This window comes from Astyanax mexicanus, chromosome 13 (genome assembly GCF_023375975.1).
Source record: "Astyanax mexicanus isolate ESR-SI-001 chromosome 13, AstMex3_surface, whole genome shotgun sequence".
NCBI lineage: Eukaryota > Metazoa > Chordata > Actinopteri > Characiformes > Acestrorhamphidae > Astyanax > Astyanax mexicanus.
The window spans coordinates 45,266,670-45,510,917 of NC_064420.1; the positions used below are offsets into that span (position 1 = coordinate 45,266,670).

Consider the following 244,248-nt stretch of genomic DNA (forward strand, 5'->3'; position numbering starts at 1 on the left):
TTCATTCAAAGCAGGTAAACCCAAGAAAAAAGGAAGGAATTAAATAAATAAACACACTGCTAGTCACGTGGGATCGAACCTGTGTCGGCAGGGTCACGATCCAATACACTACTGCTGCCCCGGAATGAGACACGATAAAAATAAATAAATAAATAAAAAAAATATGCTCTTGATTTGTATGGTTGTATTATTTTATTTTTGTTGTATTACTACATTTTATTTTGTTACACTATATACTTACTAGTTTTGGTAATTTGCTTAAGTAAATTACAAAAGTTAATTTATTTTATTATAAAAAATTATAGTATTTTTAGTAATATTCCCTCTGAAATTAATTGATGTTCTTTCATATTGCCAAGAATATCACTATCACAAAAAAATTGTTTATATAAAAAATATGTAAAAAAAAAAAAAAAGAAAATATGAAGGCCGGTGAATCTGCAAAGTCGCAAAGACCATTAAAAATGTTTTGATGAAACTGGCACTTATCAGGACCACCCCAGGAAAGGAAGAGCAAGTTAACAGCTCTACAGATGAGAGCACCTAACCTCCACAGAGTATTTTAGTTTGTTTAACAGTAATTTTAAGTTACTACATGATTCAGTATGTGTTCCTTCATAATCTGAATCGCTTCAGTATTTAATTTATTATTATTATTTTTTTTTTTCTTTTACAATGTCAAAAAATAAAAAATAAATAAATAAAGAAAATCAATGAATGAGAAGGTGTGTCAAAATTTCTGACTGGTACTGTATATTGTGCATCCCCAATAAATTATACCTTAACTTACCAACTCAAATGATTATGATAAAGAACACTCACACAGAAAAAATGAATAAAAACGTATTTCTGTGTTTTGGTTGATTTTTATTGACTGGTTTTGATTCCCTTCAGTTTAACAGAGGCAGAGGTCAGCATGTCAACAGCAGATTCTTACAGATTCTTAGAATAAGCACTAAAATGACATGAAACTACAGTTTATATCGTACAGTTAAGACGCAGAATCTCTCACACAGCAGATTTGTGCAGATTTCTGTATTTACGTGTACAGCTGATGGTACAGTGCATGGTGAGCAGCTGATGGGAGGCATGGGCTGCCCATACTGCAATACTCAGAATTGCACATGATGGAAGGAAGCTGTGGCTGTGTGTGTGTGTGTGTGTGTGTGTGTGTGTGTGGACAACACGAGTGTTAGGGGTTATTCTCCAGGAAGACTTTGCAGCATCTTACACACTGTTCATACACCGTCTCGAAGTCCTGATCACTTCCCTGCAACACAAGAACAAAGAAGAAAAAAAATGCATCAGAAAATGCGCTCTCTCTGTCTCTCTTTCTCTCTTTCATCCCCTGAGTTTTTTTATAGGCGTGAGGCGCATTCCTAGCAGCGCTGCTCCACGCTCGGATTTAAAGCCATTAATATGACTGGACTTCCAGCCTCACACAAATCAATCACGCTATCCTTGGATAGATAATTCTGATCTCTCTCTCAAATCAGGAACATGTGGGTAAAGCAGGGGTAAACTCTAGCCAAGCTTTCCTTCAGACTAACATACAGTGAACAGATGGCTTTCTGTCTGTCTGTCTGTCTGTCTGTCTCACACAGACTGGACGCCGTGTTTACAGAGTTATAAAGAGCATGTCAAGCTAATAATCACTGAAATTGCTCATTCAGAAAGGCAGATTTCTGAGTTCACTTATTGTGGGTTTAGACGGGTCACTACTCTAGCCAATTGGCAGTCAGTATTTCTTGTTTAAACTAGGGCTGTGTATTGGCATTGGATGCACTGGGGTTACTATTCAATTTATTGCAGTATACTGTATTATAATAGAACAACAGAAAAGCAATACATGGAAATAAGAGACCACTTAAAAACCTCTGGAATATATATATATATAAGAGGAAGATGGATGATTACAAGCCATCAAACCAAACTGAACTGCTTGTGAAAATTTGCACCAGGAGTAAAGCAGCATAAAGTTATCCAAAAGCAGTGTGTAAGACTGGTGGAGAAGGAAAACATGCCAAGAAAACCAGGGTTATTCCACCAAATATTGATTTCTGAACTCTTAAAACTTTATGAATATAAACTTGTTTTCTTTGCATTATTTGAGGTCTGAAAGCTCTGCATCTTTTTTGTTATTTCAGCCATTTCTCATTTTCTGCAAATAAATGCTCTAAATGACAATATTTATATTTGGAATTTAGAAACTGAAGTGGTCTCAATATCTTTTTCCGAGTTTTGTATATATGTGTATATATATATATATATATATATATATATATATATATATATATATATATATATACGTATATATATATATATATATATATACGTATATATATATATATAAACCCTCTATGGCATGATTTACACTGATTTATACTATAAATAAATAAATAAATAAAATGTTTTAGTATAAGAATATGCAAAGAAGAGTGTGTGTCTATTAAAATTCTTTCTATTTTCTTACATCCTGAAAATTTGTTCTTTTAATTAAATTCTGTATTTTTTTTTTTTTTTTGTCTTCAAACGTACCTCATTGCTCACTGTGACCTGAACACTGTAACAGCTGCACTGTCCTCGACATGCATCCAACTCGCCAAATCTCAGTGAAGGATTGGAGTATTTTCTGGACAAGCCGCATCCAGACAGTCTGAATACGAAACATGTTCAGTCTGAACGACCACAACGACGACGACGATGGGCTCTGCTTGGAAGCAGAGCAGCAGCATTTTATTTCTGCTTAAGAGAGGCACATTTAAGCCAAATACAATCAGGACTAGAGTTCATCACTGTGCTCCTCTCTCTGTAGAGTGAGCTCTGCCGCGGGATGGATGGAGTAGATGTTACTGTTGGACACTGGCCTGAAAATCTCAGGAGAAATGCGCTCTGTGTGAAGAGAAGTGGACGGTGGGAGTAAACCCAGACTCGCTCTCTCCAAACATATACAGTTTAATATTAGAAAATCATACAATTATCATAATTAATCATGTAGTCCAGAATTCCCTGCGCTGTCATATCTGCACATGAACTGCACCTCCTGAGAAAGAGAATATTCTAAGGTCATATTCTCATTATAAAAAAATAAATATACACTGAGAAATATACAGTCCCAGTCAAAAGTTTGAACACACCTTAAATTTTCTCCGTTGTAGAAAGTCATTCAAAAAAAGGTGTTAAACAAACCAGAATATGTTTTATATTTTAGATTATTCACAGTAGCACCTCTTGTTTAGTTTAGACAGTTTTACAAATCTTGTCTGGATTTTCTCAGTCAGTTTTATGAGGTAGAGTCACCTGGAATTCAAGCTTTTAGTGAACAGCTGTGCTGAACTCATCAAGAGTTAATTACTTGAATTTCTTGTCTCTTAATAAAGTGTTTGAGAGCATCAGTTAAAGTAAAATGGTGAAGAGGTAGAGTTACAGGTATACAGTGAATAGTGAATATTTGAGTAATGTTCTAATCCAGATTATGAGAAGCAAGAACTACTCAACTAAGAAAAGAGAAAAAAATTACTTTAAGAAATGAAGGTCAGTCAATCACAAGCCCAAAGCATGATCAATCCACCCACATGCTTAACAGCTGAAGAAATTGTTCTTTTAATTAAATTCTGAATGTTTTTTTTCTACGTGGGATGAACCGCTAGCCAATATCACCCTGGGTTACCGGAACACTCAGGGTTCCTCAGTGTAGCGCTGTCGGGCGACATCGAGATGCTAACTGGCTAGACTTAATGGAAATCTGCAAATCTATGTTTACTGTAAATAAAATGAAATGCTTTACTCACATCCAGTGCTCGTTTGACTTTTTTTGTTTGTTTTAAGAATAACAGTTGTGTTTACTTAGCTTAGCTTTACAGGCCTCGACACCCCTGTTCCTTACTAGTGTTGCATAATGCGCCTTATAATCCTGTGCACCTTGTGTATGAAAATATACCAGAAAATAGACGTTCACTGATGGTGCATCATATAATCTGGTGCTCCTTATAGTGTGAAAAATACAGTATACATTTTGATGTCTGTACTAACTGACATCCTCTGTAATGGTACCTCAGTCCCTAAATATTCTTTTTACCTATCCAAAAAGTAACTATTAAGAATAATGGTACTACAAAGGATTCTTTTGAAGTCTGCCACAGAATAATAACCACTTTTGGTTGCACAAAGAGTCTTATTTGCTAAAGAGGTGTAAAAGTGTAAAGAACCATTTAAAAGCTTCAATGTTCAATTTCTTAGCTCAAAGCTCCTTCACATTCTCTTCCTGTCTGATTTATCTTGTTTAGAGATGAGATACACTCAGGCTGAGGGGGCCAAACATGAGATCATTATCTTAACATGACTAATTTGACAAATATTCTCATATATAACGTCTGTATGAGTGTCTTAGAGTCATTACATCAATGCTACGTCTAAAATTAGCTGTAATTAAACTTTTTCCTCTAAATCTACTGAAGTATTTCCAAGTTCCTCTGCTGAGTAACCACCAGGTCACTAAGGAGATCCTTCACCAGATAAAGAACTGCTGAATAACACTTTTCTACAACCTTAAGTGATAATAAGTGATGGAACATATCATAGCGGCTGCCTAGCAACCACCTAACAGCACTCTAGCAACCACAAAGCAACATCATGGCAACTGCCTGAAATACCACAACAATCATATCGCCACACTGAAGTGCAAATCAAGCATCCACTTAGCAACACCACAACACCTATTTGAAATAGCATATGAACACCACAGCAACAAACTTGGGATCCCATATGAACACCACAACAACCACTGGGAATGGCATATGAACACGACAGCACCCACCTGGAATACTATATGAACACCACACCAACCACTGGGAATACCATATGAACACCACAGCAACCACTGGGAATAACATATGAATGCCATCTCAACCACCAGGGATACACAATATGAACACCACAGCAGCACCCACTCGGTATACCATATGAACCCCACGTCACCCACTTGAATACTATATGAACACCACAGCAACCAACTTGGAATAGCATATGAACCCCACAACAACCACTGGGAATGGCATATGAACACCACAGCACCCACCTGGAGTGGCATATGAACACCACAGCAACCAACTTGGAATAGCATATGAACCCCACAACAACAAACTTGGAATAGCATATGAACACCAGAGCAACAACTGGGAATACCATATGAACACTGCGGCGGCACCCTCCGGGAATACTATATGAACTCAACAGCAACCACTGGCAACACCATAGGAACACCAAAGCAACCAGTTGGAATGCCATGAGAACACCACAGCATCCACTTGGAATGCCACAGCAACCACCTACAAACCCTACAAGCTCTCCATTAGGATCCTCTACTACTCCATGCTGGAACATCTGGCATGTTGCAGAATTACACATGCATTTCACACCATTACTGTATGTGTAGCTCAATAAATATTATATAGAGATTTTTCTTAATGTTTAGTTATTTATTGTTCCTGGTCATTTTTATGTTCTTTCTGAATAACATTGCATTCCGACACTTCCTACTGGGTGCAACTATTGTTTTTATTCATTTTTTTTCATGCATATAATTGAGTTAATACCACTCACCACATGATGTGATGCATTGTTTTTAAGGTTGCAATTTTTTGTGCTACATGTACTCTAATTACCTCTACAAACATGGTCCAAAGCACACCGACGTCAACACACTAAAGCCATGTGACACATGTCCTGAAGACCGCTGCTTTTGTTCCTCACCATAAAGGCCAGTTTATTTAACACAAGTGGACACAAATTACCATTGTCGTATCATTGTGATCGTAAGTGGTTAATCATCACTCTGTTCTGGATGATTAATAACGCCGGACGTCGCAGTATCTCTTGTACTCGGAGGTACAAGAACAGAATGTGCAGAAAAATGACAAAAATCTGGTGCCTCTGAATTTTAGGCTGCGAGAGAAACAATGATGGGAGAAATAATTGTGGTTTAGGTTTATGAGTGTTATGAGTGTATGAATAAACATTACTCGGAATAGGTCAGACCGAGATCTCACATTTACAATAAACTTCACTGGTAAAAATGGTTGGAGTTAAAGGTCTCCTTCCGCTAAAATTCACTTATTCTTGTTGTTTGTGAAATATAGTAGGTCTCTGAGTTTTACGTCACAATTCGATTCTCAATTTTCTTTTTTTACAGCAGAGAGGCCTATGCCAGTTTTAGATTAGTCTATGGTCAGTCATTGGTTTGATTCATCAAATTTACAATATCTTATTTCAAAAGGTGGGCTTGATATAAGTGATGCAAAGTGATACAAGTGATCTGTAATACACCACATTAGGCACTAATGGTCAAATTTAAATAATTTAATTAAGATATATATGTATTGCCATCTAGTGGCTTTTTTTGGTAGCAGCAGTGTGCACTACTAAAACAGCAATGTGCAACATAACAAAATAAATAATAAAAAATACAGGAAAAGTCATGTAAAAAATAATAGAACAATTAGAGCCTTAACAAACTGAACTCTATCCTACTATAACAGTTAAACATGAAAAATAAGACTAAGACTTTTTCGGTCACTGAGAATGAGAAGTTTTTTTCTTTAACAAAGATATATTATTAACTTTATCTGAGAGAAAGATGCTCCGTAAGGTACCAAAACTATTAAGATATTTGAGGCTAGACAAAAAAAACTGTTATTTTTATACTTCAAGTTTTTCTTTAAGAAGATGAGAATGTCCACATTCTCTGGAGAAAGGGCTGCTCTTTGAGCTACAGTGTGCTGCGCCATTTGTGTAGCGTGCATGCTTGCGCACCCTCTTTTTGAGTTCAAGGCTCGAGACCATGACATAATTTTGATCGAAATCGTGACACCCCTACTGCACATGAAACTCTTCCTCAACCTCCACTGTCTGCAGTAGCTAAATAAAGAAATTCTCAGAACAAATAGTCGGTCAGAAAAAAGCACACGCATGTACGTTAACCCGTACGTCAAGCAGGGCTGCAGCAGAGCGGACACTCTCGTCAGCTAAAGAGCTTACAGCTCTGTTTACACAAGTTAGTTAATGTTAGCTATCTAACTTTACCTAGCACTCAGCGCTAATTCTTTACAACTAAGTCTGAATCTCTCTCTCTAAAAAAAAAAGGCGGCAGGTAGGCGTTCCCTGCTGCAGTGCTGTTAGCCAATCAGAGGCGATATGTTTGCATGTATGAATATTCATGAGCAAGAGCCAAAATCCTGTTTTCTTCAGAGACCACTAATTCAGTGATCTAAAGCAGGGCTAAATAGAAACACCTGATCACTTTTTTTCCCACAAAAAATAGCTCACATAGCATTCATTCATACTAGAGACCACAACTAGACATTTTAAAATGAATAAACAATGTAATGAGACCTTTAATTATGGCAATAATGGCAATTGAAGCAGCAGTTTGTATTTCTGTTTAGGGTCACATGATATAGACACACAATAACATAATGAGATAGAATTGCTGTGCCCTGTAATACACACAATTATGGGAGTTATTACAATGAGCTTTGTCCATCTGCAGATCCAGAGAGCCAGTCCCGTTTCTAGACAAATGCTTGTTTTACAATGTTGGTTTACAATAAACGGAAATTGGGAAATAGGCTATATGCTAAATAATAAAAAGTTTGTTTGTTTAAAATGTATGTTCTATTCTTAAACCCTGTTAAATTATATTAGATCAGAGGGAAGTCATTCAGACATCATTCTTGTAGCCTAATTTACTGATGATTTAATCATTGTTTACATTCTTTGTGTTTTAATCTTTTGAAGATCTGTTCTTAATAAACATTTAAGGGGTCTATGCTTCTTCAGTGCTGCAATGTTAATTAACATCATTCTGAACAGATTTCTCTCATTCAAACAGCACAAAAATGTTTTTTTAAAAAGCTTAGTTTCAATGCTTTATGTACAGAAAAATGTTGCGTTTAAATCGGGCTCGGGCTCTTAATAAAAAAAAAATATTGAATATAAAAAACAGCTCACCTTTTTTAGATTCAATATGTTTTCAAATATACAGAAGCAGCCAATCACATAGGAGATATTTACATCTGCAATAAGTCAAACATGGCTGTGAGCGGCAATAAAAGGGGTCCAAGCAATTCCAGCCCAATGAAGCCCACCCAATGAAAGCACCAGTAAGTTTTTTTTTTTTTTTCACCTTCAGCTTTCTAAAAAGGCCTCAAACCGCCTCAGTTTTCAATGGAACTATAAAAGTTTTTTTTTTTATTTCAGACTGCTCACCAGAGGCATATCAAGCTGCTGCTGTAAATCCTGGTTTTAAGTGTTAGAATGGTTACATTTACAGATATTTAGCTATTATTGCACCCTGTAGACACGCACATTCGTCAAAATTGACAGGTTATGTTACAGTCTGGTGTTTTTATGAGAGCATAACTTTGTGTCAAAATCGGACATAGCGTTTACAAGCTCCAGACAACTGTCTCTGTGCTAAAAAGCTGATTTACATCTCGCCTCCAGGTCCATCAGAAATGCAATTCTTACATATAATTTATTTTTAATTGTACGCCATCATAGTGACACCACAGCTATAGATTATAGTGATGTGAAGCCCCTGACATCAGTTTTCTTACCAGGGAATAAGTGGTTTTGAAATATTGTGTAAAGAGCACTTTTCACCATTAAGCTGAGTGTGGACAAGGTTGAAAAAAAGATTTATCCAATTAAACTAGTTGATTTTTTAATAGTTTCCACCAGTGTGTATGGACTTACATCTTACAAAATATATATATATATATATATATATATATATATATATATATATATATATATATATATATATATATATATATATATACAGATGTATTACACACAGAGTGATCTATTTTAAGCATTTATTCATTTTATTGTTGATGATTATGGCTTAAATCAGTGTCTCAGAAAATCTATATTAGAAAAATAAGACCAACTGGTACTTTTGGCAGTGTGCCAAGTCCTGCTGGAAAATGAAATCTGCTTCTCCATAAAAGTTGTCAGTAGCAGAGGGAAGAAGCATGAAGTGCTGTAAGACTTTGTGGGAAAACAAAACTGCACTGACTTTAGACTTGATAAAAAAATTAAAATTAAAATATTATATATAAGACCAATTGGTACTTTTGTCAGTGTGTGCAGTGTAACAAGTCCTGCTGGAAAATGAAATCCACATCTCCATAAAACACTGTACTGGCTTTAGACTTGATAATAAAACACAGTGGATCAACACCAGCAGATGACATGTCTCTCCAAACCATCACTGATCATCAGTAAATTTTACATTTCATTTAAAGTAAATCAAGGGATAAGAGTCTGGAGGAAGAGTGGAGAGACACACAGTCCACACTGCTCGAGGTCTAGTGTGAAGTTTCCACCAATCAGTGATGGTTTGGAGAAACATGTCATCTGCTGGTGTTGATCCACTGTGTTATAATATCAAAGTCCAAAGTCAGTGCAGTGTTTTATGGAGATGCGGATTTCATTTTCCAGCAGGACTTGTCGCACTGCACACACTGACAAAAGTACCAATTTGTCTTAGTTATATAATATTCTAATTTTCTGAGACACTGATTTTCATGATCTACGAACCTGGTCTTAGGCTTGATTTCTCAGCTAAAAAAATTATTCAGCAATTAATGGGTGTGGCCTGCATAAGCCCTGCAGGGCCCTGGGACCGTGTTTCACATCTCTATGACTTACAGTTTCATCTGCATGACTCCTTTTAGAGCAGAAACAGAATAACACTGGAGAACAAGAGAAAAAGAGAAAATCTCAACTAAAGCAATGGGGTTCCAGCACTGCCTGCTAATAAAGCTCCTGAGTGCTGATACTTTATACTGGAACCGTGTCTTATAAACCTGTTACAGCTCGTCCTAAAACAACTGCACTGTTCTGTTTTGTTTTCTTCTTGTAAAATGAGAGTATGGAGAAAAGCACACATTATCGTAAATGCTGACTACACAGAAATCACACTGCCAGAAAAGAAACGTCACAGTTATTTACCTTTTCTTCAAATCAACCTGAGACAGGCTGTAAATGGCCAATACTGCTGTTGACCATGCATTAAGAATTAATTTATCATCAATACTGCTAAAACTATAAGCATGTTGCTTGAGTGCTATTGGCTGCACAGAATAATTAAAGCAGGGTTCATATTAGGGGTGGCCAATATTATATTGTGTACAATATATCGTGACACAGAAATATCATGATATTAAAACTCCATATCGTGATAATAGAGATGTTCTGTCTTAAAAGTAGTCTATTATTTACTGTGAAGCTTTAAGTGTATTTATTGTATAATTGTTTTAGTTTGCAGTTTATATGCATGCACTAAATCTTCTGCAATATGTTTTGCTGCATTATATTATTTTATGCTATATTATTTATTTTGCCACATTATGATTATGCTGTTATACTCTTATACTATATTCCTGAAATTAACGAATTATTTCTGTTTTCCTATATCGCCTAGTATATCGTTATCTCAAAAATACCCTGAAATATCGTGATATTATTTTAGAGCCATATCGCCCACCCCTAGTTCATACCCTTTTCAACAAATAAATTTTTCAGCACTTTTTCATGCCTTCACAGACTATTTTAATTATGATTTAATCAGTACAGACATGGCAAAAAATAAAAAATAAAAAATCATGTCAAAACTGATCATGGTAGGCCTATATCTCGCGATAAAATTAATTGAAAATACTTTGAAATAGTTATGTTTTACTAGCTGAATAGCATGCATATTTCTGCGTATTTTGCACATCTGCCGTATATATGTCTGAATGAAGCCTGACAGCATTAAATCAGCATTTTATTCTACTGAGTAAATTTACAGTTATAGTTAAAGCTGATAAAACTCCAGTCTGAATAGCATTTACATAGACAGCTAGCTAATGCAAAGAGATATGACAGATTCATCCAATATATATATATATATATATATATATATATATATATATATATATTTTTTTTATATATATATATTTTTTTTATTATTTTTTTTAGCCCAAAACATTCAATAAACGGAAACAAACTATTAATACTACTAATACTATTAATAAACTACTAATACTCTGGGTATTTTTATTTTTCCAAAACTTATCCAGGCCTGGAAATTTTTTCTATTTTCAAATTCCATGACTTTTCTATGACTTTTCCAAGCTTTTCCAGACTTTTCACTGACAGTCCATCAGTGAGTGAAAGTGCCTTATCCAGGCAAGCATAAACGAAAAGCGATGAACAGTTAAACCTAGGCCCTACTAACAATCCATAGTTTGAGATTTGGATTTTTTTTCTGTGTAAAAGCAAACCCGTGATAATAATAAGCCCCTCCCCCAAATAAGCCCAGGATCATTCTATCAAAATGTCCTAAAACCTTAATAACGCTATGAGGCGTAAGTACAACGACTGATCACGTTGTCCAAGCACTACTCTAAGTGTGTTCAGTGCTGCAGGCAGAGTGTTCAGTAGTGTGTCTTGCTTGTTGCGACACACCCAGTTAAGTCTCTATTCGAGACCGCTAAACTGTATTTAAACACTAATACATCTTCCCTGGCAGAAATAAACAAGCCACACATCCATCAACCAGCAAAACACACTGTGCTGCTGTCTAACCAGAGCACGATCCACTACGAGCTCTCATCAAACACACTGCCAAGTCAGATCAGTGTACACACACACACACACACACACCAGCAGAAACAGTGTGTTTCTGATAAAGCACATACGTTTTTGTCCCCTGAAATATTGCCCAACTTTCTGGATTCCAACGTATTGGTGTCAGAGCAGCTATTATCATTCTCAGCACTACAGGAACATCAATTAGCATGGTGGTGGTGTATGAGGTGTTAGTGTGTGTTGAGCTGGTGGTACAGTGAGTGGATTAGATGCAGCAGTGCTGCTGGAGTTTTTAAACACCTTAGTCTCACTGCTGGACTGAAAATACTAATTTACACGACCAATTACCCATCCTCCCATCACCAGTGATGCCCCAACACACAAGGAGGGTGAAGATTAGCACACGCTTCCTCCGATACATGTGAAGTCAGACTCCGCCTCTTTTTGAACTGCTGCTGATGATGTAGCATTGCCGAGTAGCATCACAGTGCTAACGCTCGTAGGAAAGTGCAGCGACTGGGTTCCGATACATCAGCTCACAGACGCAGCCTTCTGCTGATCCACATCACCCTAGGAGTTATGAGGGGAAAGAGCGCCATCTACTGTACCCACCCAGAGAGAGCAAGGCCAACCGTGCACTCCCAGGGCTTTGGTAGCTGATGGCAAGCTACATAAACAGGATTCGAACCAACGATCTCCTGATCATATGCAGCACTCAGCCTGCTTGACCACTTGGAGCTCCTAGAATGAGAAAACTTCAAGTGTACTGTGGGCAGCATTCTATGAGGAGCGCTTTGTGAGGAGCGTCCCGTGGGCAGTGTCCTGTAGGCAGCATCTTGTGACCCTGTTAAAGGACTAGAGGATGATGAACACTGTAAACTGTGCAGCAGCAGATTCAGATCCTCTGTCTCTGATTTTACTTTATCTACAGGGTGTTGCAGCTGTAGGTAGGAGTGTGTAATAGAGTGAAGGACAGTGAGTGATGATTAAACACAGTGTTTAAAAACTCCAACAGCACTGCTGCATCTGATCCGCTCACTGTACCACCAGCTCAACACACACTAACACCTCATACACCACCACCATGCTAATCACTGCTAATCACTGCTGCATCTGATCCACTCACTGTACCACCAGCTCAACACTCACTAACACCTCATACACCACCATACTAATCACTGCTAATCACTGCTGTATCTGATCCACTCACTGTACCACCAGCTCAACACACACTAACACCTCATACACCACCACCATGCTAATCACTGCTAATCACTGCTGTATCTGATCCACTCACTGTACCACCAGCTCAACACACACTAACACCTCATACACCACCACCATGCTAATCACTGCTAATCACTGCTGTATCTGATCCACTCACTGTACCACCAGCTCAACACTCACTAACACCTCATACACTACCACCATGCTAATCAGTGCTAATCACTGCAGTGCTGAGAATAATAATGACCCACCACCCAAATAATAATAATAATAATAATGGCTGATCTGTGGTCTGTGGTCTATCTTGTAGGGTCCTGAATATTGTACAACATGGTGAGCAATACGGCCCAAAAATAATATCACAAATATTGTCCAGAGACAATATAGACAGAACAGCAGTTTGGAATGTCCTCAAGAAGAAAGTCGTCACTGGTGTACTACATTACAGGTGATGAACAGGTAGAGCAAGAAAAACCACAGCAGTTGATGACAGAAATATAACTGTTAATCACATCAGTAACAACCTATCGAACCCAATTGTTTTCAGTCTACAGTAGAAGCAATGGGATCAGCCTCACTGTTCCAATACTTTTGGAGGGGAGCTGTATATAATGGTTGTATTCTGCACCAATGAGTTCTGCTATAGTTACAAATCACAGTATCATAATCTAACAGAACATAGAACCTCTGCTCAGAGCGTTCAGGGACCACACAAATCCCCCGGTTCTTATCTCGCGTTCCTTTCTTCTGGACTGCGCCGGACGCATGACATGATTTATTGCTTTATTATCGCAATGCATGAAACCAAACAAACAGCTTGCATAAACCCCCAAACCACATTCCTGAAAAGTTTCTCCCTTCTGTCCACAATCAAAAACACTCACTCATCACACACTCACACACACTTACACACAATCATGTTTTACCCCTCCAATCACTGTCCCCGCCTCAACAGGATAGAACAGGATAGAATGTGTCAACATTTATATGAAATATCCAATAAAAGTGTCCAATAAACACAGCGGGATGTGATCATTAGGCCCTGAGAGAAGATTCACTCAGTAAAGGACAGTGAACGAGCTTTCTCCAGCTGATATTCAGCTTATACCCATCTGTTGTTGAGCAGTGGTGATCTCAGTGTTACAGGAAAGCTGAAGAGGATTGAGGGGAACACCTAAACAGCTCTCAGGAGTAACATTACAGAGCTCTCAGTCCAACACCCCCCCCAAAAAAAAAAAGCCTAGCTGGGGTTGTAGCCACAAGTGGCTCTTCAAAAGCTCACCATCAGTCAGGGCAAAGGCTAACGATTCATATGTGGAGGAACGGCACCAGAGCTGCTCTGATCCTGAGCTCATCAAGACTCTAAAGATCTTTATCTCCTTGCAGACTTTGGAAAATCCATCACTGTGGGCAGATTAAAGTCAGGGCTACTACATTACACCGAATGTCTGGATGCAGAATAATGATATGTTGAGTTTCGCACCTGATCAGAGCACTCATACCATGAATTAGTGCTGGGCGATATGAGAAAAATCATATATCAGGATATGGAATTTTTCATATCACGACAATCCACAGACCATCTCCAAAGAGCTGCAGCATCATCTTGCTGCAGATGGTGTCACTGTGCATCGCTCAACAATACAGCGCACTTTGCACAAGGAGAAGTGATGTGAAAGAAGCCATTTCTGCAAGCACGCCACAAACAGAGTCGCCTGAGGTGTGCAAAAGCAAAAGCTGAATCTTCTGTTGAATCTTCTATATACTACTGATTAATTTATTTAAGAGCTTCTGTACAATTGCTAACTGGCATCTCAGTATACATGGCTGGTCTACAGAAAGAGGATGTAAGGACTGTAAGCGTGTGCATGTGTTCAGGTGTGCAGACTTACGTAGTACGGGTCTTTGATGATGAGCTGTTTCTCAGGGTCGTAGGAGCCGAGCAGCTCGATCTTGGCTTTACTGTTCTTTACGCTGTTCGCCTTCTTGTTCAGGTCCCTGAAAGAACAAAAGTCGAGCCATTTTTAGCATTTTGTGACCGTTAGCATTCTGCAGAATGAGCTTAGGTCAAAAGAACATTCTTACCACACCTATAAGTTTACTCTGCCTCTTTTATTATATCTGATAACACCAATCAGAAAGCATTTCTGCATTTCCTGATGTGGAACATAGAGCTAAAGTCCTGTTATACTATGCATTTGTCCCACTGGTCTCAATCACCTTGCATTGTCTTTTAAGGCGTGGCAAACTAAGGGTATTTTGCAATTACACAAACAGTAGAAAAATTGCACAGAACTTGTAGAAAAGGCACATAAATATATGTACAGTTTGGTGCGTACTATTTAAAAAAAATGAGGGAGATACACCTTGTTACAAATGAGTGCATTTTTGAAATCACAAAATGAATCTTTAAAAACAACTGCCCCGCCTCAAAACCCATACTTTACCCAGCGCCCCTCTCAAACTACACCTACCATTTTTTTAACAGCCTTTTTCATACAGACTTATAGTGGCCTTTTAACAGCTGTGCTGAACTTGTCAAGAGTTAATTATTTGAATTTCTTGTCTCTTAATAAAGTGTTTGAGAGCATCAGTTGTAAAGTAGTGAAGAGGTAGAGTTACAGGTATACAGTGAATATCTCTATTTGAGTAACGTTCTAATCCAGATTATGAAAAGCAACAACTACTCAACTAAATAAAGAAAAAATATATTATTTCAGTCAATCTGAAACAAAATTCAAGAACTTTGAAAGAATCCTCAAGTGCAGTCACTGCAAAACCCCACCAAATGTTAGGATGAAACTGGCACTCATCAGGACTCTGTTGCATAGTATACGTTCTTGAGGTACTGTATATCTAAAAATCCATTATCATACATCAGTTCTAAGATCCCACTTATGAGTATCAGGAGCTTAGACTCACTGTCCTGCTATCTGCTGAGAGCAGGGCTGGTCTGGACAGCAGGAAAGTCCCGGTTCTTATCAGTAACTCTGCTGTAGACCGAGTCACTGTCACACAAGATGGACTGTGGGTGGAGCGTGTGCTGGAGACTTCACGAGTTCATGTAACCAATAAATCTGCATTACTGCTCCACTTACCCTCTAAAAAGTATCGACACCACAGTTGACCAGTGACCAAAAAGCGCTCCTCTGGGAGATGTGCTTCAGGATGGATGTTGATGGAAAATCGCTGATATCAAATCCCAGATCAAGAGAAACTCATCCGCGCTTTTATCTGCAGCAGGATTGATTACTGTGCGGCTGTTTTAACTGGACTTCCCAAAAAGACCATTAAACATCTCCAGCTGATTCAGAACACTGCTAATTATGTTTTAACTAGAACCAGAGGAACGGAACATGTTCTTCTGGCTCTAAACTGAGTTCACAGGCTCACAGCGATGTAGAATATATATAGAATAGATTTATGAGCTGCTACCAGTCTAGAAATCACTCTAGAAATGGTTTAGATATAAAACACATTTTGATCTGCTGGAACAATAGAAATGGAGAAAATCCTTTACAAAAATTCTGTATCAGAAAAAGTGTATTTTAATTTATTAATATAAACATGAACGCCTGTCATGATAATTATGTTGTCATCAACTTATTACATAGTATATGGAAACTAGGGTGATATTTCAAGATATTTCCGTGTTTTTGAGATAACGATACTCTATATATTTGTCTATATGACAAAACACTGAATTAAAAAAAAAAAAAAATCAAGAATACACTACTGCAAAAAAAATTAAAAAATGTATTTTATTATTGCATACAATATAAGGCACACCTCTAACTAAGATATTAAAAAATAAGATATATATAAAAAAAAAGAATTTTAACAGTCAAAGTGAATGATCCAGAATGTCATGATACTAATAATGCACTCCAAATATCTTTATATTAAAAGATTAAAGTAAAATAAATAATATTGGACAGATATAATCTCTAGTCTCTAGTAGATATATAATGAGAAATGAGAAGTGTGAATCTTTCTATTGCTTAAAAAAAAAAAAAAAAAAAAAAACAGGAAAAAAAGTAGTACCCCGTTCACGATATTAAAAAATGTTGCCGATATTATTGCGTACGATACGATATGGCCCATCCCTAATGGACGCACCCTTAATAACACTGACTTATTTTTAAGTGCAGATATTATTAAAAAAATCTGAATATCATTTAAAAGTTACTTTATTTCAGTAATTCAGTTCAAAATGTGAAACTCATATATTATATATAGATGTATTAAACACACAGAGTGATCTATTTTAAGCGTTTATTTCTGTTATTGTTGATGATTATGGCTTATAGCCAATACAAAAAATAATAAATCAGTGTCTCAGAAAATTGTAATATTATATAACTAAGACCAATTGGTCAGACATTTGGCAGTGTGGGCAGTGTGCCAAGTCCTGCTGGAAAATGAAATCTGCATCTCCATAAAAGTTGTCAGCAGAGGGAAGCATGAAGTGCTGTAAGATTTTGTGGGAAAATAAAACTGCACTGACTTTAGACTTGATAATAAAACACAGTGGATCAACACCAGCAGATGACATGTCTCTCCAAACCATCACTGATCATCAGTAAATTTTACATTTCATTTGTAAATCAAGGGATCAGAGTCTGGAGGAAGAGTGGAGAGACACACAGTCCAAACTGCTCGAGGTCTAGTGTGAAGTTTCCACCAATCAGTGATGGTTTGGAGAGACATGTCATCTGCTGGTGTTGATCCACTGTGTTTGATTATTATATATATAAGGCGAAAAAATGACAACGACTATGTGTTTGAGGTAAGCTGACCAGACAAAATACGACATATCTTGGGATCATATCTGTAATCAGAACTAAACTTCCAGAACATCCTAGATTTTCGTTTTTGAGGAGCAGAAGTTTATAGATGCAGGTTAGGAAGGTTAGGAACATTTCTGAACTTGCCCCGCCTCAGATAGTCTTGTAGAACAGGAGCAGAGGAGTAAGCCTCCACACGCTGAAGGACAAGAATCTAAAGAACTCAGTAAGCAGCTTAAGAAGCAGCAGATCTATTAGGAACATGTGATTCAGACATTATCCTCACCAAACTGCCCCATTACTGAGAGAAAAACCCCATCCTGCCTCTAGTTCTCAGCCATGTATGCACTGACTTGGTCTAACTTTGACCCCTTCTAGGCCAACCACATGAGCTGTATATCCAGTAGTGTGCAATATGAGTGTTTTCACCTGAAAAAGCACCACATATGATTTGAACAGATGCAAATAAACATACATACAGTAAAACGTAACAAGGAATTCTCATTTTTAACTAAGTATGTTATATCCTGTGAGCTGTTAGAAATTCGGCCTTCAGGAACCAGGTGTCCGATTCAGTCAGGAGACAGCTTCAGAGTTGACTTGAGTTTATTGACACACACACAGAGAGTATGGGTACAGCTCACAGTCGATCAGAACCAATCTGACTAGGGATATTTTGAGGGGACATTATATACATTGAATCCTACTTTGAACACTGCAGGGTGGTCACTTTAATGGGGGGTTCAAATTAGCATATAAACGATGAGGGCCCCTGCAGAGGCAAGTGGTCAGTTAACAGTCTGGGTCCCTGCAGAGATGAATGGTCAGAGATAGTGGAGGATTGACACCTCAAGTTTTGTAGCAGACATGATGGAGCCACAATTGGGGGAATAGGAGAGGGTGAAAGAGTTAAAGTATAATAGGAGAGGGTAAAAGAGTTAAAGTATAATTTGTTATGGATAGAATTCTATCAGAGCCGAGCTGAAGAACAAAGTGTAGAGATTCCAGATTTCTCCTGGATGATTTCTCTCAGCCAGCATGTGTATATTATTATGTTCAGTTCCGTCAGCAGCTCACCTGATTTACCACATTTACCAGTAATTTACCAAACCAGGTGTTGATTAATATGAGGAGAACTAGAAATAACTCTATTAAACTCAGATGAGGAGGAGAGATAAGGAGATGTTTCAAGGTTTTTTTTTTTATAGCTGTTTGTATTTACTGTAATGCTGTAATGTGTTTTACTGAGCTAATAAACACTTACTGCACATATAAGAAGCTTTTCCTTTACTTAAATTCACACAGTTGCCTAAAACATTTACACAGTACTGTACATTTCTGGAAAAAAATAAGAGACCACTTAAAAATAATGAGTTTCTTTGATTTTACCAAATTGAAAACCTCTGGAATATAATCAAGAGGAAGATGGATGATCACAAGCCATCAAACCAAACTGAACTGCTTGAATTTTTGCACCAGGAGTCTAAAGCATAAAGTTATCCAAAAGCAGTGTGTAAGACTAGTGGAGGAGAACATGATGCCAAGATGCATGAAAACTGTGATTATAAACCAGGATTATTCCACCAAATATTGATTTCTGAACTCTTAAAATTTTATGAATATGAACTTGTTTTCTTTGCATTATTTGAGGTCTGAAAGCTCTGCATCTTTTTGTTTTTTTAGCCATTTCTTATTTTCAGCAAATAAATGCTCTAAATGACAATATTTTTTATATTTGGAATTTGGGAGAAATGTTGTACAGTTGTTGTTTTATTCTATAAACTACAGACGTGTATAAATGGAAGCAGAGCATTAGGAGCAATGGACATGTGTACCGCATGCGTCCGTTACGTGACCTTACAGTTAGCTAGAGGTTGGACGAGATGCAGGAGCCTCTGCTGCTACAAAGCCCTTCGTCTGGGATCAGTCATTTCAGATTTGGTTCAGCCCTCCTTGCTCAACATCAGCAATTAGTTTAAGGAGAGACTGGGGCCAGAATCTGCTGTACAGATTTAGTAATGAAGCTCTGCTTTCTTCTCAAAGAGACGAATTACAAATGACGGTTCACATTCACAATATTAAAGTGTTTGAGATCATCAGTTGTAAAGTTGTGAAGAGGTAGAGTTGGTTGAGTAATGTTCTAATCCATATTATAGAAAAACTACTCAACTAAATACAGAAAAAAATACTCCATCAGAAAAAAAAAAAAAAAAAAAAAAACGATTCTTAAGTGCAATCATAAAGATCGTCTTAAACGCAATGATGAAACTGGCTCTCATCGGGAGCGCCCCGGGAAAGGAAGTTTCCTCTGTTGTAGTTTGGCTGACTTTAGTATTCATTTACAATGTAGGGGGGAAAAAAGAAGGTGTTCAAACATTTGACTGTTACTGTGTACTAGTGCCAAATGGTGCAAATCACAAAGATCGTCTTAAACGTAATGATGAAACAGGCTCTCATCAGGAGCGCCCCGGGAAAAGAAGGTAAAAGTTTCCTCTGTTGTAGTTTGGCTGACTTTAGTATTCATTTACAATGTAGGGGGGAAAAAAGAAGGTGTTCAAACATTTGACTGTTACTGTATACTAGTGCCAAATGATGCAAATCACAAAGATCATCTTAAACGTAATGATGAAACTGGCTCTCATCAGGAGCGCCCCGGGAAAGGAAGAGCAAACGTTTCCTCTGTTGTACAGGATAAGTTCCAAGCCTCAGCATCTCAGATAAGAGCCAACTTAATGCTATTTTAGGTATTTTGGTTTGTTCCTTTGTAGTTTGGATGACTTTAGAATTCATTTACAATATAGGAAAAAATTAAGGTGTTCCAACATTTAACTGTTACTGTATACTAGTGCCAAATAATAGCTGCTGTATCATTTAAGGTGGGATGTAAAATTAAAATAGCCGACTTTAGCATTGTTTTTAATGAAAAATAAACCCAGCAAGCAGAAACAGACCACCTACTTCTCAAGTCCTGGTTTCAGGTTCTCTGTCAGGACCCCTATTCTACAGAACAGAGGCTCTTAAGGCACTTCAATGATAATCGCAGCGAGCAAAGCCAAGACTCAGCCAAGCCTCGTCCAAGCTTGCCCAAATGGGTGGCAGATGTTTGCTTAAGTGCACGTTTCCCATTTGAGAGCGTTTTCAGTAAACAGACTTAAGAACACGCCACTCCATACAGGCATCCGGCCAAAAAAAAAAAAAAAAAAGAGAAAAATAGACCCACATACCTCAGGTTGCTCTCGTCCATACACAGAATATAATCAAACGATGCAAAGTCCTCCTTCGTCACCTAACAGAAACGAGCAAAGCAAAGAGAACAGCAATGAGAGAAAGGTAAACACGCCATATTTCACTTTCATTCACCAGAAGTCAAAAAACTCAACACCAGCAGATGACATGTCTCTCCAAACCATCACTGATTGGTGGAAACGTCACACTAGACCTCGAGCAGTTTGAACTGTGCGTCTCTCCACTCTTCCTCCAGACTCTGATTTCTCCCTTGATTTACAAATAAAATGTAAAATTTACTGATGATCAGTGATGGTTTGGAGAGACATGTCATCTGCTGGTGTTGATCCACTGTGTTTTATCAAGCCCAAAGTCTTTATCTTACAGCACTTCATGCTTCTTCCGTCTGCTGACAACTTTTATGGAGATGTGGATTTCATTTTTGAGCAGGACTTGGCACACTGCACACACTGTCAAAATTACCAATTGGTCTTAATTAAATAACATTCTAATTTTCTGAAACACTGATTTTTAACAATCATTTGATCATTAACAATAAAAGAAATAAACACTTAAAATAGATCACTGAAATAAAGTAACTTTTCAATGGTATTAAAATGTTTGTGATGCACTAGTACTTTGTAATGCTTACGTTAATGTACAGGGGTTGGACAAGGAAAATGAAACATCTGGTTTTAGACAACAATAATTGATTGTCTCGACGGGCAGTTCTGGTGGAAACAGGAGAGTTGAAGTTCTCATTCATTGAATTCTGCCGTGATTTGATCAGCCGTGGTTTTATGTTTTTTGGATACAATCCGGGTTAGCACCCGAACATCCCTTTCAGACAGCTTCCACTTACAGCATCCACAGTTAATCCTGTTGGATGTGGTTGGTGCTTCTTGGTGGTATCTCGCTGACATTACCCTGGATACCGTGGCTCTTGATGCATCACAAAGACTTGCTGTCTTGGTCACAGATGCTCCAGCAAGACGTGCAGCAACAATTTGTCCTCTTTTGAACTCTGGTGTGTCACCCATAATGTTGTGTGCATTGCAATACTGTATTTTGAGCAAAACCTCTGCTAACTGAACCTTCACACTCTGCTCTTACTGGTGCAATGTGCAATTAATGAGGATTGACCACCAGGCTGCTCCAATTTAGCCATGAAACCTCCCACACTAAAAAGATGACAGGTGTTTCAGTTTCATTGTCCAACTCGTGTAGTTTTTAGGGTCTTGAGCCCTAAAAAGTTCAGCTCTGAAGATGCAGGAAACACAAAATAATCTGATAATGCATGACCAAAATAATCATGACTAATCGACTAATAGAAAATAAAATAATCAAATAAAATAATAGTTAAGTTCTAAAACAGTCACTAGTCACAGCCCTACTAACACAGCATGGCAAAAAGCCCTTTTTTACATGATAAATGTGAACACAGTTCCAGACCGACGTTCAGATGCTCTGAGCATGCAGCGCTCCTCTGGCTGTGTGCCAGCTGACTTTAGCGAAGGGGAGGGCTGCAGTCTCCGTCTCTGTGTCTGAACGAACGTTCACTCCCCTCACTCAAAGCACAAGGAGTTATGAAATGGATCAAAGCACATCTGTGGCTGTGTACACGTGCACGTGTGTGTGTGTGTGTGTATGTGCACAAGTTGAGCAACAGTGGACATTATTCACACGAGACAGTCGAGCAAAGGGTCATGATGAGAATTTTTCATTCCACTAAAAAGGGGGAAAAGCCGATTGGACGGCAGCGAAACGAGCGGCGATAAAAGTCTCTTCAATGAAGTCCTGCACTGAAAGATGCTTCTGGATGGTTCTTGGCTTGGACAAACCTAGAACTGGGACAGAACGTTTACTTTTTCCTTCACATTACGTTCTTTCACTATGATTTACTTCCTTTACAGCTGATGTTCGTACGTCTTTGGTTTTGGGGGATTTAGGGCCATCTCTGGTGAGAATGGGTAACTGCACTGAGCATGCGGACGAATCATTTTTAAACTGGCCATTTTAACTGTGATGCGGTCTTCTTTCAGAGCGGATAAATCCGATTCCAGGTTATGTTTCACTCAGAGAAAGAGAGAGAGAGAAAGAAAGAAAGAAAGAAAGAGAAAAAGAGAGAGAGAGAGAGAGCTCAGTCAGAAATCTCACTCCTTCGTTTCTTTGGTTTTACTATGGGTGAATGAGTTACTGAGCTACTGAGCTCTGAGTTTCCTCTTCTGAAGTCTCCAATGCTCCACCAGAAGCTCTCGTTCACTAAAACTGAGCAGGATCCTCTTTTAGATTCCAGGTTATGTTTAGTCAGAGAGCGAGAAAGAGGGAGAGAGGGAGAGAGAGAGAGAGAGAGAGAGAGAGAAGGAGAGAGGGAGAGGGAGAGAGAGAGAGAGAGAGAGGGAGAGGGAGAGAGGGAGAGAGGGAGAGAGAGAGAGAGAGAGAGAGAGAGGGAGAGAGGGAGAGAGGGAGAGAGGGAGATGGAGGGAGAGGGAGAGAAAGAGAGAGAGAAAGAGAGGGAGAGAGCGCTCAGTCAGATACTTCACTTCAACTACACACTTTGGTTTTACTATGGGTGAATTAGTTAAGCTGCTGAGCTCTGAGCTTTCCCTTCTGAAGTCTCCATTGCTCCACCAGTTGCTCGAGCTCGGTAAAACTGAGCCGGTGTTCTGTCGAGTTGTACTACCTTGTCAAACAGTGCTACCCTAGTATTTATTTAACTGTAAAATTACAAAAGAAGCACCATATTAGAGCATGTTTCTAGTAGAAGTTCTAGTAGATGTAGGTTATTATTTTTGGATAGCGTGAATCACTGCATCATTGAAAGTTATGGCAATGAGAGATCATTACAAACTGCCTTTGTATTTTTATTATTTTAATCATTATAATTGTATTTCACCGGATCCTCTTTTAGAGGCTGAACGTGTGACGCAAGTACGTAAAGACGCGTGACGTGGCCAGAAGAACTCCCGCGAAGAGAGACCCAACACCCCAGTTTTTAGAAATAATACACTGCAAAAAATCCATTGGCAAAAACTAGACAAAATATATGCAAATTAAGACAAATATATGTATATTAAGCAAAACAAATCTGCCAATTGGGTAAGCAAAATTTTCTTAGTAAGATTTTTTTACAAAAAGCAATGGCAAAGTCTCAAAAGGAGTGAAGTAACACCTAAATCAAGCAAAAAAGTCACTGTTTTTGGACACAAGAATCAGAATAACTTGATTGCTGCTTGATTTTGCTTATTTTGAGTTCAAATTACTTAAAATAAGGTAAGAATTCTAAGTAAGAATTATTAAGATAATTATCCCTAAAATAAGCAAAATAATCTAACACTTACACAATGCTTAGTAAGACAAAAAGTCATTTTACTTGCTGAGATTTCGTTTTTTGCCGTGTATAATATTAGGCGTAGCAGGGAAGGTCGTTTCAGCACACTGGTACTATTAAACACAATATTTCATGCTTTAATGCTTCTGCTTTTAGTTTAGAAAACAAAATAACGCAGACTGCCACTTTAAGAAAATCGTTCTTTTAAGAGAACCCATCAATCAGAGGTTCTTCAGATCAGATAACCCAAAAGAACCAAAGAAGCCTTTCTGTAAAGGTTTAAAGGTTTAAAGCGTTTGTCAATAATCCTGACAGAAACTCTAGAAATACACGTGTGTGTGTGTGTGTGTGTGTGTGTGTTTTAAACACAGCAAAGTTCAGCAGGAGTTCAGCTCTCCTTGGCCTCGGCTGAACCAGGTCCCTGGAGGATGATCTACCACCCCCCCGCCCACCGCTCTGGAAGCAGTGAGTGACAGTGGAAGGGTGGAGTGTGTGGAGGAGAGGTAAATGGCTTCAGCCCAGTGTGAGGCATTAGCGCTGGTGACAGGACTACAGGATGTGGAGTCGTGACCTGGAACTGAGCTCCGGGCTGAAGCTCTACAGAGCTACTGTATGGGTTTATAAGCAGGTAATAAAGACTATAAATAGTGCTGGATGGCATGAACATCAAACAAACAATGTATATCACAAACTTGTTCAGGATTCTGACGATTTCATGGTATATCACAGTATTTCTATTACTATTATTATTATTATTATTTTATTCTTTTGCCTGACTGGGCTTTAAAAGAGGTTTGAGATTTTTTTCCTCTAGTGCTAGGAGTGCATATAATATCAAACACTAAGGCTTTAAATTAAGGCTTTTATTACTATTGGGTTTACTTTGTCCCACAAAATCAAACTTTATTAGCAGGAAAAAAACTGAAGAGCCTTAAATAGACCTTGAAAAGAAATACACCAACAGCTTTAACAGAACTTCCTTTACTTCTTTTCATTTGGGGTAGGAGTAAATACGAGGTAACTGCATGGCCTCCTTATGGTTAAAATCAAGTTAAAATAAAGGTCAGATTTCAGTTAAATCTAAAATTGAGTTTGGGACTGTAAGGTTAGGTTTAGATTTAAAGGTAACAGTTTGGGGTTTAGTGTTTGTAGTTAAGGTAAGGTTAGGGTTAAATGTAGGGTTTGGATTACTGAAGCTGTGGTTAGGATTAATTTTAGGGTTTAATGTTTGGAGTTAAGGTAAGGTTAGGGTTAAATGTAGGGTTGGGATTATTGAAGCTGTTGTTAGGATTAATTTTAAGGTTTAATGTAAGGTTGGGATTATTGAAGCTGTGGTTAGGATTCATTTTAAGGTTTAATGTTTGGAGTTAAGGTAAAGTTAGGGTTAAATGTAGGGTTGGGATTATTGAAACTGTTGTTAGGAATAATTTTAAGGTTTAATGTAGGGTTGGGATTATTGAAGCTGTGGTTAGGATTCATTTTTACGGTTTAGTATTTGGAGTTAAGGTAAAGTTAGGGTTAAATGTAAGGTTAGGATTATTGAAGCTGTGGTTAGGATTAATTTTAAGGTTTAATGTTTGGAGTGAAGGTAAGGATAATGTGTGTGGGCTGTATTAGAGCTATCAGAGTGAACGCCTATGTACCGTTTTAGAGCAATAAATAATTAATGGCACTTTTTTATTAATTAAGGTTTCACAGTTTGACCTTTCAGGGCAGCTGTAGCAGCAGAGACTGAATGCCTTTACATGCAATACAAACTCTGTTTAATTACAACAACCTGCTGCTTTTAAACACTCTATAGTGTCAAATCTGAGAATATAATAAACACTATTAACTACAATTAACTCAAATTAATCTTAATACAGGGAATAACTGTATTAATCATGCAGTTAAGGATGAAATAGTTGTGTGACAGGCCGGGTCTGTGCGTGTGATTAATGCTCGGGTGAGGGCCAGCGCTCATGTGGTGGATGTAGAAACTGCTGTCTGATTTCTGTGCTGTTCTGAACACACATGATCCAGTTCCAGTCTAATTGGGTGAGTCAGCCAAAATACCGAGAGCAGAACATATCCTGAGGAAGTTCACTGAACAGATCAACAATGGCTGAACACACAGAGGGAGATGGAGAGAGGTCGGAGGAGAGAGGGCAGAGGCAGTGAAGAAATACGGCTCCGTCAAAGTTGATTTCGGGACAGTAAAGAGAGAGAAAGGCAGAGAATAATAGTGTGTGTAACTGATAAACTGAAAAGAGCAGTAAAATAGAGAGAAAGACAGAAAAACAGAGATAGAGGGATCCACTTCAGTTTCTGAATTAGTTTCTCTGATTCATAGGTTTATGTTTGCAAATAAAAATATTGTAATTTAGAGCATTTATTTGCAGACAATGAGAAATGGCTGAAATAAGAAAAAAGACTCAGAGCTTTCAGACCTCAAATAATGCAAAGAAAACAAGTTCATATTCATAAAATTTTAAGAGTTCAGAAATCAATATTTGGTGGAATAACCCTGGTTTTTAATCACAGTTTTCATGCATCTTGGCATCATGTTCTCCTCCACCAGTCTTACACACTGCTTTTGGATAACTGTATGCTGCTTTACTCCTGGTGCAAACATTCAAGCAGTTCAGTTTGGTTTGATGGCTTGTGATCATCCATCTTCCTCTTGATTATATTCCAGAGAATTTCAATTTAGTAAAATCAAAGAAACTCATCATTTTTAAGTGGTCTCTTATTTATCAGTTTTCACAACACCATGGAAATCTAATATCTCCATTAGGGGTGAAACGATTACTCGAGTAAAAAAATTGATCGATTCATTTTCTGTGCTTAATTAATTTTAAAACACAGAACAAAGAATTTAGCGAGGACTTTTAACGTGAAACAGCGCTTAGCGTTACGTCACCCACGCACAGGAAGCAGGCGGAGGTTTTTGAAACAGTGAGCAGGTAAATTTAACTTCATCTCATTGATTCGTTATAACATTAATGTACCTTAATAACAAAAGGACAGCGCTGTGGAGCGGTGGTTATTATTAATACTGTCTAATGTGTGTAGTTAGTTTATTACAACGGAGACAAGCTCTCCGCTTAATACAGGGTTTGTGTAATCTGTAAACACAGCGCTGGAGTTTATAAATAAATGCATGTTAAAGTTAACTGAACTTACTGAACTTACTGTTATGTCATTTAGCTAAGATGCACAACATAAAGCCAATGTTTATGCCTTTATTATTGATTAACGCCCTATATTTAATACTTACAAGAAATCCTAAGTTGAAATAATTTAACTTAATTCATTAAATTATTAATTATTAAGATATTACTTGTGGTATTTATGTTTATTTTGTGTTTTATTTATTTCTGTTTGTGTTATTTGTGTTTGCAATGTGGAAATGTGTGTTGTGAATAAAAAAAATAAATCAATTGGTTATTCATTAAAGTGAAATTTCGTATTTTATATTTTATCCGATTACTCGATTAATCGTATCGATTTTTTAGTAGAGTACTCGATTACTAAAATAATCGATAGCTGCAGCCGTAATTTGCATATTACTATGGAGTTACCATACTGATGCTGATTAAAGCTTACTGTACAGTTTTACTGTGCATTTCACTAAAGTCGTGTTACACACATATCAAAATAGTGAGAATTGAAGGTAAAAGAAGACGTAACTTTACAGTAAAGATGATTCTTGCAAGCACAAAAAATTAATCTCACCTAATTTTCAGTCATTTCTAAAGCTATAGTGGCCATTTCTCACCTCTAGTTAACCTGTGTTCACCTCTTAATCACCCAAATCCCTTCACACCAACACAGTCAGACACACACCTACACACCCACACACACACACACACCCACACACACACAGCGCAGGTGAGTTTCAGTACCTGTCGGGCCCTGTGATCTGAGTCAGTGCCATGTCTCCTGAGGCAGGCCAGACCACGGGAGTCAGGGAGGCTGCCTATATTCCAGTCCGAGGTAGCACCAGAATCTATAACCCACTGTAACACACACACACACACACACAGAACACACACAGCTACGGCTGAGTGCTAGTGCTAATCAGGACCCCACCGTACCTGCCGAGCCACATGCCGCATGGGCACGCCGTGCTTCTTCATGCAGGCCTGGCCGCGGTGGTCTGGCGGGTTGCCAATCTCATACGTGGAGGTGGCTGCGCTGTCTATCCTCCACTAAACACACACACACACATATACACACACAAACACTGCAGGAGAGAACACAGTAACAGCACAGACAGACATCGCAACACATTACATATATTACAGCACAGTGCACAGGTCAGGGGGTTCACAGCAGCCTCTGTGTGTGTGTGGATATGGATGTGTATGGAGGTGGGAGGGGCTTCCGCTGGACAGCTTCACAGGAATCAGCGGTGCGAAGCTGAATTCACATACAGTACACGTCAAAAGTTTGGACACACCTTCTCTTTTTCAATGCGTTTTCTTTATTTCCATGACTTTTTACATTGTAGATTCTCACTGAAGCATCAAAACTATGAATGAACACATGTGGAGTTTTATGTACTTAATAAAAAATGAGCTGAACTTCCACAGTCACCGGACCTGAACCCAATCCAGATGGTTTGGGGTGAGCTGGAGCACAGAGTGAAGAAGGCAAAGGGGCAACAAGTGCTAATAAACACCTCTGAGAACTCCTTCCTTCAAGACTGATGGAAAACCTTTCATTTCAGGTGGCCACCTCTTGAAGCTCATTGAGAGAATGATGCCAAGAGTGTGCAAAGCAGTAATCAGAGAAAAGGGGGGCTATTTTGAAGAAACTAGAATATACATTTTTTTTTTGTTATTTCACCTTTTTTTTGTTAAGTACATAAAACTCCACATGTGTTCATTCATAGTTTTGATGCTTCAGTGAGAATCTATAATGTAAATAGTCATGAAAATAAAGAAAACGCATTGAAAATGAGAAGGTGTGTCCAAACTTTTGGCCTGTACTGTATATATACACTACTAACCCTGTGTGCTTTTCTGTTTTTTAACCATCAAAGAAATTCCATAAACTTATGTTCTTGTGTGTGTATCTTTGTTTTTTTTCTATAATAATTAAGGGTGTACTCACACTAGGCCCGTTTTGGTTGAATCGTGCCGGAGCACGGTTCGGCCCCCTCCCCACTCCCCCGCAGGCCTGCACTCACACTGCGCTAAACGATCCGTGCCCGAGCACGCTTTCGTCAACAGGTGACTTTTGTTTTGAAGAACAGTATGCGCGCCCAAAACAATGGAGTTCAGGATTGTACTGTTGTTTTTGTTTCTCTGGAGTCGTTTTGGGCGTGCAAATACGCAACTGAACCAGAGATTCATTGATTGTGCAACACAACGATTTACTGCTAATCGTGCTGCACATGTAAGAAGGTTTTTACACAAGCAGCAGACGTCCAGGGAGAGATTTGCAGCTTTACTCGCGGACTACAATTCACGTTTATCAGTAAGGTAAGAGACGTACTTGCTATATACATAAATAGTGACCAAAGGAGCGAAACATAAAACTCAAGTAATAATAAAATGTGTTTGTTGTTTAGGACTTGTAGATAGTAGTCCTAATTTATTATGGGTAACACTAACCATTATGGTGCTCTTTAGAACCCTTTTCAAAAATATTATATGCAGAATTGTGTATAAAACGTCCTCCGTTTACAGTAGCGTCGCATCACTGACGTCATCTTGATCCGTGCCCGGGCACGGTTTGCGCTCACACTGCATCTGTACCGTGCCCGGGTCCAAGTGAACCGTGCTCGGGCCCACCTCTCCAAGCGGTTCGGAGCGATCACACTAGCCAAACGAACCGTGCTTTGGGAGGTAACCGTGCCCGGGCACGGTTCGGATTGCCTAGTGTGAGTACACCCTAAAACACATAATTTTTAGTTCCATATTTGATCTTCTTTTACAGATTTCCCAAGTCTCACAGAAGTTGTGGGAGTCTACCGCATATCATTAACAGCTTCCTGATGCCCACAAGCCAATGAAAATCTCCCGCAATCTAGCACGAGTGGCCCAAAGGTGAACACAGACTTTCAGGAGAGGAAGAGGGAGAGAAAGGTGTATGCATATTCATGAAGCGCCTGCAAGACAGAGAGGCTTGGCCTGTTCTCTGCAAATAATCTGTGAGTCAGCCAATCAGTTTTTTGTGTGGGCGGGCAATGTTTTTTACACTCCTGGATGGGATGCATTCAGGAGCATCATGGCTCCCATCAAAACTCGTTTCTCCTCAGACTACTCTAAAGTATATCCATATCTGTTAAAAGTAAAAAACAATGAAAGTCTTGCCCCCTGTACAGTTTGTAATAGTGATTTTAATATTGCCTACAGGGGCCTAAATGATGCATGTTGAGGTGAGTTAATTTGAATATTCCATTCATTTCTGATGTTTTAGGTTTTTGCTGTGGTATAGTTTTAGCACGTATATTAAGTCATAATCTTGGTATGGTAACAACACTATTATAGTTTATGAATTTAAGAAATAAAACTGTTAGCTGAAAAAGGAAATCGATTGTTCGTACATTATTAAGTGTAATGGCTTATTTTGTCTTATATATTAATAATTACCTTATTAATTATTATTTTGGCTTGGTTGTTAAATGTTTTAATCCAAATCTGGCAAGTGCTTCAAATATGATAATTTTGAGGACGCTGAAAGATACTCATCCACAGATACTCTAAAAGCAAATAAATGAAGAATGCACTGAATATTTGGCAACCGAAATTAGTAAAATGACTTTTACTCATTAAATTAACTCATTAGTCATTAGTTAAATTTACTCATAAGTCATTTCCTGGCTGGACAGCTTTATATTCGTTATGATATGGCCCTAAAATTATATCACGATATTTCAGGGTATCTCTGCGATAAACACTGAATTAAATAAATAATTTAAAGAATACACTAATGCAGCAAAATTAATAATTTGGTGATATTACTGCATATAAAATGATATGATGCGGCACACTGCTAAATAAGATTTTCACCAGATTTTAACAGAAATCAATGAAACTAATAATGCACTCCATATATCCAGCACTGAAGTAAAATGAATGATACTGGACAGATATAATCTTTAGTCTCTTGTAGATATCATTTAATAGTGAAATAACACAGCATAAATTTTCCTTTTTACTTTTAACAGTTGAAAAAAAGTTGTAACCTGTCGGTCCATATGGGCCCTAAAATATCATCACCATATTTCAGGATATTTTTCCAGTTACTATATAAATTTATGTATATATACATAAAGCATTTAAAATATATACTGAACAGTGACTGAAATAGGAATTGATTTCTTCGGAACAGAAGAAAGGACTTTTTTTAAATTGCACTGCTGAGGTTAATGTATTGATCTTTGTTGAGATGTCTGCTGGAATATAAAAGATAGTTACTTGTTAAATTGTGGTTTTGTAAACTGTGTAAATCTAACATGTTAATGGTACAGGTGTAACATGCATCAACTCACCTTGTCCACCACACCACCATCTGTCGCCATCTTCCTGAAGACAGCCTCAGCAATGGGGGACCTGCAGATATTCCCTATGGGACAAATATACACATAAATGTAGTATATAGAGAGCATTACAGTACATTTAAAAGACGCTTTAATCCAAAACAACTTACAAATAATGATGTATATTAGCAATAGAGGACATAGAAGTTTAAGGCAAAAACATGTTAGGAGGCCTTAATGTAAAAGTGAGATAGAGGAGGAAAAGAGGGGGATCAGGAAATGAGGTTTGTAGTAGTTAGTGTGTTAGTTAGAGGTGTTAGGAGAGTAAGTGCTCTCCAAAGAAGTTTCTTAAAGATAGTGAGGGACGCTCCTGATCTATTTATTCCTTTGTTGTCCCTATACTTTTTTTTAACACATTTTTGTCCTTATTCCCTGTGGTAGATTTACTTAGGTATAGCACGGTGAACTGTAATACATATATGCAGATAAATTTGACTTGCCTATAAAAGGACTATTTAATTTGATATTTTAAGGCTGGACAACAAAGACTATATACATGTTAGAAAACTGAACACTACAATGTGGACAGAATGTGGATCTGTGGTGAAATATTTTAACATACATATGCATTTTATCATATTATATGTGACAGATTCTACTATTCTACTCCATATTCAGATGGATGGTCCAGATTTTCCACAGTGGCACTGGGATATACAGGTGCATCATAAAAAATGTGATATAACTGAAAAGTCACTTTATTTAAGTAATTCAGTTAAACCATGTAAAACTAATGTATTATATAGATGTATTAAACAAAGAGTGATTTATTTTAAGCGTTTATTTCTTTTATTGTTGATGATTATGGGTTATAGCCAATGAATGAAAACACAAAATCAGTGTCTCAGAAAATTTGACTATTATATAACTAAGTTTGGCAGTGTGGGCAGTGTGACAAGTCCTGCTGGAAAATGAAATTTACATCTCAGTAAAAATTGTCAGCAGAGGGAAGAAGCATGAAGTGCTGTAAGATTTTGTGGGAAAACAAAACGGCACTGACTTTGGACTTGATATTATAACACAGTGGACCAGCACCAGCAGATGATGACATGACATAATGATGAAACTGGCACTAATCAGGTTTGTTTAACACTTTTAAGTTCCTAAATGATTCCTTATGTGTTCCTTCATAGTCTGGATGAGTTGATTATTGATTAATAATGTAGGAAACCTGCAGTATAACAGGGTTAATGATTAATAAGGACTGAACTCTGGACATAGAGGAGCAGGAAATGAATTAACTCCTCTATAAACAGTCTTTACTGTAACGCTGTGTATCTCTATACTCTCCCCGCTGCTGCTCTGAGCTGCTGTACTGCAGGTATATATTATATTATTAGAGAGAAATAAAGCTCTGAGGAAGAGTTTAAACCGCTTTTCTTACCCAAACACACGAACAACACTGACTTCCCGCTGCCGGCCGCCATTTTTGTGTCCTATTAATGATCCACATGGGCGCTGAGGGCTCTCTCTCACAGTGCCTGACTACAATCCTCACTTCTCAGTAGAGGTGGGTAGCCCGGTAACCCAGGTCCAGAAAGTAAAAATCCATCCCAGGGTTTTATACCAACTGCCTGCAGGGGAGCCGCCCAGGCAGATGGTACAAAACCCGAGACGGAATTTTACTTTCTGGATCTGGGTTACCCACCTCTAATCATTCCTCAATACAGCAAACCTCACCTAACTGCTTTACCATTAAACCAACAGCCAACATCAATTTTATATTAGTTTTTACTAATACATTTTTAATTTAAGATTTCAGATTTTTGTATGTAAGATTTGTCATATTTTTACTAATACATTTTTTATTTAAGATTTTTGTCATTTTTATCTACTAAAACATTTTTAATTTAAGATTTCTGTGATGTATTTTGTATTTTTACTAATACATTTTTCATGTAAGATTTCTGTCACAAATTTTTACTAACACATTTTTTATTTAAGATTTTTGTCATATTTTTACTAATACAATTTTTGTTTAAGATTTCTGTTTTTTATGTAAGATTTCTGTCACATATTTTTACTGATACTTTTTTAAATGTAGGATTTCTGATTTTTTTATTTACAATTTCTGTCACATATTTTTACTAATACATTTTTTATTTAAGATTTTTGAGTTTTTTAATTTAAGATTTTGTCACATAATTCTACTAATACATTTTTAATTTAAGATTTCTCTCATGTATTTTTACTAATACATTTTTAATTTAAGATTTCTGTCACATATTTTTACTAATACATATTTTATTTAAGATTTCTGATTTTTTAAATTTAATTTTTTAATTTAATTTTGTCACATATTTTTACTAATACATTGTTTTTAAGATTTCTGTCACATATTTTTTATAACACATTTTTATTTAAGAGTTATGTCATGTATTTGTACTAACACATATATTAAATTTAAGATTTCTGTCATGTATTTTTACTAATACTTATTTAACTTAAGATTTCTGTCAAGTATTTTTACTGATACATTTTTAATTTTAGATTTCTGTCACATATTTTTACTAATACATGTTTAATTTAGGGTTTCTCTGGTATTTTTACTAATACATTTTTAATTTAAGATTTGTGTCATGTTTTTCTGCTAAAACATTTTTGATGAAAGATTTCTGTCACATATTTTTACTAATACATTTTTAATTTAGGGTTTCTCTCGTATTCTTACTAATACATTTTTTATTTAAAATTTATGTCATGTTTTTCTGCTAAAACATTTTTGATGAAATATTTCTGTCATGTATTTTTACTTATACATATTTAATTTAAGATTTCTGTCTTGTATTTTTACTAATGCATTTTTAATTTACGATTTCAGTATGTGGACGTCTGGGTAGGTCCTAATCAGTAAAAACACAAATAGCCAAACAATTGAGCCATTTCCGTAATACTTGAAGACACAGCGAAGCATTTTTGTTAGTTTTTTTTCGTAAAAATACACCTTGCAACCAATAAGCCATTTAGGCCGATTGCCATATTATACTCTGCATCCGGGGTGCTGGCACATGTGAGACTTGATATGAGCCAGACATTTGTGACAGAATCAGACATAGATCAGTGGCTAGAGTGATTTTTCTGTCTGATACCAGACAAACCAAGTCTCCCTGAAGCTGCAGGAGTCTCCCGCATTTGAGTGGGGGTCCCTGATGCCCGCGAGTCACATATAATCTCCCGGAATTCAGAACGAGTGCCCCAAACGCGCACACAGGCGACAGACTTTTTTTCTCTAATCGCGTGTGGGAAGGAGAGAGAGAAAACAGAGAGGGTTCTGATTGGCCTGTTCTCTGCAAAGAGTCTGTGAGACAGCCAATCAGTTTTTAGTGTGGGCGGGCAGTGTTTTTCCCCCCTCCCGGACGGGATTTGTTCAGTGAGTGAGAGAAAGCAGATCATGGCGGAGGCAATATTAATAATTATTGTAATATGATATAAAATGTTTTTGATGTGCAATTTTTTGTGAATTTTTGTCAATTTTTGTCAAATAAAGGCTTTTTTTCCAAAAAAAAAAAGGAAAGCAGAGGCAGGGCCTTCCAAAAAGAAAAAAGATTGCACAACTGATGTACTTGAGTGGAAACCAATTCACAGTGCGAACTGTTGTATCTTGTACGTGACTGGGTGGTAGGCCTACTGCTGTTCCAGTGTTGAGTAAACATTTCTCCCGTTAGTGTGTGAAATCACCTACTTGAATCACTCCTGATTTTCCAGCGTCGTGACAAATGATGAATAGAGCATTTTTAACGCTGTGAGAATCTTTTATATCGGTGTGTATGATATATATGAGATGAAGGCAGTGTCTTCAGTTTATGACCGAAGGATTCATGCTCTATCCGAGTGGACCTCATAAAATCGGTTTTGGCCTACTAAAAAGACACGCACACACCCGGACACACACTCTGGCTCATTGTTAGGTGTCAGTAACAGTCGATTTTATTTCATTATTTATTATTGGTGGCTTGTGTAGTCGTAAGCCGACGGTGCTGATTCTATTTTAGGCCGGCTTATCTCCTAAAAAATGTGCCCACTTTTTTGCCCACTGTCATTGTGCTGCCCGGTTGCTTGTGGGAAAGTTCTGATTGTTAGACCATATAAGAAAGAAATGTTCTGCCACTTGGCCTCCTGATCCGATTAACTTTCAGCTAGGAAAGTAGTTATGAAACCAGATTATGTTTAAATGTTCCTAAAGTAGGCCTGCTGTACTGTACTGCAATTTTGGCACGATGTGACGATATTTCTCTTCAAGCTTTAACCTGTCTCGCGGGGGAAAAATAGTTTAGTGTGGACTTTTTAAGCGGGATCTGGCAACACAGCAGTACTGTTTGTGGTGTATGCAAACGTAGTATCAGCGCCCCCGGGGGGAGGGGGTGGAGGAGATACGTTCTGTCATTACTAGCCCACCGCGCTCCGCAAAACCAGCAAGCTGATTGGCTGTTTCTCCTGAGAGTGTTATGATTAAGTGTGTTATGATTTTGTCAAACAAAACTCATTTTCATTTTTGAGGTTTTCTTTAAATTTTTATTTTTAAATCTCGTCTCGTCTTGTTCTCGTGAACCCAATATCGTGTCTCGTCTCGTCTCGTGATATTAGTGTCTCGTCACACCCCTAATATATATATATATTTTGTGAAAACATTAGCTACTTTAAAGGAACACTAAACCCCCTGATTGCTGATTTGAAAAGGGCAAAAAAAATCAGAGGGGTAGTTTGTAAGGGGCACTGGGTGATGATGTATGGGTTTAGAAGCGGGGCAGAAGGGAAAGCTGATTGGCTGAGCTGCAGCAGCAACAGTGTGCGCCTGATAGCAGTAGGACACAGATGGTTGGACGTCAGCAGGGGGGAGGTTTTTTATTAAACTACAAACTGATCTGCATATTGTGATGCATTTGCATACCAAAGTACACGGACACATAATCAATGCCTATAGCACAGTTGAACCTGTGAGGGTGCTGCAGAGGCAGAGTGTTTGAACTATAATGAACAATAATAACAATTGAAAAAAAAGAAAAGAAAATGCTTCCCTGGGGAGCTTTAGTTTACATTTCTTCCCTGTCTCTCTCTGACACGCTTGGCGCGAATTTAGTTTTCGCCTGTTCTCGTTTTTCCACCCGTTCTCGGGCTCCCTATCTCCTTATAAGGGCGTTTTCCCCGCCGTGTCCCAATTCACTAGCCAGGACAGGGATAGTGTATTGGACCGCAACCCTGACGACACGGGTTCGATCCTATGTTAAGAGCAGTGTGTTTTTTTATTTATTTTTTCCTTTCTTCTTGGGTTTACCTGCTTTGAGATAAACTGTTCTGTAATTGGGTTCAACAACCCTCTGGGCTGGAGAGCTACTAGTCTGTAGCACTTCATCTCATTACACTGACCTGCAGCCAAACTTAATTGCCGACCCCTGATTTAGGGTTTAGTGGCTCTTTAAGGCAACAGTTTGTAAGAGTGTGTAATTGCACAGAGCATGCATGTGGAAGAGTACTTTTAGTTTAAGGCTATGTTCACATTACAAGATACATTGCTCAAATCCGATTTTTTGCTCAGATTGGATTTGGGTATCTTGACGGTTCACATTCACAAATGTAAGTGATCTGTATCTGTGTGTAATGTGAACAAATCTGTCCCTGAAACGCCTCACATAAACGTTGCCTTCTTTACCAACAACAAAAAACCTCATATTTGAGAGACGACTCATAGCTTTATAAATGGAAATGGATGCGTTTGTTAGCAGCTCATATGTGGAGAATCTTTTGCTGGAGTGGAGAGTGGTCAGGTCAAGGAGGTAAAAAAAAAAGACTAGGTGTTTTGCTTTTGCTGTTTTTTGCAGCTATAGCTGCACAGCTGCACAATAGATGTGTTGTGGGTACGAGAGAGAAGCACATAGCGCTAATGCTAATGCATAAAAAAGCAAAAAACAAGACGCAAGAATTCCACATGATTTAACTGCTCACATTCATGTTGCATGTCCATGGATCGAAAATGTATCCGATTTAGTACCACATATAAAAGTGACTCGGATTTGTCAGGTTCACACAGCCAAGAAAAAAATCAGATCTGAGCCACTTATAAAATAGATTTGAGTCCCTTCAGTCTGGTAATGTGAACGTAGCCTTTAATGCAGGTTATTGTACAGTATGAGGGTGTTTATATTGTTCTGTTCATTTTAATCATTTGTGAAAAACTGTTAAAATGTAGAAAGCAGTTGTATCCAAACCTACCAGACCAGTCTGTTTTTAGACTGACTATATTAGATGTTGAAGGAATGGTCATGTCAGAACATTACCAGAACATTCAAGAAAATCTTTAAAAAAAAATCTTAGGGACTTAGGGTTAAGTTCACACCAAAACACAACTATTCTCACAGTAAACAGAGGAGTGAATAAATCGTTCTCACAGAGAAGGAAGCGGATCTCTGCGGTGTCAGGTCTGCTGTTATCCAGCCGGACAGCGCTGGACGTCTCTGCAGGTTTTCTTCACATGTCTCCTCCCTCCCTCTCTGGTTCTGTTTATGGAGAATATGGTTTTAATTTAGTAACTCTGCTCTGCTTTTCCGGGCACTGGATGTAAATTTTATGCCTTTTAAACCAAAAACATGAAACTGGGATACACGTAAAGCTCAGCTCTGTAATCCAACCACTGATTTACTGACAACTCCTGATTCCATATTAGATTATTATAGTGTATGGCCATTAGAATATGATTGAATATCGATCAGGACACTGATATTGTGATATTTGCAGCTTGGTTTCCATGTTTGTACAGCTCTGTTTGTCTTCATCATGAAGCAGAAGAGTGTGTTTAGCAGCCAATATTACTATCTTGTCCGAAATTGATGTAATTAATGTACAGGGTCATCTAAAAAAAAAATTGAATATAAATGAAAAGTTACTTTATTTCAGTAATTCAGTTAAAAATGTGAAACTCATATGTTATATAGATGTATTACATACAGAGTGATTATGGCTTACAGCCAATGAAATCCAAAAATCAGTGTGTCAGAAAATTAGAATATTATTTAAGACCAATTGGTACTTTTGGCAGTGTGGGCAGTGTGCCAAGTCCTGCTGGAAAATGAAATCCGCATCTCCATAAAAGTTGTCAGCAGAGGTAAGAATGAAGTGCTGTAAGATTTTGTGGGAAAACAAAACTGCACTGACTTTAGACTTGATGATAAAACACAGTGGATCAACACCAGCAGATGACATGTCTCTCCAAACCATCGAGTCTCTCCAAACTGCTTGAGGTCTAGTGTGAAGTTTCCACCAATCAGTGATGGTTTGTAAGAACCTAACTAGCTGTTGCTATGTTGTGCCACGATGCTCATTGCTATCTTACACCCCGCCAACAGTCTGCCGTATTGCATACATTTACAAAAATCTGTGTAATATGAACAAATCTGTCCCTGAAACGCCTCACATGCGCACACTTTTATTTGTTTTATTTATTTGCAGAAAACGAGAAATTACTGAAAAAAAAAAAAAAAAAAACATGCAGAGCTTTCAGACCTCAAATAATGCAAAGAAAACAACAAGTTCATGTTTATAAAGTTTTAAGAGTTTAAAATTTCAGAATTCAATATTTGGTGGAATAACCCCGGTGGTTTTTAATTACAGTTTTTAATGCATCTTGGCATCATGTTCTCCTCCACCAGTCTTACACACTGCTTTTGGATAAGTTTATGCTTTTACTCCTGGTGCAAAACTTCAAGCACTTCAGCTTGGTTTGATGGCTTGTGATCATCCATCTTCTTCTTGATTATATTCCAGAGGTTTTCAATTTGGTAAAATCAAAGAAACTCATCATTTTTAAGCTGTCTCCTATTACAGAGCTGTATGGGCTTCTGACCATTGAAAAACAGGGTGAATGGAGCTGGACTCTCTGGTTACAATAGCTGAGAGGAGGACTTTGGATAAACTGCTTTCTATCATGAACAATGATAGTCACCCACTTCACACCACCATCATGAAGCAGAGGAGTGTGTTCAGTGGCAGACTGCTGTCACAGAGCTGCACAACAGACAGACTCAGAAGATCCTTCATCCCGAGAGCCATCAGACTCTTTAACTCCTCCCATCGGGGACGGGAAGCTGATGCCGACTGAGTTTAACCCAATCACACCACATGGACATTATTATACAACCACTTAATTACTTACACTAACACTTCCCCAACCTCACTTACATTTAAGTACACTTTACTCATAATTGGGTATTCACATATTCACTTCTCAGAACTATATTTGTTACAGATGCATATTTGCATTATATTTCTATGGCACATCAGTCACTTTTATAACCAATGTCATTGCACATTGCACTTTGCTCTGTTAATTATTTAATGACCATTAGCAACATCTACTGCACTGCTTCATTTACAGATAGATCTTTACCTTGTATAGTACATTTGTTATAGCCTTATATTTTTTTCTATTCTTCAGTGTTTTAATTTATGTTTAATATGTTTCTTATTGTATTGCGTTGTTGCTGCTGGATGCCTAAATTTCCTTCGGGATAAATAAAGTATCTATCTATCTATCTATCTATCTATCTATCTATCTATCTATCTATCTATCTATCTATCTATCTATCTATCTATCTATCTATCTATCTATTTATCTATCTATCTATCTATCTATCTATCTATCTATCTATCTATCTATCTATCTATCTATCTATCTATCTATCTATCTATCTATCTACTACAAAAAAAGTTTTTGTATCCTCAATGAAGCTCAGTACATCATTTGATTTGGAGAGTTTCTCAGTGATTATACTTCAATTTAACCAAATTTTCCAGTATACGCGTCCCATAATTCAATTTTGACTTTTTCTCAGCTTGTTTAGGTTCATTCGCTGCTTAGATACGGGCTGTAATTTGGGCGTGAGGATGATCTGAACACCTACAGATGAGGCGAACCCTCGACCGCTGCAGTTCAGTCTGCTCGTTATGCAGGGTGTGCAGTGATTGGATGGGGTTGATCAGATTTCAGATGGTCAGCAGGGTTGGTGGAGTTACCATGAGTTACTGTTTTCAATTTTTCCTGGGTGAGGGATGTGTCATGCTGAGGAGGTGTGTGATGGATTTGATTCAGCGTTTGATAGGTCATCACGCCCCGTGCTGTCAGACTACTCTCACACCGTGGCACCAGTATCAGAACCCGTCATTACTCCTGCCTCTCCATATCAGCCCACTCGCGCCGTGCCAGCGGCGGCGGGCCTGATTTACTGTCTCGTTTTACAGCACTCACAAAGTGAGGTGAGGTCAAAAACCTGATTTTAGCATCTGAGACTGATAAGTAATAAAATGCTTTAACGGTTTAATGCTTGGAAATAAAAGTTCTAGGGTTTCTGTTATATTGAACCTTTATAGTATGTGCTGGTTCTTTAGACTAGGGTTGTCACAATAGCAACATTTTGAATAATCATGATTCTCGGTCCAGCGGTCTCAAGTGTGGTTTGAATCCCAGTCATGCAGCTTGCCATCAGCTGCTGGAGCCCTGAGAGAGCACAATAAATGCCTTGCTCTCTCTCTCTCCGAACCAAAGCGGATTGTGCAGCTTGATTTAGGGCATGCTGTTTTGTCTTTGTTATTACGAGGGCACAAAAAAAGGCTTTGCGTGGTTTGAAACAAAAGCAAAAGGCGTGTACTAATTCTCTTAATTAATCTTTTAGTGGGTGTGTTTTAAGCGTAACATGAAATAAACCAATCAGTGTGCCAGTTGTCATTCCCTTTAAGAGGCAGATGAGCTCTGACTTTGGCACGTTCGTATCTTAACAGTGCGGCGCCTCTGTGTGTCTCAGCTGAGCTTCACACTGTAAAGATACACCAGCAGCTCATTTATTAAGGGAACAGCAATGTTATGTTATTCTTTATTCTGTGTATTGTTGAGTTAAATGTCAGATTTGTGCTCTGCAGTGCTTCCGTGTGGGTGTGTGTTTAACGAGTTGGGTTTACACAGGTGATGATTGACTATTGACTGTTGTCAGGGTTTTAATCAGTCAGTGGGGCTCCTGTGTTTTCTGTCACCAAGATAGAAAGACACCAGGAATTTACCTGAACACACCTCACTTCCAGGACATCACACACATCAGTGCAGATTTATTCCTAAACTCAAAATGTGCAAAGCGTGACGAGGTGCAAGATAGCAAAGAGCATCGTGACGCACCTTGAGCAGGGTGTACAATAGATTGAATACAGTAAACCTGTGTTAATTTAACCCTGCATCGCTGCAGCAGTGTTGTTTTAACACTTTTAACTGGAGGCGATGCAGAGCACAGAGTTCACAGGGCTGCAGGCCAGTGTTCGCAGCACATCGCGTGTTGTGTGTAGGTTTATGTATGATTCTAATCACAATCAAATGGTCGAGGGTTGGAAGGGTGGGGAGGGTGGGGGTCTTTGGGAGCAGAGCATGTGTGGTCAACGTGTGTATGTGTGTGTGTATGCATGTGTGTGTGTGTGTGTGTACGCATGTGTGTGTGGGTGTAGTTTGCTGCTGCTTGTCTGACACAATAATAAGGGTGGATATATTAACTCTGCTTGGATTCAGGCTGAGTTTAAACCATTCACTCGTGACTCAACTGCATGTACGAGCGTACGCTGATCAGCCATAACTTTAAAACCACCTGAGAACCTTGAGAGGAACCAAAACTAACAATGAGAAGCATCCCTTCTTCCTTGTTTTGACACTGGATAGGAGGTTGATTACTGAATTATTATAATTCAAATGAAAATGCGGATTTATAACACAAAAAGCAAACTGGGCTTTTTCATAGAGTTTTTTTTCGGTGTTCTGATAATATATATATATATATATTTTTTTTTTTGTTTGTTTGTTTGTTTTTGTTTGTTTTAGACAGTTGTACAGGATGTTCTGAATGATATGAAGAAAGCCGTGTTCAAAAGCCTGTATGCCTATAAGTTGTGCTGTATCCTCTACCCTGGTATGTCCGTCATTGCTGTAAAAATCACTGTTTTTTGCAGAAGATTCTTCTTCATGCTGTGATTTTAGCCCTCATTGCTCTTTAGCAGCTCAACATTAAGATACTTTATTAATCAATCAACCAATCAATCAATCAATCAATTAATCAACCTTTATTTTCACTAGGGAAGAAACATTGAGGGTGACCCTCATTTACAATGTTGCCGAGCCTTTGTAACATCAAAGGGATTGAACACATTTAATGATAATTTAGAAATAATAAGAAATAAAATAGTAAAAAAATAATAAGAAATAAAAGAAGTACTCATTTTAAATCAACATTTAATAAAAATATATATGCAAAACAGAACATTTTAAAATACCATAAAAAAACTAATTTGACATAAAAAGTAAAAAATGTATAAACTATAAAATAAGTAAATAGATAATAGTAAAAGTAAAGTAAAATATTAAAGATGATAAGTGATTAAATGAATAATAGAACTAAGAACAAGAATGAAAATACAAAACATTAAAATGAAAAAAAAAAATAAAAGTAATAATAAATAAACAAAAAAATGAATACAAAAAAATAAAATAATAAAAAAAATATATGAAGAATATAAGAAAAAAGATAAACTAATAAAAAAAGTCATTAAAAACAGTCACAGGCTTTCTGATGGTGATTAGAACTAAAACTTTAAACTAAAAGTTTAAAATGATCCAGTGATCCCAGCGAGCTGAGCTTCAGTGTTTCCTGTAGTGAATAATTCGAGCTCGCTGGTGCTGCTCTGTAGCTAAAAGCAGATTTTCCAATTCACTAAAAACTCTTGGTACCTGACAGGTGATCCAGCCACTGGAGCGAGGCCACTGAGCGCTGTATTAGTGGGATTTCTCAATGCCAATCATGGTGCCAGTTTATGCATAAAGGACCACCTTTCGACATAAAGTGCCAATCAGCTTGATGCTTGTGGAGGAGAGTGAGAGACTGTAAAAAAGATGGACGTTGTGTATCCGTTCCCATTCATTCAGTGAAAATGAAGCCAAAATCTTCTGCCATGTTGGCGATCCTGATACCCGAGTCTGCGCAGTAGAGACCAGAGGAGGGAAAAAGACTGTGGAGAGATCGCCTACTCATTTAAATAACCCCGCCCCTGAGGGCTGCCTCGAGGTCACAGGCTGCAGAGCGGAGCGGAACTGGCGGTCTGTTATTGGTCCCGCCCATAACCAGCCCTTTTACAATAACCACACCTTTTTTGAATAGAGCTGAAAAACTTTTTTAAAAAACGAATTCTGTGGGGATATAAAAATATGACAATATAAGCAGAGGTTACACTAGCTGTTACATTTAAATAAAGGAGGTAGAATTACAGTATGTTAGAAAAAAAACGTGATTGAATGTTGTTCTGTTTTGTCATTGAAACCTATGGGGATGGGTGGGGTTACACAGCTTTCTGCAACCGAACAGCAGGGGGCGCCCGACCTGTGGTGGCTTCACTTTTGAGAGACGATGCTCTGTCCAGCTATACACAGTCTATGTGATGTATAATATGTTGTTCAAATGGCAATTAGACCTGTATGCAAATAGATTGTGAAGCCAATGGAAAACAAGCTGCCAATGGCAACAGACTAAACTAAACTCAGTTATTATACAGTACAGTACAGTATATGTGGCCACGGATGTTCACGCAACTCACAATATTTGAGTAATGTTTGAAAATATATCAATTATATGTAAAACAGACTTTAAACATAATTGATTTGAGTTTAAACAATTTGTGGGTTTACAGCGTAGTGATGCTACATTGGCAGCAGTTGGAAAAGAGGCGGAGTCTGAATTTACTGTACATGTGCCTGTCCTCACCTTCTTAGTGTCAGGAGCATTGAATGTGATGGGAAGAGTTCTAGTAGGTGGGTAAATTAATTGTTCTTTAGCCCATGTCTGTCTTGTTTCTCCCTCATTTGGTCTCTTGTGCTCCTGCCCCTCTGTTTACCTGTCATGTTTCCCAGCCATGTGCTACTGTTGTGTTTTTGGTCCTGTCTCCGCCCTAGCCCCACCCTGTCATTAGTTATTTGTAACCCCCACACCCTCTTGATTGATCCTCAGGTTTTTCCAGTTTCCTGTTCCCTCCTCGTATATAAGCCCCTTTGTTTCAAGCCTTCTTGGTCTAGTCTTTTGTTGGTTTGTTTGCTGTCCGTGATCAGGTTTGTTTCATGTCTCTTGCTGTTTGTTAGATTCCTGTTTTCAAGTTTAGTCTTCTTTAGTTTTGTATTCAGTGTAACTTTGGTTTATTTTGTTTGTTTGTTAGTTTGTTTTAGTTTTTTTTATTTAATAAAATTATATATATTTCTGCACTTACATCCATCTCCCCTCATCATCTGTAACAGTTCTCACTAAATTGGGTTAAAAAATGGAACATTTGTACTATCTACTGCACAGTCAATAAGAGACACAGTTTTTTTGTAATAGAATTTATCGAGTAGGGTCTAATGCGCTGCCACTATGAGCGGGAGGTCGCAGGTTCGAACCCCAGCTCATGCAGCTTTGCCATCAAGCTGCCGGTGCTTAGAGGGAGCAAAATTGGCCCTGTTCCCTCTGGGGTGGGTAGATGGCGCTCTCTCCCCATCACACTTAAGGTGGCGCTGGGCGGCACGAGGCGTCTGTGAGCGGATGAATCGGTACCGAGCCGCTGTGCTTTCCTCCGAGCGCGCTAGCTGCTCAGGCAATGATTCATCCGCAGCAGCTCGAAAAAAGGGGTGACTGACTTCACACGTGTCGGAGAAGGCGTGTGCTCGTCCGCATCCTCCGAAGGTCACGGGCATCACCGGTGATGGGGACACACAAAGGGGTTGGACAATTGGATATCCAAATTGGGGAAAAATCAGAAATAAAATTATATATATATATATAAAAAAAAAAGAATTTATCGAGTAGCTTTATTAAACACTGCAGTTTACTACCATGTGCCACTCTAATAATAATAATAATAATTACTACATAAACCTCCATTAATCATTAGCTGCTCACTCGCTAATCTCATAGTGAACAGCAGGCATGTCTTGGCGTATGAACTCTATTTGGACTAAAGGAGAAAACTGTTTGTTTTTCACTGACGAATCACTTTTTCTGCCCCGCCTAACCCATGAATTATCTCTACTCTGAAAAGGTGAGCTGAATTCCTGCGTTGCAGCCGCTGTGATGTGTATCCTATTCTTATCAGCTCAGTGCTCCTCTCCTGTGAGCGGGTTGTGCAACAGCAGCTCCACACTGCAGGAGACTCCTTCACCATCATCCTTCAAACAAACACAGAGCCACGGAGCCAAACCTGAATCTATCTCAACCAATTATAACATCATTATTAGACCATAATTCACTGATAATATTGCAGAACTCTTCATTTCTTCACCAAACTCACTACAGCTTCATGAGGTCATGGGATACTGGAATTCTGAATTTCTGGAATTTGCTCCTCATGAGACTTTTTGGCATCCGGTGAATAAACTAGTTAAGATGATGTACTGCTAATATGATTTTATATCATATATATATATATATATATATATATATATATATATATATATATATATATATATACACTGCTCAAAAAAATAAAGGGAACACTCAAATAACACAATATAACTCCAAGTAAATCAAACTTCTGTGAAATTAAACTGTCCACTTAGGAAGCAACACTGATTGACAATCAATTTCACCTGCTGTTGTGCAAATGGAATAGACAACAGGTGGAAATTATTGGCAATTAGCAAGACACACTCAATAAAGGAGTGGTTCTGCAGGTGGGGACCACAGACCACGTCTCAGAACCTATGCTGTCTGGCTGATGTTTTGGTCAGTTTTGAATGTTGGTGGTTCTTTCACACTCGTGGTAGCATGAGACGGACTCTACAACCCACACAAGTGGCTCAGGTAGTGCAGCTCATCCAGGATGGCACATCAATGCGAGCTGTGGCAAGAAGGTTTGCTGTGTCTGTCAGCGTAGTGTCCAGAGGCTGGAGGCGCTACCAGGAGACAGGCCAGTACACCAGGAGACGTGGAGGAGGCCGTAGGAGGGCAACAACCGAGCAGCAGGACCGCTACCTCCGCCTTTGTGCAAGAAGGAACAGGAGGAGCACTGCCAGAGCCCTGCAAAATGACCTCCAGCAGGCCACAAATGTGCATGTGTCTGCACAAACGGTTAGAAACCGACTCCATGAGGATGGTATGAGGGCCCGACGTCCACAGATGGGGGTTGTGCTCACAGCCCAACACCGTGCAGGACGCTTGGCATTTGCCAGAGAACACCAGGATTGGCAAATTCGCCACTGGCGCCTTGTGCTCTTCACAGATGAAAGCAGGTTCATACTGAGCACATGACAGACGTGACAGAGTCTGGAGACGCCGTGGAGAGCGGTCTGCTGCCTGCAACATCCTTCAGCATGACCGGTTTGGCAGTGGGTCAGTAATGGTGTGGGGTGGCATTTCTTTGGAGGGCCGCACAGCCCTCCATGTGCTCACCAGAGGTAGCCTGACTGCCATTAGGTACCGAGAAGAGATCCTCAGACCCCTTGTGAGACCATATGCTGGTGCGGTTGGCCCTGGGTTCCTCCTAATGCAGGACAATGCTAGACCTCATGTGGCTGGAGTGTGTCAGCAGTTCCTGCAAGATGAAGGCATTGAAGCTATGGACTGGCCCGCCCGTTCCCCAGACCTGAATCCGATTGAGCACATCTGGGACATCATGTCTCGCTCCATCCACCAACGTCACGTTGCACCACAGACTGTCCAGGAGTTGGCGGATGCTTTAGTCCAGGTCTGGGAGGAGATCCCTCAGGAGACCATCCGCCACCTCATCAGGAGCATGCCCAGGCGTTGTAGGGAGGTCATACAGGCACGTGGAGGCCACACACAATACTGAGCCTCATTTTGACTTGTTTTAAGGACATTACATTAAAGTTGGATCAGCCTGTAGTGTGTTTTTTCACTTTAATTTTGTGTGTGGCTCCAAATCCAGGCCTCCATTGGTTAATAAATTTGATTTCCATTGATGATTTTTGTGTGATTTTGTTGTCAGCACATTCAACTTTGTACAGAACAAAGTATTCAATGAGAATATTTAATTCATTCAGATCTAGGATGTGTTATTTGAGTGTTCCCTTTATTTTTTTGAGCAGTGTATATATATATATATATATATATATATATATATATATATATATATATATATATATATATATATACACACACACACACACACATACAGTACCAGTCAATTCTTTCATTATTTAAAACAATGTTCTGAATTGTATATATATAATACTAAAGTTGTCCAAACTATGAGGAAAAGAAAAACATGGAATTATTTAATAAACTAAAATGTAGTTAGATAGAGACAGTTTTGCACATCTTGGCTGGATTTTCTCAGTCAGTTTTAAGAGGTAGAATCACCTGGAATTCAGGCTTTCAGTTAACAGCTGTGCTGAACTCATCAAGAGTTAATTACTTGAATTTCTTGTCTCTTAATAAAGTGTTTGAGAGCATCAGTTGTAAAGTAGTGAAGAGGTGGAGTTACAGGTATACAGTGAATAACTCTATTACAACACTGGTTATTATTTTATTTATTTAGATTATTTTATAAATAATTATTTTTTTATTTTTCGTTATTTAATTTTTGAGTTTTGTATTTATCCTTTTAAACTTAAAAATGTTCTATTATTATTATTATTATTATTATTATTATTATTATTATTATTATTATTATTAATATTTTGCATTGTATTGAAGGTTGCCCTCAATGTACTTCTGAGTCAAAATAAAAGTTGATTAATTGACTAATTGATTGATTGATTGATTGATTGACTTAAGTAATGTTGTGATCCATATTATGGCAAAAAACTCTTAAACCAAGTAAATAAATACATAACTTTAAGAAATAGAGGGTTAGTCAAAAAGCCCATCAAAAATATTAGATGAAACTGGTTCTCATAAGGACGAGCAAGAGGAAAGGAAGAGCAAGAGTTTCCTCTGTTGTACAGGATGAGTTCATCAGAGTTTCCAGCCTCAGAAACCTCAAGCTCCCCAGATTAGAGCACCTAAATGCACTAACTAACCCTAATAAAAAACGTAGATTAAAGTACACTAAGCATTATTATGCTATAGTGCACTAAAGTGTTCTTGTATCCACATTATTATTAATCAGTATATTTAAAGAGTGATTAAATGGAACAACTTTTTTATACTTTAATTATATAAAAATAGCACAAAAGTCTTAATCAAATAGTGCTAAGTGTCTTTTACCTTTTTACGTTTTTAAATTAGTAGTAGTAATTTAGTTTACTTTTTTTCAAATTACATGATACATTGTACTTTAAGTGAACTACTGTAACAATTGTTTTTAACACACTTTGTTAAAAATGTACATGAATATATAATGGAAAAAAGTATTTCAGAAGTATATTGAATTACATGGCAGAGCAGTGTATTTATTTAAAATACACTATATTGCACTTTTAAAAAGTTTGTTCAAAGTTTACATTTAAACATTTGATGAAAACATAATACTAATGCACTTTTAATATATTTTAAGTAAGTAAATAAATCTGTTTGTATATTTACAGCATATTTAGACATTTCTCAATATGTTTTAAGTACAAATTAGTATATTTTTGTTTCACCAGGGAAATGAGCAGGCTACACTCTGATATACTCTAGCTCCTGGTGTACCTGGTGGAGATCATGTGTCTGAATGGTGCTTTCTGGTGAATATGATTAGCATAATGACAGCAGCAGTACTGAATGCAGTGGTAATGAAGTCCTCCGCAGGCTGTGGGGATGACAGTGGTGTGGTGGGAGGCTTTGGCTTCAGGTGATAAAAGAACAGATAACAGGAAGATACGGTGCTCATCTTCAAATACGCCGCTGACACTCAGCAGGGTGCAATTATGTTCTGCTTCATGAAAACAAGCCACAGGCCACTTAAATAAAGGACTGACCCCATAGCACAGTAGAAACACACACACACACACACACACACACACACACACACACACACACACACACACACACAGAGGCTATCAGCACAAATCTACTGCCATCTGCTGGTCAATTTTTATTAGTGTAAATAGTGTAAATGAATATTAAAGTGACCCAAACTATGTAGAAACACATAAGGAATCATGTAGTAACTTAAAAGTGTTAAACAAACCTAAATACTCTGTGAAGCAATTAGGTGCTCTTTTCTTGCAGGTTTTGAGGCTGGACTTGGCAACAAAGGAAACTTTTGCTCTTTCTTTCCTGGGGCACTTGAGGATAATTTCTTGAAAGTTCTTCAAGTGTTTTGGATTGACTGACCTTCATTTCTTGAGTAGTTTTTGCCATAATATGGATTAGAACATAAATCAAATAAAGATACTTACTGTACACCAACTTTACCTCTTTGCAAGTTTACAATTGATGCTCTTAAACACGTTAAGAGACAAGAAATTCAAGTAATTAACTCTTGATGAGTTAACAGCACAGCTGTTAACTGAAAGCCTGAATTCCAGAGGACTCTACCACATAAATCTGACTGAGAAAATCCAGCCAAGATGTGCAAAACTGTCTAATCTAATCTAAAATATAAAACATATTCTGGTTATTTTTTTTTATAATGAAAAAACAATTAATTTAAGGTGTGTCCAAACTTTTGACTGGTACTGTATCTTAGGTTTATACTCTCTGCAATCAAATTAAAGTCAAAGTAAATGGAAGAAACACTGCTGTTTTTGTGTTAATTGAAGTTAACTTTCCATACTTTTACCGTTTGGGGTTATAATATCATCCTTTTGCTCAAATAAATAGCTTTTCAAGGTGATTTAAAGAGGTAAATATAAATATAATGGTACCATAAAACAACCACTTTTGGCACTTTTAGCTTGTAAACAAAATGTGTGCGAATAAAAAACAAAAAGAAAAAACATTTAAATTGGTAGATAACTTTTACCTCAAATGAAGAGAACAAAGAGTTTTTTTTATGACAATGACTAAAGCCTTACACACTTCAGGACTTCATTCTAATAACTACTTTACTGTCATGATAATATCAATTTAACAGGCCCCAAAACAGAGCCCTGTGGGACAACAAAAGATGTTGTAAACTAAATGGTTACCAAAGAATTTACAATAGTTTGTGTATTTTGTAGTTTATAATAGGGTAGTTTATAATATGGTTTAAGGGTTTGTGGTAGAGTTGTGGCCTCCATCGTGAGATTGTTGGTTTGAATCCCAGTTTTGCAGCTTGCCATCAGGTGCTGATCGAACCCTGAGAGAGCACAATTGACCTTGCTCTCTCTGGGTGGATAGTTGTTGCTCCCCCCCATCACTCCAAAGGGTGATGTCGATCAGCACAAGGCTGCGTCTGTGAGCTGATGTATCTGAACAGAGTCTCTGCACTTTCCTCCGAGTGTACTGTGATGCTAGTCAGCAATGCTACATAAACAGCAGTTGGAAAAGAGGCGGAGTCTGAATTCACATGTATCGGAGGAGGCGTGTGCTAGTTTTTACTCTCCTTGTGTTGTTGCATCACAACTGCCCTAGCTAAATTGGGGAGAAGAATGGGAAAAAAATAGAAATAAATCTTTAATCTTTAAAAAAAGGATAGAGTTGTGGCCTTTTCTTTCTTTGTTTTACTCTTTACTTTATGAGGGACCAATCCTTGCTTATTGCCTCATGTCCTGTCACATTTACAGTACTTATCCGAATGATCTAAATCATCTTCCAGTAAACTGTAGTTATTCAGGTTCATTTGTAGTGTCTCGTATGTTCTAATGACAAATTTACGAGGTTCTTAGGGAGACACATCTACCGGGAATTTCATTGCCAGAGGCAAATAATAAAACGTTCACGTTGTTGATGTTTGGTTTCCTGAGGGTGAGGAACTCCACCACGTGCTAAGCTTTCTTTTCTGCCTGCATTAGCTGAAGGTGTGGGAGGAGTTGTGAGGTGTGTGAGGTGAAAGGTAAGAGCGCAGGTGTGGTATTCAGCAGTGAGTGTGTGTGTGTGTGCTCAGAGTTACAACATGCTGTAACAGGCCGGCCTCTCCCATTAGGATCACCAGCCGTTTTTCAGTTCTGCAGGGTAGAGCTCTCAGAGCCGGACGCTCCTTCTAAAAACTGCTCTGTTAAACTTTTTACACCTGATTTCTGTAAAGTTTTTCTTGCTACAAAAGCTGCTGAAGATGTTGGACACCTCCCGTATCCTGCAGAAGGGCCCCGAGTACCTGAGGAAGCAGATGGAGAGGGAGCGCGAGGCCCCAGGGCGCAGCGCCGCCGAGCGGTTGGCCGCAACCAAACCCGAGTACATCCGAAACCAGCAACCGCCAGCCTCAGAGACCTCGGAGATGTCAGAGACCGGTAGCAGCATGTGCTCCTCAGATCAGAGTGAAGAGACTCCGACTCCCAGCAGCCCGGCTAACAACGATGAAGATGTGGACGAAAGCTCGCCTCATGAGGTGAACGTGGTGAAGAGAAACAGCAGCAAGAAGCGTCCAGACTCCCTTTTACTTTACCGACAGAAGGGGGAGCTCCAGAGAGGTGCGTCGGACGGATACGGTAAGAAACCAAACAAACGGACGTTGCTTTTGTCACGAAGAGACAAAACCATTCCGTTTTCCCGGCAACAGTTAGACGAGTCTGAATATGAAGCTAGCAGTGGTCAACGGCTAGCCAATGAGACCAACCAGGGCTGCGAGGATGTTGCTAGGAAACCAGCAACAGTGGTTACGAACATTCAAGAGGATGTTGCTAGGAAACCAACAACAGTGGTTACGACCAATCGTGAGGATGTTCCTAGAAAACCAACAACAGTGGTTACGAACATTCCAGAAAATATTTCCAGGAAACCAACAACAGTGGTTACGAACATTCCAGAGGACGTTTCCAGGAAACCAACAACAGTGGTTACGAACAATCGTGAGGATGTTGCTAGGAAACTGACAACAGCTGCTGCTTCTGATCATGAGGACGCTGCAAGGAAACTGACAACAGTGGTTACGAACATTCCAGAGGATGTTTCCAAGAAACCAACAACAGTGGTTATGAACATTCCAGAGGATGTTTCCAGGAAACCAACAACAGTGGTTACGAACAATCGTGAGGATGTTGCTAGGAAACTGACAACAGCTGCTGCTTCTGATCGTGAGGACGCTGCAAGGAAACTGACAACAGTGGTTACGAACAATCACATGGATGTTGCTAGGAAACCAGCAATAACAGTACTTACAAACATCCCAGAGGATGTTTCCAGGAAACCAACAACAGTGGTTACTAACAATCGAGAGGATGTTGCTGCTGCTACTACCACTAATCGTGAGGACACTGCCAAGAAAGTGACCACGGTGGTTAGGAGCAATCGTGTGGATGCTACTAGGAAACCAATAAAAGTACTCAAGAACAACCGAGAGGATGTTTCTGTTGCTAGGAAACCAATGACTGTAGTTACGAATAATCGAGAGGATGTTGCCAACAGAAGTGACGTAGATGATGTCACTAGCAGTAGTGAGCGTCGCAGGAACAGGGTTTCACGCTCGCACTCCGACATCAGCTCACGCTACTCCAGAAGCTTCGCCGCTGATTTCGACACTTTTTTCACGTACTGCGGCCTCGACGATGACGTGGTTGAGTCGGTAGGGCGGGAGAATTTCTGCACCTGTTCGGAGTCAGTGGAGGAGGTGTTTACAGGCTCTGGTAAAGTCAGGAGCGTGAGTATGGCCATCTCGGACGATGGCTTTTCTCAGACGGGCAGTGTCCACAGTGACGGGCTTCTGGAGGACGAGCTACCGGACAAGAAATCGGGACAAGGTACTTCGGTAATCGAGCGCAACGCTCGGATTATTAAGTGGCTGTACAGCTGCAGGAACGCTGCACAGTCCGGTAAAACACTGCGAGATCTGGTGTAGTGATACGTGCTGAAGGACTGGAGGAAAATATACCAAAGAAAATATACCAAACAATAGTATTGGCTTATGTTAGTTGTGTTTAATGTTTAAAGTTTAATGGTCATGTGTAATTGCCTGCGTCTCAAATCAACCGATAGTTCCTACATAGTGAATAACTATCCACCTGTGTATACTGTAAGTTACTGTAAGCTTTTTTAATCCTCTTGTTATGTTCATTTGTCAGGAACAGCAATGGGTCCAAGCAAAAAAAAATCATTCTGAAAAAAAAAAAAATTTTAACTATTTTTTTTTATCTTAAAACTTTAAAACAGGTCAATTTGACCCGTAACATAACAGGAGGGTAAAAGATTTTATTTATTTAAGATGATTTTAACTGTCTAAAAATGGCTAAAACACATGTTTTTTTGCTCTTGGGCTCCTTCTACAGTCTAGTAATCCACTTATAAATTTAGCTTTGAACCCCTCAATTTGACCAGGTGCTGTTTATGATGTTTAATTATATAAAAGATGTCTAAAACAAAAAAATCCTAACAAGCAGTGTGAATATTTCACTTCTAACTCCATTACTAAATTGTTTTATCAATATTTAGTGCAATGGTGTTCCTTACCTCTAACAGGTAATGTTTCAATTAGGATAATTCACTCGTTTTTCATGCAAAAATACTGTTTAAATATGTTCAAACTTTTTTTTAATGCTTCACTACTTTATTACTTTTGAAAGACCAATATACAAAAAAACACTAAAGTTTTACATAACATTAAAACATAACATTGCAATTCAGTTTTAATTTTAGTTTTTGCAGGGGGTGGTTGTTGCAAATATGTGAGATGGACCATTTTCATATTATATGTTGGTTACACTAATTAAGACAAGCAAAAAAAAGTTTCATTCTGAAAAAATACTTTTTACTATATATTTTTTTTAGCTCTTTAAACTTTAAAACATTTAAACATAACAGGAGGGTTAAAACATTTAAACATAACAGGAGGGTTAAAGATTTCATTTATTTCACATCATTTTAACTGTCTACAAATGTCTAAAACACATGTTTTTTGCTTCTAGGCTCCTTCTACAGTCTAGTAATCCACTTATAAATTTAGCTTTGAAAGCCTCATCATAGACAGCTGTACACGTGCATTTTTTGACAATCTGAACTTAAATAGTGTGGCAGCTAACTGCTAATCTACAGCAAGATAGTGTGTAGGGGAAATTTATGATCACGTCCTGATGATTGAAAACATGTAGGTTAGTAAAAACATACTGTAGAAGTGATATTATTCCCATGTCTTATAATATTTGACATTTGTCAGTATATTTTATTTAAACTGTATTTTAATAATTACAGTGTTATTCATGATTTAAGTGACTTTTTACATGTAGTTTAATCAAGAAATTCCCTACGAATTGTTTAAATTCAAACTGCAGAGGGCATAGATATGAACTTTTCTGTGACTAACAATTATATATTATGTATATTTCAGCATTCTAAAAATACTACATTTCAAAAATATTGATGTATTAAACATGTATTGATTATCTATGTAGTTCATAAACATATTTTTTGTATTATAAGGCACACCAGATTATAAGTCCGATAATACTCTCTAAATGGTGAAAGAGTTACCACTTAGTGCAATTAGCGGCTAATGCTAATACTAATACTGCTCCAGCGGTGCTAGCCAGAGTTAGCAGCAGGCTACAGGCCGATAATACTTACCTCTGAACAGCTAAAGAGTTAGCGCTTAGCGTGGTTAGCAGCTAATGCTAATACTGCTAGAAAAATTTCACTGAAACTCCTGTATAACGCTGCAATTTAGCAGAGAGGCTTTACTGCTCCTTAATATCTGACTGAGTTTATACGTAAGACTCAACAGATTATAAGAAGAACTAACAATTTTTGGGAAAATTAAAGTTTTTTAAGTGCACCCTATAGTGTGATAATTCATAAACATGTACCGTGTCCGATAATACTCTCTGAACAGCAAAATAGTTAGCCGCATAAGCAGCTAATGCTAATACTGCTCCTGCAGTGCTAGCCGGGGTTAGCAGCAGGCTACAGTTTGATAATACTCACCTCTGAATGGTGAAAGAGTTAGCACTTAGCGTGATTAGCAGCTAATGCTAATGCTACTACTGCTGGAGAACTAAACTGAAACTCCTGTATAACGCGGTACTTTAGCAGAGTGGCTTTACTGCTCCTTAATATCTGACTGGTAGAGTTTATACATAAGACTCACCAGATTATAAAACGAACTAACGATTTTTGGGAAAATTAAAATTTTTTAAGTGCAGCTTATAGTGTGAAAAATAAGGTAGTCTACAGTAGTCATCTTATAGAGTATATGTGATATTTTTCACAAGAAAATACCTTTAAAAATAGCTCAAATTAAGTAGTTAATGCAAAAAGTAGTTTACTACCTCACAGAGTAAATACTGTCCATCTTGTTTGGATCCATTATCCTTATTTGTTTGTTATTTTATTTGTTTGTTGTTTATTTGTTTGTTTATACCCCATGTCCTATAACATATATAGTATAATATACAGTATACTTTATATAAACTGTATCTTTACAGTGTTATTCATGATTTGAGTGGCTGCAAAATTACCCTACAAATTGTTTTAATTCAAACTTTTCTGTGAATAGCAATTATATATTATGTACATTTCAGCATTCTTAAAATACAGCATTTAAAAAATATTTTGATGCATTAAACATATATTGTTTAACCATGAGTATTACAGTCTGAGTATTATCGGACTGTAGCCTGCTGCTAACCCCGGCTAGCATTGCAGGAGCAGTATTAGCATTAGCTGCTAATAGCCACATTAGCAGCTAATGCTAACACTGCTCCTGCAATGCTAGCCGGGGTTAGCAGCAGGCTACAGTCCGATAATACTCACCTCTGAACAGCTAAAGAGTTAGCGCTTAGCATGGTCAGCAGCTAACGCTAATACTGCTAGAAAAGTTTCACTGAAACTCCTGTATAATGCTGCAATTTAGCAGAGAGGCTTTACTGCTCCTTAATATCTGACTGATAGAGTTTATACATAAGACTCAACAGATTATAAGAAGAACTACGATTTTTGGGAAAATTAAAGGTTTTTAAGTGCACCTTATAGTGTGAAAAATAAGGTAGTCTACAGTAGTCATCCTATAGAGCCCATGTGATAATTCATAAACGTACCGTGTCCGATAATACTCTCTGAAATAGTTAGCCGCATTAGCAGCTAATGCTAATACTGCTCATGCAGTGCTAGCCGGGGTTAGCAGAAGGCTACAGTCCGATAATACTTACCTCTGAACGGCAGAAGAGTTAGCACTTACCGTGATAAGCAGCTAATGCTAATGTTAATACTGCTGGAGAACTAAACTGAAATTCCTGTATAATGCTGTACTTTCGGTAAAGTGGCTTTACCGCTCCTTAATATCTGACTGGTAGAGTTTATACACAAGACTCAACAGATTATAAAACGAACTAACGATTTTTGGAAAATTAAAGGTTTTTAAGTGCACCTTATATTCATAAAAATTATTTGATTTGTTGTTTTCCACAAGAATATACCTTTAGAAATAGCTCAAATTAAGTAGTTCATGCAGAAAGTAGATTACTACCTTACAGAGTAAATACTGTCCATCTTGTTTGGATCCATTATCCTTGTTTGTTTGTTTGTTATTTTATTTGTTTGTTTGTTTGTTGTTTATTTGTTTGTTCATACCCCATGCCAGGGCACTACAGTTACAGTTAATGTGTTTAAACCTTACATCTGTATTTCACTGTTACTTTTTGGTCAAGCCCTCATAATTACATAACTTCATAACTTACACACTGACTAATAGGAAAAATGGTTTCAGATTAACCTGTTAATATCCAATAATTTCTTTATGTATGATTTAACCCATTAAACCTGTGCCCACACTTTTTCACAGTTTTTCTTTATTTACTATATTCCTGTCATGATAAGAGCTGTATCAGTTCCATAGGTCCCAAAACAGAGCCTTGTGGGTTGTCTTCTTTAGGATTATAATTCATTAAAATACCGTAAAGGTTCAGGTGGTTAAAGATGCCACAGAAAATGTTCTGATTGTTCTACACTAAATCTGACCAGAGGTGAAAAAAGTACAGAAAAATTGTAATTAAGTAAAAGTACCTTTACTTTGCTAAAATTCTACTCAAGTAAAAGTAAAAGTACCCATCTAAAAATCTACTTGAGTAAAAGTAAAAAAGTACTCAATTTAAAATGCACTTAGAGTAAAAGTTACATAGTTACTTTTAATTATTTGATGTAAAAAGTAAAAACAAATTAATTTGTGTTTAATGAACTATTATTCCACATAATAATTTGGACCTTTCAGGCAAAATGAAACACGTGGTATAGGTTTCTATGATCCATTTTTTTATTTACTATTAAAAAGTTATGGTAATAATGACTATAAACTGTAATTTTATAGTTTTACAGTTCATTATTATTTTTTAACTTGTCATTGCTATGCTTTAACTGTTTTTTTTTTACATTTAAGCAGATTGTTTAATGATAAAAGTACTTACACCACATGCTTTCGCAGGTTTGATTTTTCAATGTAGCAAAGTAAATTACTTGTGTCAAAACTGTACTTGAGTAAAAGTAAAATTGCCTTTTTTAAAAACTACTTTAAAAATTACAAATTACTCATAAAATCTACTCAATTACAGTAACTGTAATTTATTACTTTCCACCTCTGAATCCGACAGACGTGTTATACATCAGATGAACATCTAACATTTGGACACTCCTTCTCATTCAGTGCTTTTCTTTTTTTTAATTTAATTTATTTTCTACATTGCAGATTAATATTAGACATGATTTTATAAGGTTACATTAAGGGACACATATGGAATTATGTAGAAACAGTAAAAAAGGTGTTTCTCCTCCGCATTAATCCCCTGATCTAAACCTGATGAACTGAGATGGTGATTTGAGGTGATTTAATTGGGATGAGCTGGAGCTTCACAGCGTGAAGGAAAAGCAGCAACTATTGTTCAGCACCTCCAGGAACTCCTTCTTTCAAGACACTGAGAAAACTATTCCAGGTGACTCTCCCTCATGAAGACACTGAGATTAAAATCATTAAAAACCAAGTGTGTGCAGATCTGTCCTCAAAGCTAATCTAAAATATATAAAACATATTCTGGTTTCTTTAACATTTTTGTTTAGAGAATAATGACTGGTTTGTATATATGTTTTTTTTATAACATGTATTTTTTTATTATTAATTTTTAGTAGTTATACAATTTTACAGCTTTAAATTTTTTATCTGTGGTAAATACTGTTCCCCTATTATTACTAAGTGCTACTGAAGAATGTAATATGTAATATTATGTATTAAAATTAAGCAGATTTGTCCATATGGCTTGGTGCGTTTAAAAAATGTGAAATTAATGAATTATGAATAAATGAACAAAGTTCTTACCTCTTGGACAAAAGTATTGGGACACCTGCTCGTAATGGTATTAAAAGAGTTTATACTGCTTTTTATACTGCATTTCTGTACTTCTGTTTTTTATTAGTTAAATGTTACTCCACATTTACTGTTATTAAAGAAAAATATGCGTGCAATGTCTGAATTATATACATATATCACAAAATACATACAGTTTATGAGAAACACTGATCAGTTATCACTGAATATTCAAAAAATATAACAAAACTCAGTAGTGTTGGCTCCTGTGTTTGATTATGTGTAGTGAGAGTACTTCTTATGATGGTGTTTTTTTTTAATGAAAAGAATGTACCTTTACGTTTTATAGAGATATTTGGCAGCAGTTAATATAAACGTTAGAAAACTCAACCCTCCCAGTCTGTTAGCAGAACAAGACATTACCCAGAAGTCGTTTTTATTGCAGTATATTGTGTTATTGTTACGATTTATTGCTCTCATTACTGACTTTGCGTGTTAACCCAGTGTTGTGCGGAATTCAGCACCCCGCCAGGCTCTCTAAAGTGCGCACCCATGTCTTCTTGATAAAAGTGGAGATAATTGCTTACATTTTAATCTTTTAACGTTTTATTTTAAACCAATTTCTTGTTTTTTCTGTAGTATCATTTTTAGGTGGGACAAATCCACCTATTTCTGATCCCCCGGTTCCTATGCAAACGTGTGTGTGTATCAGTCCTGTAGCTCCAGTGTATTTAAAGCTTCTTTTTTCAGTTCTGTTTTATTTACTCAGTGTTTCAGCTTCTGAATAAGTCAGACTGTTATGATAGCTGTAGTTGAAAGCTGCAGCTGAGACTAAGAGACTGAGAGACGCAGCAGACGGTCATATTTGTCTGGCAGCTGTGGAATCCAGGGGTCATACCAGCCTACCTCAGGGCGATGGAAAAATATGGCCCAGAACAATCCCTGTTTGCTTTTATATTGCGTAATGAGCGACAGGGGAGAAGCAGACTAGCCCATATTGGTTCACACCCATGTTCCAGAGTGTAGCTGGTTTGTGCTGATAAAACAGGAAACACAGGGTTTGGTTTGGTAAAAATCAAATAAGTTACCAAATAATTTAATGCTGCTGGTCTGAATTCATATGCAGTAAATAAATTAACTATTGCATATCATATAATGAGAAGCATAATAGATATATTTTAATGTATAAAGGTTTTCACTTGTTATTTTCCTGTTAAAACGTTTTATATATTAAATATCTTCATTTACTATCTTAATGTATAATTTATTATTATCTGTGTGTATTATATGTATTAAGACACACTGTGCAATAACATCATTTTCAACACTATTAATCTTTTATCCTAAAACATCAAAATTTCTAATGTATAATTAATTTGGACGTAAATCCACAGCCATTCACAACAGTGATATCCTGTTAAAACTGTTAATCACTGTTAAATGAATTTAGTGTAATTTAGGAGTAGTATGATGTGGAAATGATGTGACAGTATTACCAATTTTCCTATAAAATCATAGTCTCAGTATATCTCAGTATTTTACTGTATTGATACTGTATATAAGGTTAAAATAACTGTTAAATTGACCCACATCAGTATTAAGGAAAATATCATTAAAAAGTTATATATATACATTTACTTAGTGGTAGTAGTAACGTTATTAATTTTGAAATTCTTTAGTAATGCTTACATGCTAAATATTTGATTTATTGTAGTATTAATTTATGTAGGTGTTTATACATGGCATATAATAAAAAAAACACACTAATTTACACTAATGCAATTTACAAGTTTTTATGACAATTTGAAAATTTTTATTGTTTTGCATCAATAAAGTAATGCATCTTTGTTTACCATTAAAAAAAACAATAATACAATTAACAAAAGTTGGACAAACTCTTGAGAGAGTTACAAACTTGCATTAAACACTCCTACATATATTTCCAACGTTAGGGGGCATTTGATTTGGGCTTTGCCACATAAATATCTTATTAACAACAAAATAAAAGATGTTATTTTCAAGATGCACAGATGTTACCCAGTTAATGCTAGAGTAAGTCGATTTGTTTCCATCTCTGAAAATTGCAGCTTCTGTAAAACTGTAGACAATTGATCATTTATTTTTTTATTGTATTTATACCTACTCTTTTTGGGTAGATATATTTTGGAATTTAGGGAGGAAATTGGTAAAGACATTCCCCTTGAAAGTCACTATATTCTTTATATTTTTAATAACCCTCTATTTCATTGTAATGAATCATTTATTATCATCCTTATTATAATATTAGCAAAATATTACATACATAAAGCTAAAAACAAACAAAAAAAATGCCATCTTATATATCTTTTATAAACTCTGATTTTAAAATATATTTGCAAACAATTAGGTCAATGGGCCCCTCATTGAATAAAAAGAAAATGGTAGACCCTTGAATGTTTTAAAGAATTACAGTTTAATTTAAATGATACTAAGTATTAAATAAATAATAAGAAAAGATAATTTGAGAAATTCTTGTGGCTGTTCATTATTTTTGCAATCTTTTCAAAGGATAAGATGAATATGGAATGTTTTCTCTTTTTTTTAGATTATTTTGGCAATTCCTCTGGCTTTTTTCTTTTTTTTTCTTTCTTCCTTTTTTATTTACTTATCTTTGACATTGCTGATATGTTGCTGTTAGTTCTTGTTTCCTGTTTCAATTTATCACTGTACCTATTTGTAAAACTAAAAAAAAAAAAAAAAAAAAAAAAAAAAAGGGCAAAAAAACTTGCTTGCTGCTTCCATGGGTCCTTACTGGCAAACTGGTAAATAATGCAACTTCCTGTCTTTAAATTGGTTTCAACATAAAAGTCCCAAAGTAGTAGTTTCTTGATGGTTGCGCCACATGATATTCTATAAAATGGAGATCGTCAGACAAAGTTTGCTTGTATATTACGATGTAAATAAAATTACAAATGCTTTGCAATTTTGTACAGGACTAAAAAACACTTAAAAATATATAGATTCAATAATAGTAATTTTAACCCCTGAACATGCAGTAAAAATCTCCGCTGCATTTAATGAGAAAAAAGTTTACTTGAAGGAAAGCTGGCGTCACTGCGCATGCGTGGATCCTGTAAGATACTATTTTACTTTGCTCTGGCCGCTGCTTCTCACAAAAAGAAAAAATTACAAAAGCGTTTTTTTATTTTTTACTTTGGCATTAAGACTAAAATATTTAAATGTATTTGACAACAAACAATTGCAAAGAAACACCAAGTAGTGCATATAATTTTATTTGACATTCTTAAGTAATGTTTTTAAGTTGTTTTTGTAGATAGTTTTTAAATTAATTTAATTATATTTACAAAGTAAAAAAAAAACATTTTTTACAGTGTGCAGTAAACATACTTTTACTGCTTAGCCATTTTGCACTTTGAGTTTATTGTTTGTGTGATGTCAAGCATTGCCGGGTCAATGACACACACACACCAATCAGCCGTAACATTAAAACCACTGAGATATGGAGTGAGTATAATTGATAAACTGGGTCAAGTAGCACATTTTTTTTCATGGGTGAGATATACTGTACATATTAGGCAGCCAATTAATAGTCAGTTCTTGAAGATGATGTGCTGAATGGAAAGATAACTGGTGAACATGGGACGGGGTCAGATATTACAGGACCCCTTCATAGGTCTCGATGGGTCACAGCTCTTCTAGTAGCACCGTTGGGCTTATTGTTGTGGCTGATTGGTGCACATGTGCTTCAAAGAAGAATCCAGATGTAAAATTGACTTTTGTTGTAGTAAAACACGATCACCTCTGTTCTCCTATGTATGGAAGCCCATTTCCGCCACCTGAAGAAAAAAAAACGTCCTCAACTAAGTCATAATTATGAGATAGTAAGTCATAATTATGAGATAAAAAAGTCATAATTATGAGATAAAAAAGTCATAATTATGGGATAGTAAGTCATAATTATGAGATAGTAAGTCATAATTATGAGATAGTAAGTCATAATTATGAGACAAAAAAGTCATAATTATGAGATAGTAAGTCATATTTATGAGATAAAAAGTCATCTCATAATTATGACTTTCTATCTCATAATTATGACTTTCTATCTCATAATTATGACTTAGTATCTCATAATTATGACTTTCTATCTCATAATTATGACTTTTTATCTCATAAATATGACTTACTATCTCATAATTATGACTTTTTTATCTCATAATTATGACTTTTTTATCTCATAATTATGACTTACTATCTCATAATTATGACTTTTCCATCTCATAATTATGACTTAGTTGAGGACGTTTTTTTTCTTCAGGTGGCGGAAATGGGCTTCCATAGTGTACAGTCTGTACCAGTCAAAAGTTTGGACACCCCTTAAATTCAGTATTATTTTTATTATTTTAAAATAATCTGCATTGTATATTAATACTAAAGTCCTCCAAACTATGAAGAAAACATATTGAATTATTTAGTAAATAAAAAAAACTGTAGAATATGCTATATATTTTACATTCTTCAAAGTTTTGCACATCTTGGCTGGATTATGAGGTAGAGTCACCTGGAATTTCGTCATCGTAATGTGTTTGACATAATTTCACACATTACTACATGATTCCTGTTCCTTCATAGTCAGTATTCATTACATGGACAGATACTGTGGCAATCAGGTTACCAATCAATCTAATACACTTAAATATTGTACTGTATTCATTTGCGATAGGATTTCGGCTCTTGCTCATGAATATTGATATTAACTGATTAGCTAACAGTACTGCAACACCAGGAGGCAGCGAGACAGACAACAGTTAGAAACTTTTAAAATAAAGACATTTTTACATTAATAACAGTCTTTGCTACGTCACATGTTACTTTACAACATGTGTAATAATGCCCTGCAAAGTTCAGTTCAGCCACTGAACTAGTCTTAGAGTCTCTGTAAAATGCCAAATCCACTGGAGATCCTATGTAAACCTATAGTTATACACAGAGGGGGGTAATCCAGTTCCAGAAAGTAAAAATCTTGGGTTGATGTTTTCTTTTAACTATGCATATGAACTCATATAGCATATAGCATGCATATAAACTCAGAGAGACCTATTGTATTTCACAAAGAACAAGAAAGTGGATTTTAGCGGAAGGACACCTAATCGTCCTTTTTTGGTCATAGATTGTTTTCAGTGGGTAAAATCAGAGCTGCACAATGTTGTAAAAAATATGATGAACAATATTGTAAGAAAATAATGCATTTTTTCCATTTGCTGATATATACTAAAATATACTGTATGAAAATACAAACATATATAGAGATAATATGTGAAAAATCAGTCTTTACATAAGTAAGGCCTTTGACACCTTTTAGAAACACTATTTCAGCATCATCATGTAAAGTTCCTCAATGGACCAATAGACACACACACTCTCTCTCTCACACACACATATACTCACTATTTCCTTACATGGTCTGACAGCAGCTATGTAACCTCTGACCAGGTTAGGGCACCAGGTTAGAGGCCTGTGAAATGAATGTGTTACTGTGCGTTATTAAAAATTAACTTTTAACCCACATCCATACAGAAGGTACACTGAACGAGGAAGAGAGGAACATACTGACCTTTATACTTTTATTACAGGATAACGGCTGGAATTAGAGCACACACACACACACAGTACCCAATACCCAATATACAACACTCTCATCCACCTCAGTACCTATTTTAAATGTCTTGATCATTTTTAATTAGATTTTTGCAAGCACTGATATTTTCTTCAGGAAATGCATATCTAGTTATTTATATATTTACACATTGTTCTTGATAACTGAGTGTCTGTACTGCACTTGTACATTGCACACTTTACACTACAGGCATCTATTTTTTTCCTCTCTAAATTTTTTCTCTCTTTTCTCTCTCTCTATTTTCTCTTTTCTTTCTCTTTCCATTCTCTCTTTTTTCTCTCTCCATTTTATTTTTTCTTTCTTTTTCAATTTCTCTCTTTTTTATGTCACACTATTTTATCTCTCTCTGTTTTCTCTTTTCTTTATCTTTTCATTTCTCTTTTTCTCTCTCTTTTCTCTCTCTCAATTTCTCACACTATTTTTTTCTCACACTATTTTACCCATCTTCATTTTCTCTCTCTATTTTTTGTTTTTTTGCTCTCACACTATTTTATCTCTATGTTTTCTCTCTCTCACACTATTTAATCTCTCAATATTTTCTCTCTTTTCTCTCCGTCCATTTCTCTCTTTTTTTCTTACACTATTGCATCTCTCTATATTTTCTTTCTCTCCGTTTTCCTTTTCTTTGTCTCTGTTCATTTCTCTCTTTTTTTCTTTCACACTATTTTATCTCTCTGTATTTTCTCTTTTCTTTCTCTCTCCATTTCATTTTTCTCTCACACTATTTTCTCTCCTTTCTCTCTTTTTCTCTCTCTCCATTTTTCTTTTCTCCCCATTTCTCTTCCTCTCTCTCTCTCTCTCTCTCTCTCTCTCTCTCTTTATCCCCATCTCTCTCTCTCTCTCTCCCTTCATCTCTTCTCCTGTAGATGTAAAACACGGGAACATGTGCGGAGCTCGGCTCACGTGTTGGCAGCGGCTAGAGCAAAACAGGCAGCAGAGAGCGGCCAGTGAGGCGCGGGCGCGGCAGCCAATCAGCGGCGGGATTTCGGGTAGCAACAAAATAAACACGGGAGCGGCGGCCAATCGGAGCGCGTAGGGGGCGGGGCCACACTCGGCCGTACTGCCTGTTTACTTCCGTCAATAATAAAAAGAAGCTGAATTTGTTTTTTTCTGCTCACAACAAAGAAATCACGTAAGAGGAGCGAGAACCCGGGTTATACCGGCAAAACACCCCGTAATCTACCGATTTACCGAGCTGTCCTCCGCTAAAACGCGCGTTTTACCGAGATAATAGCCTTTAGTCTGCAGTCTGTATACAGATAAAACAGCTGGATACTGTTAGTTAGGGGTTTATGGAGGCAGCCTGCAGAAAACTGCACTAAAAAAGCAAATTAATGGAAAATATAGATTTATTGAAGGTTTTACATGATTTAACTGCTGTCACCATGAGTAAATTGGGGATTTAGCCTCATAAACTACCAGTTTTAACCCTATAGTTAACAGTAAACTTAATATTTGTTATATCAGTTATATTATTTAACCCCTTGTAGCTGCAGTTAATCTAACTGCACTGTCTCCTGTTGTTGGGAATCTGCAGAAAATGCCATTTTTGGGACAAGACTGGAGATCTCCTGGATGGAGTTGGATCAAGACCGAGGATGGATGGAAACCCTTTGAGTTTTTCTGCAGTGATTTAGGAGATAACAACAATGAGCTCGAGCTTGAAGAGTAAGTATCTGCATTTCTGTGTTTCTGTGTTGTAATCCTAAAGCCTATGCTTGGTTAGACATTGTACTGTATGTGGCAGTTTCCCCAGACAGGGATTAATTAAGCCTAGGCTTGAGCTACACATTGCATGTTGAATGGAGACTGAAAGAGATTTTTAGAGATTCTGTTAATTTTATTGAAAAGAATATGTAGTCTAGAACTAATCTTAATCTTAATCCCTGTTCAGAAAACTGGTGTTTAATCCCTGTGGATTGGTTCTCAGTACAGGGATTAGGCATAAACCCAGTCCTGTACTAGATACATATCTTTTTCAGTGAAGATTCTCCATTCACATACTAGTGCATCTCAAAAAATGAAAAAAGTTACTTTAATTCAGTATCAAAATGTGAAACGTATCTATTATATAGATGTATTAAACACAGAGTGATCTATTTTAAGCGTTTATTTCTGATCATTATGGTTTACAGCCAATGAAAACCCAAAAGTCAATATCTCAGAAAATTTGAATATTATATAAGGCCAGTTGCTCAGACATTTGGCAGTGTCCTGCTGGAAAATGAAATCTGCATCTCCATAAAAGTTGTCAGCAGAGGGAAGAAGCATGAAGTGCTGTAAGATTATGTGGGAAAACAAAACTGCACTGACTTTAGACTTGATAATAAAACACAGTGGATCAACACCAGCAGATGACATGTCTCTCCAAACCATCACTGATTGTGGAAACTTCACACTAGACCTCAAGCAGCTTGGAGCGTGTAAAGTTATGCACATTTCAACTGTTAGAAAGTAATTCAGAGTGTTTTAAAGTGAAATTGTGTGTTTTTAGAGAAACCATACCCATTCAGATGTCTTTATAGTAGCGATAGAAACCAAGACCCAGTTGTTTGAATCTGCATGCATCTTTTTATATGTAATATTGATAAATATATTTTAAATTGCATGTATTTCAGATTAAAAATAGTAGCAAATTCAGTGTAAGACAATATTTGTGGCATCAGGCTGCATATTCATTGTCATTGTCATCATATTCATGTAATAACTTTCTGTTAGATAAGCGCTAGAGGAATTATGCTTCATTAGGTCTCTCTTACAAATACTGTACCTAATTTTACTTTAAAATGACTTTAAAAACGATAGAATAACCCATGATAAACTCTTATTGAGATGAAGCTGGTGTACTAAATTTATACCCTGAAAGAAGGAAGTGTGTTTAGGGCAGATATCTGAGTAGTGGTGTGTGTGTGTGTGTGCTGTGTATAATGTCATGTTTGCGTGGCATGTTTGTGTGCGTATTTAGTAGAAAACTGGTTTTGTGTAGATTCAGACTGGAGGCACTTGAGTATGACTTAAAAGTAACACCCCATAATTATAGCTCATTTTGGCTGTGCTGTCATGGAAACTGATGTAAGAACGAGTCTAAGCTACAAAGAAGAGTCTGCACACACACATGCACACACACACACACACACACACACACACACACACACACACACACACACACACACACACACACACTCGGACATGGAGGAAGTGAGTAGGTTTTAATGCATGGTCACACTGTGGTCTATATTCTGTGAGTATTGTTAGGTGTTCCTTGTTTTCATTTCACCAACACAGACATTGGTACAGGTATTTCTGACAGCCCAGATAACCCTTTATACCCGGTTAACCCTTTTAACTCTAATTTACATAATTCTCATAAAGCCCTAGAATAAAACCTTGTAGTACTCCATACATTCTGTCAAACTAAATGACCACCTTGTAAATTTGCCAGTGTTAAATCAACTCTGTGAGTACTATGTTAACACTCACAGTGTTCATTTAACCATTAAACCCTTTAAATCCTGTATGAAGGCTCATAATTCCTTATTATTCAAATTTTTATCACTGTTATGGGCCCTAGAATATAACCCTGTGGTGTGCCACATAATCTGAAGTGTTAAATAGCTACAATGTAAATTTGCTAGTATTAAATTAACCCTTGCAGTGTTAAACCATTAATCCCTTTAAAGCCTGTATGCAGGCCTACAGTTCATTAATAGTATAATCTATATCACTCTAATAGGCCCTAGAATAGAACCCTGTGGTGTGCCACAAACTCTAAAAATACTAAATGGCTCAACTCTAATTTTGAATATGTTAAATTCACAATTAAACACTTTAAATCCTGTATGGCGGCTCATAATTCTTTATGCTCATTTGGAGCATTTATTTGCAGAAAATGAGAAATGGCTGAAATAACAAAACAAAAGATGCAGAACTTTCAGACCTCAAATAATGCAAAGAAAAAAAGTTCATATTCATAAAGTTTTAAGAGTTCAGAAATCAATATTTGGTGGAATAACTCTAAATTTTGAATCACAGTTTTCATGCATCTTGGCATGTTCTCCTCCACCAGTCTTACACACTGCTTTTGGATAACTTTATGCTGCTTTACTCCTGGTGCAAAAATTCAAGCAGTTCAGTTTGGTTTGATGGCGTGTGATCATCCATCTTCCTCTTGATTATATTCCAGAGGATTTCAGTTTGGTAAAATCAAAGAAACTCATCATTTTTAAGTGCTCTATTACTTTTTTTTTATATATACAGAGTTGTATATATATTCACATACTGTAAATATGTATTTAGTAATTTCTCCTATGTGTAATAATAACTCCTCTCTATCTTTTACAACAGGCTGGATAATGAGAATAAAGAGAACCTGTACGCAGGAGATGTTTGTGAAGTAGCTGCCAAGAAAAGGAAAAAGGACTTTGTCAACAATAATACCAAATCACAATGTGAGTAATATCAAACAAGATATCAGATTATCCACATCACACTGTTAAACATTAACCTCACACACCAAACACTGAGCATGATATAAACCTGTATAAACCTGGAGTGAGTTATCATGCCCTTTTATGGTAAATCTCTCTGTCAGTGTTGCTCTAAAAGGGCATACAGGTATATCTCCAGGTTTGATGTGTGAGGTGATGTGGAGATCACTCTGCAGTATTTTATCATTTCTTTATTTGATTGCACTGTTTTTTTATGAGCAAGTAGTAAAATCTGTACTAATGTGCACAATATAAGTACTCCCTGTTAAAAAAAAATCTATACTTAATTGTACTTAAAACATATTGAGAACACATTTATGTACTTACTTAAAATATATTAAAAGTACATTAATATTATGCTTTCATCAAATGTTTGAAAAGTAATTTTGATCATAATTTTTAAAAAGTACAATTTAGTGAATAAAAAATAGACTAATATGAAGTATACTTTTAGTTTAATGTAATTCTTTATACTTCTAAAATACTTATTTTCAAATATACTTTTGTACATTTTTAGAAAAGCATGTAAAAAAACAACTCTTACATTAGTTCAGTGCATCATGTAACTTTTTAGAAAGTAAATTAAATTACTACTACTAATTAATTTTTTGTATAAAATTGTAACATGCAGTACAGTATATTAAAATATATTTTTATATCCAACGAAGTATACTAGAAGTGTGCTACTTCAAATCTACAAAAGACCGGAACCTAATATAAATATATCACATATATTTAACATCAATTCTTAGTACATTTCTAATATACCTGGTGTATAATAAATAGTGATACAGTTTGTGTAATACTCATTAAATATATTATAATTTTACTGTAAGCATATTTAAAATATGGGGTTACATACATGAAGTAGTTTAAATGTTTAAATGTTGCTTAAGTATATTTAAAATAGTTCCATTTTAGTACAGTTAAGTACATAATGTAATAATGTAAGTAATAATGTTTAGCTGTTACTGAACTTTATTAAGTTTATTTTTGACTTTATTTGTTTAGTGAACAGTAGCAATACACATTAACCAAGGCAAATAAGGTAAATGTGTCAGATTTAGCCTAAGAATGCCTATTATCTCATCTGCACCCCTAGGCAATGTAGAGAAATCACTAATTTTTTAACTAGGTCTGCACAATGTATTGTTTCAGCATCATTATAAATGGTAACACTTTACTTGGATGGTCCATTTGATGGCCTCTTTGATGCTCAACTAACATTCAACTAACATTCAACTACATGTCTATTAAATGCAAATGAACTAAAAGGTGAAAGTAAATGATTCTCTATTGAATATAACCCTACATTCAACTCTAATCCAAACGCTTATCTTAATATTTTAGGATTGGGTAAAAATAATAAAAAATAAAATCGGCTAATTTCTCATTTTACATGACATTTTTACCAAATGGAGTTTATATCTCCCCAGTATAATTTATTTTAATATTATGTACACTAAGTGCATTATTATGAGATTATCATAACATATTTAAAGGTCACCTTCCGTCGTTTTTTCTTTCATTTTAAAATGTCTAGTTGTGGTCTCTAGTATGAATGAATGACATGTGAGCCGTTTTTGTAAAAAAAAAGTGCTCAGGTGTCTCTGTATAGCTCTTTTTTTAATGGACTGTTTTAGGGGTGTGTCCAAAATGACCGGATTCCAGCTTTGCTCATGAATATTCATACATGCAAACAGCATGCAAATATCTGTCCTCTGATTGGCTAGGAGCACTGCGACGCCCCTCCACCGCTCTGCCGCTCACTGCCTCCCACCTCCTAACTGATGAGCGGTGATGTTGCGTCGCTTCAGCTCCGCCTCTGGGAGTTTCTCGAGCCAAGGTGGGCTGGTCTGTGAGTTTCTGCCTACGTAGGCAGAAAGATAATTCAAAATTCACCCGTTTTTCGGAGGGGGGGAGGGGGGATTTCTTTGCTTAGCTCCTGCAGACAATGGGGGCTGCAAAACAGTTTAATGTGCAGGTGTACACATTCAACTCGGAGAGACCTACTGTATTCCACAAAAAACAAGAAAAATCGGATTTTCGCGGAAGGTGAGCTTTAAACATGTTTAATTTTAGGTAAAATCTTATAAAAAAGTCCTGTATTTTTTTTTTTTTATCGTATCGGCAATATTCTTTAATAAGCTTATCGATATTATCGGATATCATCATCAGTGCTTAAAGAACACTGACCCAACTGTACAAACTGTACATTACATTATAGAGTGTAATAAATCCTGATTTTTGGATTATGTGCAGCATAAATGGAATAATATTTACTGTACAGTCTAGGGGTGTGTCATATCGTATCGTACACAATAATATCATCAACATTTTTGAATATTGTGAACGATATTATACCCTGAAATATGGTGCCATATCACCCACCCCTAATTATCACATCAGGGTACTACTTATTTACTTTGCTGTTTTTAGCAAAAGAAAAATTCACACTGTTCTCATTATTTCCCATGATATACAGTATCTACTAGATCAGGGGTGTCCAAACTACGGCCCGCGGGCCATTTGCGACCCGTTTCCTTTTTTGGAGCGGCCCGCGAGGTATTTTAGAAATAGAATGAAAGTTGGCCCGCAGGTAAGCAGGTTTTTATAATGTGAGATTCAAAGTTTGAACACTAGGCGTCAGAAACGGGCCAAAGAGTCTAAAAGCGGAGAGAGTGCGCATTTCTAGCGCAGAAAAACGGGCCAAAGAGTCTAAAAGCGGAGAGAGTGTTCAGTTGTACCGCAGAAAAACGGGCCAACGAGTCTGAAAGTTGCCGTAGTTAAGGAGTTTAATATTAAGGGACATCATGAAATGACACATCAATTTGAAAATTTTTTGTTTACACAACACTGTCAAAGATAGATAAAGATAGTTAGTCAAGTAAAATGGTGTGTAAATGAAAATAATCAGGAAAATGTATCATTTTAAGTGGTATATTTCATTATTTGTTTTATTATAGAGTCTGTGGCCCGTGACTTCAAATATATTTCTTCTTCTGGCCCTTAACAAAAAAAGTTTGGACACCCCTGTACTAGAGACTAGAGATTATATTTGTCCAGTATCATTTATTTCACTTTAATCCTGGATATATAGAGATATTCGGAGTGCGTTATTCGCATTATTAGTATCATGACATTCTGGATTATTGACTTATGTTACAAATCTGATAAAATTCTTGTATTTTTTTTCTATGCCTCAGTTAGGGGTGTGCCGTCTCATATCTTATGCAGTAATAAAATTTAATTTTAATCTTGTTCCAGAAGTGTATTCTTTAAAAAATTCCTCCTCCTTCATCTTACCCCAGTGTCTGTGAGTTGATTTATAATAGATTAATAATGTTTTGTATGTTTTTGTTTTTAGTTTTGTATAAGGAGAAATGGATCTATGTTCAGAAAGAGAGCACGAGGGAGGTGAGCAGGATCTATCAGTCTATCAGAAAGATTAACAGCAGATATAAAGCTGTCAGATCTGTTTTATTCTGTGTATTTATATATCTGTGTTCCTGCAGAGACATGGGTACTGCACGCTGGGCGAGGCCTTCAACAGGCTGGACTTCTCCAGTGCCATCCAGGACGTGCGCAGATTCAACTACGTAGTCAAGGTACGACGTTCGTTCTGTCTGTCTGTCTGTCTGTCTGTCTGTCTGTCTGTCTGTCTGTCTGTCTGTCTGTCTGTCTGTCTGTCTGTCTGTCAGTCAGTCAGTCAGTCAGTCAGTCAGTCAGTCAGTCAGTCAGTCAGTCAGTCAGTCAGTCAGTCAGTCAGTCAGTCAGTCAGTCAGTCAGTCACCCAGTACCATCTATTCATTGATACATTGTTTGAATTACCTAATAGAAAACCTCTGGAATATAATCAATATATATATATATATATATATATATATATATATATATATATATATATATATATATATATATATATATATATATATGACAAGATAAACTCTGAGTAATATTTGGTAAAACTGATAAAAACAATTATATATTTACATACAGAGTTCCTGCAGAAAATATCTGAAATATTCTGGATTACTGTGTATTGTGTGAAAGAAGCTTACATTTTCTATCTCACTCTTTTTTTCACTCTCTCTCTCTCTCTCTTTCTCCTTTTCTTGTAACTTTTTCCTCATTCATGTTTTCTCTTTCTCTTTATCTCTCTCATTTCAGCTCCTGCACCTGATTGCTAAGTCTCAGCTGACGTCTCTGAGCGGAGCTGCTCAGAAGAACTACTTTAATGTGCTGGAGAAGATTGTGAGAAAAGGTGAGACTCTTGGGGGACACTTCTCTCACACTCAGAGAAAAGACCTCAGTGATTAGTTGTGTAGGAGTTCACTATTAAAAATTACTGTAACAAATGAGAATGCTTTATGCAAGTTAAATTGTATTTAGTAGTGGCACTGTAATATTTTGTGGATGACATATCGTTCCAGAAATTATTGTGACAAACTATATTATTGTAATCTTAAGACCATTAAATTCCGCTGACAAATAATAAAACATAATAACAAAGCAATTATACTCTTTTAAAGAGAACAGAATTGTAATTAATAATAGATTGGAAAATATATACCGTACAGTTTTTTTCAGCTACTGCAGTCTGTGCACACTGTGTGTAAGGAGTCACAGTTATTAAAGCACTGATTGGTCATTTAGCATGACTGGCTAAAATTCTGTTCTCTGTTATATATGTGAACAACAAACATACAAATAAACACAATAGATTATCTCACCATTATCAATTATCAAATGTGTGAGGTCATTTATTGTCTATTTAATTTACAATAAGTTAACTAAATGTAATCATCATACAGTGGAGTAAAAAGAGTTTGCCCTCTTCATGATTTCTTATTGTTTTGCATGTTTGTCACTCTTAAACATTTCAGATCATCCAACACATTTAAATATTAGTCAAAGACAACATAAGTAAACACAAAATATAGTTTTTTTGTATTAAGAGAGGAATAAAAAAATCCAAACTTAAATGGACCTGTGTAAAAAAGTGCAAAAGCATAATCTCACTCTGAAAAAGATTAGTAAAAACACAACCTTCCACTCAAGTGAATAGAAAAAAATAAAATCCTAACTAAGAAATAATTATTTTTCATGAAATTACCTGTTCCACAAGGTTAAGCTAAGTCAAATGGGCGAAGAGCCCTCTCTCTGTATTCTCCCATCTTGTAAAGAATTATAGGAGAATATTAAGTGTTGAATTGGTGGCAGAAGGAGGGTGTGCCAATAATTTTGGCACACATGATTTCAATTAAAACCAACTTAATTACTTAATGTGTGATTTTTTTCCCCAGCAAATAATGGCAATTGAATTATAAATAATATTATGGCTTTTCTGTTTTGTGTTGTTTTCCTATATTATGTTAAAAATAAAAAAGAGGCCAAAGATCATTCTTAATCAGTAGGGGTGTCACGATTCTCTAAATCCTCTATTTGATTTTATTTCCGATTTTAGGGTCACGATTCGATTCGATTCGATTCTCGATTTTCTTTTTTCTTTTTTTTTTACAGCAGAGAGGCCTATGCCAGTTTTAGATTAGTCTATGGTCAGTCATTGGTGGTGATTAATCAAATTTACTGTATCTTATTTCAAAAGGTGGGCTTGATATAAGTGATGCAAAGTGATACAAGTGATCTGTAATACACCACATTAGGCACTAATGGTCAAATTTAAATAATTTATTTAGGTGTGCACTATTAAAACAGTAATGTGCAACATAAAATAAATAATACAAAAATACAGGAACAGTCATGTATAAAATAATAGAACAATAAGAGCCTTAACAAACTGAACTCCATCCTACTATAACAGTTAAACATGAAAAATAAGACTCGGTCCCTGAGAATGACAATTTGTTTTCTTTAATAAAGATATATTATTAACTTTATCTGAGAGAAAGATGCTCCTTAAGGTACCAAAAATATTAACATATTTGAGACTAGACCAATCAAATGTTATTTTTATATTTTTAAGTTTTTCTTTAAGAAGACGAGAATGTCCACATTCTCTGGAGAAAGGGCTGCCCTTTATTAATCCCTTATTAATCAGGGGTGCCAATGATTATGGAAGGCGCTGTATTTAAACTGTTAATCATCACACCTGAGTTTAATTTCTCTTGACTTTCTTTCTCTTATGCTTTTTTACTTCATTTCAGTCCTGGATGATCATCAGAACCCTCGGCTGATTAAAGCTCTGCTGGAGGATCTGAGCTCGGTGCTGTGTATTCTCATCCGGGAGGTCGGCAAGTGCGTGCTCATCGGCAACATCAACAGCTGGGTCTGTCGCCTGGAAACCATCCTCAACTGGCAGCAGCAGCTTAACAACTTACAGATCCCTAAGGTACACATGGTGTGTGTGTGTCTGAAAGAATAATAATAATATTAAACACCTGAGCTGTTGTCTTGATCAAGTTACCTGAGTGGTGTTAGCATAAGTGTGGATCACTGATGTTCACATAGGGTACAAAATCATTAACATAAACATGTACAGGGGTTGGACAATGAAACTGAAACACCTGTCATCATTTTAGTGTGGGAGGTTTCATGGCTAAATTGGAGCAGCCTGGTGGCCAATCTTCATTAATTGCACATTATTGCACCAGTAAGAGCAGAGTGTGAAGGTTCAATTAGCAGGGTAAGAGCACAGTTCTGCTCTAAATATTGCAATGCACTCAACATTATGGGAGACATACCAGAGTTCAAAAGAGGACAAATTGTTGCTGCACGTCTTGCTGGAGCATCTGTGACCAAGACAGCAAGTCTTTGTGATGCATCAAGAGCCACAGTATCCAGGGTAATGTCAGCATACCACCAAGAAGGACCAAACACATCCAACAGGATTAACTGTGGACGCTGTAAGAGGAAGCTGTCTGAAAGGGATGTTCGGGTGCTAACCCGGATTGTATCCAAAAAACATAAAACCACAGCTGATCAAATCACGGCAGAATTCAATGTGCACCTCAACTCTCCTGTTTCCACCAGAACTGTCCGTCACCACAATAAATTATTGTGCTCTAAAACCAGGTGTTTCAGTTTCATTGTCCAAACCCTGTAGTACCAGTCAAAATGTTTTAAATAGTAGATTAATACTAAAGTCATCCAAACTGTGAAGAAAAACAGAGTGTTAATGTGTTAAACAAACCAGAATATGTTTTAGATTTTCGATTTTTCAAAGTAGCACCTCTTTATTAGAGACAGTTTTGCACATATTGGCTGTTTTTTCTTAGTCAGCTTTATGAGGTAGTGTCACCTACTATTTATTTATGTATTTATATACTTATGTTAAGTACATGTAGTAAAATATTCTATTCTTAAATTAGTCAAATATGTTTTTCATATCACCAGGAATATCAATATCACAAAGACATCCCTTTTTTTTTTTTCTTAGCAAATCTCCAACGGCATGACGTTGAGCGACCTTCCTCTACACATGCAGAACAACATCCTCTACAAGTTTAGCGACGCCTGTGACATCATTAACCTGGGGCAAGCCACGCCTACTTTGCACATGCTCAGTGAGGACCGGCAGCTGTGGAAGAAGCTGTGCCAGTTTCACTTCGCTGAGAAACAGGTGAGAGAGAGAGAGAGAGAGAGATTACATTACAAAAATTTTTATTTTAGATTTTTATAGATATTTATGTTTTACAGTTTGTCTTTTTCAATCCCCTGGACTGAATTTAGTGAGAACATTTATGTGTACAGTACAGGCCAAAAGTTTGGACACATTTTCATGACTATTTACATTGTAGATTCTCACTGAAGCATCGAAACTATGAATGAACACATGTGGAGTTTTATGTACTTAACAAAAAAAGGTGAAATAACAAAAAACATGTTTTATATTCTAGTTTCTTCAAAATAGCCACCCTTTGCTCTGATTACTGCTTTGCACACTCTTGGCATCATTCTCTCAATGAGCTTCAAGAGGTGATCATCTGAAATGAAAAGTTTTCCAGCAGTCTTGCTCCTTTGCCTTCTTCACTCTGTGCTCCAGCTCACCCCAAACCATCTGGATTGGGTTCAGGTCCGGTGACTGTGGAGGTTCAGCTCATTTTTTGTTAAGTACATAAAACTCCACACGTGTTCATTCATAGTTTTGATGCTTCAGTGAGAATCTACAATATAAATAGTCATGAAAATAAAGAAAACACATTGAATGAGAGAAGGTGTGTTCAAACTTTTGGCCTGTACTGTATATAGGTGGGAATGATGGTGAATGACGGTCCATATAAATAGACAAGCAGCACTTTCTTACTGCCTGTCCCATGACTTTTGGCATGTCAGTTTTTTTTGCATCATCTTGAAGTTTTTCCTTTGTCTGTGACTTTCCAGTGTTTCCAGATTATTCAGTGTGTGCTTTTTCACATGCAGTTTGCTTAATGCTGGTTGGTGGGAATAATGTTCCATTAATTCTCAGCTCTGTTAGTCTCTGAGTTCCAGTGAAACACTTATGCTGCATTTTCTACATTATGATGGTAGATGGACAACAGCCAGATATTCCATGGTATTCAGCGGAGCAGCTACAGTAAACTCTGCTTGAGCCAACAGCAGAATGTTTAGTCAAGAGTTCAGTTTAATTTAACTTTTCCTTTTTATGTGAAATTGATGATTGCACTGAATTATAAGGCACACTATCAATGAACATCTATTTTCTGGGCTATATTTATAAGGCTAATTAAAGCCCCACTAGGGAGGATTTCCTTGATTATTATTGTAGCGGTGCTCTCGTGTCTGTGCCGGAGCTCCTCTGAGCTCAAACCAGACTCTGTAAGTTTTCCGAGGCGGCCGCGACCAACACTCGCGAGAACTGCGACCTGCTTTCCTACCTTTAGTTCTATCAGTTCTACAAGGACTACTGGTTCATTCTTTACAAACTAACATACAGACACTCTGGCAGAAGCTGGAAAGAGGCCGAATATGTCTGTGAAAGCCAGAAAACGAGAAAGAAGAGAAACTAATCGACCTGAAACATTTATTACACTCTGCAACTGTAGGGGGAGCCCACGAGCACAAAATCTCAATCCTACCTAGTGGAGCTTTAAGTAAAGATGTTGAACTAGTAAGGATGCTACATAGAAGTGAGCTAGGGTGTCGCCATGTTTCCATTCTAATGGGGAAGCTAGGGGAAGCTAGAATAAAACTAATTCTGTAAAACTATAAAAAAAACATTTTCTTTTAAAGAGACACAGATTTCTCTCCTGAAAACTGTTTATTTGGGTGAGTAAAGCACTTCCATTGATTTACAGTAAGATTAGATTTCCAGCATTTTGTCTAAGGGTGAGTTTTCTCCAGCTTCTCCAGCACTAAGGCTGGGTGCAGCAGCATTTGCATTAGCCGCTAACCACAACACTAGTGGGATGTTAATACGGTCTGATAACGCTAGACTGTTCCAGTAAGCCAGGGCGCTATCAGATAGCAATTCTTCCCATGTAGCTTATTTTTTAACACAGTAAACACACACACTACAATCCAGTATACTCACCTCTGAACGACAAAAGAGCTAGCGCTGCGGTTAGCGCCTAATGCTAATGGTAATACTGCTCCAGCCTTAGTGCTGGAGAAACTTCAATGAAAACTTACCCTTATAACGCTGTACCTCAGCGGAGTGGCTTTACTGCTCTTTAATCTTAACCTGACTGGTAAAATCTATACATAAAGGTGCACCGGATTATTTTTGGGAACATTAAAAGATTTTAAGTGCACCTTATAGTCCGAAAAAAACACAAAAAGTCATATTAACCAGTCATGTATGACAAAACCCACAAAATTAGAAAAAAGATTTGAATGCTTAAAACTTGTACTTTTTAATTCAGAGGGCCCTATCTTACACCCTGCACAAGGAGCGTCGTCAACAGTCAGATGTTCATTGCTATCTTGGCAGTGAATTGTCACAGGCGCACATGCATGCCCAACGCATGTAAAATAACTACTTTTACTTCAACAATAAAATAAAAATTCAATAAAAAAGTTGCTGTTCCCGTAAATGAGCTGCTCTCACACCTTCACAGTAGAATTACCAGATGATGGATTTTTATTTCAGTTGTGCTGCAAAACAGAGAAGACCTGAGGGAAGAGCACGAGAACTTAATCTCCTGAACTGGGCTTGAGCCAGAGAACATCAGAACGCCAGAGGAAAGATACCAAAATCAGAAAGAACAGTGAGGAAGAGGGGATAAATGACTTAGAGAGAATACAATATGAGAGAGGGAGAGAAAGAGGCATGGAGAGAGAGATAGATAGAGAGAAACAGACAGAGAGAGTCAGAACAAAAGACAGAGACATTGATTCAGAGAGAAACAGAGAGAGGGAGTGAGCGAGGGATAAAGAGTTAAGGAGGGAGAGAGAGAGAGAGAGAGAGAGGGAGTGAGAGAGAGAGTTAGAATGGGAGGGAGAGAGAGAGAGAGAGAAAGAATGAGAGAGGGAGTGAGCGAGGGAAAAAGAGAAAGGGAGAGAGAGAGAGGGAGGGGGAGAGAGAGAGAGTTAGAATGTGAGGGAGAGTGAGAGAGGGAGGGAGAGAGAGAGAAAGAGGGAGTTAGAATGGGAGGGAGAGAGAGAGAGAGAAAGAGAGAGGGAGTGAGAGAGAGTTAGAATTTGAGGGAGAGAGAGAGAAAGAATGAGAGAGGGAGTGAGCGAGTGAAAAAGAGAAAGGGAGAGAGAGAGAGGGAGGTGGAGAGAGAGAGAGAGTTAGAATGTGAGGGAGAGTGAGAGAGGGAGGGAGAGAGAGAGAGGGAGTGAGAGAGAAAGAGGGAGTTAGAATGGGAGGGAGAGAGAGAGAGAGAGAGAGAAAGAGAGAGGGAGTGAGAGAGAGTTAGAATGGGAGGGAGAGAGAGAGAGAGAAAGAATGAGAGAGGGAGTGAGCGAAAGGGAGAGAGAGGGAGAGTTAGAATGGGAGGGAGAGTGAGAGAGGGAGAGAGAGAGAGAGAGAGAGAGAGAGAGAGAGAGAAAGAGAGAGGGAGTGAGAGAGAGTTAGAATGGGAGGGAGATAGAGAGAGAAAGAATGAGAGAGGGAGTGAGCGAGGGAAAAAGAGAAAGGGAGAGAGAGGGAGGGGGGGAGAGAGAGAGAGAGTTAGAATGGGAGGGAGAGTGAGAGAGGGAGGGAGAGGGAGTGAGAGAGAAAGAGGGAGTTAGAATGGGAGGGAGAGAGAGAGGGAGGTAGGGAGAGAGAGAGAAAGGGAGTGAGAGAGAGAGAGAGTTAGAATGGGAGGGAGGTAGGGAGAGAGAGAGAAAGGGAGTGAGTGAGAGAGAGTTAGAATGGGAGAGAGAGAGAGAGAAAGACATAGAGGGAGTGAGAGAGTTAGAATGGGAGGGAGAGAGAGAGAGAGAGAAAGACATAGAAGGAGTGAGAGAGAGTTAGAATGGGAGGGAGAGTGAGAGAAAGAGAGAGAGAGAGAGAGAGAGAGAAAGAGAGAGGGAGTGAGAGAGAGTTAGAATGGGAGGGAGAGTGAGAGAAAGAGAGAGAGAGAGAGAAAGAGAGAGGGAGTGAGAGAGAGTTAGAATGGGAGGGAGAGTGAGAGAAAGAGAGAGAGAGAGAGAAAGAGAGAGGGAGTGAGAGAGAGTTAGAATGGGAGGGAGAGTGAGAGAGAGAGAGTGTCAGACTAAGAATGTTTTTACACATTTTTACACTTTGCATAACCAGGGTTATTATAGTTCATTTCTTGGGGTGGGTGTTACTGCACTTGTCAGTAGTACTGATGTTATGGCACGGCTTTTCATGCTTATTAAATGATAAAGTTATTGTATGATATATTAATATGTCCTCAATCATTTTTGCTGACCTCAGTTTTATTTTCCACTGTGCCCACTAACATGTAGAATAACAATTTAAACATTATAATAGTCCATTTCCAAAGCCTAAATATTCTTAATAAAAAAGCTGACTGCTTTCACACATTTTACATTCTTAATAATTATAGCAAAATTACAATAATACGACTAAATGTCATCTAAACTAAAATAGTTAGCTCAGGCTGGTGGCTGGGGTTTAGCTAGGCTGGGTTAGCTGACCTTTCTGCACTGCTCTCTCTCTCTCAACATAAGTGACCAGTCTCTGTATCAGTTCTATTAAAATAATGTGGTTTCTTATTGTTTGCTCTCTGGTGAACCACAGAGCTGCTGCATGTCTGTTCTGCATTATCAGTGTGTGAAGTTAAACCCAGTGTTTAATTTGAGCTACAAGCTATTGTGAGCCTCTGTCTCACCTATTTCATTTTCTTACTTCATTTTCTTCAGTTACTTTAGTAGTTTTCTGATGGTGTAGGAGACTGAAGGATTGTAGGACAAAATATCTCTACATAATCAATAAATGGTGTCAAATATCTCTATTTTTATTGAAGCATCGTCACTCTAAACTCTCTAAGACTCGCCCTCCCTTAGTTTGTCTTACAAAAGTTACTGCTTTATTACTCCATGTGGTGGAGGAGCAGTAGTATAATTAATAATAATTCCTGGTATTTACTTATTTAGGAGTAAAGATAATAATTTGTAATTTTGAAACAAATACAGTATCAAAGAAACTTTTGGACACACCTTAAATTAAGTTAAATTAAGTGTTTTTTTATCATTATTTTAAAATGTTCTGCATTGTAGATTAATACCAAACTCATATTAACTATGAATAAAAGGCCTATTTAGTAAACAAAAACGTGTTATAAGAATAAGTTTTATATTTTATATCCCTTAAAGTAGTTCTCTTGCTTAGATGACAGCTGGATGATGTAGAGTCACCTGGAATTCAGGCTTTCAGTTAACAGCTGTGCAGAACTCATCAAGAGTTAATTACTTGAATGTCTTGCCTCTTCATAAAGTGTTTGAGAGCATCAGTTGTAAAGTTGTAAAGAGGTAGAGTTGCCACAAACACCATCAAGACCGTTATAATGATGGAACTGGCTCTCATCAGGACCACCCCAGGAAAGGAAGAGCAAGAGTTTCCTCTGTTGTACAGGAACTGCAAGTTACCAGCCCCAGATAAGAGCGCCTAAAAGCTTCTTCACAGAGTATTTGTTTGGTTTGTTTAACACTTTTAAGTTACTACATGATTCCTTATGAGTTCCTTCATAGTCTGGATCACTTCTGTATTTATTTATAAAATTAGTGCCATTTTTATTCAGCTCCACTAGAGGGAGGTGTACACACACACTTACAGCCACACACTGCAGCCCTCAGAGCCTGTAAGCTGATCCAGAAGTGTAATGAGATTTAAAAGAGAGAGAGAGAAAAGAGAGAGTATTGCTCTGACAGTAGGCCCTGTGTTTGTGTTTGTGCAGTTTTGCAGACACTTGATTCTGTCGGAGAAAGGCCATGTGGACTGGAAGCTGATGTTCTTCACGCTGCAGAAGTACTACCCAAAGAAGGAGCAGTACGGGGACACGCTCCACTTCTGCAGACACTGTAGCATCCTCTTCTGGAAGGTAAACACTCTGAAAATCAAAGCACATTCCCCCTAAACTAAAATTATATAGTCAAAATTAAACCCTGTTGTATATACAGCTCTGGAAAAAATGAAGATACCACTTAAAAATGACGAGTTTCTTTGTTTTTCAAATTGAAAACCTCTGAAATATAATCAAGAGGAAGATGGATGATCACAAGCTATCAAACCAAACTGAACTGCTTGAATTTCTGCACCAGGAGTAAAGCAGCCTAAAGTTATCCAAAAGCAGTGTGTAAGACTGGTGGAGGAGAACATGATGCCAAGATGCATGAAAAAACTGTGATTAAAAACCAACCAGGGTTATTCCACCAAATATTGATTTCTAAACTCTTAAAACTTTATGAACTTTATGAACTTGTTTTCTTTGTATTATTTGAGGTCTGAAAGCTCTGCATCTTTTTTTGTTATTTCAACCATTTCTCATTTTCTGCAAATAAATGCTCTAAATGACAATATTTCTATTTGGAAATTGGGAGAAATGTTGTTCCTAGTTTCTAGAATAAAACAACATGTTTACTTTACTCAAACACTACAGATCCGCAATGTAACACTAAGTGTGTTAATTTAACACTTGCAAATATACAGTGTAGCCATTTAGTATTTTTAGATTATGTGGCACACCACAGGGTTATATTCTAAGGCCTATGACAGTGATATAAATTATCCTAATAATGAATGATGAGCCTCCATACAGGATTTAAAGTGTTTAATTGTTAATTTAATGTATGCAAAATTGCAGTGTCGCTATTTAGTATGTTTAGATTATGTGGCAACACCCCAGGGCTCTTCTCTAGGGCCTATGATATTGATATAAATTACACTAATAATGAATTATGAGCCTCCATACAGGATTTTAATGGTTAAATTATCACTTGCAAAATTATTTTTTTGTTATTTCAGCCATTTCTCATTTTCTGCCAAAAAATGCTCTAAATGACAATATTTTATTTGGAATTTAGAATTTTTCTGATTCAGAACTGAAGTGGTCTCTTAATTGTTTCCAGAGCTGTACATTTTCCAAAACTCTTAACAACCACCTGAGATACCATATGGACACTTGGAAACACTTGGTGCATCAGTCGTGCTCTGTGTCTTGCAACCTCTTTAGCCTCTACGCAGTTCCATATATACAAAAATGTATGTACAGTACCAGCCAAAAGTTTCATTTAACGTTTTTATTTTTTTCCCTATACTTTGTACTTCATCCAGACTATGAAGGAAAACATAAGGAATCATGTAGTAACTTAAAAGTGTTAAACAAACCAAAACTTTTAAAATAATGAAAAAAAAAAAACTGAATTTAAGCTGTGTCTAAACCTTTGACTGGTACTGTACATCCACGGCACTGCTCTCCACTGTGACCTTTAACCTCTGCCCTTCTTACTCTGTTTCTGGTTTCCTTTCCCGCTCTTATCCCGGTCTTTTCCCTCCTAAAGGACAGACACCTGGCTTTGCTCTTTAAGGTACTCGCTCAAGCTTTAATCACTCTGTATTTGTGTTCTTTGTGTTTTCATTATTTTGTCCTGCTTATCCTGTCTTTCTGTTTCCCCTGTAATGTGCTTCATTCAGCTTTATAACCCTTTATAACCCCTCCAATCTCTTCTATATACAGTTTGTCAAAAAACAAATAGTTGCACCCAAAAGGAATCAACCAACAAGTAATGAAACTTGGTCCTGCTTTTGTGTTCTTGGAGACGCCCAATGAATTAGTGTGATCAGTGTGTTGTCACACATCCAAAGACCTTAGGGACACTATCGCACACTCTGCGCAAGGTGCTTTGTGATGATCATTGCTATCTTACATCCTGTGAACTGTCTCTTTTCACTGAATCTTTTCCTGCATCGATTGAATAGCAATGGTTCTTGTGAATTAATTTGCCCTGTTGGGCGTTGTGGTCTGTAAATGAGGTGTGGTAAATTCAGGTAAAGTTCTGGTGTATTGCTATCTTGGCAACGTAAAACACAGGTGCACCACTGAATGAATACAACCAAGGCAAACGTCAACAGTCAGACGTTCACACACATACAACACGCGTACATCCCTGCTAGTTTCACACACATGGGCATGCAACAGTGTACTGTTGGCAGCTCTGCAAAATATTACTTCAAATAACATTATTCTACGTCAGCACAAACTATAGGTCATTGTTATATCACAATTCCTAAGAGAAATTAGTATATGCCTAGTATATTGCGCGTATCAAGCTGCACTGGGTGTACTTTTCCCGTCGTTACAATAGCAAAGACACACTGATTCACGCTAAAAGTCCAGTCCAGTCAAATTTACTTTAATTCTGTACGTGTAGCTCAAAAATTAGGAACAGGAGTTTCTCATATCTGTCTAAATTAATAATTGTTTATTGCTTCTGAAAAGCATTGCAATTCCACACTTCCTTCTGGGTTCAACTATTTTTGCAATGATTTCTTTGGCGATGAGTGTAAAATAATTGCTTTATAATAGATATAATATCTCTTAATCCTCCTCCTGCATGCTGCTGCTGGTTTCTTCCAAATACAAAATGTGAAGATCATTTCTTCTCAATCTTTCTGTGTTTATAAAGTTATATTGCTGCACTTCTTAAACTGCCTGTGTTCTTATGTGTCTTTAAACTGATGCTTTTGTTGAGAAATCACATTTAACACAGTTCCCCCCTGATCCCAAACATTCCTGCAGTTTAGAGCTGGAGCTGCGAGGCTAATGTAGTTAAACAGATACAAGTACACACTGAAAAACATAAACATCAGCAGCCAAATATAAACTTGAATATAAACTTGATTTATGCCTCTGTTTGCTGGTTGGCTTTGGAGCCCCAGAACATAAAAAACAGAAAACATGGATCCAACAAACACCTACATATAACAGCACTGATTTACAGTATTCTAAAGAACTGGACCTTCAAGAAAAAAGTAAACCTTTGTTGAGGTTTTAAGAATAAAGTGAGCAGAGCTGAGCATCCTGGACAAGTGTAGAAAGGGTCATTCTAGAACAATGTAGTACTCTAGAACAGTAAAGCAATTAGGGTTCAATATTCTAGAACAGTGAAAGTAAGGCTGAACATTCTAGAATATTGAGTAAGATGAACATTATAGAACAGTAGAAGTAGGGCTAAACATTCTATAACGCTGAGAAAAATGAAAATTCTAGAACAGTGGAAGTAGGGCTGAGCATTCTAGAAAAGTAAACATGATGATATTTCTAGAACACTTAGTAAGATAAACATTTAGGAACAGTGAGTAAGATGAAAATGATAGAACACTGAGTAGGGTGAAAATTCTATAACAGTGGAAGTATAGTCATATGAAAAAGTTTGGGCACCCCTATTAATCTTAATAATTTTTAGTTCTAAATATTTGGGTGTTTGCAACAGCCATTTCAGTTTGATATATCTAATAACTGATGGACACAGTAATATTTCAGGATTGAAATGAGGTTTATTGTACTAACAGAAAATGTGCAATATGCATTAAACCAAAATATGCATTAAACACCCTTATCATCCCATACAGCGCACTCCCAAAAGCGAACGTCTGACTCCAGACCTGCTGTGCTGTTTGATTATATTTGGAGGAAAATCTGTAGACACTTTTTTAAACTCAGAATTCCAGGCGTCTCACTCCCTGTCTGTCTCTCTCTCTCTCTCTCTCTCAGGATACGGGACATCCCTGCACATCCAACGATCCCAACAGCTGCCTGACGCCCGTCTCTCCCCAGCACTTCATCGACCTCTTCAAATTCTGAACCTCCAGAACGTTCCCCAGGAACCCGCACTGCTCCGAATCTTCCACTCGGAACGAATCTGATAAAACACCACAGTTCCAGCACCTGATTCCTCTCTCTGACTCGTTTTTCTCCTGAAGACTCTCCTCTCTTCCTTTAGCCGGACTGCCTGGCTGCGAGTGCAGCGAGGGGGAGGAACCCGACGCTCCGGTTCTCAGTGGCCGTTATCTGGAACACTGCTGTCTTTTATTGTGTTCTTCTTCTCCTTCACCCAAACTTTAAGGGCTTTTTAGAAAGATGTCATGGTGTTGTTAGTGTTTCCTTGTACGTCATGTTGATGTTGATGTTAATTTCGGGGCAGAACCTCCCCTTTCCAGCAATATATCGTTAAATAGACGTTGAAAAAGTGCAGAGAGCTTTTCGTTCAAATCACGTCCAATTTTAGCTGAAAGTAAAAGGTGAAAAGCCGCATTTAAATCCTCATACAAACATCTTTTCAACTTTAACTTTCAACCAAATCTGTAAGTAAAAAATCCGTCCCTACAGAAACGTCAATTAAATCATGTTAAAATATGTCTTTTCATCTTTCACTTTCAACCAAAATGGAGCATTGAGAATAGTGATATAAAGATCAATCAGCTTTGCATAACAGCCAATTTCTCTATACTGTGGGCACAACAGATCATATTCTTGAGTTTAGAATTACAACCCCAGCTAAAAGAGAATGTTATATTAACGTTTAGCTACGTTTTAAAAAAGGTTCTAGGAAGTTTAGCCTGTAATGTTCCAAAAATAATGTCATAGGAATGTTCTGAAACGTGTAGCATCACAACATTATTAGGACATTTTTCACATAACATTCCCAGTTAATGTTCAAAGAAAGATTCCCAAAACTAAAAAGTATAGAAAAAAAAACACAAAAAAACTTCCAGAAAACTTGACAGATTACACATTCTAAGATCGTTAACTATAACATTCAGAAAACTTTCTACTAACCAAAAATTAGCTGGGACCGCTATTTGTGGCTAACTGTTGGGGTTGCTTGTCTACAAGCACTCATTCGTCAGTAGCCAGTCAGGGCCGGTGCAGAGTTTTTTCTGACGTTTCTAAGTGTAGAATGTGTACGACTTGTGGAGGAAAGAATTTTTTAAGATTTTAACCCCACTAACCAGATAATACTGCTCTCTCAACAGTGCATCACTCAGCTCATACAGTGAGCAGCAGAGCTAACAAACACCACTAACCACACAGCAAACGACCACATTGAGTTTTTAGCTCTGGATGAGCAGTTTTTCATACTTTTCAGGCTGTTTCTACACTTTAAGCTTTGACTCTAGGCTTTTTAATCAGAAAGATGATAGTTAAAATAAGGATCCCCACTTGTTCTCAAAGTATAATATTAATCTACACATATATCTCTTTAAAAGCATGTATCAGAGTGAGTTTATTTACAGCCAGCTTAGATTTCCTTTGATTTTATGGCTTATTGAGCTGAAAGACAATCAGCAATCAGCCTGAAAAACTCTGATTGATCAGTCTTTAGTAGAAAATGAATTCCTACATATATTTTCATTCAAATCAAAAATATTTCTTCTTTCTATCATTTTCATCCAAACCTGAACGTGGAAAAACTTTAACTTTGTACCAAATCTGTTTGTAGAAAAATTGCCCTTAAACATCATTTCAACTACGATAAAAAGACGTCTTTAAAATTTTTCTTTTCTATCAAATCTGAATGAAGAAAAATCGCCCTTAAATTAACGTCCTCTTACTTTCAATCTAATCTGTATGTAGAAACTTTGTCCTTACATAAACAACTTTTCGACTTTAACCTCCAGTCAAATCTGTTTGTAGAAATTTTGTCCATGAACATAATTTCAGCTTCATCAAAAAGACGTCTTTTCAAATTTTACTTTCTATCAAAACTGTAGAAAGAAAAATCGTCCTTAAATAAACCTTCTTTTACTTTCAACCTAAACTGTACTTAGAAAATCATAATTTTAACATTAATGTATATGTAGAAACTATGTTTGTCTTACATAAACTACTTTTTCTAAACTTTAACTTCCAGCCAAATCTGTACGTGAAAATTTTGTCCTTAAACCTCGTTTCAATCACGACAAAAAGACGCCTTTTAAATTTTTCTTTTTTATCAAATCTGAATGAAAAAAAAAGACCTTAAAAAAAAAATTTCCTTCCTGACATCAACCTAATTTTTAACATTTACATGTATGTAGAAACTATGTCCTTACAAAAACAACTTTTTTAAAACTTTAACTTCCAGCCAAATCTGTACGTGGACAATTTGTCCAGAAACGTTATTTTAATCACATCAAAAATACATTTTTTTTACTTTTATTTTCTATCAAAACTGTACATAGAAAATTCGTCTTTACAGAAACGTTATTTCAACTTTAACGTTTATGTAGAAACTTTGTTTGTCTTACATAAACTACTTTTTTTTTCAACTTTAACTTTCAGCCAAATCTGTACGTGGACATTTTGTCCAGAAACGTCTTTTAAGTCACGTCAAAAATCACGTCTTTTTACCTTTTAACGTTCACCCAAAATGGAATATAATTTCAATGTTTTTTCAGTGTCTATTTAATGATACCGTGCTGGCGGGGAGAATAAAGCTCTCTGCGATGTTCAGTGCTGGTCTGTGGGAGAGGTGGGCGGGGTTGTGGGTTTGTGGGCGGGGCTTTGCTGCATGCTAAAGGGAGATGAATGGACTGTAGGAGTTTGGGAGATGTGTGTTTTGGTAGTGAAGCGGATGCACGCGTGAAGTAGCCGTACCGTAGGTTGGTGTTTACGTCGTGGGTGTTTATCCCTGTGTTATATATCTGGTCGTGCTGTGCTGATCTCTGATGTCTTGACACTAAAGTGTACATTCTCGTCATGTTGTTATTATTGTACGGAAACTATGTGACTTTTTACGAAACGCTTTTACGCTCGAATCAAGTCGCAAAGACCGAAGGAAAAAAATGTAAGCATTGCTATTTATGAAGAAATGTATTTTATATCTTTTCTCTTGACTTTGCACTATTCCTTTATTATTATTATTCCAGGAATGTAATTGTAATGGAAAGCTCTGGCCCCGGAGAAATACAGACTTTGGTACTATTGCAGATTTGCTAGAAACTTGGAAACCATTATGATTAAACCTTTTGGTAAAAAAAAGTGTGTTACTGTGAGATTTATTCCTAAAACACATTAAAAACATGTTAAAATTAGTTGTCTATACATATACACTATCCTTAAAAAGATTTAGAACACCCACATTTTTTTTCATTTTATTTTTACCATTTTTACACAAGTTATTCACTTGACCTGAAAAGCTTAAATGACAAAAATCCAGTAAACTTAAACTATACACAAATTTGTATTTTGTAAAGTAAACAGGGGATGCTTTTTTCTGGGAAAAGAAAATAAAAGACCACCTAAAAATGATGAATTTCTATGATTTTACCAAATTGAAAACCTCTGGAATATAATCAAGAGGAAGATGGATGATCACAAGCCATCAAACCACCAAACTGAACTGCTTGAAAAAGCAGTGTGTAAGACTGCTGGAGGAGAACATGCCAAGATGCATGGCAACTGTGATTAAAAAACAAAATTATTCCACCAATAATTGATTTCTGAACTCTTAAAACTTTATGAATATGAACTTGTTTGTTTCTGCATCTTTTTGTTATTTCAGCCATTTCTTATTTTCTGCAAATAAATGCTCTAAATGACAATATTGTTATTTGGAATTTGGGAGAAATGTTGTCTGTAGTTTATAGAATAAAACAACAATGTTCATTTTACTCAAACATAAACCTATAAATAACAAAATCAGAGAAACTGATTCAGAAACTGAAGTGAACTCTTAATATAAATATCTAAAAAGATGTATATAGAAAGAAGTGGCAACATCTTGTGGATGAAGTGTTGCATTTACCAACACAAGCTGCTTTTTTAATTGTCTCTTTATCTTTTCAATGACTTTATTTCTGCAGTTCTTCCCCTGTCAGACTAACTCTAATTCTTCTCTTCTCTGCTGAAACTGAGACTCAGTCCTTAATCATGTTAACCTGAGCTAAAGGCTAAAGCTGCTGTCTCCATGTGGGTCAGCCAGACGTGACTCTTTCTGTAGCAGTTTTCTCCAGTTTCTAAGAGTCAGTATCAGCGCATTTATGAGGAAAAAAACTTTTTACTGCAGTAAACAGCAGCAGCAGTAGCTGTGCATTAGACTGGAGCAGGACTGGGGGGGGGGGGGTGGTGATGGTAATGACGTGCTGGGTCCTGCATGTTCTATTAAAGCGGTTCTGTTGTGCCGGCTGCTGCTGCTGTGTGTGTGATGTGGGCGCCGAGCTATAATCAGATCTAATCTTCTGCAAGGTGTGGCAGATGCTCCACCAGAAGGAACCAGCAGGAAGGCCTGGATGCAGCTGACTATTTTATACATTAATCAAAAGTGAACAATCCAGAATATCTGCAGGTACGGAGAATCAAATTTAAGACTTTTTAAGACTTTTTAAAGGTCTCATTCCATCGTTTTTATTCATTTTAATATGTCTAGTTGTGGTCTGTAGTAAGAATGAATGTATTTCTATTTAGCCCTGCTTTAGTACATTGAATTAGTGGTCTCTGAAGAAAGACAGGATTTCGGCTCTTGCTCATGAATATTCATACATGCAAATATACCGCCTCGACTGGCTAACAGCACTGCAGCAGAGAATACCTACCTGCCTTCCCCCCACATTCCTCGGGCCGGGCTCCAGAAAATAGTCTGAGATGTAGGCATCTGGGGGGTGTTGTGCCGATTCTTTTCGTGAAGCAGAGTCGGATTCAGCAGGGAGTCGCGGCGGCACCTCGCGGTCCACTGTGTTAGTTGTAAGCGAGCTGCAGAATTATGTATGGGACTAGAATATGAGCACGAGGAGATAAAAGAGAAACAGGAGATACAGTGTGTGAGAACCTTTACCTGTGAGTAGCTCATACACCAGACCACGCAAATCTCTCCCTCTCTCTCTCTCTTTCTCTCTGTCTGTGTCTCTCTCTCTCTCTCTCTCTCTTGCACGTGAACTCCTCCGCATTTGACTTGCAGCACTGTGTGCAGCTGTTCTTAAAATCATTTGAATTAAATAATAGTTCTATGCTTCTATGTTAGTGTTAATTAACATAATTCTGATTATATTTCGCTCATTCAAACAGCCCGAAAACAGAGGGTTTATGGGTCGGTTCGGGTCGGGCTCACTGAATTAGTGGTCTCTAAAGAAAGACAGGATTTCGGCTCTTGCTCGTGAATATTCACACATGCAAATATACTGCCTCTGACTGGCTAACAGCACTGCAGCAGAGACAGCCTACCTGCCTTCTCCCTACAGTCAATTTTACAGCTCTAAAACTCAAAGGACAAAATGTTTTCAGAGATACAGCCTTAGTTACAAAAGATACGGCACTGAGTGCCCCCGAATGTCTGCTGGCTATTCATGTGTGCTGTCCAAAAAACTGATCTAGTTGGGGGGCTCTGGTGGGGTAGACGGGTGAGGGGTGTTACCAGGGTGGTTCACAATGAATGGATGGATTTTTGGTGCTTGAAATGTTTATTATAGGGGCAGTCAAGACCCAAGTGGAAATAAAACTGGGAAAACCAAAGACTACTACTCAATACTATTCTGTTTTAATTTTCATACATTGCATTTTACAATTTCCAAGTTTGGTAATCAAGTTATTAATAACTCCAAGGGGGGGGGGGGGGGGGGGGGGCACTATTTTTTAGTACTGTAGGAATGGGAAAACTGTAGCTTGAGGATTGTATAACCCCAGTTTTGACTAATCTGTCAAACATCTGACTAATCCTCACTAACACACTTGTAGATAAATGCAATCAAATCCTCACAGCAATGCTGTGTCCAAAATCTAGTAGAAAGTCTTCCATAAACAGTAGAGACAGTTACTCCAACAAAAGCAGGATAAACTATTTTTAATACCCTTGATTGCACAAAAAAAAAAAACACAAAAACACAGAACAATAAGGTGTCTCAATACTTTTGTCCATATATTGTATCAACAATAAAAAAACAACAAAAGAAACTTTTAACAGGACTGATTGTCTTTTGTATTTTTTTTGTTTTGTTTGGTGTACATTTACATATTATGACAGTAACTTTTTGGCAGATTGGCAATGGCGAGCAGTTCAGAGCTTCTAAAATGACAAGACATAGAGATGCACCAATATTAAGACATTCTTATACGACTCCACAGGGGTGGGACAATATATCGATATATCGCGATATATCATATAGTTTTAACTTGCGATACAATATCGATATGTGTTGTCTAATATAGATATATATATATATTTTTAAACATCCCTAAGACTAGCCCCCAATTTTTTTTATTTTATTTCCCATTTTCTCCCAATTTATCTAGGCCGATTGTCCCACTTTACTCTGAAATCCTGCTTTCTGAACCACCCCCCCCCCCCCTACACTACACCCCCCCCCCTACACTACAGAGGCAACATGTGCAATAAAAACTAATACAAATAACATACATGTACAATCATTGGTTTAGTGTGTTCAGGTCCAGGACATTGTCTGTCTCAGGTCATATTGGGGGATGAACAAGTACATCAGAATTATAGTATCAGTATCTGCAGACAATTCATGCATTCGGAACCGTACAGAAATACACTGACATGCCAAAGTTGTGAGGTGGTATCTTGTGAGGGAGGTTGAAGACTGGCCCAGCAGGCTCATGGCATGTAGGGGTGTAAGGATCTCTTGTTTTATATATATACATACAGCATTGGAAAATATAATTACTTAAAAATGACGAGTTTATTTGATTTTACCAAATTGAAAACCTCTGGAATATAATCAAGAGGAAGATGGATGATCACAAGCCATCAAACCAAACTGAACTGCTGGAATTTTTGCACCAGGAGTAAAGCAGCATAAAGTTATCCAAAAGCAGTGTGTAAGACTGGTGGAGGAGAACATGATGCCAAGATGCAGAAAAAACAGGTTTATTCCACCAAATATTGATTTCTGATCTCTAAAACTTTATGAATATGAACTTGTTTTCTTTGCATTATTTGATCTCTGTAAACAAAAAAAAAAACGTCTATAAATAAATGCTATAAATGACAATATTTTTATTTGAAATTTGGTAGAAGTGTTGTCCATAGTTTATAGAATAAAACAAAAATGTTCATTTTACTCAAACATTTAGCAAAATCAGAGAATCGGATTCAGAATCTGAAGTGGTCTTCTTAATTTTTTACAGAGCTGTATGTATGTATGTATATATATATATATATATATATATATATATATATATATATATATATATATATATATATATATATATATATATATGCCACAACACCAGGAGGGTGAAGACTAGCACATGCCTCCTCCGACACATGTGAGGTCAGACTCCGCCTCTTTTTGAACTGCTGTTTATGTAGCACTGCTGACTAGCATCACAGTACACTCGATGGAAAGTGCAGCGAATCGGTTCATCTCACAGACGCAGCCTTGTGCTGATCGACATCACCCTTTGGAGTGATGAGGGGGGGAGAGCAACATCTATCCACCCAGAGAGAGCAAGGTCAATTGTGCTCTCTCAGGGCTCGATCAGCACCTGATGGCAAGCTGCAAAACTGGGATTCAAACCAACAATCTCACGATGGAGGCCACAACAGCATTGCTGAGTAGCATCACAGCTCTAACACTCGGAGGAAAACGCAGCGACTCGGTTCTGATACATCAGCTCACAGACGCCTGTGCTGATCCACATCACCCTAGGAGTTTTAAAATAATAAAAAAAACACTGAATTTAAGGGTTTGATTAAGCATTTGTTAGCTTCCATACCAAAAGTCACGAGACAGGGCATGTCAGTGTAAATGCTGCAGTACTCTGTGATGGTGCTCCAACATTTTAGAAGTTTAAATTCTCGGATTGTTGCCCTCCTAAAAAACATAGTTTCATTATATCGGGTATGGTTTACAGCATGAATAAGAATCAGTGAAGGTACAGCATTGTGCAGTGTTCACAGTCAGGTGTCATTTAAAAGCGTTAATATTCATCAGTCTACTTTTTACCATTTAATCAATGCTATTACATTCATTCACATTTACATCTACATGTCTATATACCCTAAATCACCACTTCATTTCAGAAACGATAAGGCACAGTAGTCTCTTAATAAAACCCTGTCTGCAGCTGTGCAACAAGCACACAGCCTTAAGGCAAGCAGGCGGGGCACTCGAGCTCAAGCACTTATTGATTGGTCGATTGATTAAGGCTGATTGCATTTTATACATACTTACATATCATTGATGTCAGGCAAAACCCTTGTATACATGTACAGTATATGTCAAAAGTCATAGGATATATATGCAATAAGCAATATGTAGTAACTTCATGATCATGAGCTGTTACCTCAGGCTTGGGAGTTTTCGAGGTGTTATCTTGTGATAAGTGATGTTAAACACTGGCCAACATGCTCATGGCAAGGTGGAAATGAATTTAACATTCCTCACACAATACACAGTGTCACATGTTTACCAGAAATACGTTAAAGAAGGCTAATATTACCACCCACAGTGGACAGTGCAGCGCAGTGCAGTGCAGTGGGTAGTTAATGATGAAGATGGTGACCGGCGGTGTCTGGCTAGAATTGTCCATGCCATCAAAAAAGTGACTTTTGGAGACCCACCCCCCCAACACACACACACACACACACAAACACCCCCTGGCTCAGTCCAGTGTTCTTCAACTTCCATGAGATAATATGCCAAAAGTCACAGGATATGATAAATGGTTGTTCTCCTGTCCCGTGACTTTTAGCAGATTTTTATTTTTGTTGCGTTTTTCTTTTTGGCATATTTTTAAACAAACAGCTAAACAAATCCTTTACTTTGGCACCAAATTTCATGATAAATATACCAGTTAAATATTTCAAAATTACTTTTTACATTGACTTCCATTAAAACTTAAGACCTTTTTTTTTTGCTTTCCCTGTAAAATCCCCATTTTGAAGACACAAGGTTTTTGCACGACAGCGACGATAATCATCTATATATAATATTACTAGGGCTGGCCCGAATAGCGTATTTTGAGCTCCGGATATTCGGCACTGATTGGTAGTGAATATTCGAATATTCGTTTTTATAAAGATGGATTAAAAACGGATTAAATTATAATTGATATAAACTCAATATAAAATAGTTTGTTTGTTTAGAAATTATTTTATATTCTTAAACCATGTGAAATGATATTAGATTAGAGGAAATTCATTCAGACATCATTCTTGTAGGCTATTTTTTTTGTAACTGATTTAGACCCTAGTGTTCCCACATTACCCCCTACATTTAATTATATAAATCAGTTTCAAAGTGCCTGCAAGTTTTTATCATGTATAACATTACTTTTAATGCTATACATGACGCCAGTTCTCGGGCTCCCTATCTCTTTATAAAGGTTTTTTTTCCAGCCGCGTCCCAATTCACTAGCCAGGGCAGCAGTCTGCACAGATCTGATTGGCCGAGGAGAGTGTTTGAAGATTTTACACCACACGTGATTGGTCTGCAAGTTTCCGTAAAGACAAGAAAAGTTCTGACGCTTTAAATGAACTCTGTTAAAATGAAACCCTTTTCAGTAGTTTATCGGTTTGGGTCCGCACTGGACAATGTCTGGATCCAGACCCGGACCGCAGTCCGCATATATGTGATCCCTGGCCTCGACCATATACACGGTTTTATTTTATAAAACGCTCCTTGCTGCCCTGCAGAGAACAACAGCTTCAATGTTCAGTTTTACAGTGTTAAATATTTCAGGTCAAGAAAGACTTTCTTTATTTTATATATTTTTATAAAAACAAGTATTTATGTTAAGGGAAATCAAGAAAGAAATGGTCTTTTAATTTTATAAAAAAAAACCTTATTTTTTCAGGAAATAGTTCAACTTTAAATGTCTAGAGATACATTGTTGCTGTTAAAAATGCATTTTCCAATAAAGGGAGTATTGGCAAAACTGGTTATAATTTTTATGTTAAGGCGGCGGGAGGTGGTGTCTGCAGCTGCTGATAGTAACTAATAAAGTAACTTGTAAAATAACTTAGTTACTTTTAAAATCAAGTAATCCATAAAGTAACTAAGTTACTTTTTAAAGGAGTAATCAGTAATCAGTAATCGGATTACTTTTTCAAAGTAACTATACCATCACTGCATATTGGGCACACTGCCTTTATTTTGTCTAGACTCAATTTCAAATGCTTCCAAATAGCTGAGCTTCTCGGGATTTTGCCTCTCTTATACCGCCATTAACCTGAACGGAAGTGTGATGTTAGAGAGAGGTGGAGCTCAGGAAAGGAAAAAAAAACGAATATCCGCATACTAAAATTAAAAACCGAATACCTACTCAACCAGCGAATATCCGAATACCCGAATATTCGGGTCCAGCCCTAAAAACTGACACAAAACATTAAATAATAAACTAGTTACACCAGAAATGGTGTTGATTTTGACCAGTGTTTCAGTGCCACAGTCATGTGACCCTGGTTAAAAAGGCAGCAGGTACATAGAGTGAAGTAGCTTAGTGTGCACTTCAAGGCAAAACAAAGTACAGCATCTTGGTTTCAACATTAAAAACAAGAATAAAAACTAACTTAGCTTTTTAAAAAACAATAAAAGTTGACTCCCAAGGTCTGGTGATAAACCTCCAAGTCATCAAGTACACTCAAAAAAAATAAAAATAAAATAAAAAATAAAAAAAAAGGGGCGCATCCCGATTCTCTTCACTCGCTCCCTTTCCTTGTTCAATTCACTTTACTTCACTTGCAAGCACTAGCCTGAGTGCGAATCAAACAAAAGTTTCAATCCCATGAACTTCATCAAAGCTGGGTCTCAAAACAGGCCGGACGTGTCATTTAAGCCCCTCCCACGAGCTCTCAGACAGACCCCCAGGGCTGCGGCGGCGGACGGCGGCCAGCTTGTCCCGCGCCCGAGCCGCCCACTGAACGGGACGTCCCGCCTGAGGCTCGGTCAGACTGGAATAGCGAGAAGAGTCTTCCTCTGCCCCGCCCAGCCCCGCCCACGAGGGTAAGCTCAGCGACCCGGGCAGCGAGAGAGACAACGGAGAGGTAAGAGTAGAAGAGTCACTCTTTTTCCCCTCTCCCTCGCTCCGCCCCTCCCCCGGACCCTCCTCTCCGCTCAGCTGGGGTGGCTCCCAGCCCTCCATCTTGTCCAGCTTGCGGTTGGGCGTGATCTGTCTCATCGTCATGGTGATGCTGTCCCACAGGCAGTGGACGCGGTCCTTCTCCGAGTGCGGCTTACTCTTCTCCTCCTCCAGGATCTTCTTAGCTGACCTGAGTGAGACACGAGCAGCAAAAAGTGGCAGAGAGTTAATAATGTAAGAAGGGTTAAAATGAGTCAAATACTAAGTTTTTGTGAATTTTGAAAATGTGTATAAAAATTAAGCAGCCTATATTACCATATACAACCACAAACAACCCTATACTACCACCCTATACTCCCTATAGTACCCTGTTTAACCACAGAATACCCTATACTCTCACCCTATACTCCCTATACTGCCCTATATTACCCTATACGACCATAAAATACCCTATACTACCACCCTATACTCTTTATATTACCCTAAACAACCATAGACTACACTATACTCCCTATATTGCTCTATATTACCCTATCTAACCATAGAATACCCTATACTCTCACCCTATACTCCCTATAGTACCCTGTTTAACCAGAGAATACCCTATACTCCCTATACTGCCATATATTACCCTATACGACCATAACATATCCTATACTCTCACCCTATACAAACATAGGCTACCCTATACTACCACCCTATACTCCCTATATTACCCTAAACAACCATAGACTACCCTATACTCCCTATACTGCTCTATATTACCCTATGTAACCACAGAACACCCTATACTCTCACCCTATACTCTCTATACTTCCCTATATTACCCTATACGACCATAAAGTACCCTATACTCTCACCCTATACAACCATAGGCTACCCTATACTACCACTCTATACTCTCTATATTACCCTAAACAACCATAGGCTACACTTTACTCCCTATACTGCCCTATATTACCCTATACGCCCATAAAATACCCTAAACTCTCACCATGTACTCCCTATAGTACCCTGTTTAACCACAGAATACCCTATACTCTCACCCTATACTCCATATACTGCCCTATATTACCCTATACGACCATAAAATACCCTATACTACCACCCTATACAACCATAGGCTACCCTATACTACCACCCTATACTCTCTATATTACCCTATACAACCACAGACTACCCTATACTCCCTATACTGCTCTATATTACCCTATCTAACCATAGAATACCCTATACTCTCACCCTATACTCCATATACTGCCCTATACAACCATAGAATACCCTATCCTCTCAAGCTATACAACCATAGACTACCATATACTCCCACCCTATACTCCATATATTACCCTAAACAGCCATAGAATACCCTATACTACCACCATATACTCACTATGCTGCCCAATATTACCCTATACAACCTTAGACTACCATATACTCCCACCCTACACTCTATATATTACCCTAAACAGCCATAGAATACCTAGTACCACCCTATACTCCCTATATATTACCCTATACAACTATAGACTACACTACAATACCACCCCCTATACTTACTATACTGCCCTATATTACCCAATAGAACCACAAACCATACTACCACCCCAAACTCCTTTTTTACCCTATACAACCACATTTAGAATACCCTAAACTTTCTCAGACTACCCACCCACAGACTACTGCACTCATTTTTTGAGAATAAAAGCTATGTGAGAATTAATACACTTAATCAGATCAGACTGGAGTTTAAGCTTAAGAACATTTAACTTACAGAACCTGTAAAATTCCATCACCCTACAGAGAACCTTCTCTTATCCACACCGTATAGCCATTCCTAATCCACGAGCACCCTGTACTGCCCCGCCCTGCTTTCACAGAATTTCACCACCAGTATTCTTTTACCATATTCTTTTTATTATAGCGCCACCATTTGGAGTATTAGGGCAGTAACTTTAGTAAGTAAGTAAATCTGGACGGGATTCATTTTTCAGGGGGATATCTGTGAAAAATATTTCACATTTCTACTTACTCAGTGATAAAACTCTTGCATCCAAACTACAATTCATAAAACGGGAGGACCATTGAGTTTTTTAGGCTTTCTCGGTCACATGACATCAAGTTCAGTAGCTCCTCCATTTCCACTCGCTTTGTTTTTACATGGATCTCAGTGGAAACATGTGCCCAAAGTGTAATTACGGTGCACAGAAGTGGACAAATAGCTATTTTATTAAACGCGAGGTGATTAAACTCAGAGATGTGCATCCGGATGGGATTAAAATTACCGGAGGACCACGGAGTTCAGCAAAAAACAGTAGATAATTCAGCCTGTAATTTTCTCAGAGGACGTCTGAGAAAAACACGTACATGCTTGTTCCAGACGGAAATATAAAATCACAGAGGACCCCCCCTTCATAAAAGAGGAATTTACCCCAGAATCCCCTGAGACACTAATCCTGTCCGGATAGGGCTAAAAAAGGAAGTTTCTATAAAAATATTGTATTGCAATTGAACAACATACAATATATCGCAGTATCAATTCATCATATTTTTTCCCACCCCTAATTTTAACCTGATATGAACTAATACTATTCTAAAAATGACCCAAAAACAACTCATTACCCTCATCATAAAAGCAGCACCAGGCCTCCGCCGCTATTGTTCTACTGCTATATATATATGTGGCTCATTCTTATCCTGCAGTGGACAGTAATAAATCAGAGGTCAGTGAGCAGGAAGGTGATGTATGAAGCTGAAGGAGTTTCCACGGCTTGGTGAGGAAGGACAGGGTGTAAGACTCAGGGTGGGGTTTCCATTCGGAGTCAGTGACTCATATGATGGAGTGAGTTTAGACACCTTCGTTACTGATGGTATTTACAGATGTTTGAAAAAGTTCGGGCACCTTTGGCCAAATTATACATTCTTCAGGGAAGCACTGAAAATTTGGCTACCAAAAAAGTATATTTCTCACTATCTTCCTTGACGCTTTTTTTTTTATTTCTAATTGTTTCCCCATGTCCCCCAGTTTAGCTAGGCCAATTGTCCCACCTGTTTAACTGCTACTCATCTGTATATCCCCCACAACACAAGGAGGGTGAAGACTAGCACATGCCTCCTCCGATACATGTGAAGTCAGACTCCGCCTCTTTTTGAACTGCTGCTGATGCAGCATTACAGCAAGTTCGGAAGTTCGGAAAGTGCAGCGACTCGGTTCTGATACATCAGCTCACAGATGCAGTCTTGTGCTGATCGGCATCACCCTTTGGAGTGATGAGGGGAAAGAGCACCATCTACTGTACCCACCCAAAGAGAGCAAGGCCAATTGTGCTCTCTCTCTCAGACTCCGGCAGCTGATGGTAAGCTGCATGACTGGGATTCGAATCAACACTCTCCCATTTAAAGAGGTATTGTCTGGCCGTCCTGGACTCTGGACTCTAGCTCTCACTTTAAAGACTAAATTTCCCAGTATGCACCTGCGCTCTACTCTCCAGATCATGTGAGTGTTCCAATTGCCATTTCCTGTTTCCCCTTGTATAAATACCCCTCTGTTTCTGTTCCTCGTTGTAGAGTATTGAACTGATTTTCATAGTTTTTCTATGCAGCGTTTCTTTTGTAATTTGTATTCTTTTTTTGCCAACCAGTTTTTTTCCGTTTTGAACTTTTTTTTAGCTTAGCCCTTTTGCTCATTAGCTTCTCTTGGTGTAGGCCCTGTTTTTTTTTTTTTTACTATTCCTTTGCATTGCCCTTTTGCTCTGTTTTGGACTGAGCCTATGTGTGTCCTCTAACCTGCTGTATCTGGTATGTTGTTTATTGCTGCTCTAATAATCATGCTTGTCCCATGTTACTCTTATCTCAGGATAAACTGTTACAGGCTGGATGGGCAAATATATGCATATGTGTTGCTTTTTTAATACTGCAAATACTATAAATTCAAATCACAGGGCTTCTGCAGCTTAGCTTACGTACATGGACTACATGCTCTGGAAATTGAATGGTTTGGCTTTTAAATGCTTCTATAATGTTTATATATATACTCCTATAAACTTTTATTTATTTTGTGATTGATGGTAAATAACTTAATAATTATATCAACACTGCACTGAATATTTTTGATTTTATGGAATATGCTTTATGCTATTTGTAAATGTACCTCTTCTTTCTCCCTTCCTTGTTTTAGACTGTTTTAGAATTCTGCTCTTATGAAATATACTGGCAACACACACAGTGTGTGACCAGAACTGTGGGAGATGCCTGTTCGAGTTCTGCTTCCTATGATCCTTATCTTACTGCAGCTCTGCCAAGCTGTACCAGGCAACTACAACTCTGAGCAAAAATGCTGCTTCACTTTCTGCTTATCTTCACTTCTCCAAACTATTTCTAAAGCTTCACTGCATTCCCCACAATCGTACACGCTGCGCAAGGTGTGTCATAATGTTCGTTGCTATCTTACACCCTGCCAACAGTCTATTTTTACGCCTTGTGCCTGCACTGTTAAAATAGCATCAGAGTTTAGGAATATAAAACTACATTAAAGGGTGTGGTGGTCTGGAAGTGAGGTGTGTTCAAGTACATTTTTGGCATATTTCTATCTTGGCAGCAGGAAATACATGTGCGCCACTGACTGTTTAAAACCCTGACAGCAGTCAACAGTCAGCCGCCTAATAAACATCATTAAACACACACAAACGGACGGACTGCAGCATGTAAACTCGACTTTTAACTCAATAATAAACAGAATAAAGAATAAAATAAACTTGCTGCTCCTTTAAATGAGCTGCTGGAGTACCTTCACAGCGTTAACATGCAGATCAGTATCCTCTGCTGAGACGTACAAAAGCGCAGCGCTGTTAAGGTACGAACGTGCCAAAGTCAGAGCTCACCCGACTCTTAAAGGAAATGACTACTGGCACACTGATTTTTTTTTCACGTTATGTCCAAAACACACCCGTGATTAATGAAGAGATTCGGAAGGTGTACTTTACCCGTCGGTACGATGGATAAAGTGACACACCCTAAATCCAGCTGCATGATGTGCAATTGATTGGTGCACTAACGATTGCTAAAATATGGCCCCAATCTTAGACTATATTCTCCTTCCAATGGAAAATCTCCATTCAAAAAGCTGCTTAATCCAAGACTAGAGACCCTAGAGTTGGTTTGTTTTTGCTATTGTAACGATGGGAAAAGTACACCTTCCGCACCTCTTAACCCTTGTGTGGTGTTCATATTTTTGTTACTGGTTTACTATGTTATTTGTATTTGCAATTTTACATTAAAATGCTTTACACATGCTTGCTTCACCTAAATTGCAAGCAATATAAACAGCTTACATGGTTAATATTTGCCCTTTACCTTTCTTATGTTACATTTCTTTCAAAAAGTGCTACTCTTTTTTTATTAGTTTTTTTAATAAAATGTAAAAGAAAATGAATTAAACTCAAGATATGAGTAGAACATTTGTTTAGTTTCAAATTTACAAATGAAGCAATGTTTATTAGCCCTTGGCCAAACATACTGTATGTAATATAAATGTGTGGGGGGGGGGGTGTTTATCGAAAATGTGTTTTGATATATGTTTTTCACAAAAAATGAGCCAATGCTAGTTAGAAAAAATATTTTTTAGTATCATTTGATGAAAAATGAAAACGGGTCCCACAGACCCGAACACCACACAAGGGTTAATTAATCATAGGTGTATTTTGGGTGTGACGTGCATTAAACCATAAAATCAGTGTGTCACTTGCCATTTCCTTTAGGAGCCAGGTGCACTCTGACTTTGGCGAATTGCTATTTTAGCAGTGCAGCTACCTGGACGTGTTCAGAGCTTCTTAGCAGAGAAATCTGATAAATATTAGTTTATATACTGCTATACTGTTGTATACTGCGTGCTATAATCCAATCAGCATGTCACTTGCCATTACCTTTCAGAAGCCAGGTGCACTCTGACTTAGGCGAATTGCTATTTTAGCAGTGCAGCTACCTGGACGTGTTCAGAGCTTCTCAGCAGAGGAATTTGATAAATATTAGTTTATATACTGCTATGTTATGACATTTGGCATGGCCTTGTGTTAAAGAGTGTGTGTGTGTGTGTATCTCGATGTGCACCTCCATAGAATATGATGATACAATAAAGCTTTTAATAAGTGAGCTTTTAATGAGTTGGCTCTGTTAAACTTGCTCACCCTCTCCGGTGTGACAGAGTGACTCCGGTCAGCAGGAAGTGCTCGTCGTCCTGCGAGGGAAACAGCTTCTTGTCTCCTCTCTCTCTCTTTGATCTGACCTTCTTAATCTTGGAGTCCTGTGGAGAAATGAAAGGTTCAGTGGAGCGATCGCAGGTTCTCACGCTATCAGTACAGCACTGCACACTGAGAACAGACTGCAGTCCTCTATCTGTTTCTCTGCACACTCAGTTTCTCTTTATTAAATTCTATTTATAGGTTTATGTTTGAGTAAAATGAACATTGTTGTTTTATTCTATAAACTACAGACAACATTTCTCCCAAATTCCAAATAAACCTTGTCATTTAGAGCATTTATTTACAGAAAATGAGAAATGGCTGAAATAACAAAAAAGATGCAGAGCTTTCAGACCTCAAATAATGCAAAGAAAACAAGTTCATATTCATAAAGTTTTAAGAGTTCAGAAATTAATATTTGGTGATTTTTTTTTTTTTATTACAGTTTTTTTCATGCATCTTGGCATCATGTTCTCCTCCACCAGTCTTACACACTGCTTTTGAATAACTTTATTCAATTACTTCTGGTGCAGAAATTCAAGCAGTTCAGTTTGGTTTGATGGCTTGTGATCATCCATCTTCCTCTTTATCATATTCCAGAGGTTTTCAATTTCGTAAATTCAAGGTAAAACATCATCATTAAGTGGTTAAGCGGTGGTGATAAAGTGACCTGGTCTCGATCAAACCCAGCTATCAAACATACTTATTTTAAATTAAGCCAAACTGCTGATAAAGCGCAGTTTAATCTGATTTAATTAGCCAGATAATATACTGCTATGAACAAATGCTGTATTTGGGTAATGTCAGCATACCACCAAAAGGACCAACCACATCCAACAGGATTAACTGTGGACGCTGTAAGAGGATGCTGTCTAAAAGGGATGTTCGGGTGCTAACCCGGATTGCATCCAAAAAACATAAAACCACGGCTGATCAAATCACAGCAGAATTCAATGTGCACCTCAACTCTCCTGTTTCCACCAGAACTGTCCGTCACCACAATAAATTATTGTAGTCTAAAACAATGCTACGTCCTCACACTGTGTTAAAAACGAGTGTGCTGGTGCTGTTGCGGATGGAGAGGGGGCTGCACTTGGCCGGGTGTCACATTCCTTCAGACGCCCTCCTGCTTAAGTTTGTAAGCAGCTCTGGATTTAAAATACCAGGCCAGCTTTAGAGCTTATGGAGGCCAGAAAACCTTTAACACACTTTTTTCCTCACTTTACTGATTACAGTCTTATTTCTCCACAGCCCATCGTTCACTTTCCCCCCTCTAAAAAGTAGATTAAAGTATACTAAGCATTATTATGCTATAGTGCACTAAAGTGTTCTTGTAGCCACTTTATTATTAATCAGTATATTTAAAGAGTGATAAAATGGAACAACTTATTTTTTTGTACTTATTATACTTTAATTATAGTATACAAATAGTACAAAAAGTCTTACTTAAATTGTGCTAAGTGTACTTAACTGAACTAAAATGGAACTATTTTAAATATACTTAAGTAACATTTAAACATTTAAACTACTTCATATTTTAAATATGCTTACAGTAAAATTATAATACATTTAATAATGAGTATTACAACTGTATCACTATTTATTATACACCAGGAATATTAGAAATGTACTAAGAATATATGTTAAATATATGTGATCTATTTACATTAGAGTACAAATATGCTTCTTGTTGCTGTCTTATGTAAGTAGTACACTTCTAGTATACTTCATTGGGTATAAAATATATTTTAGTATACTGTACTACAATTTCTAGCATGTTACAAATTTACTTTATATTTTTTAATTGGTAGTAGTAATTTAATTTACTTTCTAAAAAGTTACATGATACATTGTTGTACTTTAAGTGAACTACTGTGACAGCTTTTTTTTAACACACTTTTCTTAAAAATGTACAAAAGTATATTTGGAAATAAGTATTTTAGAAGTATATTGAATTACATTAAACTAAAAGTGTACTTTATAGTAGATCTATTTATTTAAATACACTATATATTATAAGTTTACTTTCAAACTTTTGATGAAAGCATAATAATAATGTACTTTTAATATACTTTAAGTACATAAATCTGTATATTTACAGCATACTTAGACACTTCTCAATATGTTTTAAGCACAATTAGATAGAGAGTTCTGATAAAAGATGAGCAGAGAGAGAGAGGCAAGTGGCTTTGTATTTGTGTTTTCTCAATGTGTGTGTGTGTGTGTGTGTGTGTGTGGAACAGATGCAGAAATGGTATGTCATGCGTAACACACTCACCACACACATTCCAAACACTAAAATGGTAAAAGCATGTGGTTAATTTCGTTAGCTGCTCCTCAGCCCATTATAAACCAAAGCCCTTTGTGCTGAGTTGTTTTCCAGCACTGAAAATATCTTTAAAAAACCCAACTTACACACTCAGCACACACTCACACACACACACACTTGTTTTTATACATCATCAGGCCATAGAGGTCATAGCCAGTGTTTGGCACGTTACTTTGAAAAAGTAATTAGTTATAGTTACTAGTTACTTCTCCAAAAAAAGTAACTGAATTACTCCACTATAAAAGTAACTAGTTACCAGTAAAAGTAACTACTTATGTTACTTTTGTGTTACTCGCCCCTGTAACCCCCCCCCCCCCCCACCTACTCAGAGCGAGTTTCATAAGCCTGATGAATAGAGCGCACGACATATCGTGTGCCATATCGTATCGTACATGATAACATCGCCAAAAAATTGGTATAATATCGTGAACGATATTATACCCTGAAATATCGTGCCATATTACCCACCCCAATTACTGAATTTAGCAAAAGAAAGATTCACATTGTTCTAATTACCCATTATATATCTACTAGATACAGATTATATCTGTACAGTATCATTTATTTTACTTTAATCCTGGATATTTGTAGATATTTGGAGTGCATTACTAGTATCATGACGTTTTGGATCATTGACTTCTGTTACGAATCTGATAAAATATATATATATTTTTTTAAATATCTCAGTCAGCCATATCATTTTGCATGCAACAATAAAATTCTAAATAATTTAAATAATAATGGTCATATCGCCAAAAGTATCGTTATCGTGAAAATACCATGAAATATCGTGATATTATTTTAGAGCCATATTGCCCACTCCTTCCCTGCATAGAGTTTTTTTCCTTTGGGGACATAATGTGAACTTGACCTGCACATTTTTACCTTTGACCTCAGTGAGTGTGAAATAGTGTCTGTAAACACCCGCCACTATGCATGCGCTCTAAACACCCACCCACCTATTTTCTCTGATTGGCTGAAGACGTAATCTTACTACAACTTAGCCAATCATTGCTTAGGTGGTTGTCTCATCCTCCCCTACCTTGAGACTCACACACACAGCGCAAACACACACACACACACTTGCGCCTTTGTCTGTAGGCACGAAGTTAAAAAAAAAAAAAAAAAATTAGTAATTAGTTAGATTACTCATAATAGAGTTAGTAACACAGTTTATTTTAACGCTGTTATTCCCATCACTGCTCATATCCTTGAAGATTAACCTCTTAACAGGCCAACATTTTGTAAATTGTCTGCCTGACATTACGCACCAGTATAGAATGTAAACATGTATACAGATCTGTGGTTTAGAGTCTAAAAATTGGTTAGAATATTAGAATTACAGTTAAAACCGCAGTCCTATTTATCAGAGCACTGCTGTGTACAGAGCTGGCAGGCAGTGAGGGAAGGAGCTGGCAGGGAGAGCCAAGAAACATCATTTAGCTTATCTTATTTGTTGAGGAAAATTTGTGATTGAAATAGCACTACTAAGGTATATTTATGACAAAATTAGCAGTGCTGGGGTAGTCATGTGTGCTGTGGTAAATGTATCAATATTAAAAATGTTCAGTGCTTCAATAAATCATGAATAAAAAATAAATCAATTAGGTATCTAGTGTGTACTGGCTTGGAGTACTAGCAAATTTCTGGAATGGTCACTAATGAGCGTAGCACTGCCTATAGACCAGTGTAGAATGTATACATGTATACAGATCTGTGGTTTAGAGGCTGAAAACTGGTTAGAATATTAGAATTACAGTAAAACCCGCAGTCCCGTATATCAGAGCACTGCTGTGTACAGAGCTGGCAGGCAGTGAGGGAAGGAGCTGGCAGGGAGAGCCGAGAAACATCAGGTTTAAGTTCGTTTTTATGCTCTATTTGTATGAATTAAATAAAACTAAATAAACTGTCAGTTTCCTGCTTACAATATATTCGAGCAGTACAGTGCTAGGATAGTGATGCTAGTGGATTAACTTAGCTTATATTATTTGTTAGGGGAAATTTGTGATTGGAATAGCACTACTACTACTAAGGTAAATTCATGACTAAATTAGCAGTACTAAGGTAGCCATGTCTGCTGTGGTAAATGTATCAATATTAAAAATGTTCAGTGCTTCAATAAATCATGAATAAAAAATTCATAAATTAGGCATCTAGTGTGTACTGGCTTGGAGTACTAGCAAATTTCTGGAATGATCACTAGTGAGCGTAGCACTACCTATAGACCAGTGTAGAATGTATAGAGTTCTGTGGTTTAGTATAGAGTGTATAATATAGATACACTGAATATTTGGCAACCAAGCATATTTGGCAACCAAAAATATTTCTTAGAATGTAAGAATTACAGTAAAACCCGCAGTCCTGTATATCAGAGCACTGCTGTGTACAGAGCTGGCAGGCAGTGAGGGAAGGATCTGGCAGGGAGAGCCGAGAAACATCAGGTTTAAGTTCATTTTTATGCTCTATTTGTATGAATTGAATAACATTAAATAAAATGTTCAGCTTCACTTTTCAGCATCTACTTATTTACAAACTGTCAGTTTCCAGCTTATAGATTCGAGCAGTACAGGGCTAGGCTAGTGATGCTAGCGGCTTTATCTTAGCTTATCTTATTTGTTAGACCAGTGTAGAATGTATAGAGTTCTGTGGTTTAGTATAGAGTGTATGATATAGATGCACTGAATATTTGGCAACCAAAAGTATTTCTTAAAATGTTATGATTGTGATAGTGATGCTAGTGGATTAACTTAGCTTATCTTATTTGTTGAGGGAAATTTGTGATTGGAAAAGCACTACTACTACTAAGGTAAATTCATGACTAAATTAGCAGTACTAAGGAAGCCATGTCTGCTGTGGTAAATGGATTAATATTAAAAATGTTCAGTGCTTCAATAAATCATGAATAAAAAAATGAATAAATTAGGTATCTAGTGTGTAGTGGGTTGGAGTACAACACATTTTTTGGAATGGTCACACTGTGTTTCTTCTCTATCGGGGAATTCTTGATTCTGTAACCCGGAGAATGTTTAGCTATTGTGTACGACTACTGGATGAGTGTGTGTGTGTGTTTACCTTTGTTGAGGGGCTCAGCACTTCCTCTGTTCCCTCCGATTCTTTATCCTGAAAAGCAGAAGCCAGTGAATAACACAATAAGGAAACACACACACACACACACACGAGGTCCTAGTAACAGGCGGAATATATTTAGTTAAGTATTATAAACAGAGGGCCGTGGACTGTGGGAGGGGTTATCATCACCCACAGATCATTCAGCTCCACACTTCATAAAGCTATCCGAGAGCCGCTCCGGTCAACACGGCCGTTAATTCCTCCGCTCAGTCTGCAGAGGAAACCCATACAATGAGGTTCGCTGAACAATGACCCACTGCTGCACTCAACCTGCAGCACCGTATCCAATCACAGCCCACCTCTCACACTATAGCACCAATAATAGCCACTCTGATCTACTGCTTCCTGCTAAAGGATGTCTTCCACTTCCTGCCCGTGACTCATATGTACGCTGTATGTGAGGCCTCAAGGCCAAAAGGTCCAGCCAACTCGGACCACGCTAAGAGTTTTCACACCCGTCCCAAATTAATGACTCCACACCCAGAAAGTTGCCTATTAGACACTTAAGCTAAGGTGGTTTTATGTTTTTTGGATACAACCTGGGTTAGCACCTGAACATCCCTTTCAGACAGCTTCCTCTTACAGTGTCCACAGTTAATCCTGTTGGATGTGGTTCGTCCTTCTTGGTGGTATCTCGCTGACATTACCCGGGATACCGTGGCTCTTGATGCATCACAAAGACTTGCTGTCTTGGTCTGTACGTTCACATTACAATCCACATTGCTCAAATCTGATTTTTTGCTTACATCAAATTTTTGACGGTTCACATTCACAAATATAAGTGATCTGTATCTGTGTGTAATGTGAACGAATCTGTCCCTGAAACGCCTCACATGCGCCTCACACTGATACGTGTATAAACGTCTCCTTCTTCACCAACAACGACAAAAAAAACTCATATTTGAGAGAAGACTCGTAGCTTTATAAAGGGAAATGGATGCAATAGCAGCTAATAGGTGGATCATATGGATCTTTTGCTGGATTGGAGAGAGCAAACAGCTGGTCTGAAGTTCATGCTCAGGTCGAGGAGATGAAAAGAAAAGGAAAAAAAGCCAGGTGGTTTGCTTTTGCTGTTTTTTTTGCACCTATAGCTGCACAGCTGCACCAAGAGATGTGTTGTGGGTACGAAAGAGAAGCACGATATAAGAACGATAGTATACCCTGAAGTTTTATGGCATATCACAATTTTAGCTTAAAAGTCTCCTTTCGCTAAAATCCACTTTTTCTTGTTCTTTGTGAAATACAGCAGGTCTCTCTGAGTTGTTTATGATGCTGCACATGAAACTGTTTCTCAGCCTCCACTGTCTGTAGTAGCTAAGAAAAGAAACCAGTGACTTCATGGCCTCGCCCCCCTTGGCTCAGGACCACTCACAGGCAGCGCTGAAGCTCATTAGCTAAGGAGGAGCTTACAGCTCTATTTACAGAGATAACTTTAGCTATCTTGTGTAACTATAGGTTTAAATCGGATCTCCGGTTGATTCTGCATTTTACCAAGACTTTAAATAAACACTAGAGAAGCACAGTTTGACAAGGCAGCTTAACTCGACAGAACACCGGTCAAAGCCGGCGCTGTTTGTGTCAGATTTTATAATATAAAGTGGATTCTGGGGCTTCAACGTGGCAAAACTGCCCATTACGGTGGATAATCTCTGTCCACATCGAGGCGTTGATAACGTTTCTCAGCCGCGGGGCCACTCGAGTCAGATGTTAAGTAAATTTTAAGGGCTAACTTTATCTAGCACTCAGTGTAATAGCTTTATAACTGAGGCTGTATCTCTGAAAACATTTTGTTCTTGGGTTTTAGAGGCGATATATTTGCATGCATGAATATTCATTAATTTGAGCTAGAGCCCAAATCCTGTCTTTCTTCAGAGACCACTAATTCGGTGACCTAAAGCAGGGCTAAATAGAAACACCTGAGCACTTTGTTTTTCACAAAAAAATGGCTCACATGATATTCATTCATTTGTACTTGAGACCACAACTAGACATTTAAAAAATGAATGAAAAATGATGGAATGAGACCTTTAATTTCTACAGAACTGAAGAGAATGGAACTGTGGAGTCCATGCTATACATAGTCGTATCGATGTTAACATAAAGCTCAGTCACTTTCCTATCGACTGAATGTACTTTTGAAGGAAGTATAGAAGCGACAGACAGAAAGATCCCAGCCTGAATGTTCCCTGAACCCTTCGGGGAGGAGAAGATGAAAAAGCAGGAGATATTTCAAACATTCAGAGTGATTTGGCCTCTGAACTCTGATATGGCTTATCATCCTCAGAGTGAGCGAGGGTACGCTGGGGACTTTCCCAGGCTGTAGAGTCAGTCAGCCTGGTCCTTCTGCTCGGCTCACTTTCCCCTGATTTATCGTGGAAAATGCTCCTAAAAGTCAACAGAGCTGTTCCTCGGGAAAAACAGCACTGCTGGTCTTCTGAGAACCAAGACAAGGTGTACAACTCGGTCCTTACAGCTATTCAATCTGTTAATGATTCCTTAAGACATGATTCAGTGGATTACTAAGACCGTGTTCAAAAACACAACTACAAAAAATGCTGTTACACAAACAGAAAGCCACCATTAGCAGTGCAGTCACGAGTACAGTATAGTATAGTATAGTATAGTATAGTATAGTATAGTATAGTATAGACCAGGGGTCGGCAGATGTGGCCCGCAAGCATGAAACATCTGGCACGTGAGGGTGTTTGAACTATAATAAACGATAATGAAAAAATAAAATAAAATAAAATGCTTCTCTGATGAGCTTTTGTTTACATTCCTCCCCTCTTTCTGTCTCTATCTGTCACGCTCGGCGTGACTTTAGATTCCGCCCATTTTCGGGCTCCCTATGTCCTTATAAGGGCGTTTTATTACCGGCCGTGTCCCAATTCATTAGCCGGGACAGCGGTAGTGTATTGGACCATGACCCTGACGACACGGGTTTGATCTCGAAGCAGTGTGTTTTTTTGTTTTTTTTTCTTCTTGGGTTTACCTGCTTTGAATTCAACTGTACTGCAATGCAATTGGGTTCAAGAACCCTCTGGGCTGGAGAGCTACAAGTCTGTAACACTTCATCCCATTACACTTCATTTTCCAAAACAGAATTTTTTTTGTGGACTGCCACATAATGGCTTGGAAAATATCTGGCCTGTGACCAAGCTTAATTGCTTAACTATAAATATCAAAATCAGAGAAAGTGATTCTGAAACTGAAGTGAAGTAGTCTCCTATTTTTTTCCAGAGCTGTATGAGAGGCTTAGTGTCCGACACCACAGAACATCTTCAGAGGTATGGAGGAGTCCATACCTGGGTTACAGATCTTTTGGTTTCATCAGTTGGACCCAACACAATAATAGACAGGCACTTTGTTTTTGATATGGCTATTTTATAGGTTTACATTTAAATAGAACTTAGAAAAATTAACACATAATTCATTTTTGAAATAAATGATTTTCTTTGGGTGTAACAGCTCTAAACATGAGGGGTCTGAGGGGGAATTAACTGGAGCTCACAGAGGTTAAAGCCGTTTTTAAGAACTAGCGGAAGGCTAATTCCACTTTCTCCAGGCTGAACAGAGAAAACAGTGTAAACCATTCATCTCTCCCCATCTGTGAAACACAATACGAGAGAGTGGTAGAGAACAGAGGGAACGAGTGCAGGACGGAGGTGTACACTTTCCTCTATAACAGACGTTCTATTGACACACTGAGAAAGAGCAGAGTGAATCACACTGAACACAATAACCAACCTAACTGAACTTAAACCCATTATCCACTTTCAGCTTCTTTTCTTTCAACCATTTGTTTATTGATTTTCAAAGAAATGGGGGAAAAAAAAAGGAAAACATTACTTTGTCAGAATCAATTTATACACATGTATGCATACACATATATTCGTAAGCATGTACACACAACAATAATACTACTACCACCATTTGGCCAGCCCATCTTTTCCTTAACTTATTGTGATCAGATACTTTTAAATGCGTCTCCTGAAGGAAAACCACCTGTGCGTTTTGACCCTTAAGATGGCCAAGCACCTTACTGAATTTTATTGGGTTATTAATACCTTTACAGTTCCAGCTAGTGAATGTAATCGTATCTCTCACTGATCGAATGCGTCCAGGTTGATTCATAACTGCTTAACTGCGTATGTGGATATAAAAATTGCAATGAAGGCTCTCCGCTTAATATTAATATATATAAACAACGATTGCAGGGTAAGAAAAGAAAAAAAAAAAAAAAAAAAACTTGACCAAATAGAAGTAACATGCACACTGGCCGACACAACCCCAACAACCCCCCCCCCCCCCCCCAACCCCAACCCACCCACACAAACACATCCCGCCCCATACTGCAGTGACATCCATCGAACAAAGATATCCGCAGTCCTCCCATTAACATTACTCTAACTCAGCGCAACTAACTTGTAGTCGAACTCAAACAGCCCTGGTCCGAACAATGTGACATATATGAAAACAACTGTGTGCACAGTACAAGCATATATTCTAGAATAAAGCCAACAGTATGTAAACGAGAAAAAAAAGGGAAAAATACCCATACTAAACTACGCCACACTATACAAGTCTGAAAACGAACAGGTGTTTTCGGGCAATTCTACCTGAGAAAAGTGAAGTAAGGTGTAGTGTGGATAGCTTCTCCGGTAAGTTAGGCACTCAAGTTCCAGCTGCAGGTGAAGTTACTCCCTTCACATTTGCTTGGATAAAGTCTGTGACTTCTGCCGGGTTGTCAAATTTGTGTGTGGCACCACTGGGTAAAGTAATCCTTAAGGTTGCTGGAAACATCAGACCAAACTTTATCCCAGGGCACGAACGTAGCAGGCGCTTGACCTCGGTAAAGGCTGCACGTTTCTTAGCGACGGTAGTAGTGAAATCAGGGAAAATGAAGAATTTATTCCCCTTGAACAACAAAGGTGTACCTCTGGAGAGCTCACCAGCTCGGCGTAGAATCTCGTTGCGCATTTGGAAGTAAGGCACTCTGATAACCATGGGCCTCGGTGCTTGCCCCTCTGCTGGTTTAGGTCGCAGAGTGCGGTGGGCACGGTCGAGCAGCGGTGGTTCATTCAGCCCCAGCACATCTTTAAGCATCTGCGCCACAAAGTCTGTAGGTTTTGATCCTTCGGTATTCTCTGGCAACCCAACTAAGCGGAGGTTATTTCTCCTCGATCGCCCTTCCAAATCTTCACACTTCTCTGTAAGTGATTTTACCTGGGCATCAAGTGATTGTACAGTAGCCTCAAGTTCCGTCAACTTATCGCTATGTCCAGAGCAAGCTTGCTCCAGGTCTCGAATGGTGCGGCTGTGAGCGTTGACCGTTTGCTGTAGGGGTTCAATGGTGGATTTCAGCTCCTGCCTAACTGAGGCAATGTCCGTCCGCAAGTCAGTTGCCAATGTATCTATTCGACCGCAGATGTCATTTTTCATTGTCTCAAGCATATTTCGCAGTAAATCTGGACTAAACTCGCTGCTTTGATAATCCTCCATGTCAGCTTTTGGTGGCGTCGTGGATCCCACATGGCTAGCGGTGGCTTTGCTGCGGCCTGTACGCTTGGGGTCATCTTTAGAGCGTGCCGTCGCCATTGTTGTCAGTCAGTCACCAAAATACCAGTTAAAATAATCTCATACTTGTTATACACCCGATGCTGATTTGTTGGCGTCGAACAAACTGTGCTATAAGTGAAAAAAAGTCACACTTTCATGGAGCCAGGCAGGGGTGCGTCTTACATTGTAAATGCGCAATAGCGCGCCCCCACTTTTCAGCTTCACTGATCATACAGGATAATAATTACAGACTGTATTTCTGTATCTGTTTCTCTGCATACTTTATTATTATTATCCTCTTTTCACCCTGATCTTCAATACTCAGGATTGATGATGACAGGGTTTCAGGTTTCTTCTGTAAAATCGCCATTTTAAATATTGTAGCGCCTAACGCTGAATGCACGCCTCTCTTCCCCACACTCAGCTCTACATGCGATCTCCAGCCTCCGGACTACAATACCCAGAAAGCACCACACACTGACGTCACTCCCTCACACGATCACTCACAAGTCACTGCACACGGCCCCACCAGGAAGTCAATCACCAGAATATTGATCACACCTGTTCACAACCATATACACAGTATTGTGCAAATGTTTTTAGGCACCTGGGGGAATTTCAGCAAAGAAGAAAAAGCTTCTTATCTGTGCAGTAAGTGTTCATTATCTCAGTAAAACACATTACACCATTACAATAAATACAAACAGCAAATTTACAAAAAGCAGTTACAGCTTTTACAGCCCTGTTTTCCATAAAAAAAACATCTCCTAATCTGTCCTCCTCATCTGAGTTTAATAGAGTTATTATTTCTAGTTCTCATCATATTAATCAACACATGATTTGGTAAATTACTGGTAAATGTGGTAAATAAACACATGCTGGCTGAGGGAAATCATCCAGGAGAAATCTGCAATCTCTACACTTTGTTCTTCAGCTTGACTCACAGGATATAACATATTTGGCCCAAGCACTTCCACGTTCTACCCAAGCCCGACCCGACTCACCCCATACACTGTAATTTTGAGCCCGAGCCCAAGCCTGATTTAAATTTTTTTTTAATTTTGTTTTAGTAAGTATAGAGCGTTAAAACTGTGCTTTTTGAAAACATTTTAGGGCTGTTTAAATGAGCGAAATCTGTTTAGAATGATGTTAATTAACATTGCAACACTGAAGAAGCATAGACCTATTATTTAAGAAAATGTTTATTAAGAAGAGATCTCCAAAAGAGTAAAACACGTGGTTTAAGAATAGAAAAAAGTCTATGTATAATCACACAAAAAACAGCAATAAGTCTATGCACTGCACTGCACTGCACTGCAAGTGGAGTGTGAACTGCACACTTGTGCAACATTTTGATTTGCTACTTTGCTATATTGTGATTTTTACGCAAAAGCTTGGTAAATATAAATATGCCATAAACACGACATAGCTATAATTAATAAAACAAAAATAGCATTAAAAAACAGACGCTTACGTCGCAGCAGACTATTTTCTTGAGCCCGACCTGAAGAAAGTGGTGGGAAATATCGGCCCGACCCAGCCAGAGTTCGGGTCAGGTTCGGGCAGAGAACCCAAACTCTATTTTGACCCTGCTTGTTCTGACTACTCTTTTGCCATCTGCTTTATTTAATAACGTATTTTATTGCACCTGTGTGTATGTCTGAGTTCTGTCCAGCCATGACCAAGATACAAGGTTTTTGTCAAAAAGCATATATATATATATATATATATATATATATATATATATATATATATATATATATATATATATATATATGTATAGAAACAGTAGAATGTGTCAGGTCTGGTGGGACACCGGATTTAAGTCTGGTTGGTTAGTTGGTTATATAAGTATTAGTGAAGTGAGTGGTAAAGTGCTGGTAACAGAACTGCTGGTTTTATTAGAGCTGTGGACGTGGAGCCCGAGGCCTGCTGCTCTCTGTCGCAGCTGAGACTCAGTGTGTTTACAGAGCCGGGCATGCTGGGAAGAAGGACACTGAGGCCCTGCCAAGGCCAGTTTTCAGCACACCGCCTGAACCAGACTGAACTCCCGGCACTGCGGGGGTCCGCACCCAGCCAAGCTCACAATCCAGCTCCACTCCAACACTCAGCGTTTCAGAGGGGTTTCAGATCAACTCCAACTACAAACCAAGAACTAATCTCTGAACTAATACTGCTGACCTGAACTGACACTGAGAAAAATAGTGTGTGACGTAAGCATCTGTTTTTTAATGATGTTTTTATTTTATATAAAGCTATGACGTGATAATCACAACATAGCTAAGTAACAAATTAAACCGTTTTTTTGTGTTTTTACACATGGACTATAAGCTCAATATTAAAACGTTTGTTTGTTTAAAAAGTTTTTTATATTATTAAACCATGTTAAATTATATTATATTAGAGGAAAGTCATTCAGACATCATTCTTGTAGCCTAATTCACTGATGTTTAGGCCTGTGACTCATTGTTCGCATCGTTTGTGTTTTAATCTGTTCTTAACCCTTGTGTGGTGTTCATATTTTTGTTACTCGTTTACTTTGTTACTTGAATTTAATTCAGCAAAATTAAGCAATTCTACATTAAAATGCTTTACACATGCTCGCTTCACCTAAATTGCAAGCAATATAAACAGCTTACATGGTTAATATTTGCCCTTTACCTTTCTTATGTTACATTTCTTTCAAAAAGTGCTACTCTTTTTTTATTAGTTTTTTAATAAAATGTAAAAGAAAATGAATTAAACTCAAGATATGAGTAGAACATTTGTTTAGTTTCAAATTTACAAATGAAGCAATGTTTATTAGCCCTCGGCCAAACATACTGTATGTAATATAAATGTAAGGGGGGGGTGTACAGTGTGTGTTTATCGAAAATGTGTTTTGATATATGTTTTTCACAAAAAAAAAATGAGCCAATGCCAATGAGTTTGAGTTAGAAAAAATATTTTTTTAGTATCATTTGATGAAAAATGAAAACGGGTCCCACAGACCCGAACACCACACAAGGGTTAATAAACATTTTTCTTAAATTGTAGGTCTATGCGTCTTCAGTGTTGCAATTACATCATAAATAACATCATTCTGAACAGATTTTGCTCATTTAAACAGCCCGAATATGTTTTAAAAAAGCTTAGTTTTAATACTCTACTTACTAAACAAAATGTTGGGTTTAATTCAGGCTCTGGCTCAAAATGAGAGTGTATGGCTCGGGTCAAGTCATGGTCAGGTAGAACGTTCACAGACCCAGGTTGGATATTTTGGGCCCAATCTGAGCTCTAGTGTAGGCTATGTTCTAACAATGTTAAAAAAATCACCCATATTAATCATCATACTGGTTAAAAGAAGGTATCTGTCCAACAAATACATTTTATGCTCATAAATGACATGCTAGCTTGACCAATCCTGAGTAGTGCACCCCAAAACAGACTATTTTTAAGGCTTGCGCCCGCGCCGTATAAATAGCGTCGGAGTTTAGGAATAAATCTACACTGATGGTTTGGTGTGGTGGTCTGGAAGTGAGGTGTGTTCAAGCAAATTCTGGTGTATTTCTATGTTGGTGGTTGAAAACACAGGAGCTCCACTGACTGATTAAAACCCTGACAACAGTCAACAGTCAATCATTAGAGTCCATTCCTATAGGTGCTCCATGCAGAGCTGCAGAGCACAAACCCAACTTTTAACTCAACAATAAACAGAATAAAGAAAAAATAACTTTGCTATCCCCTTAAATGAGCTGCTGGTGTATCTTCACAGTGTGAACACGCAGGTCAGTATCTGTCTCTGCTGAGATGCGCAAAAACCCTGCGCTGTTAAGATACGAACGCGCCAAAGTCAGAGCTCACCTGGTTCTTAAAAGAGAACGACAGCTGGCACACTGATTGGTTTACTTCACGTTACACCCAAAACACACCCATGATTAACTAAAAGAATTAGTTATTGCCTTTTGTGTGTTTCGAGCCACGAAAGGCGTACTTGCACTCTTGCGATACCAAAGACACACCGACACGCCCTAAATCCAGCTGCACGATCCAAAATTGACTTGTGCTCTATCAATCGCTAAAATAGGGCTAAAAGTTCAGTTAAAAAGTTTTTCTTTATCACAAAATGCACCAAAAATAGCCAAATACTAACCTTTTTTTTTTGCACGTTTTGATTAATTTTGCCATTTGTTCACCGTTGGAGAAAGAAGAAGCCATTTAAAAAATATATATGTATATATATATTAGAGACCGACCGATATGGGTTTTTCTAAGGCCGATGCCGATACCGATCATTAGTGGTCAGAGTCAGCCGATGGCCGATGTGACCTGCCGATTTTTAGGGCCGATATGCTATCGTATTATACTTATTTGGCATGCTTAAAATCATACTAGTAAGAGGAGGCACAACAGTTGTAAACTTCACACAATTTATTGAAAATAAGGTTAGCATTTTATAGTGACTTTAATGTTACTATATCACTATATGTTAATAAAAAAAATATTAATTTTATTTAGATTGTATTATCCATAACATTTTATTCTATTCATTATATAACATATGTTCTATATACACTATATATTCATGTTTATAGTAGAAATATTATGTTGGCTATTATATAAAATTTACTGTAGGGGCCTACTAATTAACAAATGTATGACTTGTTGCAGTCTGTTAGTCTATTAATTATTCATTTTAATATGTTTAACAGAGTGCAAGAAGACTTCCATAATGTGACAACTTTAGATAGTTACTCCAAAACGGCAAAGCTCATTTCTTCTTCAACTCCATGCAGTTGAAAACGAATGGACATGGGAGGACAATGTTATAAAATGTTCACATTAGGGCTGCAGCTATTATTTTACAAAAATGGGTGACGTTTAAATTAAGAATAAAATTATAAATAATGCAAAAACAGACAGGTGCTGTAATTTAAATATAGCTTTATCTGTTTTTTTTTCTTCTTCAAATGAGCTCCTTAGCCAGAGAAACGCGTCTCATCAGCTGTACTGGAGGTTCGGTGCGTGAGCGGAAAATGAGTTGAGAAAGCTGAAGAGCGCGGACTTTATAGGTTCAGGATAAAATGAGCTTTTATCAGAAAAGTCTGGAGGGGGTTCTAAAGTAGAACCCGACAAAACAGAAAATTCTGCTCATCGTTTCATTTAATATCTAACAGCGCAAACCGCTTTAAACGGGTGAGTTTTACAGCAGAACAGCAGGAGGCGGCATGATTTAATGTCTGTTTGTAGTGAAGGAAAAAGAGATGTTTTATTTTAACTCCATTATTTTAGAAACTATTTGTTTTATTAATTCGTTTACAATAAAGCTTATTTATATACAGTGTTGGGAGTAACGGCGTTAAAACTAACGGCGTTATTAACGCCGTTACTTTTTTTCAGTAACGAGTAATCTAACTAATTACTATGACTGTAACTATAAGGCCGTTACCATTTCCGACACCCCGTTACTGCACGTTACTTTAGCAGCTCTATGAACTTTTTTTTTTTATTTCGCTTTGCCCTGGTTAACCCCTCCTCTGTCCGGTGAACTTGAGCTTCTGGCCGCTGTGCCTGTGGTTTGGCGTGGTGAAGTGAGGCACAATTGTGACGATTTGCGTGCTCTAATCAATTCAGTGATTGCCGTGGACAACCCAAGTTCCGAATTAAGGACGTTAAGCTCTTTTTAGCTGCTCCGGTTTTTGTGGTGCTGCTGCTTTCTATTTTAGAGCTTAGATTCTCTGCCCGAATCCCACCTGACCTGAGGACCGACCCGAAATCAGGCTCCTATTTTTATTTTATATAAAGGTCTGGTGTGATAATCACAATGTTGCTAAGTAACCAATTATTATTGTTCACTAAAGCGAACGAAATAGCGAAAATTGAAAGTGAAAAACATTTGTGTTAACTGAATCTAATAAAAACGGTAATTAAAAGGAAAAACATAACTATCTCGAACTGTATTTTGTGTTTATAAAACTAACTAAAACGAACTGAAATTACTGATAGAATACCCTCATTTTTGTGTTTAATTTATTTATAAGCGCTGTTGTACAGCGGAGTTGTACAGCGGGAGTTGTTGTGCCGAGCGCGCGGCACTCGTGGTCCGTTAGTTCTTGTGTAAAGCGCTCGCGCTAGCAAGCCCACCCTAAAATGAACAGAAAAAATAAAAACAAAATAAAATTAAACTATAATAAAAATGAAAACTGTAATCACGTAGCTCTGGGCGCACGTGAACGCCTCCGCGTTTGACTTGCAGCATTGTGTGTAGCTGTTCTTAAAAATCATTTAAATTAAATAATAGTTCTATGCTTCTATGTTACAGTGTTAATTAACATAATTCTGATTATATTTCGCTCATTCAATCAGCCCGAAAACAGACAGTTTATGGGGCGGATCGGGTCAGGCTCATAATGACAGTTTATGGTTCGGGCTTGGGCAGAATGTGCACGGGCTCCGTCGGATTTTTTGGGCACGATCTAAGCTCTATTCTCTTTTGGTGAAGCTGTTATATTAATACCATTTTAACGGGCATTAAATTGTTGTTTTTGTCCATTATTTTGTTTTATATATACATATTTCTTTTGAGTGTGGCTTGGTTTGTTAAATTTCATCCCCAGACGCGTTTTTCCGCTTTTTTCAGTATTACAAGTTTTAGTAATTTTCTTTGGTTGTGTGGAGAATTTCGTTTTATTTTTTTGAAATTCGTTAGATTATATTTTTGTCAACATTTTGGGTTTATTTTCGTTTGTTATTTTTTGTTATTTTTCTAATAATAATAGTAAATGCATAATTGATTTCCTTTTTTTGACGGGCGAATAATAAAAAGTAACGCGATAGTTACTTTTACTGGTAACGTGCCCAACACTGTTTATATATAAGGAGAAGTACAGTCCTCTAATAATCCTGACTAACCAGTAATTATTATTTCAGCGCAGCTGATGCTGCGAATATCCTTAAACAGTTTTAGTCCTGCCCTTTTTCATTTCGTCTAAAATAATTTAAATACTGAAAATATCAAGTGTTAATTTGATTTTATTTACTTAGATTTTCGTTTCTGAAGAAGAGACGTCAGTTATTTTATACTAGAGCTTATAGATAGGGCTTGCCTTGCATAGTCAGGGCGCATTCCAAATGCACTCCTGCCATCAACGCTAAGCATAGTTTCGTTTGGAGAGAAATGCTACAACACCGATGCAGTTGAAATTCTATTCTTTTTCAGTAAATGAAGCAACATCACAGATTACTAATCATGAGAGAAAATATAGACTTTGGGACACTGGATTGTAAAAATGGATGCCTTACCCGTTGAAAGTCTTGCTCACTCTTGAAACCTTGCGCTGCGTTCCAAGTAGCTGCCCGCAGATGTGCCGGATTAAAATCGGCGCGGCCAAATAAGAAAATCGGCCGATGCCGATTGATAAAAAAATAACAAAAATCGGCCGATTAAATCGGCTGGCCGATCGATCGGTCGGCCTCTAATATATATACATATATATAAATTGATTAAAGCATGTTCTGGGCATAAGCCTTGCTCCTGCTCCCCTGTTCTCAAAACTCTAATGTGAATTTGTTAGACACATGAAGACTTACAAACATAAGAGCAAATTAGCCCTAAAATCAAAGTCTGCAGAAATCAGTGTTTTTGGTCCTTTAAACTGATTCAAATTCTGAATCAAACTCAGCATAATTCACTGTAAGGTCTGTTGATTCACTCTTTATTTTCATTTTCATGGTGAAAGTGGTGTAAAACCGGTTTACAGTCGTTATCCATGTCCAAGCAAACACTGAGCCATTAGCAAGTATGATCAGGAACCTCCTTCATTCCACATACCCACACCGAGAGCCACAGCTATGCATAAATATTGACACGTTACGGAACGCTCTGACAGACATACGGTAAAAACTGGCTAAACACACACACACACACAGTACAGCTTATTAATGATGAGCTGACGTCAGCGTGTAATCAATAGCATTAGAAAATCTCTACAGGCTCCACAGTTCTAACTTGAAGTTTTAACTGTAAGGTCAGGCAGTTAAGGAATAAAACATCTAACTTTTATTTATTGATTTAGATGTAAAGGTTGGTGTCAGAAGTGGTTCATTTAGTGTTGTGTTGTGTTTAAGCCCCAGCCATTATATAGCAGTGTTATAGTCTGTTGTTAGATCCCACTGTTCTGATTGGATACAAAATGAAACATTTTACTCCTTACTATATATTATAAATATGATATTGCCTTGCCTATAGTCTCACTATATATCAATGCTTGCCCATTTTCCTGCCTAAACACATCACCTTTAAAAACTTACTATTCAATCGCAGCCTAACAGCTGATCCAACATTATACAGGTGCCACTGGTACCTGACACTCGATATTTTTTACTTTTTACATATACAGCTCTGAAAAAAAAATAAGAGACCACTTACAAATGATGAGTTTCTTTGATTTTACCAAATTGAAAACCTCTGGAATATAATCAAGAGGAAGATGGATGATCAAAAGCCATCAAATCAAACTGAACTGCTTGAGTTTTTGCACCAGGAGTGCAGGCATACAGTTATCCAAAAGCAGTGTGTAAGACTGGTGGAGGAGAACATGCCAAGATGCATAAAAACTGTGATTCAAAATCAGAGAAACTGATTCAGAAACTGAAGTGTTTTTACGGCGTGTTATCTTGCGCAGCTTGAAATGCGCAAAAGGCGTGTACTAATTCTCTTTATTAATCATGGGTGTGGTTAATTTTGGGCGTAACATGAAGTAAACCAATCAGTGTGCCAGTTTTCATTCCCTTTAAAAGTCAGGTGAGCTCTGACTTTGGCACATTTTTATCTTAACAGCGCTCAGCAGAGACAGATACTGACCTGCGCGTTTATCCTGTGAAGATACACCAGCAGCTCATTTAAGGGAACAGAAATCTTATTTTATTCTTTATTCTGTTCATGGTTGATATAAAAGCTGGATTTGCGCACTGCCACACATTTTTTTGTGTGTGTAAGTAGCGGGGGTGTACGTGTGCTGAGGGACAGGGTTTGGCGGCTGACTATCAACTGTTGACAGGGTTTTAATCAGCCAGTGGAGCTCCTATATTTCCCGTCGCAAAGATATACACACAACAGAAATTTACCTGAACACACCTCACTTTCAGACCACCACACCGAACCATCAGTGTAGCTTTATTAATAAACTCTTGACGCTATTTTAACAACACGAGAACAATGCATTAAAATAGACTATTGATGGGGTATAAGATAGCAACAAGCATCACAACACGCCTTGCGCAGGATGTACGATAGGGCAGAGGGAGTCTAACAGTTCTTGCATTTTAACCCTGTAAGCTCTGTTGGTTCAGCTCTAACTTTATCTTTAGTTTTTTTTTTTTTATTTAAAAAAGAAATAAAAGCATTAAAAACTCACTTTCAGTGTTGATGGATAATGGTATTTATGTGTACTGTAATAAGAAGTGCCAAAGCTCAGGAGTCTTTTTGGTTTAGATTACTGTAAACCCTACAGGTATGAAAGCTTGTTCTGTTTGGAGGAGAAGAAACAAAATAACCCTTGTTGTTCACCCTCTTTTACCTTTTCCTGCAGCAGAAAAAGTACAAGAACTGTAGCAACTCTAGTTCTTAAAATAACTTTTACTTTCACTTTTTTACTTTTACAGACATTTAACTTTACATGGTCATTTATTAATATTATGTTTAAAATAAACTTTTTTTTTTTACTCAGTACCTCAAAATAATGAGTTTTGATTTCAACCTTGAAATTCAACCTCTAACATTGCTTAAAAAAATGTGTTTAGTTCTTAAAACTATTAATTCACTACATTACATGCTTTTAAAAGTTCAACTTATTTAAAAAAAAAAATTAAAAAACAACGTTTTAGTTTTAAACCTTCTCAACACTCTGACTTTTGTCTTTAATTTGCTAAATTATTTTACTTGTTCTCTTGATTAAAAACTTCTAGTAAAAATATTTAGTTTGTAAACATTCAAAATGTCATTTTATCTTAAACAAATGCCTTATGTCATTATTTTAAAACTCAAAATGCCAAGCCAACAAGTAATACATCTTCATATCATGATACTAACTTGACACTGAAGGAGCAGAAGCTGAGAGCAGACAGAGGGTAAAATTACAGGCGACCTTATCCTCCTGTTGTTTCTCCTCCCGGGCAGGAATGCACTTCCAGACAGAGTTATTTCAGCAATTATTTCAGCGCTGTAACTTTTTACCACAGTCAGAACCTCAGGCTGAAGCTCAGTTACAGAACCCGTCCGTCCAAAAGACCCACAGAGAGCAGAGTCTAGCCTTTTTTTTTTAATTTGCCATATTTTTGGATGTGCGTTTTTGTCCTGGCTGCATGTTAAACTGAGACTTACAGCTGAGGCGTTGCTATGGGTCAGGCGATGGTTGTGAAAGAGTGTAGCTTCTCAGTTGCTAAGGATAAGTTGCTGGGTGATTGCTAAGGTGTTGCTATGGTATAAGTGCTGGTTGCTAAGGTGTTGCTAGGTGGTTACTATGCTAATGTGCTGGGGCAAAGGTGTTGCTGTGCTTTAGATTATGGTTACTTTAGTTTAGTGTGAAGTGGCTGCTAAGGTATTGCTATGTTGATTGCCAATACTTTTGTCTATACTTCAATACCTTTATAGTGCTTATGAAAATGCATTCAGATCTTAAAATTTAATATGCCAAAAGTAACCTTTATTTGCATAAAAGTAGCAATCTACAACTTGTGGATTTAGCTTGTTTTGTTCTTTAAAGAAATACAACCAAAATGTAGAGCAATTACACTCAACAAACAAAGCACTCTGTTTTTTTATTAATGTATTAGAATTATTAGTATTATAAATATGTTGTCCTCCCTTTATTTAGACATAGTACTGTTAAAATTTAAAAGATAAAAAAAAAAAACCCACACATTTACGAACGATTATCCTAGCTGTGCTGTTGGGTAAAAAACTTTATGCATTAATAATAAATAAAAAAATAACTTAAACAAAATAAAATAACAGCCTCACCTCCTCTGCATGCTGCTGCCAGCTCAGCACAGCTCAGTGGTAGGTGAGGTGTTGCTAGGTTGTTGCTACGGCTGCTAGGCGGCTGCTCAGGTATTACTATGTTTAATGCTAAACGATGCTGCTGTGTTGTGTTTTTCATATATATGTATATGTATGCATTTATTTTTAGGTATTGATATATTATCGAAAATGCCTTTAATTCTTACAGTTTTTAAGAAACTCTCTTTAAAACATATCTTATAGATGTTTAAAGTGAAATTTTGGGTATATATATATATATATATATATATATATATATATATATATATATTATATATATATATATATATATATATATATATATATATATATAGTTGTTTGCTTTCAATTTAATAAAAAAGATAATAGCTTTAGTTCCCAACATTAATTTTTTTCTCTTTAAAAAGCCTTTAGATCTCAGAATTTCAACTTATTTAGAAAAATACAGAAATATGCACACTTATATACCCTTACATATGGAATATTTATTATATATTAACTAATAAATATATATACAGCTCTGGAAAAAAATAAGAGACCACTTTAGTTCCTGAGTTTGCTATTTATAGGTTTATGTTTGAGTAAAATGAACATTGTTGTTTTATTTTATAAACTACAGACGACATTTCTCCCAAATTCCAAATAAAAATATTGTCATTCAGAGCATTTATTTGCAATGCATCAATGTTTGGTGAAATAACCCTAGTTTTCATGCGTCCTGGCATCATGTTCTCCTCCACCAGTCTTACACACTGCTTTTCTTTTGGATAACTTTATGCCTTTACTCCTGGTACAAAAATTCAAGCAGTTCAGCTTGGTTTGATGGCTTGTGATCATTCATCTTCCTCTTAATTATATTCCAGAGGTTTTCAATATGGGAAAACCAAAGAAAAACATCATTTTTAAGTGGTTTAATACTGTATATAATAAAAATAATAATTATTCTTATTATAATAATAATAATAATAATAATAATAGAGCCTCACCTTCTCTCCGTGCTGCTGTTGTTGCTGCTGCCAGCTCAGCTCGTCCTCCTCTGAAGCTTCATCCACCAGAACTTTATTCTTGCTCCTTTTAAACATGGTGGTGGGCGCTCCGCAGCTCCAGCGCTCCTGCAGGGGATAACCAGTCCGCTCCTGGGGTCTTAGAGGCGGGTTAATGTGTAGGAGAGTCCGTGTACTTAGATTAATCTGGAAGAAACGAGCCTAGGCTAACATCTCCCTCTCTCTCTCTGTCTTTATTTCCTCCACACACTCTTTCCTCCAGCAGCTCCAGCTCCAGCTCCAGCTCCAGCGGCTCTCCCTCGCTCTCCTCTCCCCCGGTCTGTGTGGTCTGGGCGGGCTGAAGCACCTGGAGCCCCGCGCCTCCCCCACGCCCCCTGCATCACGCTGCTCCCCGCCAGCCAGTTGCCTTCCTCGGCCACGGCTCTGAGGGAGGGCCGCTGCTGCAGTGACCCACCCACCTGGACTCTCAGGCTCTGCTCTGTGCTCTGTGGACTGATACTATAGGAACGTCTGCAGGATAGTTATATAGCCTATCTACATTATTTATAGTTTTATACAGTAGATATATTATAATCAACGGTGTGAAAAAAGTATTCACATTCATTACTCTGTAGGTAGAAGTATAGATATTGTGGTTTAAAAATATATACTTCTGTAGAAGTTGAAGAAATAGCAACTCAAGCTTTTTACTCTTTAAGTAAAAGTGTAAAAGTCCTGGTTTTAAATCTGCTTGAAGTATAAAATAAAGAGAAGAGTCCTGTAGTGCACTACCCCAACCCCCCACTCCCCAAAACACATTTTTCTAAAAGACACAATGACTATAATGTTATGTTATTAAAATGTTAATGTATAATGATAATATAATTTGGGATGCACTAGGCTCCTCCCTAGAGTTTCAGCTGCATTGAAAATGCCCATTGAAAATAAATAAATGTATTTTAGTAGAATGTAAATATATTAAAGCTATTAAAGTTTAGTTGGGATGTTTCCAGAGTTTGAGTTCTCTTGAGTCTCTGCACGAATCATCTTCATACTAGGCTACATACGTCTGCTATGTTCTTGCTGGAGTGTGAGGGGCATGAAGTGATGTGCAGGTGTGATGGATCACCAATCAGTATAAACCAATAGGGAGTCTGAATGGTATATGTTTATACTTCTTTACATCCAATCACAATCAGATTCTCTCCTTTATCTAGATAAAGGAGAGATTCATCTGGATAGTGGTTTTATTGAATGATGAGAAGCCAGAATAAAAACAAGCTGAAATGAAATTACATTATGTCCGTTTTGTAATGTAAGTAGTAGAAAGTTCAGAAAGTAGTGTGAAAATGTAAAGAATAGAATAAAAAAATTGTCTGGTTCAATGCTCAGGTTTGGAAAGCTACCACTGGATTTCTCTGGACTCGGGAGCTCTGAATAAGCAATAAGTCCAAAAGCCAGGGCCTATCATGGAATAGGGGTGTGTCAGTACACTTCTGTGAGGCAAACTTTAATGCATAAAAGTGCAGAGAGATCTTTAACACCACATCTTTTCCAGGGATGTTCATTATTACAGAGGCATGGCCGAGGAAGAAGAGGGTCCTGACCTGCCCCCAATAGGTGTGAACGTGTGAAGAATTTTAAAACAAAGAATGGGACAAAGACGTCTCCATACTGTTGCACAACTTAAGACATGTCTAGAGGAAGAATGGGACAAATTAACACCTAAAACACTTTAGTGCTTGGGATGTTTGGTGCCAAAACCTTTTTTAAGTGTTGTGAGAAGGAATAGCAACATTACAAAGTGGTAAATGCCCTACTGTCCCAACTTTTTGGTGTGTGATGTGTTGCAGGTCTGAAATGCAGTTGGGTTGAAGCTAAAGAGCAACAAAACCAAACACATGACATAGGACACACGGTCACAATGGTCAACCGTAACTGAAGATCTCAGACTTAGTGATTGAAAAACAGACTACTTCACAAACCCCGGTAGCTTTGAGCACTCTAGAGTTAGGAGATATGAAGTGTGGGGTCTCCTGCGTTGAATGTGGATGTGATTTCTGTCTGATGTGAGTTGGATGTCAGTTTAAATGGATAATTCTAGCTTAGTAGAAACGCTTAGTGGAAGAGCTAGTGAACTAGATTCAATACCCGGCGAGGGAACAATAGAAACAAGGTGGTGTTCATACCAGACAGTCCAGGTATGAGCAATCAGAAGCTCTGAGAGTGCGAACGGTGTAGCATCACATTATCAGCAGAGTCAGAGAAGTCCGGTGTGAATGCATACTGGGAATTGGAGTCCAGAGCAGGCAGAATGACAGCGTCAGGACTGACACAGAGAACGTTGCAAGAACATTTAGCTTTTTGTTTTTTTAAGTTTCTAGGAATGTTAGCCTGTAGGATTACAGGAATAATGTCCCAAAAAAAATATTAATAGTTAGCATCACAACGTTCCCAGCTAGATGAATACTAGATGAAAACATTATGGAAACGTTGAAAGGAACATTTCCAAAATAAAAAGAAATTAAACAAAACATTGATAGACGTGAGGTTGCAGCAATGTCACCAAAACATTTAAAACGTTAAATAAAAACCTGACATAATGAATAATGAAGTAAAATACATTTACTTTTTTCTCTAAATTGGGCTAAATCGGACTTCTATGGTAAAACTAGAACTAGAAAACTTAGAGACTGATCAACTACCTACTAACCAACCACAGTCTGGATCAAGAGTAAAGCAGGAGTGTGTATTTTGCTTTATACGTGCTGTTAGCCCAATGTTAACATACAAACAGTAGTACATACAGGATTGCACTGTTTGTTAGCAGCATTAGCTTGCAGCTCCATTGAAAACTGATGAAGTAAATTTCCGACACAGAGCATGTTTTGGTGAAGGGGCTACACTGGGTGCAGAGAGTCTGGAGGTATCCCAGTGTAAGTCAAAAATATCTTGGGAAATTCCACATTAACCCTTTCATTATCGTGTGGAAAAGCCCCTGAACGGGCCGTGTTTTAGCTCATACTGCCAGCCGGCAGCTCTGGTAGCTCTCTGCAGCTCCTCTGTTTATCCGGACATGCTGAAAAATGTTTATGCGATTGCAGGCAGCAGTCAATGATCTGCCAAGAGAGGCCTCGGGCTCCAAAAAGCAGCGGAACACCACAGCACCTCTGTTTCAAATGCAAATGCAGCTGTTTAAAAACGCAAATGTGGACGGGAGGTGTTCCTTGTGCGTGTAGAGAGTTTTCGGTTTGATATCTGATCAGGCAGATGAAGAGAAGTACACTGACGTGGACAAAACATCACACTGCTGCCCTTATTTACCTAAACTATAACTGAGCAGAACAGCTGTTCATGAAATAGCAACATAAGCAGAACTAAAATGAGCTAATCAAAGCAGTTAAAGGTCAAATTCCATATACAACCAATAATGGCTCAACTCTATCTGGACAGAAGTATTGGGACATAAGCTGATAAGTTCGACCCAGCTCTATGACTTGACATTTGCTGAAGACACTCAACATCTGCAATGCATGGAAATGATGACGGACCACGTAAGTGAAGTGGCATCACAAGTTGTGTTTTTTGCTTAGAACTCTCCCATGGAGACTAATTTCAACCAGTCTCTTTTTTTGACCTCCTGGATGAGTTGTTCATGCCCTTTTGGAGTAATTTTGTTCAGTCGGCTGGTCACTCCTGGGAAGGTTCACCAGTGTTCCCTGTTTTTTCTCCATTAGTGAATAATAATAGCTCTAACTGTGGTTCTCTGGAGTCCCAAAGCTTTATAAATGACTTTATAACCTTTTCCAGACTGATAGATGATCAATGACCTCAATGTTTTCTCAATGTTTTTGAGTGTGTTGGTTTTTGAGATCTTTTATCTGCTTCATGTTGTCAGACAGGTTCTATTCAAGTGATTTCTTGACTCTACAGGTCTGGCAGTAATTAGGCCTGGTTGTGGTTAGAAGTGAAATTTAACTCAACATTTTTAATAAAAGTTAATTTATGAGGGGCTATATAGGTTTGAATAGTTTTTTTTTCTCTTAAGAAATTAAATCATCATTTAATAGGTGCTTCTTATATTTACTCAGGTTATATTCGTCTGATAATCTAAAAAATATAAGTATAACAAAAATCCAAAATCATAAGAAATCTGTAAGGGGGCAAATACTTTTTCACGCCACTGAATGGACAATTCTAGCCAGACACCACCGGTCACCATCACTGTTCTATCCACTGTGGAAAGTTATGCCTTCATTTTATGTTTTATTCCTGGCACACACGTCACAATGTGGATCAAGTTTTGGTAAATGCACACACTTGTAAACTTCATAAATAGTACCCTAACTAATAGTGAATGTTGCACGAACATTTAGCAAGGTTTTTACAAAGGTTCCAGGAAGGTTTGCCTGTAACTCAACAGAAATAATGTCCCAGGAGAATCCTGAAAACATGTGACATGAGTGTCATAAAAGGTAAAAAAAGTGTTTTGCATCATTTATTAAGGAATGGATTTTTTGCATCATTTGCATCATTAGTACTGATGGAATATATCTGGTCCATGTCTTTTAGTAAAAGCTCAAGATACTATTTTTAGGTCATCAACAGGTATTTTGCAGATTTTGTGCACCCTTTGTTAAATTTTAAATGAACTGAATAAAGAAATACAGGGGTTGGACAATGAAACGGTACGGTATCCAGGGTAATGTCAGCATAGCACCAAGAAGGACCAACCACATCCAACAGGATTAACTGTGGACGCTGTAAGAGGAAGCTGTCTGAAAGGGAGTTTCCACCAGAACTGTCCATCGGGACAATAAATTATTGAGCTCTAAAAGCAAGTGTTTCAGTTTTATTGTCCAACCCCTGTATCTGGTCCATGTCCTTTAGTAAAAGCTCATGATACTATTTTTAGCTCATCAACAGTTATTTTGCAGTTTTTGTGCACCTTTTGTTCAATTTTAAATTAACTGAATAGAGAAATATATAACTACTCATTGTAGTGGTAAACATTATATATCAGGATACTTATTGCAAAAAAATATACATATATATATATATATATATATATATATATATATATATATATATATTAATTAACTGGGCTGAGCCCCGGATATATTTACATAGGATGTCCTGTCCATCTGGGATTCACTATCAGACCTCACCTTGCACAAGTTTCATAAGTCACATCACCTTGCCAGTTGTCCATGCTCCAAAAGTGTATGGATAACTCATCCAGGAGGTCACCTGGCCAGGTGGTGTTCAGCCTCACCCATAAGATAACACCTCACAACTTATAACAATACAAGTGTGGGCATTCACATACATTCTCTGCTGTCTTTCGGCACATCAGTGTATATAGCAAAATCGAGTGCTTGTGGTGGACTGGTGCGTGTGGTACAGTAGTGCAGACTGTGTTAGCGTGGGAATGCTGATTGTCTTTATGTTTAGTGAAGTTAAGGACGATCTCTAAAGCTCCTTTGATCTTTTCCTCCTTTAGGGAGGTGGAAGGTCACCTTTATTCATGTGTTTCTGCTGTTGTGTGTAAACAGACGAGGCGCTGGCCTGTTCCAGATCATTCTGTCAGAGTGGAGTGAACACGAGCACGATAAGAATCTGAGAGCCATCAGAAACGCTGCTGAACTGAATCGGCTCAGATGTACAGTAATGTGGGTGTGAGGGTGTGTTATTCTCACTGATGGTCCCCCACCCACAAGGACACGCTAAGAACACAATATCCACAGAGAAAAAACAAATCAAGCTGAAGGAGATATCAAACCATTAGTACAGCAATACAGAATTACCTTAGTGATAAAAAGTAGATTAAAGTATACTAAGCATTATTATGCTATAGTGCACTACAGTGTTCTTGTAGCCACTTTATTATTAATCAGTATATTTAAAGAGTGCTAAAATGGAACAACTTTTTTTGTACTTATTATACTTTAATTACAGTATAAAAATAGTATAAAAGTCTTACTTAAATTGTGCTAAGTGTACTTAACTGTACTAAAATATAACTATTTTAAATATACTTAAGTTACATTTAAACATTTAAACTACTTCATGTATGTAACCGCATATTTTAAATATGTTTACAGTAAAATTATAATATATTTAATAATGAGTATTACAACTGTATCACTATTTATTATGCATCAGGTCTTATATATTAGAAATGTACTAAGAATCGATGTTAAATATATGTGATCTATTTACATTAGAGTACAAATCTATATGCTTCTCCTTCCTGTGTTTTGTAAGTAGCACACTTCTAGTATACTTAGTTGGGTATAAACATATATTTTAATATGCTGTACTACAATTTTTAGCATGTTACAAATTTATATAAAAAAAAATGTTATTTAACACTGTATCCTATAATTTACTTATATTTTCCTAGTTATAATTACAGAGCATTGAAATACATTTTAACTGTTATATTAATGTTATACCTATATATCTTTTTAAAATATTTTACCAATATAGAAATTTAATTTACTGTTTAAAAAGTTACATTATACATTGTACTTTCCGTGAACTACTGTAAAAGTGTTTTTTTGAAACACTTTGCTAAAAAAAATGTTGGAAATAAGTATTTTATAAATATACTAATTTACATAAATATATTTTAAGTAAGTACATAAATCGATTAGTATATTTACAGCATACTTAGACATTTCTCAATATGTTTTAAGTACAATTAAGTGTATTTAGTTTTTTCATCAGGGTTTTTTAACTGTACTTTTACTATACTATTTTATTGTATTTACTGTTAATTAATTATTTTATTTTATTTAAGAGATCAGTATGTATTATATATATATATATATATATATATATATATATATATATATATATATATATATATATATATATATATGTATATATATATATATATATATATATATATATATATATTTGTACTAACTCATAAAACCATTAGACATTAACAAAAACATGCCAATTTTAGCTCATTCCATTTGCCTACAAAGTTCCATGACCATAGACAAAGTTAAACATGAGTAAATATTGTTGTCATGGCTGGACAGGACTCAGACATGCGCCAATGCGGCTCAAATACTTTATAAAAGAAGCTGCAGCATTAAAGACGGAATAAAATAAAATAAAATAAAAGCTAATTAAAGCTAATTTCAGATTCCTATTACAAAAGAATTAAGGAATGGACAATAATAATTAATTGCTGCACCTTAATCTCCCCCCTTTCTGAAGACATACAATAAAATACTCCCTAAAGTTAACTAGTTATCCTGCAGCAGCAGCAGCAGCAGCAGCAGTTAGGTTGCTGAACTTTAGCGCTCCTGATGATGTATCGGGTGCTTGTTGAAGAGTTGTCCCAATTTCATAGGGTGTAGGATTTTACTCCTTCCCCTTAAAACTCTGCTCCAAGGGGAAGAAGAAGGGATACACTCAAAAAGAAGGGTTAAGGGTAAGTGGTAGGGCCAAAGGGTGAAATGGGATTGGGCCATAGTGTAGCGTGTAAATCAGGCTATTAATCAGGTTTAATCATATCAACTATTCATTTTAACTGATGATGGTTTAAGCTCAGTCCGGTTGCTGTGAGTGACCATCACCTGATCAACTGCAGTCAAGTGTGAACAGCTGAGATTAGCATTAGTAAAGGGGTGAGGTGTAAGGTGTGAACACGTGTGTTTGTGTGTGTGTGTGTGTGTGTGTGTGTGTGTGTGTGTGTGTGTGTGTGTTGAAGACTGTTACCTGTAAAACAGTAGATAAATTGATGGTCAGGTTAAAAAGCAGATTCTTCCACTGTCCACTCCCTCCATCAACTCACGGCAAGCCAGATCCCTGAGTGCTGACTCATCCTCACAGTTTATTCCTGACCACACACACACACACACACACACACACACACACACACTTTTCTCCAACACACATCATCGTTATTCTTTTTATTAGCCTTGTAATCATCACTGTAATAATCTATCTATCTATCCTTTCATTCTCTTTCTCTCCTCTCTCCCTTCTTTCTATCTCTCTCTCTCCTCTCTCTCTCTTCTCTCTTTTTTTACACTCTTGAGTACTCCTCTCTTTCTCTTTTTTACTCTCTCCCTCTCTCTCTCTCACACACACACATTCTCTTTCTCATACTCTCTATTATTTCTCTCTCTCTTTCTCACTCATTTTATCCCTCCCTCCTTTTCTCTATCTCTGATTATTTCTCTTTCTCTCTTGCTCTCTTTTTCTCTTTTGCTCCCTCTCTCACACACACACACTCTAAAACACACACACATATGTTTTTTTTCTCTTTCACACACTCACTTGTACTCTCTCTTTCATCCGCTTTTAATTATTTCTCTTTCTCACCCCCTTATATATATCTCTCTCTCTATTCTTTCTATCTCTCTCCCTCCTCCATATCTATCTATCTATCTATCTATCTATCTATCTATCTATCTATCTATCTATCTATCTATCTATCTATCCTTTCATTCTCTTTCTCTCCTCTCTTCCTTCTTTCATCTCTTTCTCTCTCTCTCTCTTTTCTCTCTTTCTTTACACTTGAGTACTCCTCTTTTTCTCTTTTTTTACTCTCTCCCTTTGTCTCTCTCTCTCTCTTACACACAGACACACATTCTCTTTCTCATACTCTCTATTATTTCTCTCTCTCTTTCTCACCCCTTTTATCCCTCCCTCCGTTTCTCTGTTTCTCCTTATTCCTGTTTCTCTCTCTCACACACTCTTAAACACACACACATACACATATTTTTTTATCACTTTCACACACTTACTTGTACTCTCTCTTTCAGCAGCTCTTAATTATTTCTCTCTCTATTCTTTCTACCTCTCTCCCTCTTCCATATCTATCTATCTATCTATCTATCTATCTATCTATCTATCTATCTATCTATCTATCTATCTATCTATCTATCTATCTATCTATTATCTCTCTCCTCTCTCCCCTCTTTCTATCTCTCTCACTTCTTTCTATCTCTCTCTCCCCCCTCTCACTCTTTCTCTCTCTCACTCTTTCTCTCTCTCTCTCCCCTCATTCCCTCTCTCCCTTCTCTCCTTCCCTCACTGACTCTTACACACACACACACACACACACACACACATACAGTGCTGGGGGACAGGGGTAGTGTCTCCTGAGAGATGTTCAGTGTATCATCTTACAGCTAATTTAGTTTACTGTAGAGCCCAGCACACACTACAGGTGTATGACCAGAAGTGTGGTCTGAATTTACATGAGCGTTTATGTGTGTGTGTGTGTGTGTGTGTGTGTGTGTGTGTGTTAGTGTGTGTGTGTGTAGACTGGCTGTTTCTGGTTAGGATTTGTCCAGCTTAAAGAACTGGGTCACTCCATCCACAACACGCTACACACCACAGGTGACTGTCTGAAGAGCACACACACAGAGAGAGAGAGAGAGGGGGAGGGAGAGAGAGATAGAAAGAGAGAGAAAGAGAGAGAAGGACACAGAGAGAGAGAGAGAGAGAGAGAGAGAGAGAGAGCCTTCCTCCAGATTAGACCTGTGTAATATGAATCCTGCCACCTGAATGAATGGGTTATTTTATAGTGGCGCCCCCTGCTGGCTGAACTCTATATGTTGTCTATATATTTATATGCCATTTGCACATAACACACATATGTGTATATACTGTATGTATCTAGAAAATATATATCTTAAGTTTGCATTTTTCTTCATTCACCTCATTTTGATATTTTTATATCAATCTGGCAGCTGTTCCCTAATTGTTTATTGTTTCCTAATTTTATGATTAATAGACCAATGGAAATGCTTTTATATCAAGTACGATATTATTATTTTTGCATGATAGGTTTGATATGTATATACACATATATACCATATATTACGCATTTATGTGCATGATATAATAATACACATGCGTTTAATACACCGGCACACACACATACACACACACACACACACACACAAAAAAAAAAAAGTTATATATCATATCAAACATTACGAAACTGAAAAGTGAAAATAAATGTCTTTATATATATATATATATATATATTTTAATAAACACATCAATTAGATACATTCAGATAGAGATACATGCTGAACTGTTACATTCATACTGTTCACAAAGTGCCTCAATATATCATGCACTCTTAGTTTCTATAGCAACTCTGCTTACATCATCATTATTACATCACATATTAGCATTAATCCCATTCATTAATCACAATATCAACCTGTTATAACACACACACATATATATACACACACTAACACACATACACACATACAATATACACACAGGGGAAATAATGAAAAACAATGGAAAAACCTTGTATCTCCGAAAATGTCAGCTTTCTTATCTTTCATTAAAGTAAATGAAAATGAATCTATGTAAAAATGTATGTTGAAAATGCATAAAATTGGACACTAAAGTCATTATTTTATATGGTACCTCACAGTTAGTTTGAAACACAATATATTTGAAACATTGTGGTACCACTTTAAAATAAGACTACCTTTATAAAGGGTTTATAAATGGTTTACAATAAGTTTATTAATGATTACTAATTAGGTTGTAAATGCCTTAAAAATCATTAATAATCAGTCATACAGTAATACAATAGTCAATAATCATACATAGAAATGGCAACTAAGACCTGTTGTTTGCCAAATAGTGAACCCACCTATAAGTGAAGCCATCTATATTGTTGCCGTTTCTATGTATGTGTTATAACTGATTATTAATTTTAAAGGCATTTACAGCCTAATTAGTAACCATTAATAAACAAATTGTAAACCATTTATAAACCCTTTATAAAGGCAGTCTTATTTTAAAGTGGAACCAACATTTTTATAGGTAAAATACATTTCAAATATATTGCTGAATTTCAAAATGTATTTCAAACCATTTCAGCACCTAAAATACAATTTGGTCAATTGCAATTATTTATGTATGACCATTACATATAATACATATATGTAAAATGTATTTGTATGCATTATTTCCATTTATTTATTTATTATGCTTTTTCATGTGGATGGGGCCACATTTAGATATCGACTGAATTCAAAAACAGCACAAATGGAGATACAAGGCTTTTGCACGACAGCAACAAAACATTATTTTTCTATTTTAAAGTGTCTGATCCTCTAGTAACACCTCGTCCTGATGAATAAGACACTCTGAGACGTAAACTCACACTGCATGGGGTCTCTATTTACAGCTCTTTCACTCTGTGGTAATTAGCTGAGGAAAAGCTGCAGATTAAACTGATTTAAGCTACTTTTCCCTCACTGATGCCCAGAATCAGCCCTTTTTAATGACATTTTTGTCTTGAGCATTTTTATCAATTTTTTATAATTTAAAAATGATTTCTGATGATAAATCAAATCATTGTAAAATTAGATTTGATTTAAATCCTTACTAGGCCTGTAACGATAATTATGTGATAGAGTTATTGAACAATACATTAAATAAATGACCTTAATCATTTTTTGCTGACATCGATAATGCCCATTATTTGTTTATTAGCAAATAAATCCTGTTACTGCGTATGAATCGGCGTGTCAATTTTAATTAAATAAAATTAAAAACGCCATCAAAATCGTTTTTACTTTATTTAAGTCTTGTTTATTTAGGATACTTTTTAAAAATGTCTGTATTTTTTATAATTAAAGAATCAATTAAAGGTTAAGTTTATTTTAAAAGGTTGGTGTAAAAATTAGCAATATTATGCTATTATATCATCATGATTATTATTATTATAATTATTAGTTATTAAGTGCCATAAAATGGTTTTAAATTTTATTTTTAATCATTATTTCTAGGACAATACAATATAACACAATAAAAAATATCTAGGATAATACACAACAATACACAGTCGGTGAGATAACATAATCATATAATATATAATGTATAGGCTGTATCGTCACACAAAAAAACCTTTAAAATCTCCCAAAAATGAGTTTTATAGGAGAAGCTAAAAAAAAGCATCTTTGCTTTAAACACAAATAGATGTATTTCATTTAGAATTTAATTTAAGTAATTTTGGAGCATTTCTATTGATCCATTTATCATGCCATTTAGACACAATGCCAAAAAAAATTAATTTTAATGTTAAGTTTACATTTTAAATGCCAAAACAATAGTTTTAAAAAGGTTTTTGTGTGACATTTGATTTATACACATCAATAAAACACAGGTTTAACACAAAGTCACATCCCAATCAAACACCTTACTGCTAATACTGTGTCCACTCCACAGTGCATGTCTGACAGGGTAGCATTTGTGATGGGAATTACCACAGAGCCTCACAGACCCTCACAGACCCCCGCAGACCCACAGGAATGCTGGCACTAAGGTTGGCAGGCCTCAGTGTTCACAGCTAGAATAAACAGGCATTTCTCAGCACCTTGCATGACTAAGCAAAGGGCTGAGGCCTCCAAATCCCAATAAACCATCAATAACCATTTACCTGCCATTATATCCAATACTAAAGTTTATGCAGAGGTGGGTACAGGCCCATGTATGCAGCTCTACCCACATATATATATATATGTATATATATATATATATATATATATATATATATATATATATATATATATATATATATATATATATATATATATATATATATAAAATGTATTAAACAATACATTTAAAAATGGCCTTTAATATATTTCACACATAAGCATACAGTATAAGGAATTACATGCTCATATATCTTTTTTCTATATCAGTATTAATGTCCACATGTAGGCTTTTCAGAGTATTGTAAAGATTTTTAGTGATATTTGACATATACAGCATATATAAGAGACCACTTCAAATTAAGAGACCATTTCTCCCACATACCAAATAAAATATTGTCATTTATTGAGCATTTATTATCTCCTCCACCAGTCTTACACACTGCTTTTGGATAACTTTATGCCAGTGCTGGTGCAAAAATTCAAGCAGTTCAGTTTGATGGCTTTTAATCATCCATCTTCCTCTTGATTATATTCCAGAGGTTTTCATTTTGGTAAAATCAAAGAAACTCATCGTTTTGAAGTGGTCTTTTATTTTTTACAAAGCTGTATATACTCTAAAGTTGTGTTCTTTAATTCCAGCCCAGTCCAGGTACAGTTTCTGAGATGTTCCTTGTTAAACCTGCCTGTTAATTAGGATTAATTAGATCTGTTTGAGGACCAGAACTGCCGAACGCAACCTACAATGGCCTCTTTTCCACTGCAGAATACAGGAAACGTTCTGAGCAGGGTAGGTAACCATTCTGGTGTCTTGATGACATGCAGATATGCTAATTGGCTAGCCAGGTGAAGTGTCAGTGCCTCCTTGATAGAGATTGAGTTGGCCACTAGTTCAAAAGTCATGTAGAACAAGACCCATGGGCGATGTACTAACATTGTGCATGGTAGTGATGTTGGACAAGGCCCAACATTTAGTTAGCATGCTGCGTTTTGGATGTAATTATTACAAGGATATGATTTAGAATCACAGTTGTGGCTACCTCATTTATGTTTACTGCACAATGTTTGTTTTCAAGTATTTGCATGCATATGTAGAGCAAACAGACTGAGGGATGGTAGTGGGTTAGGTAGTGGTGCGACCTTGGACAGCATTCGTGCAAAACAAGTGTGGTGGTTGCAGCGTCTTTGGTCAGCCTCCCTGCAAAGCACGAGCATTGATTGCAGCTTACTTAGTTGGCTAATGTTCAAAGTGCAAACGGTGATTGTGGCTCGCTCGGTCGGCCTCCGTGCAGAGCACGAGTGGTGATCGCAGCTCCTCGGTCGGCCTCCGTACAGAGCACAAGCAGTGATCGCATCTTCCTCCACCGGCTTCCTTGCAGGGTACAAGCAATGAATGCAGCTCCCTCTGTCAACCTTCATGCAAAGTGTAGGCAGTGATTGCAGCTTCCTTGGTTGGTGTCTTTGTAGAGCATGAGTAATTGGTGCATCTCCTCTGTCAGTCTGTGTGCAAAGTACAACCAGTGATCGTGACTCCCTCGGGCGGCCTTCGTGCAGAGCGCGAGTGGTGATCGCAGCTCCTCGGTCAGCCTCCGTGCAAAACACAAGCAGCGATCGCGTCTTCTTCCCCTGGCTTTCTTGCAGGGTACAAGCAATGAATGCAGGTCCCTCAGTCAGCCTCTATGCAAATCATAAGCAGTGACCGCAGCTCCCTTGGTTGGTGTCTGTGCATAACACGAGTAGTGATTTTGGGTCCCTCATTCAGCGTCCGGGCAACCAGTGATCATGACTCCCTTGGGCGGCCTCCGTGCAGAGTGCGAGTGGTGATCGCAGCTCCTCGGCCAGCCTCCATGAAGCGCACAATCACATCTGTCACATGATCGCATCTTCCTTTGCCAGCTTCCTTGCAGGGCACAAGCCATGAATGCAGCTTCCTCAGTCAGCCTCCATGCAAAGTGCAAACAGTGAGTGGCTCCCTTAGGCAGCCTCCGTGCAGAGCACGAGCAGTGATCATGGCTCCCTCGTTCAGCGTCCGTGCAAAGGGCAACCAATGATTGTGGCTCCCTCGGGCGGTCTCCGTGCAGAGCACGAGTGGTGATCGCAGCTCCTCGGTCAGCCTTCCTGCAGAGCACAAGCAGTGATCGTATCTCCCTTGGTTAGCGTCTTTGCAGAGGATGAGTAATTGGTGCATCTCCTCTGTCAGTGTCCGTGCAAAGTGCAAACAGTGAGTGGCTCCCTCGGGCAGCCTCCGAGCAGAACGCGAGTGGGGATCGCAGCTCCTCGGTCAGCCTCCGTGCAGAGCACAAGCAGTGATCGCATCTTTCTTTGCTGGCTTCCTTGCAGGGCACAAGCACAATGAATGCAGCTCCCTCAGTCAGCCTCCGTGCAAAGTGCAACCAGTGATCATGATTCCCTTGAGTGGCCTCCGTGCAGAGCGCAAAGTGGTGATCGCAGCTCCTCGGTCAGCCTCCATGCAACCTCATTCAGCCTCCGTGCAAAGGGCAACCAATGATTGTGGCTCCCTCGGGCGGCCTCCATGCAGAGCGCGAGTGGTGATCGCAGCTCCTCGGTCAGCCTCCATGAAGAGCACAATCAGTGATCACATCTCCCTCCACCGGCTTTCTTGCAGGGCACAAGCACAATGAATACAGCTCCCTCAGTCAGCCTCCATGCAAAGTGCAAACAGAGAGTGGCTCCCTTGGGCAGCCTCCGTGCAGAGCACAATCAGTGATCGCATCTTCCTCCACCGGCTTCCTTGCAGGGCACAAGCACAATGAATGCAGCTCCCTCAGTCAGCCTCTGTGCAAAGTGTTGTGCCAAATTCAGCACCCCCTCCAGGAAAAGCACCCCCTTTTGGAGCGTATTTCTTAGTAAAGTTAAAGCGCTTTTATCAAGAAGATGGTGGGTAGGCGCTGCCAAGAGGGGTGCTTTTCATGGTGGGGGTGCAGATTTTGGCACTACTATGGTGCCAAATTCAGCACCCCCACCAGAAAATGTACTCCCTCACTGCAGGCTGCAGGTGACATGACATTTTTTTCATTATTTTGTAGAAGTCAGCGTAGCTTAGAACAGCATCTTGGGTTTTTTCAACACCGGAACCAGCAAGGCCAGCATTGATCTTAAGTCCCTCTGCCACCCTGATCCACAAAACTTGGCCGATTTACTCTACACATGCATACACAGGCTTGGAACCAATTGGGCAGGGGACAAGAATCGAGTAGTCACAGCAAAAAGAAAAATATAAAATTAACAGGTCTAACAGGCAGGGACAGTCTTAGTAACCATTGTACCTTACAGTAGAAAAGAAGCCAACAATTCCACTTTTGCTTTATACTGTAGGGCAACTGAAGTTTTTGAACCTGGCACAAGTTACTTCTATTTAGGTATTTATTATCATTTTCATAAAAAATTAAATAGATTTATACACGATTCCTAGATTCCCAGAGTTTGGGGACTCCACACACCTCTGCATTTATGTAGGATATATATACACTATATATATACACTAACATTACCAGAGCATACACAAGTACATCGTTTTTAGTGTCTATGCCTAAACCTTAGACATAAACATTAAACATAATACACACACAATATACGTTTAAATATATATCATACTAGATACAATCTTACAACATACAGAGTACACATACACGAGTATGATTGTAATGATGACAAAGGAAACACTTGATTGTCTCATATAAGCAGTTTAAAGTTTAGCTCAAAATGTTTAGCTAGTTGCTAGCTGTTACCTTTTAGCTAACCGTTTAGCGAAAAGAGCTCTGTCCTGAGATTTGTAATACATTTTTGATCACTATTCATGAATAAAGAAAGAAAGCTACTCAGTTATTGGTGAAAATGCTTGAAAGACGTCAGACTTCAGAGGGAAAATAATTTCCAAAAAGGCCAATGGACTGCTTCAGTTAGCACGTTAGCACAAAAGCTTGATTGTGAAACAAGTTTTTCACACATTTACACTTAAGTCAACCATGCACAAAAGCAGTGATGTGATAGAATGGCAATGGGTTGAAGATGTAGAGTAGCATTGTATTGTGTCGCTGTTAGCAGCTAATCAGAGCATCCCTTTATTCCCAGGGTCCCATTTCCTTTCCCAGGGGCCACAAATTACCTCAGATCTTTATATAATTCACTATGTCTCACAGGGTCACCAAAAGTCAAATAGCTATTGGACAATAAGCAACAGACCTTTCAATAGCTAACTCAAAGCTAACGCAAGCTGAAGCTTATCGTAAAGCCTATTATAAAAACACTGAACACTTCCTTTGCTTTCAAGTTTTCAAAGAGAACCACAGGGCTCATCTTTCTATATCATTTTATTTCTATTTTTTCAATTTTGTCCTCAATTTACACGGCCAATTACCCATCCCACTCATTAGGACCCCTATCACTAGTAATCCCCCAACACCAGGAGGGTGAAGACTAGAACATGCCTCCTCTGATACATGTGAAGTCAGACTCTCCTCTTTTAGAAGTGTGCTGATGCGGTTCTGATACATCAGCTCACAGACGCAGCCTTGTGCTGATCGGCATCACCCTTTGGAGTGATGTGGAGAAAGAGAGAGCGCCATCTACTGTACCCACCCAGAGAGAGCAAGGCCAATTGTGCTCTCTCAGGGCTCTGGCAGCTGATAGCAAACTACATGAAATATACATTTTATAGTTGTTGTTGAAAGCTAGCTGTGCAGCGCCTAGCTTGCTAGTAAGCAGACTAAAGTACAGTAGCTGAATAAGTAGTTTACTGTAGTTTAAACATTTTTTAAATACACCATTTAGTGATTGTCCTGATTAACTTAGACTAGCTTTATCTGGATTTGGATGGTCTTAGATTGAAATGAAGGTGGTTGAAATGAAGCTGGTCATCCAGGTGAAGAAAACATCCTCTAAACTGATGAGCTAGCTGGTTGAGCAGATCCTTACCAGCATTGGGAATGCTGTAGTTGCATTTTGCCATACTGGTGATCCAGCTAGTCTACCAGCTTGGCAATGCTAGTCAACTAGCTTGTTTTTTTTGGTCAACCAATGTGTTCATTGCTGTTCATGCTAGTTTAACAGCTTCCTAATTACCTAACAGAGTGCAGCATCATGGGTAAAATTGTCTATACCATGGTATAATCTCAGAACAGACTGGGGAGCGCTTGGTTGAGGATTGGCCATCCTCTCAAGCACATCAAGACTATTAGCTTTAGCATGACGCTGCGTCTACTTCCACAAAAAAAAGTGTTCTCTGATTAACTTCAGCTTTAAAACCGACTACTCTATGAGTGCATGTGGAGGGCTGTGTCATACGCTGTATAAATAACATCAAGTACAAGCTATAGCTACAGGCCTACAGTATTCTGTTAGCCAGTAAGCTATCCGGAATGGCTGAGCTCTACCTCCGCTAGCCCTTCTAATACCCCTTGTCTTCTGTGTCTCTCTTTTCTTTGTCTCTCTCTCGTTTCTTCACCGCAGCAGGTGTGGCGACGGCTTGTAGTGCAGCGTTAGCTGGCGGGAGCTGTAGCCGGACATCCCAAAGCCCATGAGGCCCAGCAGCATGGCGAAGCGCGACGCCAGGGGCCGGTCCCTCTGCAGCTCACTCCGCACCGCCTGAGTCTGCAAACGTGCAATCAATCATTTAAACTTTATTTTCACTCGAGAATATATTAAAGGTTTCCCTCAATTTCAATAAAGCCGAGCATTTACAAACTAAAGCATTTAATCAGGTTAGGCTAAAATGAGGAACTTTATAAGCAAAACAATATAAACTACATGGCAATGGCATTAAATAATAATTACTTAATTCAGAAGAAATAAAATGATATAATTTAATAAAATATAATGATATAATATGAACAGTGCTCATTTATACATGTAATTTGCATAGTTGCTAAAAGTAGCTGCATTGCTATATATCTCAGAAGGGTCATTATCAGAATACTGTACCTTTTGACCTTCAAAACTTTCAAAAAATTCTATTTTGAACTACTAGCTATAATTATGTATAAGACTTCTATAGAAGTCAATTTCCGCCACTTGGAAACAAATAAGGGTCCTCCACTAAGTCATAATTATAAGATACTAAGTTATAATTATGAGACAGTAAGTTATAATCATGAGAAGTTCTGGGATAGTAAGTCATTATCATGAGATATTGAGACTATGTCATAATGTAAAGTAATATTATGACCAAATAAGGTATAATTATGAGATAGTAAGGTATAATTATTAGATAGTAAGTCCTTATCATGAGATAGTAAGGTATAATTATGAGATAGTAAGTCATTATTATAAGATAGTAAGTGATATTTATGAGATAGTAAGTTTTAATGATGTGATAGAAATACAGACCTTTGAGATGGTAGGTAAGTCATTATTATGAAATAGCAAATTATAATAATGAGAGAGTAAGTCAGAATTATGAGATAGTAAGTCATTATTATGAAATAGTAAGTTATAATTATGAGATAGTAAGTCATTATTATTAGATAATGAGTTAAAATTATGAGATAGTAAGTCAAAATTATGAGATAGTTAGTTATGAGATAGTAAATCATTATTATTAAATATAGTAGGTCATTATTATAAGATAATAAGCTATACTTATGAGATAGCAAGTTAGAATTATGAGATAGTAAGTCAAAATTATGAGATAGTTAGTTATGAGATAGTAAATCATTATTATTAAATATAGTAGGTCATTATTATAAGATAATAAGCTATACTTATGAGATAGCAAGTTAGAATTATGGGATAGTAGGTTATATTTATGAGATAGTAAGTTGTTATTATGAGATAGTTTGAAGTATGAGATAGTAAGTCAGAGACTTTCTACCAGATTTTGGACACACACTGCTGTGACGATTTATTATCCATTATAAAAACTATACAGGTTAAACACAAACAGCTCCATGTAAACAGTGTGTTTATTAGACTGTATTGTTTGTCTCCTCCTGTGATGGAAACAGATAAGCCCAGTGGTTGTGTCTGCTGGAAATAGAGTGATTTACAGTGATCTGGAGTGATTTAGAGCGAGTGTGGTGTTTGACAGGTGATCCTATTAAGGTCACCGGTTGCAGTGCAGACTCATTCACAGCTATAATAATCCTGTAATAATCACTCTAATACTGTCTCAGTGAATGTGACCGGCTGGGTGTATCAGCATGACTTAACATTATCACTGCTGCTGCTTCTTATTAGAGGAGAATTTTACATTATTTCTAAATTACTGCATTATTAATATATATTAAATGGTGGAATGGTATTTTGTAGAAAAACATTATGAACAGTTTCTCAGACAGGAATTGAAGCTTAGTCTTGGACTAAACAGCATTTTGAATGGAGAGTTCCCATTGAAAGGATAATATAGTCTAGGACTAGACTTAATCCCTGTCTGGGAAACAGATCCATAGACTTGTTTATTTACAGTGATGGTGAAACAAATATATAATTTATTATAATGTCCAGAACCACAAATAGACCAAAAAATATAGAATAAATATATATATATCTAAGTAAGTTAGATCTTATAATCTTATAATTAGTGTGATTGCAGTAATGCAATCACAGTATTGTTCTTCTTAAGTCTTATTCTTATTATTATTATTAGTGTGATTGCAGTAATGCAATCACAGTATTGTTCTTCTTAAGTCTTATTAGTGTGATTGCAGTAATGCAATCACAGTATTGTTCTTCTTAAGTCTTATTCTTATTATTAGTGTGATTGCAGTAATGCAATCACAGTATTGTTCTTCTTAAGTCTTATTCTTCTTCTTCTTATTATTATTAGTGTGATTGCAGTAATGCAATCACAGTATTGTTCTTCTTAAGTCTTATTCTTCTTCTTCTTATTATTATTATTAGTGTGATTGCAGTAATGCAATCACAGTATTGTTCTTCTTAAGTCTTATTCTTCTTCTTCTTATTATTATTATTATTATTATTATTATTATTATTATTAGTGTGATTGCAGATCACACTATTGATCTTCTTAAGTCTGTTTCTTATTATTATTATTATTAGTGTGATTGCAGTAATGCAATCACAGTATTGATCTTCTTAAGTCTTATTCTTCTTCTTCTTCTTCTTCTTATTATTATTATTATTATTCCACCTGTTTTTTGTCCGGTTAACTAGTGCCGCAGTTTTCGAAATATCGACTTCGTTCAAAAGAGAAAACGTGCGTCCATATCGGGAATGGTGGGCTTGTATACAGCTTTCCGATCGGACTTACGTTTTTCGTAAAAACTTCGTAAGTACGCGTTTTTTTGCCCATTGAAAATGAATGGGCAGAACTTTGCACGCCCGTGGACGTCGCAATTTTTGAAATACGAAGATGAAACCAATTGAGGACCTGTAGAACTTATTGAGCTCTTTCCGAAAATATGCGTTACGAAAAGTTACGTCGTACGGATTTCGTACGATTGTCGTACGAAGTGGCCCCATTGGAATGAATGGGGCAAATCGGAGGACGGCAGCTAGATCGAAGGACAGGTAGCTAGAACTCCAGTACTGTGTGTAATGGAGCAGCTATGGGATAAAACAGCATTAGGTCAAAAGTTTGGACACCCCGGCCCCCCAGTACTGTGTGTAATGGAGCCACGGGTCAAAAGTTTGGACACCCCAGAGCCCCAGCACTGTGTGTAATGGAGCCACGGGTCAAAAGTTTGGACACCCCGGCCCCCCAGTACTGTGTGTAATGGAGCCACGGGTCAAAAGTTTGGACACCCCAGAGCCCAGTACTGTGTGTAATGGAGCCACGGGTCAAAAGTTTGGACACCCCCGAACGGCCAAAGCAACCTAGCGTGCATAGCTGATTGATGTATTTGCACGTTGCGTAGCAACGTGCAAACACCATTTAATCTAATTTATGCATATAAATCACCTAGCAACCACCTAGAAACACCATAGCAACCACCACAGATACCATAGCAACACCTTAGCAACCGCCTAGCAACACCTTAGCAACCACCTAGCAACCACCTAGCAACACCTTAGCAACCTCCCCGGATACCATAGCAACACCTTAGCAACCGCCTAGCAACACCTTAGCAACCGCATAGCAACCACTTAGCAACACCTTAGCAACCACCCCGGATACCATAGCAACACCTTAGCAACCGCCTAGCAACCACCTAGCAACCACCTAGCAACCACCTAGCAACACCTTAGCAACCACCCCAGATACCATAGCAACACCTTAGCAACCGCCTAGCAACACCTTAGCAACCACCTAGCAACCACCTAGCAACACCTTAGCAACCACCCCGGATACCATAGCAACACCTTAGCAACCGCCTAGCAACAACCTAGCAACCACCTAGCAACACCTTAGCAACCACCCTGGATACCATAGCAACACCTTAGCAACCGCCTAGCAACACCCTAGCAACCACCTAGCAACCACCTAGCAACACCTTAACAACCACCCCGGATACCGTAGCAACACCTTAGCAACCGCCTAGCAACACCCTAGCAACCACCTAGCAACCACCTAGCAACACCTTAGCAACCACCCTGGATACCATAGCAACACCTTAGCAACCGCCTAGCAACACTCTAGCAACCACCTAGCAACCACCTAGCAACACCTTAGCAACCACCCCGGATACCATAGCAACACCTTAGCAACCGCCTAGCAACACCTTAGCAACCACCTAGCAACCACTTAGCAACACCTTAGCAACCACCACGGATACCATAGCAACACCTTAGCAACCGCCTAGCAACACCCTAGCAACCACCTAGCAACCACCTAGCAACACCTTAGCAACCACCCCGGATACCATAGCAACACCTTAGCAACCGCCTAGCAACACCCTAGCAACCACCTAGCAACCACCTAGCAACACCTTAGCAACCACCCCAGATACCATAGCAACACCTTAGCAACCGCCTAGCAACACCCTAGCAACCACCTAGCAACACCTTAGCAACCACCCCGGATACCATAGCAACACCTTAGCAACCGGCTAGCAACACCTTAGCAACCACCTAGCAACCACCTAGCAACACCTTAGCAACCACCCCGGATACCATAGCAACACCTTAGCAACCACCTAGCAACCACCTAGCAACAGCTTAGCAACTACCCCGGATACCATAGCAACACCTTAGCAACCGCCTAGCAACCACCTAGCAACCACCTAGCAACACCTTAGCAACCGCCTAGCAACACCCTAGCAACCACCTAGCAACCACCTAGCAACACCTTAGCAACCACCCCGGATACCATAGCAACACCTTAGCAACCGCCTAGCAACACCTTAGCAACCACCTAGCAACCACCTAGCAACACCTTAGCAACCACCCCGGATAACATAGCAACACCTTAGCAACCGCCTAGCAACACCCTAGCAACCACCTAGCAACACCTTAGCAACCACCCCGGATACCATAGCAACACCTTAGCAACACCATAGCAGATACCAGCCAGCACTGCAATCACACTCGCAGTTTCTGTAGGAACTGCAATCTAGTTATTATTATTATTCCACCTGTTTTTTGTCCGGTTAACTAGTGCCGCAGTTTTCGAAATATCGACTTCGTTCAAAAGAGAAAACGTGCGTCCATATCGGGAATGGTGGGCTTGTATACAGCTTTCCGATCGGACTTACGTTTTTCGTAAAAACTTCGTAAGTACGCGTTTTTTTGACCATTGAAAATGAATGGGCAGAACTTTGCACGCCCGTGGACGTCGCAATTTTTGAAATACTAAGATGAAACCAATTGAGGACCTGTAGAACTTATTGAGCTCTTTCCGAAAATGTGCGTTACGAAAAGTTACGTCGTACGGATTTCGTACGAATGTCGTACGAAGTGGCCCCATTGGAATGAATGGGGCCAATCGGAGGACGGCAGCTAGATCGAAGGACAGGTAGCTAGAACTCCAGTACTGTGAGTGTATGGAGCAGCTATGAGATAAATCAGCGTTAGGTCAAAAGTTTGGACACCCCGGCCCCCCCCCCCAGTACTGTGTGTAATGGAGCCATGGGTCAAAAGTTTGGACACCCCGGCCCCCCAGTACTGTGTGTAATGGAGCCACGGGTCAAAAGTTTGGACACCCCCGAACGGCCAGAGCAACCTAGCGTGCATAGCTGATTGATGTATTTGCACGTTGCGTAGCAACGTGCAAACACCATTTAATCAAATTTATGCATATAAATCACCTAGCAACCACCTAGAAACACCATAGCAACCACCCCGGATACCCTAGCAACACCTTAGCAACCGCCTAGCAACACCCTAGCAACCACCTAGCAACCACCTAGCAACACCTTAGCAACCATCCCGGATACCATAGCAACACCTTAGCAACCGCCTAGCTACACCCTAGCAACCACCTAGCAACCACCTAGCAACACCTTAGCAACCACCCCGGATACCATAGCAACACCTTAGCAACCGCCTAGCAACACCTTAGCAACCACCTAGCAAACACCTAGCAACACCTTAGCAACCACCCCGGATACCATAGCAACACCTTAGCAACCGCCTAGCAACACCTTAGCAACCACCTAGCAACCACCTAGCAACACCTTAGCAACCACCCCGGATACCATAGCAACACCTTAGCAACCGCCTAGCAACACCTTAGCAACCACCTAGCAACCACCTAGCAACACCTTAGCAACCACCCCGGATACCATAGCAACACCTTAGCAACCGCCTAGCAACACCCTAGCAACCACCTAGCAACCACCTAGCAACACCTTAGCAACCACCCCGGATACCATAGCAACACCTTAGCAACCGCCTAGCAACACCCTAGCAACCACCTAGCAACCACCTAGCAACACCTTAGCAACCACCCCGGATACCATAGCAACACCTTAGCAACCGCCTAGCAACACCCTAGCAAACACCTAGCAACCACCTAGCAACACCTTAGCAACCACCCAAGATACCATAGCAACACCTTAGCAACCGCCTAGCAACACCCTAGCAACCACCTAGCAACCACCTAGCAACACCTTAGCAACCACCCCGGATACCATAGCAACACCTTAGCAACCGCCTAGCAACACCCTAGCAACCACCTAGCAACCACCTAGCAACACCTTAGCAACCACCCTGGATACCATAGCAACACCTTAGCAACTGCCTAGCAACACCCTAGCAAACACCTAGCAACCACCTAGCAACACCTTAGCAACCACCCCGGATACCATAGCAACACCTTAGCAACCGCCTAGCAACACCCTAGCAACCACCTAGCAACCAACTAGCAACACCTTAGCAACCACCCAAGATACCATAGCAACACCTTAGCAACCGCCTAGCAACACCCTAGCAACCACCTAGCAACCACCTAGCAACACCTTAGCAACCACCCCGGATACCATAGCAACACCTTAGCAACCGCCTAGCAACACCTTAGCAACCACCTAGCAACCACCTAGCAACCACCTAGCAACACCTTAGCAACCACCCCAAATACCATAGCAACACCTTAGCAACCGCCTAGCAACACCTTAGCAACCACCCCGGATACCATAGCAACACCTTAGCAACCGCCTAGCAACACCCTAGCAACCACCTAGCAACCAACTAGCAACACCTTAGCAACCACCCAAGATACCATAGCAACACCTTAGCAACCGCCTAGCAACACCCTAGCAACCACCTAGCAACCACCTAGCAACACCTTAGCAACCACCCCGGATACCATAGCAACACCTTAGCAACCGCCTAGCAACACCTTAGCAACCACCTAGCAACCACCTAGCAACCACCTAGCAACACCTTAGCAACCACCCCAAATACCATAGCAACACCTTAGCAACCGCCTAGCAACACCTTAGCAACCGCCTAGCAACACCTTAGCAACCACCTAGTAACCACCTAGCAACACCTTAGCAAGCACCCCAGATACCATAGCAACACCTTAGCAACCGCCTATCAACACCTTAGCAACCGCCTAGCAACACCTTAGCAACCACCTAGTAACCACCTAGCAACACCTTAGCAACCACCCCGGATACCATAGCAACACCTTAGCAACACCTTAGCAGATACCAGCCAGCACTGCAATCACACTCGCAGTTTCTGCAGGAACTGCAATCTAGTTCCACCTGTTTTTTGTCCGGTTAACTAGTGCCGCAGTTTTCGAAATATCGACTTCGTTCAAAAGAGAAAACGTGCGTCCATATCGGGAATGGTGGGCTTGTATACAGCTTTCCGATCGGACTTACGTTTTTCGTAAAAACTTCGTAAGTACGCGTTTTTTTGCCCATTGAAAATGAATGGGCAGAACTTTGCACGCCCGTGGACGTCGCAATTTTTGAAATACGAAGATGAAACCAATTGAGGACCTGTAGAACTTATTGAGCTCTTTCCGAAAATATGCGTTACGAAAAGTTACGACGTACGGATTTCGTACGAATGTCGTACGAAGTGGCCCCATTGGAATGAATGGGGCCAATCGGAGGACGGCAGCTAGATCGAAGGACAGGTAGCTAGAACTCCAGTACTGTGAGTGTATGGAGCAGCTATGGGATAAATCAGCGTTAGGTCAAAAGTTTGGACACCCCGGCCCCCCCCAGTACTGTGTGTAATGGAGCCATGGGTCAAAAGTTTGGACACCCCGGCCCCCCAGTACTGTGTGTAATGGAGCCACGGGTCAAAAGTTTGGACACCCCCGAACGGCCAGAGCAACCTAGCGTGCATAGCTGATTGATGTATTTGCACGTTGCGTAGCAACGTGCAAACACCATTTAATCTAATTGATGCATATACATCACCTAGCAACCACCTAGAAACACCATAGCAACCACGCCGGATACCATAGCAACACCTTAGCAACCGCCTAGCAACACCCTAGCAACCACCTAGCAACCACCTAGCAACACCTTGGCAACCATCCCGGATACCATAGCAACACCTTAGCAACCGCCTAGCAACACCCTAGCAACCACCTAGCAACCACCTAGCAACACCTTAGCAACCACCCCAGATACCATAGCAACACCTTAGCAACCGCCTGGCAACACCTTAGCAACCACCTAGCAACCACCTAGCAACACCTTAGTAACCACCCCAGATACCATAGCAACACCTTAGCAACCGCCTAGCAACACCTTAGCAACCACCTACCAACCACTTAGCAACACCTTAGCAACCACCCCGGATACCATAGCAACACCTTAGCAACCGCCTAGCAACACCCTAGCAACCACCTAGCAACCACCTAGCAACACCTTAGCAACCACCCCGGATACCATAGCAACACCTTAGCAACCACCTAGCAACCGCCTAGCAACACCCTAGCAACCACCTAGCAACCACCTAGCAACACCTTAGCAACCACCCCGGATACCATAGCAACACCTTAGTAACCGCCTAGCAACACCCTAGCAACCACCTAGCAACCACCTAGCAACACCTTAGCAACCACCCCGGATACCATAGCAACACCTTAGCAACCGCCTAGCAACACCCTAGCAACCACCTAGCAACCACCTAGCAACACCTTAGCAACCACCCCAGATACCATAGCAACACCTTAGCAACCGCCTAGCAACACCTTAGCAACCACCTAGCAACACCTTAGCAACCACCCCGGATACCATAGCAACACCTTAGCAACCACCCCGGATACCATAGCAACACCTTAGCAACCGCCTAGCAACACCCTAGCAACCACCTAGCAACACCTTAGCAACCACCCCGGATACCATAGCAACACCTTAGCAACCGCCTAGCAACACCTTAGCAACCACCTACCAACCACTTAGCAACACCTTAGCAACCACCCCGGATACCATAGCAACACCTTAGCAACCGCCTAGCAACACCCTAGCAACCACCTAGCAACCACCTAGCAACACCTTAGCAACCACCCCGGATACCATAGCAACACCTTAGCAACCACCTAGCAACCACCTAGCAACCACCTAGCAACACCTTAGCAACCACCCCGGATACCATAGCAACACCTTAGTAACCGCCTAGCAACACCCTAGCAACCACCTAGCAACCACCTAGCAACACCTTAGCAACCACCCCGGATACCATAGCAACACCTTAGCAACCGCCTAGCAACACCCTAGCAACCACCTAGCAACCACCTAGCAACACCTTAGCAACCACCCCAGATACCATAGCAACACCTTAGCAACCGCCTAGCAACACCTTAGCAACCACCTAGCAACACCTTAGCAACCACCCCGGATACCATAGCAACACCTTAGCAACCACCCCGGATACCATAGCAACACCTTAGCAACCGCCTAGCAACACCCTAGCAACCACCTAGCAACACCTTAGCAACCACCCCGGATACCATAGCAACACCTTAGCAACCGCCTAGCAACACCCTAGCAACCACCTAGCAACACCTTAGCAACCACCCCGGATACCATAGCAACACCTTAGCAACCGCCTAGCAACACCCTAGCAACCACCTAGCAACACCTTAGCAACCACCCCGGATACCATAGCAACACCTTAGCAACCGCCTAGCAACACCCTAGCAACCACCTAGCAACACCTTAGCAACCACCCCGGATACCACAGCAACACCTTAGCAACCACCTAGCAACACCTTAGCAACCACCTAGCAACACCTTAGCAGATACCAGCCAGCACTGCAATCACACTCGCAGTTTCTGCAGGAACTGCAATCTAGTTCCACCTGTTTTTTGTCCGGTTAACTAGTGCCGCAGTTTTCGAAATATCGACTTCGTTCAAAAGAGAAAACGTGCGTCCATATCGGGAATGGTGGGCTTGTATACAGCTTTCCGATCGGACTTACGTTTTTCGTAAAAACTTCGTAAGTACGCGTTTTTTTGCCCAATGAAAATGAATGGGCAGAACTTTGCACGCCCGTGGACGTCGCAATTTTTGAAATACGAAGATGAAACCAATTGAGGACCTGTAGAACTTATTGAGCTCTTTCCGAAAATATGCGTTACGAAAAGTTACGACGTACGGATTTCGTACGAATGTCGTACGAAGTGGCCCCATTGGAATGAATGGGGCCAATCGGAGGACGGCAGCTAGATCGAAGGACAGGTAGCTAGAACTCCAGTACTGTGTGTAATGGAGCAGCTATGGGATAAATCAGCGTTAGGTCAAAAGTTTGGACACCCCGGCCCCCCCCCAGTACTGTGTGTAATGGAGCCATGGGTCAAAAGTTTGGACACCCCGGCCCCCCAGTACTGTGTGTAATGGAGCCATGGGTCAAAAGTTTGGACACCCCCGAACGGCCAGAGCAACCTAGCGTGCATAGCTGATTGATGTATTTGCAACGTGCAAACACCATTTAATCTAATTTATGCATATAAATCACCTAGCAACCACCTAGAAACACCATAGCAACCACCCGGATACCATAGCAACACCTTAGCAACCGCCTAGCAACACCCTAGCAACCACCTAGCAACCACCTAGCAACACCTTAGCAACCTTCCCGGATCACATAGCAACACCTTAGCAACCGCCTAGCAACCGCCTAGCAACCACCTAGCAACCACCTAGCAACCACCTAGCAACACCTTAGCAACCACCCCGGATACCATAGCAACACCTTAGCAACCGCCTAGCAACACCTTAGCAACCACCTAGCAACTACCTAGCAACACCTTAGCAACCACCCCGGATACCATAGCAACACCCTAGCAACCACCTAGCAACACCTTAGCAACCACCCCAGATACCATAGCAACACCTTAGCAACCGCCTAGCAACACCCTAGCAACCACCTAGCAACCACCTAGCAACACCTTAGCAACCACCCCGGATACCATAGCAACACCTTAGCAACCGCCTAGCAACACCCTAGCAACCACCTAGCAACCACCTAGCAACACCTTAGCAACCACCCCGGATACCATAGCAACACCTTAGCAACCGCCTAGCAACACCCTAGCAACCACCTAGCAACCACCTAGCAACACCTTAGCAACCACCCTGGATACCATAGCAACACCTTAGCAACCGCCTAGCAACACCCTAGCAACCACCTAGCAACCACCTAGCAACACCTTAGCAACCTTCCCGGATCACATAGCAACACCTTAGCAACCGCCTAGCAACCGCCTAGCAACACCCTAGCAACCACCTAGCAACCACCTAGCAACACCTTAGCAACCACCCCGGATACCATAGCAACACCTTAGCAACCGCCTAGCAACACCCTAGCAACCACCTAGCAACCACCTAGCAACACCTTAGCAACCACCCCGGATACCATAGCAACACCTTAGCAACCACCTAGCAACACCCTAGCAACCACCTAGCAACCACCTAGCAACACCTTAGCAACCACCCCGGATACCATAGCAACACCTTAGCAACCGCCTAGCAACACCCTAGCAACCACCTAGCAACACCTTAGCAACCACCCCGGATACCATAGCAACACCTTAGCAACCGGATAGCAACACCTTAGCAACCACCTGGCAACCACCTAGCAACACCTTAGCAACCACCCCGGATACCATAGCAACACCTTAGCAACCGCCTAGCAACACCCTAGCAACCACCTAGCAACCACCTAGCAACACCTTAGCAACCACCCCGGATACCATAGCAACACCTTAGCAACCGCCTAGCAACACCCTAGCAACCACCTAGCAACACCTTAGCAACCACCCCGGATACTATAGCAACACCTTAGCAACCGCCTAGCAACACCCTAGCAACCACCTAGCAACCACCTAGCAACACCTTAGCAACCACCCTGGATACCATAGCAACACCTTAGCAACCGCCTAGCAACACCCTAGCAACCACCTAGCAACCACCTAGCAACACCTTAGCAACCACCCCGGATACCATAGCAACACCTTAGCAACCACCTAGCAACCACCTAGCAACACCTTAGCAACCACCCCGGATACCATAGCAACACCTTAGCAACCGCCTAGCAACACCCTAGCAACCACCTAGCAACCACCTAGCAACACCTTAGCAACCACCCCGGATACCATAGCAACACCTTAGCAACCGCCTAGCAACACCCTAGCAACCACCTAGCAACCACCTAGCAACACCTTAGCAACCACCCCGGATACCATAGCAACACCTTAGCAACCGCCTAGCAACACCCTAGCAACCACCTAGCAACCACCTAGCAACACCTTAGCAACCACCCCGGATACCATAGCAACACCTTAGCAACCACCTAGAAACACCCTAGCAACCACCTAGCAACACCTTAGCAACCACCCCGGATACCATAGCAACACCTTAGCAACCGCCTAGCAACACCCTAGCAACCACCTAGCAACCACCTAGCAACACCTTAGCAACCACCCCGGATACCATAGCAACACCTTAGCAACCGCCTAGCAACACCTTAGCAACCACCTAGCAACCACCTAGCAACACCTTAGCAACCACCCCGGATACCATAGCAACACCCTAGTAACCACCTAGCAACACCCTAGCAACCACCTAGCAACCACCTAGCAACACCTTAGCAACCACCCCGGATACCATAGCAACACCTTAGCAACCGCCTAGCAACACCCTAGCAACCACCTAGCAACCACTTAGCAACACCTTAGCAACCACCCCGGATACCATAGCAACACCTTAGCAACCGCCTAGCAACACCTTAGCAACCACCTAGCAACCACCTAGCAACACCTTAGCAACCACCCCGGATACCATAGCAACACCTTAGCAACCGCCTAGCAACACCTTAGCAACCACCTAGCAACCACTTAGCAACACCTTAGCAACCACCCTGAATACCATAGCAACACCTTAGCAACCGCCTAGCAACACCCTAGCAACCACCTAGCAACCACCTAGCAACACCTTAGCAACCACCCCGGATACCATAGCAACACCTTAGCAACCGCCTAGCAACACCCTAGCAACCACCTAGCAACCACTTAGCAACACCTTAGCAACCACCCCGGATACCATAGCAACACCTTAGCAACCGCCTAGCAACACCTTAGCAACCACCTAGCAACCACCTAGCAACACCTTAGCAACCACCCCGGATACCATAGCAACACCTTAGCAACCGCCTAGCAACACCTTAGCAACCACCTAGCAACCACTTAGCAACACCTTAGCAACCACCCTGAATACCATAGCAACACCTTAGCAACCGCCTAGCAACACCCTAGCAACCACCTAGCAACACCTTAGCAACCACCCCGGATACCATAGCAACACCTTAGCAACCGCCTAGCAACAACTTAGCAACCACCTAGCAACACCTTAGCAACCACCCCGGATACCATAGCAACACCTTAGCAACCGCCTAGCAACACCTTAGCAACCACCTAGCAACCAGCTAGCAACACCTTAGCAACCACCCCGGATACCATAGCAACACCTTAGCAACCGCCTAGCAACACCTTAGCAACCACCTAGCAACACCTTAGCAACCACCCCAGATACCATAGCAACACCTTAGCAACCGCCTAGCAACACCTTAGCAACCACCTAGCAACCACTTAGCAACACCTTAGCAACCACCCCGGATACCATAGCCACACCTTAGCAACCACTTAGCAACACCTTAGCAACACCACAGCAGATACCAGCCAGCACTGCAATCACACTCGCAGTTTCTGTAGGAACTGCAATCTAGTTCTTATTATTATTATTATTATTATTAGTGTGATTGCAGTAATGCAATCACAGTATTGTTCTTCTTAAGTCTTATTCTTCTTATTATTATTATTATTATTCCACCTGTTTTTTGTCCGGTTAACTAGTGCCGCAGTTTTCGAAATATCGACTTCGTTCAAAAGAGAAAACGTGCGTCCATATCGGGAATGGTGGGCTTGTATACAGCTTTCCGATCGGACTTACGTTTTTCGTAAAAACTTCGTAAGTACGCGTTTTTTTGCCCATTGAAAATGAATGGGCAGAACTTTGCACGCCCGTGGACGTCGCAATTTTTGAAATACGAAGATGAAACCAATTGAGGACCTGTAGAACTTATTGAGCTCTTTCCGAAAATATGCGTTACGAAAAGTTACGACGTACGGATTTCGTACGATTGTCGTACGAAGTGGCCCCATTGGAATGAATGGGGCCAATCGGAGGACGGCAGCTAGATCGAAGGACAGGTAGCTAGAACTCCAGTAATGTGAGTGTATGGAGCAGCTATGGGATAAATCAGCGTTAGGTCAAAAGTTTGGACACCCCGGCCCCCCAGTACTGTGTGTAATGGAGCCACGGGTCAAAAGTTTGGACACCCCGGCAACCCAGTACTGTGTGTAATGGAGCCACGGGTCAAAAGTTTGGACACCCCGGCCCCCCAGTACTGTGTGTAATGGAGCCACGGGTCAAAAGTTTGGACACCCCCGAACGGCCAGAGCAACCTAGCGTGCATAGCTGATTGATGTATTTGCACGTTGCGTAGCAACGTGCAAACACCATTTAATCTAATTTATGCATATAAATCACCTAGCAACCACCTAGAAACACCATAGCAACCACCACAGATACCATAGCAACACCTTAGCAACCGCCTAGCAACACCTTAGCAACCACCTAGCAACCACCTAGCAACACCTTAGCAACTTCCCCGGATACCATAGCAACATCTTAGCAACCGCCTAGCAACACCTTAGCAACCGCATAGCAACCACTTAGCAACACCTTAGCAACCACCCCGGATACCATAGCAACACCTTAGCAACCGCCTAGCAACCACCTAGCAACACCTTAGCAACCACCCCGGATACCATAGCAACACCTTAGCAACCGCCTAGCAACACCTTAGCAACCGCATAGCAACCACTTAGCAACACCTTAGCAACCACCCCGGATACCATAGCAACACCTTAGCAACCGCCTAGCAACCGCCTAGCAACCACCTAGCAACCACCTAGCAACCACCTAGCAACACCTTAGCAACCACCCCGGATACCATAGCAACACCTTAGCAACCGCCTAGCAACACCTTAGCAACCACCTAGCAACCACCTAGCAACACCTTAGCAACCACCCCGGATACCATAGCAACACCTTAGCAACCGCCTAGCAACACCCTAGCAACAACCTAGCAACCACCTAGCAACACCTTAGCAACCACCCTGGATACCATAGCAACACCTTAGCAACCGCCTAGCAACACCCTAGCAACCACCTAGCAACCACCTAGCAACACCTTAGCAACCACCCCGGATACCGTAGCAACACCTTAGCAACCGCCTAGCAACACCGTAGCAACCACCTAGCAACCACCTAGCAACACCTTAGCAACCACCCTGGATACCATAGCAACACCTTAGCAACCGCCTAGCAACACTCTAGCAACCACCTAGCAACCACCTAGCAACACCTTAGCAACCACCCCGGATACCATAGCAACACCTTAGCAACCGCCTAGCAACACCTTAGCAACCACCTAGCAACCACTTAGCAACACCTTAGCAACCACCACGGATACCATAGCAACACCTTAGCAACCGCCTAGCAACACCCTAGCAACCACCTAGCAACCACCTAGCAACACCTTAGCAACCACCCCGGATACCATAGCAACACCTTAGAAACCGCCTAGCAACACCCTAGCAACCACCTAGCAACCACCTAGCAACACCTTAGCAACCACCCCAGATACCATAGCAACACCTTAGCAACCGCCTAGCAACACCCTAGCAACCACCTAGCAACACCTTAGCAACCACCCCGGATACCATAGCAACACCTTAGCAACCGGCTAGCAACACCTTAGCAACCACCTAGCAACACCTTAGCAACCACCCCGGATACCATAGCAACACCTTAGCAACCGCCTAGCAACACCCTAGCAACCACCTAGCAACCACCTAGCAACAGCTTAGCAACTACCCCGGATAGCATAGCAACACCTTAGCAACCGCCTAGCAACACCCTAGCAACCACCTAGCAACCACCTAGCAACACCTTAGCAACCGCCTAGCAACACCCTAGCAACCACCTAGCAACCACCTAGCAACACCTTAGCAACCACCCCGGATACCATAGCAACACCTTAGCAACCGCCTAGCAACACCTTAGCAACCACCTAGCAACCACCTAGCAACACCTTAGCAACCACCCCGGATACCATATCAACACCTTAGCAACCGCCTAGCAACACCCTAGCAACCACCTAGCAACACCTTAGCAACCACCCCGGATACCATAGCAACACCTTAGCAACACCATAGCAGATACCAGCCAGCACTGCAATCACACTCGCAGTTTCTGTAGGAACTGCAATCTAGTTATTAGTGTGATTGCAGTAATGCAATCACAGTATTGATCTTCTTAAGTCTTATTCTTCTTCTTCTTCTTCTTCTTATTATTATTATTAGTGTGATTGCAGTAATGCAATCACAGTACTGATCTTCTTAAGTCTTATTCTTCTTCTTATTATTATTTTTATTATTATTATTATTAGTGTGATTGCAGTATGCAATCACAGTACTGTTCTTCTTAAGTCTTATTCTTATTATTATTATTATTATTATTATTATTATTATTATTCCACCTGTTTTTTGTCCGGTTAACTAGTGCCGCAGTTTTCGAAATATCGACTTCGTTCAAAAGAGAAAACGTGCGTCCATATCGGGAATGGTGGGCTTGTATACAGCTTTCCGATCGGACTTACGTTTTTCGTAAAAACTTCGTAAGTACGCGTTTTTTTGACCATTGAAAATGAATGGGCAGAACTTTGCACGCCCGTGGACGTCGCAATTTTTGAAATACGAAGATGAAACCAATTGAGGACCTGTAGAACTTATTGAGCTCTTTCCGAAAATATGCGTTACGAAAAGTTACGTCGTACGGATTTCGTACGAATGTCGTACGAAGTGGCCCCATTGGAATGAATGGGGCCAATCGGAGGACGGCAGCTAGATCGAAGGACAGGTAGCTAGAACTCCAGTACTGTGAGTGTATGGAGCAGCTATGGGATAAATCAGCGTTAGGTCAAAAGTTTGGACACCCCGGCCCCCCCCCAGTACTGTGTGTAAGGGAGCCATGGGTCAAAAGTTTGGACACCCCGGCCCCCCAGTACTGTGTGTAATGGAGCCACGGGTCAAAAGTTTGGACACCCCCGAACGGCCAGAGCAACCTAGCGTGCATAGCTGATTGATGTATTTGCACGTTGCGTAGCAACGTGCAAACACCATTTAATCTAATTGATGCATATACATCACCTAGCAACCACCTAGAAACACCATAGCAACCACCCCGGATACCATAGCAACACCTTAGCAACCGCCTAGCAACACCCTAGCAACCACCTAGCAACCACCTAGCAACACCTTGGCAACCATCCCGGATACCATAGCAACACCTTAGCAACCGCCTAGCAACACCCTAGCAACCACCTAGCAACCACCTAGCAACACCTTAGCAACCACCCCAGATACCATAGCAACACCTTAGCAACCGCCTGGCAACACCTTAGCAACCACCTAGCAACCACCTAGCAACACCTTAGTAACCACCCCAGATACCATAGCAACACCTTAGCAACCGCCTAGCAACACCTTAGCAACCACCTACCAACCACTTAGCAACACCTTAGCAACCACCCCGGATACCATAGCAACACCTTAGCAACCGCCTAGCAACACCCTAGCAACCACCTAGCAACCACCTAGCAACACCTTAGCAACCACCCCGGATACCATAGCAACACCTTAGCAACCACCTAGCAACCGCCTAGCAACACCCTAGCAACCACCTAGCAACCACCTAGCAACACCTTAGCAACCACCCCGGATACCATAGCAACACCTTAGTAACCGCCTAGCAACACCTTAGCAACCACCCCGGATACCATAGCAACACCTTAGCAACCGCCTAGCAACACCCTAGCAACCACCTAGCAACCACCTAGCAACACCTTAGCAACCACCCCAGATACCATAGGAACACCTTAGCAACCGCCTAGCAACACCTTAGCAACCACCTAGCAACACCTTAGCAACCACCCCGGATACCATAGCAACACCTTAGCAACCACCCCGGATACCATAGCAACACCTTAGCAACCGCCTAGCAACACCCTAGCAACCACCTAGCAACACCTTAGCAACCACCCCGGATACCATAGCAACACCTTAGCAACCGCCTAGCAACACCTTAGCAACCACCTACCAACCACTTAGCAACACCTTAGCAACCACCCCGGATACCATAGCAACACCTTAGCAACCGCCTAGCAACACCCTAGCAACCACCTAGCAACCACCTAGCAACACCTTAGCAACCACCCCGGATACCATAGCAACACCTTAGCAACCACCTAGCAACCGCCTAGCAACACCCTAGCAACCACCTAGCAACCACCTAGCAACACCTTAGCAACCACCCCGGATACCATAGCAACACCTTAGCAACCACCCCGGATACCATAGCAACACCTTAGCAACCACCTAGCAACCGCCTAGCAACACCCTAGCAACCACCTAGCAACCACCTAGCAACACCATAGCAACCACCCCGGATACCATAGCAACACCTTAGCAACCGCCTAGCAACACCCTAGCAACCACCTAGCAACCGCCTAGCAACACCTTAGCAACCACCTAGCAACCACCTAGCAACACCATAGCAACCACCCCGGATACCATAGCAACACCTTAGCAACCGCCTAGCAACACCCTAGCAACCACCTAGCAACCACCTAGCAACACCATAGCAACCACCCCGGATACCATAGCAACACCTTAGCAACCGCCTAGCAACACCCTAGCAACCACCTAGCAACCACCTAGCAACACCTTAGCAACCACCCCGGATACCATAGCAACACCTTAGCAACCGCCTAGCAACACCTTAGCAACCACCTAGCAACCACCTAGCAACACCTTAGCAACCACCCTGGATACCATAGCAACACCTTAGCAACTGCCTAGCAACACCCTAGCAACCACCTAGCAACCACCTAGCAACACCTTAGCAACCACCCCGGATACCATAGCAACACCTTAGCAACTGCCTAGCAACACCCTAGCAACCACCTAGCAACACCTTAGCAACCACCCTGGATACCATAGCAACACCTTAGCAACCGCCTAGCAACACCTTAGCAACCACCTAGCAACCACTTAGCAACACCTTAGCAACCACCCCGGATACCATAGCAACACCTTAGCAACCGCCTAGCAACCACCTAGCAACCACCTAGCAACACCTTAGCAACCACCCCGGATACCATAGCAACACCTTAGCAACCGCCTAGCAACACCCTAGCAACCACCTAGCAACACCTTAGCAACCATCCCGGATACCATAGCAACACCTTAGCAACCGCCTAGCAATACCTTAGCAACCACCTAGCAACATCTTAGCAACCACCCCGGATACCATAGCAACACCTTAGCAACCACCTAGCAACACCTTAGCAACCACCTAGCAACACCTTAGCAGATACCAGCCAGCACTGCAATCACACTCGCAGTTTCTGCAGGAACTGCAATCTAGTTATTATTATTATTCCACCTGTTTTTTGTCCGGTTAACTAGTGCCGCAGTTTTCGAAATATCGACTTCGTTCAAAAGAGAAAACGTGCGTCCATATCGGGAATGGTGGGCTTGTATACAGCTTTCCGATCGGACTTACGTTTTTCGTAAAAACTTCGTAAGTACGCGTTTTTTTGACCATTGAAAATGAATTGGCAGAACTTTGCACGCCCGTGGACGTCGCAATTTTTGAAATACGAAGATGAAACCAATTGAGGACCTGTAGAACTTATTGAGCTCTTTCCGAAAATATGCGTTACGAAAAGTTACGACGTACGAATTTCGTACGAATGTCGTACGAATTGGCCCCATTGGAATGAATGGGGCCAATCGGAGGACGGCAGCTAGATCGAAGGACAGGTAGCTAGAACTCCAGTACTGTGTGTAATGGAGCAGCTATGGGATAAATCAGCGTTAGGTCAAAAGTTTGGACACCCCGGCCCCCCAGTACTGTGTGTAATGGAGCCACGGGTCAAAAGTTTGGACACCCCGGCCCCCCAGTACTGTGTGTAATGGAGCCACGGGTCAAAAGTTTGGACACCCCCGAACGGCCAGAGCAACCTAGCGTGCATAGCTGATTGATGTATTTGCACGTTGCGTAGCAACGTGCAAACACCATTTAATCAAATTTATGCATATACATCACCTAGCAACCACCTAGGAACACCATAGCAACCACCCCGGATACCATAGCAACACCTTAGCAACCGCCTAGCAACACCATAGCAACCACCTAGCAACCATCTAGCAACACCTTAGCAACCACCCCAGATACCATAGCAACACCTTAGCAACCCCGTAGCAACACCCTAGCAACCACCTAGCAACCACCTAGCAACACCTTAGCAACCACCCCGGATACCATAGCAACACCTTAGCAACCGCCTAGCAACACCCTAGCAACCACCTAGCAACCACCTAGCAACACCTTAGCAAACACCCCGGATACCATAGCAACACCTTAGCAACCACCTAGCAACACCCTAGCAACCACCTAGCAACCACCTAGCAACACCTTAGCAACCACCCCGGATACCATAGCAACACCTTAGCAACCGCCTAGCAACACCCTAGCAACCACCTAGCAACCACCTAGCAACACCTTAGCAACCACCCCGGATACCATAGCAACACCTTAGCAACCGCCTAGCAACACCCTAGCAACCACCTAGCAACCACCTAGCAACACCTTAGCAACCACCCCGGATACCATAGCAACACCTTAGCAACCGCCTAGCAACACCCTAGCAACCACCTAGCAACCACCTAGCAACACCTTAGCAACCACCCCGGATACCATAGCAACACCTTAGCAACCGCCTAGCAACACCCTAGCAACCACCTAGCAACACCTTAGCAACCACCCCGGATACCATAGCAACACCTTAGCAACCGCCTAGCAACACCTTAGCAACCACCTAGCAACACCTTAGCAACCACCCCGGATACCATAGCAACACCTTAGCAACCGCCTAGCAACACCTTAGCAACCACCTAGCAACACCTTAGCAACCACCCCGGATACCATAGCAACACCTTAGCAACCGCCTAGCAACACCCTAGCAACCACCTAGCAACCACCTAGCAACACCTTAGCAACCACCCCGGATACCATAGCAACACCCTAGCAACCACCTAGCAACACCTTAGCAACCACCCCGGATACCATAGCAACACCTTAGCAACCGCCTAGCAACACCTTAGCAACCACCTAGCAACCACCTAGCAACACCTTAGCAACCACCCCGGATACCATAGCAACACCTTAGCAACCGCCTAGCAACACCTTAGCAACCACCTAGCAACCACCTAGCAACACCTTAGCAACCACCCTGGATACCATAGCAACACCTTAGCAACCGCCTAGCAACACCTTAGCAACCACCTAGCAACACCTTAGCAACCACCCCAGATACCATAGCAACACCTTAGCAACCGCCTAGCAACACCTTAGCAACCACCTAGCAACCACTTAGCAACACCTTAGCAACCACCCCGGATACCATAGCCACACCTTAGCAACCACTTAGCAACACCTTAGCAACACCATAGCAGATACCAGCCAGCACTGCAATCACACTCGCAGTTTCTGTAGGAACTGCAATCTAGTTATTATTATTATTCCACCTGTTTTTTGTCCGGTTAACTAGTGCCGCAGTTTTCGAAATATCGACTTCGTTCAAAAGAGAAAACGTGCGTCCATATCGGGAATGGTGGGCTTGTATACAGCTTTCCGATCGGACTTACGTTTTTCGTAAAAACTTCGTAAGTACGCGTTTTTTTGCCCATTGAAAATGAATGGGCAGAAATTTGCACGCCCGTGGACGTCGCAATTTTTGAAATACGAAGATGAAACCAATTGAGGACCTGTAGAACTTATTGAGCTCTTTCCGAAAATATGCGTTACGAAAAGTTACGACGTACGGATTTCGTACGATTGTCGTACGAAGTGGCCCCATTGGAATGAATGGGGCCAATCGGAGGACGGCAGCTAGATCGAAGGACAGGTAGCTAGAACTCCAGTACTGTGAGTGTATGGAGCAGCTATGAGATAAAACAGCATTAGGTCAAAAGTTTGGACACCCCGGCCCCCCAGTACTGTGTGTAATGGAGCCATGGGTCAAAAGTTTGGACACCCCGGCCCCCCAGTACTGTGTGTAATGGAGCCACGGGTCAAAAGTTTGGACACCCCCGAACGGCCAGAGCAACCTAGCGTGCATAGCTGATTGATGTATTTGCACGTTGCGTAGCAACGTGCAAACACCATTTAATCTAATTTATGCATATAAATCACCTAGCAACCACCTAGCAACACCTTAGCAACCATCCCGGATACCATAGCAACACCTTAGCAACCGCCTAGCAACACCCTAGCAACCACCTAGCAACCACCTAGCAACACCTTAGCAACCACCCCGGATACCATAGCAACACCTTAGCAACCGCCTAGCAACACCTTAGCAACCACCTAGCAACCACCTAGCAACACCTTAGCAACCACCGCGGATACCATAGCAACACCTTAGCAACCGCCTAGCAACACCTTAGCCACCACCTAGCAACCACCTAGCAACACCTTAGCAACCACCCCGGATACCATAGCAACACCTTAGCAACCGCCTAGCAACACCCTAGCAACCACCTAGCAACACCTTAGCAACCACCCCGGATACCATAGCAACACCTTAGCAACCGCCTAGCAACACCTTAGCAACCACCTAGCAACCACTTAGCAACACCTTAGCAACCACCCCGGATACCATAGCAACACCTTAGCAACCGCCTAGCAACCACCTAGCAACACCTTAGCAACCACCCCGGATACCTTAGCAACACCTTAGCAACCGCCTAGCAACCACCTAGCAACCACCTAGCAACACCTTAGCAACCACCTAGCAACACCTTAGCAACCTCCCCGGATACCATAGCAACACCTTAGCAACCGCCTAGCAACACCTTAGCAACCGCATAGCAACCACTTAGCAACACCTTAGCAACCACCCCGGATACCATAGCAACACCTTAGCAACCGCCTAGCAACCACCTAGCAACACCTTAGCAACCACCCCGGATACCATAGCAACACCTTAGCGACCGCCTAGCAACACCTTAGCAACCACCTAGCAACACCTTAGCAACCACCCCGGATACCATAGCAACACCTTAGCAACCGCCTAGCAACACCCTAGCAACCACCGAGCAACCACCTAGCAACACCTTAGCAACCACCCCGGATACCATAGCAACACCTTAGCAACCGCCTAGCAACACCTTAGCAACCACCTAGCAACCACCTAGCAACACCTTAGCAACCACCCCGGATACCATAGCAACACCTTAGCAACCGCCTAGCAACACCCTAGCAACAACCTAGCAACCACCTAGCAACACCTTAGCAACCACCCCGGATACCATAGCAACACCTTAGCGACCGCCTAGCAACACCTTAGCAACCACCTAGCAACACCTTAGCAACCACCCCGGATACCATAGCAACACCTTAGCAACCGCCTAGCAACACCCTAGCAACCACCTAGCAACCACCTAGCAACACCTTAGCAACCACCCCGGATACCATAGCAACACCTTAGCAACCGCCTAGCAACACCCTAGCAACCACCTAGCAACACCTTAGCAACCACCCCGGATACCATAGCAACACCTTAGCAACCGCCTAGCAACACCCTAGCAACCACCTAGCAACACCTTAGCAACCACCCTGGATACCATAGCAACACCTTAGCAACCGGATAGCAACACCTTAGCAACCACCTAGCAACCACTTAGCAACACCTTAGCAACCACCCCGGATACCATAGCAACACCTTAGCAACCGCCTAGCAACCACCTAGCAACCACCTAGCAACACCTTAGCAACCACCCCGGATACCTTAGCAACACCTTAGCAACCGCCTAGCAACCACCTAGCAACCACCTAGCAACACCTTAGCAACCACCCCAGATACCATAGCAACACCTTAGCAACCGCCTAGCAATACCTTAGCAACCACCTAGCAACCACCTAGCAACATCTTAGCAACCATCCCGGATACCATAGCAACACCTTAGCAACCACCTAGCAACACCTTAGCAACCACCTAGCAACACCTTAGCAACACCATAGCAGATACCAGCCAGCACTGCAATCACACTCGCAGTTTCTGTAGGAACTGCAATCTAGTTATTATTATTATTCCACCTGTTTTTTGTCCGGTTAACTAGTGCCGCAGTTTTCGAAATATCGACTTCGTTCAAAAGAGAAAACGTGCGTCCATATCGGGAATGGTGGGCTTGTATACAGCTTTCCGATCGGACTTACGTTTTTCGTAAAAACTTCGTAAGTACGCGTTTTTTTGCCCATTGAAAATGAATGGGCAGAACTTTGCACGCCCGTGGACGTCGCAATTTTTGAAATACGAAGATGAAACCAATTGAGGACCTGTAGAACTTATTGAGCTCTTTCCGAAAATATGCGTTACGAAAAGTTACGACGTACGAATTTCGTACGAATGTCGTACGAAGTGGCCCCATTGGAATGAATGGGGCCAATCGGAGGACGGCAGCTAGATCGAAGGACAGGTAGCTAGAACTCCAGTACTGTGAGTGTATGGAGCAGCTATGGGATAAAACAGCATTAGGTCAAAAGTTTGGACACCCCGGCCCCCCAGTACTGTGTGTAATGGAGCCACGGGTCAAAAGTTTGGACACCCCGGCCCCCCAGTACTGTGTGTAATGGAGCCACGGGTCAAAAGTTTGGACACCCCCGAACGGCCAAAGCAACCTAGCGTGCATAGCTGATTGATGTATTTGCACGTTGCGTAGCAACGTGCAAACACCATTTAATCTAATTTATGCATATAAATCACCTAGCAACCACCTAGAAACACCATAGCAACCACCCCGGATACCATAGCAACACCTTAGCAACCGCCTAGCAACACCCTAGCAACCACCTAGCAACACCTTAGCAACCATCCCGGATACCATAGCAACACCTTAGCAACCGCCTAGCAACACCCTAGCAACCACCTAGCAACCACCTAGCAACACCTTAGCAACCACCCCGGATACCATAGCAACACCTTAGCAACCGCCTAGCAACACCCTAGCAACCACCTAGCAACCACCTAGCAACACCTTAGCAACCACCCCAAATACCATAGCAACACCTTAGCAACCGCCTAGCAACACCTTAGCAACCGCCTAGCAACACCTTAGCAACCACCTAGCAACCACCTAGCAACACCTTAGCAACCACCCCGGATACCATAGCAACACCTTAGCAACCACCTAGCAACACCCTAGCAACCAACTAGCAACCACCTAGCAACACCTTAGCAACCACCCCGGATACCATAGCAACACCTTAGCAACCGCCTAGCAACACCTTAGCAACCACCTAGCAACCACCTAGCAACACCTTAGCAACCACCCCGGATACCATAGCAACACCTTAGCAACCGCCTAGCAACACCTTAGCAACCACCTAGCAACCACCTAGCAACACCTTAGCAACCACCCCGGATACCATAGCAACACCTTAGCAACCGCCTAGCAACACCTTAGCAACCGCCTAGCAACACCTTAGCAACCACCCCGGATACCATAGCAACACCTTAGCAACCGCCTAGCAACACCCTAGCAACCACCTAGCAACCATCTAGCAACACCTTAGCAACCACCCCGGATACCATAGCAATACCTTAGCAACCACCTAGCAACACCCTAGCAACCACCTAGCAACACCTTAGCAACCACCCCGGATACCATAGCAACACCTTAGCAACCGCCTAGCAACACCTTAGCAACCACCTAGCAACCACCTAGCAACACCTTAGCAACCACCCCGGATACCATAGCAACACCTTAGCAACCGCCTAGCAACACCCTAGCAACCACCTAGCAACCACCTAGCAACACCTTAGCAACCACCCCGGATACCATAGCAACACCTTAGCAACTGCCTAGCAACACCCTAGCAACCACCTAGCAACCACCTAGCAACCACCTAGCAACACCTTAGCAACCACCCCGGATACCATAGCAACACCTTAGCAACCGCCTAGCAACACCCTAGCAACCACCTAGCAACCACCTAGCAACACCTTAGCAACACCTTAGCAACCACCCCGGATACCATAGCAACACCTTAGCAACCGCCTAGCAACACCTTAGCAACCACCTAGCAACACCTTAGCAAACACCCCGGATACCATAGCAACATCTTAGCAACACCATAGCAGATACCAGCCAGCACTGCAATCACACTCGCAGTTTCTGTAGGAACTGCAATCTAGTTATTATTATTATTAGTGTGATTGCAGTAATGCAATCACAGTATTGATCTTCTTAAGTCTTATTCTTCTTCTTCTTCTTATTATTATTATTAGTGTGATTGCAGTATGCAATCACAGTATTGTTCTTCTTAAGTCTTATTAGTGTGATTGCAGTAATGCAATCACAGTATTGTTCTTCTTAAGTCTTATTCTTATTATTATTAGTGTGATTGCAGTAATGCAATCACAGTATTGTTCTTCTTAAGTCTTATTCTTCTTATTATTATTATTATTATTATTCCACCTGTTTTTTGTCCGGTTAACTAGTGCCGCAGTTTTCGAAATATCGACTTCGTTCAAAAGAGAAAACGTGCGTCCATATCGGGAATGGTGGGCTTGTATACAGCTTTCCGATCGGACTTACGTTTTTCGTAAAAACTTCGTAAGTACGCGTTTTTTTGACCATTGAAAATGAATGGGCAGAACTTTGCACGCCCGTGGACGTCGCAATTTTTGAAATACGAAGATGAAACCAATTGAGGACCTGTAGAACTTATTGAGCTCTTTCCGAAAATATGCGTTACGAAAAGTTACGTCGTACGGATTTCGTACGATTGTCGTACGAAGTGGCCCCATTGGAATGAATGGGGCCAATCGGAGGACGGCAGCTAGATCGAAGGACAGGTAGCTAGAACTCCAGTACTGTGTGTAATGGAGCAGCTATGGGATAAAACAGCATTAGGTCAAAAGTTTGGACACCCCGGCCCCCTAGTACTGTGTGTAATGGAGCCATGGGTCAAAAGTTTGGACACCCCGGCCCCCCAGTACTGTGTGTAATGGAGCCACGGGTCAAAAGTTTGGACACCCCAGAGCCCCAGTACTGTGTGTAATGGAGCCACGGGTCAAAAGTTTGGACACCCCCGAACGGCCAGAGCAACCTAGCGTGCATAGCTGATTGATGTATTTGCACGTTGCGTAGCAACGTGCAAACACCATTTAATCTAATTTATGCATATAAATCACCTAGCAACCACCTAGAAACACCATAGCAACCACCACAGATACCATAGCAACACCTTAGCAACCGCCTAGCAACACCTTAGCAACCACCTAGCAACCACCTAGCAACACCTTAGCAACCTCCCCGGATACCATAGCAACACCTTAGCAACCGCCTAGCAACACCTTAGCAACCGCATAGCAACCACTTAGCAACACCTTAGCAACCACCCCGGATACCATAGCAACACCTTAGCAACCGCCTAGCAACCACCTAGCAACCACCTAGCAACACCTTAGCAACCACCCCGGATACCATAGCAACACCTTAGCAACCGCCTAGCAACACCTTAGCAACCACCTAGCAACCACCTAGCAACACCTTAGCAACCACCCCGGATACCATAGCAACACCTTAGCAACCGCCTAGCAACACCCTAGCAACAACCTAGCAACCACCTAGCAACACCTTAGCAACCACCCTGGATACCATAGCAACACCTTAGCAACCGCCTAGCAACACCCTAGCAACCACCTAGCAACCACCTAGCAACACCTTAGCAACCACCCCGGATACCGTAGCAACACCTTAGCAACCGCCTAGCAACCGCCTAGCAACCACCTAGCAACCACCTAGCAACACCTTAGCAACCAGCCTGGATACCATAGCAACACCTTAGCAACCGCCTAGCAACACTCTAGCAACCACCTAGCAACCACCTAGCAACACCTTAGCAACCACCCCGGATACCATAGCAACACCTTAGCAACCGCCTAGCAACACCTTAGCAACCACCTAGCAACCACTTAGCAACACCTTAGCAACCACCACGGATACCATAGCAACACCTTAGCAACCGCCTAGCAACACCCTAGCAACCACCTAGCAACCACCTAGCAACACCTTAGCAACCACCCCGGATACCATAGCAACACTTTAGCAACCGCCTAGCAACACCCTAGCAACCACCTAGCAACCACCTAGCAACACCTTAGCAACCACCCCAGATACCATAGCAACACCTTAGCAACCGCCTAGCAACACCCTAGCAACCACCTAGCAACACCTTAGCAACCACCCCGGATACCATAGCAACACCTTAGCAACCGGCTAGCAACACCTTAGCAACCACCTAGCAACCACCTAGCAACACCTTAGCAACCACCCCGGATACCATAGCAACACCTTAGCAACCGCCTAGCAACACCCTAGCAACCACCTAGCAACCACCTAGCAACAGCTTAGCAACTACCCCGGATACCATAGCAACACCTTAGCAACCGCCTAGCAACACCCTAGCAACCACCTAGCAACCACCTAGCAACACCTTAGCAACCGCCTAGCAACACCCTAGCAACCACCTAGCAACCACCTAGCAACACCTTAGCAACCACCCCGGATACCATAGCAACACCTTAGCAACCGCCTAGCAACACCTTAGCAACCACCTAGCAACCACCTAGCAACACCTTAGCAACCACCCCGGATACCATAGCAACACCTTAGCAACCGCCTAGCAACACCCTAGCAACCACCTAGCAACACCTTAGCAACCACCCCGGATACCATAGCAACACCATAGCAGATACCAGCCAGCACTGCAATCACACTCGCAGTTTCTGTAGGAACTGCAATCTAGTTATTATTATTATTATTATTATTATTCCACCTGTTTTTTGTCCGGTTAACTAGTGCCGCAGTTTTCGAAATATCGACTTCGTTCAAAAGAGAAAACGTGCGTCCATATCGGGAATGGTGGGCTTGTATACAGCTTTCCGATCGGACTTACGTTTTTCGTAAAAACTTCGTAAGTACGCGTTTTTTTGACCATTGAAAATGAATGGGCAGAACTTTGCACGCCCGTGGACGTCGCAATTTTTGAAATACGAAGATGAAACCAATTGAGGACCTGTAGAACTTATTGAGCTCTTTCCGAAAATATGCGTTACGAAAAGTTACGACGTACGGATTTCGTACGAATGTCGTACGAAGTGGCCCCATTGGAATGAATGGGGCCAATCGGAGGACGGCAGCTAGATCGAAGGACAGGTAGCTAGAACTCCAGTACTGTGAGTGTATGGAGCAGCTATGGGATAAATCAGCGTTAGGTCAAAAGTTTGGACACCCCGGCCCCCCCCCCAGTACTGTGTGTAATGGAGCCATGGGTCAAAAGTTTGGACACCCCGGCCCCCCAGTACTGTGTGTAATGGAGCCACGGGTCAAAAGTTTGGACACCCCCGAACGGCCAGAGCAACCTAGCGTGCATAGCTGATTGATGTATTTGCACGTTGCGTAGCAACGTGCAAACACCATTTAATCTAATTGATGCATATACATCACCTAGCAACCACCTAGAAACACCATAGCAACCACCCCGGATACCATAGCAACACCTTAGCAACCGCCTAGCAACACCCTAGCAACCACCTAGCAACCACCTAGCAACACCTTGGCAACCATCCCGGATACCATAGCAACACCTTAGCAACCGCCTAGCAACACCCTAGCAACCACCTAGCAACCACCTAGCAACACCTTAGCAACCACCCCAGATACCATAGCAACACCTTAGCAACCGCCTGGCAACACCTTAGCAACCACCTAGCAACCATCTAGCAACACCTTAGCAACCACCTAGCAACCATCTAGCAACACCTTAGCAACCACCCCAGATACCATAGCAACACCTTAGCAACCGCCTAGCAACACCCTAGCAACCACCTAGCAACCACCTAGCAACACCTTAGCAACCACCCCGGATACCATAGCAACACCTTAGCAACCGCCTAGCAACACCCTAGCAACCACCTAGCAACCACCTAGCAACACCTTAGCAACCACCCCGGATACCATAGCAACACCTTATCAACTGCCTAGCAACACCCTAGCAACCACCTAGCAACCACCTAGCAACACCTTAGCAACCACCCCGGATACCATAGCAACACCTTAGCAACCACCTAGCAACACCTTAGCAACCACCTAGCAACACCTTAGCAACCACCCCGGATACCATAGCAACACCTTAGCAACCGGCTAGCAACACCTTAGCAACCACCTAGCAACCACTTAGCAACACCTTAGCAACCACCCCGGATACCATAGCAACACCTTAGCAACCGCCTAGCAACACCCTAGAAACCACCTAGCAACCACCTAGCAACACCTTAGCAACCACCCCGGATACCATAGCAACACCTTAGCAACCGCCTAGCAACACCCTAGCAACCACCTAGCAACCACCTAGCAACACCTTAGCAACCACCCCGGATACCATAGCAACACCTTAGCAACCGCCTAGCAACACCCTAGCAACCACCTAGCAACCACCTAGCAACACCTTAGCAACCACCCCGGATACCATAGCAACACCTTAGCAACCGCCTAGCAACACCCTAGCAACCACCTAGCAACCACCTAGCAACACCTTAGCAACCACCCCGGATACCATAGCAACACCTTAGCAACCGCCTAGCAACACCCTAGCAACCACCTAGCAACCACCTAGCAACACCTTGGCAACCATCCCGGATACCATAGCAACACCTTAGCAACCGCCTAGCAACACCCTAGCAACCACCTAGCAACCACCTAGCAACACCTTAGCAACCACCCCAGATACCATAGCAACACCTTAGCAACCGCCTGGCAACACCTTAGCAACCACCTAGCAACCATCTAGCAACACCTTAGCAACCACCTAGCAACCATCTAGCAACACCTTAGCAACCACCCCAGATACCATAGCAACACCTTAGCAACCGCCTAGCAACACCCTAGCAACCACCTAGCAACCACCTAGCAACACCTTAGCAACCACCCCGGATACCATAGCAACACCTTAGCAACCGCCTAGCAACACCCTAGCAACCACCTAGCAACCACCTAGCAACACCTTAGCAACCACCCCGGATACCATAGCAACACCTTATCAACTGCCTAGCAACACCCTAGCAACCACCTAGCAACCACCTAGCAACACCTTAGCAACCACCCCGGATACCATAGCAACACCTTAGCAACCACCTAGCAACACCTTAGCAACCACCTAGCAACACCTTAGCAACCACCCCGGATACCATAGCAACACCTTAGCAACCGGCTAGCAACACCTTAGCAACCACCTAGCAACCACTTAGCAACACCTTAGCAACCACCCCGGATACCATAGCAACACCTTAGCAACCGCCTAGCAACACCCTAGAAACCACCTAGCAACCACCTAGCAACACCTTAGCAACCACCCCGGATACCATAGCAACACCTTAGCAACCGCCTAGCAACACCCTAGCAACCACCTAGCAACCACCTAGCAACACCTTAGCAACCACCCCGGATACCATAGCAACACCTTAGCAACCGCCTAGCAACACCCTAGCAACCACCTAGCAACCACCTAGCAACACCTTAGCAACCACCCCGGATACCATAGCAACACCTTAGCAACCGCCTAGCAACACCCTAGCAACCACCTAGCAACCACCTAGCAACACCTTAGCAACCACCCCGGATACCATAGCAACACCTTAGCAACCGCCTAGCAACACCTTAGCAACCACCTAGCAACACCTTAGCAACCACCCCGGATACCATAGCAACACCTTAGCAACACCATAGCAGATACCAGCCAGCACTGCAATCACACTCGCAGTTTCTGTAGGAACTGCAATCTAGTTATTATTATTATTCCACCTGTTTTTTGTCCGGTTAACTAGTGCCGCAGTTTTCGAAATATCGACTTCGTTCAAAAGAGAAAACGTGCGTCCATATCGGGAATGGTGGGCTTGTATACAGCTTTCCGATCGGACTTACGTTTTTCGTAAAAACTTCGTAAGTACGCGTTTTTTTGCCCATTGAAAATGAATGGGCAGAACTTTGCACGCCCGTGGACGTCGCAATTTTTGAAATAAGAAGATGAAACCAATTGAGGACCTGTAGAACTTATTGAGCTCTTTCCGAAAATATGCGTTACGAAAAGTTACGACGTACGGATTTCGTACGAATGTCGTACGAAGTGGCCCCATTGGAATGAATGGGGCCAATCGGAGGACGGCAGCTAGATCGAAGGACAGGTAGCTAGAACTCCAGTACTGTGAGTGTATGGAGCAGCTATGGGATAAATCAGCGTTAGGTCAAAAGTTTGGACACCCCGGCCCCCCAGTACTGTGTGTAATGGAGCCATGGGTCAAAAGTTTGGACACCCCGGCCCCCCAGTACTGTGTGTAATGGAGCCACGGGTCAAAAGTTTGGACACCCCCGAACGGCCAGAGCAACCTAGCGTGCATAGCTGATTGATGTATTTGCACGTTGCGTAGCAACGTGCAAACACCATTTAATCTAATTTATGCATATAAATCACCTAGCAACCACCTAGAAACACCATAGCAACCACCACAGATACCATAGCAACACCTTAGCAACCGCTTAGCAACACCTTAGCAACCACCTAGCAACCACCTAGCAACACCTTAGCAACCTCCCCGGATACCATAGCAACACCTTAGCAACCGCCTAGCAACACTCTAGCAACCACCTAGCAACCACCTAGCAACACCTTAGCAACCACCCCGGATACCATAGCAACACCTTAGCAACCGCCTAGCAACACCTTAGCAACATCCTAGCAACCACCTAGCAACACCTTAGCAACCACCCCGGATACCATAGCAACACCATAGCAACCGCCTAGCAACACCCTAGGAACAACCTAGCAACCACCTAGCAACACCTTAGCAACAACCCGGATACCATAGCAACACCTTAGCAACCGCCTAGCAACACCTTAGCAACCACCTAGCAACCACCTAGCAACACCTTAGCAACCACCCCGGATACCATAGCAACACCTTAGCAACCGCCTAGCAACACCCTAGCAACCACCTAGCAACCACCTAGCAACACCTTAGCAACCACCCCGGATACCATAGCAACACCTTAGCAACAGCCTAGCAACACCTTAGCAACCACCTAGCAACCACCTAGCAACACCTTAGCAACCACCCCAAATACCATAGCAACACCTTAGCAACCGCCTAGCAACACCTTAGCAACCACCTAGCAACCACCTAGCAACACCTTAGCAACCACCCCGGATACCATAGCAACACCTTAGCAACCGCCTAGCAACACCTTAGCAACCACCTAGCAACCACCTAGCAACACCTTAGCAACCACCCCAGATACCATAGCAACACCTTAGCAACCGCCTAGCAACACCTTAGCAACCACCTAGCAACCACCTAGCAACACCTTAGCAACCACCCCGGATACCATAGCAACACCTTAGCAACCGCCTAGCAACACCTTAGCAACCACCTAGCAACCAACTAGCAACCAACTAGCAACACCTTAGCAACCACCCCGGATACCATAGCAACACCTTAGCAACCGCCTAGCAACACCCTAGCAACCACCTAGCAACCACCTAGCAACACCTTAGCAACCACCCCGGATACCATAGCAACACCTTAGCAACCGCCTAGCAACACCCTAGCAACCACCTAGCAACCACCTAGCAACACCTTAGCAACCACCCCGGATACCATAGCAACACCTTAGCAACCGCCTAGCAACACCTTAGCAACCACCTAGCAACCACCTAGCAACCACCTAGCAACCACCTAGCAACACCTTAGCAACCACCCCAAATACCATAGCAACACCTTAGCAACCGCCTAGCAACACCTTAGCAACCACCTAGCAACACCTTCGCAACCACCTAGTAACCACCTAGCAACACCTTAGCAACCACCCCAGATACCATAGCAACACCTTAGCAACCGCCTAGCAACAGCTTAGCAACCACCTAGCAACATCTTAGCAACCACCCCGGATACCATAGCAACACCTTAGCAACACCTTAGCAGATACCAGCCAGCACTGCAATCACACTCGCAGTTTCTGCAGGAACTGCAATCTAGTTCTTATTATTATTATTATTATTCCACCTGTTTTTTGTCCGGTTAACTAGTGCCGCAGTTTTCGAAATATCGACTTCGTTCAAAAGAGAAAACGTGCGTCCATATCGGGAATGGTGGGCTTGTATACAGCTTTCCGATCGGACTTACGTTTTTCGTAAAAACTTCGTAAGTACGCGTTTTTTTGACCATTGAAAATGAATGGGCAGAACTTTGCACGCCCGTGGACGTCGCAATTTTTGAAATACGAAGATGAAACCAATTGAGGACCTGTAGAACTTATTGAGCTCTTTCCGAAAATATGCGTTACGAAAAGTTACGTCGTACGGATTTCGTACGATTGTCGTACGAAGTGGCCCCATTGGAATGAATGGGGCAAATCGGAGGACGGCAGCTAGATCGAAGGACAGGTAGCTAGAACTCCAGTACTGTGTGTAATGGAGCAGCTATGGGATAAAACAGCATTAGGTCAAAAGTTTGGACACCCCGGCCCCCCAGTACTGTGTGTAATGGAGCCACGGGTCAAAAGTTTGGACACCCCAGAGCCCCAGCACTGTGTGTAATGGAGCCACGGGTCAAAAGTTTGGACACCCCAGAGCCCCAGCACTGTGTGTAATGGAGCCACGGGTCAAAAGTTTGGACACCCCAGAGCCCAGTACTGTGTGTAATGGAGCCACGGGTCAAAAGTTTGGACACCCCAGAGCCCCAGCACTGTGTGTAATGGAGCTGCGGGTCAAAAGTTTGGACACCCCAGAGCCCCAGCACTGTGTGTAATGGAGTCACGGGTCAAAAGTTTGGACACCCCAGAGCCCCAGCACTGTGTGTAATGGAGCCACGGGTCAAAAGTTTGGACACCCCAGAGCCCCAGTACTGTGTAATGGAGCCACGGGTCAAAAGTTTGGACACCCCAGTGCCCCAGTACTGTGTGTAATGGAGCAACTGGTCAAAAGTTTGGGTACCCCGGTCAGCTCTGCAATCACACTCGCAGTTTCTGTAGGAACTGCAATCTAGTTAGTGTGATTGCAGTATGCAATCACAGTACTGTTCTTCTTAAGTCTTATTCTTATTATTATTATTATTATTATTATTATTATTATTATTATTATTCCACCTGTTTTTTGTCCGGTTAACTAGTGCCGCAGTTTTCGAAATATCGACTTCGTTCAAAAGAGAAAACGTGCGTCCATATCGGGAATGGTGGGCTTGTATACAGCTTTCCGATCGGACTTACGTTTTTCGTAAAAACTTCGTAAGTACGCGTTTTTTTGCCCATTGAAAATGAATGGGCAGAACTTTGCACGCCCGTGGACGTCGCAATTTTTGAAATACGAAGATGAAACCAATTGAGGACCTGTAGAACTTATTGAGCTCTTTCCGAAAATATGCGTTACGAAAAGTTACGTCGTACGAATTTCGTACGATTGTCGTACGAAGTGGCCCCATTGGAATGAATGGGGCCAATCGGAGGACGGCAGCTAGATCGAAGGACAGGTAGCTAGAACTCCAGTACTGTGTGTAATGGAGCAGCTATGGGATAAAACAGCGTTAGGTCAAAAGTTTGGACACCCCGGCCCCCCAGTACTGTGTGTAATGGAGCCACGGGTCAAAAGTTTGGACACCCCGGCCCCCCGGTACTGTGTGTAATGGAGCCACGGGTCAAAAGTTTGGACACCCCCGAACGGCCAGAGCAACCTAGCGTGCATAGCTGATTGATGTATTTGCACGTTGCGTAGCAACGTGCAAACACCATTTAATCTAATTTATGCATATAAATCACCTAGCAACCACCTAGAAACACCATAGCAACCACCACAGATACCATAGCAACACCTTAGCAACCACCTAGCAACACCTTAGCAACCACCTAGCAACCACCTAGCAACACCTTAGCAACCTCCCCGGATACCATAGCAACACCTTAGCAACCGCCTAGCAACACCTTAGCAACCACCCCGGATACCATAGCAACACCTTAGCAACCGCCTAGCAACACCGTAGCAACCACCTAGCAACCACCTAGCAACACCTTAGCAATCACCCTGGATACCATAGCAACACCTTAGCAACCGCCTAGCAACACCCTAGCAACCACCTAGCAACACCTTAGCAACCACCCCGGATACCATAGCAACACCTTAGCAACCGCCTAGCAACACCTTAGCAACCACCTAGCAACCACCTAGCAACACCTTAGCAACCACCCCGGATACCATAGCAACACCTTAGCAACCGCCTAGCAACACCCTAGCAACCACCTAGCAACCACCTAGCAACACCTTAGCAACCACCCCGGATACCATAGCAACACCTTAGCAACCGCCTAGCAACACCCTAGCAACCGCCTAGCAACCAACTAGCAACACCTTAGCAACCACCCCGGATACCATAGCAACACCTTAGCAACCGCCTAGCAACACCCTAGCAACCACCTAGCAACCACCTAGCAACACCTTAGCAACCACCCCGGATACCATAGCAACACCCTAGCAACACCCTAGCAACCACCTAGCAACACCTTAGCAACCACCCCGGATACCATAGCAACACCTTAGCAACCGCCTAGCAACACCCTAGCAACCACCTAGCAACCACCTAGCAACACCTTAGCAACCACCCAAAATACCATAGCAACACCTTAGCAACCGCCTAGCAACACCCTAGCAACCACCTAGCAACCACCTAGCAACACCTTAGCAACCACCCCGGATACCATAGCAACACCTTAGCAACCGCCTAGCAACACCCTAGCAACCACCTAGCAACCACCTAGCAACACCTTAGCAACCACCCCGGATACCATAGCAACACCTTAGCAACCGCCTAGCAACACCTTAGCAACCACCTAGCAACCACCTAGCAACCACCTAGCAACACCTTAGCAACCACCCCGGATACCATAGCAACACCTTAGCAACCGCCTAGCAACACCTTAGCAACCACCTAGCAACCACCTAGCAACACCTTAGCAACCACCCCGGATACCATAGCAACACCTTAGCAACCGCCTAGCAACACCCTAGCAACCACCTAGCAACCACCTAGCAACACCTTAGCAACCACCCCGGATACCATAGCAACACCTAAGCAACCGCCTGGCAACACCTTAGCAACCACCTAGCAACCACCTAGCAACACCTTAGCAACCACCCCGGATACCATAGCAACACCTTAGCAACCGCCTAGCAACACCTTAGCAACCACCTACCAACCACTTAGCAACACTTTAGCAACCACCCCGGATACCATAGCAACCGCCTAGCAACACCCTAGCAACCACCTAGCAACACCTTAGCAACCACTCCGGATACCATAGCAACACCTTAGCAACCGCCTAGCAACACCCTAGCAACCACCTAGCAACCACCTAGCAACCACCTAGCAACACCTTAGCAACCACCCCGGATACCATAGCAACACCTTAGCAACCGCCTAGCAACACCCTAGCAACCACCTAGCAACACCTTAGCAACCACCCAAAATACCATAGCAACACCTTAGCAACCGCCTAGCAACACCCTAGCAACCACCTAGCAACCACCTAGCAACACCTTAGCAACCACCCCGGATACCATAGCAACACCTTAGCAACCGCCTAGCAACACCCTAGCAACCACCTAGCAACCACCTAGCAACACCTTAGCAACCACCCCGGAAACCATAGCAACACCTTAGCAACCGCCTAGCAACACCCTAGCAACCACCTAGCAACCACCTAGCAACACCTTAGCAACCACCCCGGATACCATAGCAACACCTTAGCAACCGCCTAGCAACACCTTAGCAACCACCTAGCAACCACCTAGCAACCACCTAGCAACACCTTAGCAACCACCCCGGATACCATAGCAACACCTTAGCAACCGGCTAGCAACACCTTAGCAACCACCTAGCAACCACCTAGCAACACCTTAGCAACCACCCTGGATACCATAGCAACACCTTAGCAACCGCCTAGCAACACCCTAGCAACCACCTAGAAACCACCTAGCAACACCTTAGCAACCACCCCGGATACCATAGCAACACCTTAGCAACCACCTAGCAACACCTTAGCAACCACCTCGGATACCATAGCAACACCTTAGCAACCGCCTAGCAACACCCTAGCAACCACCTAGCAACCACCTAGCAACACCTTAGCAACCACCCCGGATACCATAGCAACACCTAAGCAACCGCCTGGCAACACCTTAGCAACCACCTAGCAACCACCTAGCAACACCTTAGCAACCACCCCGGATACCATAGCAACACCTTAGCAACCGCCTAGCAACACCTTAGCAACCACCTACCAACCACTTAGCAACACTTTAGCAACCACCCCGGATACCATAGCAACCGCCTAGCAACACCCTAGCAACCACCTAGCAACACCTTAGCAACCACTCCGGATACCATAGCAACACCTTAGCAACCGCCTAGCAACACCCTAGCAACCACCTAGCAACCACCTAGCAACCACCTAGCAACACCTTAGCAACCACCCCGGATACCATAGCAACACCTTAGCAACCGCCTAGCAACACCCTAGCAACCACCTAGCAACACCTTAGCAACCACCCAAAATACCATAGCAACACCTTAGCAACCGCCTAGCAACACCCTAGCAACCACCTAGCAACCACCTAGCAACACCTTAGCAACCACCCCGGATACCATAGCAACACCTTAGCAACCGCCTAGCAACACCCTAGCAACCACCTAGCAACCACCTAGCAACACCTTAGCAACCACCCCGGAAACCATAGCAACACCTTAGCAACCGCCTAGCAACACCCTAGCAACCACCTAGCAACACCTTAGCAACCACCCCGGATACCATAGCAACACCTTAGCAACCGCCTAGCAACACCTTAGCAACCACCTAGCAACCACCTAGCAACCACCTAGCAACACCTTAGCAACCACCCCGGATACCATAGCAACACCTTAGCAACCGGCTAGCAACACCTTAGCAACCACCTAGCAACCACCTAGCAACACCTTAGCAACCACCCTGGATACCATAGCAACACCTTAGCAACCGCCTAGCAACACCCTAGCAACCACCTAGAAACCACCTAGCAACACCTTAGCAACCACCCCGGATACCATAGCAACACCTTAGCAACCACCTAGCAACACCTTAGCAACCACCTAGCAACACCTTAGCAGATACCAGCCAGCACTGCAATCACACTCGCAGTTTCTGTAGGAACTGCAATCTAGTTATTATTATTATTATTATTCCACCTGTTTTTTGTCCGGTTAACTAGTGCCGCAGTTTTCGAAATATCGACTTCGTTCAAAAGAGAAAACGTGCGTCCATATCGGGAATGGTGGGCTTGTATACAGCTTTCCGATCGGACTTACGTTTTTCGTAAAAACTTCGTAAGTACGCGTTTTTTTGCCCATTGAAAATGAATGGGCAGAACTTTGCACGCCCGTGGACGTCGCAATTTTTGAAATACGAAGATGAAACCAATTGAGGACCTGTAGAACTTATTGAGCTCTTTCCGAAAATATGCGTTACGAAAAGTTACGACGTACGGATTTCGTACGAATGTCGTACGAAGTGGCCCCATTGGAATGAATGGGGCCAATCGGAGGACGGCAGCTAGATCGAAGGACAGGTAGCTAGAACTCCAGTACTGTGAGTGTATGGAGCAGCTATGGGATAAATCAGCGTTAGGTCAAAAGTTTGGACACCCCGGCCCCCCCCAGTACTGTGTGTAATGGAGCCATGGGTCAAAAGTTTGGACACCCCGGCCCCCCAGTACTGTGTGTAATGGAGCCACGGGTCAAAAGTTTGGACACCCCCGAACGGCCAGAGCAACCTAGCGTGCATAGCTGATTGATGTATTTGCACGTTGCGTAGCAACGTGCAAACACCATTTAATCTAATTTATGCATATAAATCACCTAGCAACCACCTAGAAACACCATAGCAACCACCACAGATACCATAGCAACACCTTAGCAACCGCCTAGCAACACCTTAGCAACCACCTAGCAACCACCTAGCAACACCTTAGCAACCTCCCCGGATACCATAGCAACACCTTAGCAACCGCCTAGCAACACCTTAGCAACCGCATAGCAACCACTTAGCAACACCTTAGCAACCACCCCGGATACCATAGCAACACCTTAGCAACCGCCTAGCAACCACCTAGCAACACCTTAGCAACCACCCCGGATACCATAGCAACACCTTAGCAACCGCCTAGCAACCACCTAGCAACCACCTAGCAACACCTTAGCAACCACCCCGGATACCGTAGCAACACCTTAGCAACCGCCTAGCAACACCCTAGCAACCACCTAGCAACCACCTAGCAACACCTTAGCAACCACCCTGGATACCATAGCAACACCTTAGCAACCGCCTAGCAACACTCTAGCAACCACCTAGCAACCACCTAGCAACACCTTAGCAACCACCCCGGATACCATAGCAACACCTTAGCAACCGCCTAGCAACACCTTAGCAACCACCTAGCAACCACTTAGCAACACCTTAGCAACCACCACAGATACCATAGCAACACCTTAGCAACCGCCTAGCAACACCCTAGCAACCACCTAGCAACCACCTAGCAACACCTTAGCAACCACCCCGGATACCATAGCAACACCTTAGCAACCGCCTAGCAACACCCTAGCAACCACCTAGCAACCACCTAGCAACACCTTAGCAACCACCCCAGATACCATAGCAACACCTTAGCAACCGCCTAGCAACACCCTAGCAACCACCTAGCAACACCTTAGCAATCACCCCGGATACCATAGCAACACCTTAGCAACCGGCTAGCAACACCTTAGCAACCACCTAGCAACCACCTAGCAACACCTTAGCAACCACCCCGGATACCATAGCAACACCTTAGCAACCGCCTAGCAACACCCTAGCAACCACCTAGCAACCACCTAGCAACAGCTTAGCAACTACCCCGGATACCATAGCAACACCTTAGCAACCGCCTAGCAACACCCTAGCAACCACCTAGCAACCACCTAGCAACACCTTAGCAACCGCCTAGCAACACCCTAGCAACCACCTAGCAACCACCTAGCAACACCTTAGCAACCACCCCGGATACCATAGCAACACCTTAGCAACCGCCTAGCAACACCTTAGCAACCACCTAGCAACCACCTAGCAACACCTTAGCAACCACCCCGGATACCATAGCAACACCTTAGCAACCGCCTAGCAACACCCTAGCAACCACCTAGCAACACCTTAGCAACCACCCCGGATACCATAGCAACACCTTAGCAACACCATAGCAGATACCAGCCAGCACTGCAATCACACTCGCAGTTTCTGTAGGAACTGCAATCTAGTTATTATTATTATTCCACCTGTTTTTTGTCCGGTTAACTAGTGCCGCAGTTTTCGAAATATCGACTTCGTTCAAAAGAGAAAACGTGCGTCCATATCGGGAATGGTGGGCTTGTATACAGCTTTCCGATCGGACTTACGTTTTTCGTAAAAACTTCGTAAGTACGCGTTTTTTTGCCCATTGAAAATGAATGGGCAGAACTTTGCACGCCCGTGGACGTCGCAATTTTTGAAATACGAAGATGAAACCAATTGAGGACCTGTAGAACTTATTGAGCTCTTTCCGAAAATATGCGTTACGAAAAGTTACGTCGTACGGATTTCGTACGATTGTCGTACGAAGTGGCCCCATTGGAATGAATGGGGCAAATCGGAGGACGGCAGCTAGATCGAAGGACAGGTAGCTAGAACTCCAGTACTGTGTGTAATGGAGCAGCTATGGGATAAAACAGCATTAGGTCAAAAGTTTGGACACCCCGGCCCCCCAGTACTGTGTGTAATGGAGCCATGGGTCAAAAGTTTGGACACCCCGGCCCCCCAGTACTGTGTGTAATGGAGCCACGGGTCAAAAGTTTGGACACCCCCGAACGGCCAGAGCAACCTAGCGTGCATAGCTAATTGATGTATTTGCACGTTGCGTAGCAACGTGCAAACACCATTTAATCTAATTTATGCATATAAATCACCTAGCAACCACCTAGAAACACCATAGCAACCACCACAGATACCATAGCAACACCTTAGCAACCGCCTAGCAACACCTTAGCAACCACCTAGCAACCACCTAGCAACACCTTAGCAACCTCCCCGGATACCATAGCAACACCTTAGCAACCGCCTAGCAACACCTTAGCAACCGCATAGCAACCACTTAGCAACACCTTAGCAACCACCCCGGATACCATAGCAACACCTTAGCAACCGCCTAGCAACCACCTAGCAACCACCTAGCAACACCTTAGCAACCACCCCGGATACCATAGCAACACCTTAGCAACCGCCTAGCAACACCTTAGCAACCACCTAGCAACCACCTAGCAACACCTTAGCAACCACCCCGGATACCATAGCAACACCTTAGCAACCGCCTAGCAACACCCTAGCAACAACCTAGCAACCACCTAGCAACACCTTAGCAACCACCCTGGATACCATAGCAACACCTTAGCAACCGCCTAACAACACCCTAGCAACCACCTAGCAACCACCTAGCAACACCTTAGCAACCACCCCGGATACCATAGCAACACCTTAGCAACCGCCTAGCAACACCCTAGCAACCACCTAGCAACCACCTAGCAACACCTTAGCAACCACCCTGGATACCATAGCAACACCTTAGCAACCGCCTAGCAACACTCTAGCAACCACCTAGCAACCACCTAGCAACACCTTAGCAACCACCCCGGATACCATAGCAACACCTTAGCAACCGCCTAGCAACACCTTAGCAACCACCTAGCAACCACTTAGCAACACCTTAGCAACCACCACGGATACCATAGCAACACCTTAGCAACCGCCTAGCAACACCCTAGCAACCACCTAGCAACCACCTAGCAACACCTTAGCAACCACCCCAGATACCATAGCAACACCTTAGCAACCGCCTAGCAACACCCTAGCAACCACCTAGCAACCACCTAGCAACACCTTAGCAACCACCCCAGATACCATAGCAACACCTTAGCAACCGCCTAGCAACACCCTAGCAACCACCTAGCAACACCTTAGCAACCACCCCGGATACCATAGCAACACCTTAGCAACCGGCTAGCAACACCTTAGCAACCACCTAGCAACCACCTAGCAACACCTTAGCAACCACCCCGGATACCATAGCAACACCTTAGCAACCGCCTAGCAACACCCTAGCAACCACCTAGCAACCACCTAGCAACAGCTTAGCAACTACCCCGGATACCATAGCAACACCTTAGCAACCGCCTAGCAACACCCTAGCAACCACCTAGCAACCACCTAGCAACACCTTAGCAACCGCCTAGCAACACCCTAGCAACCACCTAGCAACCACCTAGCAACACCTTAGCAACCACCCCGGATACCATAGCAACACCTTAGCAACCGCCTAGCAACACCTTAGCAACCACCTAGCAACCACCTAGCAACACCTTAGCAACCACCTCGGATACCATAGCAACACCTTAGCAACCGCCTAGCAACACCCTAGCAACCACCTAGCAACACCTTAGCAACCACCCCGGATACCATAGCAACACCTTAGCAACACCATAGCAGATACCAGCCAGCACTGCAATCACACTCGCAGTTTCTGTAGGAACTGCAATCTAGTTCTTCTTCTTCTTCTTATTATTATTATTAGTGTGATTGCAGTAATGCAATCACAGTACTGATCTTCTTAAGTCTTATTCTTCTTCTTCTTCTTCTTCTTCTTCTTCTTCTTATTATTCCACCTGTTTTTTGTCCGGTTAACTAGTGCCGCAGTTTTCGAAATATCGACTTCGTTCAAAAGAGAAAACGTGCGTCCATATCGGGAATGGTGGGCTTGTATACAGCTTTCCGATCGGACTTACGATTTTCGTAAAAACTTCGTAAGTACGCGTTTTTTTGACCATTGAAAATGAATGGGCAGAACTTTGCACGCCCGTGGACGTCGCAATTTTTGAAATACGAAGATGAAACCAATTGAGGACCTGTAGAACTTATTGAGCTCTTTCCGAAAATATGCGTTACGAAAAGTTACGTCGTACGGATTTCGTACGATTGTCGTACGAAGTGGCCCCATTGGAATGAATGGGGCCAATCGGAGGACGGCAGCTAGATCGAAGGACAGGTAGCTAGAACTCCAGTACTGTGTCTAATGGAGCAGCTATGGGATAAAACAGCATTAGGTCAAAAGTTTGGACACCCCGGCCCCCCAGTACTGTGTGTAATGGAGCCACGGGTCAAAAGTTTGGACACCCCGGCCCCCCAGTACTGTGTGTAATGGAGCCACGGGTCAAAAGTTTGGACACCCCCAAACGGCCAGAGCAACCTAGCGTGCATAGCTGATTGATGTATTTGCACGTTGCGTAGCAACGTGCAAACACCATTTAATCAAATTTATGCATATACATCACCTAGCAACCACCTAGAAACACCTTAGCAACCACCCCGGATACCATAGCAACACCTTAGCAACCACCTAGCAACTGCTTAGTAGTGACCTACCAACCACTTAGCAACACCATAGCAACCACCCTGGATACCATAGCAACACCTTAGCAACCGCCTAGCAACACCATAGCAACCACCTAGCAACCATCTAGCAACACCTTAGCAACCACCCCAGATACCATAGCAACACCTTAGCAACCGCCTAGCAACACCCTAGCAACCACCTAGCAACCACCTAGCAACACCCTAGCAACCACCCCGGATACCATAGCAACACCTTAGCAACCGCCTAGCAACACCCTAGCAACCACCTAGCAACCACCTAGCAACACCTTAGCAACCACCCCGGATACCATAGCAACACCTTAGCAACCGCCTAGCAACACCCTAGCAACCACCTAGCAACCACCTAGCAACACCTTAGCAACCGCCTAGCAACACCCTAGAAACCACCTAGCAACCACCTAGCAACACCTTAGCAACCACCCCGGATACCATAGCAACACCTTAGCAACCGCCTAGCAACACCCTAGCAACCACCTAGCAACACCTTAGCAACCACCCTGGATACCATAGAAACACCTTAGCAACCGCCTAGCAACACCCTAGCAACCACCTAGCAACCACCTAGTAACACCTTAGCAACCACCCTGGATACCATAGCAACACCTTAGCAACCGCCTAGCAACACCTTAGCAACCACCTAGCAACCACCTAGCAACACCTTAGCAACCACCCCGGATACCATAGCAACACCTTAGCAACCGCCTAGCAACACCCTAGCAACCACCTAGCAACCACCTAGCAACACCTAAGCAACCACCCCGGATACCATAGCAACACCTTAGCAACCGCCTAGCAACACCCTAGCAACCACCTAGCAACCACCTAGCAACACCTTAGCAACCACCCCGGATACCATAGCAACACCTTAGCAACCGCCTAGCAACATCCTAGCAACAACCTAGCAACCACCTAGCAACACCTTAGCAACCACCCCGGATACCATAGCAACACCTTAGCAACCGCCTAGCAACACCCTAGCAACCACCTAGCAACCACCTAGCAACACCTTAGCAACCACCCCGGATACCATAGCAACACCTTAGCAACCGCCTAGCAACACCCTAGCAACCACCTAGCAACCACCTAGCAACACCTTAGCAACCACCCAGGATACCATAGCAACACCTTAGCAACCGCCTAGCAACACCTTAGCAACCACCTAGCAACCACCTAGCAACACCTTAGCAACCACCCCGGATACCATAGCAACACCTTAGCAACCGCCTAGCAACACCCTAGCAACCACCTAGCAACCACCTAGCAACACCTTAGCAACCGCCTAGCAACACCCTAGCAACCACCTAGCAACCACCTAGCAACACCTTAGCAACCACCCCGGATACCATAGCAACACCTTAGCAACCGCCTAGCAACACCCTAGCAACCACCTAGCAACCACCTAGCAACACCTTAGCAACCACCCCGGATACCATAGCAACACCTTAGCAACCGCCTAGCAACACCCTAGCAACCACCTAGCAACCCAATAGCAACACCTTAGCAACCACCCCAGATACCATAGCAACACCTTAGCAACCGCCTGGCAACACCTTAGCAACCACCTAGCAACCACCTAGCAACCACCTAGCAACACCTTAGCAACCACCCCAAATACCATAGCAACACCTTAGCAACCGCCTAGCAACACCTTAGCAACCACCTAGTAACCACCTAGCAACACCTTAGCAACCACCCCAGATACCATAGCAACACCTTAGCAACCGCCTAGCAACACCTTAACAACCACCTAGCAACATCTTAGCAACCACCCCGGATACCATAGCAACACCTTAGCAACACCTTAGCAGATACCAGCCAGCACTGCAATCACACTCGCAGTTTCTGCAGGAACTGCAATCTAGTTATTATTATTATTCCACCTGTTTTTTGTCCGGTTAACTAGTGCCGCAGTTTTCGAAATATCGACTTCGTTCAAAAGAGAAAACGTGCGTCCATATCGGGAATGGTGGGCTTGTATACAGCTTTCCGATCGGACTTACGTTTTTCGTAAAAACTTCGTAAGTACGCGTTTTTTTGCCCATTGACAATGAATGGGCAGAACTTTGCACGCCCGTGGACGTCGCAATTTTTGAAATACGAAGATGAAACCAATTGAGGACCTGTAGAACTTATTGAGCTCTTTCCGAAAATATGCGTTACGAAAAGTTACGTCGTACGGATTTCGTACGATTGTCGTACGAAGTGGCCCCATTGGAATGAATGGGGCCAATCGGAGGACGGCAGCTAGATCGAAGGACAGGTAGCTAGAACTCCAGTACTGTGTGTAATGGAGCAGCTATGGGATAAAACAGCATTAGGTCAAAAGTTTGGACACCCCGGCCCCCCAGTACTGTGTGTAATGGAGCCACGGGTCAAAAGTTTGGACACCCCGGCCCCCCAGTACTGTGTGTAATGGAGCCACGGGTCAAAAGTTTGGACACCCCCAAACGGCCAGAGCAACCTAGCGTGCATAGCTGATTGATGTATTTGCACGTTGCGTAGCAACGTGCAAACACCATTTAATCAAATTTATGCATATACATCACCTAGCAACCACCTAGAAACACCTTAGCAACCACCCCGGATACCATAGCAACACCTTAGCAACCACCTAGCAACTGCTTAGTAGTGACCTACCAACCACTTAGCAACACCATAGCAACCACCCTGGATACCATAGCAACACCTTAGCAACCGCCTAGCAACACCATAGCAACCACCTAGCAACCATCTAGCAACACCTTAGCAACCACCCCAGATACCATAGCAACACCTTAGCAACCGCCTAGCAACACCCTAGCAACCACCTAGCAACCACCTAGCAACACCCTAGCAACCACCCCGGATACCATAGCAACACCTTAGCAACCGCCTAGCAACACCCTAGCAACCACCTAGCAACCACCTAGCAACACCTTAGCAACCACCCCGGATACCATAGCAACACCTTAGCAACCGCCTAGCAACACCCTAGCAACCACCTAGCAACCACCTAGCAACACCTTAGCAACCGCCTAGCAACACCCTAGAAACCACCTAGCAACCACCTAGCAACACCTTAGCAACCACCCCGGATACCATAGCAACACCTTAGCAACCGCCTAGCAACACCCTAGCAACCACCTAGCAACACCTTAGCAACCACCCTGGATACCATAGAAACACCTTAGCAACCGCCTAGCAACACCCTAGCAACCACCTAGCAACCACCTAGTAACACCTTAGCAACCACCCTGGATACCATAGCAACACCTTAGCAACCGCCTAGCAACACCTTAGCAACCACCTAGCAACCACCTAGCAACACCTTAGCAACCACCCCGGATACCATAGCAACACCTTAGCAACCGCCTAGCAACACCCTAGCAACCACCTAGCAACCACCTAGCAACACCTAAGCAACCACCCCGGATACCATAGCAACACCTTAGCAACCGCCTAGCAACACCCTAGCAACCACCTAGCAACCACCTAGCAACACCTTAGCAACCACCCCGGATACCATAGCAACACCTTAGCAACCGCCTAGCAACATCCTAGCAACAACCTAGCAACCACCTAGCAACACCTTAGCAACCACCCCGGATACCATAGCAACACCTTAGCAACCGCCTAGCAACACCCTAGCAACCACCTAGCAACCACCTAGCAACACCTTAGCAACCACCCCGGATACCATAGCAACACCTTAGCAACCGCCTAGCAACACCCTAGCAACCACCTAGCAACCACCTAGCAACACCTTAGCAACCACCCAGGATACCATAGCAACACCTTAGCAACCGCCTAGCAACACCTTAGCAACCACCTAGCAACCACCTAGCAACACCTTAGCAACCACCCCGGATACCATAGCAACACCTTAGCAACCGCCTAGCAACACCCTAGCAACCACCTAGCAACCACCTAGCAACACCTTAGCAACCGCCTAGCAACACCCTAGCAACCACCTAGCAACCACCTAGCAACACCTTAGCAACCACCCCGGATACCATAGCAACACCTTAGCAACCGCCTAGCAACACCCTAGCAACCACCTAGCAACCACCTAGCAACACCTTAGCAACCACCCCGGATACCATAGCAACACCTTAGCAACCGCCTAGCAACACCCTAGCAACCACCTAGCAACCCAATAGCAACACCTTAGCAACCACCCCAGATACCATAGCAACACCTTAGCAACCGCCTGGCAACACCTTAGCAACCACCTAGCAACCACCTAGCAACCACCTAGCAACACCTTAGCAACCACCCCAAATACCATAGCAACACCTTAGCAACCGCCTAGCAACACCTTAGCAACCACCTAGTAACCACCTAGCAACACCTTAGCAACCACCCCAGATACCATAGCAACACCTTAGCAACCGCCTAGCAACACCTTAACAACCACCTAGCAACATCTTAGCAACCACCCCGGATACCATAGCAACACCTTAGCAACACCTTAGCAGATACCAGCCAGCACTGCAATCACACTCGCAGTTTCTGCAGGAACTGCAATCTAGTTATTATTATTATTCCACCTGTTTTTTGTCCGGTTAACTAGTGCCGCAGTTTTCGAAATATCGACTTCGTTCAAAAGAGAAAACGTGCGTCCATATCGGGAATGGTGGGCTTGTATACAGCTTTCCGATCGGACTTACGTTTTTCGTAAAAACTTCGTAAGTACGCGTTTTTTTGCCCATTGACAATGAATGGGCAGAACTTTGCACGCCCGTGGACGTCGCAATTTTTGAAATACGAAGATGAAACCAATTGAGGACCTGTAGAACTTATTGAGCTCTTTCCGAAAATATGCGTTACGAAAAGTTACGTCGTACGGATTTCGTACGATTGTCGTACGAAGTGGCCCCATTGGAATGAATGGGGCCAATCGGAGGACGGCAGCTAGATCGAAGGACAGGTAGCTAGAACTCCAGTACTGTGTGTAATGGAGCAGCTATGGGATAAAACAGCATTAGGTCAAAAGTTTGGACACCCCGGCCCCCCAGTACTGTGTGTAATGGAGCCACGGGTCAAAAGTTTGGACACCCCGGCCCCCCAGTACTGTGTGTAATGGAGCCACGGGTCAAAAGTTTGGACACCCCCAAACGGCCAGAGCAACCTAGCGTGCATAGCTGATTGATGTATTTGCACGTTGCGTAGCAACGTGCAAACACCATTTAATCAAATTTATGCATATACATCACCTAGCAACCACCTAGAAACACCTTAGCAACCACCCCGGATACCATAGCAACACCTTAGCAACCACCTAGCAACTGCTTAGTAGTGACCTACCAACCACTTAGCAACACCATAGCAACCACCCTGGATACCATAGCAACACCTTAGCAACCGCCTAGCAACACCATAGCAACCACCTAGCAACCATCTAGCAACACCTTAGCAACCACCCCAGATACCATAGCAACACCTTAGCAACCGCCTAGCAACACCCTAGCAACCACCTAGCAACCACCTAGCAACACCCTAGCAACCACCCCGGATACCATAGCAACACCTTAGCAACCGCCTAGCAACACCCTAGCAACCACCTAGCAACCACCTAGCAACACCTTAGCAACCACCCCGGATACCATAGCAACACCTTAGCAACCGCCTAGCAACACCCTAGCAACCACCTAGCAACCACCTAGCAACACCTTAGCAACCGCCTAGCAACACCCTAGAAACCACCTAGCAACCACCTAGCAACACCTTAGCAACCACCCCGGATACCATAGCAACACCTTAGCAACCGCCTAGCAACACCCTAGCAACCACCTAGCAACACCTTAGCAACCACCCTGGATACCATAGAAACACCTTAGCAACCGCCTAGCAACACCCTAGCAACCACCTAGCAACCACCTAGTAACACCTTAGCAACCACCCTGGATACCATAGCAACACCTTAGCAACCGCCTAGCAACACCTTAGCAACCACCTAGCAACCACCTAGCAACACCTTAGCAACCACCCCGGATACCATAGCAACACCTTAGCAACCGCCTAGCAACACCCTAGCAACCACCTAGCAACCACCTAGCAACACCTAAGCAACCACCCCGGATACCATAGCAACACCTTAGCAACCGCCTAGCAACACCCTAGCAACCACCTAGCAACCACCTAGCAACACCTTAGCAACCACCCCGGATACCATAGCAACACCTTAGCAACCGCCTAGCAACATCCTAGCAACAACCTAGCAACCACCTAGCAACACCTTAGCAACCACCCCGGATACCATAGCAACACCTTAGCAACCGCCTAGCAACACCCTAGCAACCACCTAGCAACCACCTAGCAACACCTTAGCAACCACCCCGGATACCATAGCAACACCTTAGCAACCGCCTAGCAACACCCTAGCAACCACCTAGCAACCACCTAGCAACACCTTAGCAACCACCCAGGATACCATAGCAACACCTTAGCAACCGCCTAGCAACACCTTAGCAACCACCTAGCAACCACCTAGCAACACCTTAGCAACCACCCCGGATACCATAGCAACACCTTAGCAACCGCCTAGCAACACCCTAGCAACCACCTAGCAACCACCTAGCAACACCTTAGCAACCGCCTAGCAACACCCTAGCAACCACCTAGCAACCACCTAGCAACACCTTAGCAACCACCCCGGATACCATAGCAACACCTTAGCAACCGCCTAGCAACACCCTAGCAACCACCTAGCAACCACCTAGCAACACCTTAGCAACCACCCCGGATACCATAGCAACACCTTAGCAACCGCCTAGCAACACCCTAGCAACCACCTAGCAACCCAATAGCAACACCTTAGCAACCACCCCAGATACCATAGCAACACCTTAGCAACCGCCTGGCAACACCTTAGCAACCACCTAGCAACCACCTAGCAACCACCTAGCAACACCTTAGCAACCACCCCAAATACCATAGCAACACCTTAGCAACCGCCTAGCAACACCTTAGCAACCACCTAGTAACCACCTAGCAACACCTTAGCAACCACCCCAGATACCATAGCAACACCTTAGCAACCGCCTAGCAACACCTTAACAACCACCTAGCAACATCTTAGCAACCACCCCGGATACCATAGCAACACCTTAGCAACACCTTAGCAGATACCAGCCAGCACTGCAATCACACTCGCAGTTTCTGCAGGAACTGCAATCTAGTTATTATTATTATTCCACCTGTTTTTTGTCCGGTTAACTAGTGCCGCAGTTTTCGAAATATCGACTTCGTTCAAAAGAGAAAACGTGCGTCCATATCGGGAATGGTGGGCTTGTATACAGCTTTCCGATCGGACTTACGTTTTTCGTAAAAACTTCGTAAGTACGCGTTTTTTTGCCCATTGACAATGAATGGGCAGAACTTTGCACGCCCGTGGACGTCGCAATTTTTGAAATACGAAGATGAAACCAATTGAGGACCTGTAGAACTTATTGAGCTCTTTCCGAAAATATGCGTTACGAAAAGTTACGACGTACGGATTTCGTACGAATGTCGTACGAAGTGGCCCCATTGGAATGAATGGGGCCAATCGGAGGACGGCAGCTAGATCGAAGGACAGGTAGCTAGAACTCCAGTACTGTGTGTAATGGAGCAGCTATGGGATAAAACAGCATTAGGTCAAAAGTTTGGACACCCCGGCCCCCCAGTACTGTGTGTAATGGAGCCACGGGTCAAAAGTTTGGACACCCCGGCCCCCCAGTACTGTGTGTAATGGAGCCACGGGTCAAAAGTTTGGACACCCCGGCCCCCCAGTACTGTGTGTAATGGAGCCACGGGTCAAAAGTTTGGACACCCCCGAACGGCCAGAGCAACCTACCGTGCATAGCTGATTGATGTATTTGCACGTTGCGTAGCAACGTGCAAACACCATTTAATCTAATTTATGCATATAAATCACCTAGCAACCACCTAGAAACACCATAGCAACCACCACAGATACCATAGCAACACCTTAGCAACCACCTAGCAACTGCTAAGGAGTGACCTACCAACCACTTAGCAACACCATAGCAACTACCCCGGATACCATAGCAACACCTTAGCAACCGCCTAGCAACACCTTAGCAACCACACCGGATACCATAGCAACACCTTAGCAACCGCCTAGCAACACCCTAGCAACCACCTAGCAACCACCTAGCAACACCTTAGCAACCATCCCGGATACCATAGCAACACCTTAGCAACCACCTAGCAACCACCTAGCAACACCTTAGCAACCACCCAAGATACCATAGCAACACCTTAGCAACCACCTAGCAACACCTTAGCAACCACCTAGCAACCACCTAGCAACACCTTAGCAACCACCCCGGATACCATAGCAACACCTTAGCAACCGCCTAGCAACACCTTAGCAACCACCTAGCAACCACCTAGCAACACCTTAGCAACCATCCCGGATACCATAGCAACACCTTAGCAACCACCTAGCAACCACCTAGCAACACCTTAGCAACCACCCAAGATACCATAGCAACACCTTAGCAACCACCTAGCAACACCTTAGCAACCACCTAGCAACCACCTAGCAACACCTTAGCAACCACCCCGGATACCATAGCAACACCTTAGCAACGGCCTAGCAACAACTTAGCAACCACCTAGCAACCACCTAGCAACACCTTAGCAACCACCCCGGATACCATAGCAACACCTTAGCAACCGCCTAGCAACACCCTAGCAACCACCTAGCAACACCTTAGCAACCACCCCGGATACCATAGCAACACCTTAGCAACCGCCTAGCAACACCTTAGCAACCACCTAGCAACCACCTAGCAACACCTTAGCAACCACCCCGGATACCATAGCAACACCTTAGCAACCGCCTAGCAACACCCTAGCAACCACCTAGCAACCACCTAGCAACACCTTAGCAACCACCCCAGATACCATAGCAACACCTTAGCAACCGCCTAGCAACACCTTAGCAACCACCTAGCAACCACCTAGCAACACCTTAGCAACCACCCCGCATACCATAGCAACACCTTAGCAACCGCCTAGCAACACCTTAGCAACCACCTAGCAACCACCTAGCAACACCTTAGCAACCACCCCGGATACCATAGCAACACCTTAGCAACCGCCTAGCAACACCCTAGCAACCACCTAGCAACCACCTAGCAACACCTTAGCAACCACCCCGGATACCATAGCAACACCTTAGCAACCGCCTAGCAACCACCTAGCAACCACCTAGCAACACCTTAGCAACCACCCCGGATACCATAGCAACACCTTAGCAACCGCCTAGCAACACCCTAGCAACCACCTAGCAACCACCTAGCAACACCTTAGCAACCACCCCGGATACCATAGCAACACCTTAGCAACACCATAGCAGATACCAGCCAGCACTGCAATCACACTCGCAGTTTCTGTAGGAACTGCAATCTAGTTATTATTATTATTCCACCTGTTTTTTGTCCGGTTAACTAGTGCCGCAGTTTTCGAAATATCGACTTCGTTCAAAAGAGAAAACGTGCGTCCATATCGGGAATGGTGGGCTTGTATACAGCTTTCCGATCGGACTTACGTTTTTCGTAAAAACTTCGTAAGTACGCGTTTTTTTGCCCATTGAAAATGAATGGGCAGAACTTTGCACGCCCGTGGACGTCGCAATTTTTGAAATACGAAGATGAAACCAATTGAGGACCTGTAGAACTTATTGAGCTCTTTCCGAAAATATGCGTCACGAAAAGTTACGACGTACGGACTTCGTACGATTGTCGTACGAAGTGGCCCCATAGGAATGAATGGGGCCATCGGAGGACGGCAGCTAGATCGAAGGACAGGTAGCTAGAACTCCAGTACTGTGTGTAATGGAGCAGCTATGGGATAAAACAGCATTAGGTCAAAAGTTTGGACACCCCGGCCCCCCAGTACTGTGTGTAATGGAGCCACGGGTCAAAAGTTTGGACACCCCGGCCCCCCCAGTACTGTGTGTAATGGAGCCACGGGTCAAAAGTTTGGACACCCCCGAACGGCCAAAGCAACCTAGCGTGCATAGCTGATTGATGTATTTGCACGTTGCGTAGCAACGTGCAAACACCATTTAATCTAATTTATGCACATACATCACCTAGCAACCACCTAGCAACACCTTAGCAACCACCTAGCAACCACCTAGCAACACCTTAGCAACCACCCCGGATACCATAGCAAAACCTTAGCAACCGCCTGGCAACACCTTAGCAACCACCTAGCAACCGCCTAGCAACACCCTAGCAACCACCTAGCAACCACCTAGCAACACCTTAGCAACCACCCTAAATACCATAGCAACACCTTAGCAACCGCCTAGCAACACCCTAGCAACCACCTAGCAACCACCTAGCAACACCTTAGCAACCAACCCGGATACCATAGCAACACCTTAGCAACCGCCTAGCAACACCTTAGCAACCACCTAGCAACCACCTAGCAACACCTTAGCAACCACCCCAAATACCATAGCAACACCTTAGCAACCGCCTAGCAACACCTTAGCAACCGCCTAGCAACACCTTAGCAACCACCTAGCAACCACCTAGCAACACCTTAGCAACCACCCTGGATACCATAGCAACACCTTAGCAACCGCCTAGCAACCACCTAGCAACCACCTAGCAACCACCCCGGATAACATAGCAACACCTTAGCAACCGCCTAGCAACATCCTAGCAACCACCTAGCAACCACCTAGCAACACCTTAGCAACCACCCCGGATACCATAGCAACACCTTAGCAACCGCCTAGCAACACCTTAGCAACCACCTAGCAACCACCTAGCAACACCTTAGCAACCACCCCGGATACCATAGCAACACCTTAGCAACCGCCTAGCAACCACCTAGCAACACCTTAGCAACCAGCCCGGATACCATAGCAACACCTTAGCAACCGCCTAGCAACACCTTAGCAACCACCTAGCAACTACCTAGCAACACCTTAGCAACCACCCCGGATACCATAGCAACACCCTAGGAACCACCTAGCAACCACCTAGCAACACCTTAGCAACCACCCCGGATACCATAGCAACACCTTAGCAACCGCCTAGCAACACCCTAGCAACCACCTAGCAACACCTTAGCAACCACCCCGGAAACCATAGCAACACCTTAGCAACCGCATAACAACACCTTAGCAACCACCTAGCAACCACCTAGCAACACCTTAGCAACCACCCCGGATACCATAGCAACACCTTAGCAACCGCCTAGCAACACCTTAGCAACCACCTAGCAACACCTTAGCAACCATCCCGGATACCATAGCAACACCTTAGCAACCGCCTAGCAACACCCTAGCAACCACCTAGCAACCACCTAGCAACACCTTAGCAACCACCCCGGATACCATAGCAACACCTTAGCAACCGCCTAGCAACACCTTAGCAACCACCTAGCAACACCTTAGCAGATACCAGCCAGCACTGCAATCACACTCGCAGTTTCTGCAGGAACTGCAATCTAGTTATTATTATTATTCCACCTGTTTTTTGTCCGGTTAACTAGTGTCGCAGTTTTCGAAATATCGACTTCGTTCAAAAGAGAAAACGTGCGTCCATATCGGGAATGGTGGGCTTGTATACAGCTTTCCGATCGGACTTACGTTTTTCGTAAAAACTTCGTAAGTACGCGTTTTTTTGACCATTGAAAATGAATGGGCAGAACTTTGCACGCCCGTGGACGTCGCAATTTTTGAAATACGAAGATGAAACCAATTGAGGACCTGTAGAACTTATTGAGCTCTTTCCGAAAATATGCGTTACGAAAAGTTACGTCGTACGGATTTCGTACGATTGTCGTACGAAGTGGCCCCATTGGAATGAATGGGGCCAATCGGAGGACGGCAGCTAGATCGAAGGACAGGTAGCTAGAACTCCAGTACTGTGTGTAATGGAGCAGCTATGGGATAAAACAGCATTAGGTCAAAAGTTTGGACACCCCGGCCCCCTAGTACTGTGTGTAATGGAGCCACGGGTCAAAAGTTTGGACACCCCGGCCCCCCAGTACTGTGTGTAATGGAGCCACGGGTCAAAAGTTTGGACACCCCAGAGCCCCAGTACTGTGTGTAATGGAGCCACGGGTCAAAAGTTTGGACACCCCCGAACGGCCAGAGCAACCTAGCGTGCATAGCTGATTGATGTATTTGCACGTTGCGTAGCAACGTGCAAACACCATTTAATCTAATTTATGCATATAAATCACCTAGCAACCACCTAGAAACACCATAGCAACCACCACAGATACCATAGCAACACCTTAGCAACCGCCTAGCAACACCTTAGCAACCACCTAGCAACCACCTAGCAACACCTTAGCAACCTCCCCGGATACCATAGCAACACCTTAGCAACCGCCTAGCAACACCTTAGCAACCGCATAGCAACCACTTAGCAACACCTTAGCAACCACCCCGGATACCATAGCAACACCTTAGCAACCGCCTAGCAACCACCTAGCAACCACCTAGCAACCACCTAGCAACACCTTAGCAACCACCCCGGATACCATAGCAACACCTTAGCAACCGCCTAGCAACACCTTAGCAACCACCTAGCAACCACCTAGCAACACCTTAGCAACCACCCCGGATACCATAGCAACACCTTAGCAACCGCCTAGCAACACCCTAGCAACAACCTAGCAACCACCTAGCAACACCTTAGCAACCACCCTGGATACCATAGCAACACCTTAGCAACCGCCTAGCAACACCCTAGCAACCACCTAGCAACCACCTAGCAACACCTTAGCAACCACCCCGGATACCGTAGCAACACCTTAGCAACCGCCTAGCAACACCCTAGCAACCACCTAGCAACCACCTAGCAACACCTTAGCAACCACCCTGGATACCATAGCAACACCTTAGCAACCGCCTAGCAACACTCTAGCAACCCCCTAGCAACCACCTAGCAACACCTTAGCAACCACCCCGGATACCATAGCAACACCTTAGCAACCGCCTAGCAACACCTTAGCAACCACCTAGCAACCACTTAGCAACACCTTAGCAACCACCACGGATACCATAGCAACACCTTAGCAACCGCCTAGCAACACCCTAGCAACCACCTAGCAACCACCTAGCAACACCTTAGCAACCACCCCGGATACCATAGCAACACCTTAGCAACCGCCTAGCAACACCCTAGCAACCACCTAGCAACCACCTAGCAACACCTTAGCAACCACCCCAGATACCATAGCAACACCTTACCAACCGCCTAGCAACACCCTAGCAACCACCTAGCAACACCTTAGCAACCACCCCGGATACCATAGCAACACCTTAGCAACCGGCTAGCAACACCTTAGCAACCACCTAGCAACCACCTAGCAACACCTTAGCAACCACCCCGGATACCATAGCAACACCTTAGCAACCGCCTAGCAACACCCTAGCAACCACCTAGCAACCACCTAGCAACAGCTTAGCAACTACCCCGGATACCATAGCAACACCTTAGCAACCGCCTAGCAACACCCTAGCAACCACCTAGCAACCACCTAGCAACACCTTAGCAACCGCCTAGCAACACCCTAGCAACCACCTAGCAACCACCTAGCAACACCTTAGCAACCACCCCGGATACCATAGCAACACCTTAGCAACCGCCTAGCAACACCTTAGCAACCACCTAGCAACTACCTAGCAACACCTTAGCAACCACCCCGGATACCATAGCAACACCTTAGCAACCGCCTAGCAACACCCTAGCAACCACCTAGCAACACCTTAGCAACCACCCCGGATACCATAGCAACACCTTAGCAACACCATAGCAGATACCAGCCAGCACTGCAATCACACTCGCAGTTTCTGTAGGAACTGCAATCTAGTTATTATTATTATTCCACCTGTTTTTTGTCCGGTTAACTAGTGCCGCAGTTTTCGAAATATCGACTTCGTTCAAAAGAGAAAACGTGCGTCCATATCGGGAATGGTGGGCTTGTATACAGCTTTCAGATCGGACTTACGTTTTTCGTAAAAACTTCGTAAGTACGCGTTTTTTTGCCCATTGAAAATGAATGGGCAGAACTTTGCACGCCCGTGGACGTCGCAATTTTTGAAATACGAAGATGAAACCAATTGAGGACCTGTAGAACTTATTGAGCTCTTTCCGAAAATATGCGTTACGAAAAGTTACGACGTACGGATTTCGTACGATTGTCGTACGAAGTGGCCCCATTGGAATGAATGGGGCCAATCGGAGGACGGCAGCTAGATCGAAGGACAGGTAGCTAGAACTCCAGTACTGTGAGTGTATGGAGCAGCTATGGGATAAAACAGCATTAGGTCAAAAGTTTGGACACCCCGGCCCCCCAGTACTGTGTGTAATGGAGCCACGGGTCAAAAGTTTGGACACCCCGGCCCCCCAGTACTGTGTGTAATGGAGCCACGGGTCAAAAGTTTGGACACCCCAGAGCCCCAGTACTGTGTGTAATGGAGCCACGGGTCAAAAGTTTGGACACCCCAGAGCCCCAGTACTGTGTGTAATGGAGCCACGGGTCAAAAGTTTGGACACCCCAGAGCCCCAGCACTGTGTGTAATGGAGCCACGGGTCAAAAGTTTGGACACCCCAGAGCCCCAGTACTGTGTGTAATGGAGCCACGGGTCAAAAGTTTGGACACCCCAGAGCCCCAGTACTGTGTGTAATGGAGCCACGGGTCAAAAGTTTGGACACCCCAGAGCCCCAGCACTGTGTGTAATGGAGCCACGGGTCAAAAGTTTGGACACCCCAGAGCCCCAGTACTGTGTGTAATGGAGCCACGGGTCAAAAGTTTGGACACCCCAGAGCCCCAGTACTGTGTGTAATGGAGCAACTGGTCAAAAGTTTGGGTACCCCGGTCAGCTCTGCAATCACACTCGCAGTTTCTGTAGGAACTGCAATCTAGTTCTTATTATTATTATTATTATTATTATTCCACCTGTTTTTTGTCCGGTTAACTAGTGCCGCAGTTTTCGAAATATCGACTTCGTCCAAAAGAGAAAACGTGCGTACATATCGGGAATGGTGGGCTTGTATACAGCTTTCCGATCGGACTTACGTTTTTCGTAAAAACTTCGTAAGTACGCGTTTTTTTGACCATTGAAAATGAATGGGCAGAACTTTGCACGCCCGTGGACAACGCAATTTTTGAAATACGAAGATGAAACCAATTGATGACCTGTAGAACTTATTGAGCTCTTTCCGAAAATATGCGTTACGAAAAGTTACGACGTACGGATTTCGTACGATTGTCGTACGAAGTGGCCCCATTGGAATGAATGGGGCCAATCGGAGGACGGCAGCTAGATCGAAGGACAGGTAGCTAGAACTCCAGTACTGTGAGTGTATGGAGCAGCTATGGGATAAAACAGCATTAGGTCAAAAGTTTTGACACCCCGGCCCCCCAGTACTGTGTGTAATAGAGCCACGGGTCAAAAGTTTGGACACCCCGGCCCCCCAGTACTGTGTGTAATGGAGCCACGGGTCAAAAGTTTGGACACCCCCGAACGGCCAAAGCAACCTAGCGTGCAACGTGCAAACACCATTTAATCTAATTTATGCATATACATCACCTAGCAACCACCTAGTAACACCTTAGCAACCACCTAGCAACCACCTAGCAACACCTTAGCAACCACCCCGGATACCATGGCAACACCTTAGCAACCGCCTAGCAATAATCTAATAATCTAATTTATGCATATACATCACCTAGCAACCACCTAGTAACACCTTAGCAACCACCTAGCAACCACCTAGCAACACCTTAGCAACCACCCCGGATACCATAGCAACACCTTAGCAACCGCCTAGCAACACCTTAGCAACCACCTAGCAAACACCTAGCAACACCTTAGCAACCACCCCGGATACCATAGCAACACCTTAGCAACCGCCTAGCAACACCTTAGCAACCACCTAGCAACCACCTAGCAACACCTTAGCAACCACCCCGGATACCATAGCAACACCTTAGCAACCGCCTAGCAACAACTTAGCAACCACCTAGCAACCACCTAGCAACACCTTAGCAACCACCCCGGATACCATAGCAACACCTTAGCAACCGCCTAGCAACACCCTAGCAACCACCTAGCAACACCTTAGCAACCACCCCGGATACCATAGCAACACCTTAGCAACCGCCTAGCAACACCCTAGCAACCACCTAGCAACCACCTAGCAACACCTTAGCAACCACCCCGGATACCATAGCAACACCTTAGCAACCGCCTAGCAACACCCTAGCAACCACCTAGCAACACCTTAGCAACCACCCAAGATACCATAGCAACACCTTAGCAACCGCCTAGCAACCGCCTAGCAACACCCTAGCAACCACCTAGCAACCACCTAGCAACACCTTAGCAACCACCCAAGATACCATAGCAACACCTTAGCAACCGCCTAGCAACACCCTAGCAACCGCCTAGCAACACCTTAGTTACCACCTAGCAACCACCTAGCAACCACCTAGCAACACCTTAGCAACCACCCCGGATACCATAGCAACACCTTAGCAACCGCCTAGCAACACCTTAGCAACCGCCTAGCAACACCTTAGCAACCACCTAGTAACCACCTAGCAACACCTTAGCAACCACCCCAGATACCATAGCAACACCTTAGCAACCGCCTAGCAACACCTTAGCAACCGCCTAGCAACACCTTAGCAACCACCTAGCAACCACCTAGTAACCACCTAGCAACACCTTAGCAACCACCTAGCAACCACCTAGCAACACCTTAGCAACCACCACGGATACCATAGCAACACCTTAGCAACCGCCTAGCAACCACCTAGCAACCACCTAGCAACACCTTAGCAACCACCCCGGATACCATAGCAACACCTTAGCAACCACCTAGCAACACCTTAGCAACCACCTAGCAACACCATAGCAGATACCAGCCAGCACTGCAATCACACTCGCAGTTTCTGTAGGAACTGCAATCTAGTTATTATTATTATTCCACCTGTTTTTTGTCCGGTTAACTAGTGCCGCAGTTTTCGAAATATCGACTTCGTCCAAAAGAGAAAACGTGCGTACATATCGGGAATGGTGGGCTTGTATACAGCTTTCCGATCGGACTTACGTTTTTCGTAAAAACTTCGTAAGTACGCGTTTTTTTGACCATTGAAAATGAATGGGCAGAACTTTGCACGCCCGTGGACAACGCAATTTTTGAAATACGAAGATGAAACCAATTGATGACCTGTAGAACTTATTGAGCTCTTTCCGAAAATATGCGTTACGAAAAGTTACGACGTACGGATTTCGTACGATTGTCGTACGAAGTGGCCCCATTGGAATGAATGGGGCCAATCGGAGGACGGCAGCTAGATCGAAGGACAGGTAGCTAGAACTCCAGTACTGTGAGTGTATGGAGCAGCTATGGGATAAAACAGCATTAGGTCAAAAGTTTTGACACCCCGGCCCCCCAGTACTGTGTGTAATAGAGCCACGGGTCAAAAGTTTGGACACCCCGGCCCCCCAGTACTGTGTGTAATGGAGCCACGGGTCAAAAGTTTGGACACCCCCGAACGGCCAAAGCAACCTAGCGTGCAACGTGCAAACACCATTTAATCTAATTTATGCATATACATCACCTAGCAACCACCTAGTAACACCTTAGCAACCACCTAGCAACCACCTAGCAACACCTTAGCAACCACCCCGGATACCATGGCAACACCTTAGCAACCGCCTAGCAATAATCTAATAATCTAATTTATGCATATACATCACCTAGCAACCACCTAGTAACACCTTAGCAACCACCTAGCAACCACCTAGCAACACCTTAGCAACCACCCCGGATACCATAGCAACACCTTAGCAACCGCCTAGCAACACCTTAGCAACCACCTAGCAAACACCTAGCAACACCTTAGCAACCACCCCGGATACCATAGCAACACCTTAGCAACCGCCTAGCAACACCTTAGCAACCACCTAGCAACCACCTAGCAACACCTTAGCAACCACCCCGGATACCATAGCAACACCTTAGCAACCGCCTAGCAACAACTTAGCAACCACCTAGCAACCACCTAGCAACACCTTAGCAACCACCCCGGATACCATAGCAACACCTTAGCAACCGCCTAGCAACACCCTAGCAACCACCTAGCAACACCTTAGCAACCACCCCGGATACCATAGCAACACCTTAGCAACCGCCTAGCAACACCCTAGCAACCACCTAGCAACCACCTAGCAACACCTTAGCAACCACCCCGGATACCATAGCAACACCTTAGCAACCGCCTAGCAACACCCTAGCAACCACCTAGCAACACCTTAGCAACCACCCAAGATACCATAGCAACACCTTAGCAACCGCCTAGCAACCGCCTAGCAACACCCTAGCAACCACCTAGCAACCACCTAGCAACACCTTAGCAACCACCCAAGATACCATAGCAACACCTTAGCAACCGCCTAGCAACACCCTAGCAACCGCCTAGCAACACCTTAGTTACCACCTAGCAACCACCTAGCAACCACCTAGCAACACCTTAGCAACCACCCCGGATACCATAGCAACACCTTAGCAACCGCCTAGCAACACCTTAGCAACCGCCTAGCAACACCTTAGCAACCACCTAGTAACCACCTAGCAACACCTTAGCAACCACCCCAGATACCATAGCAACACCTTAGCAACCGCCTAGCAACACCTTAGCAACCGCCTAGCAACACCTTAGCAACCACCTAGCAACCACCTAGTAACCACCTAGCAACACCTTAGCAACCACCTAGCAACCACCTAGCAACACCTTAGCAACCACCACGGATACCATAGCAACACCTTAGCAACCGCCTAGCAACCACCTAGCAACCACCTAGCAACACCTTAGCAACCACCCCGGATACCATAGCAACACCTTAGCAACCACCTAGCAACACCTTAGCAACCACCTAGCAACACCATAGCAGATACCAGCCAGCACTGCAATCACACTCGCAGTTTCTGTAGGAACTGCAATCTAGTTATAATTTATAATCTCATAATAATGACTTGCTATCTTATAATTATAACTTACTATCTATATATCTATGTATATATATATATATATATATATATATATATATATATATATATATATTTTTTTTTTTTTTTTTTATAAAACTGACCAATATAATATTTTAAAATATTCGTACATTGAAAATCACATTTTAGAATTAGTTTTAAAACTTAGCTTAAAAATAAATCTATTATATATTCATATATATTCATATAGTTTCTTCACTGTGTTTCTGTATTGTATTTTTATACTGTGTTAAATGTATATTATATATTCACTAATTTTGTGTTGGATATGTCCTCATAATTTTTTAAATCACATGTTGAAAACAGTCAATACATTCTCAAATGCATGTCAGTGAGTGAAATATATAATATAAATATAATGCAAAGAATGTGAAATGTATTTAACATATATAAAAATATATGTCCATATATATATTTTCCATATTGGATGTTTTTGTGTTTTGAGCACCAGGTAAAGGATCTGTAAATCTTGCATTTAACAGCTTTCTATTATTTGATTTTAGAGGCCTGTGGACAGAATGACTCATTTCACGTCAACTAATGAATTTGTTTTAGTACTTTTCATTTTAGTGATTCTATTATGTAAAAATATTGAAAGTTACCTTACAGTTGTTATTAAGGTGCGTTAGACAAAATATTATTTTATTATGACTAATGATTTAAATAAACTTTGCATATTTAAATAGGTTTCAGATAAACATTCTTGTGTCTAAATGGTAAAGCTTGTTTACAGGGCAGAAATGAGTTAAATATATTACAAGATCTGAAATAAAAGTACATACAGTATATAAAGAAAACGAATGTATTGAGTATGTTGAAGAACACATTGAAATATAAGTATTGTAATAATTGCTATTTCTTCTTAATAATATTATGCATTAATCATATGGTTCAAATAATAGTGCATATCGTCGCTGTCCAATGAAAAACAAGTATCTCCTAAACATCTATTTTACAGGAAAGAGAAAAAAACCTTCTTAACTTTCAATGGAAGTTAATGTAAAAAGAGTGTATTTTAGGTAATTTTAAAAAAATTCTATTCATCAAGACATTTTGACACAGTGTAAAGGAGAGTTTGTGTGTTCAAATTATGCAGTAAACTAATAATCGACAAAAATGGATATACTTGGTTTTCATTGGATGTTATGATTATGATGTTATGATGTTCACATTTATTACTAATGCTAATAATAATAATAATAATAATAATAATAATATGTGTTCAGTATGTCTGTATGATATCTCTGGGATCTCTGACATTGACAGATATAAATTTCCAGAAATTAAATATATATATACCTGTGTAAACTCAGGTAACTCACCTGCAGGTAGCGGATATATCCGGGGGTCAGACGGGGCAGACGGAAAAACATCTCAGAGTCCCTCTCTCTCCCTTTTTCTCTCAGATCACTGCCCTGACCGGAGCCTCCTCACACACACACAGCAGTGCTGTCCCTCACACACACACACACACACACACTCCTGTGTCTCCAGCCTGATCTCTGTGCTCTCTTCAGACACTTCCTCCACAGGGCTTATAATACCCAGACTGCTTGTGTAACGGGTCACATGTCTGCCTGGGCATCCCACTGCTGAGTGTGTGTGTGTGTGTGTGCGTGTGTATGTGCGTTGGTCTATTATCCTTATGATTTCTTTGTTTGTAGTATGTAGTATGTGTTTTATTTGATGTTAGTCTTTACATTGAAGAAAAATAAGAAAATAAAATAAAATATACATATATATCTATTGCAGTGAGAGGTAATGATCGTGTCCGGCGGTGTCTGGCTGTAACTGTCCATGTGAATAGAGAAGTAACAATGCAGGAGACCCCACCCATATTTCTCATAGGTCAGTACATCATTCTTTAGCTTCCTTGGGGCATGACAAAAGTCATGGGACAGGATACTAGTGTACTAGCATGTTGATGTATACTCATAGGCTGCCCTGTTTTCTTTAGGCCCATATAAGGAACATCTGAGCTAATTTTATCTGCTGCATTATATGTAGCTGTAATGGTACTTTTATTAGAGTTAACTGTATTTCCAAGCTATTTTCCACCATTTATTTTACTATATACATTGTTCTAAGCATTTATCACTTTCATTTGTTTAAAACTCAATATTTTCTCAAACCAGTTCATTGTATTTCATTTACAGACAATTTTATACATTTTATTCATTGAGGATGAGCACTGAATCATGGAGATTAGTTTAGGGAAAGTAGCTTTATCTATATATGAATTAATCTAAAGATAAATTAGATTAATGTTAAATGTTGGCTGTTAAATAAATATGTTTTAAAAATTTATTATCGCCTTTTGTGTTTTTGAGTAACAATTTTTCGAAAGGTATCGAAAAAAGTATCGTTTGGGTCTCTGTATCAAATTGAAAGTATATTAGGGTAGTGGTATGGACATTTAATTAAAAATACTCAGCTCTTAAACAATTTGGGACAAAGTTCTGAGGGAAAAAAAGTCGTTTTACTTGCTGAATTTTCTTTCCTTCTATACTGTGACTCAATCAGCTTTGTCTGGAGGATCTATTTCCTTATTTTATAAAGCTTACTAAGTTCAATTCTAGCACTTCTACTGCTAAACTCACAGTAACTATACCTTAAACATGGAGGTTTGGTGACGTTATTTATAGTAAACACACGTGACTGTCAATGACCGATAATACTCCCTATACTCCCTAAGTAGTGAGCTAGCGAGAACCATTTGGGACTCGCCCATCAAGTAAGCTTACTTGTGTAGCTACATAACATTGACTTATTTAGGCTTTTTAAAGGTAGTACATTCTTATTAAATATTATACATGGTGAATTACAGCCTCATCTACAAGCTGAGCAGAAATAGTTCAGTGTTTCAGTGATTTAAAGAGAGAAAATAAAATCTTAAAATCCGTTTAAATACAGCAGAGAAACAGGCACCTTATCTGGGGACCCTTTTGCGTCACTCTCACGCGCCGCTCGGTGGTAGTTAGTTAGTGACGGTTTTCGCGGGTTGGAATTGAACGTTTTGGGAGGAATTAAGCGACTTTCTTGCAGAATTCATGTTGTTTTGCCTAACTGTGACTCGTTAACTCATTTAATTGCGGTGTTTCTCTCTCGTGAGAGTCTGTTTTGGGCGTGTAAAGGCTTGCATTGGTCAGCGCGGCGGTTTGTTTTGGTGTTTTTGTAGCTGCTAAGCTAATATGCTAACTGGCTAAGCTAACAGTTCTGGGGAAGCTGAAACTGAAACCTAGCTAAGGGTTCTGATCCAAGTCTAATCAGTATCAGCTACATTTCAGACTGTACAGATATATATCTACAGATTTCTGCTTTACAAACCATTCTGTGGACTGAAAGGAGCAGTAGACCTGAGTGTGGGATGAGTTAAACTTTGAGATTCAACATTAACAGTGTTTATTAACCAGGTAAATGAATCTATCTTATTTATTTATTATTTCATTCAATGTCCTGCACATATAAACTATGTTTTTCCATTTAAAACTATTACGCAAAACAGAATATGTTTTCTATCTTTATATTTTACATTCTTAAAAGTAGCTCCTCTTGCTTAGATGACAGTTTTGCACATCTCTGCTGGATTTTCTCAGTCAGTTTTATGAGGTAGAGAAACCTGGAATTCAGGCTTTCAGTTAACAGCTGTGTTGAACTCATCAAGAGTTAATTAAACTTGAATTTCTTTTCTCTTAATAAAGTGTTTGAGAGCATCAGTTAAAGTAAAGTAGTGAAGAGGTAGAGTTACAGGTATACAGTGAATAGTGAATATTTGAGTAATGCTCTAATTCATATTATTAGAAGCAAGAACTACTCAACTAAGTAAAGTAAAAAAAAAATTACTTTAAAAAATGAAGGTAAGTCAGGCTGAAAAATTCGAAGAGCTTTGCAAGTATCCAAAATGAAACTGGCTCTCATCAGGAAAGAAAGAGCAAGAGTTTCCTCTGTTGCACAGGATACGTTTATCAAAGTTACCACTAGGGATGGGAGATATGGCCCTGAAATAATATCACGGTATTTCATGGTATTTTCGTGATAGCAATAAACAACAAAACAAAAAACAAAACACTGAATTAAAAAAATATGCAACAAAATGAAAATTTCATTTTATTATAGCATACGATATGATATGGCACACCCCTAATTGAGATATATATAAAAAAATAGAATTTTATCAGATTTGTAACAGAAGTCAATGATCCAGAATGTCATGATACTAATAATAATGCACGCCATATATCTCCATATATCCAGGATTAAAGTAAAATAAATGATACTGGACAGATATAATCTGTCTTTAATAGATATATAATGGGAAATGAGAACAGTGTGATTTTTATATATAAATAGCAAAAAAAAAAAATAGTACCCTGATGTGATAATTAGGGGTGGGTGATATGACACAATATTTCAGTGTATAATATTGTTCACAATATTCAAAATTGTTGGCGATATTATTGCGTACGATACGAAATATCACACCTCTAGTTATTATTAGCCTTAGAAACTGCAAGTTTCTAAGAGAGTATTTTGCTTTATTGAACACTTTTAAGTTACTATATGATTCTTTGTGCGTTAATTCATAGTCTGGGTGATTTGCAATACGATATGTTACGAAAATGTATTACGATATGATAAAATATCGATATATTGTCCAGCACTATCCGCACACGTTCTGCTATAAGTTATTGAGTGGTTTAGCTTAATCTGATTAAGTGGTTGTGTTGTTCGTGGCTTTTTAAAACATTCTCACTCGCCGAAATGCTGGATCAGAATATCAGTTATCAGAATAAAAATCAATAAAAATCAGTTTTTATCACAAATCTAAATATGCAAATATAAATACACTCATTGGAATATAATGCATGTTTACTGTTTGCTGTATACTTGTTTACCTGTGCTTTGGTCCCCGTTAGTAAAGTCTGCAGCGCACTGAACTGTATAGATCTGTTGTGACACTGATATATCGTATGTATATCGTGTTGCAGGTGTTCTCTTCACCTGAAATCATGATGAAAAGGAAGTCCGGAGGGCCAGATGAGGCCACAGCAAGGAAAAAGGTGCGACAGGAGGAGGCCAGCTCTGATGAAGATGAGGAGTCATCCCAGAGAACTACAAGCCAAGGTAAAATAACAATATAGACAAAGAAAAAGCAATTACGAAACTTAATATTATTGAAAATGTTACCAGATAAATGTTCTAGCAGCAACATTGACCTCAGCAGTGCTATTCCAATCATACATTTACATCAGCAGTGCTTTTCTAGTCATGTATTTACTTCAGCAGTGCTATTCTAATCATGAATTTACTTCAGCAGCGCTTTTCTAATCATACGTTTAACTTAGCAGTATTATTCTAATAATAAATTTACCTCAGCAGTGCTATTCCAATCATTAATTTATTTCAGCAGTGCTATTCTATTCATGACTTTACCTCAGCAGTGCTGTTCTAGTCATATGTGTTCCTCAGCAGCGCTATTCTAGTCGTACATTTAACTTAGCAGGGCTGTTCTAATCATACATTTAACTCAGCAGTGCTATTCTAATCATGGCTTTACCTTATCAGCGCTATTATAATCATAAATTTACTTCTGCAGGGCTATTCTGATCATACATTTACCTTAGCAGCGCTATTCTAGTCATACATGTACTTCAGTAGTGCTAATCTAATAACACATTTAACTCAGCAGTGCTATTCGAATCATAAATTTACCTCAGCAGCGCTGTTGTAATGATGAATTTACTTCTGCAGCGCTATTCTAATCAGTACAATTAAATTGAGGGCCTGCTGCCTCTGCTGGAAGAAATCCTAATGTTGGGGGAAATACTGCAACATTTAATATGTGCAAATACTTAAAAGTTTAAAAGTAGCTAAAATAATTAGTGCAGTATTTCTTTAGTTTCATGTAGAATGATGTATTTTTCTTGTAGATTCCAGTCAGAGTGAATCACTCAGTGATGCTGAGGATCACAGACCCAGCTTCTCCAAACCTGCAGCATCTGAGAGCTCTCAGATCAACGATGCGTCTCAGAGCTCCTCCAACTTCTCCATGTACAACAGTGTCTCACAGAAACTCATGGTAATGTACAGAGATACATGCTGTATCATAAAACAGCTGCTTACATTAATACAACATGTTTTTAGTATGTTTATCTAATAGTTTAATAAGATATTCTGTCTCTTGTTTCCAGGCCAAAATGGGTTTTAAAGAGGGTGAAGGTCTGGGAAAGTTCGGTCAGGGCCGGAAAGAGATTGTGGAGGCGTCCACCCAGCGGGGAAGGCGTGGTCTCGGGCTGACCCTGCAGGGCTTTCAGGGAGAACTCAATGTGGACTGGCAGGATGAGCCTGAGGTACTATTATTTCACTGCTAGAGGTGTATGAATACCAAACTGACGTTTTTGGAAGACGAAGAACGTTTTGTTTGTTTTTGATGAATTGACTTGCTTTTGTTTCGCTCTTTCAGGCCACTGCTTTTGAAGAGGTGTCCTGGTTTCCAGAATGTTCAACAGAGATGCCGGATGCAGAAGAGCTCAGAGACTGGATGGCTGTAGGCGAGGTTGTACAAAGTGATTTGCATGCACTTGCGCTCTTTCTTTTGCAATATTGTTGTGGTTTTGCAGAAAATAACTTAGCTTTGTTATGGAGGCCAATGTAACTATATATATATATATATATATATATATATATATATATATATATATATATATATATATATATATATATATATATGTATATATATGTATATATGTATTTTTTTTATACATCTCGAAAAGTTCAGTCTTACAGTTGTTCAGGTTTTTCAAGAACAACTGCTAGACTAATATAATGGACCATACTTTTCGGATTATAAGGTTCACTATCATTGAACGTCTTTTTTCATACACAAGGTGCACTGGATTATAAAGCATTATTAAGCGACACTAGTAAAGATGCCTACATCAAAGTGAGCAATGGTGTCGTCATGCTTCCCTTCTAATGGTGAAGCTGGGGAAGCGCCTTAGTAAACAAAACTGTAATACTTAAAAAAAAATAATAATAATAATATTTGAAGTCAATTGAGCGCTGGATGTTAATCTACACAGATTTCTCTTCTGAAAACTGTTTATTTGGGTAAATAAAGTCCTTTATTACAGTAAGCTTTTGGGGTGTCACGATTCCGATATTTCATCAAAATTGATCAAAATTATGTCATGGTCTGGAGCCTCGAATTCAAAAAGAGGATCGACGATACCTCCCGCAAATGGCGCAGCACACTGTAGCTCAAAGAGCAGCTCTTTCTCCAAAGAATGTGGACATTCTTATCATCTTAAAAAAAAAAACTTTAAAATATAAAAATAACAGTTGTTTTGTCTAGCCTCAAATATGTTAATATTTTTGGTACCTTAAGGAGCATCTTTCTCTCAGATACAGTTAATAATATATCTCTGTTAAAGAAAAAAACCTTCTCATTCTCAGGGACCGAAAAAAGTCTTAAAGTCTTATTTTTCATGTTTAACTGTTATAGTAGGATAGAGTTCAGTTTGTTAAGGCTCTAATTGTTCTATTATTTTGCACATGACTGTTCCTGTATTTTATTATTTAGTTTGTTATGTTGCACATTGCTGTTTTAATAGTGCACACTGCTGCTACCAAAAATAAATTTGCTGAATCAAACCAATGACTGACCATAGACTAATCTAAAACTGGCATAGGCCTCTCTGAATCGAGAATCAAATCGAATCATGACCCTAAAATCGGAAATAAAAATTGAATCAAGGATTTAGAGAATCGTCACACCCCTAGTAATCTGAGATTTCCAATGTTTTCTCTAAGGATGAGTTTTCAGTGAAGTTTCTCCACTCGATAGCTCGATAGCTCTAGACTGAAGAATGTTCAGGTAACCCAGGGCACTATCAGCTTGCGGTTCGTCCCACATAGCTTGTTTTAACAGCTTGTTGTAAACATGCAGACTACAGTCTAATATACTCACCCTTATAACGCTGTATTTCAGCAGAGTGGCTTTACTGCTCTTTAATACTTGACTGATAAAATTCATACATAAGGCGCACTGTCGATTTTTTAATTTATTTTTTTTAAAGAAAGAAAGGTTTTAAAGTCTGCCTTACAGTCCAAAAAATTAGGTAAAAAAAACCCCAGCAAAAATGAAGATTATGTAAGTAATGTTCTGAGTTATTACACTAATAGAGATTCATGATATCTGTGTGTATGCAGAGGAAGTTGAAGATTGATGATGAGACGGAGTTCTGCTCAGAGAACCTGCTGCACCTCCTGCTGCGCTGCAAGGTGAACCACTAAATTTACTAATGTACAGAATCTTATATCAATTCAACCTTTTGTTTGTCTCTCATATATACTATCCAACAGTGGCGTGCATTGAATATAGTGGATAGATAAATATTACAATAACTACATATTCTCTCTCTTGACTTAGTTATATTAACTTAATACACATTAACAGCCCACAAATACAGCTACAAACTACAAACGTATACAGTAGACTACAGTACACCAGAGCAGCCAAAACATTAAGTACACATAAAAACTCACCAGTCAGGCGGCCTATTATTGTGATTTAGTTTCACATTGAAGGAGAGCCTTTAAAAAGGCTTTTTAATATAATATGACACGTTATCTGTCTCGTTTGCAGCCGCAATTCCATGATAGTTAGATAACTATTGAACTAATCCAGCATGAGCTTGAGTTTATGACGAAGCAACGCGTAACACCTTCACTGAGCACTCCACAGCACTGAGAAGGGGTTACACAGCCATGGCCCCGCCCCCGTAGTGAAAATCATGAATCTGATTGCTTAGACTGTCCTTCGACTTTGCTAATAGATTCATTACTACACCCTTCTCAAAATCAGGAGAAGGGTCACGCGGGGGCAGAAGCCATTTTAAAAAGCTTTGATTGGTTAAAACCGCTGTCAGTCAGATAAGAGTCCTGTAGCAACTAAAAAAAACACAGACTAATGCTTTAAATTAGTTGCTGTTTTTTATTTTAGTTCATTTATAAAATAAATTCTAACACTTACAATAACTATGATAAATATTTCCTCATTAAAAATGATGTAATTATTTACATGCATTTATTGTCACCCCTTCTCTGAAGGGTTAGAAAGTCCTCACTGCACACCACTGCTATCCAAGGAAACCATTTGTTTGTTATCTGTAGTTTGATTTTTAGTAAGGGGTGAAAATTGATTATAATCAGAAATCAGATTTTATGTGAAAAAAAATCAAAGATTATTTTTAAGGCCATAATTGCCCAGCACTAATCCATTTTTTTGAATCTGTTTATTCTGCAGAGTGTATTCGATGATCTCGAGGGTGAAGAGATGAGGCGAGCTCGGACCCGATCCAACCCGTATGAAACTATACGAGGAGCATTCTTCCTTAACAGGTAACACAAACACATTTTCAAAGTCAAGTCAAAGTGGTTTTTATTGTCATTTCAGCTATATACAGAGTACACAGTGAAACGAAACAACGTTCCTCCAGGGACCATGGTGCACATAAACACAGTGTAGACAGAACAATAGTGCAACAGTACAAAAGTGCAGACAGACAATATAACACAATACAGACAAAGAATAATAAATAACTTACAAATTATGCAGTGTGCAAAAAGTGTGCAAAAAAGACCAGTGAGGTAGTAATTACCTCTATTACACAGTGTGCAATAGAGTCCAGTGAGGTAGTAGGGTTTTTAGTGCTTTCCATTTTCTAGGGTAAGTGGGGTAAGAGTGTGTGTGCATGTACAGAAAAAACATCAGTTCAGTCTCTGCAGTTGAGGAGTCTGATGGCTTGCGGGTAGAAGCTGTTGCAGAATCTGGTCGTTTTACTAAGGATGCACCGAATATTTTATAACTGAAAAGAAAATGTGATTATACTGAATAATGTTTGAAAAATAAAGTGACAAATTTATTTCAGGTCCTGTGTATACTGTTTACGCTGTTTATGTTTGGAATGTTATGCTGTATTGTGCTTTGTTGGTTTGTCTCTTGGGAGCTTAAAATGGTCTGTGTTCAATATGTGTCTTTAAATTGTAGTTTTGTAAAAAAAAAAAAAAAAAAAATCTTTAAAAAGCATGAAAATCAAACAAATTGGTACACCTGTAACAAACACTCTAGGGGTGGGCAATATTAAATCGTATACAATATATCGTGACACGGAAATATCATGATATTAAAAATCCATATCGTGATAATAGGGCTGTTCTGTCTTAAAAGTAGTCTATTATTTACTGTGAAGCTTTAAGTGTATTTATTATATAATTGTTTTAGTTTATAGTTTTTGTTTGCAATTTATATGCATGAAAATATATATTCTGCAATATTTTTTGCTGCATTATATTATTTTATGCTATATTATTTATTTTGCACATTATGATTATGCTGTTATACTATTATACTATATTCCTGAAATAAATAAATTATTTTTGTTTTCCTATATTGCCAAGTATATCGTTATCGCAAAAATACCCTGAAATATTGTGATATTATTTTAGTCATATCACCCACCCCTAACACACTCTTCTCGTCTCTTACTCTCAGAGCTGCAATGAAGATGGCGAATATGGACCATGTATTTGACTACATGTTCACCAACCCAAAGGACAGCCAAGGGGTAAAAATCCTGGAATGCCTTTATTATTATGTGCCCCCCCCCCCCTCCCATGTGTTTTATGTTTATCTTTATTATATGTATAAATATATGGTGGTAAGGTTGAGGGAACATTATGAAAGTTGAGGGCAAGGTAAATTCCCAAGAGAATCTAAATATCACTCAGCTAAAACTCAAAAGAAGTTGGGTGATGCGACAGGACAATGACCCAAAACACCAGAGCAAATCCACAACTTGAGAAAAATAAACCAGCTATTGACTGTGATTTTGTGTGTGTGTGTGTGAAGAAGCCGCTGGTGCGTGATAAGGAGGGGGAGCTGCTGTATTTCGGGGACGTCTGTGCCGGGCCCGGCGGTTTCTCCGAGTACATACTGTGGAGGAGGCGCTGGCATTCTAAAGGATTCGGCATGACTCTAAAAGGATCCAATGATTTCAAACTGGAGGATTTCTACGCTGCTCCCAGTGAACTCTTCGAACCCTATTATGGTGGGCGTTAACCCTTTCAACTCTAAACGCCTGCATGAAGCGCATCGTTTCAATGTAGATACATTTCTTATTAGTTTATTAATAATTTAATAAATGGTAGATAATGAATAATTAGTACATACAGAATAAATTTTACCTTTTGAATCAGTAGCAGTACTTATAATAAATAGTAGTTAGCTTTGTATTTAGTGTGAGTTGATTTTTTATTAGGTACTGAGTAGTAAGCGCTTATTGTATAGTATAAATACAATTTTTGGTAGATACTGAATAATTAGTAAAAAACAAAAAAGACATAGTAATACTTAAATTATTAGTAGTTACTGAATTACTACTGCTTATTGAATATTTAATATGTACTAAGTAGTTGGTACTTAATGAATAATGTAAATATGAATTAATTAGTAGATACTGAATATGAAGTAAATATTAAATAAATAATACTTATTGACTAGTTAGTATTTACTAAATAACTACTATTTATATGATAACTAGTAGGTACTGAATACTTAGTTTGTACTGAATAGTTAGAGCTTAATGAATAATGTAAATATGAATTAATTAGTAGGCACTGAATAAGAAGTAGATATTAAATAAATAATACTCATTGACTAATTAATATTTATTAAATAACTACTATTTATTGAATAACTAGTAGGTACTGAATATTTTGTTTGTACTGAATGGTTGGAACTTAATGTATAATGCATACATTTTGATTAATTAATACTTATTGAGTAATTATTTGACACTAAATAATTAGTAGGCACATTATATAAAAGTGATTTAGTAGATACTGCAATTATTAGTGGATGGTGAACAATAACTACTTAATGCAAAGTCAGTAGTTACTGAATAACCACTACATATTGAATTATTAGTAGGTACTGAATAATCATTAGTTACTAAATAACTACTGTTTATTCAGTGGGTAATTAAAAAAACGTTAAACTAAATTAGGGATTAATTTTATTATATATATATATATATATATATATATATATATATATATATATATATATATATATATATATATATATATATAAATAAAATGTATGTGTTTTTATATACACACACACATAAACACACAAGGATGTATTCAGTATTTGTATATTGTATGTGTAAATAATACCTTTAACCCCTGTATTCTGCTCTTATCGTGTCCTGCAGGTGAGGGTGGGGTGGAGGGTGATGGTGACATCACGCTGCCGGAGAACATTTCTGCTTTCAGGAACTTTGTTTTGGAGAACACTGAGAGGAGGGGCTTACACTTCCTGATGGCTGACGGGGTGAGTTTTACTTTTGTTCTTGTGCATTCTTCCTTATTTAGTGGGAAGAAAAGTTTTCTGTATGTTTTTTTTATGTAAAATACCGTGAATCAGAAATAAATGTAAAACTTTCTTGCTACAGAAATGTAGTTTATGGGGCTCTGAGTGGTCCAGCGGTCTAAAGCGCTGCTAGTGTGATCGGGAGATCACTGGTGCGAATCCCGGTCATGCAACTTGCTTGACCTGAGAGAGCATAGTTGTCCTTGCTCTCTCTGGGTGGGTACAGTAGATGAAGCTCTTTCCCCTCATCACTTCTAGGGTGATGTTGATCGATCAGCACAAGGCTGCATCTGTGAGCTGATGTATCAGAATCGAGTCGATGCGCTTTTCTCTGAGCGTTAGCACTGTGATGCTGCTAGGTGATGCTGCATCGCCAGCAGTTTGAAAAGAGGCGGAGTCTGACTTCACATGTATCGGAGGAGGCATGTGCTAGTCTTCACCCTGCTTGTGTTGTGGCATCTATAGTGATGGGGGATATACAGCTGAGTAGCAGATGATTTAGTGGGACAATTGGCCAGATAAAAATGTGGACAAAATGGGGGGTAGAAAAGAAAATGCAGTTTATTTGGCAGTGATGTTTAAATAGTTATTGAAATACTATAAAATTGTTATTTATTTTAAATATGTGTGAATGATATGATATGTGTGATATAATGTATTGAAATGTTGTGGTGATGTATTTAACTGTGCAGGGTTTCTCAGTGGAGGGGCAGGAGAACATTCAGGAGATTCTGAGTAAGCAGCTTCTACTGTGCCAGTTCCTCACGGCGCTGTCTGTCGTCCGGACAGGTGAGTTCATTGTTTTTGCTATTATAAATAACTGACGCGTCTGTTAGAGAAGACTTTTATTATGATGGTCACTCTCCACTGTAAATATAGTAATTTCTGTTCACTCCTTAATGCTCTGTGTGTGTTTTTGTTTGTGTGTTTAGGAGGTCATTTTGTGTGTAAGACGTTTGACCTGTTCACGCCCTTCAGTGTGGGTCTGACGTACCTGCTTTACCTCTGCTTCGAGAGAGTCTCGCTGTTCAAGCCCGTCACCAGCCGACCGGCCAACTCTGAGAGGTGTGTCCTGTTATACATAACTGTACGCAGAATTACGGTTTAGGTCAGGAGTGTCCAAACTACGGCCCGCAGGCCATTTGCGGCCCGTTTCCTTTTTTGGAGCGGCCCGCGAGGTATTTTAGAAATAGAATGAAAGTTGGCCCGCTGTTAAGCAGGTTTTTATAATGTGAGATTCAAAGTTTGAACGCTAGGTGTCAGAAACGGACCAAAGAGTCTAAAAGCGGAGAGGGTGCGCATTTCTAACGCAGAAAAACGGGCCAAAGAGTCTAAAAGCGGAGAGGGTGCGCATTTCTAGCTCAGAAAAACGGGCCAAAGAGTCAAAAAGCGGAGAGAGTGCACATTTCTAGCGCATGAAAACGGGCCAAAGAGTCAAAAAGCGGAGAGAGTGCGCATTTCTAGTGCATGGAAACGGGCCAAAGAGTCTAAAAGCGTAGAGGGTGCGCATTTCTAGCGCAGAAAAACGGGCCAAAGAGTCTAAAAGCGGAGAGAGTGCGCATTTCTAGCGCAGAAAAACGGGCCAAAGAGTCTAAACGTTGGCGTAATTAAGGAGTTTAATATTAAGAGACGTCATGAAATTAAACATCAATTTGAAAAATCTTAGTTTACACAACACTGTCAAAGATAGATAAAGATAGTAAGTCAAGTAAAATGGTGTGTAAATGAAATAATCAGGAAAATGTGTTATTTAAAGTGGTATATTTCATTATTTGTTTTATTACAGAGTCTGTGGCCCGTGACTTCAAATATATTTCTCCTTCTGGCCCCCAACAAAAAAAAGTTTGGACACTCCTGGTTTAGGTCATACTTTATAGCAAATTCAGTACAAATTCAGTACAACAGGGAAAAGACATTGCATTAAGCTAACTTCCTGAGATATCTTAGTCTCTGTAGCCAGTCAGGTCTTATGCCAGGTTCACGCTATATGATTTTAGCCCAGTTTTTTAGTCGCCAACAGTTTTTTTTTTTTTTTGTTGATCTCCAACAAAAACTCAGCTTGCAGGCAAATCTGGGATCTTTAGGCGCTCACACTGTTGTGTAGTGTAAACTACTGAAAGATACTCTGAACTGAACCGTCTCCTTCTGTTGACGAGTCAAATATTTGGCATGCTAGATATCTGATCCAGTCGGCGACTGGGAGTCATGAGCAGCGGCTACATACTGCCAATGGAATTACAGAGAAAGAGAGAGAGAACCACAGTTCCAAAATGCACCCCTTGCATTACTAGAGCCATTTATGGAGAGTCTGACCACGATCTGTTCCCCCTGTTATATCATTAAATTAATGTTAAACACTAGAGATCTCGTGAGTCCTCTGTGAATAGGGTGAATGGAGCTAAAAGCTTAAATTTTAAATTTAAAATAATTATAAACTACATTGTTCTGAGTAATTCTTGAATTATAGAAAGTAAAATAATGTATTTTACTAAAAAAAAAAAAAGCAAAGAAATCGTCCCTGTACATTTCGGTTTATCTACAGAAAACAGGTTTTACACTGTAAAGCACTAGCATTACTGCTACTATGAACTGATTGGTTGGCGAGCTGATCCTGGGGATACAGGTAGATCATGTTTAAAAGGCGTATAACTGGAGTTCAAAACTATAAAAAATGATGTATGCAGCACTGAAACGTTTGATGTAGTTCTGTGTTGATGACATAAGTACATATTTCAATTTAAACATGACCATTTATAAACTCTGATTTTGCTCAGTTGCTTCATATGAACCCATTCATTTTGGACTCACTTTAAGTGCGTATTCTCCTCTATAGAGATTCTCTGGCATGGCATCGCTAGTTCTGTTGGGTTTAGTTTAGGTGTGTTCTCATTAGGGGTGGGCAATATTATATCGTATACAATATATCGTGACAGAAATATCATGATATTAAAAATCCATATCGTGATAATAGGGCTGTTGTGTCTTAAAAGTAGTCTATTATTTACTATGAAGCTTTAGGTGTATTTATTGTATAATTGTTTTAGTTTGCAGTTTATACGCATGCACTAAATATTCTGCAATATTATTTGCTGCATTATATTATTTTATGCTCTATTATTTATTTTGCCACATTATGATTATACTGTTATACTATTATACTATATTCCTGAAATTAATGAGTTATTTTAGTTTTCCTATATCGACAAGTATATCGTTATCGCAAAAATACCCTGAAATATCGTGATATTATTTTAGAGCCATATCGCCCACCCCTAGTTCTCATGACAAAACGTGTTTCTGGAGAGCAGCCAGGTGAGTCAACAATTTCCCACAGTGATTAAATTGTATAATTTGTGACCCCGTGTCACCAATCGTGTCTATTCTCCAGTCACTTCAGCGTGTTAGCTTGTTATTATGCTAACTGGCTAGCGTTATCTAGCGAGCTGTGTGTCTTCTTTGCTGGGTGCTGATCTGCACTGTGTGCTTCTACAGGGCGCTCTGCAGCGCCTCTAGTGGTATGGCCGTATAGGAAAAATCCATGAAACTACAGGAACCCATATACTGCCCAGCACTACTGTATAATTATCTGGCTAATATATGTAAAAATCCTGTAAATTATTATAATTTTTCTGCATTTGTGTTTATTTCAAAATTAAAAAATACTAAAATCTAAATGTGTGTGTGTGTGTGTGTGTGTTTGTGTATGCATGTATGCAGGTACGTGGTGTGCCGGGGTCTAAAGCCAGGCTCTGATCCTGTTCGAGAGTACCTGTTTAATGTGAATTTAAGGCTGAACCAGTTCAGGCACACTGAGAGGGATGTGGTTGAAGTGGTGCCACTGGACATCATCAAAGGAGACACAGACTTTTACCACTACATGATCAACTCTAACGAGCGGTAATGTCTCTTATCCTTTATTCTTTATACACCTTTACTCCTCACACACAGTACTGTGCAGAGGCTTCAGGCCTGGTTATTACAGTTTTTAAACCACTACGATTAAGTGATCGCTGGTTCGAATCCTGGTCATGCAGCTTTCCATCAGCTGCCGGAGCCCTGAGAGAGCACAATTGGCCTTGCTCTCTTTCTGGGTGGGTAGAGTAGATGGCGCTCTCTCTCCCCTCATCCCTCCTAGGGTGATGTGGATCTATCAGCACAAGGCTGCGTCTGTGAGCTGATGTATCAGAACCGAGTCGCTGCGCTTTCCTCCGAGCGTTAGTGCTGTGATGCTACTCGGCTATAATGCTGCATCAGCAGCAGTTTAAAAAGAGGCGGAGTCTGACTTCACATGTATCAGAGGAGGCATGTGTTAGTCTTTACCCTTAGTCTTTACAAGTTGGCCTTGTAAATTGGGGAGAAAATGTGATTAAAAAAATTTGAAATAAAAATAAAAAAAAAACTTAAATTTGACCTCTTGAGAAGCTGCGTCCCCATCTGAAAACATTAAATTTCTAATCCTCTGCATCATGATACTTAATTTATTAAACATTGACCCTTTGACCTCATGTGGAGATGCTGTGCATACCATCTAGTGGTCACATGAACACATTAGATTTGATTGATTGAAAACAGCGCGGTGGGAATCCCAGTCGAAAGTTTCTACAGCCAGTTCAGACAGAAACATGGGCCAGCAAAACAATTCTCCTCCAGTTTTATGTTTAAAACTAGTTTATTTATGTACAACAAAATCTCTAGCTTAATTTGGCATGCATTATTGACACATTTTAAGCATAATAGGAAGTGACGATAAAAAAAAAAAAACTAATTAAACAAAACGTATATTTTTTCCAAATATTACTTCATGTACAAAGACTCAATTTTGTTAAAGTTATAGGGTTTGTACGGTCATAAAAAAAAAAAAAAACTGCAAAAGTCATAAAAGTCAAAGTTTTGGACGAATAAAAATACCCAGAAAGTTTTGAGAAAAAAAAGGAAATTTGGTCTGCAAAAGTTTGTGTGAACATAAACACAGTAGTGCTTAAGAAATTAACAAGAATTTCGACAGTGATTAAGAATTTTGCTCTTTATTTCTGTATTTCAGTCACTGCAGTGTGCAGGTCAAAGCCCTGGCCAAAATCCATGCCTACGTCAGAGACCCGTGAGTTCCTCACCTGTGTTCATCAGTGTATCTGCTGAAATGTGTTTTTAGAGTACTGTGTGTCCTGTGTGTGCCGGTTTTATATCTTTGTGTGTTTGTATCTATGTTGTGTGTGTGTGTGTGTGTGTACTCACTCTGGTTAGGACGTTGTCCGAGTCCAGACAGGCTGACATTCGTAAGGAGTGTCTGAAACTGTGGGGGGTAAGTACTTTATATTCCTCTAGCCCACACCTGACGCCAGGCATAGTGCCAATAACTTCATGTTTCTTTAGTCCTATTGTATTGGCAATATATGCTTTGTTTGTGTGTGTGAATTTGCACATCTGTGTCAGCAATGGGAGCAAAAAGAGTGTTCTACAAACATTTGGAAATATAGTGTACTTCATTTTGAATGCAAATCTGTGCATTTTTACTTTATTTCAGTAATTCAGTTCAAAATTTGAAACCTATTTATTATATAGATGTATTACACACAGCATGATTTCAGAAAATTTGAATATTATATAATAAGACCAATTGGTACTTTTAGCAGTGTGGGCAGTGTGCCAAGTCCTGCTGGAAAATGAAATCTGCATCTCCGGGAAAACACTGCGCTGACTGACTTTAGACTTGATAATAAAACACAGTGGATCAACAGCAGCAGATGACATGTCTCTCCAAACCATCACTGACCATCAGTAAATTTTACATTTCATTTGTAAATCAAGGGATCAGAGTCTGGAGGAAGAGTGGAGAGACACACAGTCCAAACTGCTTGAGGTCTTGTGTGAAGTTTCCACCAATCAGTGATGGTTTAGAGAGACATGTCATCTGCTGGTGTTGATCCACTGTGTTTTATTATCAAGTCTAAAGTCAGTGCAGTTTTGTTTTCCCACAAAATCTTACAGCACTTCATGCTTCTCTTTGCTACTGACAACTTTTATGGAGATGTAGATTTCATTTTCCAGCAGGACTTGGCACTCTGCAAAAAATACCAGTTGGTATTAATTATAAAATATTCTAGTTGTCTGAGACACTGATTTTTGGGTTTTCATTGGCTGTAAGCCATAATCATCAACAATAAAATAAATAAAAGCTTAAAATAGACAATTCAGTGTGTAATACATCTATATAATATATATGAATTTCACATTTTGAACTGAATTACTGAAATAAAGTAATTTCTCATTGATATTCTATTTTTTTATTAGATGCACTAGTATTGTTAGTAGGCACATCCAATCAGTATTGTTGATGAAATTTATGTTTATGTACATAAAAAAGCACCTTTTATGTTATTAGTTTAAATGTTCAGATTTATGGAAATGTGCAACTTCTCTACAGTTTCTGTCTTCTTGCAGATTCCCGATCAAGCCAGAGTCGCTCCTTCTTCCTCAGACCCCAGATCCAAGTTTCAAGAGCTTGTTAAGGTGTGTGTGTGTGTGTGTGTGTGTGTCAGTTACTTTCTGCTGGATTATGTAGTGTTTTACATGTATGATATTTAATATAAAAAAATAAATAAAAAAATAGTGGAAGAGCATGTGTTATAATGATTAAATCATTATGTTAAAAGTATGAAATACAGTGTGAGGTACTAGATGTTGTACTCACAATAGATTATAGAGATGCACCAACAAGACATTTCTGGCTGAAACCAAACAAAATGCCAAATACCAAACTTTTTTTTTTTTTTTTTAAAGAAAAATCCATTACAATACTACAATTTCTAAAAATATAAACTTCTTTTAATATCTTAACAAAGCACAATACAGTTAAGTCAGCAGTGCTGTTTTAATCATAAGTTTGCTTTAGTAAAGCTACTCAACTCAAATACGAGTTAAATTTAGACAGAATGGGTTTTTGGTTTCGTTGCTGCCTTTGAAAAATCTTGAAAATAATTAAGTCATTGTTCTGTTTAAAGTACAGCTCTGGAAAAAAATTAAGAGATCACTTCAGTTTCTAAATCAATTTCTCTAATTTTGCTATTTATAGGTTTATGTTTGAGTAAAATGAACATTGTTGTTTTAAACTACAGACAACATTTCTCCCAAATTCCAAATAAAAATATTATTATTTAGAGCATTTATTTGCAGATGAGAAATGGCTGGTATAACAAAAAAGATGCAGAGCTTTCAGATCTATGTGCATAATGCATCTTGGCATCATGTTCACCTCCACCAGTCTTACACACTGCTTTTGGATAACTTTATGCCTTTACTCCTGGTGCAAAAATGTAAACAGTTCAGCTTGGTTTGATGGCTTGTAATCATTCAGCTTCCTCTTGACATAGAGACGACATTAAATCGATTTCTCTGATTCCTAAATAGAAAAATATGCTATTAGTAGCAGAATGCTAACTATTTAACTGTTAAATAATACAGCTGTTCATTTTTCATACACAAACATCTTACTTCCTGTCTGAAGAGTGTTGTGTGTTGGTGTGTTTAATAGGGTTCAGACATTAAAATGTTTAACTCCAGGCCGACAGCCCTCAGCTCCAGCACTCTTGAAAGACTGCAGCATGTACTGGACCACCGGTGCATCGTTGGAGGGGGAGAACAGATCTTTCTCCTAGGGCTTGGGGTGAGACTTTTGTGTGTGTGTGTTTTTGTATGAGAAAAATTGCACCTTGTGTTTATACTCTTGTACAATTATAAGCAGCTGAAAATAAATATCTAGTATAGTAAATTTAGTAAGTTTTGTTATTATTTGGAATATTGGCCATACTGGCCCTGATTAAAATACTGAAAGGCATAGGCTGCTCTGAGTTTCCGGTTTCTAGTAATATACATGTATCCTAGAGGTGTGATTATTGATTATCAAGAAAAATAACTCCGCCTGATGCTGTTTCTCCATGTATTTTGTCCAAGTGCATGTAATGAACTCAAATCATCAATATTCTTATGCTTTTAACTCATAAACACTCTAGTCTAACCATTTTTGAAAATATATCTTAGGTGTGAATATATTTGAAGTCTATACATTCAAAAATAAGTAAAAGAAAACAAATATTTTGACCAAAAAATGGCCAGTTCCAGGAAAATATAACAATTCTGCTTCCTTTTACATTTTAAATGATTATGTTTTTGAGCAGCCGTATGTCTTCTGGAGTAAAAGAGATCAGGGCATGTGTCTGTCTGATATAATTACTGTGTTATAATACCTGAAAGAGGAACTGAAAACAAAAACAGAGAAAAAAAAGCCATTAAAACGTTTAAGTGTTTTTTGTGTGTATGTGCAGAAATCACAGATCTACACTTGGGATGGTAAAGCCCCTCTGCGGTGGAGGAAGCTGGAGAACTTTAAACTGGAGCTGCCCAGAGAAACCCTGCTGAGCGTGGAGATCGTACAGGAGCTGAAAGGAGAGGTGAGGAAGAAGCACTGGGAGCATTTAGATAGATAGATAGATAGATAGAGTCATAGATAGAGTCATAGATAGAGTCATAGATAGAGTCATAGATAGATTCATAGATAGAGACACAGAGACACAGAGACACAGAGAGATAGATAGATAGATAGATAGATAGATAGATAGATACAGGCATACACAGATAGATAGATAGATAGATAGATAGATAGAGACATAGATAGAGACAGATAGATAGATAGATAGATAGATAGATAGATAGATAGATATAGATAGATAGATAGATAGATAGATAGAGACATAGATAGAGACATAGATAGAGACACAGAGACACAGAGAGATAGATAGATAGAGACATAGATATATAGATAGAGACATAGATAGAGACAGATAGATAGATAGAGACAGATAGATAGATAGAGACATAGATAGATAGATAGAGACATAGATAGATAGATAGAGACATAGATAGATAGATAGATAGAGACATAGATAGATAGAGACATAGATAGATAGATAGAGACATAGATAGAGACAGATAGATAGATAGAGACATAGATAGATAGATAGAGACATAGATAGATAGATAGAGACATAGATAGATAGAGACATAGATAGATAGAGACATAGATAGAGACAGATAGATAGATAGAGACATAGAGAGATAGATAGATAGAGAGATAGATAGATAGATAGATAGATAGATAGATAGATAGATAGATAGAGACACAGAGAGATAGATAGATAGATAGATAGATAGATAGATAGATAGATAGATAGAGACACAGAGACACAGAGATAGATAGATAGATAGATAGATAGATATAGATACAGACATACACAGATAGATAGATAGATAGATAGATAGATAGATAGATAGATAGAGACATAGATAGAGACAGATAGATAGATAGATAGATAGATAGATAGATAGATAGATAGATAGATAGATATAGATACAGACATACACATAGAGATAGAGACATAGATAGAGACAGATAGATAGAGACACAGAGACACAGAGACACAGAGAGATAGATAGATAGATAGATAGATAGATAGAGACATACACAGATAGATAGATAGAGACATAGATAGAGATAGATAGATAGAGACATAGATAGAGACAGCTAGAGAGATAGATAGATAGATAGATAGATAGATAGATAGATAGATAGATAGATAGATAGAGACACAGAGACATAGAGACACAGAGAGATAGATAGATAGATAGATAGATAGATAGATAGATAGATAGATAGAGACAGATAGATAGATAGATAGATAGAGACATAGATAGAGACAGATAGATAGATAGATAGAGACACAGACACAGAGACATAGATAGAGATAGATAGATAGAGATAGATAGATAGAGATAGATAGATAGAGACATAGATAGAGACAGATAGAGATAGATAGAGATAGATAGATAGATAGAGACATAGATAGAGACTGATAGATAGATAGATAGATAGATAGATAGATAGATAGATAGATAGATAGATAGATAGAGACACAGAGACATAGAGACACAGAGAGATAGATAGATAGATAGATAGATAGATAGATAGATAGATAGAGACAGATAGATAGATAGATAGATAGAGACATAGATAGAGACAGATAGATAGATAGATAGAGACACAGACACAGAGACATAGATAGAGATAGATAGATAGAGATAGATAGATAGAGATAGATAGATAGAGACATAGATAGAGACAGATAGAGATAGATAGAGATAGATAGATAGAGACATAGATAGAGACTGATAGATAGATAGATAGATAGAGATAGATAGATAGATAGATAGATAGATAGAGACATACACAGATAGATAGATAGAGACATAGATAGATAGATAGATAGGTAGATAGTAGATAGATAGATACAGACATACATAGATAGATAGATAGATAGATAGATAGATAGATAGAGACATAGATACAGACATACAGAGACATAGGTAGATAGATAGATAGACAGATAGACAGATAGAGACATAGATAGAGACAGATAGAGATATAGATAGATAGATAGATAGATAGATAGATAGATAGATAGAGACATAGATAGATAGATAGATAGAGACATAGATAGATAGATAGAGACATACATAGATGGGAGACTGGGAGCATTTAGATAGATAGATAGATCACATCTAATCTATCTAATCTAATATGACTGGTTGTAGTTTGCTCTGTATAAGACCTAGAAAAGTTTTATTTTTATTTTTTTTCTTATTCTCATTTCTATACTTCTTATAGAATCAATGTGTGAGAGAAACCAGTCTGTTAAGTTTGTGTTATACGATTTTGTCAAATAAAACTTTAGTTTTCAAGCATTTTTCATTTTTGCTGTTTAGTTTAAAATGTTATTTTTAAATCTCGTCTCGTCTCGTTCTCGTGAACCCAGTATCGTGTCTCGTCTCATGATATTTGTGTCTCATCACACCCCTAGTGAATATATATGCAGTGAATGGATAAATTGTGTGTGTGTGTGTGTTTTGTAGGGTAAAGCTCAGCGCAGGATCAATGCTGTACATGTTCTGGATGCTCTGGTGTTGAATGGCACTGATGTGAGGGAGCAGCACTTCAATCAGAGGTGTGTTTCTGTAAAAAAAAAAAAAAAATGATGACTGTGTATAGGGCCCATATTCATTGTTGATCGCTGATACTGTTCAGGGGCAGGGCTGTATGCTGTATGTACAGGGGTTGGAAAATGGAACTGAAACACCTGTCATATTAGTGTGGGAGGTTTCATGGCTAAATTGGAGCAGCCTGGTGTTCAATCTTCATTAATTGCACATTGCACCAGTAAGAGCAGAGTGTGAAGGTTCAATTAGCAGGGTAAGAGCACAGTTCAGCTCAAAATATTACAATGCACACAACATTATGGGTGACATACCAGAGTTCAAAAGAGGACAAATTGTTGGTGCACGCCTTGCTGGAGCATCTGTGACCAAGACAGCAAGTCTTTGTGATGTATCAAGAGCCACGGTATCCAGGGTAATGTCAGCATACCACCAAGAAGGACCAAGCACATCCAACAGGATTAACTGTGGACGCTGTAAGAGGAAGCTATCTGAAAGGGATGTTCGGGTGCTAACCCGGATTGTATCCAAAAAACATAAAACCACGGCTGATCAAATCACGGCAGGTCTTCAGTATTATTCTGCTTTGTCTATAAAGATGAAGTTTGTTTGGGCGCCAAGATTGTGAGATTGCTGGTTTGAATCCCAGTCATGCAGCTTGCCATCAGCTGCCAAAGCCCCAAGAGAGCACAATTGGCCTTGCTCTCTCTGAGTGGGTAGATGGAGCTTTTTCCCCTCATTACTCCTAGGGTGATGTCGATCAGCACAAGACGCCTGTGAGCTGATGTGTCAGAACATAGTCGCTGTGCTTTCCTCCGAGTGTTAGTGCTGTGATGCTACTCGGTAATGATGGATTACTCAACTTTCTGACAGACACGCAAATTTACTTAAAGAATAATAGGCATTATCTACAGTCCTAGGCGCATTGGACTGACTGAAGTGCACATTAACACGCTTGTTAACCTTGAGGTGGCCAAAGAACTGTCCAGATAATAAGTCAGCGAGAAAAAAGAGGACAATACGTTTTTATTTTCCTCATAACTTGGCCATAAAGCTCAGCTGCTGTAACAGAGAATTATTTTATATTTCTTCAGATATGTTCAAAGTGGCTAAAGACCTGTTCAGAAAATAAAGTCAGTGAGAAAAAAGGATGTTTGTTTAGTTTTTTCAATAACATGGCCATAAAGCTCAGCTGCTGCAACAGAGAATTATTTATTTTTGGGCAGATATGTTCAATAACTCAGCAGCTGTAACCCAGTAACATAACATGTAATTTATTTATTTTTCTTCATTAAAATTCATTCAATGGTTTTCCTGTTGGAAGGTTGTTCTCAACAAATAGCAAACACTGAATAAATATCACATTTTTAGTGTTTTTTTTTATTAATAAAAAAACTACACATTTTCAATTAATTTGTCAATGAAGTTCAATTATCTGCTATTCCATTACTTTTCCTGATGTTCTATTTTGTTTGCTGAGGTATCGTTTCAGGATTCGGTATTGAGATATTTAGGCAGGTATTATATCGAAAGTCATAGTTTAGTATCGGGACAACACTATGTGATTCCTTGTGTGTTTCTTTTGACTGGTATTGTATATCCTATAAATAAACCTATAAAAACCTATAAATTGCCATACAAAACTGCCCTAGAGAGCTCCAGTGTTCTTAGTGGTGTTTGCTTGCTCCAGAGACTGTAAAAAAAGATGGACGTTGTGTCTCCGTTCCCATTCATTCAATGAAAATGAAGCCAAAATCTTCCATGTTGGCGATCCTGATACCCGAGTCTGCGCAGTAGAGACCAGAGGAGGGAGAAAGACTGTGGAGAGACAGCCTACGCATTTAAATAACTCCGCCCCTGAGGGCTGCCTCGAGGTCACAGGCTGCAGAGCGGAGCGGAACAGAGCTGACGGTCTGTTATTGGTCCCGCCCATAACCAGCCCTTTTACAATAACCACACCTTTTTTTAATAGAGCTGAATAACGTTTTAAAAAACGAATTCTGTGGGGATATAAAAATATAACAATATAAGCAGAGGTTACATTAAAGCTGCTGCATTTAAATAGTGGAGGTAGAATTACAGTATATTAGAAAAAAACGTGATTGAAAGTTGTTCTGTTTTGCCATTGAAACCTATGTGGATGGGTGGAGTTACACAGCTTTCTGAAACCGAACAGCAGGGGGCGCCCGACGTGTGGTGGCTTCACTTTTGAGAGACCAGCTATATACAGTCTATGGCTTGCTCTGCTGAGTACGCTACTCTACTGATGTGCCATTAACATTGTTTTTTTTATTTAATTAATTTAATTTCCATTATTTTGTTATTCTGCTGCAGCATTTTCTGTGTGTAAGTTGAAGGTGTGTGTGTGTGTGTGTGTTCTGCAGGATTCAGATGGCTGAGAAGTTTGTGAAAGCTGTTTCTAAACACAGTCGTCCAGACATGAACCCAATACGGTAATCTGTCTCCCTCTGTCACTCTCCTCTTTCTCTACAGTCCCCTGTTCTGCTCTTCAGTTCACCAGTGTTTCTGTATTTTACAGAGTCAAAGAGGTCTATCGGCTGGAGGAAATGGACAAGATCTTTGTAAGGTCAGTATGTGAGACATGCAGTGATCTGGAGGAAAGTAAGCAGTTGACCTTCAGGACTCAGGAGTGAGTCTCTCTTTAGGGTTTTTGTGGATGTGACCTCTGTTAAAGCAGTTTTATGTGTTGATTCTTCCTCAGGTTGGAGATGAAGGTGACGAAGAGTTCAGGAGGAATGCCTCGCCTGTCCTACACTGGCCGAGATGACCGCCACTTTCTGCCCAGTGGGCTCTACATCATCAAAACGGTCAATGGTAAGAGAGTGTTTTATTTACTGGGAAAAAAAAAACGTTAGGGATGCTCTGGGGGAAAAAAAAATAAGAGAGCACTTAAAATGATAAGTTTCTTTGATTTCACCAAATTGAAAACCTCTGGAATATAATCAAGAGGAAGATAGATGATCACAAGCCATCAAACCTCAAAGCTGAACTGCTTGAATTTTTGCACCAGGAGTAAAGGCATAAAGTTATCCAAAATCAGTGTGTAAGACTGGTGGAGGAGAACATGATGCCAAGATGCATGAAAAAAATGTGATTTAAAAACCAGGGTTATTCCACCAAATATTGATTTCTGAACTCTTAAAACTTTATGAATATTAACTTTTTTTTTTTTTTTGCATTATTTAAGGTTGAAAGCTCTGCATCTTTTTTCTCATTTATTCATTTTCTCATTTATTTGCCTTATTTATTTGCTTTACATTTTAGCTTTCAATCAGCTGGATGCCAGCACAAAAATGAAAGGTTTCTCCTGAGAAAATTTTGCTCACATTGTTTGGTTTCAGATTTTAGATTGGTAACGGGTTAAATAAAACAATAGATCTATTGAAACAAACAAAAATGAATAAAAATGAGCATAATACAAAGGGTTTTATAGTTGCTCATCTATTGTTGACCAATTGTAGCATCACAGCCAGCGTTGCTTGGTTCTTTTCGGTTTAAAACATCGCCCGATGCCAATGATTCTTAAAGAGCCACTAAACCCTAAACCATATTTTTCCCATGAATAGCTAAAATGTGTTAAAAATGCTTTTATTGGGGTAATTTCAGCCTCTGCAGCGCCCTCTCAGGTTCAACTGTGCTATAGGCGAGGATGATGAGTCCCTGTACTTTGGTACATAAATTTATCAATAATACCTCCCCCCTGCTGGATCGAATTGCCAAAACATCCACTGCAGACAGAATCAGCACACGACCCATTCCACCTAGAGACAGCTATCCAAAGATCTTCACATACTTCAAAAACAAATGGCAGAATGAATGGGACTGTAAAACATTTAACAAACTGCATGACATAGAGGAAAACGTTGGACGAACCTACACTAGAATGCACAGTCGTCTACACCAAACCATACTTACAAAATGTAGAATCGGGCACTCTATGTTGACGCACCAACATCTACTAACTAGAGAAGATGCTCCAACCTGTCATCTTTGTAAAGACAGACTTACCATAAAACACATTTTAATGGACTGCAAACCACTGCACTCAGAGAGACTGAGGTTTTTAATGAAAGTGAGATGCCAAATGTGCTTAAAACTGCAGCACCTGGAAAAATTATAAATTATTTGACTTTTTGTAAATATAAAACATCTTTTAGAATTGTTTTTGTATAATTTTTTTTAATGACGCAGTTTGAAGAACTGACTTAAGGACCGCCGTTAAAATGACCCTAGTGTGTCGGCACAGCGTTAAAAACCTACTCAATCAATCAGTCCCTCCTGCTGACGACGTCCAACCATCTGCGTCACACTACCGTTATCAGAGGCACACTGCTGCTGCTGCAGCTCAGCCAATCAATCAGCTCTCCCTCCTGCCCTACTTCTAAACCCATACATCACTTTTTCTTTGTAAAATTTCAGCTGAGGGTGGAGTCAGCTAAAACCAGGGGTTTAGTGCCCCTTTAAAAAGTGCAACTATTGGTCGATTCCGATATAGATTTCCAGTATCAGTGTGCCTGCTAAATGGTTGTATTGATGTTGTTTAAAATTCTCTGTATTGGTTTTGGGAGGTGCTGTTAAATGAGTGTAATTTTATTTTTATCTTTTATTCTCAGACCCCTGGACGATGGCCTACAGCAAGAGCTCAAAGAGGAAATTCTTCTTCAATAAACAGACAAAAGTATCAACCTTCGACATGCACCCTACCGCCGTAGCCCCATTTCAGTACGTACCACAGTACAGCTTCATCCAGACTTTAAAACAACCATGAGAATCTAGTGTTAGTTCAAGACCAGCATTAATCCCTGTCTGTGAAACTGAGCCAAATCAGTGTTTAGTGAACGTAAATTAAGTGGACAGACAGTGTGTCTACCTGTCTACTCATATATTTTTAAATAAATCTCATACTTACCATTTTCCAAGATGTGTAAAACACGTACCTATATTTTATATTGCTGACTGTGCTCTCTCTCTTTCTAAGTGTGTGTCATCAGGAGAGGATGTTCTGGGCGTGGGAGGAAGGGGTCCGAGTCCACGACTCCCAAACCCGCGTGGACCCCGGGAAGCTCTCCAAAGACCACGTCCTCTCCTTCATCCACAAGCACAGTCCTCAGCTGGAGACCTGAGACAGAGACCTGGCTTTTTTTCTCTGCCAGCAGAGGGCGCTGTAGGCTGCTGCAGAAGAGGAGGGAGGACGTGTAATAAAATGCATGGTTTTTAATTGCGTTTGAACTTGCAGATTTACCTTGCTGTGATGATGATGATGATGATGATGATGATGATGATGATGATGTCAACACAACAACATTTACAACATTTACAGCGTTTAGACCTGCTGAAACCTAACTATCCTCTGTATCCAGCGTCTGGCAGCAGCAGCAGCAGCAGCGGGAGTGGGAGTGGGAGTTACCTGGTGTGGAAGTGACAGGAGGGTTCTGGAACATTTCTTCAGTCTGTCAGCTCTTCACACTGAATGTGAATGACTGACTAGTTGTAGTGGGTAGCTACTGTAGATTGAATCTGCAGCCTGGCAGTGCCTGAGGATCTCAGCCAGAGACACTAGAAAGACACTGCTTCTGAACCGCAGCTCATCTTCAGTTCTAAACACAGTGCATGAGCAGTACCGGGCTGTACGTTTCCTCTTCTGTGTGCTCGTGAGATGGTTCTGGTTCTGTGCTCTCTGTTGCCTTTTCACATTTCACATTTTTATCTTTCTTCGCTTTCATTTGCTTGTAAATGTTAAAATGAGGCAGACGGCTTCTGTATCGTCTGTTTTGTCTCCTTCATGTTTGAGTATCGGGAAAGCCTTTGCGTTCGTTTTTAAGCCTGTCGCTGACTTTGATAATAATATAAAAGACTACTGGGGTGTTTTCAGCCTGGGTGTCGTCGTCCTTGACTCAGATGAGTGTATTATAAGTGTGTATGGAATCAAAAGACTTAAACTTATTTTTCTACTGGATAAAAAGAGATGATGATTATGATTATGATGAATGTGGGTGTTTTAGTCAAGTTATTTTATCCAATCAGCTCTTTAATTGCCCAACAATAATGTACATTAATTTCATGTTTTTATATATATATAAAAAAATATACTGTCATATGAAAAAGTTTGGGCACCCCTATTAATCTTAATCATTTTTAGTTGTAAATATTTGGGTGTTTGCAACAGCCATTTCAGTTTGATATATCTAATGACTGATGGACACAGTAATATTTCAGGATTGAAATGAGGTTTATTGTACTAACAGAAAATGTGCAATATGCATTAAACCAAAATTTACTTACTGAAGCACAGAATTGGTTTGGTAACCTCATTGAGCTTTGAACTTCATAGCCAGGTGTATCCAATCATGAGAAAAGGTATTTAAGGTGGCCAATTGCAAGTTGTTCTCCTATTTGAATCTCCTCTGAAGAGTGGCATCATGGGATCATCAAAACAACTCTTAAAATATCTAAAAACAAAGATTGTTCAACATAGTTGTTCAGGGGAAGGATACAAAAAGTTGTCTCAGAGATTTAACCTGTCAGTTTCCACTGTGAGGAACATCGTAAGGAAATGGAAGAGCACAGGGACAGTTCTTGTTAAGCCCAGAAGTTGCAGGCCAAGAAAAATATCAGAAAGACAGAGAAGAAGAATGGTGAGAACAGTCAAGGACAATCCACAGACCACCTCCAAAGAGCTGCAGCATCATCTTGCTGCAGATGGTGTCACTGTGCATCGGTCAACAATACAGCGCACTTTGCACAAGGAGAAGCTGTATGGGAGAGTGATACGAAAGAAGCCATTTCTGCAAGCACGCCACAGAGTCTCCTGAGGTGTGCTTTTTGCATGGCTGTTGCAAACACCTAAATATTTATAACTAAAAATGATTAAGATTAATAGGGGTTCCCAAACTTTTTCATATGACTGTATATTAAAAACTTACTCACCATGTAATTCACAACATGTACACCATACATACACTCACCGGCCACGTTATTACGTACAACTTGTCCAACTGCTTATTAACGCAAAAAATGTCAGATCAGCCAATCACATGGCAGCAACTCAATGCATTTAGGCATGTAGACATGGCCAAGACCATCTGCTGCAGTTCAAACCATCAAACCGAGCATCAGAATGGAGAAGAAAGGTGATTTAAGTGACTTGGAACGTGGCATGCTACTCCTGCACAGCTAATATCAGAAAACTGAGGCTACAATTCACACAAAATCACCAAAATCGGACTGATGAGTCTAGATTTCTGCTGCATTCGGATGGATGGTTGGGTCAGAATTTGGCGTCAACAATATGAAAGCATGGATTTATTCCATCCTGCCTTGTATCAACAGCTGGTTCAGGCTGGTGGTGGTGGTGGTGTTTAATGGTCTGGTGGCACACTTTGGGTCCATTAGTACCAATTGAGCATCGTGTCACATCAACGCCACAGCTCTACCTGAGTATTGCTGCTGACCATGTCCTCCATCCCTTTATGATCACAGTGTACCTGAATCTTCTGACGCTACTTCCAGCAGGATAATGCTCCATTTCATAAAGTACAAGAGAATCATCTCAGACTGGTTTCTTCAACACGACAATGAGAGAGTTCACTGTACTGGAATGTCCTCCACAGTCACCAGATCTCATAGATCCAATAGAGCAGCTTTGGGATGTGGTGGAGTTTTGGGAGATTCATGGATCGTCATGGATCTGCAACAGCCGACAAATCTGCAGTAACTGCTTGATGCTCTCATGTTAATATGGACCAGAATCTCTGAGGAATGTTTCCAGTACCTTGTTAAGTCTGCCAAGAAGGATTAAGGCAGTTCAGAAGGCAAAAGGGGGTCCAACCTGGTACTAGCAAGGTGTACCTAATAAAGTGGCCGGTGAGTGTATGTCCAAATGTTTTTAAACATTAGAATTTTTATCCCATTTTTTTCCCCAGTTTACAAGGCCAATTATCCAACCCATTCATTAGGACTCCCCCTATCACTAGGAGAGTGAAGACTAGCACATGCCTCCTCCGACACATGTGAAGTCAGACTCCACCTCTTTTCAAACTGCTGCTAATGCAGCATCACAGCACTAATGCTCGGAGGAAAGCGCAGCAACTCGGTTCTGATACATCAGCTCACAGACGCAGCCTTGTGCAGATCAACATCACCCTAGGAGTGATGAGGGGAAAGAGCCCCATCTACTGTACCCACCCAGAGAGCGCAAGGCCAATTGTGCTTTCTCGGGACTCCAGCAGCTGATGGCAAGCTGCATGAACTGGATTCAAACCAGCGATCTCACAATCATAATGGCAGTGTCAAGTGTAGTCCTCTGAACCATTTGGAGCCGTAAACACCTCTTCTAATTAATGCCTTCAGCTACTTGAACTTAGTTTGTCTTGCCTCTGTAAAAGTAGAAATATTGCCAATAGAATAGGACTCTCTGAAACAGGTAATAAATATGAACCTGTTGGCACCATGTCTAATACCAGGTAGGAGCTAGATTGGATATTATATTAAGTTGGAGAGTTGGACGTCCTGACCTTAATAGGACGCTTAACACTTGCTGAATGCAATCAAATACTCGCATTAATACTCCAAAGTCTGGTAGAAAGTCTTCTCTGCACAGTAGAGACAGTTACTCCAACAAAAGCAGGATAAACTCTTTTAAAAAGGGCATTAAACCCCCTGGTTTATGATGTAAGAATCTGACCATTTTTAAAGTTGATATGGGAGGAGAGTAGTCACCCATCACATCCACACACCCTCTATATACTGACTGCTGGAATGTTGAAGATTAATGCCGATATAAATACATTTATCCAGGCAGATGTAGATTTTAAGGTGGAATAACTGTAACAGCAATCATAATAAAAGAAGTTGTTGCACTTAAATGTCACTCCTTGAATGTCACTATTTAAGATGGAACAAATAACAAAAATCTAATAAGCAGCTTGAGAATGCTATGTAAGATCGGCATGTCTTAAGGTGGAATAGAATAGAATATTTGCTTGAATTGGAAGAGATGAAAATACTCAAACCTAATTTAACCATTTAAACAACATATTTTACATTAGTGATAAAATCTGATAAAGTCCTCAAAAACAGTTTGTAATATTTGGTTCAGAAATGCATGTAAATGAGAATTTCTGGCTTGATGTGGCTACTGCGCCTGCACAGATCTCCATAGCTTAGGGCGTAAACTAATCCGGTAGCTTGTTGGCTTTACTCTGCTTATATATGATATATTTAATGTGGTTTGGTTGTTACAAACTGTGATTTTCCTTCTGGGAATAATAAAGTTATCCATTTATCAATTGTACAGCAGTCAGTGACCCATCTCCTTATTAATATGGTCTCTGGCTTATTGCAGCACTTTTTGCGAAACTGTGACAAAATACACTTTATTAACTGAAAGAAAGAAAAAAAAAAAAAAGCTATCATAAATAAGATGATCCAAATCCGATATCCGTGTCCACAAGGCCGCCATGTTTAACAGTCTTCTCACTGCCGCCTCTGGCCTCTTTGAGCGTGCTGCCGCTCTACCTGGCACGAGCTGTTGTGTACCCGGGCTGGGATTGCATTGGCAGCTCAAGGACAGGAGGACGCCGGCGTCTTTTTTGTATTCAGGCTGTAATGAGTCTTCCAATCCCTGTTTCCTTATCCTTCGCCCGACCGTGTGACAGGAAAGCTAAGCAGAGCCGCACCCCGGGGACGATTAAAGCGCTGGGAGGACGGGTCCGCTTAGACTAAAGCTGGGTTTATTATCCTGCGCACCCTAAAGACAATGGAACTCTGGGAAAAGAGGGTATCTGCCAAATGGAATTGCCTTTCTCCCACCTTTCCCCTCGCTGCCCTTCTTCCCACCACCTCCTCTGGTGAGGAATTTCAATTTGTGCCTGTTGGAGGAGGCAGATTGAGTGCAGCTATGGCGCGCCGCCTGTATCACTGACTTCTGCTGTAGGAGAAAGTGAGGATAGGGGGGACGGGGAGCTGGAAGAGAAATTAAGCTGAATTTAGAGCTCAGCTGTGGTGGGCAGTGAGAGGTTAGCGTAGCTACATACTGTAAAGATCAATATGTAGTAGTTAAAGTATATTTTCTGTACTTTAACTGAACTGATAGGTGTAAAATGATGCAGATGTGTAATCAGAGACAGTATCTCAGAAAAGTGAGTACACTCCTCTTTACATTTTTGTAATTTTTTAATATCTTTTCATTGGACAACACTTAAGAAATGACACTTTGATACAGTGTAAAGTAGTCCATGTACAGCTACAGTATAACAGTGTAAATTTGATGTGCCCTCAAAATAACTCAACTCACAGCCATTAAAGTTCAAACCACTGACAGAAAAGTGAGTACAACCCCAAAGTGAAAATGGTTGGGGCACAGATCCTCCCATCCAATACATCCACTTCTCCTCCCCATTACAACATCACAGAGCTGTTAGGAGGATGTCAGAGACCTTGCGATCCTGGACTTTCTGTTTGAGGATGCCCCACAGATGCTCAATTTGGTTTAGGTCTGGAGATATGCCTGGCTGACTGGCTGTCCGTCATCTTTACCTATAGATTCCTCTGCATGGCAGTTTTTATTTTGTAGGTGTGTTTTTTTATGGTATTGGACTTAGAACAACATTTGTGGAATTACAGTTAATCACAAAAAATATATATTTTATGTACTTTTGTTTATTATTAGTTAAATCCAACCAAAAATTACTTTACAACCTAAACATGATACTCCACATTATATTTACTGTTGTTAGAGAAAATGAAATGTGCAATGTCTGAATTATATACATATACAACAAACAAAAAACACCGTAAAAAAATCACCTAATATTTAAAATAATATAACAGATTTTGTTATTATTATTATTACTATTAGTATTATTATTAGTAGTATTATTAGTATTAGTATTGTTATGTATTGGCATGTCAATTCTGCTGTATATTTACATTTTCTCCAAAAACCTCAGTAGCGTTGGGTCCTGTGTTTTTAATTTTGTCTACTGAAAACACTTCTTATGATTGTGTTCTTTTAATAAAAGAATGTAACTTTACGTTTTATAGAGATTTTTGCCAGCAGTTAATATTACGGTTAGATAACCCAAACCCTCCCAGTCTGTTATCAGAACAAGACATTATCCAGAAGTCTTTTTTAGTGCAGTATATTGTTATTGTTGTGATTTATTGATCTCATTCCAGACCACGTGTGTAAAGCCAGTGTTGTGCCGAATTCAGCACCCCCACCAGGAAAAGCACCCCTTCTTCGGAGCGCATACCCACATCTTCTTGGCTTTAACTTTACTTAGAAAATGAAAAAAACTATCACAAGATATAGTTCTAAGCTATGCTGACTTGTAAGAAATAAGAAAAAAGGAAAATATCACCTGCAGACTCTCCTGAGAGGGGGTGCTTTTCCTGGCAGGGGTGCTGAATCCGGCACCATAGTAGTGTCTAATTCTGCACCCCCGCCATGAAAAGCACCCCCTCTCGGTAGCGCGTACACCCAGTCTTCTTGATAAAAGGAGATAATTGCTTTTCCTAACTTTAATTAGAAACGCGTTCCTGAGAGAGGGTGCTTTTCATGGCGGGGGTAAAACATTTTTAAAAGGTTTTAAAACAATTTCTGCTTTTTCTGCTGTGTCAAATCCACCTATTTCTGATCTCTGGTTGCAACGTCAATGACCCCAGACCATTATTTAAGAATTGTACCCAAAATACCAAACAACCAGCAACAAAGCAAGCAGGCCTGTTAATTGCCTGGGGCCCCCAGACAACGACTGATTATGAATTGAATGCAACGACAAACAATGTGAGCTCCCTTTTAAATTCTGTGATGGTAAATACAGGAAATTACAACAACG

At 40.6% G+C, this 244,248-nt stretch overlaps 5 protein-coding genes and 1 long non-coding RNA gene across 11 annotated transcripts; 3 read left to right on the forward strand and 3 right to left on the reverse strand.

Annotated features, from left to right (window-relative positions):
• Positions 1 to 846: 846 nt before the first annotated feature.
• Positions 847 to 33,232, reverse strand: acp1 (acid phosphatase 1). 2 transcript variants are annotated; one of them, XM_007239955.4, is made up of 6 exons: positions 33,129 to 33,232; positions 31,697 to 31,770; positions 28,098 to 28,211; positions 20,879 to 20,940; positions 14,760 to 14,865; positions 847 to 1,270 (listed from the first exon to the last, which is right to left on the reverse strand). In XM_007239955.4, exons 1-6 carry the CDS (start codon positions 33,169 to 33,171, stop codon positions 1,193 to 1,195), a joined length of 477 nt encoding a protein of 158 aa, XP_007240017.1. In that variant the 5' UTR covers positions 33,172 to 33,232; the 3' UTR covers positions 847 to 1,192. The 2 variants fall into 2 exon arrangements, with proteins under 2 accessions (XP_007240017.1, XP_007240018.2); XM_007239956.4 differs by lacking the exon at positions 28,098 to 28,211 and adding an exon at positions 28,290 to 28,403.
• Positions 33,233 to 51,406: 18,174 nt separating this feature from the next.
• On the forward strand, positions 51,407 to 56,403 carry fam110c (family with sequence similarity 110 member C). Its single transcript, XM_007239957.4, has one exon. The coding sequence runs from the start codon at positions 51,863 to 51,865 to the stop codon at positions 53,579 to 53,581; it is 1,719 nt and encodes a 572-aa protein (XP_007240019.3). The 5' UTR covers positions 51,407 to 51,862; the 3' UTR covers positions 53,582 to 56,403.
• Positions 56,404 to 65,719: 9,316 nt separating this feature from the next.
• fbxo25 (F-box protein 25) lies at positions 65,720 to 127,268 on the forward strand. Of its 5 annotated transcripts, XM_022676822.2 has the most exons (11): positions 65,720 to 65,826; positions 66,232 to 66,362; positions 69,039 to 69,142; positions 72,549 to 72,598; positions 72,697 to 72,789; positions 73,352 to 73,445; positions 75,349 to 75,533; positions 76,581 to 76,763; positions 82,456 to 82,599; positions 84,059 to 84,085; positions 86,272 to 88,619. In XM_022676822.2, exons 2-11 carry the CDS (start codon positions 66,235 to 66,237, stop codon positions 86,359 to 86,361), a joined length of 1,098 nt encoding a protein of 365 aa, XP_022532543.1. In that variant the 5' UTR covers positions 65,720 to 65,826; positions 66,232 to 66,234; the 3' UTR covers positions 86,362 to 88,619. The 5 variants fall into 5 exon arrangements, with proteins under 5 accessions (XP_022532543.1, XP_049319114.1, XP_049319116.1 ...); XM_049463157.1 differs by lacking the exons at positions 84,059 to 84,085; positions 86,272 to 88,619 and adding an exon at positions 127,061 to 127,268; XM_049463159.1 differs by lacking the exons at positions 84,059 to 84,085; positions 86,272 to 88,619 and adding an exon at positions 84,235 to 84,760.
• Positions 97,105 to 127,064, reverse strand: si:ch211-225h24.2 (uncharacterized protein LOC564539 homolog). The gene is made up of 4 exons (XM_022676824.2): positions 126,772 to 127,064; positions 109,153 to 109,200; positions 103,698 to 103,813; positions 97,105 to 97,708 (listed from the first exon to the last, which is right to left on the reverse strand). Exons 1-4 carry the CDS (start codon positions 126,865 to 126,867, stop codon positions 97,267 to 97,269), a joined length of 702 nt encoding a protein of 233 aa, XP_022532545.2. The 5' UTR covers positions 126,868 to 127,064; the 3' UTR covers positions 97,105 to 97,266.
• Positions 127,269 to 144,299: 17,031 nt separating the features above from the next.
• On the reverse strand, positions 144,300 to 210,569 carry LOC125780644 (uncharacterized). The gene is made up of 2 exons (XR_007423902.1): positions 210,234 to 210,569; positions 144,300 to 144,827 (listed from the first exon to the last, which is right to left on the reverse strand). It is a non-coding gene; the product is annotated as an uncharacterized LOC125780644 (long non-coding RNA).
• A 1,689-nt stretch (positions 210,570 to 212,258) lies between these two features.
• cmtr1 (cap methyltransferase 1) lies at positions 212,259 to 238,279 on the forward strand. Its single transcript, XM_049463123.1, has 24 exons — positions 212,259 to 212,324; positions 213,900 to 214,035; positions 214,842 to 214,990; positions 215,103 to 215,261; positions 215,375 to 215,467; positions 217,123 to 217,194; positions 218,219 to 218,313; positions 219,467 to 219,539; positions 219,824 to 220,022; positions 221,190 to 221,308; positions 222,040 to 222,136; positions 222,280 to 222,412; positions 225,065 to 225,244; positions 226,389 to 226,445; positions 226,589 to 226,646; positions 227,786 to 227,854; positions 228,876 to 229,007; positions 229,666 to 229,791; positions 232,307 to 232,398; positions 234,772 to 234,840; positions 234,927 to 234,974; positions 235,110 to 235,222; positions 237,022 to 237,130; positions 237,387 to 238,279. The coding sequence occupies exons 2-24, from the start codon at positions 213,921 to 213,923 to the stop codon at positions 237,529 to 237,531; spliced, it is 2,502 nt and encodes an 833-aa protein (XP_049319080.1). The 5' UTR covers positions 212,259 to 212,324; positions 213,900 to 213,920; the 3' UTR covers positions 237,532 to 238,279.
• Positions 238,280 to 244,248: the final 5,969 nt, after the last annotated feature.

Coding starts and splice junctions, on each gene's coding strand:
- acp1 (XM_007239955.4), bottom strand. CDS start 33,171: ATGGCGGCCGGCAGCGGGAAGTCAGTGTTGTTCGTGTGTTTGG. Junction 28,212..31,696: donor ATGGTGGTGTGGTGGACAAG/GTGAGTTGATGC, acceptor TGTGTGTTACAG/TGGGTTATAGATTCTGGTGC. Junction 1,271..14,759: donor TCATCAAAGACCCGTACTAC/GTAAGTCTGCAC, acceptor CTTGTGTTGCAG/GGAAGTGATCAGGACTTCGA.
- fam110c (XM_007239957.4), top strand. CDS start 51,863: ATGTTGGACACCTCCCGTATCCTGCAGAAGGGCCCCGAGTACCTGAGG.
- fbxo25 (XM_049463157.1), top strand. CDS start 66,235: ATGCCATTTTTGGGACAAGACTGGAGATCTCCTGGATGGAGTTGGATC. Junction 69,143..72,548: donor CAATAATACCAAATCACAAT/GTGAGTAATATC, acceptor TTTTGTTTTTAG/TTTTGTATAAGGAGAAATGG. Junction 72,790..73,351: donor GATTCAACTACGTAGTCAAG/GTACGACGTTCG, acceptor CTCTCATTTCAG/CTCCTGCACCTGATTGCTAA.
- si:ch211-225h24.2 (XM_022676824.2), bottom strand. CDS start 126,867: ATGTTTAAAAGGAGCAAGAATAAAGTTCTGGTGGATGAAGCTTCAGAG. Junction 103,814..109,152: donor TGCTGAGCCCCTCAACAAAG/GTAAACACACAC, acceptor ATTTCTCCACAG/GACTCCAAGATTAAGAAGGT. Junction 97,709..103,697: donor ACTCTGTCACACCGGAGAGG/GTGAGCAAGTTT, acceptor TGTCTCACTCAG/GTCAGCTAAGAAGATCCTGG.
- cmtr1 (XM_049463123.1), top strand. CDS start 213,921: ATGATGAAAAGGAAGTCCGGAGGGCCAGATGAGGCCACAGCAAGGAAA. Junction 226,446..226,588: donor CATGCCTACGTCAGAGACCC/GTGAGTTCCTCA, acceptor CACTCTGGTTAG/GACGTTGTCCGAGTCCAGAC. Junction 229,008..229,665: donor TCTTTCTCCTAGGGCTTGGG/GTGAGACTTTTG, acceptor GTGTATGTGCAG/AAATCACAGATCTACACTTG.